This window comes from Pinus tabuliformis, chromosome 9, assembly GCF_031772625.1.
Source record: "Pinus tabuliformis cultivar Carrire ecotype Pingquan chromosome 9, CPIR1, whole genome shotgun sequence".
Lineage (NCBI taxonomy): Eukaryota > Viridiplantae > Streptophyta > Pinopsida > Pinales > Pinaceae > Pinus > Pinus tabuliformis.
The window spans coordinates 1264440396-1264705648 of NC_142307.1; the positions used below are offsets into that span (position 1 = coordinate 1264440396).

General features: G+C 40.3%; 1 protein-coding gene across 1 annotated transcript; it reads right to left on the reverse strand.

The window, feature by feature from the left end:
- Window positions 1-16530: 16530 nt before the first annotated feature.
- LOC149153136 (putative ABC transporter C family member 15) lies at window positions 16531-187013 on the reverse strand. Its single transcript, XM_089439630.1, has 11 exons — window positions 186832-187013; window positions 107293-109715; window positions 107075-107161; window positions 106155-106850; window positions 105640-105804; window positions 104604-104898; window positions 104283-104497; window positions 18420-18725; window positions 18137-18200; window positions 17178-17417; window positions 16531-17052 (listed from the first exon to the last, which is right to left on the reverse strand). The coding sequence occupies exons 1-11, from the start codon at window positions 186863-186865 to the stop codon at window positions 16922-16924; spliced, it is 4656 nt and encodes a 1551-aa protein (XP_089295756.1). The 5' UTR covers window positions 186866-187013; the 3' UTR covers window positions 16531-16921.
- Between the last annotated feature and the right edge of the window lie 78240 nt (window positions 187014-265253).

The window sequence follows — 265253 nt, forward strand, 5'->3', positions numbered from 1 at the left end:
CAATTCTCCATTGGTTTCTAATATTAATCCCTTGGATTTAAAATATTAATCTCTTGAGTTTATTATTATTATTATTATTAAAGTATATTATGTTGATATTATAAACCATATTTATTATTATTATTATTAATGACGATTTAGCATACAATTTATTATAATATTATTAATCCATTGGGTTCATTAATCGTTTGATTTATACTAGGGTTTATAATGCCTCGAATTTATATTATTAATCCTAGGGTTTATTATTCCTTGGGTTTTATAATATTAATCACTTGGGTCTATAATATCAATAATTTCTTGAGTTTATCAATCCGTTGAGTTTATAATATTATTAATCCCTTAGGTTTATTAATACTTTGGGTTTATAGTAGTAATCCCTTGGGTTTTTAATCTCTACGGTTTATAATATTAATCCCTTGGGTTTATAATATTAATATCTTGGGTTTGTTGATTGTTTGTGTTTATAATCCTAGGATTTATAATTTTAATCTGTTGTATTTATAATATTAATAATTCTTTGGGCTCATTAATGCCTTGGGTTTTTTAATCCTTTGGGTTTATAATAATATTCTCTTGTGTCTTTAATCCATAGGGTTTATAATATTAATCTCTTGGGTTTATTGATTGCTTGTGTTTATAATCCTAGGGTTTATAATATTAGCCCTTTGGTTTTATAATATTAATAATTTTTTGGGCTTATCAATCCCTCTGATTTGTACCATTAATCTCTTGGGTTTATTAATCCCTTTGGTTTTTAATATTAATCCCTTGGGGTTTTTATTCATTTGGTTTTAAATATGAATAATCCCTGTGGTTTATTAAACCCTTGGGTTTACAGTATGAATCCATTTGGTTTATAATATTGATCCCTTTACAAACAATAAAAGCACTAGGATTTATACTCCCTTAGGTTTATAATATTAATATGAAGCTTTTATAATGTTAATCCTTTGGGTTTACATATCCCTTTGGTTTATAATATTGATAATCCAATAGGTTTATTAATTTGTTGAATTTATAATATTAATCCTATGAGTTTATTAATAATATTAATAAATGTGGATTTAACATATTCTTTCAATTCTCCATTGGTTTCTAATATTAATCCCTTGGGTTTAAAATATTAATCCCTTAGATTTTCAATGCCTAGGGTTTATAATATTGATCCCTTGGGTTTATTAATCTCTTGGGTTTATAATATTAATCTCTTGAATTTATTATTATTATTATTAAAATAATAAAACAATATTAGGTTGATATTATAAACCATATTTATTATTATTATTAATGACGATTTAGCATACGATTTATTATAATATTATTAATCCATTCATTAATCTTTTGAATTTATACTAGGGTTTATAATGCCTTGAATTTATAATAATAATCCTAGGGTTTAATATTATTATCCTGGGTTTATAATATTAATCACGTGGATCTATAATATCAATAATTTCTTGGGTTTATCAATCCGTTGAGTTTATAATATTATTAATCCCTTGGGTTTATTAATACTTTGGGTTTATAATAGTAATCACTTGGGTTTTTAATCTCTATTGTTTATAATATTAATCCCTTGGGTTTATAATATTAATCTGTTGTTTTTATAATATTAGTAATTCTTTGGGTTCATTAATGCCTTGGGTTTCTTAATCCCTTGAGCTTATAATAATATTCTCTTGTGTTTTTAATCCATAAGGTTTATAATATTAATCTCTTGGGTTTATTGATTGTTTGTGTTTATAATCCTAGGGTTTATAATATTAATCTGTTGTATTTATAATATTAATAATTCTTTGGGTTCATTAATGCCTTGGGTTTCTTAATCCCTTGGGTTTATAATAATATTCTCTTATGTTTTTAATCTATAGGGTTTATAATATTAATCTCTTGGATTTATTGATTGTTTGTTTTTATAATTCTAGGGTTTATAATATTAATCCTTTGGTTTTATAATATTAATAATTCTTTGGGTTTATCAATCCCTCTGATTTGTAATATTAATCTCTTGGGTTTATTAATCCCTTTGGTTTTTAATATTAATCCCTTGGGGTTTTAATTCATTTGGTTTTAAATATGAATAATTCCTGCAGCTTATTAAGCTTTTGGATTTATAGCATGAATCCATTTCGTTTATAATATTGATCCCTTTACAAACAATATAAGCACTAGGATTTATACTCCCTTAGGTTATAATATTAATATAAAGCTTTTATAATGTTAATCCCTTGGGTTTATTTATCCCTTTGGTTTATAATATTGATAATCCAATGGGTTTATTAATTTGTTGAATTTATAATATTAATTTTATGGGTTTATTAATAATATTAATAAATGTGGATTTAACATAGTCTTCCAATTCTCCATTGGTTTCTAATATTAATCCCTTGGGTTTAAAATATTAATCCCTTAAATTTTTAATCCCTAGGATTTATACTATTAATCCCTTGGGTTATTAACCTCTTGGGTTTATAATATTAATCTCGAGTTTATTATTATTATTATTAAGATAATAAAACAATATCAGGTTGATATTATAAACCATATTTATTATTATTATTATTAATGTCGATTTAGCATACCCTTCCAATTCTCCATTTGTTGCTAATTTTTCTTTTCTTTTTTGTAAGCTCGGTAGGACCTTTCATTCATTCATTTTTCAAAAAAACAGGTTACATACATGAGAGATGTTACGTGGCCTCAACCCACCCATTAGGAAACCAGGTATGTTGGCCATCAGACTGCATTGTATGCCATCCAAAATATTAGAATCTTAATTCTGTCATACAAAGCCTTATAGGACTGAATGGCTATAAACACGTTTACACCTAACATACTAACATAAGTACTACTAACCCACATATACATCATCAAAATAAACAAAAAAAAATGTTGCTAGTTATTACTCATCAGATGACTCCACCAGGGTAGGGTCATAGCACTAGAACTTAGTAATTCTAATTGGGGAAGGCATGAAATGTGCTTTTCAATGCAACCAAAATGAAGATTCTACCGCTGAATTTGAAATTGGATAAGTTGAAATTCTTTCTAAATTTCTTGGAAACAAGGATCAAACTTAACGGAACCTGTAGAATTCATAATAGCTCGGGCCACAATACTCTTCAACATCCAGTAGAGGTGAATTGTTTGTTTATACTGTGTGAGCTGAACTCGGGTATAGTTTGGATCTGGAACCAAGAGACACCAAACTCAATCTGCACTTCATTCTCAGCATGCTGGTTGTATTCCGCCTCCCATGACGAAATCATTTTTTTTTACCTGGGTTGGAGTACCTGTGTTATATGCTTGGGTTGCGACATTAATAAGTTGAGCATCAGACTTTCTACCACTTATCCTCGGTGGTTATGTAAAGGAGGAACCCCGCCCACCTCTGTTCCCATCCTTTCGACTGCGACCCTGACTCCGATTTCTCGATGTACCAACACTCGAAGAAGGTCGAGGCATATATATAAAGCACCAATCCAACAAAGTATACCCTTCCACCCAAAGCGACCAAGCCACAGTCTATGAACAGACCAACTGCGTGCAGGGTGAGTGAAAACCCAAATTAAAATAACCTTACACAAATTCAACAGAAAAGAGCAAGAAGCAAACTACATTAGGCCTGAGCCATAAGTAAACGCAACAGGTTGAGAAGGCCAACCACCAATGCCATTCGTGACAAATGACCAGCACCCCATGCTCATTTGGTTCAATAAACATATAAAACCCAAAGATAATTTGTCGCCTTAGAAGAGAGGTGCCACATACCAGCTCCTTGAGCCAACGACCATGGAGAAACCCACCATAACCATGAAAAACCATAGAAGAATTATAGGAGACTTTCTCGTTCTAGTTCAACAAATCATAAAGAAAACCATTACCATCGGGCAGACAATCCTTCCACAAAAGACAACTGACCCAAATTTTTCCATACATTCCCATTTGAAGCAATAGAATACCATATAAGACAGACACCAACATAGAAACAATAGACTCAACATAAAAAGTAACCACAGAAACTTGCTCGCTTGTCAAGCAGTCAATTCTAGTTCGTTCAATACGCAATTTGCAGGAGGGGTCAACAAACTTGCAGGAGACATTCACAAATAGATCAGGCCGCAGACGGGGAGAGGAGAAAAGAATAAGAACATACCCGACTACACTCGCCATGAACCTAAGGTCGGTGACGTCCCAAGAGTAGAGCCTCCTAACCGAGCTTACCGCCAGAAGAAATAACACCAAGAACCTCTGCTTACCCCATGAAACCAGGCTCTAGCAAAAAAACAAATGCATGAATGGGGCTACGAGCCCTCACCACCTAGAGATTATGAACCCTGCACTGGATCACTCCAACATTAATCTCACTCATGCGATCTTCCACCCCACCGTCTTAGTCTCCCATGTAAGGCCCTGGGTTGGGCCGCCCTTCCACGCTGCCACACATCATCTCATCGATGTCTAGAGTTCTGAGAGGGATGATGATCTGTCTCGCACCCCGATCGAGGATCTGTTTCTAAAATTATTCCCTTGGGTTTTTGTTGGCTTAGTGAGTCCTGACCCAAGTTTAGAGTTAAGTTTGTTAAACAAATCCCTACACTACTGGCCCTTACGGCATCAATCCGCGGAGCGCGGACTGAAGTCTCACCTAAAGCAGTATGGGGGGATGCTGGAACCAAGTTTCGGCACCCATAAATGATTATGATGTCATTTTATACCCTAAACCTTCCTTCGTGCAAATCGATAAGCCCTTGATGCTTATCGATATAACTTCCTTTTACCAACCTCTAGACCTTCGCGAAGGTCGACGTCTGTCTTTCGCAGACCCTAAATAGGTGAATCAACCACTTATGCGCCTCTGTAATTACCCTTAGTTCTGAATTTACCTAGATCGGCTTAAATGTTTGATAATTTTAACATGCATTAAGATATTCTTCGCGTAAATAGATATTATTACTTGTGTTCTTCTAACAATGTAAAATATACATAATCATGCATCAATACAGTATTAAACCATAAGCTCATTATTCATCATAACATAGATGCATTCACTCATAACAGAAGTAAATGGACAAAACACAAATATTTCCAGAATAATCTCTTTATTGATACTTCAGATTTGCTTACAGACTCAAGACTACACTGCACACTCAGCTGCAGGGGTCCGCACACTCAGCTGCAGAATCTACTCTAGGCCTCTGCGCACATAGCTGTAGAACCTCTCTTCTACTCTAAGACTCTTCGCTCTCCACTTTCAATGACCCATTACATTCATCATCATCACCTATCAACTATTAACTATCTTAGACTCTCTAAGTCTCTCCTTTTTATACAATCCATGGGTAGGGCTATACAAGCCGTCACAACTTACATAAAAAAGGGGAAAATCCCTTTATGGTACTTTACAACTACACTCTCTATGACCACAACTTGCGGAGACTTTACATTTTACATAATAAAAACTTGGGTTTTTGCCCCAAAATTGACTGCAGGGGACCCTGTCCCAACAGGCCCCAAAACAAATATCGTGACTCGCCCGCAAGTCACTCTTCTGGCATAGAGATCTTACTGTGGAGACCTCTCGGCTCGACCTACGCCACTGCTACCTCAGTCATGCTCTGCGTGGCTACCTGCTTGATCTGCTCGACCAATTGCTCGGTTGTTGGTCCTACACTGTCTTCCTTTACCTTCTATTGTGTCCTTTGTAGGCTTGCCAACTTCTCCTCAATGGCGGAAGAGATAACATAGGCTTCGTCCAGCCAAGGCCCCAATCTAGCCTTGAGGACCACCTCTTTCCGTTGCGCTGCCTCTACCTGCTTGAGCAACTGCTTTGCCTCATGCAGCTTAGCCAATCGTTGTGATATAGCAATGGTGTGCGTCGTCGCTCTTGCTTCGTCATATTGTTGCTGCAATTCCTGGGCCTCTGTGTTCAACCTTTGTAGGTTAGGATCCTCTTGCAGAGTCGTAACGACCTCCATAGGCTTCTCAAAGAGTGCAGTGCAATATGCTACTGCGACATCTACTGTCGCGACCGCATATTTTACAACTGCCTCACGTTGTTCTCTGACCTCTGGTGGAGTTGAAGATTGTGACTTCAACTCAATCTCTATGATTTTAAGGTTCAGTTCAAATTTAACCTTGGCCATCTCTATCTTCGCATCGTGCACACCTGTAGCCAACTTCCTAATCTTGGCCTCCACAAGTGCTTCTCCTGGGATATGCAGCTCTGGAACGTTTCTACATGCCTCGGCTACCACTGTTGCAGTGTGCTCATTCTTCTCCTGCACCTTCTTCCATGCTTCTAGCGTCGCTATCTTCTTAACGAATATCTGTTCGTTGTTGACTTTCTGCTCACTGATCATGCTCAGTGCGTGCTGCTCTTAGGCATGAAGCTCTGCAATCGCACTTGCTTGCAGCGCGGCCAAATTCAGACCAATATTCTTTAGAATGCTGACAGTAGCCTTGTCAGTGTCCACCTCCGCGCTCAGAGCTCCATCCGGTAGCGCGAATGCTTGAAGATCCAAGGATCGAATCAACTCTACTGCTTGAGTGGTTCCCGGCGCCAAACTAGTTGATGTCGCACTGCTCTGCCCTGCACCTGCCTATAGTGGAATTGTTTGGATCTGCAGATCACGCAAACCCGCTTGTATAGCGACCAAAACTTGCTTTTGCTGCTGTTCAAACTGTTGTAGTAGTTCCGCGGTCGTATCCCTTACCTTATCTCCAATATCATCCAAGTCACCCTCCGTCAAGGTGATTGGATCGAGCGATGATTTGGAGGCTTTGGTCTTCTTTCGTTGTCCCTCCTTTTCTTGTTCCCTATGTCGCTTTACGTGAAAATGAGTGCTCTCCAAATCTCCGCCACCCTGTTCCGACTGTTCTTCTTCCTCCATTTGGGGCGAAGGAGATTTCTGACTTCTGTCAGAGCCACGCTCTTCCTACTCTGCTTACTCCTTTGCGACACGCTCCGCTTCTGCGCGGGCCTTATCCTCAGTCTCCTTCTTTCTCTTTTTCACCAACTACTAAACCTTCAGTCGAGTTGCCTCCTTTTTCCCATTCTTTTCCTGAACTACCATGGGGCTTACGCAATCAAACTCCTCCACTGGTTCAATTATACTTGTTGCCAACAACTTGTCCAACTCCAGGCAGACCTTTTCCTTGTACTTAGGGTTAAGGCGATATGGCCTCTGCTTCACAGGCTTTGCATCTGGTTTCAACGTTATCTTCATCACTCCTAAATCGCCTATTATCCCCTTCAAGTCTGAAAACTTTGTAGGGAACAAATCCTGGTATTCGCGGAGCAACTCAGCGACCTTATCCACCGTAGCATCATCCCAGTAGTCCCCTATCTTCGCAAACTTCGGCTCCACCTCTGTTCCAATGTTCACTTGTCTAGTTTTTAGTGGCACGGTGATATCTGGGTTCTCTATCTGCAACCCCTCAACTTCGCAGTGACCTTACGCCTCTGGGATATTAATGTTCCTGAGATCCTTGTCTTCTTCTTCAGCAGTCACATTGTAGCACTCCAACGCATGGCTTATCTGGGTGGTCCAATCTGGTTGAATCAAATCCAAAGGATCCCACAGGATTTTGTAAATCGTTGTCTTGACCTCCTGCAGCGCTTCATCAATGCACTCGAATCCATCCTCAAAGTTGAATGTCATTAAGAATACCTGTCTCAAAATTTCCCATTCGTATAAGTGTCATGGTGGAGCTCTGTCTCCAAGTACCAGTTCATCGGTATTACATCCAAAGTATGACAGAACAAATGCACCCACTTAGGTTGCAGTTCCTCTCCATAAGCATCGGTCCATTTTTCTAAGTGATCACACGGATCACTCCTCCCATCATATTTTTTTGGCAATCGCACTTCCGAGCGACCAAACCACAATCACATCATTTTTCTATATTCGTGCCACCCATCAAAGTTGTCTTTATGCGTACCCCACCATCTTGCAGGCGTAGCGCGCAGCGCCAAGTCCAAGGCTTGGAAGTGATGCTTCTTAGACACTTCCCTCTCAAATGCATCGAAAAATTTATCAATGTAATTTAAACCATCATAATAAGGCAAACTTCTTACCTCAGATGATACGTAGCGCAACGATTTAGTCATCATATTACAGCGTAGTGTAGACACTTCGTGTAATCGATTTTTCCAATGTTCCAACTCCTCATATGAATCTGATGTGCAGGATCTTTTGTGGTCCCATGCAATACATCCATCAGCTATTGGATTCACCCAATATTGATCTCGCGTTGTTATCTTATAAATCTGGTCCAAATTATTGTCACTTTCATAATCACAAACTAGTTTAGTATAGCGTGGTCCTTCTGCAGGGTCCAAAGATACTATTACGCGAAGCGATTTCCTCTCAAATGACATTGTCCGCTTCTTCAAATTGATCACCCCATTCATGTCAATAGCCCAATTGATCCCAAGGAGCGTGGGGTAGGGATTGTTTTCATCGAAAATCTCTATCACTTCGAAATTAGCCAATGCGCTCGCGCCTTCAATATCTACTATCACTCCATGAAACCTTCCCATGGGGATAGTCTTTTGTTGATTCGCCATTCTCAATTGAATTGGAGACCACTGCAGCGCAAGTCTCCCAATTCTCTCCCATGTCTGCTTAGGCAAAACATTCGCATCTGACCCAAGATCTAGAATAACTTAGTCCATTTCATATTCGCCTATTTGCGCAGTGAGCCTCATCTCACGTCCTGTTCTTGCCTTATGCTTACCAATTTTCCTAACCACAAACGATCCATCAAGAGAATTTTATTTACCAGCACATTTATTGATCAACTCCTATAATCCTTTCATGACCTTGCTATTGCGTAGCAGCTTCATACAGGTCTCTAGAAAGGTAGTAAGCATGGATGGGTCCATTTCTTCAGACAGTTTATCCTGGCTTCTTGAGGTAGAGGCCTCAACGAAGCTTTTCATCGCCTCCATAAAAGTTTCTTTTGCACGCTCCAAATCAAACCCAATCTCCCTTTCTGGAGCTTTGCGGATCCATGCACTTTCTTCTAGCTGTTTTCCCTTATCTTCGCTATTTGTCATACCACTTTGCAGCACAATATTGACAATAGGATCCTCTTCGCGGGGTTCAGCCCTCATCATCTCCAGGTTCTTGGTAGGTTGTTGAGGCTGCGTTCCCTTTTCATGCATATTAGCTATGAGTACAGGGCAGTCTTCGGTCGCGTGGTCAAACTGAGTACAGTATCGGCCCGACAAGCGTGTCGGGTTTTACACTTGTGCGTAGTGTCCTGGTCCTCAAAAATTGTAGTAAATAATTTTCCCCTGACCTCTTGCAGGTCCTCCTCCACCTCAGCCTCGTTTGTGACCCTGATATCCTCCGCACGCTCCCCCAACGCCTTGATCTGGAGGCCGAGTTTCTGTCTGCATTCGATACATAGGCGTTCTATCCATCATCAACTCATAGCTATGGCAGTTGCACTCATCGTGACCTACTGATTTGCAGAAGTTGCAGAAGAGTTGTTACGGTGTCTGTACAAATTTCTGCAGCAAGTGACAATTGTCGGTCACATGTTTTCCAGCTACTTAACAAATAGCACATCACAACACGGGCCCTGCACTTGGCCCGACTTGAGCTTCCGGCCTTAGAGGCATCGCCCCCCCCTCCTGCAACATAATTCGCGAAGACAGGGCAATGGTCTTTATCATGCCCATGACTCTTACATTTCAAACACCAAACTTATTCATGCACCTTTGGCTTAGCCGCTCTATCTTTCTTCAAACTTTGGAATTCTATGCAAATATTTTGCCACTCCGCATGAATCTGCTAAACTCCCAAAGAAACATCTTGAATCGGTATCTCATGCAATCTCATCGCAATCTCCAGTGCTTCAGCGTGGGTCCCAATCTTTTGCTGTGATAAAGTAACCCTTAAATGATGCAAGAGCGAAGCCACAAACCATTCATGGTGCTGCGCATCCGTAAGATTCATGTTAGCTTTGCGGATCTTGCATTTCAATCTCTAATCCAGCTCCTAGGGTGTCTTGCTAGGCTTCATCGTGATTTCCTTAAATCCCACAATTGATTGCGCTTCTAACTTGGGTCTACTAAATTCCTTATTCAGCACAGTCTGAATGTCTTCCAGCGCAACTATCGGGTTATCAGTGCAGTACTTAATGTACCACATTAGTGCGCGTTCTTGTAAAGCAATGACCAACGTTGCTTTCTTCATCTGATCATTTGTAATGTTCTAGGCTTCCCATATAACCTTCGCAACGAACCAAAATTGGTCTAGGTCCTCATTTCCCAAGCCCTTGAAAATGGGCAACTTTACTGAATTCGCCATATTGAACAGCGGCGGAGGTGGTGGCGGTGTGGGCGAAGGTGTATGCCATGGAGGCGAGGATGGAGGTGGTGTGGATGGATGAGGTATTCGTGGGAACCCTTGCCTTATTAACTTGACAACACTCTGCGATGAGGCCTATGCTGCTCCTTCGTCATCACTTAGAGGAGGCCCAATCAACGGGCTATTTTCAGGGCCTATTCTTCCTCTATCCCTAAAGATCTTTCCACTTCGCATAGCTTCAAATATCAAGGTAATCACATTACCCGCTTTCCACATAAGAGAATTTTAATCCAAGTATTCAAAGATCTTAAATACTTACCCCATAGTCCCTTGAAGAAGCATTGCTTTGCTTCATTATAGCTGACCGAGGTATCGAACGCGAACTCTGTCACAAATCCTCCTTTGACGCGATCAAGCCAGTGATCGACAACGCACACGATCTTGTCTTCAGAGGCTTCCAGTCTTCGTACTAGCTCCAGGGTCCACACTATTGGATCGTCAAGTCTCCACCTTCCTTGGCCGTCTGCCAATTTCACTATCCACTCATATAGTTCGATCGGGAAGGAAGAGAATGAAATTTCGTGTATCTCAGTGTACAGATACATGTCTAACCACTATTATTTCATCAATCATGGATTTCTGTTTTCTTACGCTGCGAATTCGTGGATCTTCCTATCCAACCAATCTTCAATTTGCTTCTTAGTTGGATTCCAGTGATATGACATCACACATCTCTTTATGCAGATCTCGGTCCCGAAAACGGAACCATTTGTTGGCTTAGTAGGTCCTGACCCAGGTTCAGAGTTAAGTTTGCCAAACAAATCCCTACACGACTGGCCCTTTTGGCATCAATCCGTGGAGCATTGACTGAAGTCTCACTCAAAGCAGTATGGAGGGATGCTGGAACCAAGTTTCCGCACCCAAAGTTAATTATGATGTCATTTTATGCCCTAAACCTTTCTTTGCGCAGATCGATAAGCCCTTGAGGCTTATCGATATAACTTCCTTTTACCAACCTTTGGACCTTCGCGAAGGTCGACGACTGTCTTTCGTAGACCCTAAACAGGGGAATCAACCACTTACTTGCCTCTGTAATTACCCTTAGTTCTAAATTTACCGAGATCGAATTAAGTGTATGATAACTTTAACATGCATTAAGATATTCTTCGCGTAAGCAGATATTATTACTTGCGTTCTTCTAACAGTGTAAAATATACAGAATCGCGCATCAATACAATATTAAATCATAAGCTCATTATTCATCATAACATAGATGTATTCATTCATAACAGAAGTAAATGGACAAAACACAGATATTTCTAGAATAATCTCTTTATTGATACTTCAGATTTGCTTACAGACTCAAGACAACCTTGCACACTCAGCTGCAGGGGTTTGTGCATTCAGCTGCGGACTCTACTCTAGGCCTCTACGCACACAGCTACAGAGTCTCTCTTCCACTCTAAGACTCTTCGCTTTCCACTTTCAATGACCCATTACATTTGTCATTATCACCTATCAACTATTAACTATCTTAGACTCTCTAAGATTCTCCTTTTTATACAATCCTATGGGCTGCGGACCATGGGTAGGTCTATACAAGCTGACACAACTTACATAAAAGAAGAGAAAATCCATTTATGACATTTTACATCTACGTGTTCCGCGACCACAACTTGCGGAGACTTTTGCCCCAAAATTGACCGCAGAGGACCCTGTCCCAACAGTTTCTAATATTAATTCCTTAAGTTTTGATTCCCTAGGATTTATAATATTAATACGTTGGCTTTATTAGTCCCTTTAAGTTTAAAATATTAATCACTTTTATTTTTAATCCCCTTGGTTTATAACATTGATCCGTTGGGTTTATTAATCCTTTATAATATTAATCTCTTGAGTTTAATATTAATATTAATAATTAATATTATTATTATGACAATTATTTCTATTATTGATTAATTAATTATTAACTAGTTCATTATAGTTAATAATAATTATAATTATAATATAATAATAATAATAATTACTAATATTAATATTAAATTTATATTATTAATTTATTGGTGTATTTCAACCATATTTATTAATGTAAATGTGCATGTAATTTATATATGTTTATTGAACTATATCAACTTCATTTATTAATGTGATTATGCTAATAATACTCTTGCAAAATTGAAATCTCTAATAAATATTTTTTGTTTTAGTAAAATATAAATATTTTACAATAATTTCATTTAAAATTTATTCTTAAAATGTCTAGAAGATAAATTAGGCATCCGTGATTGGAAGAAGTAGAAGACAAGGTTGTAGACCAGATGCAGTCTACAAAGGTACTTATATCAGATTTAGTTGAAAAATTTGATAAGTTACATATATCTAAATCTGAAAAACCAGTGCTTGCTTCCTTCTTGAGAAAAAGGAATATACATATCCAGAATCCTGTCAAGCCAGTTGACAGATTTCCTCATTTATTTCCTAAAGAAAATCCAAAAGAAGCTTCTTAGTCTTTAGCAGAATCTTCAGAAGAAAAGACTAATCCTCCAGAACAAATTTCTATTGCTTCTTTATTCAGAGAACCAGAATCCCAGATACTCCCTATCTATGAGCCTCTAGAAAGCCAGTTCAGCAGATATGCTACTCCTGATTTGAGTGGGAAGGGAAAAGTTCCAAAAACACACACTTTCTTTCCAGACTCTCATAGAGAATGGAATATAGATAATCTAAGTGTGGGTCAAATAAGACAAATGATAGATATGATGTTTACTGAATACAAGCTCATGTGCCTTAGAGGGAAAAATGAAATTGAAGCTTGTAAAACCATCATTCAATGTTTCACTAGAACACTCCTACGATGGTGGGAGATTGAATCATCTCCAACCTTACTTGATAAAATGGAGAAAGAATTGCTTAAGGATGAAGTTGGAGACATTATCCACAATTTTGATGGCACACCACAAAATAATATGATTGGAGCCCTCACCTCCATGATCCTTGAACATTGGTGTGGATCTGAGACAGAGATTGCAGACAAGCATGAAGTTATTTTAATGAACCTTAAGTGCAATAAGATGTCTCAGTATGAAGACTTTCATAGAGATTGGATGCAACGCATCTATGAGGTGAAAGACTCTAAGAATCTCCTTTGGAAACAAGTATACCTTGCAGCCCTTCCTTCTAGATTTGTAGATTTTATCAGACTGCAAGAAGTTTTTCAATTACCATTTGAATCGTATACTTGGGAAGAAATTTATTCCATTATTACTAAAGCTTTGCTCAGTCTGTGTACTAATTCTAAAGTGAATAAATCTTTAGAAAAGCTTTCAAGGTTGCCTGACAGTAAGTCCATTTGTAGCAAATATGGCTTGAACATTGATGATCCTCTTGTCAAAAGAAGAAAAGCCAGAAGAAAGGCAAAGAAAGCAAAGAAACAGACTACCAGAGAAGACAGAAGAAAAAGGAAGGCCCCATCAAGGCCTCGCAAGGGATACTATAAATATGTCCCTAAGACCCATTATTATAAGCCTTCGGACATCCATCTCCATAGCTCTAAACAGGAGAAATGGAATAAATTAACCTGTTGGTTGTGTGGCAAAACTGGCCATACTTCGAATAAATGTCTAATTGGCGAAGAATCAAAGAAAAACATAGGCAAGAAATCTCAGCCTCAAAATGTACAAAGAAAAGCTGTTAAAAAAGAATCTTCCATGTTGTGTATGAAATGTGGTTCAAGAAGCCACAGAACAGATCATTGTCCCAATATTGTAATCAGAGAACAAGCACAACAACAATGGCTTGAAGATTCATCCACTGAATCTTGCAGTTCCTCTTCTTACAATTCATCAGTTGAAGAACTTAATACTCATATTCAGCCATGTTTCTGTTCAGATTCAGATGATTGCCAATGTCATTACTCTACTGACTATGATTCTGATTATTCTAGTGATCCTACAGATAATGAATCACCAGCAATACAACAGAAACAACACAAAGAAAAAGTGCTAATGGCCCAGACTGAAGAAGATGAACTTAAAATTCTTGCACAAATACGTGCTATGGAAGGAGAGATGAAAAACAGACTTCTTGAAGCCTTTCTTGATCAGTTACACTCTTCAAGTTCTTCCAAAGGCAGCTCAAAGAAGCCGCTTTTTGTGGATGCCTCCTATGAGCGAAATACAAAATATTTTCAACGACATCAGCAGCAGGACAAAGTTCGCTCACTCACTTTGGGGGAGGTAAGTAGAGAAATTCACTATCTCAAAAAAGAAATCTCTACTCTAAAGTCCCAAGTAGAACAGCTAGAGAAAGGAAAACAACCTCTAGCACAAAATACTTCTGCATACACTTGGCATGATGCACCAGTTTCCAGTGAGTCAAAAGTTGAAATTTTTGAGGGAAAAAGAGATCTTGCATCAGGTTTTAAAGAAATGAGAATTCTAGCAATAGAATACCAACAACATCATGTTCTTGTAGACATCTGTATACAAAATGAAATGTTTTCTTTAACTGCACTGATAGATTCAGGTGCAGATGTAAATATTCTAAATACTAAAGTCATTCCAGCCAAGTACTGGGTTTCAGCAAATCGAAAAGTCATAGGGTTGGGAAACAAGACACTCAAATACGAAGTCCCTAAGGCTTCCTTATGCTTTGACCGACATTGCATAAAGCTGAAGTTTGCAGTAGCAGACATTCCTGTTGACTGTATATTAGGAAATGTCTTCTTAGTTGCTGTAGAGCCCCATGGATCAATCAGATTTAAAGGAAATAGAGCTGGATACTTTATCATTGTTCCTACATCAGATGGCAACTCCAAAAGGATTGAAATGCCATGTGTCAAATCCCAGGGTATCCACCATGGTCCAAGCAGTGAAAGAATTGGACAAGACAAAGTCAAAATTAATAGACCTCAAAGATCTAAAATCTACTATTCAGGTAGAAGAAGAACTGAAAAATCGTTTAAATCAGAAAAAGGTTTCTGACCTCAGAAGAAAAATTGAAGAAGAATGTTGCTTTGAGGAACCAAATGCTTTCTGGCATAGGAAGCAGCATTCTGTTGAATTGCCATACAAATCAGAGTATGTAAGAAAACCCTGTAAAAGCAGGGCTATTCCTATGAACAAAGAATATAGAGAATTGTGTGAAAAAGAAATCAGACAATTGCTGGATAAGAAGTTAATTAGAGAATCTGACAGCCCTTGGAATTGTTATGGTTTCTATGTGAATAAAAGATCTAAACAGATTAGAGGTATTCCCAGACTGGTCATAAACTACAAACCTCTCAATTTTGTTTTAGCAGATAACACTTATCCTATACCACATAAAGGAGATCTTCTAAGTAGAATTGCTGGAGCAAAGATCTTTTCCAAATTTGATCTTAAATCAGGATTCTGGCAAGTCGCCATTGCAGAAGAGGATAAGTTTAAAACAACATTCAGCATACCAGCAGGACACTATGAATGGAACGTCATGCCTTTTGGATTGAAACATGCTCCATCAAAGTTTCAAAAAGTCATGGACTCTATTTTCAAACCTTATTTTGACTGGTTGCTTGTGTACATAGATGATATTCTTATTTTTTCTAAGAATGTACATGACCACTTTAAACATATACAGACTTTTATACAGGTTGTCAAGAGGAATGGCCTAGTCCTAAGCAAGAAGAAGATTGAATTGTTTCAAACTTCTATTAAATTCCTTGGTCATACTATTCAAAAAGGCCAAATAACTCTACAAAAGCATGCCTTGGAATTTGCAGACAAGTTTCCAGATAAAATTACTGACAAAACCCAGCTTCAGAGATTTCTTGGTTGTTTGAACTACGTCAACAATTTTTACCAGGACTATGCTAAGGACCGGAGCCTACTTAACCAAAGGCTAAAGAAAGATCCTTCACCTTGGACAGATGAGCATACAAATGCAGTTAGAAACATAAAAGCCAAGGTAAAGTTACTCCCTATATTATATATTGCTGATGACAATGCTTCTAAAATAGTTCACTTGACATATGTGAGCGGACATGTTTTGGAATATTTACATTAAATCTTTTTGATAAATCTGGTGTTGAAGAACTCCTTTTTGTAATTAATTTCGAAAAATTTTAACTTCGTTATTTTAAGACGAATTAGGGCCAAAGGACTTCTGTTCTTAACTTCTACATTTTTAAGCAAATTCAAAATGAAAGTATGAAAACAACGCTGTATTAAATTTCGCTCGTTCATCCGTAACCATAAGACTGCGTACACACAAAGAAAGCATTTGAGCTGTAGCGTTGCCATACTTTGTATGGATTCGACAAAAGTTTGTATCATATAAAATTATGCAGTCAGAATTTTTGTCAAAGTTTTCCTTGCATATAAAACAAAATGCTAATCGAACCTGATCTAAACCGAAGGACAATGTGATGCAATCACTGAATCCAACATGGATTTCATGGAAACTTCCAATCAACCAAACTCAGCATTTGCAGCTATGAGTCTTGATTTTCTATAGTTTGTGGACATGGGTTTTGCTGATTTTTTTCCCTGGGATTATCTCAATTCCATTCTCTGGAATGCTTTGACAAGCTATATATGGAGAGAGAGAGTCGACATTTAATCGCTGTTTGAGGGCGTTAATATAGAGGCGCTGCTTGATCTCCTAGAATACTCCTGAATGAACTTGGAAAAGGCAGAGTTTTTGTTCTCCAGCAACTTCAATGGGGTATCATATTCTAGAATCCTTCCTGTTGAAGTAACGAATAACCATTAGCTGCAACAGATCTTGATCAGAGCCATGAGGCCTGGCCTAGATCAATTGGGTATTGAAACAAATAGCATATAAGCCCATGAAACAAATATATAAGACTACCTTCGCTGAGTACTAGAACCAGATCGCTGTCAATTACAGAATGGATTCTGTGAGCCACGGTGATAACAGTGCAATTTGCAAACTCTGCACGAATTATACGCTGTATAGCACCGTCGGTTGCAGTGTCCACAGAGGCTGTAGCTTCGTCAAGCACTAGGATGCGACTTCGTTTGAGCAGGGCTCGTCCCAGGCACACCAGCTGCCGTTGGCCAACACTCCAGTTTTCTCCATTTTCAACCACTACATTCAATAAACACTAGGAATTTTGTAAGCATTGTAGAGATATTATGTTGTACCCTGGCTGGCTTACCCAATTTTTTTTATGTATATAGTTATTTGGATTTTTCAGAGGCTGCATTGGTCTGATGTGTCAAGTTAAAATGGATTTTTAACAGTTTTATCTTACTAGCCCACATGGTAAATAAGTGGATTTGAATCTCAAACGAGACTTCATATCACTGCCATTGCCAATTGAGCTCTGCCCCCTGGGGACAATGTGCTTTTAACGGTGTTATTCTACTAGTCAATACCCATTTAAACTAGGATTTGATATACACTTCAAGGTTGGGATGTAGAGGTTGCAATTGCATTACTCTATTTACACAAATGGTTGACGAAACAAATATTGGAACTGCAGATATGCATCCTTCAGCTTCGCAACCTCAAGCTGCGCATCGGAGTGGGTTTAGATTAGTGTCCAGATTCGGTGCATGCAATGCACCATCTAAATTCAATGTGCTGTTAGCCAGTCACAGAAAGAGTTGAAGGATCTCTACACCCTTAGCCGGGACCTCACTTTTTATCTGTGCAACAATCTAGGACGTTTGTTATGATTCCCCTTGATACATTGGAATTATCTGTTGAGAATCAACAGTACTTGCCACAGTGTACAATATAGATTAGCAGATATCCTGAATTTGATCCAAACATTCTTGAGCATGTAAAATGATGCAAGATACCTGTTGAATTTAGTTTTCCTTCCTTTGCCCGTATTATCTGTCCCAGTTGGCATTTATCTAAAGCCTGAGAAAGCATTGGCAAGCAAACAAGCTACGTGTTAAACATCTTTCAGTAACGGCTTTCTTTTGTTACAAAATATACCCAATGCTTCATGGCAGCTTATCACCTAGAACTACTGGGAAAACAATAACATATCCTTACAAAAAGGTGGTTTTCATAAAATGCTTATAAACGACAGCTAAGATTCAATTCAAATGAGTGCTTGGGGTTGGGAATGCTTACCTGCCAGATCTCAAGATCCGAGTGTTCTTCAAGTGGATCAAGATTAGCTCGCATTGTTCCTTCAAACATTGCCGGTTCTTGAGGGATGATGCTTAATTTGGATCTGATGTCATGTAGTCCTATTGAGCAGATATCCAGGCCATCGATAGTAATCTTTCCTTCTGTTGGCTCTACAAGCCTAAAGAGAGCTTGAATGAGAGTAGATTTGCCACCTCCTGTGCGCCCAACAACTCCAATCTTTTGTCTTCCAGGGAATGTGCATGTGAGTTTTTTCAACACAAATGGTAAGTGTTTGTCATAGCGGACCTGAGAGCCCCCAAAACAGTGTTAAATTTCAAGTGCACGGGACTGGATGCAAAAACAGGTATGACTTCTTATCGAGTATTACATGCATGCAGTGCTTATTTGAAGTTCTTTAATGGACGTTATCTAGAAAGCTATTTTACCCTGGTCCCTGTGACACATTCCAGAATCTGCATAGAAGAAAGTCTTTAATATTTATATCTACATATGCTAAATTCTTATATCTATTTATTCATTCATTTTGCATGATGCATCTATGCATTTCTATTGTGACTGAAAGTAGGATGCTAAGAATTTTGTGGCTAGTTTGCTAGTCATGGGGACTTTGTGTTAGAACTCATAGGTATATTGCAGAAGAATACAACAGATACAAGCAGAGTTGGTGGTGTTAAGAAACGCTGTCATAGCATTAACACAGAACATATCAACATAGCATAAATATTGTCATGATACTTCAACATATAGATTGGTCCAAGTGATCATCTATTTTTACTTGAGCATGTAACCAATCTCCCTTAAACTAGTTTTGATTTGTTCAACTTTGATCGCCCACAACAACCGCAAAGCAGTTAGACAATCTGGATTTCCTAGCTCATTTTGCATCCAGTCAGTGACAGTGGACTTAGTTGGGACCACTTTAGTCGGCTTGATCCACCCAATCAAAATCTGGCAGTGAGTCAGTCCACTGCTCAGTGGATCCACCAATTGACAGCAAAATACACCAACTGACATCCAAGAATTGTGTTTAATCACAAATTTCAACACCCTCTGCAACACAACTTCTTTGACGATTTAGGTGGTGGCATTATCTCAACACCTTCACTTAATGACAGATTCCTGGAGTCCGATCATAGACTGGAGCCTAACGAACTTCTGTTTTGTCATTGATTTCATAAAAATAACAGTTATCTGATCATTAGTGCTGCAATAAACAATAATTATTACATTCTCTTGTTCCAACCATTTGAGGTAATGTGCATGAAACTTAGCATACTTAATCTTGCTATGTACAATGAGTCTTTGTGTCACTTGTGTTGTACTCTTATTGAGACAATACACTGCAGTCATTTCCTTACAAGGAAACCCAAGCTCTCCCATCAAGTGGTGAATCCAAACTGCATCAGTTCCAACTTCCAACATTTACTGTTTGTTTGTATTCAGCTTTAGCAATCAACAAGGAAACAACTTGTGTCTTTTACATCACTAAACAATCAAACCAGATCTGAGATGAAACACGTATCCAGAAGTCGACTTTCGGTCGTCTCCATTACCAGCCCAATCAGAATTTGTATGACTGACCAACTGATTTAAATTTTGTCTGAAATACTTAATGTGAAATTGATATTTACCTTTTTACATGACCAAACAATCGGACTAGATCTGAGATGATTAAAAGTTTGGCTGGAATTGTAATGCCAAGCTGATATGTACCTTTGATATAGTGAACAGTTCCCTTTGCAGCCTTCAGATGGCCCTCCTTCAAATCATGCATGAACCTAGAGATCATTTAACATCAAAGGCAATATCAAGTCCAGTATGAATTAAATTAATAAGACTGCCAAGATGTTGGCTGTACACAGCAGTGTCAACTTTTGGAGAACTGCATTCCTTAGTCAGTGTAATTCTCGACCGAAATGAGGTAGAACAAGGCTTACATTCAGAGCATAGTTTGGTTGCGAAACAAAGATACCATCATCCAACCACATCACTTGGATGCTAAGAAAGAAATGCAAAAGGCCTTAGTTGGTCATTTCAAAGTTATCTTTCAGTTTTGGTTTTAGACCAAAAATTGAGTCACCATTATTATTTCAAGTAATTATCAAATCTTCCACATAAATCACGATCAATAGAACTACATCCTTTACATGAAGCAAATAAATATTGTGATTTGATTCACAATGGTTGAACCATGTCCAAGAAAGAAGTGATCACTTTTCTTATACCATTCCCCAGGCTTTCATTTTCAAGCCATAAAAGGACAGTTTCAGTTTGCAGACAAGATTGCCATTCTGCATGAAAATAGGTGGGTTCGCCGTATAGATCTCCTCATTAAGATCCCCATTAAGAAGACTCTCTTCATGTCCATTTGATGTAGCTTTCAACCAAAATTTGTAGCTAGAGCAAGATCAATTTAGACATAATTCATCTTGGCCACATGAGTAAAAGTTTGTGTAGTCAATACTTTCTTCTTGAGAGAAACCCTTTATGTTGCGATTTGTAGCTTGGGAGGTACTCCGTACCCTAGGACGTTTTGGAGGAATGGGCACACAAGTATGGCTTGTGGGCTTAGAACCCAAGCATGTGGGCTTTGAAGTTTGAACCCAAGCTTGGGCTTTTGTACCCAAGGTGTTGGGGCAAAAACCATGAGGAAAATTTAATATGTGAGTGATGGAGATGATAGAGGACCCCGAGAGGAACCGGAGGCATTGAAAATCATCGAAATCCAAGGTCTACAAAGCAAGATATGAATTTTTGAAGTTATGGTGTGGGCATTGTGGCACAAAGGTCGGCCTAGCTGTTAGGAGGCCATATGACAGTTGTACAAGCCCAAATGGTTAGTTCCTTGGAGCCACATGAGTTAGTATAAAAAGAGCTCATGTGTGGAGACATTTGATCACATCAAAGAGCATCGAATTCTCAAGTAAGATTTTTGTTTTGGCCGCAGGAAGGGAAGGACTCCAAGCAAAGGTGAGGAGGAGTAGGTGGCATCTCTTCTAGACTGTCTTGGAGATCCGAGTTGCACAGGCAGGAGGCTGAAGTCTGGTAGGGCAAATCTGAGCAGAAATAAGGAAGGTTTTCACTATGGATAGGCCGAGTTTTTCTTGTGTCAAGTGCAGGCAGGAGCAAGGACTGTTTTGGGAGCCGAGTTGCATTGTAGGTTTCCCACAATAGGGTCGAGTGTCCTTGTGACATTTGTGCAAGTAGGAAGGGAAATTGTGAAGGTCTTCATGTGTTTTTGCAGATGGAAGATATGCCCTAGACAGGGCTGAGCAAGTGCAGATAGAGGCCGAAGTTATTAGGTGAAGCCTGGGCAGTTTTTATGGTGTGTCAAGTGTGGAACAAACCTCAAAAGGGAAGGCTGCATTTCTGGTTTACTTGAGCAGAAGGATCGTAGTCTTTTACCTTCCTAGATCAGGGAGTCGAGAGGCCTAATTGGGGTGTAGTTTACCTTTAGAAGGCAGCAAGGGAAGGCGAGATTATGATTGAGGTTTACCATAGTTGAGTAGAAGTGTTTGGAAGAATAAGGATAGGGTTGTTAAGCATTATTGGAAGCCCTAACCAGGAGTAGAAACCTACAATAGTACCACACTAGCCCTAGAGGTATGTTTTGAAGTTCGTTTGCTAGGTGGATGTAGTCCAGGATGGACAGTTGATTGGTTGTTTTGGTATTGGGCATTTGAGATCTGTTGGAGGGTAGCGTGAAAGTGCCCAAGTTGGAGTCCTATGAGCAACACTTTGATGGACAAAAGTAGTTGCTAGAGTGGCAGTTGTTGAACATCTTAAGCCTGTTTGGGAGGGCAACATGTAGGTGTTCAAGTGAGCCCTAAGTACAAGACAAAGAAGGACTTATGGACTACTAGAATGATCCAGGTGGATGTTGGTGGCCACCCGCCTATTCCACTTGGATCCCCACGACAACCTCTTTCAGTTTTTCAGTTTCCTTAATTGTAGCACAATTTACTATTTTTAGCAATTTTTCGGGTCCTGAACTTCTGGAGCCGTTTTGAGGCCCTAAATGACGTTTTTTTGGTTGTAGTCCTCTGAGAGAACTTTCCAACAAGAAACATAAACTTTTAACTTAGTCGAACAGATCCCTAGATCAACTCTGCATTCCTCAACACTTGAGTCTATGGACTAAAGTTCTCCTGAAGCCATTTCCACTCGTCTGAAATCGTTTTGCTTGCAGGCTACCAACCACATCTATTCAATGCATATGATGAAATGAAAATATCAATCACACCACCAGTATCAAATAAGATTTTGAGTTTTATGTCGTTAATAATACCCGAGGATTCTACTATAGTGCACTGATGTGCTTCTTGGTTGTTGTTGACTACTGCATGGATTCTATGATTGCCTTGGGTATTTGATGATGGTTCTTTTCCTGCTCTATGCATTACATTTGACGAGGCTTCCGAAAAATCACGCTGAAAGTGCAGTCCTCCACATCCCCAACAATTAACCTCGGATGGTCCCCTTGAGTTCGTATTGTAAGTTTCTAGAGAAGGAACTTCGTCCTCCTGTGCTACTTCCTCTCACGTTTCTTCCTCTATTAGCAGTTCCTCGAGATTTCCATGGACTTGTGTTTGATGATTCAATAGCTATAGTATTAACTATCATGGGAGCTTTTGCTCCTACTCCTCTTGGAGTGAATCTATTACCATAAGGAGGTGGCCGCGAGCTACTTCCCCTGACTAAGTTTCGGGGAGTCTTTCCTGGAAATCTTGGCTGTGACGGTTTTGTCGGCCTGATATCCCTTTTTATCCCCAGATGCTCCTCTGCATAACGGCCACATTCAACTGCCTCGACTACTGATGATGGATTCCACATCCTAACCATGGCCCTGATTCGAGGATTTAATCCATATATGAAGCGCTCAACTTGACGTTCGTCAGTATCTAGATAATGAATATATTTCACAATCTCCATAAACCTTATCTCATATTCCTCCACTGTTTTGTTACCTTGGACTAGCGTATGAAAGGACCCAACTTGCTGCTCTTGAAAGTAAGGTGGCAAGTATTTAGAGCGGAATCTTTCCTCAAATAACTCTCAGGGAACATTATCTGCTGTGAGGTGTAATTGTTTTTCCAAATTTCCCCTTCAAATCAAGGCACTTTCCTTTCACTGAAAGATGACAATCTTTGTCTTGGAGGTAGAAGAGTACTCTCTTAGCGCAAAACATTTGTTCATTCCTTCTAGCCATGCTTCGGCACATTCTCTAGCTCGTCCTCCTGAAAATTCTGGGAGTTTGATCTTTTGCAGCTCCCTAGAAATATCTTCCTTCAGTTGTCTATAATCAAACCCTTGGGCTCCCCTGGGTTTCTTTCCTCAAGTTGAGGTTGCTCTTCCTTGGTATTAGCTATTGGCAACCCTTTTAATGTTTCCAAGATGGCTTCCAATGAGTGCATTATAACGGTTAACTCAGGTGCTGAAGCGGTTGGCATTGATGATGGTCTCGGTGGTGGTGATGGCGATGGCGATGACGATGGTGGTGGCGTTAGCAATGGCAATGCTACCCGGCGTCCGCGTCGGCGTCATTGATATGTATTTACCATCACAACTTTTCCTAGACATATAATAAGATTATAAAAATTTGAGGTATAATTTAGATTTAATATATATAATTTCGTAAATTCAAGCTCACATACGGGTATAGTTTTTCTTTTTTTGCAATTTTTACCTGCAGGCATGTCTTACTGGTATCGAGGTCAAGGGAGGTGGCGTCGCTACCTCCTTGTCCTAATGCATGGTGTGCTATCCTGATGCGTAATAATTCTTGGCAAAATGCATGGGTCTTCAAAGACCATAGTATCACTTTGTAATATTTTCCTATCATTTTCTAGTCCTAAATGTGGTTATGGACACATCCTTAAAACCTGGTAAAACAAGTGCCAATAATCAAATATTTATAGTAACCATATTTTTAATTAATTATATCTTATCTTATCTTATCTTACAAAATATTTATTTTTGAATTTTCAAATCTCAAATATTCCTAATTGTAAGATCTATATATAAGTAAATTTATTATTATTATTATTAATTTTTATTAGTAAAAAAATTAAACGTTCTAGTTGATAAACAAATGAATTTTCCTGATGTGCCACCCTATCGAGGATTATTAAGTTTAATCCTTTTTATAAGCTTTAAAAAAAGATAAAAAATAAAATAAAACATATACGCATTGTTTTCAACATCAATTTCAATAAATAAAATATTAAAATATGAAAAATAATCTACATATTACATCTAAATCAAAATCCAAACTTAAACTAAAATATTATTAAGGAAACTTATGAAAAATAACATTATTTAGATATTGAAAACATACATTTTCTTAAAATCGTCTTACTATATAAACTTGTATGTGGGTAGAGACATGATGAAGCAAAATAACAAATGGTTTAGTAAATGGGGTATTTGCTTGAACACATATCCCATAAACAACAAAGAGAGAAAAGCTTTTGTTATGGAAAAGTTCCACAAGCGTACTTGGGATAAGGAGCTAGGAAGAAAGAAAAATTACTATATTGAAGTGTTTAATCCCACTCATAATCATCAACCAAAAGCATACATAGAGGCCAATATCTTTTGGAGAGCCAAAATTCTTATTGCTCAGTTAAGGACTAATTCTCATCAACTCCATTGTGAAACATGGCGCTGGAAAAGGCCAAAGGAAGTGTGGGAGGAAAGAGTATGCATTTTTTGTTCTTCCAGAAAAGTGGAAACAGAAAAACATTTCATTTTAGAATGTGAGGCCTTCAAAGACAATAGGGAAAGTTATGCAGATATGTTGGCAGCTAGCTCTTGGGATAATCTATTTAGCGAGGTGTTTGTCGAGAAGCTGGGAGAATTTATTTTGAAGCTTCACAGGAAAAGGGCCGAATACATCAAGTAGATGAAGAAACAATTTGTCCCATAAACTATCTTTAACTTTGTGAACGTTAAAATAATTTATTCTTCTTCTATAAAACGAAAACACAAAATTCTTTCAGATTTCCAAAAGGACCGACTAATATCAATATATAATAAAAAGCTATTAAATTATTTCCATGAGGAACGAACACCATTGTCAATATTGAGAGAAATGGGATACTTCATAGAAAGAAGAGATGTTCCCATATTCACACCATGCAGCGACATGATGTATGGGGATGATGTATTAGTATTCCTAAATGAAACTATAGGAAATGGAAGTCACTCTGGCCAGGGATAAAGAACAAATGATATGGTAGAATGTGCTAACCCTGCAAATTAAGGAGGTTTGCGAAGAAATTGACGGCTCAGATTAATGGTCGGGTACTCTGATCCGATGGTCAAGGTTAGCTCATTGCTTTAAGCGGGTAGTGTCCGTCTTCTGACAAACACATCAGCTGTGCTTTTCTATAGCACACTATCTTGACAAAATGTCTATTTATAGGCCCGATGGGTAGAAAGACGCCCGATTTAAATGAATTACAAGATATTTTATTATATATAATTTTTTTATATTGGGCACACAAGGGACCGATACATCGAGAGATGAGCTTATGTTCTACTTACAGACAACTTAATTGTTGTGTATCGCCACATAACTCTGACTGCCCTGTTTTCCTTTTAAGCAATTGACAATTCTCTGTTCTGCTATCCTAAGCTTGTGACGACAGTATGATAGAAAATTTGCTTGGAACCGACCCTGATTTTGTACTGGATCTAAAGGTAGCCGCAAACCTAAAATTTAACTAGGCTTTTAAGTTTTTACAGTGTATTCGAGCCCCTAAAGACATATACGTAATTCAGAATTTGTTTTATGAGTCATGAAGAGGGCTCTCAACCTCTGTTATTGATACCAAAAGCATGTTTGTTTCGAATTTTAAGCGATAGAGGACATGTCTAATATTTGTTACATTAATTGAATCCAGTCAATCCCTTCTGAGACTCCGACACAGAGAATATGTGCTCCAGGATTATAAAGGCCAACTTACAGAGAGCTCTGTTAAATTATTTATCTTAATTGCATTATATAAAGTTTGCCCAATTCTATTGGCAAGGTCCGAGAGATGAACCTGGCTCTAATACCAATGTGTTTCTATTGGCAAGGTCGGAGAGATGAACCTGGCTCTAATACCAATGTGTAAGGGTTCTAAATTTGAAAAATTAGGAAATTATTTCGGAGAGATGAACCTGGCTCTAATACCAATGTGTAAGGGTTCTAAATTTGAAAAATTAGGAAATTATTTCTAAATATTGTATAGAGTGAAATTTTGGACCAAAACTTATTAACTAAATTCATTATAAATACCTGATTATAAATACCTGATTTTTAATTTGATGTCGATCCCACGCTGTTCTCGCTCCAATTTCACTCTTGTTACCAAATAACCAAAACCTCCCTGCCCAACGAAGTACAATCCTTGGTACCAATTCCAAAATAATTCGCAATTCGCAATTGAATTACTCTGGCCCAGTGCTCACAAATTTCAAAAACAATTGTTTAAATCTCCAATTTTCAATTCCAATCTCTCAGCTCACTATTTTAATCTTAAGTTCAAAATTTCCCTCTCTATTCTCCCTCCTCGTTCTCTGTGTACATGGATAAATAAGACTTCTTTAGGCGGCGGTCTCCGTCTCATCCATCGCCCTCCCCATATTTTTATTTGTTTAGTCATATATTTACGTGTAACCTCCAAGTGATTATTCATATATGTGATTATATATTTAGAAGGTGGTTGTTATGTTAAATATATAACTTTAACTTTTAAATTTTTAATTATATTATTTAAATACAATGAATAGTTATACCTAGGTATATTATCAAGTGTTTGTTACATTAAATAATTATTTTTAACTTTTAACATTTTAATTATAATATTTAAATTAAAATGAATATTTATACATATTTACATTAACAAGATTGGAAGTGTAAATTTTATTTAATAACTTTATAATTACAAAAATCTTTTAATATGTATATTTTGAGAGTGTTGAATTTTAAGCAATATTTTCCTTTTTAATGATTTTAGGTACTTAATCCCTTTATCCTTCATTTAAACATCTTTCATAATTATTTAATAAGTATACTAGCGTAAGACATGCGATGTATGCATATGTAGCTATCATATGCATATATCGTATGTTTACTAATACCTTTTTGCTTATAAATTCAAAATGGATTATTACAAGCTGGATATATATTTCCATCTCAGTAGGATGACAGAGATAGAGGCCATCAAGATGGCTACTCTACACTTGGAGGGTGCAACAAACGATTGGTGGTTCCATGGGCTGACTACACTTGGGCATGCAAATGTAACTTTGTATGAGGACTTCACATGGAGGGTGATAGAGCGCTTTGATCGGAAGGACCCAGAGGCCCACTTTAGAGAGCTCACGTAGCTTAAACAGACCGACAGCCCTGAGCAGTACATTTCAGAGTTTTTGAGGGTATCTATGATGGTGCCGGATTTGTCCAAAGACAGGAGGGTTTACACTTCCATTGAGGAGTTGCTTGAACCTTTACGCAGGTTAGTGAGTTTCGCAGACCAATCACACTGCTGGAGGCTGTGACTTACACACGAGATTTGTAGGATGCAATCTTGAAGACTAGAGCACCGATCCCACCATGAGCTCCTTTCCCTCCTAGGGGCCGTGACACCAGGGCTCCACCACAGAGAGCTAACCAGGGGCGTGGGCAGTTGGATGAGGAGACCAGGAGAGACCTTAGACAGAGGAAGTTATGCTTCACCTGTCAGGAACGTTGGGCATCAGGTCACAGATGCACAACGGGCAAGGCCCATTACATTGAGGTCTTCTCTGACAGTGACCAGGAGGATGATGTGGGGTTGGAGGTAGATGGGGGTGATGATGAGAAACAGGCAACAAGGGGACCACCTCCACCACCACCACCTGAGGGAGCACCTTTCACACCAGCTGGAGGAGTGCTTGCTTCATTGCATGGGGTTCATAAATTTTTTACCTTGAGGATCAAAGGCACAATGCAAGGGCAGCTGGTCTCGGTTTTAGTAGACAGTGGGACCACCCACAATTTCATTCATGCATAGATGGTTCAGAGGCGTGGTATCACTACCGATGAGTTTGAGGGATTTTATGTTCCTACGTCAGGGGATAGAACTATGCAGTGTACTCGATATGTACTTGCTTTGACGGTGACCATGGGGAACTACTCAATGACCGACCATTTCTTTGTGATGGATGTACCGGACACCAATGTGGTAATGTGCAAAGATGGAGAAACTTGCCTGATGAGGATGCCACTTGGGAGGGAGAGCAAATACTTCAACATCCATCTTTGCAAATGCTTGGGGACAAGCAACATTCAGGAGAGGAGGACTGTGATATTCTCACTTAGCAATTATTGCTAACTGAGAATATAATTTTTGTACCATTTTGACAATTTTGGGCTCTAACTTAGGAGAAATGGGTTGGAGGACCCCATTTCCAATTTTTATTTGATGGAGGCACTCACACTATGGAAAAAGGACAGAATCGAACTCTTAGTGGAATGTGGGGGCTACCAAGAAGGAAATACGCTCCACTTAGGCAATTCAAGCTACTTGGGGAGGAAGGGAGTTCGATGATGGGACCCACATGGAGGCGACAACCAAGGTTAAATAAAAGGGGCTCGCTTTAGTTTGGGGCTTTTGACAAATTGACAATTTCTTGTACTTAGCACGCTTGAGCTGCTTAGCCAAGTCTGCATCTGAGATTCTCGAGCAAGATTCTCACCCCTTGCTTCGGTGGACTATGAGTGCCAGCCCAAGGAGGATAATTGATTGTCCCTTGTGAGCATTTTCAGCATCAGTTCAGGCATTTCGTGTGAATTTCGTGGCAGCTTCTAGCAAACAATAGGGAGGTATGACTTGCTAGTTGAGGGCAACGAAGTTCAGGATTTTGTCTGAGGATATTGGGGAATATTTGCAGTGATATTTGCTGGAGATTTTTGGGGAGGAACAACGTAAACCTCGGAGGGAGTCCTTACTATAGCATTGTGGCATTTTGGTGACTGTGTTGGCCGACGCAAAGGACAAATTTTGGGCAAATGTGGGAGTTAGAGAGTGAGATTGAAAAATTGGGTTGAGCAGAGGATTTGAGGAATTCATCCGAAGAGGTAAAGACTAGCATTTTGGGAGTGACTGGAGGGTTGTTGCAGTGAATCTCTAGGAAAGCCGCATTTTCCAGCCAGTGAGGAAGGTGTGGTATTTGGGGGTCATTTTCGGATGTTAGAACTAGACCAAACCCTTTTTGGGTTTTGTCGGGTCTATTGAGAGGAGCCCGAGGCTAATTTTGCAGAATTTTCTGAGCAACAGAGGAGGGTCTTCAATAGTTAACTTTCCAGTAGACATACCAGTTCTCTAGGGCAGCGCATGGCATATTTGGGGCAACACATTCCCACATATGGGCATTGTATTTTCTGGCCTGGGGCTTGTCTAGCTTTCCATTGTGGCAAGCCCAGGTGCACTCTTTCCATACCCATTGTACCATTGCTCCATATATTAAATAAAATGGCTCAGTTGGATGGTGTTTTTGGAGATTTTCTGGGTGTTTACTTACATTTCTGAATTTCGTGTGTCTATATCAATTTTTGCTTTGTTTATCATTGTGTTTACTAAGTAGGAATATTACAAGTGTATGCAACTTCAAAAAATTGAATTTTGTTTCAGCTTCAATTCCCTGATTCAAACTTTGGTTGGATTATTGTTTCTAATTGCCTACTTTTTTATTTAATGAGCTCTAGTTAAAAGTTAAAACTTATGGTGAAATCTTGATTCAACCTTGTTGAAATTGAAATTGAAATTGTAATAATCTCTTCGAACGATCAAAATAGTTGTGATTTGCACAAATAGACAGTTTTGAAAATATGTTGCTTTAACCTAGGGATTGTTAGATGCGTGACTCAAGAAAACAATATAACCAAAGATAAACATAAGCATTGACAATGTAAAATGGGAATAGTAAAGATATAGAAAATCAAATTAATATTTATTGGTATCGCAAAAGAAGATCAAGTTTTGATATGTACTTTGCAGAACCTAGAGAAGCTGGATCTAAAGGAGTTAGTCATGATCAACTTGTGAGTAATTTAGAACTTGCGGATACACTTAATATAGTCATATGCATTTTTAAGCAATGTCACTAGTGAAGGAGGATATACCGCTTCAACAAAGTTAAAAGTTGAACTTGTATTTAAGCTCTTAAAAGGTAAAGATGACTCCTCCAACAACGGGTCACAAAGACTCCTCCAACAACACTGATCGAATGAAAAATAACCAAGGCAAGAATTGGGATAGGTTAAGTCACTTGGCATTAAAGGTTAAGGCAGATAGGTTAAAACTTAAACCTTAAACACAAAAATAATTGCATTCGCGACGCTTTTTGACATTTTAAGGGTGGATCCGTTTTCAGAAATCCAGAAACAGATCCAAAAAAATTTAAAAACCTTGGAACTCTATCCAATTCCAGATCTAACATTTCTGATTTTTGAAATGATACAAAAATGCTTCCACAACATTTTGGACAAGGATCATGCTCTTTTCTGTTTCAAAAATGGGAAACGACTTTTCATGCAAATTCTCCATACGTTTCCGGTAACTCAACGCTTAAAGACTTCAGTTTATCAAATGTTTCTTGGTGATTCAACCAAAACACATACCTCACATACACCTCCTGGAGGGACCACTCTAAGGAGCCCATGAACCATATTCAGCCTAACAATCAATATCATGCTTCCAAAATTGTAATATCCCCAAATTTTGGATTACCTTGCGATGTGGTTAGGAGTCATTTCCAGAGCTTGTGTCAACTAGGTTATAAGAGCAGGATTACACCATTGGTGGGCCTAGAGGATTTGGAGGAGTTTTATGGGGTATGATTGGGATCACTTGCCACATTTCATCGTTGAGATCAGTTCCGCACAGTTCGATCTTGATTCCGTTGCATTCTGACGTTCTTGTGAAACGAGTTATTAACATGCATATTTTAATTATTTAAGCTTAAGCTGTTGTTTCGGGCTAATTATTTGGAGAAACATCTTAGCATAATAGCTTGTTGGAATCAGGACAAAAATATCTACAAGGCAAGATGATGAAAATGAGCTTTAGGGTATTGGTGTGATCACAATGATGAACTAAGCATTTTTTGGACTTAAAAATGACTTTAATATGTTAATAAAAAGTCATTTTATTAAATAGAAGAGGGGGAAAAGTGTTAATTGGAGAAAAGGCAAGAAGGGGGCAAAGGTCTCTTGGAGAAAATAAGGAAAATTCGCTTAGTGACTTTGCCAATTAAAAAATAAAAATAATATGGTACTTCTAGAAGGATGGAGAAATATTCAACAAATCTATCAAGGGAGAGAGGTGATCATTTCTTAAGAATTTTGATTTTTGATTTTCAATTGTGGATTGATTGGAACTCAAGAAAGTCTAGAACAAGGGTTTCAAGCAAAGCTCTCTAATTGGTTTCAGAGGACTTCGAGTGCCACCCTAGTTGGTCCTTAGCTGATTTCAATGGACTTCGAGTGCCACCCTAGTTGGCATTGCAGGGAAATCATTCATATTCCCATTTTGTGCTTAATTTGTTGATGATATTACAATTGATTCTTCAAGGGTGGAGTTGATATTTATTTGTCGGAGATTGAGTAGTTGTTGTTGGGTTTGAGTTTATCTGGAGACCGAGTCTATCTTCTTATTTCTTTGTGGACTGAATTAATATTTTTTTGTTGGAGATCTTTATTTGTTGGGGCCAAGATTATTTAATGGAGATCATTATTTGTTGGGGCTAGGTTTATTTGCTGGAGATCTTTATTTGTTGGGACGAGATTATTTGTTGGGGCCGAGATTATTTTCCAGAGATCTTTATTTGCCGAAGATATTTATTTGATGGAGCTGAGATTATTTGCTGAAGATCTTTATTTGTTGGGGCCGAGATTATTTTCCATAGCTAAGCTTATTTGTTGAGGTTGAATTTTTTATTCCAGAGGAGGTCTAAAATTGCATTCCTTATTCCGAGAGAAGGCGAGCCTATAATTGATGGAGGAGCCAAATTGCTTAGGAGTACTGAGTTGTTGTTGGAGAGTTGAATTCATCCTTTTCTAAGGGTCGAATTGTTTCAGCCATTTATCCAGAGTTGTACTCAAATCTATGGGTTCACAGTTTGAATGTAAATCCCCTGTTAAGTTTAATAAAATTGTGGTTGTACCCTTGGAATATTTTCTGCTATAAGTGTTTACTACTTGGCTTATGAAGTATTCTAAGAAATGTTTGCTCACTAAGTGTTTGACAAAATGTGTCAAAGGAGAAAACAATAAATTTTGTGAGTTATATTAACATATTTTAGCACTGAATCAAAGGAAAAAGAAAGGAATAGCTATAGTATCCCAGAATTCCTTGAATTTTATCAAGAAGGGATATGACAATGGTGTCAGAGCATGTTCTTGGCCAACTGTGGGTCTTGTTACCACTCAATCTAGTAGGGGCCCTAAGAGGGGTACCTAAAGGGAAACTACTAGACCAAATGCAAACAATGGGACAAGTACCCACTGTCACCTCAGTCAATGTCCCCTACTTTTTACAGACTTTCACCAATGGGAGGAACCCTGGTATAAGGGAAATCACTTGAATGATAGGATCAATGGCAAGGTATAATGTGATTCCCAAAGCCCATTCAAAGAAGAGACTCAAATAATAGCTCAATTGCTTCAAAGAGAAGCTAATGGCTCTCCAAGAAAGGATTCAATGAGGAGACTTATGTGAAAATTCCCACACTGAAGGAACCTGTATTACAGCAAGTCTGAATCTACTTCACCTTCTTGATTTTTAAATTACATTCATAAAGTTATTATTTTGAGTACTGAAGTAAATTACTTCTGCAGCCTACACTAATTAAATATTTGATCTCATGAAACAGAAAATAGAGCAAAGAACAAGATACATAAGACACACTTATTTTTGGACACAATAGTCCTTGGAAAAACCCAATGCGGGAAAATTGGTGCAACAGTTATGAGGGTTTATTATTATGCAGGAGAAATATATGAATACAAATCTAGGATGCTCATCTAGCAATCCTTTACAAAGAAAATACTGGTAGAAAATTTGAGTGAGTTTTACCTCACTTCGCCCAACAGAATTCTGGCTGATCCGGCACAAGACTGGCTAACCCCAGCTATTTTTGCGCTAGCTCTGCGTCACCTTCTCTGCCCTCAACGCCAGCTCTCTCGGCTGTTTCGGTAGTTCCCGACAGTTCCCGGCATTTCTGGCAGTTCCGGATTCTGCGTGATAGGCAATTTTTCTTCGTCAGCTCTCCTGGCTACTGCACTGCCTCTGCGTCAGCTCTCCCAGCTGTTCTGACAGTTCCCGTCAGTTTCGGCAGTTCCCAGTAGTTTCGACTGTTCCGACAGTTCTGGATTCTGCTTGACAGGTAGCCTTTTTGTGCCAGCTCTCCCAGCTACTGCACTGCCTCTTTGCATGCTCTCTCCGCCTCTCTGTTCTATATTTTCAGAAAATCCCTTCTCCCAGATTCTCTCTACCCCTCAGCTGCAAGATCTCCCCAATCGATTTCCTCCTGAGAACTTCTCACCTCAGAAAATTGATTCTCTCAATCTCTCTATGTGTGTTTCCAAATGAACCCCAAGCCTCCATTTTATACTTTTCCTGTTGAGTCTTCAACAGTCGAGATTAAGTCTCTAATAAACGACTAAGATTAAAACATGACTTGATCTGCCTTCTAGATCATTCTCACCCATATTTTGATTAATACCCATTAATATTTTAATTTCCCTAAGTTTAGACTTAGGAACTCCATTAAAAATATTAATTATTTTAATAAAATACAATTCGGGTAGAATTTCACCAAACGGTTTTTGGGTTCTTTAGAACTCGTGTGCCTTAGCCTCTCCAACAATTTTCAAGGCTAGAGCACTTCCGATGCTACCAAAAACTAACACTCCCTCTTAGCGAGGAAATTGCTCTAGCAACAATGTCCACCTGCATGTTGCTCTGTTTCTGAAGCACCTCCTTTCTGCACTACTGCTACCACCAACACTGTGTTGTTGTTGCTACTGTACTGCTGCCCATGACACTACCACTGCCACTGCTACTGCTGCATCTGTACTACAGCTCCCTCTCAAATGTTGCATCTACTATGCTGCTGGCACTGCCACTGCTAACACTGCATTCATACTGCAACTCAGTTGCTGAGAGAAGAAACTGAAAAACATCCAAAAATAGTTGAACTTAACTGTGTTTAACATAATACAATGAATGTTGGAATTTCACTGCTACTGATTTTGATCCTCTGAATCTTCTGCGCTGCTGATAACTCCTGCACTGTGCCAACTGCACTGCTGCCAACCTTGCTCTATGCTGATCAGTCTCTGGTCCCCAGCTACCGCATCTGTCTTCCAAAAACTCCACTGTATCATCTGACACTAATTCCATCTCGCTACTGCTAAATCTTAGGCTCCCGTAGCAAGGATTGATCCAAGAGGTGGACTCCTCAAGGATCTTGCCCACATGTAGTCCTCCTGACTACAACTCAATATTACCCCATCTCTCGCCTGGAGATGTGTGGGCACTCATGGCAAACTCATCCTTGTCCATCTTTGCTGAAGCTGCCTTAGGATCATGTTTCTCATCCTTATCCTTTTTCTTCAAATGACACTGGGATGCATAGTGGCCCATCGCACCACAACTGAAACATTTCACCTTTGAAATGTCCTTCTTTCTCTTTGGCTTTTGTTGTCCCTTCGATGCTAGAGCTGCGTTCTCCTCCTCCTCCTTCGTCTTTGTGCCACTCCCACTGCTGCCACTGAGGTTGACCTTCACGAGGTCCCTCCTTAACTTCTCCTGTTCCAGAGCCACCCACATCTCCTCCCAAAAGGTAGTTTTTCTCTGCCCAATATGCTTTGGACGAAAACTTGCCATTCATTTGAGACTCCATTCAGGGCTATCCATACCATTGCGGTTGGCTGAGGAGTGGACCCCACTGTAGCAAGCTAGTCTCTAGTGTCTTGAAGACGCTGAAGATAGAGGTTCACCCCTTCTCCTTTCTGCATCAAACTCTGTTGCAACTTCTGCTCCAAGGACATCTTCCGTTATTCGGAAGAGCCTTCATACAAAGAAGATAAGGCTTCCCACATCTCTCAGGTTGTATCCTTGCCCTGCAAGTGTGAGACCACATGATCTCGAACTACATCAAGAATGAGCCTCTTTTCCTTCCCCTGCTCGGCCTTGTACTTCTTCTTTTGATCATTGTCAGTAGGAACAACTACAACACTATTGATGTAGGCCTCGAGATCATATTCCTCCAGAACAACTAAGATTTTGGTCTTCCATATGACATAGTTGGAAGCTCCTTCCAACTTGTCCTGATCTCTAAGCCCATGCGATGCCATCTCACCCAACTATCGAACTGACTCCTCTAGTCACTGCTTAGCACTGCTCAATTGCTCAGCAAGTGAGAAATTCGAACTTTCTGGTGGAAATTTCTCCAAGGAGAAAATTCCCCTTCTACATGTCTTCGTTCTTTTCCAGTGGATTTCTGCCACGCCAGAAACTGCGCCCTTCAAGCACTGCACTGAGGCTCTGTGTCACTCCCTCTGCCTCTGCAAACTCACGAATTGGAAATCGTACCTCTCTGTCGTCTCACTCAAAGAGATATTTCCTCGGATCTGCTTCTCAGCAAGGACTGTGCAATCCCTTCAAGGGGATTCGAATTATTGCTAAGTGCAGCTTTCGGCCTCACTGCTCAGCATTGGATCTACTCTTCCTGTTTCAAAATCAATGCTTTGATACCATGTGAAAATTCCCACACCGAAGGAACCCCTACTGCATCAAATTTGAATCTAGTTCACCTACTTGATTTTTAAATTACATTCATCAAGTTATTCTTCTTAATACTGAAGTAAATTATTTCTGCAGCCTACACTAATTAAATATTTGATCTCATTAAGCAGTTTTGAGGGTTTATTATTGTGCAGGAGAAATATCTTAATACAAATCTAGGATGCTCATCTAGCAATCCTTTAAAAAGAAAATACTGGCGGAAAATATGAGTGAGTTTTACCTCACTTCATCGACAGAATTCTGGCTGATCCGACACAAGACTGGGTAACCCGGATATTTTTGCGTTGGCTCTGCGTCAGCCTTGTGTCACCTTCTTTGCCCTCTGCATTAGCTCTCTCTACTGTTCTGGCAGTTCTCGGTAGTTTTGACAGTTCTGGCAGTTTTGGATTCTATGTGACAGGCAGCATTTCTGCATCATCTCTCCCGGCTACTGCACTGCCTCTGCGTCAGCTCTCCAGTTCCTGACAGTTCTGACAGTTTCAGTTGTTCCGAGAGTTTTAGATTCTCCATGACAGGTAGCTTTTTTGCGTCGGCTCTCCCGGCTACTGAGCTGCCTCTCTAGAAGCTCTCTCTACTTCTTTGTTCTGTATTTTCTAGAAATTCCTTCTCCTGGATTCTCTCTGCCCCTCAGCTGCAAGATCTCCCCAATCAATTTTCCTCCTGAGAGTTTCTCACTTCAAAAAATCAATTTCCTCAATCTCTCTGTGTATGTTTCCAAATGAACCCCAAGCCTCCATTTTATACTTTTCCTGTTGAGTTTTCAACGGCTGAGATTAAGTCTCTAATCAACGATTAAGATTAAAACATGACTTGATATGCCTTCTAGATCATTCTCACCCATATTTTGATTAATACACATTAATATTTTAATTTCCCTAAGTTTAGACTCAGGAACTCCATTAAAAATATTAATTATTTTAATAAAATACAATCTGGGTGGAATTTCACCAAACGGTTTCTAGGTTCTTTAGAACTAATGTTCCTTAGCCTCTCCACCAATTTTCAAGGCTAGAGCACTTCTGATGCTACCAAAAACTAACAACTTAGACCTAGTAGGAGAGGTTATTCAATTACAAAGGTTGCCCCTAGACCAAAGGCTTCCTAAGGAGGCAAGATATCTCTCAGGGTTTTGTAAGATAATGACCATATAAAGGTTCGGGACCACAAGATAGACCTAATGAAATCCAAGCAATGCCTATGGTTTCAAGACATTGACTCTTAATTTGATTACTAGGTCAAGCAAGGATGAGAAAGGTCAACGAATGATTAAATTCCTTTGAGTTTTACAGAGAAAATGACCTTTGGAATGACGCTAACCAAATAAGTTCAAGGATAGAATTGATTTTAGAGGTAGGGCTTGAGATTTATCTCAAACTAGCCACGAGAATTGCTTAAAATTTTGAGGACAACTAGAGGAAACCACAACGTAGTAGTGTACCAACTAAAGCCCCAAGGGTATATCTCTAATGCAATTCGCACTAGGCCCTAGTTGACCTTGAAGGGTTAGGGCAGAGTTTTGAAAAAAGTGAAGAAAGAAGTTTAAGAGTTGATCACCTAGGAATGAGACCCAGTGCCTTGACAATTGGGGGAAATAGAGTCTAGATTTCGTTTGATGAAAAGACTTTGCTCTATCAAGGAGTCCCATGTAACTTTTTCTAACCTTAAGGAGGCAACAATTCAGCCATAATAGGAATTTATACTTCGCTTGGAAAGAAATGATGGAGTTTTGAGGATGCGAGATACAAAAAAAATAAAATTAAAAAAAAATGAATAATGAATTATTCATTCACACTATCTAATGAATAATGCATGCAATACTTCAATAATCCAATGTTTTTCATGAATTCACATTAAATTAGGGTGCAAACAAGATTATGATAGGATATTCCATACATTAGACATGCAATAAAGTGAAAATATAACATCAAAACACACTTACAAGATAATGCGAGTATATCCATCCATCATAATTGCAATTAGAAGCTCAAAGAAAAGATAACGAAAATCCCAAACATCAAAATGCATCAATAACCATAGGGGCTTCACTCAATGAACCTCTGACATAGCACGTGTGTTTGTGACATACTAAACAATACCCATAATTTGACTAGATATTGCAAAATACCTCTAAAAATCACATTATTTAACCCCCTACCAATACGGACCATTACACCTTCCCAATTTAGAAAACCCCTACTTTCACAGATATTGCAGGTATCCATTTTTCCATTGACATTTTTCATACCCCTTTATATTTTTCCATTAACTTTGAGCTCCATTTCTTATACCTGCCAATATAAAAATCCTTTACCCCTTATTATATGCTCAATATATTATTTCATTTTTAACTCAATATATATCCTCCAATATGAATGCACGTGGTATGGTATTGCTCCTCTGGTGAAGCCCCTGTGTCAATAACATCCAATTTTTTCCATCAATTGTAGGTCTAAATTCTTTTATTAGGGAAAGTCCTGTTGTCGCTCAGATTGTGCACACGATTGCGACAATGCTCAGGGTAGAGGTTGTCACTCTGATCCCTGCCCTCTCCTTTTAAGTTGTCTCCTAACTGTAGACTATGTGGGGTAGTCCCTATGAATAAGACGATGAACGACTTGTTGAGTTAAGGAGACACAATTGAATGGCCTAGCAACTTTGTTGAAATTAAGAGGCAAGTATGGTTATTTAGCACAATTAGATTAGATTTCTAAAGATTAGTATTATAGACGAGTGCCTTAGGAGATTAATTACTTGGTCAATATGAATTAGAATCCAAGTTACCAGATGAATAGTTATTGCAATGTGCAAGTTCTATCCTTTATGAAGTGCAGGACCTAAAACTATGTGAAATGAAAACTCTTGGTTACTTTTAATTATATGCCTAATCTAAGTGATTCCTTCTTCTCAATTCTTTTAGAACTAGTTTCAAACGCAAGTTGTAGAGAGAAGCCCAAAGGAAGGAGGCTATGGCCTCATTAATGATACGGCCCATGGGGTTTTAAGTTTTAACCACTTAAATGCCTTTGTTCCTACAAGGGATTCCCTGCAAGAGAACTGCAAGGTCACCTATGTTAGTTGTGAATGAGGGTCTAGAGTCTCAAATTGTTTGAAGAAGGTGGTCCTATCTTCTTGAAACCAAGCTTATGCTTGGAGGTATGTTTTAGAAATGCACTTCTAACTTAGAATGAGAATGCAAGATGTGAGTGATTGCTCCAATGAGATTATTAAATGAATTAAGTACTTCAACAAGATAGATTATTTAAGATCCAAGTGCTTATAAATATATCCAATACAAGAGCAATTAGATGAAGTACTTATAGAACGATTGAAAGACTATCTCAATGAAACAAGAGAGACAATTTCAAGGAAGCACAATTAAGAATTCTAATTACTTCAAGAGCTTATTAGATTCTTCTTATGCTGATACCACATGTCACTTAAGCGCTGCCAAATCAGAAACCAGCGAAGTAATAATTCTTTTAGAGATTGCTAACAGTGATTTCCATGAAGCAACTACACAAATGCAATGATGCAAAATGCAAGTAGCACTTTAGCAATGAGAAAGACACTCTAATGTAATGTTTGACAAGAAATGCAAGAGATGCAAATGCAAGTCAATGAGAATAGCTATGATATGCTATGCAAAGATGCAATTACAACTTTAACACAATGAGAGGAAGAGAACTATTCTAATCAATAACACAATATCAATGTAGAGATGCAATTGACAAGCCAATGCAAGACATGTATGATTAATTTACCAATGAACTCCTCACAATGCTATCACTTGAATATCAGACTAGCCACTTATATTGTTAGATCAATCCCAAAATCTTCTTGTAGATCAAACAAATCAATGCTTATTCAGCCCTTTAACCAATATGATGATTTACTTAGTATATTAGGCTTGCTTAGATGAGTTTTTTAGAGCAAGACATCAACAATTATATTGCTGTAACAATTATATCAGACCTCTGCAAACTCAGATTAGATCTCTTCAATTTATCTCAGACTTCAGAAATGCATAGGAAAACCACCACAAATCAATTGGATTGATGAATTAAGACCTTACAATCAATGTTTGATGTCTTATATGAGTTATTTAGCTTATTATTGATTTGTTTAGGCCTATACTTTGACTTATATGCCACTCGAAAAAGTTAATGTTCAAATCTGATTACTAATGGCAGTCATGAAAAAGGAAAGTGGGAGAGAGATCAAACCCTCTAGGCCTAGCGGCCTAGCATCAATGGCAATTTTGAGTTGTTGGAGCACCAAGTAATGACTTTAAGCCTTCTAAACACTTTCAACACAAATTATCAGCCCACAAATCCACTCAAAATGATAGATCAGACGTTGATGAAGTTAGCAACTAGGGATTTTACGCCCTTCGGCCGACCTAGAAAATGGTATTGGGACTAGCAGCTAGGCCTCAATGACCTTGTATGATCAAATAAATGAGTCTTGAGCCCTTGAAACCTTTCTTGAATGTGTTGTCGCGCAGATTGGCACGACAACGCTCGGACCGGGGGCTGTCACTCTGATCCCCGATCCCTCCGTTTAAGCCTGTCTCCCGCGGCTAAGGGGGGTAGACCCTGTGAGGTGATGAGACCAACTGTCGACCAGTTGGTTGGGAGACACGAGATACGATGATAAAAGGGCTTGATGGATTTAGAGATTTAATTGCAGACCAGTGCCTTGTGGAGTCAATGTTTAAATGATTACTTGTTAAATGATATAGAGACATGAACCATGAACAGTAATCATCTATCATCGGCTAAATCATAATGCTCAAAACGATATCTGGCAACTGAAAATTTGAAAAGATGAATGCTTTAAAATACCACGAGAATTATAAACCATTAACCAGATATCGATTTTGCATCTCGGCTTGAAAACTTTAGATCTCAGCAATAAAGATATAACGTGAAAGCTCCTGAGACTTGCAAAAAATAATTTCCCACAAATTTTTTATTTTTTTAACATTTTTTAAATCTTTTTTCAATTTTTATTTTTCAATGTTATAAAAAATTAAAAATCCTAAAAGGTTAAAATTCTAAAACTAAATTCTAATTAAAAATAAAACTAAAAAATATATTTTTTCATTTTTCATTTTTTATTTAAAAATCAAAAAAATTAAAATTGAAATCTAATTAACGCAAAATCAAAAAAAAAATCTAAGATCTAACTAACATTAAAAACTAACACATGAAATAAAATTAACTAAACAAAAACTAAAATACAAAACACATTTTTTTTTATGATTTTTTTTATTTTTTATTTTTTATTTTTTAAATTCAAAATTAAAAAATATAAAACTAAAGCTAAAGAACTTAAACCAAATCTAAATCTAAATATAAACTATAACCTAAATCCAAATGAAAATTAAATATGAAAAATAAAATAAACCTACGCTGGCCTTTCAATATACATATTATTATTTTTTTTGAATGAATTTATATTCAAACGCAAAGATTGAAATCTAAAAAAAAAATAAATCGAAACTACATATGAACCCGATGCTAAAGCGAACTAAAACGTAAGCGCATAAATGAATATAACAATCCACTGTGCATAATGTGATACCCTACGGCGACTGAGAGTAAGAAAACAAAAACCGCAGGCGGAGAAAAAAATTTACGATTCAGGCGCATTGACAGAATGCGGGTTTCAGAGACACACAAATTTTAGCGGGGATTGAAGAAATTTCGAAGCCGATTGGGAGTTTACCTTAGCAATACGTTACCTGAGCGATGGAATTCGATTTCTTTGTGTATTTGCAGGTGTATTGACAGGGGGACGGTGCAGTTGAAAATCAAATCTGAAACTGGCGTGAGGTGCATATTTAAAAAGCGGAGATATGATGAATACGATGACGCGTTGATGCACTGGCATTCACGTAGGAAAGCTCTCAGTTTATCACGTATCCAGAAATCTCCTCACAGCAAACTCGAATTTTGATCAGGCCACGTGAAACGAGAGGAGCAATTCATGATTCGAGCTTTATTCATGCCTGTCACGCTTTGACATCTGCGTGCTTCTTCCAGATCCGCGGGATTTATAGATGGCTTTGGAAACACTCACGTCTGGGATGATTTGAACCACGCAGAACGCACCTTTTCACGTTTGGCTCTCACGTTGGCACAATATGTTTCAGCAGCAATCGGAAGCAAACTTGATCTGCCAATAAATTTGTCCCTGCAATTGCATGGAAACAAGACCCTGATGAAATATGCCTCAGACCCAAAACTGAAAACCCTAATCAAATCTTCAGAAGAAACCCTAATGAAAACTGCCAAAAAATAAACTTGAAACCCTAGAACAGAAAATCTGAAACCCTAAGACAGCTAATTAATTTACAAATTTGGCCCCTTCACAGCCAGATTTAACAATAAGAACAGGAAAATTTTAAGGAAAAGAAATTTCAGATTGTCACTGTGAAAAAACTTCAAAAATTCTCTCATGCAGATCAGAAAAATAAAACCGAATAATAGACCCAGGATTGAATCCACTGGGCTCAGCAGAAAATGCTTGTGGGAGTTGGCTGGTTCAGCCGAGAACTTCCCCTAACGCCCACCAAATCCTCTTCAACAAGGGTTTTTCTGCACAGCTCAGAAACAACCATCAGTAAGAGGGCAAGAATGCTGCTAGATTTCAGGAAGTAATGGAGATACCTGCCATTACTTTAGAAAACCTACAACATTCAGACCTAGCACGTGAGCAAGATACCTGTACTCACAATGCTCTGAAAACCAGCTACTATCAATGACTGAAAATAAAATATGCAGAAACTAAAACAATCTCACAGCATTTTAAGAGAGTAACACCAGCAAGATATGGACCCCAAAGTCTTCTTTATTAACCAGAAACAAATTTACAAGAGAGCTTCTTCAGTCTTTGACTCACAGATCAGATGATCTCAAATGACTCCCTAAGACCCTATATAAAGGAAATGATCCTAACGGCTAGTTTTGGGTGATCCATGTAGAACTGATCTCGACCGTTGATGAGGATCAAGACATCTCTTGATCTCATCCGTCGATTTATTAACTTAAAATATTATTATTTTATTAGTTAGGGTTTTTGCTTCATTTTTTAATTTTTTATTATTTTATTATTTTTATTCATTTTTTTTTAAGTTTTAATTCATCTTAAGATGGATCATCAAACTAAGCCGTTGGGAACATCACCTAGGACCTAGGACCTAGGACTCATGAGGGGATTTACAACATTTTCAACCCTCAAGATACATTTCATCATGATTTTTTACAATTTACATCTCAAAGGGATGAACCCACTTAATACGGACCCTCACAAAACACCCAGCTCTGCGACACAACGATAATCTAGCAGATCAACACACTAGGATTCTCCTAAAGTTCTAATGACAAAATCAATCCTGGCTTTGGGGTCAGGTTTGAAGGAAAACTCTGCCGATCCGTGGATCGGTGAGACAAAAAACCTTCCGGGACGTAGATTATCATCAGAAAGTTAGGTCCACCTAGGCAAATTACATACATGACTTCATGTCTGCTAAGATTATTTACAGTTAATACATGCAGACTGGGTTTACAATCAGAAAGATCAAACTGCTGATGATGGCAGGATGGCACGGACATGCTGATCAGGTGCTGCTTCTTCTTGTCAAGAAAAGACGGGGTGCACTGCATGGGTAGTTGACCAGTAGGGGTCAACATCTGGCTCTACTTGGGGACACGTTGCTGCTTGCAGGAATGTGAGAATCCAGAATCTGCATCCATACAACACAAAAATAAGTAGCGTCCATCCCAAAAAATCAGCATATTCATTAAGGACAGGAAAAACGAAAGCTCTTCATTTATTAACTATCTAAGGCAAAAATAAAAATGCGGAAAAACAAGGAGTAGGGTTAGGAATACGATACAAAGGATGCCCTGGGGCATCAGACGTGTTCAATATAGTGCATACTGAGCATTTGCCTGCTTTCAGGCAAATCTGTCGGCTGCTTGTCGGATGTACCATGTCCAATTTTGCATATGGTAGGACTCCTTCCTATCCGAAAATCAAGCTGCTCACGGCCGTCTGATGCATCAAATCTTCGTCTAATCTTCTTCCTCTTGCGCTTCTTCTTTCTGGCAGGATGAATTACTGATGATCTGGAACTTTCTGTTTCAAAACTATCAGATGAAGTATACATGATATGTCTTTCTTTAGCCCGCATCTGATCTTTATCATTCTTAAGTCTGTCCGGATCACCTTCAATTAACCATCTTTCAATCGAATCAACAACCTCCTCATAATAAGATGGATCTTGTTGCAGCACATGAGAAGGCTCCTGATCTATTGATGTCACCTGGTTTCTTTCATCTTCCAATTGCTGAAACCTTTGAACCTCTATTCTAAATGCATCTATCTGACTAGAGTGTTCAACCTTTACAACACTAATTTGTCTGGCATGGTGCTCTTGCATGTCTTTTATTACTTTATCACTCACTTCCTTTATGTCCATCAAGCAATGCTGCATAAAATCTATTTCTTCTTTATGATTTGCTTGTATGTCAGCCACTTGATTATTATGATTGAAAGTCATGATGGTCATTTCCTCATCCATGGTTAAAAGCTTATTTTGCATAGAGTCAATTTCCCTATCATGATCAGTTTTCATGGTCACCATATTTTCCTCTAAGACTGACATCTTGCTATGCATGATTCTAATTTCTGTTTCATAATTAGTTTTTATGGCCTCAATTTCCTTAGCATGCTGATTTTGTGTGACCTCCAACTCCCTATTACGCTTTTCTAGGTGGGTGCATAAAGTTTTGACATCATTGATAAGACTAGTTTGATTGCTTTCCATATTTCTTACCAGCATCATTAGATCTTGTATAATTTGCTTTTGTTCTTCCCTTTCACTATTATTTGTCCCTGATTTTCCACTATGATGATCTGCAATATTTCCGGTTGATGACACATTCTGATCTTGAAATCTTTCTTCAACAGCTGAATTACTTTCTTTCTGATCAACAATTTTAGAAGGCAATCTGTTTGGATAACCATATCTATCTTTAAAAGCATCAACAATGTCTTCTAAAGAAGTGAAAGAATCCTTAGGAAAACTGTTAAACCAATTTAAAGCATCATCTTCTAAAGTAAGGACAAATAAACGCATTTTGATATCTTCATGATTAAACTGAGGGGATCTGCAATATATGATCATGATGCGATCAAACAAGCCTAGATGCCTTCTAACAGCGATTGGATCACCACCTGAAAAAATAGGTAATTTAGGAGTGGCCTCCTCCGGAAGATCATGGAGACGGTGAGTAAAACGACATGGTTTAAATGAATAATCCATGATGAACAATAAGGGATCAGATGGATGATAGAACTAGCTCTTTGCTCAAGAAAATCAAAAGGTGAAAGAAGTGGAGTCGCCACTTGAACAATAAAACTGATTCTAAGATCCAAGAAGAAACCACAAGCAGATACGAGGAAAGATTCTTGTCTGGGAAAAATGAGAAAAGTGGAGTCGCCACCCAAACAAGAAACAAAACCGAAGAGATGCTGCTGATATATGATGAAAAGATGCCAGAATATTGAATCTGCCAGCTCAAATGAGAGGTGAGAAGATGAGAAGCTGAATGTCGATGAAACCCCAAGAACAGAAAAACTCTGTCCCCGGCAACGGCGCAAAAAATGTTGTCGCGCAGATTGGCACGACAACGCTCGGACCGGGGGCTGTCACTCTGATCCCCGATCCCTCCGTTTAAGCCTGTCTCCCGCGGCTAAGGGGGGTAGACCCTGTGAGGTGATGAGACCAACTGTCGACCAGTTGGTTGGGAGACACGAGATACGATGATAAAAGGGCTTGATGGATTTAGAGATTTAATTGCAGACCAGTGCCTTGTGGAGTCAATGTTTAAATGATTACTTGTTAAATGATATAGAGACATGAACCATGAACAGTAATCATCTATCATCGGCTAAATCATAATGCTCAAAACGATATCTGGCAACTGAAAATTTGAAAAGATGAATGCTTTAAAATACCACGAGAATTATAAACCATTAACCAGATATCGATTTTGCATCTCGGCTTGAAAACTTTAGATCTCAGCAATAAAGATATAACGTGAAAGCTCCTGAGACTTGCAAAAAATAATTTCCCACAAATTTTTTATTTTTTTAACATTTTTTAAATCTTTTTTCAATTTTTATTTTTCAATGTTATAAAAAATTAAAAATCCTAAAAGGTTAAAATTCTAAAACTAAATTCTAATTAAAAATAAAACTAAAAAATATATTTTTTCATTTTTCATTTTTTATTTAAAAATCAAAAAAATTAAAATTGAAATCTAATTAACGCAAAATCAAAAAAAAAATCTAAGATCTAACTAACATTAAAAACTAACACATGAAATAAAATTAACTAAACAAAAACTAAAATACAAAACACATTTTTTTTTTATGATTTTTTTATTTTTTTATTTTTTATTTTTTAAATTCAAAATTAAAAAATATAAAACTAAAGCTAAAGAACTTAAACCAAATCTAAATCTAAATATAAACTATAACCTAAATCCAAATGAAAATTAAATATGAAAAATAAAATAAACCTACGCTGGCCTTTCAATATACATATTATTTTTTTTTTGAATGAATTTATATTCAAACGCAAAGATTGAAATCTAAAAAAAAAAAAAATCGAAACTACATATGAACCCGATGCTAAAGCGAACTAAAACGTAAGCGCATAAATGAATATAACAATCCACTGTGCATAACGTGATACCCTACGGCGACTGAGAGTAAGAAAACAAAAACCGCAGGCGGAGAAAAAAATTTACGATTCAGGCGCATTGACAGAATGCGGGTTTCAGAGACACACAAATTTTAGCGGGGATTGAAGAAATTTCGAAGCCGATTGGGAGTTTACCTTAGCAATACGTTACCTGAGCGATGGAATTCGATTTCTTTGTGTATTTGCAGGTGTATTGACAGGGGGACGGTGCAGTTGAAAATCAAATCTGAAACTGGCGTGAGGTGCATATTTAAAAAGCGGAGATATGATGAATACGATGACGCGTTGATGCACTGGCATTCACGTAGGAAAGCTCTCAGTTTATCACGTATCCAGAAATCTCCTCACAGCAAACTTGAATTTTGATCAGGCCACGTGAAACGAGAGGAGCAATTCATGATTCGAGCTTTATTCATGCCTGTCACGCTTTGACATCTGCGTGCTTCTTCCAGATCCGCGGGATTTATAGATGGCTTTGGAAACACTCACGTCTGGGATGATTTGAACCACGCAGAACGCACCTTTTCACGTTTGGCTCTCACGTTGGCACAATATGTTTCAGCAGCAATCGGAAGCAAACTTGATCTGCCAATAAATTTGTCCCTGCAATTGCATGGAAACAAGACCCTGATGAAATATGCCTCAGACCCAAAACTGAAAACCCTAATCAAATCTTCAGAAGAAACCCTAATGAAAACTGCCAAAAAATAAACTTGAAACCCTAGAACAGAAAATCTGAAACCCTAAGACAGCTAATTAATTTACAAATTTGGCCCCTTCACAGCCAGATTTAACAATAAGAACAGGAAAATTTTAAGGAAAAGAAATTTCAGATTGTCACTGTGAAAAAACTTCAAAAATTCTCTCATGCAGATCAGAAAAATAAAACCGAATAATAGACCCAGGATTGAATCCACTGGGCTCAGCAGAAAATGCTTGTGGGAGTTGGCTGGTTCAGCCGAGAACTTCCCCTAACGCCCACCAAATCCTCTTCAACAAGGGTTTTTCTGCACAGCTCAGAAACAACCATCAGTAAGAGGGCAAGAATGCTGCTAGATTTCAGGAAGTAATGGAGATACCTGCCATTACTTCAGAAAACCTACAACATTCAGACCCTAGCACGTGAGCAAGATACCTGTACTCACAATGCTCTGAAAACCAGCTACTATCAATGACTGAAAATAAAATATGCAGAAACTAAAACAATCTCACAGCATTTTAAGAGAGTAACACCAGCAAGATATGGACCCCAAAGTCTTCTTTATTAACCAGAAACAAATTTACAAGAGAGCTTCTTCAGTCTTTGACTCACAGATCAGATGATCTCAAATGACTCCCTAAGACCCTATATAAAGGAAATGATCCTAACGGCTAGTTTTGGGTGATCCATGTAGAACTGATCTCGACCGTTGATGAGGATCAAGACATCTCTTGATCTCATCCGTCGATTTATTAACTTAAAATATTATTATTTTATTAGTTAGGGTTTTTGCTTCATTTTTTAATTTTTTAGTATTTTATTATTTTTATTCATTTTTTTTTAATTTTTAATTCATCTTAAGATGGATCATCAAACTAAGCCGTTGGGAACATCACCTAGGACCTAGGACCTAGGACTCATGAGGGGATTTACAACATTTTCAACCCTCAAGATACATTTCATCATGATTTTTTACAATTTACATCTCAAAGGGATGAACCCACTTAATACGGACCCTCACAAAACACCCAGCTCTGCGACACAACGATAATCTAGCAGATCAACACACTAGGATTCTCCTAAAGTTCTAATGACAAAATCAATCCCGGCTTTGGGGTCAGGTTTGAAGGAAAACTCTGCCGATCCGTGGATCGGTGAGACAAAAAACCTTCCGGGACGTAGATTATCATCAGAAAGTTAGGTCCACCTAGGCAAATTACATACATGACTTCATGTCTGCTAAGATTATTTACAGTTAATACATGCAGACTGGGTTTACAATCAGAAAGATCAAACTGCTGATGATGGCAGGATGGCACGGACATGCTGATCAGGTGCTGCTTCTTCTTGTCAAGAAAAGACGGGGTGCATTGCATGGGTAGTTGACCAGTAGGGGTCAACAGAATGTATAATGAGACTGAAAACCAAGATTAGTCCACAAATTGATAAAATATGATGAGGAAAACACCACAAACCCTTGCCAAAATCATTGTAGGCCTGCAAATCAAAATGTTAGCCCTTGAAATCACTTGCAAAAATGAATTTGAGCCTTTCTAGGGCTGCAGCCTAGTATCCAAGGCCAAATTAGGCATGCGACCCTCTTGTGGAGGTTAGAAAGGGGCTGCGGCTAGGCCAAGAATGCCCTGTAACCCTCGTAGTCAGGCCAAACTAACCTTCAAATGTTGAAAAATGCCCAAAAATGGCTTTAGCCTTGAAAATTCACTTGAAAAACAACATTAGAAGATATTTTTTCAAGAAAAACCCAGTTGTAGCAGCAGAAAAGCCCTCTAGGGCTAGCGTTTTCTCTTCCAGGCCTAGCTTCTAAATTTGGTGATATGGGTCTTGTAGATCAAGCCCTAAACGGCCTAGATCCACCCTCAAATGCAAAACACACATCTTGGATAGGCAGGATGACTCTTCCTAAGGTTGACGCTGGCCCTAAAACCCCAACAAATTTGGCTTCAAATTTTCCTTTGAAACTTTGAGACCAAGTACTCAACAAGATCTAGAAGAAAGATTGAAAAATGAAACCCCAAAAATTATTTACAAATGAGGAAAAGTAATATACAAGGGTTAGAATAATTTACAAATTATCTACAAATTATTTCCAATAATATACAAAAGAATATTGTCCCTAATTAGCAAATAATTTATTAATAGCCCAAGAATAGATTTTGCAAGATACTTTGATGGAAACAATCTTAAATTTAATGCAAAAACTCTACAAAATAGATTTCATTAGATAAGTTCAGGGTCCAAACAAAATGTGATCACATCAAAGACCATGAACTTGGGATTTCCCTAAGGGTTGAATCACTAGAAAGATCTCTGTACACTTGAAAAATAGATCATTAGTTTCATAGGGGTTCGATTCACACAAATAGGTTATAGATCTAAAGGTACCTGCTAGATCTACCAACTTCTAAGTGTTTACTCTAGCTCAAAACCTAAAGCAAGATACTTATGCCAATAGATATCCCAACCATTGGATATGAAACAATAATATTCAATGATAGCATAAATTAGAGCATTAAATACATTCAACAAATACCAAGAATTATTAATCGAGAAACATCTTGAATTGAAACCCCAAAGTCTTTATTAAAGCAAAAATTTCACCAGAGCTTGGCTCAGTACAATTTTTTCGATCTAGTGAGATCAAGATACAATGAGGAGCTTGAGAGCTTCCTTATATAGAAAAATGAGAGAGAATAACCCCTCCAAGTGGAAATAATGGTTAGTTGCATCAATCCATGGCTTGATCCTAGAGGAAAAAATTTGAACCCTTGATTAGCTGGCACAAATCTCCAAAATATTTCGACCTTCCTTGTTCATTGTGCTGGAGGGGTGAAATTTTGACTTCTGGACCATGGAGGACCTTAAAAAAATAGAATTATGGTTACCTGTGCAAAATAATTCTCTGTTTGGTCCAAATATTCGATTCACTAGGAAAATAGTCTTCTCTACCCCAACGAATTTTTGGATTGGGTCCTTCTGCCTTGGAAATGAGGCTTTTATTTTTGACATGAATAATTTCCCTTTGAAAATAGCCTTAAATATTTTTTGATGAATTTTCCACTTGGAGGGTAATTAATTTCCCCTTAATTTTCTTTTTTTTGGGATAATTTATGGCTAATTCAATTTTTATTTTTGCCATAAATTGAAATTAAGATTACTCAAGAGGGGACTAATTATTTTTCCACCCTCAAAGTGTATCTAAAGAATATTTTGGTAATGGTGTTCTAATTATGAGGAACCATTCACCAAAAATATTCCTAGATAACACTTTTACATCAAAATATTACAATATCAACCCTTAGAAGGGGAAATACACATAGACATAGACCACTTGAGACTCAACCAAATTTTGCGGCAAGACATGATCTAGTATGAAAAATACATACACTCAATAAACAATAGGACTCACCTAAGACCTTGTCAATGAGCTCCACACTAGCTTTGGGGTATATCTGGGAGAAAAACTCTGCCAATTATCCGTGTTTACAAACACACATAATTTGAGGAGGTTAAAAAACTCCCTAGAGTGAAACCCTTTGAGAAGAATCATAGGCTTAGTTCAGTGTTGTTACATGGCTTAATAGTCATACTAGAATCATTTTTACAATAAACTTGCACCAGCTTGTATATCATCTCCTCCAAGCTTAACGCAACGTGTAGATTCATCCCAAGAAGCTAATAGTACATACAACAATGAGAAAATTGAACTCTGTGTAGGAACCAACCTTGTAAACCCTTCAACCCATAGCCAATGATGATAAGGTACACACAACTAGTAAGAATAGACTCGTCTCCTCGTTCAACAGTCAAACTCAACGATGAATGTATGTAAACTTGTGGTCACATCTATAAGAGAATATGACCCTCTTTCAGTCAAGATCTCGACCATAAATGATAAAGAAGGTCGACTTGAGTATAAGAGATAGAACTCGGCCAGTGTGCTGAAGCAAAACAATTCCGTTTGTGTAATATTCCTAATTAGCCATGGCTAATTGGAATATTCGATTTTGCTCAATTTTGCCTTCTATAGTTATTTATAAATAAAAAGGTGAGGAAAGGGGGACCTAACTCACTTACTCACTTTTTGAATAAAGTCACTCCCTAGTAGCACAACATTGTAAGTTAAAAGGGGAGTCAAGGGGGGCCAAAGGGCCACGTAGAGAAGGGGGCCCATGTAGACAGTTGGAGGGACTGCGCAGATGGAGAGGAGCACGTGGCAAGAGAGAGGCTACGTTGGAGGAGGTGGGCCTTAGGGTTTTGAGAGAGGCCAACGCTATAAAGGAGAGAGGAGCCTCCTCATTTTGGCATTCGATTATGTTGCATTTGAGCTAGTCACTTCGACTTAGAGCACACTGGCTGTTTAGCCTGTCTGCAGCACTGTTTAGTGCATCGAGTGTCTCCGTTCGGAGATCTCACCCTTAGCCCCGGGGGACTTCGAGTGCCTGCTCGGGCAAGGTAGTTTCATCAGTCTTTTGCAGGAGGATCGATCTTTGGAGTTGAGGAGGAGCTGAGCATTTTGATGACTGCGCAGTCTTGAGAGAGGAGGACACAGTCTCTTTTGGTAGGAGCTCCGGATTGGGTTTATGTGGAGGATTTGAGCTTGGAGATTGAGCAAGGGATCAACCCTTGCATATTGGAGGATTTTGGCAGAGTCTCGAGCAGAGTTTTGGAGGATTCTCTTCAGTGGCAGCGCAGAGCCTTGAGGGATAGCGTAGATCCTCAAGGGGGTGATTTTCGGGGGTCAACTATTTTAGGAAAGATTTCTGGGATTTTCTGGGTTTATTGAGCAGAGGCTGATTCTAGAGTTTTAGAATTTTTGAGGAGGGGAACAACCTCAAATCCTCACTTGATTCCAACAGTAACAACAACACAGCAGTTCTCCGGCAGCTTGGACGCAGTTCAAAGAGAGGCCATTTCCTTACCATTCTGAGTGTATTCCTTCACTTGCCTTGTGCAAGTCGAGGTGCTATCTTCCTGATCACCTCTTGTACTCTTCCCATTACTCAGTATAATTAAATGGCTTAGCATTTCTCTCTACATTTCTTGAGTATCTGCTTATATTCCATGTATACATTATTGTATGTTGCACTGCTATTATTTTTATCTCTTTGAGCTTCCCGGCTACTATACCACTTGTGTGTTTTTCTCCTATACTCTTAGACAGAGTCTGGAAAGGGCTACGTAGCCTCCAGATCTCGTCCTCTTTTCAGAGGCGACATATCTGGTAAATTCCCTCCCAGTCCATCTCTAGTTGGAGTTTGCTTGTGTTTGAGGGATATCCCTAAAAATGGATATTACAGTGGTATTAGAGCATAGATCTGGCTCAGCCTGTGAAGCTAGCAGTCTATGACACCGAGGGAGAAGCCCTACATCTGTTACAGAGGTAGGAAATACAGAGATACTAAGCGTAGGTTGGAGAACACCTATGGAGAGGGACACTGTGTTCGAGTGGTGGACATAGAACAAGAGGAGTCTGTGGTGAACACAGAACAGGAGGAGCCTATGGTGGACGCGGAGCAGGAGGATCCGATGGTAGATGAGGACGGGAATAGATTTGTGGACATGCTCCTCAAATAAGTGTAGGATCTGTCGAGGCAGATCGAGGTGATGGGGCAGAGATTCATGGCGGTGGAGGCTAGACAGTGTGAGAACCCACGGGTTTTCCAGGTTGGTGAGGGATCGAGTACATCCCACCATTTTCCAGAGTAGGGTGCCACTCAGCGTGATACTACTCAGCAGATGGCCTCACATGCCCCTACACGCTCTAGCATGCCCACTTTCCTAGGAGCAGACATGGGGGCCAGAGCCCAGCAGGAGGCAGAGCCCGGTCATATGGGCGATATTTTGCAGAGTACCAGGCCTATGGGTAGGAGTTCAGGGATGCTCTCTCATTCAGAGACTTTGTTAAGCTCCAACGGGATAGTAGACCCCGCGACCATCATAGAGGATACCGGCATTATCATGATGGAGACACCCACCACACAGCTAGTAGATTCCACTTGCCTATGTTTGATGGTTCATCCAAGAGTTCGGCAAAGTCCTGGGTGGAGAAGCTGGACATCTATTTCCAGCTTAATCAGATGTTGGAGACAGAGGCCATCAAGGTGGCTACATTACATTTGGATGGTGAGGCCCAAGACTGGTGGTTCCATGGGTTGGTTACACTTGGACACTCCACAGTGACGACATATGCCGAGTTCACTAGGAGATTGATAGAGAGGTTTGACCAGAGGGATCCGGAACAACACTTTGTTGAGCTGACGAGGCTCAAACAGACGGGAGCCCAGAGACCTACATCGCAGACTTCTTGAGGGTTTCAGTGATGGTGCCAGATCTATCCGTGACACGGAGGATCTACATGTTTGTTGAGGGGTTAGCAGAGCCACTTCGGGGCCTAGTTAGATCCACCAGACTAGCCACACTCCAGGATGCTATTAGCAGGACCCAGGACCTACAGGATGCCTTACCGAGGACCCGGACACCTTACCCCCAGAGACAGGATTTCCAGCCTAAGGGGAACGAAGTGAGGATTCCCCTCCAAAGGGGAGTCCAGGACGAGCACAGATTGATGATCATGCCAGGAGGGAGCTAAAGAAGAAGCGGTTGTGCTTTACCTGTCAGGAGCCGTGGGCACCAGGACATAGATGTGCTGCTGGCAAAGCACATTTTATTGAGGCATTCTCTGAGAGCAGCGAGAAAGAGGATGAGGAGGATGATGTGGAGGCAGGAGATAGTCATGTCGCGCAGGATCCTTTGCCACTTCCACCACTAGCAGCAGGTGGTGCAGCTTTTGCACCTACCGGAGGGGCCCTTGCAGCATTGTGAAGAGTTCCCAAGTATTTGATGTTGTGCGTATGGGGGACAGTATGTGGCCAGCGAGTATCAGTTTTGGTTGACAGTGGGGCAACCCACAACTTCAAGATGCACAGATGGTTGAGCGGAGAGGTATATAGATAGAGAGCTTCGATGGATTTTCAATTTTGGTCGCAGGAGATCAGACCATGGTGTGTGCTCGTTATGTCCCAGAGTTATCAATGACGATGGGCACCTACACACAGACTGACCACTTTTTCATGGTTAATATTCCGGACACCAACATGATACTGGGTGTTCAGTGGATTATCATTCTAGGGAAGGTCACGACAGATTGGAAGGCCCTAGAGATGGAGTGGGATGATGAGAAGACAGGGAGGCATGAGAAGATACAGGGACAACACACATATCCGCCTCGGACTGTTTCGGTTCATCGGATGGAGGCAGTCTTCCGGAAGGGAGACGTAGAGTGGGCAGTGGAGCTGCGTGCATCAGAGGTAGGGACTACAGGGCAAACAGTGGACCCAGAGATACAATCCATCCTTGACCAGTATGCCACAATGTTTGGGGAGATTCCGCCGGGATAGCCACCGGACCGGGGGTTTGAACACACCATTGAGCTTGAGCAGGGCATACAGGCAATGATTACTACCCCCTATAGGCATCCCAAGGCCTATTGGGATGAGATTGAGCGGGCCATTCAGGAGTTGCTGGCTCTTGGGCACAATCGGCCGAGCACGAGTCCTTTTGCTTCTTCCGTGGTGTTGGTGAAGAAGAAGGACGACACATTGAGGATGTGCATTGACTACAGGGCCCTGAACAAGAAGACCCTGAAGAACAGGTACCCCATACCTAGGATCGATGAGTTGACGGATGAGTTGAGAGGAGCATGGTTCTTCTCAAAGATTGATTTGAGATTTGGTTACCATCAGATTCGCGTGAGGGAGTAGGACATTCCCAAGATCACCTTCAGGTGTCACTATGGGCACTTCGAGTTTTTGGTGATGCCCTTCGGGCTAACCAATGCCCCAGCTACATTCCAGTCCTGCATGAATCACATCTTCGGCAGTCACTTAATGAAGTTTGTGTTGGTGTTCTTTGATGATATCCTCATTTACAACAGGACTTGGGAGGAGCATCTCCAGCACATTGAGACAGTGTTGCGCATCTTGGAGGAGCAGCAGTTCTATGCCAAGCTCTCCAAGTGTGAGTTTGGGTTAACAGAGATGTTGTACTTGGGACACATCATAGGGGTGGACGAAGTGAGAGTCCAAGAGGCGAAGATCAGGGCCATCAGAGATTGGCCGGAGCCGAGGAACGTGACAGAACTTCGGGGATTCATTGGCATTTGTACTTACTACTAGAAGTTCGTCAAGAGTTTCTCACAGCTTGCTGCATCCCTGACAGATCTGACGAGGAAGGGGGCATTCAGTTGGTCGGATATAGCGCAGCGAGCCTTTGACAGGCTCAAGGAGGTTATGAGCAGCTGCCCAGTGCTTGCATTGCCGGATTTTTCGCAACCATTTGTTTTGGAGTGTGATGCGTCGGGAGAGGGGATCAGCGTAGTGTTGATGTAGGGAGGTCACCCTATAGCCTTTGAGAGCCGGAAGCTCCTTCCGCACAAGAGGTTGTATTCTATATATGACAAGGAGATGCTGGCCATTATGCATGCATTGACCAAGTTCCGACAGTATTTAGTGGGTAACAGGTTCAAGGTGAGGATTGATCACAACAGCCTCAGGTTCTTTTTGGAGCAGAAACAGCTACAGGAGAGGCAACAGAAGTGGATCAGTAAGATCCAAGTGTATGACTTTGACATTGAGTATGTCAAGGGTAAGAACAACGTGGTAGCAGATGCCCTTTCACGTAGACCAGCCACGTTGTCTCTTATGAGCTTGGACACAGACTGGAGGGCTCGACTCTTAGTAGAGTACTCCAAGGACAGATTTGCATGTGAGGTTCTGGATGGGCAGGTGGCGGATGACAGGTACAGGGTGGTCAATGAGATCATCTACTACAGGGACCGGATCTTCTTGACTGAGGGATCTCAGCTCAAGAAGAAGATACTTCAGGCATCACATGATTCACCATTGGCCGGCCATCAGGGGTTTACCAAAACCTACAGGGCCATTAGAGAGAGGTTCTCATGGAAGGGCCTCAAGGAGGACGTACTCCAGCATATCCGAGAGTGCGATATTTGCCAGAGGAACAAGGGGGAGATGAGCCATCCCGCAGGATTATTGCAGCCTCTTCCCATTCTGGAGGGGAAATGGGAGTGTATTTCGATGGACTTCATCACAGGGTTGCCCATGGTACAGGGCAAGGATTGTATCTTTGTCGTCGTTGATCGATTGACAAAGTACGCACATTTTTTTTCGCCATACCCGCACACTATACAGCAGCGCAGGTGGCCGAGATATTTTTCAGAGAGGTCTTTAGGCTACATGGTCTTCCTAAGACCATCATCAGTGATAGGGACAATCATTTCATGGGCGGGTTTTGGCAGGAGCTTTTCTAGTTGGTGGGGATGGAGTTGACATCGAGTACCAGTTATCACCCATAGACGGACGGGAAGACAGAGATAGTTAACAAGTGGCTGGAGGGCTACTTGCGTAACTATGTCAGTGGGCAGCAACGAGCATGGCTGAAGTGGCTGCATCTGGGGGAGTACTGCTACAACACTACACATCACATGTCCATTGGTATGTCACCATTCTATTATTTGTATGGATATCATCCTTTATCTTTTGCTGACGTGATGTTTGGTGCTAGCAAGGCTCCGAGAGCTAAGATTTGGATCCAAGAGAGTCAGGATATTCTCCGAGCTCTCAAGGATAATATGGCTACAGCGCAAAACCAGTAGAAGCTGTATGCTGACAAGGGTCGGGTGGAGAGATAGTTTGAGGTAGGGGACTTGGTCTACCTACGATTACAGCCATATTGACAGTCGTCACTAAAGCAGAAGGGAGCTGAGAAGCTCAAGCCTCACTTTTATGGGCCATACAGGGTGATACATAGGATTGGACAGGTTGCGTATGAGTTGGAGCTACCCCAAGGCAGCAAGATTCATAACGTTTTTCATGTATCATGCCTGAAGAAGGCATTGGGGCAGCAAGTGACAGTGACAGATGAGCTACCACCCACGGATGATGAGGGGCATTTGGTGTTGCAGCCAGAGGCTATTATTGATACCAGGGAGAGGCAGTTACGGAGCAGGACAGTCTGAGAATTCTTGGTGAGGTGGAAGAATTTACTAGATGAGAATGCCACTTGGGAGAGTGAGAAAATTTTGCAGCATCCATCACTTCAGTTGCTTGAGGACAAGCAACATTTTGCCGGGGGAGACTGTAATATTCCTAATTAGCCATGGCTAATTGGAATATTCGATTTTGCTCAATTTTGCCTTCTATAGTTATTTATAAATAAAAAGGTGAGGAAAGGGGGACATAACTCACTTTTTGAATAAAGTCACTCCCTAGTAGCACAACGTTGTAACTTAAAAGGGGAGCCAAGGGGGGCCAAAGGACCATGTAGAGAAGGGGGCCCACGTAGACACTTGGAGGGACTGCGTAGATGGAGAGGAGCACGTGGCAAGAGAGAGGCTACGTTGGAGGAGGTGGGCCTTAGGGTTTTGAGAGAGGCCAACGCTATAAAGGAGAGAGGAGCCTCCTCATTTTGGCATTCGATTATGTTGCATTTGAGCTAGTCACTTCGACTTAGAGCACGCTGGCTGTTTAGCCTGTCTGCAGCACTGTTTAGTGCATCGAGTGTCTCCGTTCGGAGATCTCACCCTTAGCCCCGGGGGACTTCGAGTGCCTACTCGGGCAAGGTAGTTTCATCAGTCTTTGCAGGAGGATCGATCTTTGGAGTTGAGGAGGAGCTGAGCATTTTGATGACTGCGCAGTCTTGAGAGAGGAGGACACAGTCTCTTTTGGTAGGAGCTCCGGATTGGGTTTATGTGGAGGATTTGAGCTTGGAGATTGAGCAAGGGATCAGCCCTTGCATATTGGAGGATTTTGGCAGAGTCTCGGGCAGAGTTTTGGAGGATTCTCTTCAGTGGCAGCGCAGAGCCTTGAGGGATAGCGTAGATCCTCAAGGGGGTGATTTTCGGGGGTCAACTATTTTAGGAAAGATTTCTGGGCTTTTCTGGGTTTATTGAGTAGAGGCTGATTCCAGAGTTTTAGCATTTTTTGAGGAGGGGAACAACCTCAAATCCTCACTTGATTCCAACAGTAACAGCAGCACAATAGTTCTCCGGTAGCTTGGACGCAGTTCAGAGAGAGGCCATTTCCTTACCATTCTGAGTGTATTCCTTCACTTGCCTTGTGCAAGTCGAGGTGCTATCTTCCTGATCACCTCTTGTACTCTTTCCATTACTTAGTATAATTAAATGGCTTAGCATTTCTCTCTACATTTCTTGAGTATCTACTTATATTCCATGTGTACATTATTGTATGTTGCACTGCTGTTATTTTTATCTCTTTGAGCTTCCCGGCTACTATACCACTTGTGTGCTTTTCTCCTATACTCTTAGACAGAGTCTGGAAAGGGCCAGGTAGCCTCCAAATCTCGTCCTCTTTTCAGAGGCGACATATCTGGTAAATGCCCTCCCAGTCCATCTCTGGTTGGAGTTTGCTTGTGTTTGAGGGATATCCCTGAAAAGGGATATTACAGTTTGATTAGATCTCGACTAGGGAAAGAGATGCTAACTCGATCTCTATGTAGAATGATTCTCGTTCCCTTTTTGGGTGGGACTTTGACCTCAATAAATAAGAATGTACAACCTCTTAATCATTGGTTTGAATCCCTCTTCTTGAGCAGAACTTGGCCAGATTTGGACTTGCGTACTTGGCCTTCTGTAGATTTGTCTCCAACCTGAAAGAATGAGATAGAAAATACCAAGTAAGACAATAAAATCAACTGATAACACTTCTCTACTTCAAAGTCTCCTGCAAATCATCTTTTGCTTTGCATCCCAATGTTGAAACCTGAGTGATTTCACTCCTTGAACTAGTTAGAGTGTATAATTTCAACATTGAAACCAGCTATGGCGGCTAAGGTTTTCCAAACCCTAAACTCCTCTCCAAAATCTTTTCAAAGACTCTTTTCTAAAAAAAAACAAATAAATGAATGAGGAGAGTCTTCTCACTTTTTCTCTTTTATAAACTTGTAGTCACTTTTGCCGCCATTTTACCCTTTTAATTTTTTTAAAGTCACTTTATAAAGTTAAAGTGGCTTTTCTCTTTCCAAGGAAATGTCCCCTTTTCACCCCTTTGACTTTTATAATGTTTCCCTAGGCGAATTAAGTTACCTTATTAAACATTTCCGTGCTATTAGCCTACAGGAACCATGTTAGGCTAGTGGACTCCGTCATGTGCTTCCTAAGTGGTCAGGGACATTACATGCCATGAGTGCAACATTAACTTGTTGTTTTTGTCCATGAGTCTTCCTTGAATCAATTAGATCAATCGCTTCACTGTGAGCAGCCTCAATGGTCTTCATTACCAATCTAGGATAAAAAATTATTCTAATAGATGATTTTCTTGTAACACAATTATCATGAATAGACTTAAACATATTGTTAGTTGATTCAATATCAATAATTTGACTTGTAGTTGTTTTAGTAATAGAAATTTGAGTAGAATTTGGGCTTGTCGATTAATAAATATGAAACATTTCAATTTAATTCTACCTAAAAATCTAGAAGAAGTTAGCACATGATTCATGAAGCTTGCTCGTCAAAGATGATATCCCATCGACATATCACTTCTTGTTTAATTTGATTGTACAATTGATAGGCATTCGATTCTTTAGAATAGTTGACCATGATGCAAGACTAACTCTTGGGATCCAACTATTTCTGCTTCTTATTCGGAATATGAGGTCATTTTAGGCATCCAAAAAGGTTTTGATGTGTTCAATTGATGGTTTCCTTCCACTCCATTTTTGAAGAGAAGTGATATCCCATACTACCCTAGTTGGAACCTTTTTGAAAATGTAATTTGTGCAGGAAATAACCTTTTCCCAAAAACTGGTTAGTATTCCCTTTGCTTGAAGTAAATATCTACCCTTTCCAATCAAAGTTTCATGCTTTCTCTTAATGACACCATTCTAACGAGGTGTGTAAGGTGCTAATCATCATTGCCTTAAGATCCCATTTTGACATATTTATCCTTCAAAGACATTACTCACATATTCTTTTCCATTATTAGATTTCAAAAGTTTCACTCGTCAACCATATTTTTTTTCTTCAGCAAATGCCCTAAACTCCATGAATGTTCAAAGACCATTTCCTTCATCTTCAAGAAATAAACCCAAGTGATCCAGGAAAAATCATTAATAAAGGAGAGAACACATCTTGCACTTGTTAGAAAAGGATGGTCATTGTTTCCTGCTCAGATTACAATTTGAACAGGGTTACAACTATAGCAGTATGTAACAAAATTATCATGGACAAACTCAAACATATTGTTAGTTGATACAATATCAACAATTTGACTTGTAGTTTATTTAGTAGTAGAAATTTGAGGAGAAGTTGGGCTAGTCGATTAATAAATATGCAACATTTCAGTTGAATTACTACCTAGAACGCTAGAAGTTAATCCTTGAAGCTTTTTCATCAAATATGACATCTTGTCGACATATCCTTCTTGTTTAATTTGATTGTACAATAAAAAGGCATTTGATTCTTCAGAATCACTGACCATGATGCAAGAGTAACTATCGGGGTCCAACTATTTATGCTTCTTATTCAAAATAAGAACTCATTTTAGGAATCCATTTTTTTTTGACGTGTTCAATTAATGATTTCCTTTCTCATGAAAAATGACATCCCATCGACATATCACTTCTTGTTTAATTTGATTGTACAATTGATAGACCTTTGATTCTTCAAAATAGATGACCATGATGCAAGACTATCTCTTGGCGTCCAACTATTTCTTCTTCTTATTTGGAATATGAGCTCATTTTAGGCATCCAAAAAGGTTTTGATCTATTCAATTGATGGATTCCTTGCTCATAGATGACATCCAATCTACATATAAATTCTTGTTTAATTTGATTGTACATAGGCATTCGACTCATCATAATAGTTGACCATAATGCAAGACTAACTCTTTGGGGTCTAGCTATTTCTACTTCTTATTCAGAATATGAGTTCATTTGAGGCATCCCAAAAGGTTTTTATGTGTTCAATTGATGTTTTCCTATCACTCCATTTTTGAAGAGAATTGATGTCCCATAATTCCCTAGTCGGAACCTTGTTCAAAATGTAAATTTGAGCAGGAAACAACATTTTCCCAAAAACTGGTCAGTATTCCCTTTGCTTGAAGTAAACATCTGCTCATTCCAATCAAAGTTCCATGCTTTCTCTTAATGACACCATTCTAATAAGGTGTGTAAGGTACTAATCATTGCCTTGACATCCCATTTTGACATAGGCATCCTTCAAAGATATTACACACATTTACTTCCATTATTAGACCTCAAAAATTTCACAAGTCAACCACATTGTTTTTTCAGCAAATGCCCAAAATTTCTTGATTTTTTCGAAGACCATATCCTTTGCCTTCAAGAAATAAACCCAAGCAATCCTAGAAAAGTCATCAATAAAGGAGAGAACATATTGCACTTGCTAGAGGAGGATGGCCATTCATGATTGTACAAAGGTCACTATGCACAAGTTTCAATGGTGTCTTTTCCCTCCAACTAAGTTGCACTAAATGGATACAAGAATAGATACGGATAGGGGGTTTGAAACAGATGTGGCAAATTTTCAAAAAATCCAGGTACGACATGGCAAGGAAACAACACGCACACAGGCACACACACACACACACATGTATATGTAACAAAATAAGAATTTCATATTTCCAGTGATCTTTTAGAATCTAGATTTTATATCTAAAAATACATAGTCATCATCATGAATTCAACACAAACAAATCATCATTATCAATTCAACATAAACATTGTCATCATCATTAGTGATTATTATAACATTCAACATATCATTAAGTATCTCAATTTCTGTTTCAAATTTCAATCATCAACATGACAACATCATCACCACAATTAATAATGCACACTACGTAGTACAAACTACAAAATGAATTATGACTGCCAGTCTACCATCATATGACATATTATGGTATTCAATGTTCATTGTTCAAAAGTTTAAAACATTATCATAAATTACATTTACATATTATCAAATATGTCTTCATCTATGTAATTAAGATCCACATCCTCTCTAGGAGTGGGAGCATTGCTGCCATGTCCACTTGAAGATCCAACTATTGGTGCCTCCTCATCAAACAAAGTCATAGGAGACATGACATTCAACGTCATGTCCAAGTCAGGAAACTTTGGTTCCATATTCCATAGTTTGGTGGGCCCAAATTTGTATTCATCACTCTTGTGCAACAGAAGGCAAAGGTTCGAATGAACATACACTAGTTCATCAGTCTTCTTGGAGCCCAATCTGTTTCGCTTCATGAAAGGGATAAAGCCATATGTACTCCAGTTTATTTTCGTGGAAGAGGAACTAGCAACCTATGACAAGATCCTGATGGCCAATTTTTGAATATGTGGTAGTTCCCCACTATAGTAGTTCCACCAATCAATTGGACTTAATCTGGTCCTGTCTCACATAGAATCAATATTAGCACCCAAACCCTTTGATCCCATAAAATGAGCAAACTTTGAACGAATCTGAATCCCAATTTTAGGATCTGCAAATAGTTTTCTAAAACTTTCTTAAATTCTTGTGAGACTTATGGGTCTTTGTTTGGTGCGGTTCTTTCTGGATCAATCAACAACTGTGCTGAATAATATTTTGGATTCACTACATAGGTCAAAAGGTGCAATGGGGTGGGCATCTTGTTCCACCTTTTGGTCAATATATATTTTACTTCTCTGTAAAAGGATTCATTTGGGTCTTTCTCCTTGGCATTTATGACCACCATTATCTTCTCTATCATGGAGTCAATGCCCTCATACACCTCTCCCAAATCAGGCATATTTGTGTCAAACATGCAAAGCAAATCCACAATTGGATTTGTAAATTCCAAGAGTTACTCCACCCTATCCCACCATTCATCATCAACAACCAACCTTTTCACTGCTTGTGCTCTTTTTAGTCGGGATTGCCTCCATTGATTCCAAAGAGAAGTGCATACCATTGATTTTAATGCTTCTTTCACCTGCATAAGCCTTGTTAAGAGTCAAGACTATGGTGTGAGAAGCAAAACAAGTCTCGACAACCTGCAAGTGCCAATGTTTCAATAAATTAAAAATCATAATTGAGTGAATACCTATTATGATTCATGAATCATGACATTTGAGAATCCAATTTACATATTTGAATTTAGAGTCATAGAAATTAGAATTTATGAAATAAAATTTAAAGTTTAGGTACCTTAAGGAGCTCCAACTTCGCAAATTCTCTATAGATGCCTTGGGTAATGTGGTGGTTTGTGATGAAGGCTTGAATTTCTTTTGCCTTTTCAAAAATAACTCGAATCCACTCAATTTTCTTCCCCATCTTTCTCAACATGAGGTTCAATGAATGTACAACACAAGGGGTCCAAAAGATTTGCTGATATTTTCCTTCAATCATTAAGCATGTTGCTCTACACACCGTTGCATTGTCAGTTATTACTTGGACAACATTTTCTGGCCCCACCAATTCAATTGTTTCAATCAAGATGTCAACAATGAATTGGGAATCTTTTAGCTGCCCCTCACAATCCACTGCCTTCAAAAACATTGCCCCTTTTGGGCTCTGAGCAATCACATTGATCAAAGGCCTATTCCTTTGATCTTTCCATCCATCAGAAATGATGGACACCCCTGAAATGTGCCATGAATTACAAATGGGGTTTAATTTAGTCTCCATATATAACTTCTTAGCACTCAACAATGTAGTGCAGACCTTCTCATATCTAGGGCTCTTGTAGCCTTTTGGGGCTTCATTCACTGCTTTGATCATCTTTGCCCAGTAAGTAGATCGCATAAGGTTAAAGGGAAGGCCATTTGCATAAATGCATTGACCTATAGCTGCATTTGCCTTCTCTCAAACATCGTCTTTAAAACTCTTTTCAGGTGGTCCCAAATTAGACTGCTTTGACCCAGGGTTGCCAATTCCATAACAGGGAAGTGGAGGCTTTGATGAAGATGCTCCTAACCTTATTGGTCGTTTGAATTGAAGAGCAGGATTTTCCTCATTTGCTTTAGCATTGCCTCGTCTTGTTCTTTCCGACATTTTGAAAGTTTTTCCTTGCTTAAACCTTTTCCTTCTGTTAAATTCTCTTTAGCTGGGCCAATGCATAGGAGAATCCCATTTCCTCTTAACCCAAGTAAATGTGATTTAACTCAGGTGTATAATCCCTTAAAATCCTTTTGACACTCACTGCAAACCCATTCCAATGACCCCCCTCCTTGAATCTTCCCAACAATAGTTACAAATTTCCAAAGTGGTGAATTTGGATCAACTTTAGGGGTAGATTCAATTTCATGTTCCTCATTACGAATGTATGAACTTGAAGTTGTCATGATGATGATGTAAATAGAAACTGCAAAATAAAATTGACAATTACAAATTCAAACTCAAAGAATTTTAAAATTTATAATTGTAAAAGAATAAAAAACACAAAGGCAAAGCACACTCCATATTGCTAGGAAAAGGTTAAATCTTGTGGTTCGGTTGAATACAATCCACGTCCAAATTGTTCATGGATGGAATTAGTGATTATATTAATGGTTTTGGTATCTACAAGTTTTATTTGGCATGAGACATGTATGTTGCTAATTTACATTGTTTGGCATGAGAAGTGTGGCTCCTCTTTACATTATTTTGGACAAGAAGTGCGTGAGCTATTTGGAATCAAGCAAATCCACAATACTAACTAATTGCTGGTTTGAGTGTTGTGATATTCCCACTTAGCGATTATTGCTAAGTGAGAATATAATTTTTGTACCTTTTTGACAATTTTGGGCTCTAACTTAGGAGTAGGTTGGAGGACCCCACTTCAATTTTTGATTGATGGAGGCACTCACACTATGGAAAAAGGCAAAAATCGAACTCTTAGTGGAATGTGGGGGCCACCATGAAGGAAATACGCTCCATTTAGGCAATTCAAGCTACTTGGGGAGGAAGGGAGTTTAATGATGGGACCCGCATGAGGAGGAGGCAACCAAGGTTAAATAGAAGGGGCTCAATTTAGTTTGGGGATTTTGAAAAATTAACAATTTCTTGCACTTAGCACGCTTGAGCTGCTTAGCCAAGTTTACTTTTGAGATTCTCTAGCGAGATTCTCACCCCTTGCTTCGGTGGACTACGAATGGCAGCCCAAGGAGGGTAATTGATTGTCCCTTGTGAGCATATTCAACATCTGTTCAGGCATTTTGTGGGAATTTCGTGGCATCTTCTAGGATGAAGTAGGGAGGTACGATTTGCTAGTTGGGGCCAGTGAAGTTCAGGAGTTTGTCTAAGGTTATTGGGGGAGATTTGCAGTGCTATTTGTCAGAGATTTTTGGGGAGGAAAAATGTAAACCTTGGAGAGAGTCCTTGCTATAGCATTGTGGCATTTTGGTGACTGTGTGGGCTTGCGCAGAGGACAAATTTTGGGCACTTGTGGGAGTTGGAGAGTGAACTTGAGGAGTTGGGTTGAGAAGAGGATTTGAGGAAGTCATCCAGAGAGGTAAAGACCAACATTTTGGGAGTGATTGGAGGGTTGTTGCAGTGAATTTCCAGGAAGGCCGTATTTTCCAGCCAGTGAGGAAGGTGTGGTATTTGGGGGTCATTTTTGGAGTTCAAAACTAGCCCAAACCCTTTTTGGGGTTTGGTGGGTATGTTGAGAGAAGCCCAGGGCTAATTTTGCAGAATTTTTGAGCCCCAGAGGAGGGTATTTTAGCAGTTTCCTTCTAGTAGGCAAAGCAATTCTCCAGGGCAGAGTAGGGCATATTTGGGGCAACACATTCCCACATCTGGGCATTGTATTTTTTGACCTAGGGCTTGTCTAGCTTGCCATTGTGGCAAGCCCAGGTGCACTCTTTCCATACCCATTGTACCATTGCTCCATATATTAAATAAAATGGCCTAGCTAGATGGTGCTTTTGGAGATTTTCTGGGTGTCTATTTATATTTCTCAATTTTGTGTGTTTATATTAGTTTTGCTTTGTTTATCACTTTATTTCATAAGCAGGAATATTGCAGTGGTATCAGAGCTAAGATCTTGCCTCAGCTATGGGATTTCTTTTCCATGACCTTGGAGGACAGACAGAACGTGACTTACAAGAGGCAGAGATACCAGAGTAGGGAAAGAGAGTTGGAGATCACCCCTGACACGGAGGCACCAAAACAGACAGTGGAGGAGATAAATATGGGAGAGCCAAGGATTAGAGATGAGGCAGCATTTGAAAACCTCTTAAAGGCCCTGAACAATTTGGCCAAAGGGAAAAAGTAGATGCTGGAAGAAATCAAGCAGCAAAATTAGGACAAGGGCTTGCATAGGGAGTTTCTGTTTGGGGAAACTTCAGGGGCTTCCCACCAGTATGACCACCATTCACTAGTGACTCAACCCCAAGCTTTCAGTGGGCCAACCAGGAATACTCTGCCCACATTTTTACCCACAACACTTGGTGATCAGGGTGGGCAGGATGAGATGCCCATGGGAGATTACTTCAAGGAATGGTAGTCTATGGGTGATGAATTTCAAGCTGACCTCTCTTTCAGGGATTATTTCCAACTCAAGTAGAACGAAAAGGGAAGAGGAACAAGGGGTTCCAGCACACAGAGCACAGAGTTACAACGCACAGTCGGAAGGATGTACCTTCCCACATTTGAAGGGTCTTCTAAGTGTACGGCTAGGGCTTGGGTGGAGAGGCTGGACACATATTTCCATCTCAGCCGGATGACGGAGGTAGAGGCCATCAAGATGGTTACTCTATGCTTGGAGGCTGCAGCAAACGATTGGTGGTTCCATGGGCTGACTATGCTTAGGCATGCAAGCGTAACTTCTTATGAGGAGGGCCATAGAGAAGTTCGGTCGGAAGGACCCAGAGGCCCATTTTAGAGAGATCACGCAACTCAAACAGATCGACAACCCTCAGCAGTACATTTCAGAGTTTTGAGGGTATCCGTGATGGTACCGGATTTGTTTGAAGCCAGGAGGGTTTACACTTTCATTGAGGGGTTCCTTGAACCTTTACGCCGGTTAATGATATCTCGTAGACCAGTCACACTGCTGGAGGTCATGATTTGCACACGGTATTTGCAGTACGCAATCTCGAAGACCAAAGCACCGATCTCACCACGAGCTCATTTCCCTCCTAGGGGCCGTGACACCAGGGTTCCACCACAAAGAGCTAACGAGGGGCGTGGGTAGTTGGATGAGGTGACCAGGAGAGACCTTAGACAAGTAAGCTATGCTTCACCTGTCAGGAACCTTGGGCACCAAGTCACAAATGCACATCATGTAAGGCCCATTACATTGAGGTCTTCTTTGACAATGCTTTGGGCGAGTACTATGATAACACAACGTACAATATGTCCATAGCTATGTCCCTATTCTGAGCTTTGTATGGTTATGACGCATTGAATTTTGTTGATGTGGTGCTTGGAGGCAACACGGCCCCAAAGGCCAAGGATTGGATACAGGAGACTCAGGATATCCTTTGGGATCTCATGGACAACTTATATACTGCGCAGAACTAGCAGAAAATGTACACAGACATGGGCCAAGTAGAGAGGCAGTTTGAGGTTGGGGATTTGGTTTTCTTGAGGCCTCAACTGTAGAAACAATCCACACTCAAGTAGGGGGGGGGAGCTCAAGCCACATTTTTATGGACCATACCGGGTCCCCAGCTGGGTTAGAGAGGTAGCGTATGAGTTGGATCTACCTCCAGGGAACAGAGTCCACAATATATTCCATGTGTCTTGCCTAAAAAGGGCACTGGGCTATCAAGTGAAAACAGCTACAGAGTTACCACCCTTGGATGATGAGGGGCATTTGGTCTTGGAGGCGGAGAGCATTTTGGACACCTGTGAGAGATGATTGTGAAACAGGGTCATCACAGAATTCTTGGTCAGATGGAGAAACTTTCCTGATGAGGGCACCACTTGGGAGGGAGAGAAAATACTTCAACATCCATCTTTGCTGTTGCTTGGGGACAAGCAACATTCAGGTGAGGAGGACTGTAATATTCCCACTTAGCAATTATTGCTAAGTGAAAATATAATTTTTGTACCATTTTGACAATTTTGGGCTCTAAATTAGGAGAAGTGGGTTGGAGGACCCCACTTCCAATTTTTTATTGATGGAGGCACTCACACTATGGGAAAAGGAACAAATCAAACTCTTGTTGGAATGTGGGGGTCACCAAGAAGGAAATACGCTCCACTTAGGCAATTCAAGCTACTTGGGGAGGAAGGGAATTCGATGATGGGACCCACATGAGGATGAAGCCAAGGTTAAATAGAAGGGGCTCACTTCAGTTTGGGGAGTTTGACAAATTGACAATTTCTTGCACTTAGCACGCTTGAGCTGCTTAGCCAAGTCTGCATCTGAGATTCTCGAGCGAGATTCTCACCCCTTGCCTCAGTGGACTACGAGTGCCAGGCCAAGGAGGGTAATTGATTGTCCCTTGTGAGCATTTTCAACATTAGTTCAGGCATTTCGTGGGAATTTCATGGCAACTTCCAAGACGCAGTAGGGAGGTACGACTTGATAGTTGGGGCCAACAAAGTTCAGGAGTTTGTCTGAGGTTATTGGAAGATATTTGTAGTGCTATTTTCCTGAGATTTTTGGGTAGGAACATCGCAAATCTTGGAGGGAGTCCTTGTTGTAGCATTGTGGCATTTTGGTGACTGCGTGGGCCTGCACAGGGGATTTGAGGAAGTCATCTAGAGAGGTAAAGACCAACATTTTGGGAGTGATTGGAGGGCTGTTGCAGTGAATCTCCAGGTGGCTGTATTTTCCTGCTAGTGAGGAAGGTGTGGTATTTAGATGTCATTTTCGGAGGTCAGAACTAGACCACAACCTTTCTGGGTTTTGGCGAGTCTATTGAAAGGAGCCCGAGGCTAATTTTGTAGAATTTTTTGAGAACCGAAGGAGGGAATTTTAGCAGTTTCTTTCTAGCAGACAACATTTCTCTAGGGTAACGCAGGGCATATTTGGGGCAACACATTCCCACAACTGGGCATTGTAGTTTTTGACCTGGGGCTTGTCGAGCTTTCCATTGTGGCAAGCCCAGGTGCACTCTTTCCATACCCATTGTACCATTTCTCCATATATTAAATAAAATGGGTCAATTGGATGGTGTTTTTGGAGATTTTCTGGTTGTCTACTTATATTTCTGAATTTCGTGTGTTTATATTAGTTTTTGCTTTGTTTATCACTATATTTACTAAGTAGGAATATTACAAGTGTATGCAACTTCAAAAAATTGAATTTTGTTTCAGTGTCAGTTTCCTGATTCAAAATTTGGTTAGATTATTGTTTCTAATTGCCTAATTTTTTATTTAATTAACTCTAGTTAAAAGTTAAAACTTATGGTGAAATATTGATTTAACCTTGTTGAAATTGAAATTGAAATTGTATTAATCTCTGCGAATGATCAAAATAGTCGTCATTTGCACAAATAGACAGTTTTGCAAGTATGTTGCTTTAACCTAGGGATTGCTAGATGCATGACTCAAGAAAAAAATATAACCAAAGTTAAACATAAGCATTAACAATATAAAAGGAGAATAGTAAAGATATAGAAAATCCAATTAATGTTTATTGGTATTGCAAAATAAGATCAGGTTTTGATATGTACTTTGCAGAACCTAGCTATGATGGATCTAAAGGAGTTAGTCATGATCAATTTGTGAGTAATTTAGAACTTGTGGATACACTTAATATAGTCATATGCATTGTTACGAAAGGTCACTAGTGTGAGGAGGATAGATCTTCAAAGTTAAAAGCCAATATTGCTTCAAGTGGATACTGCTTCAACAAAGTTAAAAGTCGAATGTGTATTTAAGCTCTTAAAAGGTAACGACGATTCCTGCAACAGTGGGTCGTGAAGACTCCTCCAACAACACCTATCGAATGAAAAATAACTAAGGCGGGAATTGGGATAGGTTAGGTCACTTGGAATTAAAGGTTAAGGCAGATAGGTTAAAACTTAAAACTTAAATCTCAAATGCAAAAATAACTTCATTCTCGACGCTTTTTGACATTTTAAGGGTGGATCCGTTTTCGGGAATTCGGAAACGGATCCAAAAAAATTTAAAAACCATGGAACTCTATCCAACTCCAGATTCGACATTTCTGATTTTTTGAAACGACACAAAAGTGTTTCCACAACGCTTTGGAGAAGGATCTTGCCCTTTTCTGTTTCGGAAACAGGGAACGATGTTTCATGCAAATTCTCCACGCGTTTCCGGTAACTTAGCCCTCCAAGACTTCCGTTTATCAAATGTTTCTTGGTGATTCAACCAAACCACATACCTCACATACACCTCCTGGAGGGACCACTCTAAGGAGCCCATGAACCATATTCAACCTAACAATCAATATTATGCTTCCAAAATTGTAATTTCCCCAACTTTTGGATTACCTTGCAATGTGGGTAGGAGTGATTTCCAAAGCTTGTGTCAACTAGGTTATCAGAGCAGGATTACACCATTGGTGGGCCGAGAGGATTTGGAGGAGTTTTATGGGGTCCGTTTGGGATCACTTGCCACATTTCATCATTGGGATCAATTCCGCACTGTTCGATCTTGGTTCCATTGCATTCTGACGATTCTCATAAAACGAGTTATTAATACGCATATTTTAATTATTTACAATTAAGGTGTTGTTTCGGGCTCATTATTTGGAGAAACACCTTAGTGTAATAGCTTGTTGGAATCGGGATGAAAATATATACAAGCAAGATGATGAAAAGGAGCTTTAGGGGACTCGTGTGATCACAGTGGTGAATTAAGAAATTTTTGGCCCTAAAAGTGACTTTCATATGTTAATAAAAAGCTATGTTGCACGGGTTCTCGAACCCAAGGGTGGGGTTCTTGAACCCCTCCCGGGTTCTCGTCCCCAAGTACCAGATTTGGGTATGGGTGATTTTGAGAAGAACCCATAAGAACCGGGTTCTCCATTAACAAAAATTGGGTTCTTTTGTCTTGACGGGTATGGAGAAGCCTAATGATGGGTACTTGGAACCCCAAAATCGGGTTCTTCGGGGCCCATTTTATTTTTTATTTTTAAATTTTTAATTAATTTAATGGGCTTCCCGTAATATTCTAGGTAGCTAATTCTTCATCATGCGAGAGGAATTGGGGTACTTATGCCTTTATCCATCAGTAAAGAGAAATAGGTTGGGCTCAAAGAAGGTAGAGAACTTAGTGTACATTCATAGCACACTTTGTCTCATATCTTGAAAAGCCCATGGGTACAAGGAGGGTCCTGTCAAGAGATGGGACCAATACACAGATGATGCTATGTGTGTGGATGAGTAGATACAACCAGATGGCCTTATTGAGCTACCTCCAGTTGCTATGGATGAGCAGGAGCCTCAAGATGAGAGTGATTCCTACCCGGAGAGCATGCTAACTGAAGATCTGAGTGATGTTGATGACATGGATGTTGATAACATGACTTGAGGAAGCCATTGTTCACTATTAGCTATGTTTATTTTAGTATTTTAAAATTTCCTAGTTCTTGTTTAGAGATGCCTTAAGGCAAATTTTGAATATAGTATGACAATGGACATATATCATGATTCTTATTAATATGTAAATTCTAATTTGCACTTGATATCAAACTAGAAATTTTGAAATTTCATTGTGAATGTTGAATGTTCAATGATGTGCATGTTTAAATATTTAAAGTTTAAATCATAAATATATCAGTTTTCTTGTTTAAAGTTGAAAAATATACAAATTCATATCTATTATAATTTATAAAATATAATATCTATATATTATATATATAAATTATAATATACCCCCTACGAACCCACGTACCCTTTTTCAAAAAATGACGTACTCGTCCCCATACCCGTACCCGTCCCTGAACCCACGTTTGCTGGCAACATTGATAAAAAGTCACTTTATTAAATAAAAGAGGGGGAAAAGTGTCAATTGGAGAAAAGGCAAGAAGGGGGCAAAGGTCACTTGGAGAAAATAAGGAAAACTCGCTTAGTGACTTTGTCAATTAAAAAATAAAAATAATATGGTACTTCTAGAAGGATGGAGAAATATTCAAGAAATCTATAAAGGGAGAGAGGTGATCATTTCTTAAGCATTTTGATTTGTGATTTTCTATTGTGGATTGATTGGGATTCAAGCAAGTCTAGCACAAGGGTTTCAAGCAAAGCTCTCTAAGTGGTTTCGGTGGACTTCAAGTGCCACCCTAGCTGGTCCTTAGCTGATTTTAGTGGACTTCGAGTGCCACCCTAGTTGGCATTGCAAGGAAATCATTCATATTCCCATTTTGTGCTTAATTTGTTGGTGATATTGCAGTTGGTTCTTCAAGGGCCGAATTGATATTTATTTGTTAGAGATTGAGCAGTTGCTATTGGGGTCAATTTTATCTGGAGGCTGAATCTATCTTCTTATTTCTCTATGGGCTGAATTAATATTTATTTGCTGGAGATCTTTATTTACTGGGGCTGAGATTATTTGCTGGAGATCATTATTTGTTTGGGCTAGGATTATTTGTTGGGACGAGATTATTTGTTGGGGCCGAGATGATTTGTCGAAGATCTTTATTTGCTGGGGCCGAGATTATTTGCTGAAGATCTTTATTTGTTGGGGCCGAGATTATTTGCTAAAGATCTTTATTTGCTGGGGCCGAGATTATTTTCCAGAGCTAAGCTTATTTGTTGAGGTCGAATTTTTTATTCCATAGGAGGTCTGAAATTGCATTGCTTATTTTGAGAGAAGGCGAACCTATAATTGATAGAGGAGTCAAATTTCTTAGGAGGACTGAGTTGTTGGAGAGTTGAATTCATCCTTTTCTATTGCAGCGGCTACAACCACCCTCCAAAATTTTGCCTTAGCTTCGTTTTGGAGCCTCCCTACCAACCATCCTTAGCAGCATGTTTTGCACTGTCCAAGTACTTATGCTTCAGTTGAGTTTCTGTGGCTCATCAGCTTGTGTTTGCTAGCTTGTTTGCCTTCCACCCGCAAGCTGACATCCCTGAACTTGGTCATTTTCTAGTTGCTGTGCTCACTTGGAAAATTGCGCAGAACTGGAGGGCAACTACCCTTCCTTTCCACAATTGCACAGAATTGGAGGGGAACTACCCTTCCTCTCCAGAATTGCACAAAACATCAAGGCAGCCTGCTGCTCTCCAGAAATGCGCAGAACAAGCAAGAAACCTTCCCTCTGAAAATTGCGTGGAGCAGCCCATCACTAAGCTTGCTTCTCAAATTTTGCGCAAACCTGGCTGATAGCCTTGGCTTGAGTCTAGAAATTGTGCAGAGCCTGAGGGGCAGCCAGAGCCACTCTGCCCAAAAACTGCACAGAAGTCATCCATAGGCTTGCAGTCTGTTTCATGTGCTCCCAAGTTGACTAGTTCCCTCAAGGAATAAGCAATCTTGATTCGCATGCATGGGTTGCTTTTTTTCCCAAAAAGGCAAAAAAGCAAAAATCATCCCTAGATTTTAGGGATCCATTTTTAGCAGGTGGGGGTTACATGCAAAAATTGTTTTAGAAACCTCCCGCCAAGTGTCACTTTTTCCTAGATTTGTGGTATGCGTGTCATAAACCTTGATCTTATCAAAACTATTTATTCGACGCTTCAGAGCTCATTCTTCACTTCGATCTTGGAGCTCTGGCATCCCACATCGCATCTAGAAGCATTCGACACACTCAACTCAACGTTTTTTGGGTAAGTCCACTTTTCATGTCTTTTGTTGCTTTTCTATCGCTTTTTGTATTTCGGTTTGTGTGAGTGTTGTTTGCTTGGTTTTGTTGAACTCTTGATGCAATTTTAATGCATGTTAGCTTGTAGAAGCATTGTTTCAGTTTTTCATTGCATCTCACTGTTGTTGCATGCATGACATTGTTTCTGCACTAACGGTCACTGTTGCGGCGACCCGCTTCACACACTTACTTGTTTTCCCATTTATTGAATCACGGACTCACTGTTTACATGCATGATCATTCACTCTTGTCTGCACTCAGCTTCGCACATGCATTCAGCCTTTTCATGTTTTCAGTTGCCCGTCGGCAGGTCTGCGCTGCCTTGGCCTAGACCTTACCATGCCCGGATTGCACTGTGCATTTATGAGATTGAAGGCTCTACCTTCCTCCCAAAAATTGTGCATAGCTTTCCCAATACTGACCTCCAGGATTGCTCCACGCAATTCTCAGAGGCAGTGCCCGCTGGCCTTCGAAATTGCGCAAATGCAGTTGACCGAGTTGCAGTCATTGCTGAGTGAAACTATGCATTGCGCAGTTTTAGTGCTCAGCGGGCCAAGCTGGACCATGATCTACGCAATTTCAGTAGTTAGTAAGCTCATTGACGGTCCAAACTGTGCTTTGCGCAGTTCTGGCGGTCAGCCTCTCGGTGAAAATTGCGCAAACCTTTCAGTCAGTCACTCAGGTGTGTTGCATGTCAGTCCTCAAGTTTTTTTGGTTTTCAACTGACATTGTGCTTTCCATGAGTGTTGCTCTGTCTCCAGGTATCACATGTGTTCGTCCATCTCTCAGCAGTACAAGTACAATGGCTTCCAAGAGAGTAGGGTCAAAGGACACTGTTGAGAGTGCAACTGGAGATGCAGTTGAGCAAGTGTCTATGAGCTTGCCCATCTATGAAGATACTAAGTTGTTCATAGACAAGGAGATCAAGATGAAATGGAAAGACATCAATGACACCTTTTCAGGCACATTTGAGGAGAATCTGGAGGATCGCAGAGTCTATTTCAACATACACAAGTCTGGCTTGTACCGGATTACATGCAGGTATCCTGCGTTTCCATGCACGGACATGATCCACTGGATTGTCTCGCATATTGATCCAGAGACAATGGTGTTGAGCAGTGTCAGTGGAACATAACTTTCTACCTTCAGGGCAAAGGACTTTCAGGAGATGTATCACTTGTCGCAACCAATGATCACGATGGATACACCCTTCATCAGACCCAGCAACAGTGCAAACTCAAGAGACATCTTGAAGAGATGGGTGAAAGAGCCATCTAAGTTTAGGACAACACCCAACCAGGTTTACAAGACAAGGATACTGTGGAAGGCATATCATCTCTTGGTCATCTTTGCATGCTGCTTATACGGCCAAGAGAGCACAAAAATATTCCCGCAGAGTTGGGTGATTGTGTTGGATCAGCTGGCGAACGAAGGAAGACCTTTCAACTGGTCCAACATGTTGGCTCTCAGGTTGAAGGAACAAGTGACAAAAGCCCGACATCCTCCCAAGGGTAAGCAAGCAAAACTTTTCATGTCCGCTTACATACTTGATGCAATCTATGCCCATCAATGGTTCCCAGGCTTGGGTTGGGCATGGACACCTTCAGAAACCTCTGTGCACACCTATTGCAGGTTGTTCTCCGAATGCAGCTTCCGTGGAGTTATCAGACCACTTCGTCACTCTGGTGTACAGGATGATCTTTGAGCAGGATCCACCTTGCATGTCGCAGGTAGCAATGGAGGCATTGGTTGACATAGTAGATTGGTATACCTCACCCCTTAGCACCTTCATCGGGTATGCGATATCTTGGAGGGCAGCTATGCAAATGAGCACTACAGGATGATGGATGAGGTTATATACGACAAAGGGCACATATTCTTGGTTTCGGGGTCCCAGTTGAGGGAGCGCAACCTTCGTGCAACTCATCATTCTCCTTTGTCTGGATACCAAGGGTTCAGGAAGACCTATATTGCAGTGAGAGAGCACTTTGCCTGGAAGGGCCTCAAAGGGGACGTGTTGAGACATGTGTAGGAGTGCAAGTCTTGTTAGAGGAACAAAGGGGAGTTGACCCATCCGGCAAGACTAATGCAACCTCTTCCCATCCCTGAGGGGAAATGGGAGAGTATCTCTATGGACTTCATCATTGGACTTCCCTAGGTACAAGGGAAGGATTGCATTTTTGTGGTGGTCATCCCACTGACCAAGTTTGCACATTTCTTTGCCATTCCGACATGATATTCAGCTTCACAGGTGGCAGAGTTGTTCTTTAGGGAGGTCTTTTGCCTACACGAACTCCCTAAGACTATAGTCAGTGACCGAGATAGCTGATTCATGGGGGGATTTTTGCAGGAGCTTTTCAGGCTAGTTGGCACTAAGCTCACCCCGAGCACTAGTTATCATTCACAGACCGATGGCTAGACAGAGAGGGTGAACCAGTGGTTAGAGGACTATCTCAGGAAGTATGTGATAGCATAGCAAAGGGCTTGGATTCGATGGATGCATTTGGGAGAGTATTGTTACAACACGACACATCATATGTCCATTGGTATGACTCCTTTTCGTGCTCTATATGGTTATGATTCTTTGTTTTTGTTGACATTGTTTTTGGAGACAGTCGGGCCCCCAAGGCCAAACATTAGATCCTAGAGAGCCAAGATATCCTCAAGGCTCTTAAGGATAACTTACAGACGAATCAGAATCAACAAAAGATGTATGTTGACAGGCATCTAGTGGAGAGACATTTCGAAGAAGGGGACTTGGTGTACCTTCGATTGCAGCCATACCGACAGTCCACTCTGGAGCAGAAGGGGGTCGAAAATCTGCAACTGAGATTTTTTGGGCCTTACAGGGTGATCAAGAGGGTTGGAGAGGTGGCTTACGAGTTGGAGTTACCACCAGGGAGCAGGATCCACAATAGTTTCCATGTTGCATGCCTCAAGAGGGTGTTGGGGAAACAGGTTACATCAGCTGTGGAGTTGCCTCCACTTGATGATGAGGGGCACCTAGTTTTAGAACCAGAGGCCATCTTGGAGACCAGGGAAATGAAGCTCAGAAGCAGGATAATCAGAGAATACTTGGTGCATTGGAAGAGCTTACTAGATGAGAATGTTACTTGGGAGGGTTAGCACATACTTGAGCGTCCGACATTGAAGTTGCTTGGGGATAAGTAACATGTGGGAGGGGAGGACTGTAATATCCCTTCCTAAATTAATTTGGAACAGAATCAATCACTACATTTTGGGGCCAATTTTGGAGGTGATGGGGCCCATTTGATTTTATCATGTCATGTCCCTTCTCAAATACATTAGTCACAGGGTGCAACTACATATTTTTGGCACAACTTTGACTTAGGAGGAGGACCCCACACTTAGACGTAGGAACTATGGGGCAATTTTGACTTTATTTAGGAGCTAGTGGAATGTGGGGGCCACCCACATGGAGAATTCGAACTTGGCCATTCAATGTGCTTGGAGGGAAATCGAATGGATGGATGGAGGGGCCCACATGAGGCTAAGGAGGCCCAAGGTAATAAAAGGAGGATCAACTCTCATTTTCGACCATCTTTTATATTTGCAAACAAACATCCAGTTGTATGCTTTGTTGCTTAGCAAGTCTACTAGCTGTTTAGCCACGAATCTCTCACGTGGGAGATTCAACCTCTACTTTGGGGGACCATCCATGCCCACCCTAAGGAGGTTGTTCTAACAGTTTTTTTAGGGAGTCAGGGACAACAACAAACTTCATCCATCAACGCAAAGAGGAAACTGCGTATTCCTAGGCAGCCAGAAAATACTCAGGAGGAGTTGGAGGTCAGTGAGGGGATTCATTGCTTGCTGGGAGATCTGAGAGTTGAGGAGGTATTGTAGAGAAGGCATTTTCGCTGGATTTTGCAGCCAGCTAGACTAGCGTAGTAGTCAGTAGAATTCCTGGAAAGAGGGACTGCGCAAAGGCCATCCAGTAGCAAATTCGTGGGACTTGGGGAGCAGTTGAGCTTGGCCAAGAGCCATCTGAGGAGCTTGGAGTTGAATAGCACAGGTAAAACCAACATTTTGGAGGAGTTTGCAGAGAGATTTGTAGGTTGTTTCCTGCAAGTCGAAATTGGCAATTGAAGCTGGGGAGAGGCTCCAAGGAGGTCGAAAATCCAAAGTCAAAACCTACTAAATTCCCTTCTTGGTTCTTCTAGGTTTTTTCCAAGGAGTCCGGGGTTAAAAGCACACAATTTTTTGGGCAGTTTTTGAGCACCTTCTAGCTAGTCAAAGTTCAGTAGGGCAACAATTTACTAGGGCAGCGCAGTGCAGAGTGGTGCAGCAGCTGGGCAGCCTTCAGCTCAACTATTTTTTCACCTGGGCTTGGTCTTTTTTGTTCATTGGGACAAGCCCAGGTGCAACATTCCATTTCATATTGTATGATTTTTAATAATATGGCTCAACAGTTCCTTATTGGCAACGTTTTCATCGATGTTTGATGTGTGTGTGTGTGTGTTTTTATGCTGCTGCACAATTTATTTACTTAATATCACTTACATTCCTACTTAGGAACATTACAGTCGTATCAGAGCCTAGTTCTTGGCTTAGCTGTGGGGATTGTTTCCTATGAGAGAAGGGGACTAGCAGAACGGGGACCAGTAGAACATCGCCTACGGTAGTCAAAGGTACAGGAGCAGAGAAAGGGAGTTTGAAATTACTCCAGATACGGAGGACAGAGAGAAAGCAGTGGCCGGAGAGGAGGAAATGATAGAGCCCAAGAGTGGGGAGGAGATGGCTTTTGACAGCCTCCTAAGGGCCTTGAGTGACTTGGCCAAGGGGCAGAAAGACATGCTGGAGGAGATCAAGTCACAGAACAAAGAAAGGACCACGCCTAGAGGGTTTCTATGTGGAGAAACTTCCTGGGACACTCAGCCTTTCGATCACGCCTCACCAACAGCACAACGCCCTTCAATCAGTGTGTTGACTCGGGCTACACTACCTTCTTTCGTGCTAGTAGCACAAATCGAGCTTGTAAGGGAGGAAGATCCTCCTCAGATGGGGGATTACTTTAGAGAGTGGCAGACCATGGATGAAGACTTCAAAGAAGCCCTCTCCTTCAGAGATTAATGCAAGCTCAAGCAGAGTTAGAGGAACAAGGTGTACGAAGGACAAGGGACCCAATACTATGAACTGCAGAGAACCATAGGGAGGATGTATTTCCCTACTTTTGATGGCACTGCCAAGTGCACGGCTAGGGCTTGGGTTGAAAAGATGGGCAAATACTTTCAACTCAACCAGATGGCAGAGCAGGAAGCCATTAAGATGGCCACACTGCACCTGGAGGGGGAAGCTCATGATTGGTGGTTCCATGGCTTGACCACCTTAGGGCATGCCCAGATAGTTTCTTATGAGGATTTCACTCGAAGGGCGGTGGAGCAATTTGATTAGAGGGATTCAGAGGCTCATTTCAGGGAGCTAACACAACTTTGCCTAACTAGCAACCCAAAGTAGTACTTTTCAGATTTTCTGCGTGTGCCAGTGATGGTCTCGGATCTATTTGACGAAAGGAGGGTATATACCTTCATTGAGGGCTTGCTTGAGCCCCTCCATGGATTGGTGAAGTCATGCAGACCCTCCACGCTGTAGGAAGTGGTCTTGTGTGCCAGAGATCTACAGGGGGCCATCCCCAAGACTAGAGCACCATTTCCTGCACGGACCCCTTTCCCATAGAAGGGGCATGAGACTAGACCCCCACCACTGAGGACCACACAGGGGAGGGAATAGTTAGATGAGGAGACACGGAAGGACCTCCGGAGGAGGAAGCTGTGCTTCACATGCAGAGAGCCCTGGGCACCTGGCCATAGGTGCACTGCAGGTAGAGCACACTACATTGAGGTCTTTTCTGATAGTGACTAGGAGGATGAGGTGGAGCAGGATTGTGGTGGGACAAATGGAGAGAGTCCAGCAGACAGAGGGCCACCACCACCACCTCCATAGGGAGGGGCATCTCTTGCCCCAGCAGGAGGAGTCCTTGCTTCTTTATGCAGGATTCCTAAGTTTTTGACACTGAGGATCAGAGGCACTGTACAAGGACAGAGGGTGTCAGTGCTGGTGGACAGTGGGGCTACCCACAATTTCATAGATGCACAGCTGGTCCAGAGGAGGGGCCTCACCACAATAGAGTTTGAGGGTTTCTCAGTCCTCGTGCCAGGTGACCATACCATCCAGTGCACCAGATATGTGCCCTCCTTGACAATAGTTATGGGGAACTACTCGATGACGGACCACTTCTTTGTGGTCGATGTGCCAGACACCAATGTGGTGATGGGTGTCCAGTGGTTGTATTCCCTTGGGCGAGTCACGACGGATTGGAGGAAACCAGAGATGGAGTTCATTGGGCCAGATGGCAAACTGGTGGTCTTGAGAGGCATGCAGTCTTACCCACCTCAAACAGTTTCGGCCCACAGGATGGAGGCAGATCTACGACATGGGGACATTGCATGGGTAGTTGAGTTGAGGATCTCAGAGGCTGGGGGACAGGCACAGCCACCACCAGCAGACATACAGGCTTTACTGGACAGGTATGCAGTAGTGTTTGGGGACATTCCACCAGGGCAGCCACTAGATAGAGGATTTGAGCACACCATTGAGTTGGAGCTGGGTGTACAGGCAGTGATCACTACTCCTTACAGGCATCCCAAAGCCTATAAGGACGAGATAGAGAAGGCCATCCAGGAGCTGCTTGCATTGGGCCATATCAGGCCAAGTTCCAGTCCTTTCGCTTCTTCAGTAGTGCTGGTGAAGAAGAAGGATGGAACCCTTCGGATGTGTATTGACTACCGAGCCCTCAACTGGAAGACTCTTAAGAACCGGTACCCTATTCCCCGCATTGACGAGCTTAGAGGAGCCAAGTACTTCTCTAAGATTGATCTGCGTTCAGGGTACCACCAGATCAGGGTGAGGGATCAGGACATCCCGAAGACAACTTTTCGGTGCCACTATGGGCACTTTGAGTTTTTGGTCATGCTGTTTGGGCTAACCAACGCTCCAGCCACATTCCAGTCATGCATGAACCATGTCTTCCAGGGACAGCTGAGGAGGTTCATGCTAGTGTTCTTCGATGACATCTTGATCTATAGCTGGACGTGGGAGGAGCACCTCCAACACTTGGAGGAGGTATTGCACATTTTGGAGGAGCAACAGTTCTATGCCAAGCTCTCCAAGTGCGAGTTTGGGTTGATAGAGATGCTCTACCTAGGGCATATCATTGGAGAAAATGGGGTGAAATTTCATGAGGAGAAGACTCAAGCCATTCGGGATTGGCCAATACCCCGAGACGTGGCTACGCTGAGGGGCTTCTTGAGCATTTTCACCTATTATAGGAAGTTTGTCAAAGGGTTCTCACAGCTGGAAACACCTTTGAGCGACTTGACCAAGAAGGGGGCCTTCACATGGACTGATGGTCAGCACAAGTTGACTTTGATCACCTCAAGGAGGTGATGAGCAGTTTCCCTGTCTTGGCACTTCCGGACTTTTCCCAGCCATTCACAGTGGAGTGTGATGCATCCGAGGTAAGAGTTGGAGCAATATTGTCATAGGAGGGGCTTCCCATAGCTTTTGAGAGTCGGAAGCTCCTACCGCATGAGCTGTCATATTCCATATATGACAAGGAGATGCTGGCCATTATGCATGCATTGGCCAAGTTCCGCTAGTACTTGGTGTGCAACCGGTTCTGAGTGAAGACAGATATCAACAGTCTTTGACATTTCATGGGGCAGCAAGGCCTCAACGACAGACAATAGAGATGGGTCAACAAGGTGCAGGCCTATGATTTCGACATCAAGTATGTGCGGGCGAAGCACAATGTGGTGGCCGATGCTCTATCTCGGAGACCAGCCTGGTTATTTCTCATGAGCATCTGCCACGATTGGAGGGCTTAGTTGTTGGTGGAGTACTCCAAGGACAGGAGGGCATACGAGGTATTGGAGGGGACACATGCAGATGAGCATTACCGTGTGATGGATGAGGTCATCTATTACAAGGGGCGCATTTACTTAGATCCCAACTTGCAGTTGAGGGAGAGGATACTCCAGGTAGCGCATGATTCACCACTGTTTTGACACCAGGGGTTCCGGAAGACTTATATGGCTTTTCGGGAGAGATTCACGTGGAAGGGCCTCAAGGAGGACATGCTGCAACATGTATGGGAGTGTGAGACCTGTCAGTGGAACAAGGGGGAGCTGAACCACCCTGCAGGACTACTACAACCACTTCCCATTCTGTAGGGGAAATGGGAAAGTATTTTGATGGATTTCATCACTGGGCTCCCCACAGTATAGGGGAAGGATTGCATATACGTAGTGGTCGACAGGTTGACCAAATTTGCCCACTTCTTCGCCATTCCCACTAGGTACACAACTGCACAGGTTGCCGAGTTGTTCTTCTGGGAGGTTTTCAAGCTACATGGGCTCCCTAAGAACATAGTGAGCGACAAAGACAGCAGATTCATGGGTGGCTTTTGGCAGGAACTCTTTAGGTTGGTTGTGACGGAGTTCACTCCTAGCACAAGTTATCATTCTCAGACTGATGGCCAGACGGACAGGGTTAATCAATGGTTGGAGGGGTGCCTGAGGAACTATGTGACAAGTCAGGATAGGATGTGGATTCGGTGGTTGCACCTGGGCGAGTACTGCTACAACACTACGCACCACATGTCTATTGGTATGACTACTTTCCATGCCCTTTATGGATATGATGCACTAACTTTGTTGATATTGCTTTTGGAGACAACCAGGCCCCAAAGGCCAAAGACTGGCTCCAAGAGAGCCAAGATATCTTCAAGGCTCTCAAGGATAATTTGGTGACAACCCAAAATCAGTAAAAACTTTATGCAAACCGACACAGGATAGAGAGGCACTTTGAGGAGGGGGACTTAGACCTCCAACTGCAGCCTTATAAGCAGTCTACGCTGAAACAAAAGGGGGCCGAGAAGCTACAACTACGCTTCTATGGACCCTACCGGGTGACTAGACAAGTTCGGGAGGTGGCTTATGAGCTGGAGCTGCCTCTAAGGAGTAGAATCCACAGTGCGTTTCATGTCTCATGCCTGAAGAAGTTGTTGGGACAACAGGTGATGACAACAGCTGATCTACCCTCGCTGGATGATGAGGGCCGCTTGGTGTTAGAACCAGAGGCCATTTTGGAGAGCAGGGAAAGGAGACTGAGGAGCAGGACCATCAGGGAGTTCTTGGTACGCTGGAAGAACTTGCCGGATGAGGATGCCACCTGGGAAGGTGAGCACATATTGGAGCACCTAGCTTTGAGGTTGCTTGAGGGAAAGCAACATTTGGGAGGGGAGGACTGTCATGTCCCTTCTCAAAGACATTAGTCACAGGGTGCAGCGAAACATTTTTGGCACAATTTTGACTTAGGAGGGGGACCCCACACTTAGACTTAGGAACTATGGGGCAATTTCGACTTTATTTAGGAGCTAGTGGAATGTGGGGGCCACCCACATGGGGAATTCGAACTTGGCCATTCGATGTGCTTGGAGGGAAATCGAATGGGTGGATGGAGGGGCCCACATGAGGCTAAGGAGGCTCAAGGTAATAAAAGGAGGATCAGCTCTCATTTTCGACCATCTTCTACATTTGCAAACAAACACTCACTTGTACGCTTTGTTGCTTAGCAAGTCTACCAGTTGTTTAGCCATGAATCTCTCACACGAGAGATTCAACCTATACTTCGGGGGACCATCTATGCCCGCCCTAGGGAGGCTGTTCTAACAGGAGTTTCAGGGAGTCAGGGACAACAACACACTTCAGCCATCAATGCAGAGAGGGAATTGCATATTCCTGGGCAGCCAGAAAACACGTAGGAGGAGTTGTAGGTCAGCAAGGGGATTCATTGCTTGCTGGGAGATCCGAGAGTTGAGGAGGTAGTATAGAGAAGGCATTTTCGCTGGAGTTTGTAGCCAGCTAGACCAGCGCAGCAGTCACTCGAATTCCTGGACAGAGAGACTGTGCAGAGGCCATCTAGCAGCAAATTCGTGGAACTTGGGGAGCAGTTGGTCTTGGCCAAGAGCCATCCGGGGAGCTTGGAGTTGAATAGCACAAGTAAAAACAACATTTTGGAGGAGACTGCAGAGAGATTTGCAGGCTATCTCCCGCAAGTCGAAATTGGTAGTCGACGCTGGGGAGAGGCTCCAAGGAGGTCGAAAATCTAAAGTCAAAACTAGCTAAATTCCCTTCTGGATTTTTTTGGGTTTTGTCCAAGGAGTCCAGGGTTAAAAGAACACAATTGTCTGGGCATTTTTTGAGCACTTTCCATCTAGTTGAAGTTCAGCAGGGCAGCGGTTTACTAGGGCAGCGCAGTGCAGAGTGGTGCAGTAGCTGGGCAACCTTCAGCTCAGCTATTTTCCCACCTGGGGTTGGTCTTGCTTGTTCATTGGGCAATCCCAGGTGCACCATTCCATTTCATATTATATCTAGCCTGCAAATTTTTAATAATATGGCTCAGCAGTTCCTTATTGGTAGCGTTTTCATGGATGTTTGATGTTTTTTTTTTATGCTGCTGCATAGTTTATTTGCTTAATATCACTTACATTCCTATATAGTAACATTGCATATTAGGAGGCTTAGACTTTAGTAGAAGTTATTTTGGTGTGGTTAAGTTACACATGGGGGCCACTCAGACTAAGAGAATACACACTCCCTAGTTCGAATTGCATGAGAGGGGAAGTTGATGGTTAAGTGAGGGGCCCACAATGGAGGGATAATGGAGGGAAAAATGCTCCACAAAATCTATAAAAAGAAGGAAACTCTTCTCATTTGATCATCTTTGGCATACGAATTTCTCTTTGGTTGCTCGAGTTGCTTAGCCGAGTCACTTGCTGTTTAGCAAGAGTTCTTCAAGCGGAGAGCTCACCCTTTCTTCAGGGGACTTCGAGTGCCACCCTAGAGAGGTTCATCTACATTCTTTTGGAGGAGGTTTTCATTGTGATTTCTAGTAGTTGCATCCATCATCGCCAGGTGGTGCGTATTTCTGGAGGACACAGTGAAGGGAGGCTGAGTTGTGATTGTGACATTTTCCAGAGGAGTTTTGGTTGGGAGAAATTCCGGAAAGGAGGCATAGGTGTTTGGTTTCCATTTTGGTGAGTTTTGGAGCTAGAGGAAAGAGCTCCTATTCAGTGACTTTCGCACTTCCTGGGCCAGCGCAGGGGAAGAATATTGTGCACATGTGGGAGGTGGAGTCTCAGATATTGTGTAATGTCCCTTCTCAAATACATTTGTAATAGGGTGCCACTACACAATTTTGCACAATTTTGGCTAAGGAAGAGAACCCATCATTTTCGACTTAGGGACTTAGGAGGCAATTCGACTTTATTTGGTTGCTAGTGGAATGTGGGGGTCACCCACATGGGAGTTCGAATTGGCCCATTCGAATATCTTGGAGTGAAAGTCAAATAGGTGGATGGAGGGGCCCACATGAGGCTAGGGAGGCCCAAGGAGTTATAAGAATGGAGCAACTCTCATTTTGGATTCATGCTTACACCTTGCAATCAAAATTACTTGACTGTTCACTCTGTTGTTTAGCTGAGTCAACTGGTTGTTTAGCCATGAATCTCTCAAGCGGAAGATTCAACCACTAGTTCGGGGGACCATTTGTGCCCACCCTAGAGAGGCAGTTCCATATGTATTTTAGGAGTTCTGGGAGTGTGCTTCAGCACTACCGTTCAACCACAACAGGGAGTGCATATTTCTGGCTATCTGGAGAATAGGCAGGGGACTTGGAGCTATCAGTGATCAAGCATTTGCCGGGAGAGTTAGAGGATTGGGAGAGCAGCAAAGGGCAAACCTTTCTTGTGAGTTTTGGAGCCAGCAGAGCCAACATCCCAGCAGTTCGAATTACTGGGCTTGGGGACAGCGCAGAGGGCTAGTCCAACAATTTCGTGGAGCTAAGGAGCAGGTGCCATAGGCCGGAAGCCCATCCGAGAAGTCAGGGGATTGATAACAGAGGTCAGCCTAGCACTTTGGGTCCATTTCCGAGAGGATTTATAGGAAAATTCCAGTAGGCTGAGTTTTGCAGTTGCAGTTGAAGCTGGGCTCCAAGGTGGTCAAATTTCAGAAGTCAAAACCAACCAAATTCCTTTCTGGGTTTTTCTAGGTTCTGGATAAGGATCACACTCGTAATTTTATAGAGTTTTCTGGGCAGAGCTAAGGGTTCGAACATAGGTCCCAACTGAGCCAACAATTAGAGGAGCTAAGGGGAATTTGGGCCAAAACTCTGGGGTCAATATTTGGCCAATTCCTTCTTGGATTTTTCTGGGTTTAGGCCAAGGAGCAAGGAGTTGAAATCTCATAATTTTCTGAGCACGGGAAGAAGTGATTCCAGCTCTTCGAAGTCAGCAAACATAACAATTTTCTAGGGCAACGCAGTTCAGTTTGGTACAACAGTTGTAGCAGCCTTCAGTTCAGCGTTTTCTCACCTGGGTTTTTTCATGCTTGTCCATCGAGACAAGCCAAGGTGCACCATTATATTTTACTTTTGTATTTGCTCTTGAAGAAGTAATAAAATGACTCAGTAGTTCTCTATTTCCAACGTTCCCATGGGTGCTTAATGTATATTTCGTTTTTCTGATTGCTGGATTGTTTGCATGCTTTGTATATCACTTATAATCATGTTTAGGAACATTACATATTGAGGTTGGCCTTTGTCGGGAGAGTTAAGGCAATCATTTGTGGAGGAGATTGCTACTTTTCCAGAGCTGTGGAGGAGGATTTTGTTTTATCTTTGTAGGCCGTGTGCTTCAACAGTCTTGGAGGGCGTAGGGCCTCTTGGAGGTTGATTTTGGGAGGTCAGAACCAGACCAAACCATTTCTGCGTTTTTGTGGGTTTTGGTCAAGGAGCTTGGGGTTAATTTTGCAGCATTTTCTGAGCATCGGAGGTGGGGTTTGTAGTAGTTCCTTTCCAGCCAGCAATGTAGTTTTCTGGGCAACACAAAGCATTAGAGGAGCAGTCATTATCATCATTTGAGATCATTGTCTTATCACCTGGGTTCTATCATGCTTGCCATTGAGGCAAGCCCAAGTGCATTCCTCCATACTATTGTACTTGCTCCATTGAATTAATAAAATGGCTCAGTTGGTTCTTACTTCTGGAGTTCTTATGAGTATTTGCTGAATGTTTAAAATTTCTGTGTTGTGAATCGATTTTTGCTTATATATCACTGTTTATCCAAGTTTGGAACATTACATTAAGATGATGAACGAATTGTTGGGAACCAACAAGTTAAGGAGACACAACTAAATGGCCTAGCAACTTGGTTGAAATTAAGAGGCAAGTACGATTATTTAGCACAATTAGATTAAATTTCTAAAGATTAGATTTATAGACTAGTGCCTTAGGAGATTAATTACTTGCACAATATGAATTAGAATCCAAGTTACCGGATGAATAGTTGCTGCAATATGCAAGTTCTATCATTTATGAAGTGCAGGACCTAAAACTATGTGAAATGAAAACTCTTGGTTACTTTTAATTATATGCCTAGGCCCTAATCTAAGTGATTCCTTCTTCTCAATTCTTTTGGAACTATTCTCGAATGCAAGTTTTAGAGAGAAGCCCAAATGAAGGAGGTTATGGCCTCATTAATGATACCTCCCATGGGGTTCTAACCACCTATATGCCTCGTTCCTACAAGGATTCCCCGCAAGAGAGCTGCAAAGTCATCTATGTTAATTGTGAATGAGGGTCTAGAGTCTCAAATTGTTTGAAGAAGGTGGTCCTATCTTCTTACAACCAAGCTTATGCTTGGAGGTATGTTTTAGAAATTCACTTCTAACTTAGAATAAGAACACAAGATGTGAGTGATTGGTCCAATGAGATTATTAATGAATTAAGTACTTCAACAAGATAGATTATTTAAGATCCAAGTGCCTATAAATATATCCAATACAAGAGAAATTATATGAAGTACTTATAGAACGATTGAAAGATTATCTCAATGAAACAAGAGAGACAATTTCAAGGAAGCACATTTGACAATTCTAATTACTTCAAGAGCTTATTAGATTCTTCTTATGCTGATACCACACATCACTTAAGCGATGCCAAATCAGAAATCAGCGAAGTAATAATTCTTTTAGAGATTGCTAACAGTGATTTTCATGAAGCAACTACACGAATGCAATGATGCAAAATGCAAGTAGCACTTTAACAATGAGAAAGAAACTCTAATATAATGTTTGACAAGAAATGCAAGAGATGCAAATGCAAGTCAATGAGAATAGCTATGACATGCTATACAAAGATGCAATTACAACTTTAACACAATGAGGGGAAGAGAACTCTTCTAATGCTAGACGACAGTGCAGACTTAGGTCAAGCATGAACCTAAGGCGTATAGTCGGGTCAGGGAAGAAGGTAGGTTGAGGGATCTTCACAGAGGTTAGATTCTCTATTCGCCTAATTCATTTTCACCCAAGCAATAACGTGTATCAAGGTAGGCACTACAACTTGAGGAAACTTGAAAGTAACCCAAGTAGAGTGAGGTAGAACAAGGTTAGTAAGAAGGGTGCGAGACTAGGTCGGGACTTCAATAGCATATATTGTCTTTCTTGAAAAGTCAGAGCGTGAGTCACAAGGCTAATGAAGGGTGGACTATAAATGTCGATAAAACGCGCTATAAGGGCCATTGAGATCGTTTTCGAAATTAATAGAGATGCAATAGACAAGCCAATGCAAGACTTGTATTATTAAGTTACCAATGGACTCCTCACGATGCTATCACTTGAAAATCAGACTAGCCACTTATATTGTTAGATCAATCCCAAAACTCTTCTTGTAGATCAAACAAATCAATGCTTATTCATCCCTTTAATCAAGATAATGATTTATTTAGTATATTAGGCTTTCTTAGATGAGTTTTTTAGAGAAAGACATCAACAAATATATTGCTGTAACAATTATATCAGACCTCTGCAAACTCAGATTAGATCTCTTCAATTTATATCAGACTTCAGAAATGCATAGGAAAACCACCACAAATCAATTGGATTGATGAATTAAGACCTTACAATCAATGTCTGATGTCTTATATGAGTTATTTAGCTTATTATTGATTTATTTAGGCCTATACTTTGACTTATATGCCACTGCAAAAGTTAATGTTCAAATCTGATTACTAATGGCAGTCATAAAAAAGGGAGAGTGGGAGAGATATCAAACCCTCTAGGCCTAGCGGCCTAGCTTCAATGGCAATTTTGAGTTGTTGTTTAATGTTCAAATCTGATTACTAATGGCAGTCATAAAAAAGGGAGAGTGGGAGAGATATCAAACCCTCTAGGCCTAGCGGCCTAGCTTCAATGGCAATTTTGAGTTGTTGGAGCACCAAGGAATGAACTTTAGGCCTTCTAAATACTTGCAACACAAATTATTAGCCCACAAATCCACTGAAAATGATAGATCAGACTTTGATGAAGTTAGCAGCTAGGGCTTTTATGCCCTTCAATGCTAGCGACCGGCCTAGAAAGTGGCATTAGGCCTAGAGGCTAGGCCTCAATGGCCTTGGATGATCAAATAAATGACTCTTGAGCCCTTGAAACCTTTCTTGAATGTATAATGAGCCTGAAAAACCAAGATTAGTCCACAAATTGATAAAATATGATGAGGAAAACACTACAAACCCTTGCCAAAATCACTGAAGTCCTACAAATCAAAATGTTAACCCTTGAAATCACTTGCAAAAATGAATTTGAGCCCTTCTAGGGCTGCGTCCTAGTCTCCAAGGTCAAATTAGGCTTGCGACCCTCTTGTGGAGGCTAGAAAGGGGTTGCGGCTAGGCCAAGAATGGCCTGTAACCCTCACAGCCAGGCCAAACTAACCTTCAAATGTTGAAAAATGCCCAAAAATGACTTTAGCCTTGAAAATTCACCTGCAAAACAACATCAGAAGATAATTTTCAAGAAAAACCTAGTTGTAGCAGCAGAAAAGCCCTCTAGGGCTAGTGTTTTCTCTTCCAGGCCTAGCGTCTAAATTTGGTGATATGGGTCTTGTAGATTAGGCTCTAAAAGGCCTAGATCCACCCTCAAATGCCAAACACACTTTCTGGATAGGCAGGACGACTCTTCCTAAGGTTGACGCTGGCCCTAAAACCCCATCAACTTTTGCTTCAAATTTTCCTTTGAAACTTTGACACAAAGTACCAACGAGATCTAGAAGAAAGATTGAAAAATGAAACCCCAATAATTATTTACAAATGAGGAAAAGTAACATACAAGGGTTAGAATAATTTACAAAATATCTACAAATTATTTGCAATAATATACAAAAGAATATTGCCTCTAATTAGCAAATACTTTATTAATAGCCAAAGAATAGATTTCGCAAGATAGTTTGATGGAAATAATCTTAAATTTAATGCACAAACTCTACAAAATAGATTTCATTAGATAAGTTCAGGGTCCAAACAAAGGATCACCTCAAAGTCCATGAACTTGGGCTTTCTCCAAGGGCTGGATCACCTGAAATATCTCTATAAACTTGAAAAATAGATCATTAGTTTCATAGGGGTTCGATTCACACAAATGGGCTAGGATCTAGAGATACCTGCTACTTCTAAGTGTTTACTCTAGCCCAAAACCTAAAGCAAGATACCTATGTTAATATATAGCCCAACCACTGGATATGAAACAATAATCTTCAATGGTAGCATAAATTAGAGCATTAAATACATTCAACGCATACCATGAATTATTAAGCGAGAGACACCTTGAATTGAAACCCCAAAGTCTTTATTAATGCAAAAATTCCAGCAAAGCTTAGCTCAGTACAATTTTTTTTTTCGATCTAGTGAGATCAAGATACAATGAGGAGTTCGAGAGCTTCCTTATATAGAAAAATGGAGGAAATAACCCCTCCAAGTGGAAATAACGGCTAGTTGCATCAATCCATGGCTTGATCCTAGAGGAAAAAATTCAAACCCTTGATTAGCTGGCACAAATCTCCAAAAAATTTCAACCTTCCTTGTTCACTGTGCTGGAGGGGTGAAACTTTGACTTATGGACCATGGAGGACCTTAAAAAAATAGAATTATGGTTACTTGTGCAAAACAATTCTCTGCTTGGTCCAAAAATTCGATTCGCTAGGAAAATAGTCTTCTCTGCCCCAACGAATTTTTGGATTGGGTCCTTCTGCCTTGGAAATGAGGCTTTTATTTTTGACTTGAATAATTTCCCTTTGAAAAAAGCCTTAAATATTTTTTGATGAATTTTCCACTTGGAGGGTAATTAATTTTCCCTTAATTTTATTTTTTGGATAATTTATGGCTAATTTAATTTTTATTTTTGCTAGAAATTAAAATTAAAATGACTCAAGAGGGGATTAATTATTTTTCCACCCTCTAAGTGTATCTAAAAAATATTTTGGTAATGGTGTTCTAATTATGAGGAACCATTCACCAAAAATATTCCTAGATAACACTTTTACATCAAAATATTACAATATCAACCCTTAGAAGGAGAAATACACATAGACATAAACCACTTGAGACTCAACCAAATTTTGCGACAAGACACATGATCTAGTATGAAAAATACATAGACTCGATAAACAATAGGACTCATCTACGACCTTGTCAATGAGCTCCTCACTAGCTTTGGGGTATATATGGGAGAAAACCTTAGCCAATTATCCGTGTTTACAAACACATATAATTTGGGGAGGTTAAAAAGCTCCCTAGAGTGAAACCCTTTGAGAAGAATCATAGGCTTACTTCAGTGTTGTTACATGGCTTCATAGTCATACTAGAATAATTTTTACAATAAACTTGCAGAATTTGGGATTACAATGATGACATTGACTTAAAAAAATTGCCTGCTGCTTTATATCCCGCTTCTTGGACTATTGACATGTACATGGTCAACATTTGGCTCTACTTGGGGACATGTTTCTTTGATGAAGGAATGTGAATCCAAAATCCTGTATCCAAGAAAACAAAGTAACATTAGGTAGATATCCGCTCGAAATCAAAATCATCATATATATATCATCAAATATCATCCACTGGAATAGAAATCCTATTCTAACAATGAAACTTAAAGACACGAAACACAAATGCTGAAATGAAAACTATCTAATGATAAAAATGAAAATTCTTTCTAAGAGAGTAGCGTTAAAGATACTATACAAAGGATGCCCCATGGCATCAGATGTCATCTTTGAAGTCCGATCTGGAGAACCTGTCTACTTACAAGTGGATCCATTGGCTGCTTATCTGATGTTCCTTGTTGAATCTTGGTTCTCTTAGGCTGATGAAGGTCTTCAGTTTTATACTGCATAGTCTCATCAAATCTTTTCATTTTTCTCCCCTTGTTCATGAGCCGAGATGATGTGGGATCTTGGGCTTGGTCTTCCACAGGTTCAAAGAAATCAGTCAATACGACATTATACTCTGTAGGATGTCCTTCAACCTCTACATTGTTAGGCCTCCTTGGGTTTTTGACATGATATCTTCTTTCTACCTCTTTGTACAATTTGACAATACCACCTTCTACTGCAGGGATAGTAGCATAGGATAAGTCTAACTAAATTCACCCTCCAAGATCAGCTGCAAAATTTCCTGATAACATCATCCCCCATACATCAAGCACATCTATAATGGCGATATCCATAGTAATTATCCTGTATGGGAAGTTTGCCAAACAAACTTGCAAATCCTTGATTACGCTGAGAACTTCAATTTTCTTCGAATCCATGGAACAAATATTATGATAAGGCCTTGATATTCTCAAATTCAACTGGTCCATAACTTTCTTAGTCATGACATTGATTGAAACCCCGAAATCCAACATATAATTGTGCAGTAGACGATCATTAACCATCAAAGTCAAGAAGAAGGGATGATGATCCTCATTCGTCATGTAACAATTTAGGTCTTTTACTTTATTTCTTCATCCTTATGATGGTCGTCAATCTTCCCTTGCTGAGATATACATGTGGCTTTCATAAATGCTACCCTTTGAGATGGAATCTTTAAAAGCTCAAGGACGGGGACTGAGATCTTTGCATTATTGATCAATGTGACCCAATCAATTTTCGGTTATGACTGATAATTTTTAGAAGCGACCTGTTCCTTACTCTGATCTTTACCCTTTTTATGATAAGTATATCCTTTGATTCGAGAAATCTCCAAGATCTGTTCCTGAGATGGCTTCTCTTCATACATTTGCGTGATGGGATCCTTTTTATTGCTAAAATTATTGATGGTCAAGGATGAAGGGATAATTTCCATGCAACAATTCTCTTCTTCTGTAGACAAGTGAACCTCTTGACTAATTATATTTATGCGCTCACTTGTTCCTTATCTAGGATCCTTCTAGAAAAAGCACAATAGCTTTCTTCATGAAAACTCTCACAAGGTCTGCAGAAAGGAAAGGGATGATCAACAACATTTGCAGATTCCAATGGATTTAGCGGTCTCTGCTCAGTAGGAGGATTCTTCTTTGGCCATGAATTATTATTACCCCTGCTATTATTATTTCTAGGCTGAATATTCTGAGCTTGGGATCTTTCCATTTGAATTAGCCTAGCTTGCATAACATTCATTTCTATGGCATATTCTATTTTCATGTCTTTAATTAACTGAGTCAACTCCTTGATGGGATCATGTTCTACTTCTTTGAATTCCTTTCCTTTAGCTCTAGTTGGGCCTCTTTCAAAACGAGAAATTTCATACTTCCTAGATGCTTTCTTATCCTTTTCCAGTTCCTCGGCTAAAGTCTGAGCAACTTTTAAATCATTGGGATTAGCATGCCTTAATTCATAAGAAGTATCAACCATAAATGCATCTAGATAATATTCTAACAGAGATTTATCAATTGATTTATAGTATTGATGGATTTCCTTGACAATACCATTAAACTTCTTATTAAATTCATCAACCGTCTCATTTTCCTTTTTCTTGATATCACTAATAGCTCTGAGTAAATATCTTCCTTCTCTCTTTTCCCCATATTTATCTTTGAAGGCAGTGAAAATGGCTTGCAGAGAGTCAAAAGAGTTATTAGGCTTGTCTAAGAACTAGTCCAATGCATCATCTTCCAAGGAGATGACAAAGAGCTTCATCTTGACATCTTCGTGATTATAGGTTGTTCTGTTAGCATGTTTCATCAAGAAAGTAGTAAAGGCTTTGATATGAGCTTCAATACTGACTGCATTGTTTCCTTGAAAAGAAGGAATCCTGTCCATACCATTCTTTGGAAGATCATGAGGTTGACCTTGTTTATTAGCAAAGTTGCAAGGAGAAAAAATATCCATGGTGTCTTGCTTGATGGCTCAAGGAAAAGCAGATGGATATCAGGGAGGACTTCCTGTCTGAGAAAATTAAGATGCTTACTAGAATGTAATTTGTTTAACCAAGCTCTATAAGCCTTTTCAGGATCAGGAGTGGGGTTAACCAAGCTACCAAGATTTCTTCTAGTATACGCACTTGTGAAAGGATGAATGAGCGGAAATACCACCCAAACAGGAAACTAACCCAAATGTCCAGGTGCTAGAAAGTGTTGTGATAGTGAGGATTAAAAGATATCGAGGTGCCGAGAAAAAGAAACTTGTCCCCAACAACGATGCCAAAAAATGTTTTCGCTCAGATTGTTCACAAGATTGCGACAACGCTTAGGGCAAGGGCTGTCACTCTGATCTCCGCCCTCTCTGTTTAAGTTGTCTCCTAACTGCAAACTAAGGGGGGTAGTCCCTATGGATAAGATGACGAGCAACTTTTTGGGAACCAACAAGTTAAGGAGACACAACTAAATGGCCTAGAAACTTGGTTGAAATTAAGAGGCAAGTATGGTTATTTAGTACGATTAGATTAGATTTCTAAAGATCACAATTTATAGACTAGTTCCTTAGGAGATCAATTACTTGCACGATATGAATTAGAATCCAAGTTACCAGATGAACAATTGCTGCAATATGCAAGTTCTATCCTATATGAAGTGTAGGACCTAAAACTATGTGAAATGCAAACTCTTGGTTACTTTTAATTATATGCCTAATCTAAGTGATTCCTTCTCCTCAATTCTTTTGGAACTAGTCTCGAACGCAAGTTGTAGAGAGAAGCCCAAAGGAAGGAGGCTATGGCCTCATTAACGATACCTACCGTGGGGTTCTAACCACCTAGATGCCTCCGTTCCTACAAGGGATTGCCCGCAAGAGAACTGCAAGGTCACCTATGTTAATTGCGAATGAGGGTCTAGAGTCCTCAAATTGTTTGAAGAAGGTGGTCCTATCTTCTTACAACCAAGCTTATGCTTGGAGGTATGTTTTAGAAATGCACTTCTAACTTAGAATGAGAATGCAAGATGTGAGTGATTGCTCCAATGAGATTATTAAATGAATTAAGTACTTCAACAAGATAGATTATTTAAGATCCAAGTTCTTATAAAGATGTCCAATACAAGAGCAATTAGATGAAGCACTTATAGAATGACTGAAAGACTATCTCAATGAAACAAGAGAGACAATTTCAAGGAAGCACAATTGGTAATTCTAATTACTTCAAGAGATTATTAGATTATTCTTATGCCAATACCACATATGTCACTTGAGCGCTGCCAAATCAGAAATCAACGAAGTAATAATTCTTTTAGAGATTGCTAACAGTGATTTCAATGAAGCAACTACACAAATGCAATGATGCAAACTGCGAGTATCACTTTAACAATGAGAAAGACACTCTAATGTAATGTTTGGCAAGAAATTCAAGAGATGCAAATGCAAGTCAATGAGAATAGCTATGATATGCTATGCAAAGATGCAATTACAACTTTAACACAATGAGAGGAAGAGAACTATTCTAATGCAATAACACAATATCAATGTAGCAATGCAACAGACAAGCCAATGCAAGACTTGTATGATTAATTTACAAATGAACTCCTCACAATGCTATCACTTGAAAATCATACCAGCCACTTATATTGTTAGATCAATCCCAAAACTATTATTGTAGATCAAACAAGTCAATGCTTATTCAGCCCTTTAATCAAGATTGTGACTTCTTTAGTACATTAGGCTTGCTTAGATGAGTTTTATAGAGCAAGACATAAAAAATTATACTGCTGTAACAATTATATCAGACCTCTGCAAACTCAGATCAGATCTCTGCAATTTATATCAGAAATCAATTGGATTGATGAATTAAGAGCTTACAATCAATGTCTGATGTCTTATATGAGTTATTTAGCTTATTATTGATTTGTTTATGCCTATACTTTGACTTATATGCCACTAAAAAGTTAATGTTCAGATATGATTACTAATGGCAGTCATCAAAAAGGTAGAGAGGGAGAGAGATCAAACACTCTAGGCCTATCGGCCCAGCTTCAATGGCAATTTTGAGTTGTTGGAGCACCTAGGAATGACCTTTAGGCCTTCCAAACACCTGCAACACAAATTATTAGCCCTCAAATCCACTCAAAATGATAGATCAGTGCTTGATGCAGCTAGCAGCTAGAGCTTTTAGGCCCTTCAGTGCTAGCGACCAGACTAGAAAGTTGCCTTAGGCCTAGTGGCTAGGCCTCAAAGGCCTTGGATGATCAAATAAATGAGTCTTGAGCCCTTGAAACCTTTCTTGAATGTATAATGAGCCTGAAAAACCAAGATTAGTCCACAAATTGACAAAATATGATGAGGAAAACACTACAAACCCTTGCGAAAATCACTGAAGGCTTGTAAATCAAAATGTTAGCCCATGAAATCACTTGCAAAAGTGAATTTGAGCCCTTGTAGGGCTGAGACCTAGTCTCCAAGGCCTAATTAGGCCTGCGACCCTCTTGTGGAGGCTAGAAAGGGGCTGCGACTAGGGCTTTTAACCCTCAAACCCTTGCGGCTAGGCCAAGAATGGCCTCTAACCCTTGCGGCTAGGCCAAACTAGCCTTCAAACATTGAAAAATGCCCAAAAATGACTTTATCCCTGAAAATCCACGTGCAAAATAAGTTCAGAAGATAATTTTTCAAGAAAAACCCAGTTGAAGCAGCGGAAAAGCTCTCAAGGGTTAGCGTTTTCTCTTCCAGGACTAGTGTCCAACTTTGGTGATATGGGTCTTGTAGATTAGGACCTAAAAGCCCTAGATCCACCCTTAAATGCCAAATGTACTTCCTAGATAGGTTGGACAACTCTTCCTAAGGTTGACGCTGGCCCTAAAACCCCAACAACTTTTGCTTTAGATTTGCCTTTGGAACTTTGAGACCAAGTACTTGCAAGTCAAATAAATAGAGCCATCCACGAGATCTAGAAGAAAGATTGAAAAATAAAACCCCCAAAATTATTTAGAAATGAGGAAAAGTAATATACAACTGTTAGAATAATTTACAAATAATTTATAGAGTAATTGACTGAGCAGATTTAGAGGAGGTTTGATTGTTGAATTTGTTGGATGGTGTTGTCGTTGAGTACCTTTGTAAAACCAACACGCCAAAATTAGCATGAAGTCTCTCACATGGAAGCTTCCATCCGACATAACCGCCTTTGTCCAGATAAAGAAGGGTTGGGAGCATACAGAGAGGCAGAGGGGCTTCAAATTCAACAGAGAGGAGGACAGAGAAGTCATGAAGGTCCCTATAATTGGCCACTAGAACCACTTGAGATACCACCGTCGAGCCAAAGAATAACAGTTCCCAACTCCACGCCAAGCAACATAAAGAATCAATGACGAAATCATGCAAGAGAAGCCCCAGATCTATGAACTTGAAATTGCTTAACTAGAATCCTTTCGCGACAAAGTGGGAGTCCCTTTCTATATTTGAATTTCTTAGAACCTCTGGAGATTATGAAAATTTGAAGAGTTCCCTGGCATCCAAAATGGCAAACCAAGATCCCATACGAACACCAGATGTTTGAATCATTCATACTCGTCACCTTACCACCCTCCATGAATATAATCTCAGGACCTGAGAACTCAAATCCCACATAAATCTCATCAACCATCAATTCCATAAATGCGTGCCACCCTAAAGGCTTCAAGGAGCCTGGTATGAGGGTGGAAAAATAAATGAGGAACTGTCCTGCTGTTGAATTCGCCACATGCGAAGATTGAAGGGGCACATGACATGCACACCCTTCGCCAGCCACCTCAGCTACGGTGACAGGTCCACACCACATAACCACTAACTTATAATTCATATTGTTGAAGGAGGTGAGAGACTTATGAAAGAGAACCTTAAAGACCCCCTAAAAAATGATTTTCTATGCACCCATACTCATGAACACTAATGTTGAAGTAATGAATAGGGACCTAAATGAGGTTCATCATAGAATAGTTTTTCATCCATACTTACCATTGATGACGATTTGTCCTGCCTCTAGTAGACAAGCTTGATTTGCCTGCTCATCAACTTCCTTGTTTTGATTTCTTAAGATGTGATAGAAGGCCTCGTTAGGAAAGGAATCCAAGATACTAAGAATTCTGCAGAGAAGAAGACTTAGATTGTTCTTAGGAAGAGAGCCATTTTGTAAATGTTGAATGGTGATAAGGGAATCTCCCAATAAGTTCCCTTTATTTAGCCAGATGAAGACCAAGCAGGAGCCTGTACATTACAGCCAAATTATTTGTCTGTGAAAATTACTAGACTCGAAGGAACCCCTACTGCAACAAATCTGAATCTACTCCACCTACTTGATTTTTAAATTACATTCATCAAGTTATTCTCCTGAATACTGAAGCAAATTACCTCTGCCGCTTACACTAATTAAATATTTGATCTCATGAAATAGAAAACAGAGCAAAGAACAAGATACATAGGACACACTTATTTTTGGACACAATAGTCCCTAAAAAAACCCAATGCGGGAAAACCGATGCAGCAGCTCTGAGGGTTTATTATTATGTAGGAGAAATATCTAAATACAAATCTAGGATGCTCATCTAGTAATACTTTACAGAGAAAATACTAGCGGAAAATCTGAGTGGGTTTTACCTCACTTCACCCAGCAGAATTCTGGCTGATCCGACAGAACACTGGCAAACTCCGTTATTTCTGCATTGGCCCTGTGTTAGCCCTGCGTCACCTTCTCTATCCTCTGCGTCAGCTCTCCCGGCTGTTCCGACAGTTCTCGACAGTTCCAGCAGTTCCCAAAAGTTTTGGATTCTGTGTGACAGGCAAGTTTTCTGCTCTGCGTTGGCCTTTCTGGCTCTGCGTCAGGATTGCGTGGGCCTATACTAGCCCAACGTTAGCTATCCCGGCTACTGCGCTGCATCTATGCAAGCTTTCTCCGCCTCTCTATCAGTATTCTCCGGAAAGTCCTTCTCCCAGATTCTCACTGCCCCTCAGCTGCAATATCTCCCCAATCGATTTTCCTCCTGAGAACTTCTCACTTCAGAAAATCGTTTTCCTCAATCTCTGTGTGTGTTTCCAAATGAACCCCAAGACTTCATTTTATACTTTTCCTGTTGAGTCTTCAACGGCTGAGATTAAGTCTCTAATCAACGGCTAAGATTAAAACATGACTTGACCCACCTTCTAGATCATTTTCACTCATATTTTGATTAATACCCATTAATATTTTAAATTCCCTAAGTTTAGACTTAGGAACTCCATTAAAAATATTAATTATTTTAATAAAATACAATCCAAGTGGAATTTCACAAATGGTTTCTAGGTTCTTTAGAACTCATGTGTCTTAGCCTCTCCACCAATTTTCAAGGCTAGAGCACTTCCGATGCTACAAAAAATAACACTCCCTCTTAGCGAGGAAAGTGCTCTAGCAACAATGTCCACCTGCATGCTGCTCTGTTTCTGAAGCACCTCTTTTCTGCACTGCTGCTGCCACCAACACTGTGCTTCTGCTGCTACTGCTACTGCACTGCTGCCCATGACACTGCCACTGCCACTGTTGCATTTGTACTACAGCTCCCTCTCAAACGCTGCATCTACTATGCTGCTAGCACTACCACTGCTAACACTGCATCCGTACTGCAACTCGGTTGCTGAGAGAAGCAACTGAACAACATCCAAAATTAGCTGAACTTAACTATGTTCAGCATAATACAATGAATGTTGGAATCTGACTGATGTTGATTTTGACCCTCTGAATCTTCTGCGCTGCTGCTGAACTCCTGTACTGTGCCAACTGCACTGCTGCCAACCTTGCTCTGCGTTGATTAGTCTCTAGTCCCCAGCTACTGCATCTGTCCTCCAAACAATCCATTGCATCATTTGTCACTAAGTCCATCTCGCTACTGCTGAATCTTGGGCTCCCGTAGCAAGGAATTGATCCAAGAGGTGGACTCCTCAAGGATCCTGCCCACATGTAGTCGTCCCGACTACAGCTCAATATCACCCCATCTCCCTCCTGGAGATGCGTTGGCACTCATGGCATACTCATCCTCATCTATCTTCATTGAAGAAGCCTTTGGATCATTATTCTCATCCTTGTCCTTTTTCTTCAAAGGACATTAGGTGGCCCAACTCGCCACAACTGAAACATTTCACCTTCGAAATGTTCTTCTTTCGCTTTGGCTTCTACTGTCCCTTTGATGCCATAGCTACGTTCTCCTCCTCCTCCTTCGTCTTTGTGCCACTCCCACTACTGCCATTGAGGTTGACCTTCACTAGGTCCCTCCTTAACTCCTCCTGTTGAAGATCTGCCTACATCTCTTCCCATGAAGGTAGTTTTTCCATGCCCAATATGCTTTCGACAAAAACTTGCCATTCTTCTGAGACTCCATTCAGGGCTATCCTCACCATCGCGGTTGGATGAGGATCAGACCCTAATGCAACAAGATGGTCTCTAGTGTCCTGAAGATGCTGAAGATAGAGGTTCACCCCTTCTCCTTTCTGCATCAAATTCCACTACAACTTCTGCTCCAAATACATCTTTCGTTGTTCGGAAGAGCCTTCATACAGAGACGACAAGGCTTCCCACATCTCTCGGGCTGTATACTTGCCCTGCAAGTGTGAAACCACATGATCTTGAACTCCATCGAGAATGAGCCTCTTTTCCTTCCCTTGCTCGGCTTTGTACTTCTTCTTTTGATCGTTGTCAGTCGGAACAACTACAACACTATAGACGTAGGTCTCGAGATCTTGTTCCTCCAGAACAACTAAGATTCTGGTCTTCCATATGACATAGTTGGAAGCTCCTTCCAACCTGTCCTAATCTCCGAGACCATGCGATGCCATCTCACCCAACTGTCGAACTGACTCCTCTAGTCATTGCTTAGCATTGCTCAGCTGTTCAGCAAGTGAGAAATTCGAACTTTGTGGCGGAAAGTTCTTTGAGGAGAAAATTCCCCTTCTACGTGTCTTCGTTCTTTTCTAGTGGATTTCTGCCCCAACAGAAATTGCGCCCTACAAGCATTTCACTGAGGCTCTGCGTCAGTCCCTCTACCTCTACAAACTCACAAACTAGAAATAGTACCCTCTCTGTCGTCTCACTTAGAGAGAGATTTCCTAGGATCTGCTTCCCAGCAAGGACTGCACAATCCCTTCAAGGCAATTTGAATCGCTGCCAAGTGTAGCTTTCGGCCTCACTGCTCAGCACTTGATCTGCTCTTCCCGTTTCAAAATCAATGCTCTGATACCATGTGAAAATTCCTAGACTCGAAGGAACCCCTACTGCAGCAAATCCGAATCTACTTCACCTACTTGATTTTTAAGTTACATTCTTCAAGTTATTCTCTTGAATATTGAAGCAAATTACTTTTGCAGCCTACACTAATTAAATATTTGATCTCATGAAACAGAAAACAGAGCAAAGAACAAGATACATAGGACACACTTATTTTTGGATACAATAGTCCCCGGAAAGACCCAATGCGGGAAAACTGGTGTAGTAGCTCCGAGGGTTTATTATTATGCAGGAGAAATATCTGAATACAAATCTAGGATGCTCATCTAGCAATCCTTTATAGAGAAAACACTGGTGGAAAATCTGAGTGAGTTTTACCTCACTTCACCCGACAAAATTCCGGTTGATCTGGCACAAGACTGGCTAACCTCGACTATTTCTGCACTGGCCCTATGTCAACCTTGTGTTAACTTCTCTGCCCTCTACGTCAGCTCTCTTGGTTGTTCCGACAGTTCTGGATTCTGCGTGACAGACAACTTTTCTGCTTTGCGCTGGCCCTTCTGGCTCTGCGTCAGGATTGCGTGGGCCCAAACTAGCCCAGCGTCAGCTATCCAGGCTACTGCGCTGCCTCTCTACAAGATTTCTCTGCCTGTCTGTCAGTATTCTTCGGAAAGTCCTTCTCTGAGATTCTCACTGCCCCTCAGCTGCAAGATCTCCCCAATCGATTTTCCTCTTGAGAGCTTCTCACTTCAGAAAATCGATTTCCTCAATCTCTCTGTGCATTTCCAAATGAACCCCAAGCCTCCATTTTATACTTTTCTTGTTGAGTCTTCAACGACCGAGATTAAGTCTCTAATCAACGGCTAAGATTAAAACACGACTTGATCCGCCTTCTAGATCATTTTCACCCATATTTTGATTAATACCCATTAATATTTTAATTTCCCTAAGTTTAGACTTAGGAACTCCATTAAAAATATTAATTATTTTAATAAAATACAATATGGGTGGAATTTCACCAAACGGTTTCTGGGTTCTTTAGAACTCATGTGCCTTAGCCTCTCCACCAATTTTCAAGGCTAGAGCACTTCCGATGCCACCAAAAACTAACATCGTCCTCTTGCCAAATCCCTAGGAATACTTTACTTCTTGGTTTTTCTCGGGATTCAAGAGAATCCCTCTCCCTCCTTCCACCCCAAAGACGCATAGTTATAGTTTTATGGAATACGTGTTTTTTGATAGATTGGTTGTATGCAACTATAGGTATTAGGGTAAGAAATTAATGTGCTAGTTTTTCTGGTTAGCAGGAAATTACAGGTTCAAGTCATGGTCTTTCTCATTATAGCCTGTAAAGTCATGTATAGGCTCGAAATGCATGAGCCTGTACATTTTGGCCAGATTATTCGTCCTCTTGCCAAATCCCCAGGAATACTTTGCTTCTTGGTTTTTCTCGGGATTCAAGAGAATCCCTCTCCCTCCTGCCACCCCAAATATGCATAGTTATAGTTTTATGGAATATGTGTTTTTTGATAGATTGATTGTATGCAACTATAGGTATTAGGGTAGGAAATTAATGTGCTAATTTTTCTGGGTAGCAGGAAATTACAGGCTCAAGTCATGGTCTTTCTCATTATAGCCTGTAAAGGGTTCAGGTCAACGATTGATTTATGATGAAGCTAATTGGTAAGGGCAATGGAGTGCACGACAACACACACATGTAATGTGATTCAGTTTTCAAGTTTATAAAAATGGTTTAGGAAAACAATATTATAACATTTTAAGGATTCTGCTAAAGCTATACACCTCACTTAACCTGTTTCTAATTCATAGTTAGGCAGTAACAAGATAAAAACAGTTCAGTACTCCGAACTAATATTAAAGCTTTCTTCTATCTTAATAAGATGACTCAAGATTTTTCTTTCATCTGCAGAAAATCTGCATTTTGCAAATTGCCACTGATCAATTTGATATGCTTCTTGATGTTTTCTGTATTGTTCAGCAATAAAAAATATGATGCATTCGCTCTCCCATTGCACCACCCTTGTTCCCCCCAAAACAAACAAAAAATAGAAAGACAAGCTGCTTTGATAGGAAAATATAACATAAGAACATTCTTTTCCTTTCACCTTTTATAGATGTATGTGTTCAAAAGCATGCTGTCGTATATTGAAATTAGAAGAAGTACAAAAGCTGTTTTCATCCTCTTTCTCATTTGTTTTTCATACCTGTAAGTTATCAAGGGATATTGTTCCTTTGGATGGCCATTCATCAGGTGGTCTGGAATCTTTAATCACCAATGGAGCTTCACTTGAAATATGTGAATATTGTATGATCCTTTCTACTGAAATCATTTTACTCTCAGCGATGCATGCATCCCATATAACTGTTGCTTGTAAAAAATTGAGGTTTAATACGTATGTTACTGCTAGCCCAGCAATGTCTGCATGCCATGGATGTTAGTATTCTATTTTAGGCACTAGCCTGTATATAAACAATCAAATATAAAAATCTCTCTCTAGACTTGAAGCTATTTTAGAAATCCTTACTTGGGTCAATCACGCCTTTGGGCAAGCTCACAACCACCAATAAGGACAAGACAAATACAAAATTTGATAGAAGACTTATTCTGAAGGAAAGCCACTCAATGGCTGATATGTTATGAAACAATGGCCTGGAATGATCATCAATTAGAGACAAATTTGTGTCTATGAAACGTGATTCCTGGTTAAAAGCTCGGACTGTGGACGCCCCAGAAAGTGATTCAGCAAAATGGTGAAGGATTGGTGTTCTCTGAATTCCCACCAAGCGAGCAAGCTCCCTAGCAGCTGGTATGTAGTATTGCTGCAGAATAGATGTGTTTTTATCAAAATTTATGCTGGAAGAGGGTGCTTTAAAGTAGAGTTGAATGTAGAAAATAAGAATATCAGAGATAGTATGCCATTCTCCATTATGCATGCCATGATTTGTGAATGGCATTTGTCTGTATTAAGAATTGCTTGCTGTGTATAAAAATGCAAGTGAACCTGGAATCTCAAAAGGGGTTGATTTCTCTATCCTTTTTTTTTACTTCATTTTACCTTAGATTTAGCTTTAGCATTTTCTAGGAGTTGCGTTTGCACTCCCACATTGAACTAGTACTGATTGTATCCTTCAGTCCCATTGACCTATTTATGGTCATTCGCTAGACATTAATAAAATTATCTTATCATTATCTAGCAAAGCTCCTTAGTCTTGCTTCATTCCAGCTAAAAGGAAAATAGCAAAACTCCTGCAATAATTTATGAATGTAGGCATGCCAGATTGATTGGTGCTTGCTCCTTATAAAAATGATATAAAACACATTTTTATTTAACAGACAACTGTTATTCTCAATCACACGTAAATGACTAAAATTGCTACTGATGTATGACTGTGATAACATAGTCGTAAGTATTGCATCCTTTGCGACGTCTTTTTCATATGATTGTATAGCTCTGTATTAGTATTATACTTTGTTTATGTAATGCACATCAGTTTAGGATAGAATTGGATCAATTACTATATTTTTTTATTAAATTTGTGTGAGAGAGAAGAAGCAATCACCTGGTACAATATGCAGATGATGGTCACAGGTACAAATATAATAAATACTTGCCATGCTACCTGTGACATGACTGCCATAGTCCCCAGGAGCTGTATTACTGAAAAGGCAACCCAACCTAACCTAGCTGCAATTTCTAAATCCAACACGCTTTGGTCTGTTGATGCCTGTTTTCATGCAATTTAAAATAGTAGTTAGGAACATGGGTGATATACTTCAGCAGAATAACTTATTTATGTTCTGCTATGATCAGTCAAGGAAAACTCAAGCTACTTTAAAGAATGCCCCGAGTTATTTTACAAATGGGTGAGATTCATCTATTCTTAATCAAATTCAATTGGATTTATCAGAATTTTTAAATTTAGTGCTGTGCACAGGTGCAGATGCTATATTAATCTGTGATCAAGCTTATCATAATCTGCCTGCCAGTGGAAAGCATCCCATTCTCATGTTTGCTTATTAATTTTCAAAATAACCAAAAGACTATGAACTTGCAAATTCGGAAGGCATCACAAACCCTGTTCAAGATTCGGCCTGTTGGTGTCATATCAAAAAATGACATGGGGGCATGGAAAATACTATGGAGCATGCCTAAAAAGAGTTTTTGAGATGTCAAAAGGCCCACTGTTGATACTAGTAATGCTCGGATCAACACACACAAGAAGCATCCTATTGATAATGCAGTGTACACTAGAATGAGGAGGCCAGTACTAATTATAGGCTCTGTATCTAGCATGGGAGGACATGCCCATGCCATCCAATAGTTACTTCCAACTTGTAGTGCCTGAAAAAGTGTCTGTGCTACCAATATAATTGGAACCAAGCCACCTCCATATACTGCTGTTAAGTAAGACCAGTAGACCTTTTTGTTGACACTCCCCGTTTCTCTCTCCTCATCTTGTGTAAGCTGTAATTGTCTAGATTGTGAGACCCCTGTAGGTTCCTGTTGTATTCCATTGCACATTTGTTTTCGACTGTTCTGAATATGAGAGGTTTTGAATTCAGAATTTTCTTTCTCAGAAGATTTCTCATCAGAAGGTGCTGTGGGATTCCCATCACTTATCTGAAGGAGCCCTTTTTCTGATAAATTATTCACTGTAACAATAGTCTCCAAAGCATGATGATGGGCATTGACCAAGGTTTCAAAACCTGTATCTGCCTGTAAAAGTTCTTCATACTTTCCAGCTTGTGTAATCTTTCCATTTTGCATGACCTGTCAAAGAAGGATTGAGAACTCTCAACTTATTTTCCATCATATTTTGTACCATTTGGAAATGGAATGAGAAGGGACAAATGATGTGTATAATTAGAGTGTGTGACAACTGCAGAGTGGTACTTGGAAACAGTAAAAGTGCATGCTGTGTATAATATCACGTATAAGAGTACTTGTTAATAACTTCAAAATGTAAGAGGAAAAGTGTTTTATGATTTACTCACAAGTATGAGGTCTGCTGAGGGCAGAAAATCGACTTGGTGGGTGATATATATTACAGTTTTGTCACTCAAAACTCCCATAAGACATTCCTGTTAATGTCCTCAGGATTAAACATTCTTTTCATCTAACATTGATTTATGCAATTATTTTTGTTGAAGAAAATTGGGTTGTCAGATGCATTCTAAAAATATATTATTTACTGAAACTAAATAAAACACACCTGAAAAAGATGAGTTCCTGTATGTGCATCAACAGCACTAAAAGGGTCATCCATAAGATAAATATCAGCATCCTGGTATAATGCACGTGCTATCTGTATCCTTTGCTTTTGTCCACCACTCATGTTGATTCCTCTTTCTCCTATCTTTGTTTGGTCCCCATGGGGGAAAAGTTCTAGGTCTTTACTTAAAGCACATGCTTGGAGAATCCTCTCATATCTATTCATTTCTAAGCTACTTCCAAATAAAATGTTTTCTTGAATGTTCCCACTTTGAATCCATGGAGACTGAGGAACATAAGCCTTTCTGCCACTGATATTGACAGTTCCAGATATTTTTGGAATCTCTCCTAGCATGCAAGACAAAAGGCTAGACTTACCCGAGCCAACAGTTCCACATATTGCCACTCTCATTCCTCTCCTCACTTGCAAATGTATATCTTTGAGTGTTGGCTCTTTTGAAGAAACATCCCAGTTGAATTCTCCATTTTTTATCTCAATTGCTAACTCAGTTAAATGTGTAGGGATACTTTCAACTGCATCTGCTTGTAACTCATGCTCTTGAAGATACATAGTGACACGTTCTAGGGACACTTTAGCTTGGGAAAGTATCGAAAGGAGGTCTGGAAGATTATAAATAGGTTCCTGAAGTATTCTAAATGTTGCTAATGCTGAGAGAACTCTGCCAGCTGTCAATGGGATTCCCATGAGCATGGAGGCACCAAATGTAATTGCTGATATAAATGCGGGTGCTCCCCAGAAAATGGATGTTGTAGCAGCTTCAAGTTGAACTGACGTTCGAAGCCAACCATATTCAATTTTTCTCAAATCTTCCAATTTTTGCAAATATCTCATCTCCCAAGCTTGCAATTTGAGTATTTTCACGGTTCTTAATATTTCTGAAGTAGCTTTCATCCGTTCATCTTTTGATTCCATGATCTTAGTCTGTAGGTATTTTTGTCTTCTTGTAAGTGGCAAATTTCCTACAATCACAGCAAATGTGGCTGCAAATCCTGCAAGTGATGCCAGGCCTAAGTTTTTATAAAGAATATATATTGCAAGCAGAATCTGTATAGGCAGCATACAGATTGTGTTTAAATACCATGTAGAGTCTCCAATACGCTGAACATCTACACTCATATAATTAACTATTTCCCCAATAGTGTGGTTCTGCCGAGCTCGACTTGACAGATGCAGGCCTTTCTTATATATGTGTGCTATGAGGGCTGCTCGCAAGTGCATTCCAAGTTGTCTTGCCCGAAAATACCATTGCCTTTGTGATATGGTCTCAATGACCTTTGCACCAAAAAATGCACATGCTAGCATGTAGCCTTTCTCTGTAGAATTCTGTTTTCCAGTCAGAAAACTTACAAAATCATCAATCAGGTAGGGACCAACATAAGATGCACATGCATTTATAACTGCCAATAATGCATTAAGAGCCGCTTTCTTCCAAATAAATTGGACAACAGCTTTCGTCATTGATGGTGCTTTTGAAGGATCCTTTTGTTTTAACAGAACTACTTTTTCCTCAAAAGAACAATAAACGTCATCAGCAGAATCCCCCTTTGCAACATTTGGTATGTCATTGATTTCTAGGGGTTTATTAATGCCAACAACAAACAGGGGATTGAGCCAAGAAAATGTGACCAGCTCAAATAAACTGGCTTTTGCATATGATGACTCTTGCTTTGCATCTGCATGCATCACTGTAGTGGAACCCAGAAGTGGTTCTTCAAGCTCCGATGTGGAGCTGTATATGCCTGTCTCTCCTCGAATAGCAACATAGAACAAAAAGGTGCATAAGAGTGAAGTGAAAAAATCCATGTATGTATTAGTGAAAATTTCCCTGTATTCAACTATGGAATTGATATGAATTAGTGAAGAGAGAAGTGTTTGAAAGAAAGAGCATATCCACCAGGTTTGCAAAATGCTTGGGAGTCTCCTAGGAATTGTCTTTCTGATATTGAATGTCATGATAGATATCAATGACCACGTGAATGTCAGTAAAATATCTTCTGCAACTACAAAAGCATGCCAATTACACTTTCTTTGTATGCCATGAAATAGATCCCATGCTGTGACCAGAAAATAGGAGGCTGACAGTAAAAAACAGCAACTGAGAGTAGCTTTGTAGATGAAACCAAAATTAATAGTTGAATCTGAAGTGTTGGGGGGTGTCTCCTTGGTTGGTCCATTGAAGAACACATCTTGCTTTGAATCGACGTAAGTGTTGGTAAAAAGTTGGGTAATTCTTCTCCAAACAAAGGTTACGAGGAAGCTGCTAAAGAAGATAAGATGGAGGATAATAACAACTGTCTCTCCAGCACAAGATCCAAGTAACAGACTAGTTCGTTTCCATTGGAGAAATCTCTCCAGAAATTGAAGCTCAGATATTTCATGCAACTGAAGTGTGGCACTGATATCTGTTAATAATTCACTGCAAACTTTAGTGCAAACCCAAGCAATCAAAATGCAATACAATTCTCAATCAAAATTAAACCTCTTCTCTCCTAGATAAATGTTCTGATATTTATCCTGTACATTATTTCACTTAGTCCAAGTCATGAGAACAAGTACTTTTGCAAGGTTGGCAAGGTTCTAAACTTTCATAGGGGGCATCCAGAGCCTACAGTTTGCTTGAGGGACAAAATTAGAATTAGAACAATATAAACAATAATATTTATGAACCTGTAAGACATCACTGGTATATATGTGCTAATTTGAACATTAATTAATAATACGTAAGCAATGGCATTTTAAACACTCCCACATATTAATCCAAAAAGACACATTATGCGAAAGGAGAAACCATTGCAAACTAACACTGGCATTTTTCTTTCTTGGTTCCCATTATCTGGTGACTAGTCAACCGTTGATCTAATGACTAGGGATGCCAATCTGGAGATAGCATATCCATGCTATCTTTCTTTTCAATGATAGTCAGGCTTACTTTTGCTACTATGTGAATAAGTGCTTCCTGTATTTATTAGATATCACCTTCCATTTTATCTGTTATTCTAATAGGATGGCATTGTTGATTCATGCAGATGATGTTGTGTCAATCACAAAGCACAAAGATAGTCTCCAAAGACATCTTGATGTGCTAATCAAATTTTGCAGTTACTCTAAAATGAAAATTAATTTTAAAAAAATGGTGATAATAATAGGTACTTGTGATAAGAGTATTGTTATCATGCAAATCTGCACTGGCAGACCTCTTTATAACTATATACAAACAACCCTATCACTGTTGGAAGCCTCTCCATCTGGATTGGTGCTTTTCCAATCACAGGGGAGTGTCCCTAGGGGTTGTATGATGTTATCAAATTAAGATTCCATGTAAAACTCCAATTGATAGAATATAATATCCCTAAGGAAAATTAACAGTGATAAACAAAGCATGCATAGCAAAAATATCCACAAAAATTTCACACAAATTAAACTCCAGGAAATACACCAAAAACTACGCTGAACTGAGCCAATTTATTATAAATAGATGGGGTACAATAGAAGCTTGGAATGCATGTACCTGGGCTTGCCCAAGGCAAGCTAGCAAAGCCCAAGTGATGAAATCAGCTGCTCCAACTGCTAGGTAGTTGGCTCCACAATAGCTTTGCGCTGACCCTTCAGAAATTGCACTGCTAGCTGCAAGGAATGGCTGATTTGACCCTCTTTCAGTGCTCAGAAAATTTTGGGAAATTAATGTTGAACTCCTCTCCAATAACCCCCCAAAACCCAAAAAGGGCTTGGCCTACTTCCGACCCCCGAAATTCACCCAATTTCAGCGTACTCTCCAATTGACTGGTAATTTCGACCCACCTGAAGAATCACCTAATTCAGCCCTCCAAAATGCTGCAAAATTCCAAGGCTTGACCCCTCCGGAAAACTCCCCAAATCCCCAACTCAAATCTGCCCCCAATGGTCACCCCCCTAGCTCCCACGTGTGCCCAAAAAAGCTTCATGTGTAGGCCCATGCAGTCACCCAGATGGCTTCTTTGTTCCAGCAAAACTCCTCCCAGATTTGGCTGATCTCTCCCTCAAAAACTCTAGCAAATAGTGTGGCAAGACTCCCTCGGAAACCTCAACGAAACTTCCGCTCTACGCTGGCCTCTCCAAGCAATTCGTACTCCCTAACTATGCCCTGGAAACTGCCATGAAATCTCCATGAAATTGCCTGAAACTAACGCTGAAGAGGCTCATTAGGAAATCAACCTCCCTGCTTGGGCTGGCACTCGAAGTACATTGAAGCAAGGGATGAGAAACTCGCTTTAGAATCTCAGTTGCAGACTCGGCTAAACAGCTCAAGCATGCTAGGTGCAAGTAAATGTTAAATTGTCAAAAGCCCCTATAGTTGCCATCCTTCTCCTATTTATAATTTCTCCTTGTCTCCTCTTGTGGGTCCCTCCATCTAATATTTCGCCCCCCTCACCTTAGCAATTTGACTTTTCTCCAAGGGGGGGTGCATATTTCATGAGGGGGTGGCCCCCACATTCCACTAACCAAGTGATATTGACCCCCTTCTCCTAAGTATTATCTCCAAAATTTTGTGGGTCCTCCACAATAGCCAAAAATGCAAAAATGGAGAATCTTCTCTAGCAAAATTTATTTTAGGGGGGAATATGACAGTCCTCCCCTCCCAAATGTTGCTTGTCCCCAAGCAACTGCAACTCTGAATGTTGAAGTATGTGCTCACCCTCCCAAGTAGCATCCTCATCTGGTAAGTTCCTCCAGCGTACCAGATATTCTTTGATAGTTTTGCTCCTCAACCTCCTCTCTCTAGTTTCCAAGATGGCCTCCAGTTCCAGCACTAAGTGCCCCTCATCATCAAGTGGGGGTAATTCTGTAGTAGTTGTCACATGTTGTCCCAACACCTTCTTGAGGCATGAGACGTGGAAAACATTATGGACCTTGCTTCCTGGTGGAAGCTCCAACTTGTAAGCCACCTTTCCAATCCTCCGGGTCACCCTGTAAGGCCCATAAAAGCATGGTTGTAGCTTTTCGGCTCCCTTCTGCTTCAATGTTGACTGCTTGTATGGCTGGAGGCATAAAAAGACTAAGTATGCCACCTCAAAGTGCCTCTCAACCATGTGCCTGTCTGCATATATCTTCTGCTGATTTTGGGTGGTCTGCAAGTTTTCTTTGAGAGCCTTAAGAATGTTTTGGCTCTCCTGAATCTAGTCTTTGGCCCTTGGGGCTCTGCTGTCTACAAAACAAGGTCAGCAAAAGATAAAGCATCATACCGATATAAAGCACTGAAAGGCTACATACTGATGGAGATGTGGTAGGTGTTGTTGTAGCAATACTCCCCCAAGTGTAACCACCTCATCCAAGCCCATTGTTGCCCTATCACATAGTTCCGCAGGTACCCCTCTAACCATTTGTTGATTATCTCGGTCTTCCCATCCGTCTGGGGGTGGTAACTGGTGCTAGGAATGAGCTCAATGCTCACCAATTTGAAAATTTCTTGCCAAAACACCACCATGAAATGACTGTCCGTGTCACTAACTATGGTCTTGGGAAGACCATGCTGATGGAAGATCTCTCTGAAGAACAACTCCGCAACTTGCGAAGCGGAGTACCGAGAAGGGATAGAAAAGAAATGTGCGTACTTCATCAGCCTATCGACCACCACGTAAATGTAGTCATGGCCCCGCACCATGGGAATCCCTATGATGAAATCCATAGAGATACTCTCCCACTTCCCTGCTGGAAAGGGGAGCGGCTGCAGTAACCCAATTGGATGGGTTAACTCCCCCTTATTCCTATGACATGTCTCACACTCCTAAACTTGCCTCAACACATCCCCCTTGAGGCCTTTCCACATGAAATGCTCCCTCACCGTCCTATAGGTCTTCAAGAACCCCTGATGTCGTGACAAGAGTGAATGATGGGCTGCCTAGAGAATCGTCTCCCTCAACTGCGAACTTGGTACCAATAATATGCGCCCCTTATAGTAAATGACACATGTTATCACCTGGTAGCACTCATTCCCATGAGTGCCCTCCAATATCTCACACGCCTCATTGATCCTTGGAGTACTCCACCAAAAGTTGTGCTTTCCAATCATGGTAGATGCTCATGAGGGAAAGTGTCGCGGGCCTCCTGGATAGTGCATGCGCTATAACATTATGCTTTCCCTTGACATACTCTATGTCGAAATAGTAATCCTGGATCTTGCTGACCCACTTCTGTTGTCTACCATTGAGGCCTTTCTGCCCCAGAAAATAGCGAAGACTGTTGTGATCAGTCTTCACTCTAAACCTGTTGCTCACCAAGTATTGCCGGAATTTGGCCAATGCATGCATGATGGCCAACATCTCCTTGCCGTAAATCAAGTACAGTCTCTCGTGCGAAAGGAGCTTTTGGCTCTCAAAAGCAATGGGATGACCACCCTGTGATAGTACTGCGCCCACTCCTTCACCCAATGCATCACACTCCAAGGTGAACGATTGGGTAAAGTCGGGGACTGCCAATACTGGGCAACTACTCATCACCTCCTTAAGGTGCTCAAATGCTGCCTGTGCCTTGTCTGTCCATGCAAATGCCCCTCTCTTGGTTAAATCAGTGAGGGGAGTTGCCAATTGTGAGAAACCCTTCATGAACTTCCTGTAATAAGTGCATATGCCCACAAATCCCCTTAGCTCAGTCACATTTCGGGGTGACGGCCAATCCCAGATGGCTCGAATCTTCTCCTCATACACCCTCACACCATCCTCCCTAATGATGTGCCCCAAATAGAGCATCTTTGTTAGCCCAAACTCACACTTGGACAACTTAGCATAGAACTGTTGCCCCTCCAAAATCTCGTGCACCTCCTCCAAATACTGCAAGTGATCCTCCCATGTCCTGCTATAGATCAGTGTATCATCAAAGAAGACCAAGACATAATGCCTTAGCTGCCCTCGGAATACATGGTTCATGCAGGAATGGAATGTGGCTGGTGCGTTGGTGAGCCCAAAGGGCATCACCAAAAACTGAAAATGCCCATAATGGTAGTGAAATGTTGTCTTAGGAATGTCCTTCTCAAGCACCCTGATCTGGTGGTACCCCGAACGCAGGTCTATCTTAGAGAAGTACTTAGCTCCTCTAAGCTCATCCATTTACTTGTCGATCTGGGGAATGGGGTACCGGTTCTTCAGTGTTTTCTTATTGAGAGCCCGGTAGTCAATACACATCCTCAACATGCCATATTTCTTCTTCACCGGGACAACTGATGAAGTGAAAGGGCTAGAACTGAGCCTGATATGCCCTAATGCCAACAACTCCTGAATGGCCCTCTCGATCTCATCCTGATAAGCCTTGGGATGTCGGTACGGAGTTGTAATCACTGCTTGTACCCCTGGTTTGAGCTCAATAGTGTGCTCAAACCCCCTGTCAGGTGGCCATCCCGGTGGTATGTCTCCAAATACTATTGGGTACCTGTCTAAAATAGCCTATACATCTGGGTGTGGTGGTTGGGGCTTACCCCCTGCATCAAATATCCTCAGCTCCATTGCCCACTCTATATCACCATGTCTCAAATTAGCCTCCATCTTGTGCGCTGACACTGTCTATGGAGGGTATGAGTGCATGCCTCTCAATAAGACCATCTTCCTGTTAGGCCCCATAAACTCCATCTCCAACTTCTGCCAATCAGTAATGACATGCCCAAGTGAGTACCACCACTGCACACCAAGCACCACGTTGGTGTCAGAAACATCAACCACAAAGAAGTGGTCTGTCATAGAGTAGTTCCCCATCACTACTGTCATCCCGAGTACATATTTGGTGCACTGCATAGTACGGTCTCTCGGTACCAAAACTGAGAACCCTCGAAGAACTCTGTGCATATGCCCCTCCTCTCCACCATCTGGGCATCTACGAAATTGTGGGTAGCCCCACTATCCACTAGTACTGAAACACGTTGCCCTTGCACCGTGCCCCTGATCCTCAAGGTGAGGTACTTCGGCACTCCCTGAAGTGAAGTGATGACCCCTGCTGTTGGCAAGAAAGGGGCTCCCCTTGGTGGGGGTGGTGGGCCTCTACCTCCTCCTCCCACCATAGGTGGACCATCATCTCCGACATCTATCTCCTGCTCCACATCATCCTCCGGTTCACTGTCGGAAAAAACCTCTATGAAGTGGCCCTTGCCCTTGGTACACTGATGTCAAGGTGCCCATGGCTCTTGGCAAGTGAAACATACCTTCCTTCGACGGAGGTCCCTCCTAGCCTCGTCATCCTACTATCCACGCCCTTGGGTGTCTCTCTATGGTGGGGCCCTGGTGTCTCTCCCTCTCAGCTGAAACGCAAGTCTAGGGGGTATCTGCGTTCTAGTCCTGGGCAGAGCATCCTGCAAATCCCGAGCTCTACCCACTGCATCCTGTAAAGTGGTGGGCCTGTTGGACCTCACCAAGGCCCTCAGTGGCTCTGCTAGCCCCTCCATAAACATGTACACCCTCCTGGCCTCCGATATATCTGGCACCATCACTTACACTCTCAGAAACTCAGAGATATAGGCCTCAACATTTCCAGTTTGCTTGAGTTGTGTCAGCTCTCCAAAGTACTCCTCAGGGTCTCTCCTCTCAAAACACTCCAATACCCTCTGAGTGAAATCCTCATAGGCCGTAACTCCCGCATGTCCCATTGTGGTCAACCCATGGAAACACCAATCATGGGCTTCCCCTTCTAAGTGCAGCGTGGCAATTTTGATTGCCTCCACCTCTGTCATTTGGTTGAGCTGAAAGTAGACATCTAGCTTCTCAACCCATGCCCTGGCTGAGCTCTTAGGCAAGCCATCAAAAGTTGGGAGGAATAACCTCCCCATCATGCACTGTAAATTAGTGCCATGTGTGTAGCCTCTCCCACTTTGTCAGCTGCTCCTATTTTTGCCCTTAAGCTGACAAAAGTCCTTGAAGGTGATGGCCTCTCTAAAATCAAGCCCATAGGACTGATACTCCACAAAATAGTCCCCCATGGACATCTCCTCTTGCCCATGCAACCCTCGAGCACCTTATGCTAGAAATGTGGGGATGGTTGACCTAGGTGGTGTGCTAGAAACAAGCGGTATGTTGGGTGGATTTGCTGCATGGTGGTGCGAAGTACCTGAGCCTTCACCCAGATGAATTTCTCCCTGAATCCCCTTGCCCTTGTTGTTGCTGCAGTTTTGTTGCCTCAGTTCATCAATGCCCCTAGACAAATCATTGATGGCCTTCAAAAGATGTTGAGCAAACTCCTCTTCTTTACTCATCTTATATCCGTCATTATCCCCCATGTCTGGCCTCTCAACCTTCGGCTCAATGATTACTGGATCAAGAGTAATTTGTAGCTTCCTTTCTCTGCTTCTATGCGTTTTCCTCCTGTAAGTGACATTCTGCTTATCCTCTGGTGTCATAGACTAATAGCTGCTCCCACAGGCTAAGCCAAGACTATGAGGTCTGATACCATTGTAATATCCCTAAGGAAAATTAGCAGTGATAAACAAAGCATGCATAGAAAAAATACCCACAAAAATTTCACACAAATTAAACACCAGGAAATACACCAAAAACTGCACTGAACTGAGCCATTTTATTATAAATAGATGGGGTACAATAGAAGCTCGGAATGTATGCACTTGGGCTTGCCCAAGGCTAGCTAGCAAAGCCCATGTGATGAAATTAGCTGCTCCAATGGCTAGGTAGTTGCCCCCACAATAGCTTTGCACTGATCCTTCAAAAAATGCATTGCTTGCTACAAGGATTGGCTGATTTGACCTTCTTCCAGTGCCCAGAAAATTCTCGGAAATTAACCCCGGACTCCTCTCCAATAACCGACCAAAACCCAGAAATGGTTTGGCCTATTTCCAACCCCCGAAATTGACCCCAATTTCAACGTACTCTCCAACTCACTGCTAATTTCGGCCCAACTGAAGAATCACCTAATTCAGCCCTCCAAAATGCCAAGGCTTGATCCCTTTGGAAAACTCCCCAAATATCCAGCTCAAATATGCCCCCAATGGTCACCCCCCTAGCTCCCATGTGTGCCCGAAAACCTTCATGTGCAGGCCCACGCAGTCACTCAGATGGCTGCTTTGCTCCAACAAAACTCCTCCTGGATTTGGCTAATCTCTCCCTCAAAAACTCCAGCAAATAGTGTGGCAAGACTCCCCCGGAAAGCTCAGCCAAACTTCTGCTCTACGCTGTCCTCTCCAAGCAATTTGTACTCCCCAACTACGCGCTGGAAAGTGCCATGAAACCTCCACAAAATTGCCTGAAACTGATGCTGAAGAGGCTCATAAAGAAATCAACCTCCCTCATTGGGCTGGCACTTGAAATCCACTGAAGCAAGGGATGAGAAATTCGCTTGAGAATCTTGCTTGCTGACTCTGCTAAACAGTTCAATCGTGCTAGGTATAAGTAAATGTTAAATTGTCAAAAGTCCCTATAGCTGCCATCCTTCTCCTATTTATAATTTCTCCGTGTCTCCTCTTGCGAGTCCCTCCATCTAATATTTCGACCCCCTCACCTTAGCAATTCGACTTTTCTCCAAGGAGGGGTGCATATTTCATGAGGGGGTGGCCCCCACATTCCACTAACCAAGTGATATCGACCCCCTTCTCCCAAGTATTATCTCCAAAATTTTGTGGGTCCCCCACAATAACCAAAAATTAAAAAATGGTGAATCTTCTCTAGCAAAATTTATTTTAGGAGGGGATATGATATAGAACATAATGAAAACTTCCTCTTGAGCTGCCAATAAGCAGTCAAAGGGCAGTTAAGCTTCTGAAAAAAAAAAATGTTTGAGATAAGATTCTAAAGATGGTTGTAACAATGAATTTAATGGACGCGAGTGAAGTGAATGTGCACCTTAGGTAAAGAATATTCAAAATAAGTGCACTGTAAACTACCATAACACTGTAAAACTTAATCAATGACATCAAAGAGTTAGATCAAAGCATAATTTTGCCAAGTCACATATTATGCAAGAGATTGATTGCATCATAGTGAGTCATAGATGATAGACTGCCGTGGATCTCCTTGCAGTGGAGGTAGTGGTCTAAGGTCTGAGAAGATGGAAGATTCCAGAGCTATCCACTGCTCCAATCTGCTCTAAAATAATATTGTCTAACCCTTGCTTTGTCCCTCAAATCTGTATATATAGATGTTCACTCTAAGGGAATCAATTTGCTCTTACTACTAGTGGATGAAAGCAAGAAAAACATGTCAAATTCTGTCATCCTTTGCATGGATGCCAGTTCGGTCTGCTGTTGTTTTATAAGGCTTTTCTTTGTTGTTTTATTCACTTTTCCAGCCTTTTCACTGTTGTCTAATTCCCTCATCTATTTCAAAGATATTTTCCAAGCAAACAAAATTGGTAAAAGCCTTATACTTTAACTCTTTTAGCTTTTGTGGAGGTAATCTTTATTCTCATTCTAAATAATTGGATAAAGTCGTGCTTTAAGCTTTTCTTGACAAAGTAGCATGGTAACATGACATGTTTGTCAATAAGAAATGAAAAAGGCAAGCTAGAGCATAAAACACTTTATTCAAGTGTAATGTCCCCAATTAATTGATTTTGTTAAGAAGAATTTCCGTTTTTGTAATTTTGGCAATTGGGGAATATATTGGCCCACAACTTAGGAGAATGGATAAATCAAACGAAGATTCGATTTTTGGGTAAGGGAAGGCTCCACTTAAAAAAAAAGGGAAAAATTACGGAGTTGGTAGAATGTGTTGATTTGGGGTAGCATCGAATGTGCTCTAACCACAAAATTTGGTGGAGAGTCTAAGGCACATGAGATCTCTAATACCCAGAAAAGGTTTTGGCAGATTCTAAACAGTTTGAGAAATATTAAAATAATTAATATTTTTAATGGAGTCCCTATGTCTAAACTTAGGGAAATTAAAATATTAATGTGTATTAATATAAAACTGTGTTAGAATGGTCCAAAAGTCATGGATCAAGCCAGATCTAATCTTAGCCATTGATTAGAGACTTAATCTTGGCCGTTGATATGTCAACGAGAAAAGTATAAGAGGAGGCTTGAGGGTCACTTGGAGAACACACTAAGAGATCAAGATTTCGACTTTCTGGGGCTGGGTTTGCTGAGAAAGTTGAGAGAGTGATCAAAGTTGCAAGATAGGGGCAGTGAATATAAAAGCAGAGAGGTAGAGATAGCATCGGGAGGATCAATGCAGTAGCCGGAGAGAGGGACGCAGAAGCAGCCAAGGGCTTATGCAGAGGCAGCTAGGAGCTGCATAGTGCCTCAGAGGGCTAGCGTGGGTGATGAAGAGGGCCATAGGGCTGACGAAGTGCCTCCAGAGGTTGGCGCAGGCCAAGCCGGAGTGACATTGGGCTAACGTTGGGCCAGAGAGAGGCTGATGCAGCCCTTAGAGGCTAACGCTAGGGTTTCGTGGGGCAGATTGGAGCTGTGGAGATGTCGGAGTGTTTATCCAGAGTTTCAGCTGGAGTATCTGCTTCCAAGTAGAGAGGTACTACTGCCAAGATTTTTCTCTGTTGGGTGAGCTGGATTTGGCACCCATATTGTATTCTCAAACTGCTTAATAAATCAAACCCTCAGATAGCTGCACCGGTTTTCCCGCATTGGGTTTTTTTGGGGACATTAGTCCAAAAATAGGTGTCACTTGTGTGCTTGTTTCTATTTCCTTTAGTTGATGATCTGTAATGTGTTGAGCATGCATTTGTATCTATTTCCAGTATTTACATGGTAAATAACTTGTTAATTAACAGAACAAGTAGGTAGGAATAAATCAGTAAAGTGCATGAAGGGTTTCTAACGTCAGACTAAGAAATTCCAATATGGTATCATAGCGTAGTTGCAGATCACAGGAAAACTGAGGACATCAGCCGAACAGAGCAACAACAGCGGAAAATAGCTGTCACGAGTGACAGAAGTTGTTCCTAGCAGAGTAGCAGCAAAGAAGGGGTGACGTAGTGCTTGCGTCATCAAGATTGAGCCAGAAAGAGGCAGCGCAGAGGCTGAGGGAGGCAAGGGCAGGCTCACACAGAGCCGAGGAGGGCTAACGCAGTTGGCTAAGGACGTTGATTTGTTTGTGCTGGGACTGTGCAGAGCATAGGAGCTCTAACCTTCAATTTGCTGGGGTTTAGGAGGCTGTGGGTAAGTTGCAGAGTGGAGCTGGTGGGGTACTGTAGTCAGAACAATACCTAACAGGGCAAGGTTAAGGTAGAGGGAGTTGCTGCCAAGTTGGATTTCTAGCCAAGGAATCCAGATCAGTGTTGCAGTCGCACAGACAATTGGAGAGGGGCATCTTGACATTGGTAGAAGGGTTTCCAGGAGGGAAATCGAGGCTAAGAGGAGTCATACCGAGAACTTCTAGGAGGGAAGTAGAGGAGCAGCGAAATCGCACTACACGGAGAAAGAGACCAGGACAGATTGGACAGAGCCTCAAAATTCGTAGTCTGGAAGGTCAGAATCTTATCTGTACTAGACAGGAATTGTGTCAAGCACTTCGCCTTGAGGACGATAGCTATCCCAGTCGACCCGATTGATAAGGATAGGTACGAGGATGCAATGGCGAGGGCGAAGAGTATTATCCTTGACGGGGTCAAGGATCATATAGTATCGCATATTTCCGAGAAGAACACGACACAGGAGATGTGGGAGGCCCTGACCAAGTTGTATCAGTATACTTCTGTGCAGAGGAAGATGCTACTAGAAAATCAGCTGCGATCATACCAGATGAACAAGGGAGAATAGATTGACCCATACCTCGGTCGATTGAAGGAGGTCTAGGATCAGTTGGCTTCCATAGGGGCAACACCGGATCCAGAATTGATGGTGAGAACAACCATAAACGCAGTCTTAGAATCTGGGAGGTGTTTGTCTAGAGCATACTGGGCAAGGCAACCCCTCCAGATTGGGAGGAAATGTAGGCTGCTCTTCGCCAAGAAGAGATCAGAAGGCTGAGCAAGGCGGGAAGCAGCGGCAAGGGGATCAGAATCAAGAAGGAGGAGGAGGAAGATGTTGCCCTAGCATCTGAGGGAAAGTAGGAGAAACGGAAGAAGAAGGACCTCTCCAAGGTCAAATGCTTCCATTGTGGGGAGCTGGGTCATTATGCAACCCAGTGTCCAAGGAAGAAGAGTAAGGGAGAGGCCTCTGAGGCCAAGGCAGCGCCAGCAAGGACAAAGAAGGAAGTGGAGACAGACGATGACTATGCCATGAGTGCACACATGCCACTTGAGCGGAAGTGGGGAGACATCGAGTTGTACTCAGACGGACTATAGGCGATGAGGGGTAGAATCCTCGAGGTACCCAGCCTCTTGGATTAGACCTTGCTACGGGAGCCCGAAAGAGGAGTAGAAGTACTGGCAGTGTCAGTAGAGGCAGATGCGAATGGAGCGACAGAGGAAGCTACAGTGCAGGATTCCCAGGACAGCGCGAAGCTAGCAGGATGCAACAATGCAAGAGGCACAGGAGTGTTGCACCAGTGCAAGATGGCACAGAGAGGTGTGCAACAGTGCAAGATGCATGGAGTTGTTGCAGCAGCGCAGAGGTCAGAGAGGGAGCACTTGTTAGTGACAGAGGGAGCTTTAGCGTCAGGAGTGTTTCAAGCCTAACGGAGATGTTAGAGTTGGGAGATCAGTTACTTACTTCTCAGTAACTGAGTTGCAGTGCAACAGTTAGAACTGGTAGTGTTATGGGAAACACGATGCGGCATGATGAGAGGGGTTGCAGTGCAGATGCAGCAGTGGCAGTGGCAGGGCCATGGGCAGTAGTACGGATGCAGAGGGAGTTGTAGTACGGATGCAGCAGTGGCAGTGGCAGGGCCATGGGTAGCAGTATAGGATGCAGTAGTGCAGATGATGGGCAGCAGGCCTAGCATCAGCACAGGGACCGATGCCGGATGATCAGGGTGATACTTAGTAAGGAGTATTGCTAGAGCACAGTCCTCGCTAAGAGGGAGTGTTGATTTGGGGTAGCATCAGATGTGATCTAGCCACAAAATTTGGTGGAGAGGCTAAGGCACATGAGATCTCCAATACCCATAAAGGGTTTGGGCAGATTCTAAACAGTTTGAGAGATATTAAAATAATTAATATTTTTAATGGAGTCCCTAAGTCTAAACTTAGGGAAATTAAAATATTAATGTGAATTAATATAAAATTGTGTTAGAATGGTCCAAAAGTCATCGATCAAGCCAGATCTAATCTTAGCCGTTGATTTGGGACTTAATCTCGGCCATTGATATGTCAACGAGAAAATTATAAGAGGAGGCTTGAGGGCCACTTGGAAAACACACCAAGAGATCAAGATTTCGACTTTCTCGGGATGGGTTTGCTGAGAAAGTTGAGAGAGTGATCAGAGTTGCAGTTGAAGGGCAGTGAATACAGAAGCAGAGAGGCAAAGATATCATCGGGAGGATTAGTGCAGTAGCTGGACAGAGGGACGCAGAAGTGTGAAAATTCTATCACTGCAGCAACTTATTTACTTTTCCTACTTATTTCATCATAACTTATTCATGAAATTACTTCAACAACCGTTAAAATAAATAATGCTGCAGATATCACATCGTAATACAGAAACAAAAATATGCACACATTGACACAGTTATTTTGGACTAATGTCCCTGGAAAAACCCAATGTGGGAAAACCGGTGCAGCAAGGGAGGATTTTATTATTCAGCAAATTTCTTGTACAACAAGGTGCCAAACTGGCTTACCCACAGATAGACAAACTTCTAGCACTTTCCTAAACCCAGCATAGGCCCTACTGACCACTACTACAGCCTAAAACCCTCTGTGTCAACCTATTGAGGCTCTGCGCAGTATCTCTGGGCTTTTGCGTCACTCCTGCAGCCCCTGCGTGGATGACGCAGGCCCTTCTGGCTCTGCGCAGTCTCTGCTACCTCTGCGTGGCTTCCTCTGGCTCTACGTCTGCCTCTTCTGCGATGATCTCCCGTCTCTCTGTTCCGTACTTGCTATTTCCTGACTGCTCTCCAGACCATTGGTTCAATTTCTTAGCAAACCCTGCTCCAGAAATTGAACTGATTGGTCTCCCTCAGTGTGTTCTCCAATTGCCCCTCAAGCTTCCTCTTATACTTTTTCTGTTGACATCTCAACGGTCGAGATTAAGTCCCTAATCAACGTCTAAGATTAGATTTGGTTTGATCCATATCTTTTTGGACCATTCTAACACATTCATATTAATACACATTAATATTTTATTTTCCCTAAGTTTAGCTTAGGGACTCCATTAAAAATATTAATTATTTTAATATCTCCTAATCTGTTTAGAATCCGCCCAAACCCTTTTTGGGTATTGGAGATCTCGTGTGCCCCAACCTCTCCAACAAATTTCGTGGCTAGAGCACATCCAATGCTACCCCAAATCAATACTCCCTCTTAGCGAGGACTGTGCTCTAACAATACTCCTCACTGAGTATTACTCTGATCATCCGACATCGGTACCTATGTTGATGCTAGGCCTCCCTACCCAACATCCTCTGCACTGCTGCATCCTGTACTACTGCCCATGGTTCTGTCACTGCCACTGCTACATCTGTATGATAGCTCCCTCTGCATCCGTGTTGTTGCTGGTCCTTTCTCCCAGCACTGCACCTTCCTCTGCATCTGTGTTGCTATTGGTCCTTTCTCCCAACACTGCATCTGCACTGCAACTCCCTCTGCATCTGTGCTGCTGTTGGTCCTTTCTCCCAACACTGCATCTGCACTGCAACTCCCTCTTCATTCGTGCTGCTAACACCCTTCTTTTGTAAGGGGTTCTTTAGCATCCCCATCTTTTCCCTGAAGTAGTCAAATTTTGACTTTCCAAGGGCCTTGGTGAGGATATCTGCCACTTGTTCCCCTGTAGGAGTGTAGCTCAACTGTACAGCTCCACGTTGGACACAATCTCTGACAAAGTGACACTGGATATCAATATGCTTTGACCTATCATGAAATATTGGATTCTCAGAGAGTTTGATGCAACTTTATTTATCACACATGATCCTGGTTGCCTCCATATTTCTTCTAAATAGGTTTACCAGCAGTTTTCTAAGCCATATGGCCTCACACGAAGCTGTGCTTGTTGCCATATATTCTGCCTCAGACGAGCTCAGAGCCACGGACTTCTGTTTCCTACTGCACCAGGAGGTTATTCCTGATCCAATGTTGAAACAGTACCCAAAGGTACTTTTCCGATCCACTGAACTTCCTGCCCAATCTGCATCACTAAATCCAATCAATCTGATATCCTTCCCCTTGTTGTACAAGATCCCATAATCAACTGTTCCCTATAAATACCTGAGAACGTGCTTGGCTGCTACCCAGTGAGCCCTCTTTGGTTCCACCATGAACTGACTAAGGGTGTTGACAACGTAGCAAATATCTGGCCTGGTATTGACTAGATACATCAGGGACCCTATGAGCTGTCGGTATAGGGTGGGATCGACATCCTTGTCTTTTGATGCATCAATCTTCTTCTAGTTGGTGATCATTGGCGTAGCCATAGGTCTATAGTCTCCCATCCCGAACCTTTTCAGAATTTCTGTAGCATACCTTTCTTGCCCAAGGAAGATTTCTCCTTTCTGCTGCTAAACTTCCAACCCTAGAAAATAGTGCATTTGTCCCAGATCCTTCATATCGAACTCTGTGGCTAGATTCTTCTTGCAGTCTTCAATGAGTCTGGATGATCCTGTCAGGAAGAGATCATCCATATATAATACTAAGATAAGTGGCTCGCTCTCTATGACTAGATAGTAGAGATTTGGATCCGCGTCACTCTTGACAAACCCCATCTTCTGCAAGTAGCCATCTATTCGACCATACCACGATCTTGGTGCCTGCTTTAGCCCATACAAGGCTTTCTTTAGTCTGCATACATGAGACTTCTTCTCATGAGTTTAAAAGCCCTCTAGTTGTTCAATGTATACTTCTTCTTCTATTACCCCGTTCAGAAATGCTGTCTTGACATCCATCTGATGGATCTCCCATCCCATCTGGGCTACAAGAGATATCACGGTCCTAATAGATGTATACCTGGCTACTGGGGCGAAGGTTTCCTCATAGTCAATCCCTTCCTTTTGAGCATACCCCTTAGCCACAAACTTGGCCTTGTATTTTTCAATACTGCCATCCGCAGCATATTTGATCTTGTAGATCCATCTTGAACCTACCACAGATCTGTCTTGAGGCCTTGACACCACCTCCCAAACATCGTTTACCATTATGGAGTTATACTCCTCCACCATCGCATCTAGCTAGACCTGATGCTGAGTTGCCTCCTTGAAGCTGGCAGGCTCTCCATCCTGAGCTACTAATGCCTGATACCTATCTGGTTGTTTTCGCTCCCTTTTACTGTTCCTTGGATCTCCGATGAAGTTCTCTGCATCACGCAAAATATGACGAGTTCCCTGTTGGTTCTTCCTCTGCCAACAGGTGCTTCTGTTTGCTCCTCTTCCTCATCCTGAGAATCTCCCTGATCTGAGGAAGGATTCTTCACTTCCGTTGGTTGAAGAGCCATGACCAACGGATCCTCTTTCGACTGCTCCTTGGAAGGCATTTCGCGAGATCTTCTAAAAGCTCTATCCTCCATGAACTTTACATCTCGTCGTACTACTACCTTCCTGCTCCCTGGAAGACAGATCTTGTATGCCTTAGCATTCTCGCTATATCCTGCTAGATACCCATTTTCTGCAGTCTGATCCAGCTTCTTCCTCTTTTCTTCGGGTATGCGACAATATGCCAAACTCCCAAATATCCTGAAATGACTGACTTCAGGTGTCTTCCCAGTGAAGACTTTCTCTGGAGTAATCTTGCCCAATGCTCGATGAGGAGTCTTGTTCTGAACGTAGACAGTTGTGTTGCATGCTTCTACCCACAGGAATTTTGGCATATCTTGATCATACAACATGGCCCTAGCTGCTTCTACAATAGTCCTGTTTTTCCTTTCTGCCACCCCATTCTGCTCCGGATTGTAGGGAGCTGTCCACTCTCTTCTGATGCCCTCCTTAGCGCAAAAATCAGTGAATTTCTTATCGACATATTCTCCATCATTATCTGAGTGCAAGACTTTTATTTTCTTACCTGTCAGATTCTCCACTAGAGCCTTGAACTCCTTGAATCGACTGAAAACCTCATCCTTGGTTTTCAAAAAATAGATCCAAGTTTTCCTCGAGTGGTCATCAATGAAAGTAAGGAAATACTCAGCACCGCTGAGAGCTTTGACGGACATAGGTCCGCAGATATCTGAGTGTATCAATCCTAGTACACTCTTGGCCCTGTGGTTGCTCCTAGGAAATTCCGCCTTGGCATACTTTCCTAGAGCGCATCCCCTGCATACATCATCTCGTTCCATACTTAGATCCAGAACTCCTATTACAGTGCTCGTGAGAATTATCAAAGCTCCATGGTGCAAGTGACCCATCCTTCTGTGACATAGTTCGTTGAAGTCTTTGTCCCCATGACTGCCTATTAGTGCCATTGGAGATTCTAGTTGTAATCTGTACAACCGATTACTTTTGATCCCGATTTGCACTTTCTTTTTCCAGCTCGGGTGTTTGACATATACCTTTTCCTTGATGAAGTAGATGCCATAGCCCTTGCCTTGTAGTTGTGACACGGAAAGTAAGTTCATCCCCAATCCTGGCACATGCAGCACATTTGTGGCACAGAACCGCTCTCCTGATTCTGTCTGAAAAACTATGGTACCCTTTCCTACTGGAGTACACTTTGCCTTGTTCCCCATGGTGATATGAAAGTTCATCTTCTCTTCTTGATATTCTGAGAAACACTCCCTGATTCCCGTCATATGCCACGAGGCTCCACTGTCTATATACCATACTTCTGATGATGTAGCACTAGTCATGCACGCCACTTCTTCTTCCAACCTGGAAGCCAACATAAAGAAATCGAAATCTCTCTCTTGTGCAATCTTCTGAAAATCTGCATGAGTCCCTTGAGGTGGATACCTCTGCATCGTGGTCTCGACCCATAACTGATTTTCCCTTTCTGTCTCTGATTACTTGCTCTGATACCTTGTGAAAATTCTATCACTGCAATAACTTCTTTACTTTTCCTACTTATTTCATCATAAGTTATTCATGAAATTACTTCAACAAACATTAAAATAAATACCGCTGCAGATATCACATCATAATACAGAAACAAAAATATGCACACATTGACATAGTTATTTTGGACTAATGTCCCCGAAAAAACCCAATGTGGGAAAATCGGTGCAGCAAGGGAGGATTTTATTATTCAGCAAATTTCTTGTACAACAGGATGCCAAACTGGCTTACCTACAGATAGACAAACTGCTAGCACTTTCCTAAACCCAGCATAGGCCCTATTGACCTCTGCTATAGCCTGAAAGCCTCTAAGTCAGCCTACTGAGACTCTATGCAGCCTCTCTGGGCTTCTGCGTCACTCCTGCAGCCCTTGCGTGGATGACGCAAGTCCTTTTGGCTCTCTGCAGTCTCTGCTGCCTCTGTGTGGCTTCCTCTGGCTCTGCATCTACCTCTTCTGCGATGATCTCTCATCTCTCTATTCCGTACTTGTTGCCTCCTGATTGCTCTCCAGACCACTGGTTCAATTTCTCAGCAAACCCTGCTCTAGAAATTGAACTCACTGGTCTCCCTCAGTGTGTTCTCTAAGTGCTCCTCAAGCCTCCTCTTATACTTTTTCTGTTGACATCTCAATGATCGAGATTAAGTCCCTAATCAACGGCTAAGATTAGATCTGGCTTGATCCATGTCTTTTTGGACCATTATAACAGGGATTCATATTAATACACATTAATATTTTATTTTCCCTAAGTTTAGACTTAGGGACTCCATTAAAAATATTAATTATTTTAATATCTCTTGATTTGTTTAGAATCTTCCCAAACCCTTTCTAGGTATTGGAGATCTCATGTGCCCCAACCTCTCCACCAAAGGGCTAGAGCACATCTGATGCTACCCCAAATCAACAAGAAGTAGCCAAGGGCTCACGCAGAGGCAGCGAGGAGCTGCGCAGTGCCTTAGAGGGTCAGCGTGGGTGACGTAGAGGGCTAGAGGGCTGACGCAGTGCCTCCAGAGGTTGATGCAGGCCAAGTTAGAGTGACGTTGGGCTAACGCTGGGCCAGAGAGAGGCTAGCACAGTCCCTAGAGTCTGACGCTGGGGTTTCGTGGGGCAGATTGGAGCTATGGAGCTGCCAGAGTGTTTATCCGAAGTTTCAGCCGGAATATCTGCTTCCGAGTAGAGAGGTACTACTGCTGAGATTTTTCTCTATTGGGTGAGCCGGATATGGCACCCAGATTGTATTCTGAAACTGCTTAATAAATCAACCCTCAGATAACTGCACCAGTTTTCCTGCATTGGGTTTTTTTAGGGACATTAGTCCAAAAACAAAGGTGTCACTTGTGTGCTTGTTTCTATTTCCTTCAGTTGATGGTTTGTAATGTGTTGAGCATGCATTTGTATTTATTTCTAGTATTTACATGGTAAATAACTTGTTAATTAATAGAACAAGTAGGTAGGAATAAATCAGTAAAGTGCATGAAGGGTTTCTAACGTGTCAAACTTAGAAATTCCAACAGAATGTGGGGGTCACCCCTCAAGGAATACACACCCCTTGGAGGAAAAATCGAATTTGTGAAGGGAGGTCGAAATATTTGGAGGAGGGACCCACAAGGAAAGGGAAGGCAACAATTATAAATAGAAGGGTGAGGGCAGCAGTTGACATCTTTTTGCTCATTTGATATCTGAACCATTGTTTGCTCAAGTTGTTAGCTGGGTCAACAGAGTGTTGTTTAGCACACGAGATTTTCGAGGGGAAATCTCAACTCCTACTTTGGTGGACTTTGAGTGCCACCCTAGGGGAGCTTTGCTACATTCTTGGAGCTGTTCTGGAGGGATTTCATAGGGAGATTCGAGCTATTGAGGAGCAGGCTGGGCATAGTAAGGGACTACGCATTCTTGTGGGGAGTGAGCTTCATAACAGCACGGGTTTCGGGAATTTAGAGACATTATTTTGGTACCTAGCAGCAATTTTGTAGCGGGTTGAAGGGTTGGTTGAGTGGATTACATTCAAGCCAAAATTCTTCTTCCTGGGCCAGTGTAGAAGTGGTTTGGCTGGGCCTGCGCAACTATTAGAGGAGTACGTTGATTGTGGAGGCTTGAACCAGAGTTGGGCTGTAGAATTACAAGGGGGCATAAGGATAATTCTTGGAGGTAATTCTCAGCTAATTTTGGAGGGCTTTAGCAGCTATTCTTCAGGTAGTACGAATTACCCAGTTGTAGAGGGTGCTCACATTATTTAGGGTCAATTTTGGAAGGTTGGAATTAGGCCCAACACTTTCTGGGTTTTTTTGGGTTTATTGACGAGAGGCCAAGATTAATAAGGCTGAATTATCTAAGCACACTAGCGGGCTCAAACAGGTGTCTCTCTCTAGCCAGCAGTTGTTGATAATTTGCTCCATTTTGTGGGTTTTCTAGTTTGAAGGACTGAGACCAATTCCTTTCTGGGTCCTATGGGGAAAATTAAGAGGAAGCTACAACAACAATTTCAGGGCAAACTGGGCACTCCAATAGGGAATTCGAATCATTTTCAGGTAGCAGCAGTGGCACAATTTCTGGGTAGCGCAGAGGTAGTTTGGGAGCCGAAATGTCTACTCCTAGGAACATCTTCCTTACCTTGGGTTTGCTTCAACTTGCTTACGCAGGCCTAGTTGCACTTGTTCCTTATGATTGTAGTCCCATTTATACCAGATTTAATAAAATGGCTTAGCTTATTCACCCAGTTTCTTGGTTTTTTTGATGTTGCATGCTTAATTGTGATTTTATTTGCAATAACCTAGTTCATGTGTTTGTAATTAGCTGTAAATTCCAATTTGGAACATTACAGTGGTATCAAAGCATTGATCTTGGCCCAGAAGGGGGTAGCCAACAAGAACATGGGAGATTTGGGTATGAGTGCACAGTGACGAATGAAACCATAGATAAGCACATGGCTCAAGGGAAATTCAATATGTAGAAATTATAGGGTGGAATCTATTGGGACGATGAGAGGTTGGCCCAGTTGAGGAGGGTGACAGACCAGACCCATCCTCACCCTTACAACAAAGACACTAGAAGTGCAAACATCTACATCATGTGGGGAAAGTCGACAAAATCAGGGCACCAGATCACTTGAAAAGGAGCAGGCAGGTTAGGGACAATTAGAGGGTGAGACCAAGGGGCACTTTTGTTGGTGGAGACATGGCTTTAGATGTTAGGAGCCTGAGGAGGAGGTTGAGCATAATGCTGAGGGCCCACTAGATGGTGAGGAGCACATCGATATACCCGGTGGGGCGCAAGAGTCACCATTGTTAGAGACCTCTTTGATAGCCCCAGTTGACACCTTGGTGGAGAGGATAGAGCCTACACCCATAGAGCCCTCTGTGGAGGAGGTACCACACATGGATGAGATGTCGACAGTTGTTGAGGTATTCAAAGCTGTGACTGAGTTTATAGGTAATAGATGCCCATGACACTTTCATCAGTTCCAGGCCAGCCTTCTAACATTGAAAGAGAAGGCCGTGACAGTACAAGAGGCCGTTCTGCAACAAAACATGGAGTTGGAGGGCATGAGAGTGGTTTGTGCCGAGTCAGCGGCCAAATTGACTCACGTTGGGGCGTGGTTGGGTTCCCTAATGGTACATCTAGAGTGCACACTGGAGCATCGGAGCAACCCTCTTCAAGCATACATAGACGGGGCTGGCAACACTGTTAGGTTACCTTTGCCCATTGGAGAGAGAGAGAGACAGAGCTACCTAGTCAGATTTCATGTGTTGACCAGGATAGCCAGATGAGATGACCTGAGTTGCACAGGGTGCAGCATACGCATGTTGAGGTTGTTCTATGTGCGGGAGTTCGTGCATTCAATCCCTCTCTTAGGGTTGGATGACGAGAGATTCTGGGTTGGTACCCGGTGGAGTGGGCTATGGAGATGGTAGTGGGACTGGATATAGCCCAATAGGAGCTTCCAGGCACTGGGGATACCAGAAGCTCAGAATGGCATTGGGATCTGAGTGGGACTACCTATCATTTCCCGGGTATGCCGGTTGACTACGACCTAGACAGTATAGTTGACCTAACAGTTGAGCACGTGCATTCTCTACTGCAGTTTGGGTCAGTACCAGTGGCCAACCAGTTTATGGGAAGACTCCTTGGGTTGTCTTGGTATGACGGTTGTACATGGGATCACAGGATGATCAACATACTCTGGTAGGAGTTTGTCGGAGGAGGTGGCATTGGTAGGCCACCAGACAGTGCCTTGTATGGAGCTGGGGATTCTTCACATTTGTGTGGGGCACAGAGGACATAGAGGAGCAAAGTAGTGGTGGCATCGCTACTAATACCTAGGGAGATTCACTTCTTGGGTCCCTCAGGGAGGATTTGGAGGGGAGATCCATTCATCAGAGGGTATGGTGATGCAACGGTGGAGGTGATGATGCCGGTCGGGTGTGGGCCGATGCATATGGACACAACTTTAGGCCATCACATCTAGGGATGTGTAGGAGCATCTAGCGTTGAGCAGTGGTCTGCAGATGGGCATGGAGATGCATGGTGGTGTGTCGTAGTGTGTTGGATTGCATTGTGGAGTAGGAGTGTCTTACATCGCATTGAGTACATGCGGGGAGTGACAGGTGCAGTGACACAAGCGGGGAGTGACAGGTGTAGTGACACAAGCAGGACACAGGATGGTACAAGATGGTATAGCAGTAGCCAGGGGTATCCTGTGGTGTACAGGGACAGGTTGCAACATATAGTGGCATGCCGAGGGTGTTGATACTTGGTGGTCTGTAGTGGCACATGATGCGACACAACGAGATCTTTGAGCGTGGCCTCCAAAGAGACTTATGGACAGGGGCATTAGGCTTACCATTGGATGCATCTTACCTAGGATCGATGAGGACATTGTTGAGCACCTGGGGACACCTTGTTTAGCGGAGACAGGTCTTCGAGGGAGTTATCAGCAGATCCAAGGCAAAGAGAGGGTCGTCCATAGGATTACTCTTTAGTATCCCTGCAGACTCTCGATCATGCCCTTGGGGACTACCTAACCGTCATCCTCCAGGTTTTCTTACATTCACAGAGAATTTGGTTTCCACCCCTCGATGTTCTTCGTTCAGGCTGCAGGACATGGGAGGCCCTCCCTAGGCAGTTGGATGAGACACCGTGTGACATGGGCAGGGAGGAGACTCTCCAGTTGAGACATTTGGTGGATGCATGAGCTGATGGATATAGGTTTGGGGATCACATCGTTTATTTCCGAGGTGGCATATGTTCCACCCCTGGGCTCACACTTGGAGAGGTGGTTGCGAGGGAGCTGCATGATACACTTTCGGCGAGACATTCTGAGGCGCTACATGAGCATGAAGGGAAGTGGATGGTAGATTTTGTCTACAGGAGGGTGTCTAGGCTCTGAGTAATATCCAAACATATCATCAGGAGTTGGGATAGTAGATATCACTATGTGGTTTGGCAGGAACAGGGCAGATTGGCATGCCTAGGATAAATTCTTGATACTTGGGGACCACTTATGGGATACATACAGGGATTAGAGATGAGGGTCGGATGGGCTCTAGTAGGTAGCAGTTCTACATAGCAGCAACCCATGAGGTGTGGGAGTTGTGAGCTCCCAGTATGGTTGGGGGATCTAGGCATCTGAGTGTCGAGCCGATCATTCTGTTTCTCAATGGGTAGGGTTATGATGGAGAGTGACACAATTCTTTCCCAGGTTGATACATGGGGGATCAATGAGAGCTTCATCATATGGAGAGGCAGGTTGCTGCTAAGGATCGAGGCTAGTCGTGGAGTGATGGACTCGAGCATTGCAGAGTTGCCTTGGCAAGTTGGTCATAGCGTTGATCATGACAGATATAGTGGCCAAGCATTACTGGAGAGGAGGGTCTGGTACGAGCATGTTAAGCAGTCAACCATGACTGGGGTGTCACGATGTCAGTAGGATAGGTTCCCTCTGCGATGGATAAGGGATTCTAGCATAGCAGTTTAGCTACCCGTAGAGGTGAGTTGGTTTCTACAGAGGAAGGTCATCCAAATCTTCCATTGGGTTTTAATGATTCATTGATGGTATGAGGAACTTCACCAGTGTGGCAGGGTGATCAGCAGGAGGAGATTAGGGGAAGCTTGGGCAAACGAGGGTTCAATCCCACCAAGATTGGATTGCATCTTCTGGAGTCCATTCCTGAAGTGCATGAGAGGGACTATTCGATAGAGTAGTTTCATGAGGGGATGATCAGGATCTTATACTACCATGATACTCAACTTAGTGGCAGTATACAAAGGGCGCCTGGTGCTTATGATGAGCTAGGCAACAAATGGAGCAAGGGATGTCTGGCACTGATCAGGATGGCTTGGGATCCTGGCAGGACAGGGCAAAGATCAAGGGTGGCTGGGTGGTACAGTTGGGACCCCGGTATTGGGCGCATTGATGTTTTGGGTTTGCTGATCGAGAGGCTATTTGTTTCAGGCATTGCTTGAAGACAAACAATTTTTGGTGGGCAGGATTGTAATGTCCCCAAATTAATTGATTTTGTTAAGAAGAATTTCCATTTTTGTAATTTTGGCAATTGGGGGAATATTTTGGCCCACAACTTAGGAGAATGGAGAAATCAAAGGAAGATTTTATTTTTGGGTAAAGAGAAGGCCCCACTTTAGAAAGAAAAGGAAACAACTATGGAGTTGGTGGAATGTGGAGGCCACCTCTCAAATAATATGCACCCCTTGGAGGAAAAATCGAATTTGTGAAGGGAGGTCGAAATATTTGGAGGGACCCATAAGGAAAGGGAAGGCAACAATTATAAATAGAAGGGTGAGGGCAAGAATTGGCACCTTTTTGCTCATTTGATATCTGAACCATTGTTTGCTCAAGCTATTAGCTGGGTCAATAGAGTGTTGTTTAGCACAAGAGATTTTTGAGGGGAAATATCAACTCCTACTTATGTGGACTTCAAGTGCCACCCTAAGGGAGTTGTTCCGGAGGGCTTTCACAGGGAGATTCGAGCTATTGAGGAGCAGGTTGGGCGCAGTAAGGGACTACGCATTCTTGTGGGGAGTGAGCTTCATAACAATGCGGGTTCCAGGAATTTAGAGGCATATTCTTTTGGTACCTAGCAGCAATTTTGCAGCGGGTTGAAGGGTTGGCTGAGTGGATTACATTCAGGCTGAAATTCTTCTTCCTGGGCCAACGTAGAAGTGGTATGGTTGGGCTTGCGCAACCATTAGAGGAGTATGTTGATTGTGGAGGCTTGAACTAGAGTTGGGGTTGCAGATTTACATGAGGGCATAAGGATACTTCTTGGAGGTATTTTTCAGCTAATTTTGGAGGGCTTTAGCAGCTGTTCTTCAGGAAGTACGAATTACCCAGCGATAGAGGGTGCTCACATTATTTGGGGTCAATTTTGGAAGGTTGGAATTAGGCCCAACTCTTTCTGGGTTTATTGAGGAGAGGCCAAGATTAATTTTGCCGAATTTGCTGAGCACACTAGCGGGCTCAAACAGGGGTCTCTCTATAGCCAACAATTGTTGGTAATTTGCTCCATTTTGTGGGTTTTCTGGTTTGAAGGATTGGGACCAATTCCTTTCTGGGTCCTGTGTGGAAAATTAAGAGGAATCTATAGCAGCAATTTCAAGGAAAACCCGGCATTCCAGTAGGGAATTCGAACCGTTTTCAGGTAGCAGCAGTGGCACAATTTCTGGGCAGCGCAGAGGTAGTTTGGGGGCCGAAATTTCTACTCCTAGGAGCATCTTTCTCACCTTGGGTTTGCTTCAACTTGCTTACGCAAGCCCAAGTGCACTTGTTCCTTATTATTGTACTCCCATTTATACCAAAATTAATAAAATGGCTCAACTTATTCGCACAATTTCTTGGTGTTTTTGATGGTGCATGCTTAATTGTGATTTTATTTTCTATAGCCTAGTTCATGTGTTTGTTATTAGTTGTAAATTCCAATTTGGAACATTCCATTAAGGCTTAAATTTAGGCTAGATAGAATTACCATATGCCAAATATGCCCAAGAGGTCAAACTAGGTTGAGGAGTGGTTAATTTTAACATATGGAAACAATGTTTGGAAATTCAAGTTAGGCAATAATGAACCTAAACATAGCCAATCAAATTAGGGTTTTGATGAGTCAAACTTATCTTCTCCTACAAAATGGACATCCTCCATCAAATTGCGCATGTCACCCTAGGAGAAAATCCATTTGCATAGTATTGATCTTGATTCATCACTCTTCACCCATTGAATCCTTGAACCACTCCACCACTGCATGCTTGGAACCAAGACATTGTAATATTCCAAAGTAGAGATTTACAGAGATAACAAATACACGCAACAATTACAACACATAAATTTACTCAGTAAACACACATGTAAACAGAAATTTTGCCCGGAACACCAAATTGGCCAATTTTCATTAATTATAATTGTTGGAGTACAATATAAGATGGAAGGAGTGCACCTGGGCTTGCACAAGGAAATCTACAAGCCTCAGGTGGATGATACAATAGTGCCTAGCTGCTGTAATCTTTGTTGCCTCCAAAATACTGCGTTGTTCCCTCAAGAGTCAAAACTACTCTACTGGCTCACTTCCGGCTCTGATTTACCCCCTCAAACAACCTAGAAATTTCTGCAACTTTGGGAATGTACTCCTCTCCAAAAACCCGGAAAAACCCAAAAAGTGTTTTGTTTGGGTTTGACTTGCCAATTTCGACCCCTTGGGGATTGGCCCTCCTCCAATGCTGGTTCTCATTGCCTGCAGCTGAAACTGTTGTAACTTGCTGCCACAAGACTGAAACCTCCCCAAATCAGGCCCCCAACAATCTCTCCGCAACCCAGCTCCCAAATCCTCTGGCTAAACCTCCAACCAAGAGTCCCCCTCTAGTGACTGCACAGTCCTAAGTGAGGATGACGCAGTCCCTCCAATCTGCAGTTCAAACTGGGTGTATGACTGACTATACTGCTGCAAATTCTCCTCCACAAGATGACAATTTGATGTGGGCAATGGAAGCCCTCCTAGGGTGGCACTCGAAGTCCACCGAAAAGAGGGATGAGCTTCACTCCTTGGGAAGCTCTTGTGCTGAACAACACTTTGTAGCTTAGCTAAACAGCCAAAGCAACAATGAAATTCTCAAATGATCAAAAGGCCCCAAATGTTGTTCACTTCCTCCTATTTATGCTTTCTCCCTTGGGCCCCACGTGGGTCCCATCAAATATTTCGATCCCCTCTTAGGAAATTCGAATTGCCTTCATGGGGTGCGTATTTTTGGGTGTGTGAGTGGCCCCCACAATCCACTAAAAGCACATCGACCCCCTTTCTCCTAAGTTCTCCCACATATTTGCCTAAAGCCAAAAATATCAAAATTGTCAAAATTGATGTTCTCCTCACCTTGGGAAAATTATTAGGAAGGGACATTACAAACATTCAACCTATACCTGCCATACATTGAAATTGCTAATTATAGATGTGTCCAATAAGTAGTCTTCCTTTGAAAAAACAAAAAGAAAAAAGTGAGGAAGACTAGTCCTATATTGATGGAGCACTAGTCTATCGTCTGGAAAAACAAAAAGAAAAAAACAAGATTGATAGTCTTGCATGAAACTAGAAGCAATGTCAGTAGAATTACTCTCTTACAAGGATCAAGAATATGTAATCTCTTATAGGTGGGCCCTAGATATCTAGATATTAAAAAAGCAAACTACCAAAAAATAACATTTTTTCTAGAATTTGATGGAACTAATTTTAAAAGAAGCTTTGATCGACGCCAACTTTTGGATGCATACGAAATGAGACTAGTGCTATGCATCCTCATTGGATCTTAACCCTGTAGTTGAATAAGTTATATTAGGGGTTAACAATTGTGACACAAGGGGATGACATCCCCCTAAAGGGTGTTGAGCAGTGTGGAAAAAGTCACGATAAATCGACAAAGTTCGATTTTTTGGGCTAGTTGATTTTATCGATTTATTTTTTGGCAATTTTTTCAAAAACGAAAAAAGGCATGATTTTATCAAAAAACTCAGAATGTTATCAGGATTTCAACAAAAAATCATTAAGCCCACCCAAGCTGTGGATAAGTGAGCAAAAAGGCTGAAAAGCACACTCATTTTTCACTCTTCTTTCTGCCATTCGTCCCTGTGGAGAGAGGAGGTGTTTTCCGTTGCCCAAGATGAGGAGATTTACTAGTTTTGTGGTGTGGATTTGGAGATTTGTCCATTGTTGAAATTTTTGAATCTAACACATCAGAAATCCCTACTGCATTATCGGTTTATTATCTCCTACTTGTTCCTTTCATTAGCAAGTTATTTATAAATATAAATACCGAAATAAACACAAATGCAGCCTTAACACATACAGATCAACAACTGAAATAACTGAGACAATCACACAAGGGACACCGTTATTTTTGGACAATCGTCCCTGGAAAAACCCAATGTGGGAAAACCGGTGCAGCAGATATGAGGGTTTTATTATTATGCAGTTTTTTGAATACAACTAGGGTGCCAGAAATGGCTCACCCTTCAGAGAATTTCCTTGGCAGAAGTACCTCTCCTCGGAGACAGATATTCTGGCTGATTAGCAACCAAATGATTGATCCCACAGCAACTTCGACAGTTCCTTAGTTGGACAACGAAAGCTGCTCCAAGCTTCTCTCTAGAACTGCGTCACCCTCCAAGGACTGTGTCACCCTTTTCTGCTCTGTGTTTGCCTCTCAGCTCCTAGTCTGCCACACGAAAGTTCCTCAGCAATGCCTCTTTGGCCCAGCACCAACTTTGCTAGCCTCTGCGCAGCCTTTACTGCCTTTGCGTCAGCCTCTTGGCCCTCTGCTTCACCTGCGCTGGCCTCCTTAGCCTCTGCGTCAGTCCTGGCTGCCTCTACGTCAGCCTTCCAAGGCTCTGCGCTGTCTCTCTGACACTTTCTCTGCCTCTCTGATATGTATTCTTGGCCTTTTGCCGAACTTCCCCTCACTACAACAGATCATTGGTTTGATTCTCTCAGCAAACCTCACCCCAGAAAATCAAACTGACTGATCAATTTGGTGTTTTTCCAACTGACCCTCAAGCCTCCACTTATACTTTTCTTGTTGACGAATCAACGGCCGAGATTAAATCCCTAATCAACGGTTAAGATTAGAATTGGCTTGATCCTCGTCTCTTGGAACCTTCTAACCCAAAATTATATTAATACACATTAATATTTTAATTTTCCTAAGTTTATACTTAGGACCCCATTACAAATATTAACTATTTTAATATCTCCTCATTCGTATAGAATTTCTCCAAACGACTTCTGGGTTTTGGAGATCTCATATGCTTTAGCCTCTCCACCAATTTTCATGGCTAGAGTACATCCGATTCTACCAAAAATCAACATGGCTAAGGTATTTGTTACATGATGTTGGTAGTATGCTTCTAGGAGGAGAGCGTTAGTAGGGTTCTCCTTATATTCACATTTCATCTTATGAAGCTTCACTTCTTCATCATATAAACAAGAGAAAACTTCATTAGAATTATATTCCCTTACTACCTCCCTGCATGACCTACTATATTCATCCATTCTTTCTTGCGTGACTTGGAGGCTTTTGGGATCCACCTCTTCGTCACCCCAGAGGAGGTATTCTTTTTCATATTAATGAGTTTATAACTTTATCCAAATATTCACGGCACAAGTTATGTGAGCGATGTCAAGGAGACGACTAGGATCCTCTTCGTAAGCACACCTTACTATGTTGAGTTGTACTTCTTGCAAGTTGCGACCTTTAAAACCTGAGCATGATTTCCATATCCATGCTCTCCAACATATTTTGAAAAGTTTGTGCATGTTCGACAACTTTCTTCGGTAGCTCTTGAATCTATTGGTTATTGAATTTTTCAAATATAGGACCAAGAGAAATCTCCATCCTCTGTGATTTTTTATATTAAGATTATAATGGAGTCACTAGGGTGAATTGAGGTGCCTTGATAGATGCTTTCTTCACCCTACAAGCATTAACTCCAAGGCTCAATGAAGAACTAGGGCTTCATTCTTCCAGCGGAGTCGCCAATAATGATATGTCAATGTGTCGTATGGGGAACAAAACACACGTCTCGTGTCCTCGGCAACGATGCCAGAAATGTTACCACTCAAACCAGCAAGGGACCTAAAAGGGGTTCCTAAGAGGGAAACTGCTAGGTTAAGGGAAACGGTGGAGGCTTAGCCCATTGTCACCACAACTAAGTCTCCCTACTCTTTACAGACTTTCACCGATGGGGGGTGTTGTCGCACGGATTGACACGACAACGCTCAGATCTGGGGTTGTCACTCTGATCCCCGATCTCTCCGTTTAAGCCTGTCTCCCGCAGCTAAGGGGGGTAGACCCTATGAGGTGATGGAGACCAACTGTCGACCAGTTGGGTTGGGAGACACGAAGCACTAAAATGATTTTATTAATTTAGCGGACCAATGCCTTATAAGATTTATGATTAAACGATTACTTGCTAGATGATATAGAAATATAAACCATGAAAAGCAATCATTTGTTGAAACCACCAAGTTCTTATTATGACCAAAGCTCAATAACGATATCCAGTAATTAAAATTTTTGAAGAGATTAACGCTTTAAACAACCACGCAAATCATGAATCATTAACCAGATATCACATTTATGCAGCTAAATCATAAATCGAAAATTTAAATCTCAGCATGAAAAAATATGACGTGATAATTTCCCGAGAAAAACTTAATCTAACAAAAATTTCCCACAATATGCTTTTCAAATACGGCAAAAGATTTTAAGCTAAAACTAAATAAAATCTAAATCTATACTTAAAAGAATTTTTTTTATTTATTAATGAAATCTAATTATTTAGCCAAATAAATAAAATCAAACTAAAGTAAATCAAAGATTAAAGTTCTAAACCTAAACAAAACTTTTTTAAAAATCCTAATTTAAAGTCTATCCTAAATTCTAAAGCTTACATATATTAAAACTAAATCGAAATATATCTAACCCTCCATTTCTAAAACCCTAGACTAAACTTTAATCTAAAATCTAAAATCTAACCATATATAATAAAAATCAATGTTATATATATATATTTTTTTAAATTTTTGTTTACGTTAAAAGCAACAGTAGAAAAATAAAAAAAATAAAAAATCGATGAAATCTAAAACTATACCTATTCAAACGACCACATTACCGTCAACGTGGAAGGAATTGAGCACGTTTCTGCTTATTGGCAAAAAGAACTTCGACGGCGGATAAAGATTTCGAATTTTTTGCAGGGCCACGAAATTTTCCTCACGGCAGCCACTAAATCGAAATTGTTTTGTATAACTGGTATGAGCACTTTCTGCAGGTTTTGACGGCGCCCCAAGAGATCGAAGACCGTGTAGAGGGAGAGAGAAACCACTGCAGCTGTCGAAGTAGGGAGACAGCGTGGGACGTACAGGCATCAAACAAGAACTGTGTTTTGAAAGGCTGAGGATGCGTGCAGTTGCAGCGTGAAGGATTTGAGGGTAGACGGAGAGCGGATTTGCCTGTGGTTTGCAGGTCAGAGGCAGCGTGTAGGTGATTTGACGATTATTTTGCTTTGTTTAGGTGGATGGATTCGGATTCGTTTTGAAGGGAGCTGCGATAAGATGGGGGTGAAAAATGGTACGTAGGGCTGCTGCGGATATATGATGCAGCCTCAGACCAAGATTGTGGAGAGAAAACGACAGCAGTGAAACTGAAACCTGCAAACAAAAAACCTGCAAAATTTGGAACCCCAGATCTGAAAACACCTGATGTTTGGAACCCTTGGATGGCTGAGACAGAGATCCTGCAAGAAAATAGATTTTCCACCAGATCTTATCTCAGGCCTGTAACCTGCAAATGGAAAACGAAAACCCGGCAGATATATGCAGAGATTTAAAGTAAAACCCTTCAAAACTAATCTAAAATCGCAAAATTTACAGCTCTAGAACAACCAGATTTGTCAGTTACATCAATAATAATTTAGAACTTCAGATTTGCTGTGAAAATACTTAGAAAATCTCTCATGCAATTCAGAAAAATAAATTAAATGATTAACCCAGGGTAAAAATTAGCTGGGCTCTGCAAGGAAGAGCCTGTGGGAGTTGGCTGGTTCAGCCTAGAACTTCCCAAACGCCCACCAATCTTCTTCAGTAAAGGTTTTCTGCACATCTCACTTTAACCAGCAGTAAAGAGAGAGAAAATAATACTAGATTTCAAAAAGCAATGGAGATACCTGCCATTACTCCAGAAACCTTAATACCATTCAAACCCTAGCAAGTGAACAAGATACTTGTGCTCACAATACTCTATAATAAGCTGTTATTAATGGCTGAAAAAATAAAATATGCAGAAAATAAAATAGCTCACAGCACTTCCAGAGAGTAACACCAGCAAGATTTGAACCCCAAAGTCTTCTTTTATTAACCAGAAACAGATTACAAGAGAGCTTCTTCAGCACAAGGCTCACAGATTGAATGATCTCAAATGACTCCTAGCACCCTATTTAAAGGAAATGATCCCAACGGCTAGTTCGATTGATCCATGTCAAAATGATCTCGACCGTCGATGAGGATCAAGACATCTCTTAATCTCATCCGTCGAATTTGTTAATTCATTAAAAAATGAAATTTTGCATGTATTTACTCAAAATATTATTATTTTATTATTTTTTAGGGTTTTTGCTTTTTTTTATTATTTATTATTATTATTATTATTTTTTTTTTAATTTTTTTTTAATTTTAAATTCATTTTTAAATGGATCCTCGAACTTAGCCTTTGGAAAAATCACCTAGGACCTAGGACTTAGGACTCATGAGTGGATTTAAAACATTTTCCAACCCTCAAGACACTTTACATCATGACTTTTACAATTTTACATCCCAAGGGGGGAAACCCTTTTAACATAGACCCTCATAAACCACCCAGTTCTGCGACACAACTATAATCTAGCAGATTAACACACTAGGATTCTCCTAAAACTCTAGTGACAAAATCCATCCCGGCTTTGGGGTTAGGCTGAAGGAAAACTCTGCCGATCATGGATCGGTGAGACGAAAAACCTTCCGGGACGTAGATTATCACTTAGAAAATTAGGTCCACCTAGGCAATTTACAGACATGACTCATATCTGCTATGATTATTTACAATTTATACATGCAGACTGGGTTTACAACATAAATTGATCAAGCTGTCGATGACTGAAGAATGGCATGGACATGTCGATCAAACGCTACCCTTTTTGCAAAGAAAAAAGGGGGTGTACTGCTATGGGCGGTTGACCGGTAGTGGTCAACATCTGGCTCTACTTGGGGACACGTTGCTGCACTGTAGGAATGTGAGAATCCAGAATCTGCATCCACGCAACACACAACAGAAATAAGTAGCGTCCATTCAAAAATCATCATATAACATTTAAGCACATAAAAGATAGAAGCTCTTTAACTACGAAAAGTAAATCTAATCTAAAACAGAAATGAAATGCTGAAATGACAAGGAGTAGGGATAGAAATACAATACAAAGGATGCCCTATGGCATCAGATATCATCTTTGAAGAACAGCTTGAGCATCTGGCCATTCGCTGGTAGATCAAGTGGTTCGCCATCCAGTCTGCTCAAGTGGAATGAGTTTGGTCCAACTATATCTCGAATAATGTAAGGTCCTAGCCACAAACTGTCAAACTTCTTATGTTTTCCTGGTTTCTAATTCTTGCGGTCCCAAAGCAATACCATATCTCCCACTTGCAAAGATCTAGATCGAGAAAATTTATCAAAGATTTTCTTAATGTTACATTGATTTTTACATATGGCATCAAAAGCTGTCCTACGAGCTTCATCTAACTCCACAATCTGATCTATTCTATTCTGAACAACATCTTTATTAGTAGAAAAGTTCTGGAGGAGCTGATAAGCTGGCAATTTGAGGTGCACAGGTAAAGTAACATACAAGCCATAAACTAATTCAAAGGGAGATTTACCAGTAGCTTTCTTCTTAGTGATTCTATCTGCCCATAAAGCATACTTGATTTTGCTGTCCCATGATCTCTTAATATCCCCTACTATCTTCTTGATAATGGTTATGAGATTTTTGTTACTTGATTCAGCCAAACCATTACCTTGAGGATAGTAATTTGACGAATGAGATAAGACAATGCCATACTTGAAACAAAAAGATGAAAACTCTAAGGAACTAAAAGCCTTGGCATTGTCAGTACTGATCTTAGCGGGGACACCAAATCTAGTAATGATGTTATTTTCAATGAAATCCATAATAACCTTTTCAGTGGCATTCTTAGCAGAAATGGCTTCAACCCATTTAGTAAAATAATCCGTAGCAGTCAAAATCCATGAGTAGCCATTGCTGGAATTTTCATGGAACTTCCCTATGAAGTCCAGACCCCAATGCTGAAAAGGTGCCTCTACAATGACAGGTTGTAGAGGCAGGGCAACAAGCTTCTGTTTCCCAGTGAATAGTTGACAGGCTTGACAGGCTCTAACAAACTTGTGCACATCAGAAAAGATTGAAGGCCAATAATAGCCAGCTCTCATGATTTTGTGGGCGGTAGTTCTAGCAGCATAATGACCACCACAAAATCCTGAATGAAACTCAGAGATTAATTTCTTGGACTCAACGTCATCAACACACCTAAGCACTATGCCCTCAGGATTTCTCCATCCAAGGCCATCCTTCATAAGGCAATACTTAGTGGCTTTTAGTCTAAGAGCCCTTCTCTTATGAGCAACTAAATGGTTAGGACACGCAAGATTCATCAAGTAATAAACTATGTCCTTATACCACTCATGCTCCGCTAATCTTTGCAATTCTGGCGAAGATAAATCACTAAGACAGAACAAACCAAGAGTCTTTTCATTACCTTCAGTTAACATCTGAGCTAAACCTTGGCCTTTGATCAGCTTGGTGGGTCTGATCTCTAAATCATACTCTTGTATTTTAGTAACCCACCTAGCACGAGTCCCTAAGCAATCGGTTTGAGTTAATATATCCTTAACAGCAGAATGTGGGACGAAAGCAATGATTTTAGAATAACCCACATAAGTTTTAAAGTGCTTAAGAGACTTGACCAGGGCATAGGCCTGCTTTTCCATGGTATTGTACTTCAATTCGGAATTTTGAAGTGCTCTACTCATGAAAGCAATAGGCTGCTCGTGACCATCTTTATTCTTTTGAAGCAGGACACCGGCAATGGTATCTTCGGAAGCGAAAGAAAAAATCATGAAATCCTTGGAATAATCGGGACTAACTAAGACAGGGGCTCTTGCGATAGCACATTTGATTTATTGGAAAGCCTTTTTGCCATCTTCTTGCCAAACAAATTTCGCATCTTTCTTTAGAAGATTTTGAATAGGCTTAGCTATTTCTGCGTAATTTGAAATAAACCTTCTAATAAAATTTATCTTTCAGAGGAAAGACTGAAGGGATTTAAGATTATGAGGGAGAGGAATCTTTTGGATTGCTTCAATCCTTTCAGGATCAATTTTGATTCCTTCCTTAGAAATGATATGACCGAGTAATTTCCCTTCCGTTACTCTAAAAACAGACTTAGCTGGATTCAAAGAAATCCCATATTCTCTACATCTATCGAAGACTTGCCTAAGATGATTTATATGACTGATACCATCTTTAGAGAAAACAGTAAGATCGTCTTGGTAAATTTCAATAAACTTCCCGATTAACCCTTTGAAGGTATAATCCACAGCGCTTTGGAAAGTAGCCCCAGCGTTTGTTAATCCAAACGGCATTCTGATGTATTCAAAAGTACCCCATGGTGTTGTGAATGTGGTTTTGTGACGATCTCCCTTTTTAACCCATACTTGATTGTACCCAGAAAAACCGTCTAGCAGCGACATCATTCCAGACCCAGTTACTCTTTGCAACAAAGTTTCCATGTTTGGCAAAGGGTAATTATCCTTTTTGCATGCTAGATTAAGGTTTCGGAAATCAATACAAAGTCTTATTGTACCGTTTTTCTTCCTAACAATCACCAAATTCGAACACCATGTCGAATGCCTAGTTTGAGCGATGATCCCTGCTGCAAGCATCTTTGCAAGTTCTTTCTGGACCAAGGGGGCTAACTTAGGATTAATTTGCCTAAGTTTCTGACGAAAGGGTTTAGCATTTTCATCTTTTAGGGGAATAGTATGTTCCATAACATCCTCCCTATAGCCCTTTAATTCATCATAAGAAAAAGCTAAAACATCTCGATATTCGCGAAGTAAATCAGTTAACTTCTTTCTTTCCTCCAAACTAGTACCTTTACCAATTTTAACCATTTTCGGGTTTTCAGAAGTACCAATGTTAATCTCGAGATATTCGCTTGGGTCCATCTTGTTTTCTTCTTTCAGCTTCGTAGCATCATGCCGATCAAAATGTTGCTCTAGAGCAACCACATTCCTAGGAGTAGGATTTATGATATGCTCACGATTTAAAACTCCCTCCTCCTCAGAAATTATCCGGAAATCCTCAAACTCATCCAAACTATTAAGGAAACGAATGACTTGTTTTTCGTCATTAAAAACTTGCCAATGCTCTGATTTGTCTGGAACAGATGGTCTGAATATTACTTCCATTTTAATTTTATCGCTAATTAGTTCATCCGACAACTGGAAAGTAGTAGCAGCTACGGCAAGTTCATCTGCCAAACTATTTTGCTCTCTTGGAATTGCTTTGAGGTCAAGGGCATCAAAATGCTCCATAGTATCCCACACAACATTTCTATAGTTTCTTAATCTTTGATTTCTGCATGTGAATTTATTCTTAAGCTGCATGATAACCAAATTAGAATCCCCTTTAATGCTAAGCAATCTAACCTTCAAGGACTTGGCCAACTCAAGACCCAACAATATAGCCTCATATTCAGCGACATTGCTGGCTGCCTCAAATTCTAATCGATAGGAAAACTTGAAAATGTGACCAAGGGGAGATTTAAGCACTATTCCCACACCTTTACCAGCCCTAGATGATGCACCATCAAAGTACATATACCAAACTTTATCCTTGAGACCCCTAATCTTATCATCGGGAGGAATTATAAAATTAGACATGATGGCATAGTTCCCAATGTCAGATTGCTCTTTGATTATTTCGTTGTGAGGTCTCTTAGGATCTTCAACATGAAATTTTCTTTCGGGCTCTCTATTTAGTCTTACAAAACCATCACCCCTAGGAGAAGGAATCATGGCATATGACCAATTCATTTGAATACTTCCTCCTAGATCAGAGGCCCACTTTCTAGATAACAGCATACCCCAAGCATCAGGCACATCCACAACAACAATATCCATAACAACCATGATGTTTGGGTAAATTGAAAGATGAACTTGCAAATCTTTGATTAAACCATGTACTTCGATTTTCTTAGAATCCATGGCGCATATGTTATAATAGGGTCTAGAAACTCTTAAGTTGAGCTGTTCCATGACCCTTTTAGTCATTACACAAGCGGATGCACCAGAATCCAACATGCAATTATTCAATTTATACCCATTAACTAATAAGGTGATAAAGAAAGGCTGGTGATCTTTGTTATCAGCATCTAAGCTTTGCAGATATATGGGAGCATCATGATAGTCAACTTCCCAAGTCTTCTGTTGAGAAGTATTGACTTGAGGACCTTGAATCGCTTTTAGTAACTTGTCCCTTTGGGAAGGGATTTTAGCAATCTCGGAGACCGGAACCCAGATTTTAGCATTGTTATACCAACTTCCCAAATCGACATCTATTCCAGAGTTTACACCAGGGTTAAAAGTTCGAAGGGGAATTTGATTCCCGCTTTGATCTTTATCCCTTCTCTGATAGGTCAAACCCTTATCTCTAGCAATTTCCAAGATTTGCTCAGGAGAGGGTTTTTCACCATATAACCTAGCCAAAGTATCATCTTCATTTTCAAGGTTATTTATACTAAAAGCTGATGAAGGATTTACAACATCACGACTCCTTTCCTTGACCTCTATCCAATCATCCATAGACAAAGGAAACTCGCTGCCTACTACATTTATTTGATCACTTGTTCCAAACATTCCATTATCTAAAATTCTTCTAACGATGGGACAAGTGGCCTCTTCATGAAGAGCATCACAAACCCGACAGTAAGGAGGAGCATTATCAACCAAATTAGTTAACGGATTAGGAGGTCTCTGCTCACTAGATTGACCCTTCCTTTGCCAATTGTTATTTCTATTATTATTGTTTCAAGGTTGAAAATTCTGCGTTTGCGATCTTTCCATTTGAATCAACCTATTCTGCAAAGTGGTTATCTCCTTATTATGATTAATTTCCATAGTTTCAATTTTTTGAAGCAATTTGAGAACAAGCTCACTTTCAGGTTCTTGGACTGCTTTTCCCTTAGGTTCTTTTAGTTTCGTAGCAGCCCTATCGAAACCTGGGATCTCAGACTTTCCAGATGCGGCTTTGTCCTTTTCAAGCTCTATAGCTAAGGATTGGCAATCTCTATAATCATTAAGTTTAGCACGCCTTAATTCATAAGATGGTTCAGGACTAAAGGCATCAATGTAAAAATCTTGGAGAGTTTTATCTGTAGGTTTATAGTCTTGAGGTAATTCTCTAACAATACCATTAAACCTTTTATTAAATTCTTCAACATTTTCATCCTCTCTCTTTTTTATTAGGCTAAGAGCTTTTACGAGGTGTCTTCCTTCTCTCTTATCTCCATATTTTTCTTTAAATGCATTAATGATCGACTGTAAGGAGTTAAATGAATTCTGAGGTTTTTCTGCAAACCAATCATAAGCATCGCCTCCTAGAGTTAAGATGAAAAGAGTCATTTTGACATCCTCATGATCAAAATCAGCAGATCTTGCGTACTTAGCCATCCATATGCTAAAATCTCGCAAATGAGAGTTAGCACTAATCGCATTATTTCCTTGAAAATTAGGCAATTTATCGATCCCAATAGATGGAATATCGTTGGGATATCCTGGAATGTTAGAAAAATCACAAGGGGCATACATATCCATGATGCTGTGCCTAGCTTGACCTTTAAATAGCAAATGAATATCAGAGAGGGCTTATTGTCCAAGGTCTACAAGAAGTGTACGAGAAGCGAGTTTGTGTAATCGTACCCTGAGGACCTTTTCAGGATCAAGAGTAGGGTTGCACAGACTGCTTGGATGTCTTCTAGTGTACACTCTTGAAGATAATATATGAAGTGGAGTCGCCACCTGAACAAGAAGTAAAACACGAAATAGCTTGAGATGAAAGAACCAAGGACAGAAAAACTCTATCCCCGGCAGTGGCGCCAAAAAAATGTTGTCGTACAGATTGACATGACAACGCTCAGATCGGGGGCTGTCACTCTGATCCCCGATCTCTTCGTTTAAGCCTATCTCCCGCGGCTAAGGGGGTAGACCCTATGAGGTGATGGAGACCAACTGTCGACCAGTTGGGTTGGGAGACACGAAGCACTAAAATGATTTTATTAATTTAGCGGACCAGTGCCTTATAAGATTTATGATTAAACGATTACTTGCTAGATGATATAGAAATATAAACCATGAAAAGCAATCATTTGTTGAAACCACCAAGTTCTTATTATGACCAAAGCTCAATAACAATATCCAGTAATTAAAAGTTTTGAAGAGATTAACGCTTTAAACAACCACGCAAATCATGAATCATTAACCAGATATCACATTTATGCAGCTAAATCATAAATCGAAAATTTAAATCTCAGCATGAAAAAATATGACGTGATAATTTCCCGAGAAAAACTGAATCTAACAAAAATTTCCCACAATATGCTTTTCAAATACGGCAAAAGATTTTAAGCTAAAACTAAATAAAATCTAAATCTATACTTAAAAGATTTTTTTTTTTTTTTTTTATTAATGAAATCTAATTATTTAGCCAAATAAATAAAATCAAACTAAAGTAAATCAAAGATTAAAGTTCTAAACCTAAACAAAACTTTTTTAAAAATCCTAATTTAAAGTCTATCCTAAATTCTAAAGCTTACATATATTAAAACTAAATCGAAATATATCTAACCCTCCATTTCTAAAACCCTAGACTAAACTTTAATCTAAAATCTAAAATCTAACCATATATAATAAAAATCAATGTTATATATATATATTTTTTTTAAATTTTTGTTTACGTTAAAACCAACAGCAGAAAAATAAAAAAAATAAAAAATCGATGAAATCTAAAACTATACCTATTCAAACGACCACATTACCGTCAGCGTGGAAGGAATTGAGGACGTTTTTGCTTATCGGCAAAAAGAACTTCGACGACGGATAAAGATTTCGAATTTTTTGCAGGGCCACGAAATTTTCCTCACGGCAGCCACTAAATCGAAATTGTTTTGTATAACTGGTATGAGCACTTTCTGCAGGTTTTGACGGCGCCCCAAGAGATCGAAGACCATGTAGAGGGAGAGAGAAACCACTGCAGCTGTCGAAGTAGGGAGACAGTGTGGGACGTACAGGCATCAAACAAGAACTGTGTTTTGAAAGGCTGAGGATGCGTGCAGTTGCAGCGTGAAGGATTTGAGGGTAGATAGAGAGCGGATTTGCCTGTGGTTTGCAGGTCGGAGGCAGCGTGTAGGTGATTTGACGATTATTTTGCTTTGTTTAGGTGGATGGATTCGGATTCGTTTTGAAGGGAGCTGCGATAAGATGGGGGTGAAAAATGGTACGTAGGGGCAGGATGAGTGTGGAGAGAGATGCGTGAGGGCTGCTGCGGATATGATGCAGCCTCAGACCAAGATTGTGGAGAGAAAACGACAGAAGTGAAACTGAAACCTGCAAACAAAAAACCTGCAAAATTTGGAACCCCAGATCTGAAAACACCTGATGTTTGGAACCCTTGGATAGCTGAGACAGAGATCCTGCAAGAAAATAGATTTTCCACTAGATTTTATCTCAGGCCTGTAACCTGCAAATGGAAAACGAAAACCCGGCAGATATATGCAGAGATTTAAAGTAAAACCCTTCAAAACTAATCTAAAATCGCAAAATTTACAGCTCTAGAACAGCCAGATTTGTCAGTTACATCAATAATAATTTAGAACTTCAGATTTGCTGTGAAAATACTTAGAAAATCTCTCATGCAATTCAGAAAAATAAATTAAATGATTAACCCAGGGTAAAAATTCGCTGGGCTCTACAAGGAAGAGCCTGTGGGAGTTGGCTGGTTTAGCCTAGAACTTCCCCAAACGCCCACCAATCTTCTTCAGTAAGGGTTTTCTGCACAACTCACTTTAACCAGCAGTAAAGAGAGAGAAAATAATACTAGATCTCAAAAAGCAATGGAGATACCTGCCATTACTCCAGAAACCTTAATACCATTCAAACCCTAGCAAGTGAACAAGATACTTGTGCTCACAATACTCTATAATAAGCTGTTATTAATGGCTGAAAAAATAAAATATGCAGAAAATAAAATATCTCACAGCACTTCCAGAGAGTAACACCAGCAAGATTTGAACCCCAAAGTCTTCTTTTATTAACCAGAAACAGATTACAAGAGAGCTTCTTCAGCACAAGACTCACAGATCGAATGATCTCAAATGACCCCTAGCACCCTATTTAAAGGAAATGATCCCAACGGCTAGTTCGATTGATCCATGTCAAAATGATCTCGACCGTCGATGAGGATCAAGACATCTCTTAATCTCATCCGTCGAATTTGTTAATTCATTAAAAAATGAAACTTTGCATGTATTTACTCAAAATATTATTATTTTATTATTTTTTAGGGTTTTTGCTTTTTTTTATTATTTATTTATTTATTTTATTTATTTTTAATTTTTTTTAATTTTTAATTCATTTTTAAATGGATCCTCGAACTTAGCCTTTGGAAAAATCACCTAGGACCTAGGACTTAGGACTCATGAGGGGATTTAAAACATTTTCCAACCCTCAAGACACCTTACATCATGACTTTTACAATTTTACATCCCAAGGGGGGAAAACCCTTTTAACATAGACCCTCATAAACCACCCAGTTCTGCGACACAACTATAATCTAGCAGATTAACACACTAGGATTCTTCTAAAACTCTAGTGACAAAATCCATTCCGGCTTTGGGGTTAGACTAAAGGAAAACTCTGCCGATCATGGATCGGTGAGACGAAAAACCTTCCGGGACGTAGATTATCACTTGGAAAATTAGGTCCACCTAGGCAATTTACAGACATGACTCATATCTGTTATGATTATTTACAATTTATACATGCAGACTGGGTTTACAACATAAATTGATCAAGCTGTCGATGATTGAAGAATGGCACGGACATGTCGATCAAGCACTGCCCTTTTTGCAAAGAAAAAAGGGGGTGCACTGCTATGGGCGGTTGACCGGTAGTGGTCAACAGGGGGAGTCCCGGTAGTGTAAGGATCACTTTTAAAGTATATGTCAATGGATAAGTGGAAAGTGACTCTGGAAACCCTTTCCCAAAGATGAAGTGAAGAATGGAACTTACTTGCTCTTTAAGCAAGGGACTTGGTCTTCCAGGGGTAAGGGGTGAGGATTGGAGAGTTGAGGTGTTGATTTCTGGTAGCATCAGATGCACTCTAAGTCTCAAATTTTGCAGGGAGGCTTAGACACATGCATTCTCCAATACCTAGAAATCGTTTTAGGAAATTCCACCTGGAGACAGTTTTATTAAAATAATTAATTATTTTGAATGAGACCCTAAGTCTAAACTTAGGAAATTAAAATAATTAATGGGTATTAATCTAAACTGTGGGTGAAACTTCTAGAAGAAGGTGGAGATCAAGTAAATATGATCCTAGCTATTGATTAGGATCTAACCTGGGCCGTTGATTGATCAATGAGAGGATTATAAGAGGAAGCTTGATGGGCACTTGGAGAACACATGAGAGGCACATACTTAATTTCCCGAGTAAGATTGTTTTTCTCAATGATCGAAGTTCGGCAAGAGAAAATTGAATCAGAGGGAGAGTTGCAGGTGGAAAAGAGAGCGAGAGTAATCAACATCAGTAGGGAGTGCAAGGGAAGAAAACGCAGAGCAGAGGAAGGACAACACAGAAACTATGACAAGGGAGAGACAGCGCAGGGGCAGTTTGACGCTGGGACTGCGTGGGGCAGTGTTGATGCTGGGAGAGCGTGGGAAAGTTGACACTGGGACACAATGAGACGCAAAGGGAAGAGGAACACTTCTCCTGGATCAGAAACTTGTCAGGAAAACGTTGGTAAGTTTTCTCACAGAGAATCCTATTCTATTCTACTGGTTGTAACTTGTACATGAAATTTTTGCCGAAGAATAATAAAGAAACTCTCATATGCTGCATTGGTTTTCCCACATTGGGTTTTTCCGGGGATGATTGTCCAAAAATAACTGTGTTATTGTGATTGAATTTGTGCCAATATTTTTCTTTGCATTTACTTTCCTTAGTATTTTAATTTGTGAAGGCTACAATAGAATACATTTTGATATTTGCCATAACATAGCGAATAACTTATTTATGAGTTAATAAGTAGAAGAAATAATATTAATCACTACAGTTGGATTTCTATTTAGAAATTTTCACATGGTATCAGCGTTGAGGTAAAGCAAGAAGAAAAGAGCCGGAAGACCCAACGTTGAAGGAAGAGAGGAATTTGAAATTCTTGCAGGGGTAGTAATTCGAATCCCTAGGGGGTTTGCGCAGTTGAAGCTAGGAGGGGTAGATTTTTGTGGTAAAGCTCTCTCTGAGTGATTCGATAGAGAGGTAAGATTTGCTAATCAAAATCTATCAGCGACAGAAGGAACAACGCAACAGAAGATTCAGCGAAGAGGGGTTTCTTAGGTGGGACACAGTTTTTCTTGCATCAATTGCTGGGGCAGGATAGCATCAGAAATCGGTTGAAAATAGCACAAAGATGGATACTCAACGTGTCTCAGAATTATCTACCAAATTAGAAGAATAATTTGCATGCTTAGGAAATTCAGTGTCAACATATGTTTGGTACATTGATAGCGGGACTTCAACTCATATGACTATAGTAGGAGAACATTTCTTAGCTATCAAGAAGAACAAATGGACTTCCAGATTACTATGGGAAACAAAACGAAATGTACTCCAATAGGGAGAGCCACTGTAGCATTTCAGACAGAAGCAGGGACCAGCATTCGAGCCACCAATGTTCTGCATGTGCCAGGACTAGGAATGAATTTGATTTCAGTGCCCCAGTTACAGGACAAGGGATACGATGTGTACTTCATAAGAAAGAAAGTATACGACAAGCATCCAAGATGGAAGAAGAAGAGACATATTTGGACTCGAAGCAACAAATTGTACAGGTTGCAACTTGAGTCTCCAATGGCACTGATAGGCAGCAACTATAATGGTGAAAAGGAACGAAATGAATTATGGCACAAGCGAATGGGACACTTACACCATGGAGCACTGAGGATGCTCAGAGAGACTGTTACAGGAGTACCGACCCTTAGTAGTGAGCATGATGACTTATCCCGAGGATGCGTGATAGGGAAGTACGCTAAAACAGTTTTTTCCAGAAGTAACAATAGAGCAGAATGTGTATTGGGATTGATACACTCAGATATTTGTGGTCCAATGTCCACAAGAGCTCTTAGTGGTGGCGAATACTTCGTCACTTTTATTGATGATCACTCTAGAAAAACCTGGATCTATTTCTTAAAGACCAAGGATGAGGTATTTGATCGATTCAGAGAGTTTAAGGCTCTCATTGAAAATATGACAAGGAAAAAGATAAAGGTATTACGTTCAGATAATGGTGGAGAATATACGGATAGAGACTTCACAAATTTCTGCGCAAAGGAGGGCATCAAAAGAGAGTGGACAACTCCATATAATCCGGAGCAGAATGGAGTAGCAGAGCAGAAAAATAGAACTATTGTTGGGGCAACCAAAGATATGTTGTATGATCAGGATCTACCTAAGTTTTTATGGGCAGAAGCTTGCAACACAACGGTGTATATCCAGAATAGAACTCCTCATAGAACATTGGGGAAGAAAACACCCGAAGGAGTCTTCACAGGGAAGAAGATGGAAGTCAATCATCTCAGGATATTCAAAAGCATGGCATATTGTCACATTCTAGATGAGAAGCATAGTAAACTGGATTAGACTGCAGAAAAGGGGTATCTCGTAGGATATAATGAGACCTCAAAGGCATATAGAATCAACATTCCTAACAGCAGGAAGATTGTAGTGAGACGGGATGAAAAGTTCATGGAGGATAGAGCTTTCAAGAAATCTTGAGAGATGCCAGCAGAAGGTCAGTCAGTAGATGTTCCACTAGTCCAGGAGCAACAGGGGCAACAAGGAGGACAGACACCTGAATCGAGTACAGTGACCAGTACCAATATTTCCTCAGAAGGAGGAAATACAAATAGTTCTCAGTAGATGGAACAACAACATCAGGAGGAATTGATTGAGGCTCCCACCATGAGTGGTAGTGCCAACAGAGAAGTATGACAAACATTAAAGGATGCAGAGGAATTTGTTGGAGCTCCTAGAACCGAGAAAAGGCAGCATAGACAACCTGACAGATACCAGGCTTTGGTAGCCCAGGTTGAAGAACCCTCTAGCTTTCAGGAAGTCGTTCAACACCAAGTTTGGGTGGATGCCATGGTAGAAGAGTACAACTCTATCATGACGAATGATGTCTAGGAAGTAGTACCTAGACCAAAGGATAGATCAGTTGTAGGATCAAGATGGATCTACAAGATCAAGTATGCTGCAGATGGCAGTATAGAGAAGTACAAGGCTAGGTTCGTGGCAAAGGGGTATGCTCAGAAAGAAGGAATAGACTATGAAGAGACCTTCGCCCCAGTTGCCCGTTACACCTCTATCAGATCCGTTATATCCCTAGTAGCTCAAATGGGATGGGAGATTCACCAGATGGATGTCAAGACAACATTCTTGAATGGGGTGATAGAAGAGGAGGTGTATATAGAACAAGACTCTTAGTCAGTTCATGGTGGAACCAAAAAGGGTGCATTGGGTGGTAGCTAGACACATTCTTAGGTATGTGCGCGGAACAATCATATATGGGTTGAAATAATCTTGAGGGGAGGACGTCAGATTGAATGGGTTCACAGATGCAGATTGGGCATGTAGTTCAGTAGACCCAAAAATGACCTCAGGGTACTGCTTCAGTGTTGGATCAAGGATGATATCTTGGTGCAGTAGGAAGAAAACGTTAGTAGCTCTGAGCTCAACAGAAGCAGAATATATGGCAGCCAGCACAACTACGTGTGAAGCTATATGGCTTAGAAAACTACTTGTGAGCTTGTTCAAAAAAATGATGTAGGCGACCAGGGTTTACTGTGATAATCAGAGTTGTATCAAACTCTCTGAGAATCGAGTATTTCATGATTGGTCGAAACACATTGATATCAGATGTCACTTTGTCATAGATTGTGTTCAGCGTGGGGAAGTACAGCTACAATATGTCCCCACAGGAGATCGGGTAGTAGACATACTCACAAAGGCTCCAGGAAGAGCTAAGTTCTTTCAGTTCAGACAACAGATGGGTATGGTAGAGAATTTGTTTCAGTAGCAGAAACAAGCGATTTCTCAGTTACAGTGGCAGAGGGAGTTGCAGTACGGATGTAGTGTTGACAAGTGGCAGGGTCAGTAGCAATACAGATGCAACATTTGCGCAGTATTTGGTGGATAGGATGTCAAACATCAACAAGCGCAAAGGGAGATGTTATAGAACAGGGTGATACTTCGGCAAGTTGCATTTCCTAGAGCACATTCCTCGCTAAGAGGGAGTGTTGATTTCTGATAGCATCGGATGTGCTCTAAGTCTCAAACTTTCCAGGGAGGCTTAGACACATGCATTCTCCAATATCCAGAAATCGTTTTGGGAAATTCCACTCAGAGACAGTTTTATTAAAATAATTAATTATTTTTAATGGGGCCCTAGGTCTAAACTTGGGAAATTAAAATAATTAATGGGTATTAATCTAAATTGTGGGTGAAACTTCTAGAAGAAGGTGGAGATCAAGTCAATGTGATCCAATCCATTGATTAGGATCAAATCTGGGCCGTTGATTGATCAACGAGAGGATTATAAGAGGAGGCTTGATGAGCAGTTGGAGAACACACTAGAGGTAGAAACTCAGTTGCTCGAGTAAGATCGATTTTCTCACTGATCGAAGTTCGGCAAGAGAAAATCGAATCAGAGGGAGAGTTGCAGGTGGAAAAGAGAGTGAGGGTAATCAACATTAGTTGGGAGTGCAAGGGAAGAAGAGGTAGAGCAGAGGGAGGATAGCGCAGAAGATGTGACGAAGGGAGAGACAGCGCAGGGGCATTTTGACGCTAGGACTATGTGGGGTAGTTTTGATGCTAGGGCAGCGTGGGAAAGTTGACTCTAGGGGACAGTGAGACGCAGAGGGAAGCGAAGCACTTCTCCTGGATCAAAAACTTGTTAGGAAAACGTCTGTAAATTTTCTCACATAGAATCCTATGAGATTTTTGCTGAAGAATAATAAAGAAACCCTCATCTACTGCACCGATTTTCCCATGTTGGGTTTTTCCAAGGACGATTGTCCAAAAATAATTGTCATTTTGATTGTATTTGTGGCAGTATTTTTCTTTGCATTTACTTTTCGCAATATTTTAATTTGTGAAGGCTGCAGTAGAATTTATTTCGATATTTGCTGTAAAAACACAGTGAATAACTTATTTATGAGTTAATAGGTAAAAGAAATAATATTAATCAATGCAGTTGGATTTCTAATTAGAAATTTTCACATGAGGGAGAAGGAATAGGCTTATAGACGAGGTTCTCAATCCCTATAATCCTTGGGAAACTTGGATTCCCAAATGGTTGTTGACAAATAATCTTTATTGAGAAGTGGGACCACACGGGGCCAAGTAGACCCAGTCCAGGTTCAGGGATGGAATGTAGCAACCAATGATGTTCCTATCCCGTACAAGTTGAAAGGAAAGGACCAAACAAGAATATTACTTGAAAAGGTTGAATTGATCCTGTTGAGGTCTAGCCTCGGGGATTCCTAGGCGAAATTCGATCTTAAAGCTAGGGCTTGGGATTCCTGGAGATTCCACCATTAGAATTGCCTCAAATTTGGAGGAGAGGGAGGGGACCCACCAACGCAGTAGGCTGTAGGAGATCAAAATTTTTCCTTATGTCAATTCCCTGGAAATTGATGCCCTATGTGACCTAATGGGGCTAGACCTAGGGAAAAAGGGGAAAAGGGTAAGAAGAGGGTTAAAATGATCACCCTTTTTGAGGGATTAGTGCCTAATTCACTTGGGGATATGGAGTCTAGGATGACGATGAGTAAAAAATTGGTTTTGTTGATCAAGGAGGCCCGAAAAGTCAACTTCGTCCAATGTTGACAGAAAGAAAAGAAAAGTGACCTTCAAGCATTTATACTTCAAATAAAATGATGCAAGATTATCGAGACAAATAATCTCTAGGACATTTCATTCATATAACATTGGCCCATACATTAAATTAGCTAAAACATGCTTAATTCCACATTTCAATTATGCAGCAACTAGCCCTAATTTTAGCAGTATGCAGCAACAAGAATAACAACGTCAAAATTTACTTACAACGTTATAGAATATATCCAACCAACATTTCGTTTGCAAGACAAAGCTCCAAGACAAGAAAAATAGCCCAAATCCATACGTCAAAATTCATCCATCTCCAAAAAATATCCTCCAAGGAAAAAATGTGAAGTTCTCTATGATTAGAGAGATCCCAAGTCAAGTGATGATCCAAATGAATGTATCTAACATCAATATATAGCCTCCTAAGGAGTTTGAATTATCCTATGGGCCTACATTAGCCCCTAATGATAAAATAATAGGCAAATAAAACCCCTGTTGGTGACAAGCCCACCAAACTAGCTCACAAGTGTAAAAATAAGCCTCAAAAGGGGCCAAATAATAATATGTACATGTCGTGGGGCCCTACAAAGGCCTAATAATGTCCTCAAAATATGATGGACAATGGGGTGGCCCCTTGATCTCCAAGTAGTAGACCTGTGGTGCTCCCAGTGGGTCTGAGGACACATAAATGACCCCATGGGTCTCCATATGAATCAGAAATGCATGTAGATTCTCTGCAAGGGTCCGAGTGGTGGAATGAATGCTGCCATGGCATCGTACAAGTCTTGGGGCACCTACCAAGAGTGTGGGGCTCCTATGGGGGGCTTGCTGGGCATAATGTACCAAGCATATCACCATCATCTCAAAAGTGGATTTCTAGTAGTCTTTGAACATCAATGAAGATCCGTGGAGTGTTATCTACTGTTGTGGAGGCCAATGGCTCTCTATGCACACCCTATATGTGCAAATGTAGGCCTCTAGGGGTTAGGATCCCGTATAGGAAGACCAAACCCAAATGTAAACCACTTGTAATCCTGCATAAGATCCAATGCATCCCCTAGGATTCCAGTACAACCAATCATTGAAATAATTAGGTAAAAGAGTTTACAAATCATGGATAACAAAGTGGGCACTTCATAATGGGATGCCCTTCCATATTGGGCTTTGGCATGTGCTAGTGTCTCCAAGCTCCAAAGGGGGTTAACCAAGTACCTTATTAGGAGGTTTCAACCCTTAAATGGGACAGTATGTCCAAGGTACATCCCTCTAATGGGGGTGGCAAGTGATAAATAAGTGGGATGGAATAGGGAATGAGAGGGGCAACCCTAGGCCACATATTGGGGCATAGGGGTAGTTGGATAAGGGGAAGTCCACACCTGGGCATGTAATGTGTAGGAGGGAGCAATCATGGTACACGAGGTGCCTTGGCCTTGATTTTTTCACCCTTCTTTATATGCCTTTTTCCTTTTATGAATTTTCTTTCATTCACTGGTCGGGGCTCAAAGGACAAGAGTATGATGTGTAAGATATAACAGTGCTTACCCCCTTTTAGGTAGGGCATTTAATTGCCCTCTATGGGTTGGGACAATCATGGGTTCTTGAATGATAAAGGAGGCTCATCTAGGGCCTATGGAACCAGGGTGATGACCATGGATTGGGGTAGAGCTCATGTATTGGCTTTTTCCCACGTGCTAATTATTTTTTCCCTAGCCATCTTTTGCATTTTGTGGTACAATTTCCTGCTAAATGTGGCCAATTATGCTTTTTTCTTTTTCTTTTAGCTGCTTCAACCTTCGGGGCATCATTCTCGGCCTGACCCAAGGTGAGGGCAAGGGGATAGGGAGTCTGGCCCTATGTGGACCCAGAATGAAATTGTAGACCCGGGTGGGAGAAATGATGAATGGGGGTATAGTGAGTGGAAAGGGAGTAATATATGCGGATAAAGGAGCTAGACTATGCACCCAAAGTCGAGTTTTCCCAAGTAGTACCACCCGAGAAGCAAATGGTCGATAAAGGAGATCCTACGGGACTAAGATCCAAGGGTAACATCCAAAAGAGATCAAGGGGACAAGAGCACAAACTAAGCCCACCCTTTTCGCCAAAACCCGCCATCAATCCATACCCAGAAGTATCCATGAGAAGTAAACCCAATACTCAATTACCAAATGACAGGACATGCCTTTAGATTTGGGAGGCCCACCTTCAAACATATGATCAATATAGGTGGGTGAGGGACGACATGGCTGGCTCAGGTGGCAGAGAAATGGTACAATGAGCTAGCAGGAGGATGCAAGGGGCTGCTAGCTGCCGGATGAGGTCCATCATGGAGAAAGATTTCTCCTGGAGATATCACCCACGAAGTGGTGGGTAACAAACCAAATACATGAGAGAACCTATAATCTATCTATACAGGGTGGGGTTGACATCGTTGTCATCTGATGCATCTATCTTCTTCCAATTTGTGGTCATGGGTGTAGACATGGGTCTGCAATCCTGCATCCTAAACCTCTTCAAAATATCTGTAGCGTATAATCCTTGCCCAAGGAAGATCTTCCCATCCTTCTGCCACACTTCCAATCCTAGGAAATAGTGCACCAACCCCAAATCCTTCATGTCAAATCCTGCTACCAGGTTCCTCTTGCAATCCTCTATGAGCCCCACGATCCTGTAAAAAAGAGATCATCCACATACAAAACTAGAATGAGTGGCTCACTCTCTACCATCAAATAGTAAAGGTTGGGATCTACATCACTCTTGACGAATCCTATCTGCTGCAAGTAGTTGTCAATCCTACCATACCATGCCCTGGGAGCCTGTTTGAGTCCGTATATAGCTTTCTTCAATCTACACACATGTGTGTGCTTCTCATGTGGCTCAAAGACCTATGGTTGTTTTATGTACACTTCTTCCTCTATCACCCTGTTCAAGAAGGTTGTCTTGACGTCCATCTGGTGAATCTTCCATCCCATCTGAGCTGCTAGAGATATAACTGACTAGATAGAAGTGTATTTGGCAACTGGGTTGAAGGTCTCCTCATAATCTATCCCTTCCTTTTGTGCATACCCCTTTGCCATGAACTTAGCTTTGTACTTTTCCACACTGTCGTCTGCCACATATTTGATCTTATAGATCCATCTAGAACCTACAACTGATCTGTCTTCCGGCCTTGGAACTACCTCCCAAACATCATTTTTCATGATAGAGCTATACTCTTCTACCATGGCATCAACCCACATCTGATGCTGTGCGGCTTCCTGAAAGCTGAAAGGTTCTACAACCCGAGCCACCAATGCTTGGTACCTGTCAGGCTGTCTACGATATCTTTTGCTCATCCTAGGAGTTCCAATAAACTCCCCTACATCTCTTAATGTCTGATGAACCTCTCTGCTTGCTTGACCACTAGTCGTAGGAGGTTCTGCCAGCGCTTCCTCATCTAGTCTCTGCTGCTCCATCTGCTGAGACTTCCCTAGATTTCCTGCACCTGAGGAAATATTAGTACCGGTCACAATACTTGATCCTTGTGACTGTCCTCTTACATGTCCCACTGGTTTCCCCTGCTACTAGACTAAAGAAGCTTTTCCTCACTAATTCTGATCACCTGAAGGCATCTCACAAGATCTCCTGAAAGCTTGGTCCTCCATGAACTTCACGTCACGCCTTACTACAATATTCCTATTGCTAGGAATGTAGATTCTATATGTCGTTGAGGTTTTGTTGTACCCAACAAAGAACCCCTTCTTTACAGTTTGATCTAGTTTGGTCCTTTTATCATATGGCATGTGGCAATAAGCAATGTTGCCAAAAATTCTAAAGTGGCTTACTTCTGGCTTTTTCCCTGTGAAGACTCCTTTTAGAATTTTCTTCCCCAATGCTCTATGAGGAGTCTTTTTCTGAATGTATAATGTCGTGTTACATGCTTTTACCCATAGAAATCTGGGTAGATCCTGGTCATATGACATGGTCTTTGCAGCTCCAACAATGGTTCTATTTTTTCACTCCGCTACAACATTCTGCTATGGATTATATGGAGCTCTCCATTCTCTCTTGATGCTTCGCTTCGCACAGAAATTTGTGAAGTCCTTATCAATGTATTCTCCACCATTATCTGAGCGAAGTACCTTGATCTTCTTCCTTGTCGCATTCTCTACGAGAGCTTTAAACTCCCTGAAATGATCGAAGACCTCATCCTTGTCCTTCGAGAAGTAGATCCAGGTTTTCCTAGAATGGTCATCAATAAAGGTGACAAAATATTTGGCACCGCTGAGAGCTCTAGCGGACATTAGACCGCAAATATATAAATGTATGAGTCCTAACATGCCATCAGCTCTGCTATCACTTCTTGGAAATGTTGCCTTAGCATACTTTCCTAGTACACATCCTCTGCACACATCATCGTGTTCCGTGCCAAGTTCTGGAACCCCTTTTACGGTTTCTCTGAGCATCTTGAGTGCTCCATGGTGTAGATGTCCCATTCTCCTATGCCATAACTCATTCATATCCTTCCCACTGCTACTGTCATTGCCTATTAGTGCCATTGGAGAATCGATTTGTAACCGGTACAATTTGTTACTTTGAACTCCAATTTGTCTTACCTTTTTCTAGCTCGGGTGTTTGACATATACTTTCTTCCCTACGAAGTGAATATCATAACCCTTATCCTATAACTGGGATATTGAAATTAGGTTCATACCCAATCCTGGCACATGCAATACATTTGTAGCATTGGTGCTTGCTCCTGACTCCCTCTGAAAATCTATGGTACCTCTCCCTATTGGAGTACATTTCGTTATGTTTCCCATAGTAATCTGGAAGTCCATCTGCTCCTCTTTGTAGCTAGAGAAATATTCTCTAACCCTTGTTATGTCAGTTGATGCTCCACTGTCCATATACTAGACTCCTTGTGAAGCTAATCCTGCTAAGCGAGCAAATTCGTCCTCCAATCTGAAAGACAAATCTGAAGTCTCCTGAATGTTACTTCTCTCCATGGATATGCTTGAAGAATTTAATGTGCTATTCCTCTTTTCCACCCCGACGCTGGCTCTGCTCTAGCGAACTGTTGCAAAAACCCTCTGCGTCTAGCTAGAAATATGCTCAATAAGAAAATTTGAGATGCTCTCTCTGCCTCTGGAATCACTTGTTTTGGAAGAATCATATTTTTTTGCTACTCTCTCAGACAAATTGGTTTTCCTCAAGTAATTCGACCTTCTAACAAAAAGGCTGCGCTGCTCCTTGAGAATTTAGACTTGCAGCCCACACCGAGCAGCGAAATTCCTTCTTTTCTCTTCTGAGCTCTCCTGATCAATGATTCTCTGATACCACGTGAAATTTTATCTATTGTAGCTATTGGAAATTATTCTTCTAACTCAAAATTAAATTATGCAGTTTATTTGCTACGACAAATAACGAATAAAATCACAACTGCAATTTTCACCATAAAAATACTACAGAAAATAAAATACTTGAAACTGAGAAATTCTAGCACATACACAATAATTTTGATAGTTATTTTGGACAACTATCCCGGGAAAAACCCAACTTGGGAAAACTGGTGCAGCAGATGATGGTTTTATTATTAATCTTCAGTAGCAATTCTGAGTACAATAATTTGGATGTCCAGCTGGCAATCTAATGTGAGGAAAATACTGGCAAAAATATCGTGATAATTTTCTCACCCCATAGTTATTTTCTGCCTTCGAAATAGCTTTGCCAACCTCTGCGTTGAGCTCCCTGCATCACCCTCTACGTAGAGCTTATGTTGGCCCTCTGGAGATTTCGGCCTTCCTTCCTTCGCCTCTGCCTGAAACTGGAAATCTTCCTCCCGGAATGCTGCTGCTCTCCTCTTCCACCTGCTACTCACCCTTTAGCTCTATCTTCTTTGTTGAGCTGCTTCTATCGAGAAAATCAAACTGCTTGGGCAACTGAGTATCTACACTGGATGATATCTCCTTCACCACATCAAATTCCTCTTATAATCCACTGTTGGAGCACAAACTGCCAAGATTAAAACTTAATCAACGGCTAGGATCATCTCAGGATTGATCCGAGTGAGTTTCTAGATAATTATCACCTTATCTCAATTAATACTAATTAATTAACCATATTCTCTAAGTTTAGACTTAGGAAATTTTTAAAAATCGGTTAATAATCTAATTGAGACATTTCTAGGTGGAATTTCCAGAAATGATTTTTGGGTTTTGGAGATCTCATGTATTCTAGCCTCTCCACCAAATTTCGTGGCTAGAACACATCCTATGCTATAAAAACTAACATTTCACTCGAGAAGAGATGAGGTTTTCTCTTGTCGAGAGTACTACCAGTAGCAACAGTAGTAAAGGATCGAAGGTTGTGAAATATGAGGAGAACGTAGCCCTTGCATCTAAAGGGAAGGCAAAGAAAGGTCCCAGTCAGGGACAAGGCTCAAAGGGAGAAGAAAAGAAGAAGAAGGATTTGTCGAACATCAAGAACTTCAGGTGTGGTGAGTTTGGACACTACAACACCCAGTGTCCTCAAAGGAAGAAGGACAAGAAGAAGTATAAGTAGACAAAAATTTCAGCAGAGATAGGTGAGCTGATCTCTAGATTGGAGGAGTTCGTATTGGTAGTATCTATACCTCCAGATGGAAGAGGAGCATGATGCTTTAGAGTTGCAGGATGGGAAAGATCCATATGAGGAGTAGCAAGCAGATCTAGTTATTCCAGATTCCTCATGAATATCAGTATCTTTGCTACAAGATCCCATAGTATTCAGTAGCAGATGGATTATATGTTCAGCAGGCGTAGCTAGATCTTGAGATACAGTGCAGAGCTAGTTGCGGTCAGATAGTAGAGTGGCGCAGACACAAATAGGCGCAAATAGTTACTCACTAGACAAAGTAGAACTAGTGCAGTCAGAGACTTAGGGAGATAGTTGCAGAGCCAGTTGCAGGGACAATAGATCAGGTTCTCAATTGTTGTAGATGCAACAACAACATGAGATCAGTTGCAGCACAAAATTGGTAGCAGTGCAGGGAGATAGAGTGCAAATGTCAGCAATAACGCTGGTGCAGAGTGGTTCAGCTACAGGGTTAGCAGATGAATCAAAGTATGCGTAGTAACTTGGTGGACAGTGACAGGTTGTTACATTTGTCAGACATCAACAACATGAAGGAAGACGTTATGGGAGAGAACACCTTCCTCGCTAAGAGGGAGTGTCAGTTTTTGTAGCATCAAATAGGTGTTATAGTCTGGATTTATGTCAGAGAGGCTAAGAACATGAGATCTTTAAAACCCATAAAAGCTTTTGCGAGACAAGATTGCGAAATGCCTTAATCAAATTAATTAACCATCATTTAAATTTTTCCTAAGTCTAACATAGGAAAACTGGTCAAATAATGGGAATTAATTAAGGAAAGTCAAGAAAGCTCTAGAAACTCACACGGATCGAGTTTGAGATGATTTGAGTTGTTGATAACGATTTAATCGTGGCTGTTGGTGATCCAACGAGAGACTATAAGAGTAGGTCGATGGGGCTGGAGATGACATAGTTGTGAGACACATGGAGAGCAAGTTCCTTGGAAAATCGAGCTATTCAGTTGCAGAGATCGAGCCATTGAACTCCTAGCACCAAATTGGTGTCTGGTACGTCCACCACGATTAAATCATCTATCACTATATAATTCCCCATGGTTAGCTTCAGTTTGGGGACATATATGGTGTATTCCATCTGATGGCCACCAGGTATGGCCACTGTGAAGCCAACGAACTCCTCTGTCAAAATCTCACTTCGATCAACCATGGATGCATATATGAAGTTATGGGAAGCCCCACCATCAATCAATACTATCACCTTGTGCCCTGCCATAACCCGCCCAACTCTGAAAGTGTGATACTTGGGGAACCCTGACATGGATGCAATAATAGGGGCTTTGCCTCCAGCCTGTGAAGTCTCACCCCCAACTGTCTGGTGTCCCTATCCCCGATCTTGCTCTAGTTCTAGATCCTCCTCGTCATCATCGTTGTCACTCTCTGAACACACCTCAATATAATGGGCCTTGCCCACTTTGTCCTTTCCTGCACACCTATGCCTTGATGCCCGAGGTTCCTAACAATTCTTTCTTAGCTCCTTCCGAGTCTCCTCGTCCAACTTCAATTTTCCGGTGCCCTCCTTTTGAAAATGTTTGAATTCTTTTCTCTTCTGGGGAAAAGAAGGCTTATGAGGGAATCTACTGTTAGGAACAACATCTTGCATGTCCCCGACTGTGTTAATTGCATCACAAAGAGTGGCTCAAACAACCCCTTCACAAATAGCATCACCAGTCAGGCTTCTGAAATGTCTGTGACCATAACCGGTAATCTCTAAAACTTTGAGATATATGCCTCTGGACTGCATGTTTGCTTGAGCTAGGCCAACTCCTTGAAGTGAAGCTCCAGACCCTTCCTATCAAATCACTATATGAGTCTCTTGTTAGTTTTTGTAGCATCGGATGGTGTTCTAGTCTCGACAGTTGTCGAGAGGCTAGGAAACACTAGGACTCCATAACCTAGAAAAGGTTTTAGGAAAATCCACCTAGAAATGCCTTAATTAAGTTAATTAATCAATAATTAAATTTTTCCTAAGTCTAACTTAAGGAAAATGATTAATTAACAACAATTAATTAAGGAAGGTGAGATTTATCTAGAAGATCACACAGATCGATTAGGAAATAATCTCAACCATTGATTAATTTTAATCTTGGTTGTTGGAGTCCAAACTGGAGATTATAAGAAGAGGTCGATGGGTAGATGGAGGAACACACTTGAGATCGATTTCCTTGGGTAATTTGACTTTCCAGAGAATAGAAACATTTTGCCGAAAGAGTTCGAACCAGAGGGGATGTAGAGACAGTAAGTTTGGAGGAATTTTCCAGTTCCGGAGTGTCAGAAAGAGGAGAACGAATTTATTCTTTGGGAGGCTGCGCAGCGCCTCAAGTGAGTAGTTCGACTCAGCTGAAGGGGAGGACGCCTTCAGTTCCAGAGGCTGGGAAGATTTTCCAGAAGGCTGGAGAAGCATTTTCCCCATCAGCGACATGCAAGACGAATAGATTGGCAATTGATTTAGGCAGAGCATTTGGTAGGTAGCGCAGGGGTGATGTAGAGCCTGTGTAGACCAGTTTGGACCAGGGTTGCAGGAATCGCCCCCCCCCCGGATCCTAACCCGGAACCGCGACCCGTGCGGAAGCGTTCCGGAATCTCCACAGGAATCGCGATTCCGAAATTGAGGTTGCGCGCTTCCATGTTTTTTAAACGATTCCTGCCAATGAGGTTGCGTTGCCCCCGGAATCGCGCTTCGGCATGCGGTTCTGGCAAGAGGTGGCGCCACGCAACTTGCCCGGAAGCGCACGCCACCCGCACGCCACCCGGGCGCAACCCGCACGCAACCCGCGGATAACATATTTTTTTTTTAATTTCATTTAAAATTTAACTTAACTAAGCATGAGGGGGTGGGTTAGGGGTGGGTTAGGGTCACTTTAGGGTGAGTTTAGAAAAGAATAAAGCCCCCATTCTCTTTTCATTTTCTCACTTTGAGTTTATGAGAGATGGAGAAGAGAAGAGAGGAGAGGAGAAGAGAAGAGAGGAAAGGAGAGGAGAAGAGAGGAGAAGAGAGGAGAGCTTGGAGGAGTGAAGAAGGAGGAGCTAGGAGAAGGAGGAGGAGCTTGGAGCAAGAGCTTGGAGGACTTCATCTACAAGAGCTAAAGAGGTAAGTTCAAACCCCAAACTCCCTTGTTTTTTTGAAAAAAAAATTGTATTTTTCTCCTCCCTCTCCTACTCTTTCCCATTGTTTCTACTTGCTCCTTTATTTACAGGTTGTCCACCACCTATATCCATATTCCAAGATGGTGTTCTTTTGGCTTCTATGTATCATTCCACTCTTGGTTTTAATGATGGCAAGGGTGAGGAATAGAGGGGAAGAGGAAGGGGATGAACTTGGTCCTAATAGTAGTGACCCAATGTATGATGAGGAGGAAGGGTTTGAAGAGGAAGGGGATGAACTTGAAGGGGACACTGAAGCACAAGATTGGAAAGGTACATCAAATCCCTTGTGGAACTATGTGACCAAACTTGAAGGGGGAAAGGGTGGTGGATCTTACAAATTTTTGTGCCCTCATGGTTGTCATGGAGGAAAACCATATACGGGTTCATATACCCGTCTGAGGAGGCATCTTTGTGGGGTGCTGGAGAGTGATGAAAAAAAGGGTTCTGTGGGGGTAACCATTTGCCCAAACATTTCAAGTGAACAAAGACAAAAATACATCCAAATAGAGATGGCTGCACAACGAAAAAACAAGAAACAAAAAACTCATTCTGAATCAAGTGCAACCTCTAAATTTGGTAGTTGTCCATCTCCTCATGGTACTTTTGCAACCTCTGGAGGTAGAAAAACAATAGGGGATTTCCTTAATGTTGCTGGGAGGGATGATGTGGATGGAAAGATAGTCCGTTTTCTTTGTGCTTGCGGTGTACCATTCAATGTGCTTCGCTCTCCCTATTGGCATGAAATGGTAAAGGCCATCAATGAAGCCCCAAAAGGATACAAGGCCCCCAACTATGAGAAAGCTAGAACAGTGTTATTAGAAAGAGAAAAAGCTAAGGTTCAAAGAGCTTTGACACGTTTTACACATGAGTGGGTGGATTCTGGGGTATCCATTGTATCAGATGGGTGGACAAATATTAAAAATCAACATTTGATAAATGTTCTTGGTGTTTCTTCTAGTGGTGCAGTATTTATTGCATCTCATGACTCCTCCTCCATCAGTGCAACTGCACAAAACATTGCAGATCTCCTATTGAAATCAATCAAAGATGTTGGTCCGAATAATGTGGTTCAAGTGATCACAGATAATGCAGCAAATTGTAAGTTAGCAGGAAAAATTATTGAGCGTACTCATCCACACATCTTTTGGTCTGGGTGCCTGGTTCACACATTGAACCTTTTGATGCATGATATTGTGAAACACAAAGATTGTGGGTGGATTGCTGAGGTTTACAGGAAAGGGAAGCAGCTCATTAAATTCATCACAGGGCATACAAGGGTAAACTACTTCTATGGCACTTACTCCAAGTTGCAATTGCTTAAAATTGCAAAGACAAGATTTGCTAGTTATTACCTCACCTTTAGGCGGCTAGTGAGGGTGAGACAAGCTTTAACTAATCTGGTGTGTGCTGAAACATGGGATGAAATTAACACTGACACAGATGGTGCTAATGAAGTCAAGGACACTGTTCTTGACAGCTACTTTTGGTCAAAGGTTAAATATGTTTTGCAATTCACCAAACCAATTTATTACATGATCAAGTTTGCAGATTCAGATCGACCAGTAATTGGGGAGGTGTATGAGCAAATGGATAGCATGTTGGGGCAGATTAAAGACATTGTTGAGCCTAGAGATACCACCTTGTACAATTATATTCGTGAAGAGGTGGAAAACCGATGGGATATGCTAAATGTTCCATTGCATGCATTAGCATATGTTTTGACACCTAAATACTATCATCCATCATGGCTTTCAAAACCAGCACCTGGGGGGGGAAGCAGGAAAAAACCACACCAAGATAAAGAGGTTCACGAAAAATATATGGCTGCATTGAGTAGATTAATCCCTGATAATGAGGAGGCTGCATTGGTACGGAGACAGGTGAGCAACTATACGAGCAACACTGGTCCATTTGGGAGCATGCATGCAATTCAAGATCGAGAGCATTTTTCTGCTCTTGAGTGGTGGAACATGCATGGAGGGCCTACTCCACTTCTACAGAGTTTGGCATTGCGGGTGCTATCACAGGTGGTAAACACTTCTTCTGCAGAGAGGTGTTGGAGCTCTTATTCTTTCATCCACAGTGTTAAAAGGAACAGGTTGAATTTAGACCGGGCAGAGAGCTTGGTTTATGTTCATTACAACTTGCGATTGTTGTCCCATTACTGTGAAGATGCAAAGTCTAATAAAGACTTGTTGACTTGGGACAAGAATCCAGAGGAGCCCAATTTGGAGGATGGAGTGTTGCGACTAGAGCAATTAGAGGATTCTCTTATCCAGGTATGTCCATTGTGGTATGAATTTTCCAATTTTCCCTTATAAAGCATTTCTCTAATTCATGTTTTTAATTTTTTTGTTAACTAGTGTTTTTTTTTTTGCATGAATTTTTTGAGCGATTCTAGGATGATGACACGGGTGTTGATATGCCACAACCCCCACCCCCATCTGGTCCCTTGGTTTCTAGGTTCCATGGTTCAACACCAACGGCAGGGGGTTCTTCTTCATCAGTTCCAGTGCCACGACTTACATAGGGACCATCTTCTTCATTGCCACCACGTGGAGGCCCGCCATCACGTTCTATTCGTGGTGGAAGGAGGAGAGATTAGTAGATATATTCACAATCTACTTCTTTTTGTCATAGATTACTCATTAGACTTGTAGACTTGTGAATTTGAATTTTGAACCTTTTTGGCTTGGCGGTGACCAAGTGACATATTTTGTAAACATTATTATTTGAATTTTAGACATGACAAATGTTGACAGTTGCTCACTTGCTAGATAAATCATAATATGCTCTATGTTTTATGTTTTATAATATGCTTAAATGTTTTATGTTTTATAATATGCTTAAAAATTTGATGTATGTTTGTAATAGCTAGAATATAGATGATTGTTGTACATACTAGTAACTACAATGGAATCATGGATGCCATATCTATCTTGATTTATGCAAAAATATGCATGTTTTCATGTCTTCTACAATTAATTTGGTATTTGGGATGTTTGTTTTGAGTATAAATGCAAAAAAATATAAAAAAATATATATATATAGCAGACGCTTCCGTGGACGCTTCGCTTCCTAGATTTTTGGAAAATGACGCTTCCGCGCTCCGCGCTTCCGCTTCGCGCTTCCGCTTCGCTCCCGCTTCGTGCAACATTGGTTTGGACATCTAGCTTTTCAAAGGTCAGACGATGTCGGGATTGCTCGAAGTGGGGGTAAATTCCCTCGGATATTTTTGTTAGTATTTCTCTTGGATAGATTCGCCAGTTTGGTGACATTTATTGTACTCATAACTTTTTCACTGCTACTTAATAGTAAAAACCCTTAGTTGTTGCACCGGTTTTCCCACATTGTGTTTTTTTGATGACTTTTGTCCAAAAATAAAGGTGTTATATTTTTGTGTGTGAGAGTATTTTCTCAGTTTCTAGTTTATTTTCCACAATATTTTTATTTGTTAATATTGCAGTGTGATTAATTCGTTGTTGTCGTAGCAATAAACTAAATAATTAATTTATAGTTAGAATTATTAATTCAAGTTGTTGCAATGGAATTTCAGTAGTGAAATTTTCACATGGTATCAGAGCAAGTTTGATCAGACACGAAGCTCAGAATCGAAAGGAAGAAATCATCTAGATTCAGAGGGAGTCTAGCAGTTCGGTTTCTAGATTTGCGCATAGGCTGGCCAGGTAGTTCAAATTGCTGGGCAAAGGGTTCAATTTTTCTATTTAAGGTGGCAGGAAAAATTCACAGAGCTTAGTAGCAGTTCTAGCAGGTAGTAAAAGCCAGGAAGCAATTCTGATATAGCCAATCAGTGTTTTCGCTGAGCAGATTCCTTGTTTTGGTGCAAAAGAGTTTTGCAGCAGTTGCTAGAGCAGAATCAACGTTGGGTGGAAGAGAAAGTGCACACAGAGAGGGAATTTCTCTCAGAAGATTTCTAGTTTAGAAATCCAAATTTCCAGTTGCAGCCGGTAGTAGCTGCAAGCATATTTTTCTTACTCCAGAAGTGAGTGCGAATGGCAGAATCAACATCCAAGCAGGAGGAAGAGGGAGATTTCCATTCCAGTTTCAGGGATGGCCACAACTGGGCTTAGTGATCAGGATAGGCTGGAGGAAGCCTCCAACTATGTCATCTAGAAGGCCAAGATGTCCTTCCTGTTAGATGAGCATGGTCTAAAAACCTTTGCGGAGAGCAATGTGGTAGTATCGACCAATGCAGATCAGTTGAAAGAATACATGAAAGAAATGGCCAAGGCTAAGAGGATGATCCTAGATGGAATCCGAGACCATATAGTCTCACATATATTTGGCAAGAACACCACCAAAGAGATGTGGGATGCTCTTTCACATCTATACTAGAATCATTCCGAGTAGCGAAAGATGTTCCTAAAAGAGAAGCTGAGTAACATTAGGATGTATAAGGGTGAAGGCATTGATCCCTTTCTCACCAGAATTCAAGAAATTTGGGATTAGCTTGCAGCCGTGGGAGAGGCACCTCAAGGCAAAGAGTTTGTGTGTTTGGCACTAAACAGTGTCTCAGAGGATTGGGAGATCTTCATCCAAGGCATCTTGGGACAAGATACTCTACCGAGGTGGGACAGGATATCATATGACCTGCAGTAGGAGGAGATGAGCAAGCACTTGTGAAGACCTCCATCAACAGAAGCAACTGTAAGGGTTTGAAAGGTGAGGAGAGATAACGTGGCCCTTGCATCAAAGGGTCCCAATCAGTGACAAGGGAAGAATAAGAAAAAGAAGGACCTATCTAAGGTCAAGCTCTTCAGGTGTGGCGAGTTTGGCCACTACAGTACTTAGTGTCCTCAAGAGTCAGAAGGAAGAAGGACAAGTAGGAGAAGTAGGACCCGACAATAGCATTTGCAGAGATACACAATTTGTCCTCTAGGTTGGAGGAAGATTTTTCCATGTTTGCAACTATACTTCTAGGAGTGAGGTTGGGCAATATGGAGTTATAGTCCCAGAGTTGTGCAGAGGTTTGGGCAAGGTCCATTTAGGTGTCTTCCTCATGGATCATTAACTTGCTATAGGGGCCCACAATATTCAGTAGCGGGATGGATCTGTGTCAGTTGATGTAGTCAGATCCCAGAGTGACAATTGTAGACTAGTAGCAGTCAGATGCTGAGGAGCGCAGAGCAGTGTTGACAACAAAGTAGGAGGCTCAGTAGCAGAGTCAACAATGGCGTAGATTCCCAGTGGACAATGCAAAGGCTTGTAGCAGTCAGATGCTCAGGAGACAAATGTAGCACAAAGACACAGTTCATTCAATATTTCAGATGCTCCTCAGTTTCAATAGTTGCAGTAGCAACAACAACAATTGAGAGGGAGTTGCAGTGCAGATGCAATGTTGACAGTAGTATAGTAGTGTTAGCAACAACACGGATGCCGCATCAAAGTTGCGCAATGGTTGGTCGGCAGTGGCAGGCAGTCACAATGGCCAGACATCAGCAACGTGTATGGAGGATGATGTAGAGATACGTAGCAGTTCAGCACTAGAACACCTTCCTCGCTAAGAGGGAGTATTAGTTTTTGTAGTATCAGATGTTGTTCTAGTCTCGACAATTGTTTGAGAGGCTAAGAAACATTATGACTCCATAACCTAGAAAAGGTTTCAGGAAAATCCACCTAGAAATGCCTTAATTAAGTTAATTAATCAGTAATTGAATTTATCCTAAGTCTAACTTAGGGAAAATGATTAATTAACAACAATTAATTGAGGAAGGTGAGATTTCTCTAGAAACTTACACAGATTGACTAGGAAATAATCTCATCCATGGATTAAGTTTTAATCTTGATCATTGGTGTCCCAACCGGAGATTATAAGAAGAGGTCGACAGGTAGATGGAGGAACACACTTGAGATTCATTTCCTTGTGTAGCTCAACTTTCTAGAGAGCAACAACACTCTGCCGAAAGAGTTCGAGACAGAGAGGGGACGCAGAGACAGAGAGGGGCAGAGATAGTGAGTCCGAAGGAAGTTTTCTAGTTCTGGAGAGTCAGAAAGGGGAGGCCGAAAATATTCTCCAGGAGGATGCGTAGAGCCTCAAGTGAGAAGTTTGACTCAGTTGAAGGGGAGGACATCTTCAGTTCTAGAGTCGGGAATATTTTCCAGAAGGCCAGAGAAAAATTTTCCCAGTCAGCATTAGGCAAGACGACTAGATTGGCAACTGATTTAGGAAGAGAATTTGGTAGGCAGTGTAGGGGTGATGCAAAGCCTGCACAGACCAGTTTGGATGGATAGCTTTTCAAATGTTAGATAGTGTTAGGATTTCTCGGAGTGAGGGTAAACTCCAAATATTTTTGCCAGTATTTCTCTTGGATAGATTCGCCATTTTGGCGACATTTATTGTACTCAAAATTTTCTCACGGTTGCTTAATAATAAAAACCCTCCACTGCTGCACCGATTTTCCCACATTGGGTTTTTTCAGGGACTTTTGTCCAAAAATAATAGTGTAATATTTTGTGTGTGTGCCAGTATTTTCTCAGTTTCCAGTTTATCTTTCGCAGTATTTTTATTTGTGAAGGTTGCAATGTGATTAATTCTTTGTTGCCGTATCAATAAACTACATAATTAATTTACAGTTAGAAGAAGTAATGCCAGTTTTTGCGATATAATTTCAATAGTGAAATTTTCACATTTCTGAGTAAAATTAATGTATGAGGTGATGCTAGTATGACCCAATGTCACTAACCCATGGTACCACCACTCATCAACTTTGCCATTCAAGTGCAATATGGCTAGCTTAATGGCCTCATCCTCCGTCGTATGATGTACCTGGAAACATGTATCCAGCTTTTGCACCCATGACTGATGTATGCATTTAGATGACCCATCAAAGCAAGGAATTGTCACCTTTCCCAATGTCTCCTATAGCTCGTGATTCTACCTCAAATCCTTATAAGCTGCCTTAGGCTTTCTTTTTATTTGGAGGTGGCATAAGCCTGTGAAACTCATAGCAGTTTGGAACTCACATCCCAATGTTGTAATATTCCTAAAGAAAATTTACAATGATAAACAAACCAAACGTAGAGAAAAACACACACACACAAATTCACACCACATTATACACCTAGACTATGCCATAAACTGCGCTGATCTGAGCCATTTTATTAATATAAATGTTGGGTAGAAGATAAGATCGAAATGCATGCACTTGGGCTTGCCCAAGGCAAGCTAACAATGCCCAAGTGATGAAATCAGCTGCTCGGACACAAGTGTAGTTGTCCCCAACAAAGCTCTGTGTTGCCCCTTTGAAATTTGCACTGCTGGCTGCAAAAAATGGCTGCTCGGACCTCCTCCAGTGCTCAAAAAATTCCAGGAGATTAACCCTGGGCTCTCCTCCAATAACCTAGAAAAACTCATGAAGGAATTGGCCAAATGTTGACCTCAGAATTTCGGCCCAATTTCCTCTAGCTCCTCCAGCTGCTGGGTATTTCGACCCACCAGTAAATGATGCTACTAAATGCCCCCAAAATGGCTGAGATATTCAGAAATTCTCCTCCTGGAACTCCTCCACAAAGTTCAACCCCATATTCATCTTCCTCGTGTCCCACGTGTGGCACGAAATAGAGTTGCGCAGGCCCTACACAATCTCTGCTGAACTCACTCCACGAACATGATACAATGCTCCCAGACCGATCTGAAAATGATGGAAACTCCCTCCTAGGGTTGGAGCTCGAGGTCCACAAAAGCAAGGGTGAGATTCTCGCCTGAAAATCTCTTGTGCTCAACAACACATGTAGACTTGGCCTCCAGCTCAAGCTTGCTAGTCAAGGTGAATGCTCAAATGATCAAATATGCCCAAAATGAGTGCCTCCTCCTCTTTTGTTGTTGTGCCTCCAATTTTCCCATGTGGGGCCTAGCCATCGGACCCTCCATCCTTTCCCTCCAAGAAATGTGCATTTCCAAGAGGGAAGCGTATTTCCACCTTGGAGTGGTCCCCATCATCCACTAACCATTTGATTTTTCCCTTTTCTCCTAAGTTGGGCCCTTACCTTAGCTCCAAAACTCAAGTGGGATCTTGCAAGTTCCAACCCACTTTTCCTAAGTGAAAGTGCAAAATATGACAAAATTGGCAAAATTGATCTTTCCCCTTAGCAATTTTGCTAAGTGGGAATATCAAAATCCTCCTTGCCAAAATGTTTCTTTCCCTCAAGCAACTGCAATCATGGATGATGGAGTATCTGCTCTCCCTCCCAAGTGGCATCCTCATATGGCATATTCTTCCACCTCACAAAAAACTCCCTGATGACTCTGTTTCGCAAGTGTCTCTCACAAGTGTCCAAAATGGCCTCTGACTCCAAAACAAGATGTCTCTCATCATCTGTGGGTGATAACTCTATAGTTGCTGTCACCTGCTGCCCCAATGCCTTTTTCAGGCAAAATACATGGAAAATGTTGTGAATTCGGCTCCCTGGGGGTAGCTCCATCTCATACGCTACCTCCCCAACCCTCCCGGTGACTCTGTATGGCCCATAAAAGTGGGGCTTGAGCTTATCAACCCCCTTCTGCTTGAGCGTGGATTGTTTGTATGGTTGAAGTCTCAAAAAAACAAGATCCCCAACCTCAAACTGCCTCTCTACTCATCCTCTGTCAGCGTAAAGATTTTGCTAGTTTTGTGCAGTCTGTAGGTTATCTTCGAGAGCCTGTAAAATATCTTGGCTCTCCTGAATCCAATCCTTGGCCCTAGGGGCCTTGCTGTCTCCAAACATCAAATCAGCGAAAGATAATGCATCATAATTGTACAAAGCTCTGAATGGGGACATACTTATGGACATGGGGTATGTTATGTTGTAGCAGTACTCGCCCAAATGCAACCACCATATCCATGCATGCTGCTGGCCCATCACATAGTTGCATAGATAGCCCTCCAACCACTTGTTTACAATCTCTGTCTGCCCATCCGTCTGAGGGTGGTAACTAGTGGTTGGGGTGAGCTTCGTACCCACTAGCCAGAACAATTCCTGCCAAAATACCCCCATGAACTTGCTGTCCCGGTCACTGACAATGGTCTTTGGAAGACCATGAAGCCGAATCAGCTCCTTGAAAAATAGTTCAGCCACTTGTGAGACCAAGGATTGGGATGAAATAGCAAAAAGTGGGCAAATTTTGTCAACCTGTATACCACCACGTAAATGCAGTCCTTGCCTTGCACTATAGGCCACTCGGTGATAAAATCCAATGAGATACTCTCCCATTTCCCCTTACGAATAGGAAGAGGTTGTAACAATCCAGCAAGGTGTGTCTGCTCACCCTTGTTCCTCTGGCACATATCGCACTCCTGGACGTGTTGTAGAACATCATCCTTAATGCCCCTCCATGCAAAACGCTCCCTAATAGTCTTGTAAGTTTTGGTGAACCCTGGTGCCCGGCTAACGGTCAGTTGTGGGCGGCCTGCATGATCTTCTCCCTCAAGTGGGAGCTAGGAACTAAATAGATTCGTTCCTTGTAGTATATCACCTCGTCCATCACCCTATACCAGTCATCCATAACTGTACTATCCAGGACCTCACAAGAAAATCGGTCCTTGGAATACTCCACTAGAACTGTGCCTTCCAGCTCGACGCCATGCTCATCAACAAAATAGTGGCTGGTCTCCTAGGCAGAGCATCCACTGCCACGTTGTGTTGACCTTTTACATAGTCAATGTCAAAGACATACGCCTGAATATTGCTCACCCAATTTTGTTGCCTCTCTTGTAGTTGCTTCTGCTCCAAAAAGAATTTGAGGCTATTATGATCTATTTTCACCTGGAACCTGTTTCCTACCAAGTACTGTCTGAACTTGGCTAGCGCATGCATGATGGCTAACATCTCTTTGTCATATATGGAGTATAGCCGCTCATGGGGAAGTAGTTTCCGACTCTCAAAAGCTATCGAGTGCCCCCCTGCATCAGGACCGCTCCTACTCCCTCCCCTGATGCATCGCACTCAAGCACAAAGGGCTGCGTGAAATTTGGGAGTGCCAACACTGGGAAGCTACTCATCACTTGTTTGATACGCTCAAAAGCCTCATGTGCTCCATCGATCCACTTAAATGCCCCCTTCTTGGTCAAATCCGTGAGGGGAGCTGCCAACTGTGAGAAGCCCTTCACGAACTTCCTGTAGTAAGTGCATATACCCACAAAACCCCTCAACTCTGTCACATTCCGGGGCACTGGCCAGTCTCGGATGGCCCTAATCTTCTCCTCGTGCACTCTCACACCATCCTCCCCAATAATATGCCCTAGATAAATCATCTCTATCAATCCGAACTCACACTTGGACAACTTGGCATAGAACTACTGCTCCTCTAAGATGCACAACACCACCTCCAAGTGTTGCAACTGCTCCTCCCAGGTTCGGCTATAAATCAGAATGTCGTCGAAAAACACCAACACAAATCTCTGCAACTTCCCACGGAACACATGGTTCATGCAAGACTGAAAGGTGGTAGGTGCGTTGGTTAGACCAAAGGGCATAACTGAGAACTTGAAGTGCCCATAGTGGCACCTAGAAGCCGTCTTGGGATGTCCTACTTCCTCACTTTGATCTGGTGATATCTTGAACGCAAGTCTATCTTGGAGAAGAACTTAGCTCCTCTCAGCTCATTCATCAACTCATCTATGTGTGGAATGGGGTAGCAGTTTTTCGGGGTCTTCATGTTGAGTGCCCGATAGTCTATGCACATGTGTAGTGTCCCATCCTTCTTCTTTTCCAGGACAACTGATGAAGCGAAGGGGCTAGAGCTAGGCCTAATATGCCCAAGTGCCAACAACTCAGGGATGGCTCACTCAATCTCATCCCTATAAGCCTTGCGATGTCTGTAGGGTGTCGTAATAACGACCTGTATCCTTGGCTCCAACTCAATCGTGTGCTCAAACCCCCAGTTAGGTGGCTGTCCTAGTGGTATGTCCCCAAACACTATCGGGTACTTGTCCAGAATGGTTTGTATGTCAAGGTGTGGTGGCTTGGGCTAACCCCCAACCTTAGAAATCCTCAACTCCACTACCCACTCAATGTCACTGTGCCTCAGGTCAGCCTCCATCCGATGTGCTGAGACTGTCTGTGGAGAGTAAGAGTGCATGCCCCTAAGAACAACCAAGTTATCATCCAACCTTGTCCAACTTCCTCCAATCAATAGTGACTCAACAAAGAGAATAGAGCCACTGGACACCCATCACCACATTAGTGTCCGACACATCTACCACGAAGAAATGATCTATCATTGTATCGTTCCCCATGGTCACTATTAGAGTGGGAACATATTGTGTACACTGCATGGTCCTGTCCCTAGGCACAAGGATTGAGAACCCCTCGAACTACTTGGTCATGATCCCTCTCCTCTGCACCATCTATGCATCGATGAAGTTGTGGGTGGCCCCACTGTCCACCAAAACTGAGACACGTTGTCCCTGCACTATTCCTCTGATCCTCAATGTCAAAACCTTGGGTACCCACACATAAGGATGCAAGGACCCCTCTAGTTGGTGCGAAAGGGGCTCTCCCTGGTGGTGGTGGTCCCCCCTCCATGTGCGCCACGCTGTCATCTCCTCCTACCTCTAACTCTACATCGTCCTCTTGGTCAATGTCAGAGTAGACCTCAATGTAGTGGGCCTTGCCCGCTGTGCATCTATGGTCGAGTGCCCACGGTTCCTAACAAGTGAAGCATACCTTCTTCCTCTAGAGTTCTCCTCATCCAACTGTCCACACCCTTGGTTGGCTCTCGGTGGTGGATCCCTAGTGTCTCTCCCCCTCTGCTGGAACCCCTGTCTGGGTGGTACCGGCGCTCGGGACTTGGGTAGACCATCCTTGAAGTCTCGTGCTCTCCCAACTGCGTCTTGCAAGGTGGTGGGCCTATTGGACTTCACCAATCCCCTTAGTGGCTCTGCTAGCCCCTCTACAAACATGAAAACCCTCCTGGCCTCTAATAGATCGGGCACCATCACTGACAATCTCAGAAACTCAGAGATGTAGGCCTCAACACTCCCCGTCTGCTTGAGCCTTGTCAACTCCCCAAAGTGCTCCTCTGGGTCTCTCCTCTCAAAATGCTCCAGCACCCTCCTAGTGAAATCCTCATAGGCTATAACTCCTGCATGCCCCATCGTGGTTAGCCCATGGAACCACCAGTCATGGGCTTCCCCTTCTAAATGCAATGTGGCAATTTTAATTGCCTCCCCCTTTGTCATTTGATTGAGTTGGAAGTAGACATCTAGCTTCTCAACCCATGCTCTTGCTAAGCTCTTGGACGAGCCATCAAAAGTTGGGAGGAACAATTTCCCCATGGTACGCTGCAAGTTCGTGCCATGTGTGTAGTCTCTTCCACAATGTCCCTTGCTCCTATAGTTACCCTTCAACTAGAAAGAGTCCCTGAAGGTAATAGCCTCTCTAAAGTCCGGCCCATAGGACTAATACTCCACAAAATTGTCTCCCATGGGCATCTCCTCTTTCCCTTGCATCCCTCCAGCGCTGGATGCTAAAAACGTGGGGATAGTGGATCTGGGTGGTGTACTAGGAATGAGTGGTGCGTTAGGGCCATGAGCTGCGTGGTGCTGCAAAGTGCTAGAGCCTTCACCAATTTGGAATTCCCCTTGAATTCCTTTGCCCTTGTTGTTGCTGCAAGTTTGTTGCCTCAGTTCCTCAATACCCTTAGACAAATCCTGAACGACCTTCAGAAGGTGTTGGGAAAACTCCTCCTCTTTACTCCTTTTGTCTCCCTCATTATCCCCCATGTTTGGTCTTTCAACCTCCGTTTCAACAATCACTGGATCTGGGGTAATTTGCAACTGCCTTTCTCTGCTCCTACCTCTGCCTTTGGTAAGTCACGTTTTGCTGATCTTCTGGTGTCATAGACTGATACTACTCCCACAGGCTGAGCCAAGACTATGAGCTCTGATACCACTATAATATTCCTAAAGGAAATTTACAATGATAAACAAAGCAAACATAGCAAAAACACACACACAAATTCACACCACATTAAACACCCAAAAAATGCCATAAACTACGCTGAGCTGAGCCATTTTATAAATATAAATGTTGGGTACAAGATAAGATCAGAATGCACGCACTTGGGCTTTCCCAAGGCAAGCTAACAATGCCCATGTGATGAAATTAGCTGCTTGCACACAAGTGTAGTTGTCCCCAACAAAGCTCTGCAATGCTCCTTTGAAATCTGCACTGCTGGCTGCAAACAATGGCTTCTAGGACCTCCTCTGGTGCTCAGAAAATTCTGGGAAATTAACCTCGGGCTCTCCTCCAATAACCCACAAAAACCTATGAAGGAATTGGCCAAATGTTGACCTCAGAATTTCGACCCAATTTCCCCTAGCTCCTCCAGTTGTTGGGTATTTCGACCCACCTATAAATGATGCTGCTAAATGCCCCCAAAATGGTTGATATATTCAGCAATTCTCCTCCCGGAACTCCTCCACAAAGCTCAACCCCAAATTCCTCTTCGTCCTTATGTCCCACGTGTGGCATGAAATAGAGTTGCGCAAGCCCTACGCAGTCTCTACTGAACTCACTCCACAAACATGCTGTGATGCTCCCAAATCGATCTCAAAATGATTTAAACTCCCTCCTAGGGTTGGCACTCGAGGTCCACCGAAGCAAGGGTGAGATTCTCGCCTAAAAATCTCTTATGCTCAATAGCACCTGCAGACTTGGCCTCCAACTCAAGCGTGCTAGTCAAGGAGAATGCTCAAATGATCAAAGATACCCGAAATGAGTGCATCCTCCTTTTTTGTCGTTGTGCCTCCAATTTTCCCATGTGGGGCCCAACCATCGAACCCTCCATCCTTTCCCTCCAAGAAATGCACATTTCCAAGAGGGGAGCATATTTCCACCTTGGAGTGGTCCCCACCATCCACTAACCATTTGATTTTTCCCTTTTCTCCTAATTTGGGCCCTTGCATTAGCTCCAAACTCAAGTGGGGCCCCGCAACCCAATTTTCCTAAGTGAAAGTGCAAAATATGACAAAATTGATATTTCCCCTTAGCAAATTGCTAAGTGGGAATATCACAAATTCTCTATACTCCTCCAAATAATCTGCATAAGGGATCCCCTGACTCATCTGCTATCTCTAGCTCTCTACCGCATCATGTATGAATCGAGTCATGTTGGGTCTACGTGCTTTGTTGTATAAGTGTGAATGGCTCCCAATGGTAGTATGGGCATGGCTTCCCTCAGCACTATTAGACCCCTCTCCATTAATAGGACCCTTCTCAGTGGTAGTCTCTTTGTTTGATATCCTACCCATCAGATTCACCATCTCCTTCTGTCCCTTTGCCAAATAATGCAGTGCACTAAGAAAGCCATTTTATGCTTGAGTCTCCTTATCCCCATGTTCGACTCTTCTTTTTTAGGTGTCTCTTCTACCTCTTTTCCCCTTCTAGGGGTTTCATCTTCCTCTCTTCTCTTCTCTGGAGACTCTTCTTCTTCCCAAATGGAGTGGGATCTCTGCCTTGATAGCCCCTTCTATAGGTTACCCCACTTAAATGATTGTCTTCGAAACTCATGAAATCACTGATAATCTGCCCTTAGATCCCACAGTTATCCAAGAACATGCTCTGATACCATTGTAGGATTCCTTCTTGGAAATGGCTCATTATATCCACTGTATTTTTTTGAGTTTATTGAATCCTTGGGTGAGATATTTTGTCAAAAGGTTTAGGTGCGTCTAGTTGTAGGTATATTTTCAATATTTATGCTTTCAAATAGAGATATTCAATAGCAAAATCACACCAACCAATGCTTCCAAACCATAGAAAGTAACATGTATCAAACTCAAAAAAGGAACACCATATATATATATATATATATATCTATATATCTATATATATATATATACATATATTGCAGCATATTAAATCACTTTTCTTCTTCCAAACACAACCTAGGTTTACACAACGAAAGTATGATAATATTTAGCTACTTAACAAAAATAAATAACAAAGATTATAAGATCAGTAATGGCATAGGAAAACTTGGGATAGCTCCACGACCTACATCAATTTATGATAAGGAATCTCAGTCCCCAAACAATGGTAGATTCAACCTCAACTCAGGCACAGATTTTGACCAGAAAGGAATGTGAATTGGGAATCTCAAAAATGCATAAATCAAGTCCTTCAGGAGAATGTAAGCACACCCTTTTCTTCTTAGTTGAACTTGTCCTTGACTGTAACACAACTCGTCCCCTTGATAAGGATATTTTCTACCTCTATTAGTAGAATGAAACTCAGTCTCTGAAAACCCATGTAGTAAACAAATGGGGGAAGACTCGGCCACCTTCAGGTGTTAGAACTCGACCCAACTTCCAGCTGTATACTCAGTTGACAATACCAAGAACTCGTGTTCCTTTCAAATCTGAATACAACCCCTACTTCCAACAAGAGATTCAACCCACAAACTGAGGCAATATGTCCTTTTATTCTCTGGAAAATCTTCCTCTTTGCTTAATAGATTCGACCCCTTATTTGGAGCTAAAATCATCCCTCTTATGGCTCGGATTTGGGCCTGGAATCCTAGTGTCTTCTTGGGTATTCTCATCCTGTCAAAAATATATGAGAAACTCAAAGTTAGAAGATAAAATAAACTAATAACACCTTTTACCTCTATTATCTTCTGCAAATCTTCTTCTCCCTGATAGCACAATGGCAAAATCCAAATGATTCCTCTCTCTAAACCAACTAGGGTGTATAGTTTCAACACTGAAACTAGAAATCGATGCTAGGGTTTCTCAAGCCCTAAGTTTTTCTCCAAAATCTCTCCAAAATCCATTTTTTTTCAAATGGCAAGTGATAGAATGAGGAGAGACTCCTTACTTTTCCCCTTTTATAACTTAGTGGCCACTTTTGCGCCATTTTAACTTTTTAATTTTATGAAGTCACTTTAGGAACTTTTCACTTTATAAATTGAAGTGACTTTTCATTAGCCTAGGATATGACCCATTTTTCACCACTTTAACTTTTATAATGTTTTTTCTAGGGGAATCATGTTCCTTTAGTTAAATTTTTCCCCGCCTTAGCCTACTGAAACTTATTAGGCTAGTGAAACCCTGTCTTATGCTTTCTATGCGGTTAGGGACATTACAATCTTATGCAATCCCTAGACAAATATACTATGAAAATCAGGTTTAGTTTCATCTTCACCCTTTTTATTGTGAAATAACTCCAACACCAGGGATATATTATCCTGCACCTATTATATCGATTCAACATTTATGATCAATCAGAATCCTTCCACAATGGAATCACCAAGGGAGACTCAAGCACTGATCTGACTTTGTGTTTAGGAATAGATATTCATTAAGGCCTAGAATCATGCCTTGCAGAGAGTAAAATCAAGGGGATGTTCTTTGGTATTTCAGCATGATAAAACCCTACAATACTAAAGTCATTAGGTGAGATAGAAAATATAATACACAAAGAAAATCTCATTGATGTCATTAAAGATGTTTGAGGATTGATGAAGTCCCTAACAATGATGCCAATTTGTTATGACGCAAATCTGCATTGATAGACCTACCTAATAATTATAGGCAACCAACCTTCTGACCACTGGAAGCCTCTCCATTCAGGTTGGTGCTTTTCCAACTTGAGGGTGGTGTCCCTTGGGGTTGTGTGTTATTATCAAACTAATATTTTTATGTAAACGTCCCATTGATTAGTAGACAGTAAAAACTCACTCTTGAGCTACCAATATGTAGTCAAAGGTGAGTTAAACATACAAAAAAAAAACAATGAATTTAATGGGCATGAGTGGAATGGATGTGCGCCTTAGGTGAAGAAGATTCAAAATAAGTTCATTGTAAACTACCATAATACTGCAAAAACAAATTAATCAATGACATCCAATAAGTTCAAAGAGCTAGAGCAAAGCATAATTTTACCAAATCAAATATTACTTGAGAGATTGATTGCATCATAGTGAGTCGTAGGTGGCAGACTGCCATGGATCTCCTTGCTTGCAGTGGAGGAAGTGGTCTAAGTTCTGAGAGAATGGATGAGTGAAGAGTTGTTGGATGCTACAATCTGGTCTGAAAGAATATTGTCTAACCCTTGCTTTGTCTCTCAAATATGCATGTATAGAAGCTCACTCTGAAGAGAATCAATTTTCCCTTTCTACCAGTGCATGAATGCAATAAAAACATACCAAGTTCTGTCATCCTTTGTATGGTTGCCAACTCAATTTGCTGCTTATTTTAGTAGGTTTTTCTCTATTTTAATTCTTTTAGCTTTTGTGGAATTGGTTGCTTTATTCTCATGTTAAAAATTGGATAAAGTTGAGCTTTGAGCTTTGAGCTTTTCTTGACAAAGCAACATGCTAAGCATGTGTGCCAATAAAAAATAACTAGGGTGAGTTAGATATAAAACATTTTATTTAAAGCTCAAATTTAAGCTAAATAGAATTAGTGTATGACAAATATGCCCAAGAGGTCAAACTAGGTTGTAGAATGGTTAAATTTAGCATATAGAATCAACGTTTGGAAATTCAAACTTGGGAATAATGAGCCTAAACATAGCCACTCAAATTAGGGTTTACATGAGTCAAACTTAGTCTTCTCATGAGAAATGAAAATCCTCCATTTAGATACCACATGTCACCCTAAGAGAAAATCTACTTGCACGACACCAATCTTGACTCATCATTCTTCACCACTGGAAGCCTTTAACCACTCCACCATTGCATGTTCAAAACAAGACATTCAACTTGTACTTGCCATACATTGAAACTGTTAATTATAATGTTCCCAAAAAACAGTTTTCCTCCATAAAACACAAAAGAAGAAGCAAGAAAGACTAATCCTGAAGAAATGGAGCTCTGAAAAAACAAAAAGCAAAATGCGACAGTGCAAACAATATTGATCATCTTTCATACAGCTAAAAGAAGTCTCATTGGACTCCTTTTCACGAGGATAAAAAATATGTAATCATCTCTGATATGTAGAACCCAAATGTCCAGATACTGAAAAAAATAAAATGCCAAAAATAGCAGTTTATTTTGGAATATGATGAAACTGACTCTGGGAGGAACCTTAAACTATGCAAATGTTTGGATGTATCTGAAATGAGACAAGTATGATAGAACCTCGTTGTATCTCAAGCCTCTAGTTGCACAAGTACTACTGGTGGTTACAAGTATAACCATCACTTTAATGGTAACAAGTTGGAGGTATTTTCTTCTTACAAGTGCCCGAGTATCGAATTTGATTGTAGTTATCATGGGAACTCTTGTGTGGAGAAATTGGTTGTTGGGTTCATGAAGGCCCTCTACTCTATGTAGAATAAATGCAGAAAAATTGAGTTATGGAGTTAGAAATTGAGGAAGTTAATCTTTAAAACATTTGCGCAAATAGTATTTTTGTATGGTTACCTTGTTTGGGCTCTAAACCTCTCTAAAGAAACTTGCAAGAATTTTGAAAGAGTTCAGAAAAGGTTCCTAGTAGAGAAAATACAGATCCCTTACTCTATTATGTCAGCAGAAACAAGTATGTCACATTTAGAAGGAGAATCAATATGCCAGTTTATGACATATATTTTTATAATAAAGCAAATGGATAGGACCAGATTTCCGATGCAAGCAAAGATTGCATCTCAAGAGAAGGGTTGGTACCATGACATGATGAAATAGATTAACAAATGTGAAATTGAAGAAGAAGATTTTTTGGATGAACCATTGGCCATTTGGGACTTGGTGCAAAAAAACTTGTGGCAAGGAACTAGGGAGGAAATGAGATTCTATGAACATGAGATCAACCTGATAATTACTTACAAAGAACAATAACAGCGTCGAGAAAAAATATCTATGCATAAAGAACATTTACTTTGTATATTCAGACTAAGTTCTCATCACCTACGAGAGGAAACAGGGATATGGATTCTATTCTATAGTTACATGAGCCTTTGCTATAATTGGTAAATGAAGAAAAACAGTCAGGGTTGTCTTTTTAAACCATCTGTACCCTGCAAATCCCTTTACCAATGTTTTGGACAGTTTAAATTGTAAGGTCTCTTTTACATATACTTTGATTGGGCGACAATAAAGAAATATACATGATTTAATTAGAACAGTTGTTGCAAGCCATGCCCGTAATGAAATTATCCATTTTTTCATAATAAACTTCATGAATTTGTTAGTCTCAGAGTGGCAGAGACGCTAGGTGTCTTTGCTTCTCTCAAGGCCACAAGCAAAGGAAACTAACTGATTCAAATACTATAAACATCTGACGGATAGATGACTGTTCATTAAGTACCAAAAAATATGATTCTTTAATAATTCAACCAATGCAATTACCACTGAGAAAATCCTGCATATTTTATCTGATCTTTAGAAGATTAAAGCTTGTTATTCTCTATGCTATTCTTGAAAACAAAAATGTCAAATTATATGTGATGGACTTTGGATATGTAAGCTTTGAGAGTGAGCTACTTAGAAATAACCTGGTTGAATACTTTGAATTGGCATTGTTAGCATTCAAAGAAATAACTCCAAACTCTCTGTCAACAAATGATCTCGAGAACAATAACAAGTCAACACTTGGTATGATGGTTTCCACTTAAGTAACCAGCTATCACTCACAACAGCGCTCAAGCTTCAACCTTGCTGGTTTGAATGGATCAAAGCAAAACATGAGCAGGTTGCTACCGATTAAAACCACATTAGTTAAACTATACCAATATAACTACCAATATGGGGACAAGCAGCTGGCCAGATATGCATGAGGAATATTCATGTTTATGATCAATAGCACAGTTTGCAGTCACAATGCGTGGAGTTATAATCACGAAGTTAAGAGTATCTAAGGGCAGTTTGGCACTCTCTGGCACGTCCCTATAGAATATGCAAAAGTAGTCAAATTTAATAAATTTAATTGTGCAGAATAATCTGCATTCACCTTTATTCGTATCAGAATTCTCTTATATAAGTTGGGGCTCAATGCACATAGATGCCCCGCAACCTTATTCTAATTTAAGTGTCAGATAGGATGATGCTGGCGTGAGACGGTAGGTGAGTTAAGGGTACCTAAGAGCCATTTGGCACTCTTTGGCATGTCCCAAGAAATTCTGCAGAAGTAGTTAAATTTCATAAATTCAGTTGCACAGAATAATCTGCATTCGCCTTTATGTATCCGTCAGAAATGGCACGTTTTCTCCAGAAGTATGAGACTGGAGTGAACCCCTTTTGGGACAAGCACATGGAGACCTACTTATGATATAATTTAAATCCAGATAAATACTCACTATAAATCATAGAATGGATCTCTTGTTTTAGTGGAGTAAAGGATTCATGTGGGATGGATGGATAACAAACAAAAAAATTATTGCTGGCATCAGGAATAGGCAACAGCAGACCACTTGGGCGAAGAAAAAGAAATCCAACCCAAATACGACAAAATATAGATCTATCTATTGTGTAAATTTGGGATTCGCATCGATAAAACTTGCAGTGGATGTCAAATAAAGAATGCTAATGGGTGGATATTGGATTACTTATAGCACTCACCACAAACGACATGAATAAGTCCAAGTCATGCTATGGTGATTCTTCTATAGATTATTGTTCATATACATCATGTCAGGCAGGTGTACACTTGAATAACGCCGTAGTCTAATGAGATTGTTTTTTTTTTGCCAATTCAGGTGCTTCTTCTATAGATTGTTGTTCATGATGTATAGATTATTGTTCATATACATCATGATGTCAGGCAGTGTACCCTGGGAATAACGCTTTAGTCATAGTTTTTTTCTGAAAGTTATGAAAATTTGGGTCAGATTTTGAAAAAATCTGGCAGAGATTTTTGTAAATCCAAGTTATAGTTGTTAAACTTTAAGATTTTAGGCATCTTAAAGGTTTTTGATGGTGCTGAATTTATTTCCACCATCAAAAACATGATTCAAACAATGCTTCTATAAGATTTTTTGAGATTTTTTTGACCAGGATTCTGGCCATTTTTGACTGTATGAGCAATTCCTAAATTTCTATAAATGACTCCAGAAATAACATTGAACCACTATAAAAAGAATGGTCTAAATTTCTACTACGATTTAGATCCATATATTACTTAAAAAAAAGTTAAATCACAATAAAAATAAAATAAATCAATAATGTTAAAAAATTTAGACAAGTCCGTTCAGAATCTGTTTACATATAGACCTAAAAATATCAAATGTTGTTGTTTTTGGAAAATAATGGACGTTTCATAGGTCAGTTATTTTCAGAAGTAACAACAAAGGACGTATATTTAAATTGTAAAAATCTACACTTAAGTAGTTAAATCGCAATTAAAAAAAAAAAATCTCAATCTAAAAGGTAAATTTTTTAGATAAGTCTGTTGAAAAGAATATGTTTACATAGTAAAATAAATATTTAAACAATTTTTTTGTAAAATGATATTCATTTTAATAGCTTTTTCACATTTGAATAGTAATATAAGATTCTAGTGAATAGAGAAAATAGGGAAAAAAAAATCAATATATGAATAATGTGAGAAAATACAAATCTATCTAGTATGTAAGTTGATTTGAGAAATCAAGTACATACCAAAAACTCACATTACATTAGATTAATGACACATATAAATACATCAATCATTGGTTGAAGATAGAAATTCTATCTTAACCACACAATCACTTAGTTGACTAAATTTCTTGACTAAACACTGATCTAGAAACTATTTTAGTTGGACTAAATATCTCAGATCCAACTAATTAACAAATACATTTAATGATGAGGAACATCAAATAATATGCACAAGACAAGTAGGAGTTAAATCTCTAAATCCCTCCCTTAACAAGAACTTGTCTTGATCTTCTTGTCTGTAACATCTTCATTAACTTATTTAAACATTTTCAGAATCGCATAGAGAGAACTCCATCAAGTTGTCTCATAACCCTTGTAAAGGTGTAGCAGGCAAACTGGATTCTCGAGTTCCACTCCAGAACTCTCGAATCACGGATCTTCCAAAGTCAATTACTGAACAACATCCCAAGTTGTTGCCTAACCTCGTGAGAAGACCACTCCCATGTCTTAAACAAATGAGGGATCCTTCTTTAGATCCACAATTGCCAAACTATCTGGACAACCATCCACATTGAGTTTTACATCACTCAATCTCTTAAAATAGTTTCTTTAGACACAATCAATCACATGTTTGCAATAACTAAACTATCTAAGTCACATGACACAAGGACATGAGACATGGAAGACATGTAAATACGAGTATTTGACACTAGACACATTGACCCCGGAAACAAGACACAAGGGACATGTTATATATATATATATAGTTCTTGATCCATATTAAATTGCAGCTTATCTAATCAAATATAATTACTTCATTTGAAATAGAATCAGAATGTGATATGCTTGGTCTTAAGTGTTTTTGATGGTTACTAACTTACTATGTGATTTGCATCATTGAGCTAATGTGGTTTACAAGTAGGAAAGACTAAAGTATAATGGCCTTGATGAAGGGATTTGATCATTTGACCAAGTGATAGTTAATCTTCTTCAATCATCACCTTAGAGTCTAGACCAATGAACATTGTTACACAGCAATTTGTCACCGTTTGTCACCGTCCCTATTACCCCCTCACTCGCACACTGGAGGACTCATTCCGGGACCTGTGAAAAGTGACATGACCTGAAACCACTTGCATCATATTCCTCTAAGTATGAACTTCATTTGCCCTGAAGACATCTCCTGCAAAATATCCATGAAAACAGCTCTTTTTGCATTAGCGCGGGTCCACAGTTCACTACCCGTGCCAATGAGGGAAATCCTCTAAAAAGGGCGCGCCATTGGCGCTCTGTCCCAGAGTCGCACTCGCGCCAACCGAATTGAGTAAAGTTTTTAACCAACAAACTCCCGAAGGTTCTCTTCAACCCATTCACCAACTGAATCTATGTTGAGCTAGGATGGTTTGGCTTCGAATCTCTATAGAAGGGAAAGTGGTTTGCCACCTTTCATGGAAGTTTCTAAGTGATAAAGCCAATCCCATGAATAATGTGGTTGATCCTATCTCTTTCTTCTCTATCTATAAAAGCTTGCCTCTATGCCTTGAGCAAGCTAGTCAGAGTTACAATAGTTCCAGTTCTAGTATAGTGATAGAGAGTTTGAAGCTGCAAGAGCCTTCTTTGCACCCATAAGGCCAAATCTAAGTAAGGAGATTCTTGTCACCCAAAGAGAGAGAGGCTTGTTCCTATCCCAACAAGCTTTGCAAGACTTGTGTAGCTGACTACCCAGCCAAAGGAGGATTTGACGTCAGAACAATGGTTGTATTCTTCTTTGTTATTTATTAATAATAGATGACTATCATTATGGTTCCACTCTCATTGTCCTATGTTTGATGTTGAGTTATATCTTTTCTGACTGATATATAATTGCATCTACTAGATTTTATGCTTGTTTTCGTGTTGTTCTTTGCATGTGCAGGTGTCCAATCACGGAGATCGTGGGGATCGTGATCGGCCAAGGCAAAGGAACGAGGGCGACATCTCTTCTACGAACACTAGCGTTGGAATCCAAGTAGGTTCTCACCATCCACTTTTATTTGCAATTAGGAACTTGCGTGATAGCATTGTATGATTGTTGCTAGACCCGACCTGGGCTAGTAGGGATCGTCTCTGTCCGCAGAGAGGATTTACCTCCACAACAATTTGGCGACCATACTGGGGAGATCTTGTTGTTTGATTTGTAAACTTTAGACGGAGCCTGAAGTATGGCCAGGTAGCCTTCGAAACGCTATTGCTGTGCATTAGCGAAGTAGATCAACGCCACTTCAGTCAATCTCCGGTTTGGTTTACGGACTAAACAACTTGGAGTTTGTCTTGTCTCTTTGGTTTTTCTTGCTTTGATTGCTTAGATAGCTTTCTGGGTTGGACTTCTTGCTGTTTCTTGCTTCCTGGTTTGCCTAGATACTGTTCTCAAGCCCTGGGTTGCTTGCTTTTGTTTTTGATTTAGCAAACTTGATTAGCGCGCTTTTTAGCCTTACAGTCGCGCCAGGCCTGTCAACTTTTCCAGTTCGCTTGTCTTCAAGCCCTCTGAGCTTGGATTTGTATCTTGTTGTGTCTTTTTCAATTATTGGAGTGTGTTTGATCCTTGTTTGACTGGTTTTAGCCCTTCATCATTCGGGTGTTTGCCTCTTTCTATCGATTTCACATTTTAGCCCTAGGGCATCTAGTGGCTTTGTGCGTCGAGCCTCCCATAGGTGTTTTGTGTTCTTTGATTGTCCAGTCAACGTTGTGATTATTCTTTTGCATTTGCTCGGTAGTTGTCAAAGCTTTTTCTTGATATTCAAGTGATTTGCTTATTTTTCGCTTGGGTTTCGTTTGGCTTCGTTTGGGCTTAGATCACATAGCTCATAGAGGTCTTTGTGCTTTCTTCTTGGTTTGAAGGACTGTTTTGGTGTTTTGGGGATTCGATTGTGTTTTCATTGAGTGAAATTGGTCTTTTTGCTCGGTGTTACTATCTCTCAAAATTTGTTTAGTGCACTTTGCCATTGAAAAGAAAACGAACAATCTCTTTTGCGTTGAATTAGTTAATTGAAATTAGAAGCTTTTCATTGATTAAGCGATTTAAAACAAAGAAAAGTTTCGTTTATTTGTCATTAGCTGCATTAGAGTGGTTCTTGATTGTTTGTGGTCATTTTGTTTGAAAAATTCTCAACTCTCTCGTAGTTAGTATTCATCGAACGAAATGATATTCTTTGGCATATAGTTTGCATTTAGGGAATTGTGAGAGATTACATACGGTAGGACCTGGAAATTGAAACTTAACTAAAGATCAACCATAAAATGAACTGAATGAACTTAAAAACGCATTGGAACATAACGCTCACTGATTAGAGGTCTAGGCTAGAGACATGCTCCGGCGTCGTTAAACCTAGTCACTGTTGTTTCACACTACGGTTGGGTGATTCCTCCTTTTGTGACTCGATAGTGGTCTAGCACGGACTTGAGCTCCCACGTACCGTCGCGTATATAGGGGAGACCCCACTAGGTTATCATCCTTTATCCATAGGAAGTCGTGTCTGCCGCCTTACAAGCCGTAACGCACCGAACACAGCATTCGGGAAGATTGACTGCCGTACGGGAAGTCCTTGGTTTTCATATGACTGCGAAGGTGTATATGCAGTTTTACGGATTTGTTTGGTAAACCCTTTTGCCTAGTTCTCCAGAGTAGTCACTTTTGATCCTTTTCAGACTCCTTAAAAGAAAAGGCTCACTTGAGTAGTTTGTCACTTCGGGCTCACAAAACATTCGAAGGCGACTAGAGTCACCTTTTTGGCCTTTTCTCGACTCTTAAAACATGAAAAGGTCAAGTTGTGTCCTTGCGTCTTAAAATTTATTTGGCCGTGATAAACATTACCTGGTTAGATCTTGTGTGCGTTAGTTTGAGTAGGGTCCTTTATCGTTATATTCCCTTAGGTTTTGTTTGAAGTTTGTCATCCTCGCTGAACCGTCGACTCCCGTTCCAAGTGATCAAGGGTCTCCGTCTTCCGCTGCTCCTGAGGTACCGGTTGTAAGTGATACTCTTCCTGTTATCCCGAGTATCCAACCGATCAACTCTCGCGCTCCGGACGATGAAGGTTACGAAATTCATTGGAACCCCATCTAGGAGCCTGAAGAGGACGATATTCCTTTTACCCCCCCTGGTGTTTTGTCTCCAATGTCTACCTCTCACATGGATGAGACATCTCCTAGAGTGAGTGAGACACCTGTTTTGTCAAATATCGACACTCCCATCCCAGCTACTTCTCCGCTCCCCCCACGCTACCAGTCGTTGAGGGATAGGGTAAGTGCCAGGATCCCTGCTTCGACTATGTGGGACCCCCATATCACTCCCACCACGGGATCTTTTGTTTCACAAGTCCACACTACACCTATCACTTCAGTTCCGACAAATCCAACTGTTTGTGTAGCACATTCAACTCTGGTTGTTAGTGCCGTTACAGCGTCTTCAGCCTTGAACACTGGTGCTGGTCCCCCTCACGGTCAAGTGAGTAGCGGCCAGCCGGCACACTCACCTAAAGTTGTCCACCCTGCACAAAGTGCTCCACCCTCTTCTGGTCCCGTCCCAGGAGGGGGGCCATATGATGCCTATGGACAAGCTGTTCAGGATCCGAATGCGCAAGGTCCATTCTTTTATTATGATTCTACTGGTCAATACCTTCAGCTTTCTCAACCCTTGCCTACTCAACCTTTTGTTGAGGTTTCGGTACCATTATCCGTTGCTTGGAACGCCACCACTTTCCATGGGGGCCAAGCAATGCCTGCACAGCTTCAGGGACCGCCTAACCAAGGCCAGCCATCTTATGTGCAAACCCCCCAAGGGCAGCAATATTATGGCCAGTCTTACCCAGGACAACCTGGGGGCCTACAAGGACAACCCTATCAGGGACAACCTTCGGCCGCTGGCGGTCCATCTTTTACTTATCTGACTCAACCTTCTGGTTATCCGGGGCAACCTGGTACCCAGCAAGGTTACCCGTCTGGACAACCAGGACAACCTTACATCCAACAAGGCCAATCTGGTATTCAACAGGGTTATCCCTTTGGACAAACTGGACAAACTTATATTCCACAAGGTCAACCGACAGTCCAACAGGGGTATCCTTCTGGGCAAGGGGGGCAGCCTTACGTATAGCAGGGCCAACCCACTGCTCAGCCTAGTCATCCTTCTGGGCAAGCGGGTCAGCTTTCTGCACAGTAAGGCCAACCCACTGCCCATCTTAGTCATCCTTCTGGACAGGCTGGCCAACCTCAAGGTCAACCGGTCGTCCAGCCCGCTCAACCATCTGTTCCGCAAGGACAACCCTTGGTTGCTCAAGGACAACCTGGTACCCAGCAAGCACATCCTTCTGGGCAAACAGGTCCGTCCCAAACCCAACCAGGCCAACCTTTCGGCCAGATGGTCCAAGCTCAACCTGTTCAAGGACATCCTTCTGGGCCCTAGACTCAAATTGGTTATCAAATGCAAGGTGGGCCACGACCCCAACCTTCTTACCAAGCGCAGCCTTCTTATCAGGCTCAGTATGGAGCTCAGCAAACGTATGGCTACCAGCAACCCCAGGGGCAAACTCAATTTACCCCTTACCAAAATTATCAACAAATGCAGGTCACTCCTTATCAAAATTATCAACAACAGTACGTTGCACCTGCAGGTCAAGTTGCTAATCCATGGGGTGCTGGGGGGCAGACCCAGGGTCAACTGTCTGCTTATGGACAGAATCCTTATGGACAGAATCCATATGGACAGAACCCCTATGGGCAAAATCCCTATGGGCAGAACCCTTATGGGCCAGGCCCATCCGGACAAAGTCCATGGGGGCAACCACCACCTGGTTGGAACCCTGGTACTACCTCTCTTCCACAGCCACAAATGTCCTTTAATCCTCAGTTGCCTTTCTTAGCGACGTTGGAACTTCCAGATGTGTCCAAGTTGACGAATGATCCCATTCTTCATAATCCATATTGGCCACCAGTTCCAACTAAAATACCCGGTGATTGCCCAAAATTCGATGGCAAAGCTGGTGAAGATCCTCAAGCCCATGTCATGACCTATCACCTTTGGTGCTCATCCAACTCGTGGCTTGATGACTCCATCCGGCTCCGCCTCTTCCAAAGGACTCTCATCGGCTCAGCCGCTAAGTGGTATATTGAGTTGAATCGCGGAACATTTCAAGATTTCAACTCGCTGGCTATGGCATTCCTAACTCATTTTCAGTTACCCATTCGGTATGAGACAGGGACACATCTCCTTACGTCTCTCAAACAGGACACGGCCACGCATATATCCGATCATATACATGAATGGAGACGGCGTCGTCGCTTGATCAAATTTTGGATTCCTGATCAACTCCTGACCGATTGGTTCACGACTTCCTTTGTCCCTGCGATCGCACGAGACATCGCCATGGGAGCTTGTGTAACTAAAGAGCAAGCTATCGCACATGCTCAGTACCTCGACTTAGTATACTCTCAGTCGGGTACTTTATATGATTATTTTCCAGACGCCCCAAGACCTGGAACATCCAAAGCCCCGCCAAAACCATCTGTTGACGGAGTTATTGGCTCTGTAAACGCGTCTTCAAAGAAGTCATCCGCGAACCCTGGGAAGCAAAAACAGAATGCTTCTAATGGGAACACTTCTCAGGGTCAATCTAATTCTGGAAGTACCTCTGAGGTTAACGCCGTTCAGTCCACCACGGCGGATAAATCCTCGAAAGGGAAAAAGAAAGGGAAAGCTAAAAATAAAACCGAACAGCCCAAACAGGACTCCCCTAAACCTCCACCCGAGGAAGGAGCCAAACGTAAACCTAAGTATCCTTGTCTTATCTGTGATGAGGATCACTACACTAAAGACTGCCCGAGGCGGTCCGAAGTTAGTCGGTTATTGAAAGGTGCTCCTGGGACTCCTGCTGTGCTTAAAGAACCTTTCCCTTCACAGCAAACTCAAATGGTGGCAGATCCATCGCAACCCTCTTCTTCATTCGGCTCTCAAGTCTTTATGGCTGGGACGATTCCCATCCATGTCACTACTCGAGCAAAGGAATATCCATCTCATGTCGGGAAAGAGTCGGAGGTCCCCTCTAGCGCTCCCCATCCAGTTTTGGTCCTCTCCACATCGAAAGACCTAACACTGAGACGACTATCCGACCCCCTCCAAAAGGTGTACTCCGGAAGTCTTCTTACAACCCTAATTCTCGTGCTGCCCAACACTACAACATTGTTGAGGACTTAGCTCAGGCTCCGTCTGCTATGTCCACTCTAGAAGTCCTCCAGAGCTGCCCCTCCCAGAGGAAGTCCTTGCTATCGGCCATCGGTGGCATAGACCCAGCTGACTCGGATCTGATTTCTTTTGATCTCGAGGGCTATACGCCGAGACTGCCTCACCAAATCGCTTTCCTTATACAGGTCATCATCAATGGTAAAACGATTCATCGCACAGTCATTGATGAGGGTGCCTCAACTTGCATCATGTCTGTTGCTTGCTGGAAAGCTATTGGTTCTCCAACATTGAGCCAGTCTCCTACGACATTAGAAGCCTTTGACGGAAGAGAGTCCCGTCCTTACGGTATCCTCCAACGCTTGCCCATCTCCTTGGAAGGGAAGACGGTAGAAGTGGAGGTCGAAGTTGTCGACGCTAATCTTACCTACAACCTCCTCCTCGGACGTAGTTGGACATACGCCATGCAAGCCGTGGCCTCCTCCCTCTTCCGTGTCATTCGTTTCCCCCATCAGGGGAAGATTGTCACGGTGGACCAGCTCTCCTTCTTCGCCTCCTCTTCTGAAGGCAATGTGCCTTTCGTGGAGCATACCTCCAAATCATTCGAGAGTGTGGGAGCTGGGCTCTTTAAGGATCCCGCCCTGATGGGTGTCTTTCCACTCCCACCTCCAAATCTCGCCCCTATTAACATGATTTCCGTACGTTCTGATCCGTGGGTCCTTCCTCCCGCTAATCAGATAGAATCCTGGGGCGATATGATGCCATTGAGTCCTGCCGAGCTCAACTACGTCGAAATCGTTGCTGCATCGGCTCCCCCTCCCGAACCTGCTCTTCCGAGCGGTGTTCCCGACTCATATGTTCATTTCCCTTGGCTTGGAGATGATGCTACTTTGGATCCATTAAAGGAAATATTTCCTTCCGATGAAGCCATCATAGAGACCATGTCTCTTGAGGAGCCCCCTTGGTCAGATCATCACCACCGTTCCTCGTTCCTCCTTGCCCATCAGGAAATGATCGCATGTCTCGAACGGTTTGCTTCGTGTATCCCATTCCAACCCCTTCAAGCACCTATTCAGATTTACCAAGTGTCTTCTGAGGGCAATATAGGAAACATTACGCAGAACCAACCCATCGACATCTTTGTGAAACTAGGGATTGTCGAGCATATTCACATTGGAGTCACTTGCACTCCAGAGGAAGTTCAACTTTACACCGATCTATTTCGCGAATTTCATGATGTCTTCGCTTGGTCCTACGAAGAGATGCCCGGCATCGACCCTAACATAGTGGTGCACGAGATACCTACGTATCCAGGTGCTAAGCCTGTTCGTCAACGCCTACGCCCTGTGCACCCCCGAAAGGCTGCAGCCATTAAAGCAGAAGTCGAAAAGCTTCTCAAGGCTGGTTTCATTTACCCCATTCCACTCACGGATTGGGTTTCTAATATAGTCCCTGTGAACAAAAAGCAAGGTACTATTCGAGTCTGTGTTGATTATCGTGACATTAACCGCGCCTATCCTAAGGATAACTTCCCCACACCTTTCATCGATCAGCTTATTGATGAGTGTGCAGGAAGCGAAATCTACTCGTTTATGGACGGTTTTTCTGGATATAACCAGATCAATATTGCGCCTACTGATCAACATAAGACCGCTTTTATCTGTCCTTGGGGCACTTTTGCCTATAAGAAGCTCCCTTTCGGTTTAAAGAATGCCGGCGCTACCTTCCAACGTGCAATGTCCTATGCCTTTCATGACATTCGTCACATTGTACAGCCGTATCTGGATGATCTTCCAGCTCATTCAGCTAAGCGTCAAGACCATCCCTCCCATCTTCGCGAAATTTTTCTCCGCTGTCGACACTACCGTATCAGGCTCAATCCTCATAAATGTGTCTTCTGCGTTGAATCAGGCCGACTGCTCGGGTTTATCGTCTCCCGAGAGGGCATCCGTCTGGACCCCCTCAAAGTCGAAGCTATTTTGAACCTTCCTCCCCCTGCTTCTTTGCAGCAGTTGCAGAGCTTGCAGGGTAAAGCAAATTTCTTAAGACGATTCATTCCGAACTATGTCGAGGTGGCTAAGGGTTTCACACGGTTGTTGAAGCGAGACACACCCTTCCATTGGGATGCTATCGCTCAGGAGTCTTTCGAGCGACTCAAGGGCCTCCTTGTATCTGCTCCATTATTGCGACCTCCGAACTACCACCGTGATTATACTCTGTATCTAGCCGCCGCCGATACTACTATCGGCATGGTTCTCGTGCAAGACGATGATGATGGCAATGAGCATGTCATATATTATCTCAGCCGCAACCTCCTGGATACGGAAACTCGATACGCTTATGTCGAGAAGTTGGCATTGGCCGCTGTTTGTGTCGTCCAACGTTTCCAGCATTATATCCTGTTGCGCACCACGACCGTGATTTCTGACTGCAACTCGATGACGGACATTTTGTCACGTCAGTTGCTGGGGGGAAAATACTCAAAATGGATCGTAATCCTCCAAGAGTTTGACTTGGAATTTACTACTGCCAAGTCTAAGAAGTCTCTGGTCTTTGCTGAGTTACTCTGTTCGTTGCCATCTCCTTCTGCACCCTCTCTTTCAGAAGATCATATCCCGGACGAAACTCTTTTTCTGATCAACACCCTCGATCCTTGGTACGGGGATATTATTGTTTATTTACAAACGTCCTCTTTCCGCCCCGCTGTATCCAAAGATGCCCGACGGCGGATCCGCCATCAATCTCAACCCTATCGCATCATAGGGGACACCCTGTACCGTATCGGTGTTGACTCCGTTCTTCGCCGATGTCTTACCCTCGAGGAAGCTGAGAGAGTCGTGAATGACTGCCACTCTGGTGCCTGTGGTGGCCACATGTCCGGATATGCCACAGCTCAAAAAATCCTTCGCGCTGGCTATTTCTGGCCATCCATTTTCAAGGATTGCATTCTTGTTGTCCGCTCATGTCATGCATGCCGGATTTACCAGCGGAAGATGCACGCGCCACTGGCCCCACTGCACCCTGTAGTGACCGTTGGCCCTTTTGCAAAATGGGGCATTGATTATACAACCTGTAAGCCTTGCTCGGCCGGGGGGCATGGGTTCATCATCGTTGCCGTCGATTACTTTACAAAATGGGCCGAGGCGATGCCCACATTGAATGAAGACGGTCATACAGTGGCGCAGTTTCTGTTCAATCATGTTATTTCGCGGTTCGGAGTTCCATAGGCCATCGTCACAGATCACGGAAAACATTTCCATAATCACATGATGACCGAGTTGACAACCCAACTAGGCTTACGACACGATAGTTCAACCCCATACTATCCTCAGTCTAACGACCAGGTTGAAGGCGTTAACAAGATTTTGGTTACGATGCTTCAACGTATTGTTGACATGCATGAGTCTAATTGGCATCTGATGTTATTTCCCGCCTTGTGGGCCTACCGAACCTCTGTGAAGGATGCCACCGGTTTCACTCCATTTCAACTAGTTTACGGACTGGAGGCTACCCTTCCCATAGAATGTGAAATTCCTTAGTTGAAAATAGCCGTCGAGTTGCTTCCCAACACGACTCCAGTAGAGGAACGGCTTCTTTATCTAGAACGGTTAGACGAGACCCGTCGCTTAGCCTCTCTAGCCATCGAAGCTCAAAAGAAGAGAGTCAAAACTCATTTTGACCATACCATTCATCCTCGTTCCTTTGTTGAGGGAGATCTAGTCCTGCTATACGACCAAGCAAATGACAAGCTGGGGGCAGGCAAACTCGAGCCCATGTGGCTAGGCCCTTACATTGTAAAGAGAGTGTTGCAAAAAGGGGCATACGAGCTAGTTGACTATGAAGGTAATCCTCTTGATAAGCCCCGCAATGGGCTGTACTTGAAAAAGTACTATGCATGATTCATGCGCTTCGATTTGTACATGCGTGTGTGTGTGTGTGAGTTTTCATGTTTTCGGTTTGGTGTGAAAGCGTGATTGTCCCTTATTGTGTCTTTTTGCTTCTTGTGCAGATGTCAGGTGCACCTTACATTGGTTTCGCTGATAGTGCCTGCCGCAGCACTCGTAATTTGTCCTCTGCGGCGTGGGTGATCTACGATCCTCACAGTGAGTTGATAGATCTTCAAGGTGTCTGTTTAGGCTGTACTACAAACAATGTTGCTGAATATAGCGCTGTTATTGAATTACTAGCCGAGGCGATTAATCTCGGTATTCGTACATTGCTTGTTAACCTAGACTCTCAACTTGTCGTCCATTAGCTCAATGGGCGATATTCCGTCAGAGACCGTCACATTTTAAGGTTGTACTTACGTGTTAAATTGTTAGAACGGAATTTTGACTTTATTACATACCAACATATTCCAAGACGATTAAACACATTATCTGATGCATTGGCTAATCATGTATTAGATAGACATTTGCGTAATTTATAATCAAAACATTATACAAGCAAGCACATAAAAGCACAATAATAAACCATAGGCATATGTATATATATATGTGTGTCACAAAGTTTTGCACCGCGTGCATCACGTAAGTCCAAAAAATAATACATGTTCATCTTGATACATCCTCGGACGACATGTCCCTCAAAAAATATGCATGAAAGAAGCCTAGAAGTCTATTCGTGGTGGTGCTCATAAAAGCACAATAATAAACCATAGGCATATGTATATATATATATGTGTGTCACAAAGTTTTGCACCGCGTGCATTACATAAGTCCAAAAAATAATACATGTTCATCTTGATACATCCTCGGACAACATGTCCCTCAAAAAATATGCATGAAAGAAGCCTAGAAGTCTATTCGTGGTGGTGCTCATGATAGCACGTCACCGCGCGCACCAAGCGTCTCAACAGACGATGGATGCGGCTCGGCACCCCCACTGTGTGCCTCTGGTATGCAAAAGGCACGTCCGCCAATCTCGCGTAACCCGGAATCCCTTGGGTAAGTCCCTCGAGATTCTGCACCAGCTCTTCCCCCACGGCACCCCTTTCCTGAGGATCAGCTACAGGTTGGCCCCTCCACGCTATAGGAGACAAGCCGGTTGGTTGCTCTGGGCCCACATCTGCATATACATACAACCATCATCAGAACATGCATGTATTGACAAAAAAATGAAAATACATAAAAACATCAAAAAGAGAAGATCATACCTAACTCCTCTTCCCATTCCTCTCCCTCTGGCAGTGGGAGGTCTGGATCCCCCATGAGGTTGGTTCCCGCGTATGGCCAGTCGTCTACCACGATCAGCTGGCGGCGAAGCCATATGAAGAACTCGGGCCGCCAAGACATCTGCTGGCCCCCTCCTCCTCCGGGCATTAATGCTGCCCAGCGAGCCATCCTAGGCTCTCGTGGTAATGGATCCGCTACTATAGCTCCCTGGTACTGGAATAGGGGTAATCGTTCCAAGAAGAATGACACCATAATTGAGCCATACCCGAACTGTTTCACTCCCCCGCGCTTACACTTTGTAAGCTGCCTTTTGATATTTGTAGTCACCGTTGTAGCCCAGTCAAAAATGGTGGGGCTGAGACATTCTGTCGCCAGTAACAGATGATTCTTGCTTGCCTCATGGGGCGCCTGTACCCCAGCTGCACGTGTGATGGTGAACAGTTCCACCTTAAGAACCAAATCATGGATGGTGGCGATATCCACCTTGGCACTGTTTTTCCCAAATTGTGCCTCTGGACACACTCGGGCCTTCACTTCACCTATTTTCTCTCCAGAAGGCCTGCTTCCGGTCAAAATGGGGCTCGCCCCTCTCCGTGACAGCCCAGTAATGAAGTACACATCAGATACATCCAGCTCTAAGCTATGATCCCGTAACCGAAATACTTGGTCATCGACATCCCAAGCATCCACTATGAACTGTAATAGCTCCGGTTGAGCTCGCAGATAAGAGGTGAGGAAGAATTTCTTGAGACCACAGTCTCTCAAAGCATTCATACATCCCTCATCCGCTATGGCCAAGGCATCTACGGCATCATGCTCCCGTTCTTTCCATTCCACCACCATTTTTGCTTGTTTCCTGCACCCACAAGGATGAATAAATCATTAATGAAACCCTGGTAGGCTTACAAACCAGACAAATTTCGAAAATGATGGGAAAATTTAAGTAAAAAGTTAGGTCGCGCGGTTGGCGCGACTGTTTCTAAAACAGTCGCGCCAATGGCGCGGCACCTTTGGGCAAATCACCCCATTGGCGCGGACCCGTGCCGGATACCCGCGCCAATGGGGCGCAACCCTAAATTTTAAAATCCCCCTTGCGGAGGCTCAATTAAGGAACAAAATGCATAAAACAAGTATGGAAATGGAGCTAAAGGAAGCGCCTCTTACCTGGAACTGGCGGAATCTCAAATGGTTGCCCGGATTGGCGGTAATCGCTGCTCGAAGTTTGCACCCCAAATGGACCACTACCACTATGCAAGAGGTAAAAAGTAAAAGTAATTTTATTTTTTACATTTTCACCATATTTATAGACTTTTTGACTTGTAATTGGGTTTAAAAAGTTGTTTTTTGAATATTTTAATATACTTTTGGTCGAAAATGGATTTTACGCTTGCTTCTGGTGCTATGACAGGTCCTTTTTGCAACTTCGATGGTGAAACGAGTTGTATTTTATACTTTTTCGGACTCGGTAAATACACGAAAAAGTCACTATGGAGTCATCTTTCAGCTCTTTTCTGACTCGCTAAAAATGAAAAGATTGTCGAGTTACCCCTCTTGACTCGTTAAAAGTAAATAAGAGGCGGTCGTCTTTAAACCCTTTTCCGACTGCGTAAAAACGAAAAGATCGTCGGACCCTTGTCGTTTCCGGTTCGTTAATGGTTACGAAACGACGTGATGTTGATCACTTTTCTACTTTTTCGGATCGATATCACTATAAATGAAAAGTACTCCTTGATCGTAATGGTCGGGCGGTTCTTTCGAGCATTGTTTTATACTTTTTCGAGCTCACGAGACACAACTTTACGAAAAAGGACACCCCTGGAGTTTTCTTTTCTGCTGTCTTTTCAGACTCTCTAAACAGGAAAAGACGCCGAGTTCTTCCTTTATCAGACTCATTAAAACTTAATGACATCGGATTTTGTCATAATGACGCCTTACAAGCATATGCTATCCTCGTCAAGCTTGTTAAAAATAACTGGGGTACTCGCCAGAAATGGTGGGGAAAATGGACCCATAATTATTGTCGTGTCGGCAGTATGTCGCTCTTGAACATGGCACTAGTCTGCGTTCGTGTCGGGGTGGGGACATCTCATCTTGTTTTACACTAGCCTCCGTGGTTTTGGGTTATCCTATTTGACCTCTCATCTGCTCATTGCCTTGTCACCATGACCTCTGCTCATTTGATGTCAAATACTGCCAAGTCCACTGTCGTGCCGCCGACATGTTCAAGAGAAGTTGACCTCTACAGCAGTACAACCTCCTCTGATATCTCACATATTTTTGATTCACCACAACATTCTTCCACTGTCTCGTGTCACTGATGTGGGAAACACTATGGCCCACCTTTGATCAAGGTCACTTCCTGTCGACTTCAGCTCATTATCCAGGAAGCTGATCTAGAGACTCCCTTTCGGTGCCTTGGAGCCTGCATGCCTCAATGGCAGGTTCTTCGTGTTCGACGAGAGGTTTTCATCATTGGCCTCCGATCGAATGATTCTGCGGGTGTTCGACGCCAGCTCATTTATTCGCACGCCGTAGATTGTACCTATAGTACCTTGAGGGCCATTGTCATTATTGGTGGTACCTCTCGTGTCTGTTAACAGTTTTCATTATTGACTGGTAATCAGACGATGTTCATGCATGTTCGACTTCAACTCATGTATTCGCATGCCTGAACTTGTACTCTGTTCGGGTCGAGATGGAGCGCAAGACCCTGGATTTTGTCTGTTGGAATCCAGGTTGCGATTTGTGGATCATTATGTTCATTACATGACTCATTCACTGGATGGCTGCGACCATGCCTGAGTCTCTATATCGATCCTCACTGGATGGCTGCGTCCATACCTTGGATCTAGATTATTATGTACTCTGTTCTGGATGGCTGCGCCCATACCGTATATATCATGTACTTGAGATATCAGTTGTACTTCTTTACGCAGGTTCTCCGACGGCTGTGTTTTCAGTCACGCATGTTCTTGTAAAGCATTTCACCCCTCTCTCTCTCGGGCCTCATGCTTTAGGGGGCATCTGTTACACAGTAATTTGTCACCGTTTGTCACCGTCCCTATTACCCCCTCACTCGCACACTGGAGGACCCATTCCGGGACCTGTGAAAAGTGACATGACCTGAAACCACTTGCATCATATTCCTCTAAGTATGAACTTCATTTGCCCTGAAGACATCTCCTGCAAAATATCCATGAAAACAGCTCTTCTTGCATTAGCGCGGGTCCACAGTTCGCTACCCGCGCCAATGAGGGAAATCCTCTAAAAAGGGCGCGCCATTGGCGCTCTGTCCTAGAGTCGCACTCGCGCCAACCGAATTGAGTAAAGTTTTTAACCAACAAACTCCCGAATGTTCTCTTCAACCCATTCACCAACTGAATCTATGTTGAGCTAGGATGGTTTGGCTTCGAATCTCTATAGAAGGGAAAGTGGTTTGCCACCTTTCATGGAAGTTTCTAAGTGATAAAGCCAATCCCATGAATAATGTGGTTGATCCTATCTCTTTCTTCTCTATCTATAAAAGCTTGCCTCTATGCCTTGAGCAAGCTAGTCAGAGTTACAATAGTTCCAGTTCTAGTATAGTGATAGAGAGTTTGAAGCTACAAGAGCCTTCTTTGCACCCATAAGGCCAAATCTAAGTAAGGAGATTCTTGTCACCCAAAGAGAGAGAGGCTTGTTCCTATCCCAACAAGCTTTGCAAGACTTGTGTAGCTGACTACCCAGCCAAAGGAGGATTTGACGTCAGAACAATGGTTGTATTCTTCTTTGTTATTTATTAATAATAGATGACTATCATTATGGTTCCACTCTCATTGTCCTATGTTTGATGTTGAGTTATATCTTTTCTGACTGATATATAATTGCATCTACTAGATTTTATGCTTGTTTTCGTGTTGTTCTTTGCATGTGCAGGTGTCCAATCACGGAGATCGTGGGGATCGTGACCGGCCAAGGCAAAGGAACGAGGGCGACATCTCTTCTACGAACACTAGCGTTGGAATCCAAGTAGGTTCTCACCATCCACTTTTATTTGCAATTAGGAACTTGCGTGATAGCATTGTATGATTGTTGCTAGACCCGGTCTGGGCTAGTAGGGATCGTCTCTGTCCGCAGAGAGGATTTACCTCCACAACAAACATAATGGTTGAGGAAACTAATGCATATTCTCCCTTCACAACCTTCAGGACTTCCAAAACTTGAAGGCAGAAATAATTGCCCTAGAATATTCAACCTGCTAATCTTGGGATTCAAATTCGCTAAGGGAAACAATCCCCTTGAAACAACATGGAGAAAATTAGGGTACTAAGGGACAAGTCCCACCTTCATGACATGATTGTGTGGGCTAGTTAGGACTCTTCAAACATAAATAGAAGCTTCACTAACAGAGTAGGATAATCAATGTTGTTATTTCATTCCCTTGTGGTTGTTCAAGCTAGTTTCAATTATGGTAGAGGCTGAATTATGTCCTTATCTTCCATAAAGTTTCTGAATAAAGGAAGCAAAGTTTATTGAAGTTCTGAGTCTTTGAGTGTTTCCAAGGGTTCCAAAACTTTCATGTAGGATCCACTCAAGGAAAAGATATAGAAACCCTCTTGTCTTTGCAATTATGTTTTAGAGGAGACGGAATCATGCAGAACTAAGCATTTTAGTTTGTGGCAATATTTCCATTTGCTATATCCCTTTGAGCAGCACTTTCATTTCATGTATATTTCTTTAATTGTTTTTAAATAACAATGTTCTGTACTTTGAAGTGGATACTATGAATCTAGTGCCTAACCACTAGTTTTTTAATAATTGACTAATTTAGCAGTAGCATGGGGATCATTGATTCAAAGATACCTTATCATAAAATTAATTTTCATGTCTTCTGCTGCAATTACTAAAACGGTGAAATATAGTATTATTTTATTAATTTACTACATGAATGATTTTCAATGGTTCATTGTTCACAATTCAATGTTCATTCTTGAATGTTCATTGTTCATTGTTCATGTACACGGCTACATAGTACAAGTACATAAGAAACTACTATCTATAAATTTGGAAGAACTTAGATATTAAAACCATAAAATGCAGATTTTCCATTAAGTCATCAAAATCAAAATGTATTACATAGATACTGACTCTTGAGGGAATGCCACTTGAAAATAAAAAAGAGTAGATACAAAATAAGTAGGAATATCATAGCTCGTCACTGTCGTCAGTGGTACTGGTCATGACTCACTAGCCACTAGCTAGTGAGCCACAAGTCAACGACTCATCACTCTATAAATAGTTCATGTCGTCCTCCATCCAATAATCACCATCACTGCCACTGCCATATGACTCTACTCCATCCTCCTCCTCTATGCCCAATCCAAGATCTGCTACTGCATTTGTTGGTGTGGAGGATGACCCCTCAAGATACTCATCATCAAAAGTCACTGGCTCTAGCACTGGGTCATTAAGATCCATGTTGGCTAACACCAACTCAACACTGCCGTCCAAGCCCATATCATCAGGAAACACATTCCACATCTTTGTATTTCCCTTCAGCCACTCTTGCCTTTGCCTGTAAATAAGACAAAGGTTGGTGTGCACATACACCATTGTCTCCACCCTCGATTGCTCAAGTTTTCTCTTTTTTCAAACTATATAGATTCCCATAAGTGCTCCAATTCCTATCACAACAAGAAGATGAAGTAACTTGAGAGAGGACCCTCAAGGCTAATTGCTTTTGAATAGGGCATGTTGCCCCATGATTTTCCCACCAAGTATAGGCATCTTTCACCCCCTTATCTCCAAGTACATCATACCCCCCAAATCTCATAGTGTTAGTGGAGAACTCTACAAAGTCTTCCTCCAAATCAAGAAAAGATGCTCTATCCTGAAATATCCTTCTGAATGTTATCTTCCTCCCTGTGAAATCTCTCCACCCATGTGAGGAGGGTATCTGTGTGAGGTCCCACCAAGGAGACACTCTTGACTGTAGTACTTGGGATTCAAAGAGTGAGTTAAGCAATGCAAAGGTGTGCAATTCTTATCCCACCTAGAGATAAGAATATCCTGTATGGTGGACCATAAGCTCTCTATTGATGTCTCATATCCAGGGCACTAATTCTCCATAACAATAGTCTTCACAGGCTCAATCATGGAATCCCAACCCTCATGAAGCTCTCCTAAGATGGGCTGGTCTGTGTTTGCAAATCACAAGAAAGAAATGATAGCATTCATGATATTTATGGTAAGATCCACCCTCTCCCACCAACCATCATCTAACATTGTGTCCTTGACCTTTTTTGAAGTAGCTTGATCCATCTTTCTCCAAAAAGACCAAGGATCTGAAATAACCATGGCCCTAAGAGCGACCTTCACCTCCTTCAACCTCTTAAGCATTATGAATGAGGAAGCAAACCGGGTATCTGCAATCTTCAACAATGATAGATGTGTGTACTCTTTATATATTGTGAGGGCATTGGTATGGTTTTATACAAATTTCGGATATGGCGTGCATCCTCAATAAGATTATCAATCCATGTCACATCTGAAGCAATAGATTTAAGTGCTAAATTCAAGGAATGAACAATGCATGGTGTCCAAAATACTTGTGGATATTTAGTTTCCACAATCAAGCCAATAGCTTTGCAAACATGTACATTATCTATGATGATTTGCACACAATTTTCATTGCCTACATCTTCAATAACTTTAATAAACATCTCACCCATATATTGTGCATCCTTGTATTGTCCAAGAGCATCAACTACTTTCAAGAAGACCGATCCATTTTGGGAATATACCATTAAATTGATGAGAGGATGGCGTGCTGTATTTGTCCATCCATCAGAAACAATACTGACACCAGATGAGATCCATGATGATTTAATAGGTTGTAGAATTTTATCTACCTCCTTCCTTTCCTTAACCAACAATGTGGTTCTAAACTTCTCTAAACTTGGAGGCACATACCCAATTGGATCCATATCAACTAGAGCTCGATACATCACAATCAACAAAAGAGACCATGCAACATCAAAAGAAATGAAGTTGAGATAGAAAAATAATTCAATTGTAAGATCAATCTCATCTCACTTCTCACGCTGAAAAATATTGTCCATTGGACCACCACAAGTTTGGGCTGCCCCCTTTTTGTTGGTTGAATTTCAACCCCACTCCCAAATATACTACTAGTAGTATTCCTCAAGAATGGAAGAGGATCTTCTTTTTTTCTAATTTTCCTACTTTTTTCCACCACATTCCCAAAGCCAATTGCATCCTCCCTTTCCAAATCCATTCTTTCTTTAACACTAATATTTTTGCATTCTCCAATTCCATAAGGAAGGCCCAAAAAATGACCCTTAACTCAAAAGTAAGTGCTCTTAAATTCACCCTTGCAGAAATTACAAGACCAAAGCACATTCCCTCCCGCACCAACCTTTGGCCCTTGTTTCTTGGTTACATACTTCCATAGAGGGTATTTTTTTAGTTGTGCTTATTTATTGCTACAACAACATCATATGTGGGCTGAGAAGCACCTAAAGCTTCACTTGAAGCACTTGGGGCACTATGACCAACAGAAGGTGAAAAACTTGGAGGGGAGAAGGGGGACCACAAAAAGCACCACCCTTCTCTTTCCTTTGACCTATGCCAGCTGCCTTAGATGATTGAGCCATTAATCTCCTTGCTGTTATAAAGTCCACACTCCACAGGTGTAATAAAAATGACTGGCACATGTCGCCAAATCATTCACCTACAAAAAAAACAATTAAACAATTAAGAAATTTCCTTAACATTGATAACATAACCAAGATGGCAATGGGCAAGATATTACAATGCAATATTAAATCACGTATTTATGTAATTTGACTTGTTACAGGACAATGGACGGACTGAATGTTACAAAAGAAGGCGTGGTGTATTTCACAGAGCTCACCTATAATTTAATAACTAATTAACAAAAATTTTCCCATTCACAAATCCTTGTAGGTGACAATCACAATGCATAGCCTAGGAATGTATGGTTGTTCTATGCATTGGTGGATTAGAATTTTTCAGCGGATATCTAAATATAAAAATTAATGAAGGACTTAGGAAACTCATATTGCATGGAAAATTTGGGGTTGAGATGGATGTGTGATACTGATAACACTCACTAGAATGGGCAAGATTATGAAAATGTTCTCGTTCAGTAGACAACATAGAGATGTATTTTTCTTGTAGACTATTATTTGAGCTTACTGACTGGGGCATGAGGACTAACTTAACGGGTTGAAACTTGATAGTATATTGCTGAGATTGTAGAATACTTGATGGTGAAAATATTTGTTGAAATCTTGAACATTTATCAATACTAGGATTGCTTTGTTAAAGCATCTTTTACATTATACGATATTTCATATTAAAATCCAAAGTTCCAAAACATCAATAATAAACATTATATATGGGCCAGGTTTAAGCTCAAACTATATTTTATGGTTACTGTTACTATTAGTTAAAAAAGAAAATCTCAGGGAGAATTTTCTTTATTTATTTGCAATGATTCTAGAATTCACCACAGTAGGGAGGCAAAGGATGTTACTCTTGGGGTAAATGCTAAATTTGACAAAGACAATCTTCTATGATGTTTCATATCGGAATTTGGATGAAAAGTTAATATTTGCATGCCATGTGCATCAATTGTTCTTCTTTGAATTTAATTCTTTTCAGTGCTTCAACATTGATTTTTAAAGCTTTTGTCTGTTGCTTATATTGCATAAGGAAATACATATTGTTGAATTTGCAGAAGGGATCTATTAGCTGCTATTGGAAGTGTCTAGTTCAAATAAATGATACATCTCCAAAACATAAAATAAGACATCAACACCTGGGATCAACCTATGGGTCTCCAATCAACATCTTGTCATTAAATCACGAGCAGATTGGAATAAAGGGTGCAATATAGCAGAGTGGAATGGATAAGAAAATGAGTAGTATATAATGCGACTTTTAGAGATTCCTGGTTTCCATTCTCCGACTGATTCTCCAGTCGATGTGACGTCGTCGTCATCCTTTCCACCAGAAATAAACATGGTAGGTATCTGTGATGTCAACAACCCAACTGGCATGGCAAAGATTAGTCGATGACCATGCCGATGACCATAGCCTTCATCCGAATACGGATGAGGCACTAACTATGGATGGCAGTTCCTATTTCCACCTCCATAGCAAAGTTAATGCTATGTCCTTACACCCTCTGACAGCGGCAGACAGCCTCCTTGACGTCATGGCGCCCTTACATGCTCGACCATGGATCATGGCATGCATCCCTCTCCGACGATTACAGGTCACGCAGCTCCGGCGACTCTGCCGTCTGCCGTGCTCCTGCCCATCGACCCTGCCCGCCTCCACTTTGGCCTCCACTCTGGCGTATTGATGAGGCACATTTACCAACCTCTGCCTATGATCATCCATCCATCTGGCTGTTTGTATTGATGGTCATGAAACGCGGAAGCATGCGTAAGATAGGCCCATCCATTCTTGTGATATTGATAGCCATGAAATGGCCTCATACGAAACACAAGACCCGCCCCGCCCAAATTCGAAATTTGAAATGGCCTCATACGAAACACAAGGCCCGCCCCGCCCAAATTCAAAATTTGAACTTGTGTCGATGTATTAATGGGGTCGGAAATATTGGTTGCCCTCTACTAGTGTTCTTCTGAAACTGAAACCTGTGTTTGTAGCTCTCGCCGAGAGGGTGACCCAAAAGGATAGAAGTGCTTCACACGGAATCCACATTCATATGTAAGTGGCATCTCTGCTTCACATCTATTATTCGGAGGAACTTTTCAGGCAGCGATGGACAAAATAGGCTCTGGTAAATGGACCATTTGGATTGTCGTCCTATTGTTGTTCGGGATGATTTTATTGGTTGATTTTACCACTCAACTAGGTAAAGAAGCAATTTTTTTGTATTTTTCCCTTCATTTATAAATAAATTAACCTCTTCATTCCTAAATAAATTAACCTCTTCATTCCTGGCATTGTAGGTGGATTTTAGAACATCAATTGCAGAGGGAAAGCAAAACACAGAGGTGACAACAATATAACATGGGTCAATGATGCTAATTACATAGACGTCGGGCAGACAGTATGTTAAAATTGGCAACCAGGGAAAAACTTCATGTGGGTCATCTTATTCATGGCTGATAATATTTTTATTAGATTCCTCTCGTTGAGAGGTGTAGGATTGATATAAAGATCATCCAATTCCGATAAGTATTCATGGAGATATGAATTTATTTTGATTATGGAATTATTATCAAGCCGACCTACAACTCATGTAGGCTCAGAAGCCCAACAGTCGCATCTATTCACCCACCAACGTTGTGTATAAATATAAGAGGACTTTTCCTCATTTGGACTCACTCATCTCATCGCATCTCTCTCTCTCTACTGCACAGATATGAGTCTCTTCTCTACTGTGCTGAAATGGGTCTCTCTCTCTCACACATGTGAAGCCGGAAGCTGCTGAATTTGAAGCTGCAATTGCAGAAGTAAAGATTGAATTGCGTGGCCTAGAAGATCTCCTCTTTGGAATTGCGCTGTAGGTTCATCTGAACCTCCTTTGAAAGCCGCAACTTTTTGTGGTGGAATGAAGTCAATCTGACGAACGGTTTGCAAGATATCGACTGCCCTAGTTTGAAGCCGGAAACTGCTGAAACTGAAGCTGCAACTGCAGAAGTAAAGATTGACTTGCGTGGCCTAGAAGATCTCCTCTTTGGAACTGCGCTGTAGGTTCATCTGAACCTCCTTTGAAAGCCGCAACTTTTGGTGGTGGAATGAAGTCAATCCGATGAACGGTTTGCAAGATATCGACTACCCTAGTTTGAAGCCAGAAACTGCTGAAACTGAAGCTGCAACTGCAGAAGTAAAGATTGACTTGCGTGGCCTAGAAGATCTCCTCATCTGAACTGCGCTGTAGGTTCATCTGAACCTCCTCTGGAAGCCGAAACTTTTGGTGGTGGAATGAAGTCAATCCGACGGTCGGTTTGTGAGATATGGTCTGCCCTAGTTTGATAATGAAGCCGCTAATGCTGATGCTGCTGATCTAGGGTTTGCTACTGTTGATATGAATCAGATTTATTGTACTATTTCTCTCTGCTGAATTATTGAAGATAAAAGAAGATTTGATCAAAGGGTTTCCCCACACATTGTGGGGTTTGTCCCTGGCTAGCCGCCACATCTTGTGTCTCTTGTCTTGGCTTGTTTTCTGTCGATCGTTTAATGTTCTATCTGCACTTTACTTTATGTACATGTGATTGCTAATCGGTGGAATATAATAAGAAAAAGAAGTAAACTGTTATAAGCATAAAACATACCATAACTTAACATGGTATCAGAGCTGAGGTGAAGACAAAGCCCGAGCAAGAGCAAGCGCAATCATTGAAGAGAAGATTGGCAAGGCTATCCTAAAAGAACTATGGGGTCGTCAACACTCTTCCCTGCCGAAGACAAGCTCCGTGAGAAAGCTGACTATCACGGATGGAAGATGTCTATCGATCTAACCCTTGAAGATCAAGGAGTGTTGGATCATGTGAGAGGCAATATTGTTGAGCCTCCATCAAATGCATCCGCTGTTGCCTGGAACAAATGAAAAAAATGGAGAAGTCAAAACAATATAAGATCATACGGGACTCTATCAACAAGCACTTGGTGGCCTACATCTCTGAACTGGACACCTCCAAGGAAATCTACGATAGACTGGTGAGTTTATTTAAAGTTAATGATGCAAATCAAGTTTTGTTTCTTAGAAATAAGCTGAGGGAAATCAAGAAGGGTAAAGATGAAAGTATGCAAGCATACTTCTTAAGAATCACCGAGATCAAGAACGATCTCCTATCTATTGGGGAAACTATTACTGACAGAGAAATGGCACTCACAACTCTTGGAGGATTGCCATTTGAATGGTATGTGTTCAGGACTACTCTTTTGAACTATAATGTAATTCCTGGTTTTGAGGAATTAATGGCTAGACGCATTCAAGAAGAAATAAGGGAAGAAGTGCAAGAAATGCCCATGCCTAAAGGTCCTCCTGCTGCCTTTTCTTCTCATGCAAAGAAAAGAAATAATTCCGGGATTAAATCAAAAGGAAAGGCTGGACCTAAGGCTAGAAGAAAATGACGATGTTACATTTGCGATAAAGCAAGTCACTATGTATGAGATCATGATCATCATGAGGAATGAGATCATGTACATAAAGGGCAACATGAGATCATGGACATATAGAATAGCATGATGATGATGCACACTAGTTTGAGCAGCATTATGATGGATAAAATCATGGACATGGGCAGCATGATGATAATCATGATTAGAGAAGCATGGTACAGTATGCAGTGGTGCAACTCGAAATCCCTCTGATGGCAATCAAAGGAATGACAAATTCAACAGCAAAGGTAAGAGGAGAGTTGGGAATCAATGAAGAGGACAAGCATTCAAGAAGGCTAGAAATTCTAGGATGTATTAAATGCACTTGACCTCAAAAGGAACCTAGTGTCCATCTCGGCAATGGAAGACAAAGGCTACAAGGTAACCTTCAGCGATGGAAAGGTATGTATATGGAAAAATAATGTTAAAGATGCCTTTACTCTTGGGTTTAGTGTTGATTCATTATATTAGGTCGATGGAAGTCCGCTAGGTGTCATGTCTTGTGACACAACTATTTAGTCCGAACTTTGGCATCGGAGGTTTGCCCACCTTCATTACAAAGCTCTACCCGATGTAAGACAGATGGTGACAGGGATGCCCGAATTCTGAGTAGATAAAGAAGGTGTATGTCCAGGATGTGCCGAAGGAAAGCTCAAAAGGGTACCATTCCCCTCAAGCCAAAGCAAGACCTCCGATATATTACAATTGGTTCACTCGGGCATACCTGAGGTTGGCATTAAGAGGGAGACTACTACACCACATACTCCTGAGCAGAATGGTGTGGTGAAAAGGAAGAACCGCACGATGATGGAAGCTGTCCGGGCCATGCTACATGATCAAAGACTTCCGAAGTTTCTATGGGCTGAAACTACAATCACCGTTGTATATGTACAAAATCGATGCCCTCATCAAGCATTGGGCTCCAAAACTCCTGAAAAAATGTTCACCATCAGTCAAAGGGAAGTCGTGATTAGTCATGATGTCACCTTTGACAAAGATATGGCCCTCAGTAAGGTGGACAATCTGCTGACTTTGAGTAGCTCTCAAGAAGCCGACACCAGGGAACCGAAAGAAAAGGATGATGAATCAATGCTCGATGTAGAAGAACCCATGGATCCGATTGATCCTCATCCACATGAGCCTTCCTCTTCTAAGAAGAGGCCTTCATGGCTTAGGGGGATACTTGATGATGCTGAAGGACATGCTGCACCCTGAGGAACCTTCCATCAAAGTAAGAAACTTAACAGGTATCAGGGATACCTGACCATCATGAGCACGATCATACAAAATGAACCTTCATCATTCTCAGATGTCATCAAGCATTAACTATGGAAGGGTGCTATGACCATAGAATATGGGTCTATTATGGAGAATGATGTCTGGGAAGTAGTTCCCAGACCCTGGACAAGACAATTGTTACTTCAAAATGGCTTTACAAGATAAAGCATGTAGCAGATGGAAGCACGGAAAAGTATAAGGCTCGTTTTGTTGCTCGAGGTTTCTCCCAAAAGGAAGGTATAGACTATGATGAGATATTTGCACCTGTTGCCAGATATACGACCATCCGCTCGATCATAGCCCTTTCCGCTTCACAAGGATGGAACCTACATCAGATGGATGTCAAGACTGCGTTCTTGCATGGCTCGATCAAAGAAGAGGTCTACGTGGAGCAACCCGAAGGATTTGAGATTTATGATCGAAAATCTCATGTATTCAAGGTTGAAGAAAGCTCTCTATGGGCTGAAGCAAGCACCCCGAGCATGGTATGAGAGGATCGATAGCTACTTGATGAAGCTGGGATTCACTAGGAGTGAAGCCGATCCTAACCTTTACTTTAAGGTTGAAGATGACAAGCCTCTCATACTGGTATTATATGTGGATGACCTCTTTCTATCAAGTGCAAACCCTCTCATTCACAAATGTAAGAGGGAGATGGCTTCTGAATTTGAAATGAAGGACCAAGGACTTGAAGTGTGGCAGAAGCCAAGGGAAATTTTCCTATCTCAAGGAAAATATGTGGTAAATATATTGGAAAGATTCGGTATGATGGACTGCAAGCCTGTGACTACCTCGAGGATCTTAACTTTTAGAAGTTATATGGTAGTGATGTCGGACCAGACTTGGGAAATGCCTCTGAGTTTCAAAAACTCATTCGCATTGATGTTCTTGGTGAACCTCCGTCCGAACATATGTTTTGCAGTTAGCATTGTGAGCTCATATTTGGTTGAGCCTCACTGGATTGATGCCAGGAATCTTCTGCGATGTCTTCAGGACACAATCTCTCATGGATTAAGATACACTGTCGGAGATGTGAGACTACATGGATATACTGATGTTGATTGGGCAGGCAGTGTGGTGGACCGTAAGAGCACTTTCGGGTACTGTTTCACCTTGGGATCTGCTTCGATATCCTGGATGAGCAGGAAGCAGAAGTCGGTGGCTTTGAGCACCGCTGAAGCAGGATATATTGTTGCTAGCATAACCTCGTGTGAGGCAGTCTGGTTGCGAAAGCTCTTCAGTAAACTGTTTTGATTTACATTGGATGCCACTGTGATTCTCTGTAACAACCAGAGGTGGGATTCGATTATTGAGGAATCCCGTATTCGTCAATTGCTCCAGCAGATAGACATCATCTGGGATATGGTACGTCGATGAGCAAGGAAGCTCCATCACATTAAGATGATGTACTGGTTGATACACCTTGTCAAAGCCCCGAGGAAAGATCTAATCTGTGATTTTCCCAAACGACTTGGAGTCGGCAAGAAACCTTTGTACAAGGGTCTTGCATGTTGCATTCATTGAGCTCTGGGAGCTCTGAGGGCTTGCGGTTCCTACTGGAGCAACATATGACCACAGGGTGACTCACCCTCCCCTGGTGGTGCACACTGGAACAAGATGATTCGCTCTCTTGTGGGACAAGATGATTCGCTCTCTTGTGGAACAGGATGATTCGCTCTCCTCTGTAGCAGGATGATTAGTTCTCCTGTGAGGCCTAGATTGATGTGTTCTCCATGGCAGCCTGGATTGATGTGTTCTCCACGACGATTGTAGCAGGATTGATGTGTTCTCCTGTGAGGCCTGGATTGATGTGTTCTCCATGGAAATTGTAGCAGGATTGATGTGTTCTCCTGTGAGGACAGGATTGATTAGTTCTCCTGTCGAGGCATCCTACCCATGCAGTCTAGGACTCATGGGAAGTACCTCTCATCTGATCAATGAGCAGGGAAATGAAGTTAGGGACCATAGTAGTACCGATGGACGCATCGTTGTAACTACCGTACTCCCTATGCTAGGATGACCTCCATTGATCTGGGATCAATGATACTGGTCTAGGACCAGTGGTAGGAGTTGTACCATACTATGACGCTGACTTCGGGTTGGTTGAGATTGGTCTGGGATCAGTGGTACATACTCTGAGATTGACTTTGAGTCAGTGGAGGATGATATTGGTCTGGGACCATTGGAGTTGTACTCACTATGACGCTGACTTTGGGTTGGTTGAGACTGGTCTGGGACCAGTGGTACATACTCTGAGACTGACTTTAAGTCAGTATGATACATCCTCGATCATTTCTTCTTCTTCATAATTTGGACAAAAGCAGAGCAGAACAGAACAATGCAAGAGCAGAGCAGAACAGAGCAAAACAATACAGATCAGTGCAGGGCAGAACAAGACAAAGCAGAACAGGCAGAATAGAGCAGAGCAGGGCAAGGGTCAGGCTGTATAGGGCAGTGCATTTGATGGATGAATAGTAACGACCGATAGACAGATTGCAGATGAAGTTCTCCATGGTTGAGAGGGAGTGTTAAAATTGGCAACCAGAGCAAAACTTCATGTGGGTCATCTTATTCATGGCTGATAATATTTTTATTAGATTCCTCTCGTCGAGAGGTGTAGGATTGATATAAAGATCATCCAATTCCGATAAGTATTCATGGAGATATGAATTTATTTTGATTATGGAATTATTATCAAGCTGACCTACAACTCATGTAGGCTCAGAAGCCCAACAGTCGCATCTATTCACCCACCAACGTTGTGTATAAATATAAGAGGACTTTTCCTCATTTGGACTCACTCATCTCATCACATCTCTCTCTCTCTCTACTACACAGATATGAGTCTCTTCTCTACTGCGCTGAAATGGGTCTCTCTCTCTCACACATGTGAAGCCGAAAGCTGTTGAATTTGAAGCTGCAACTGCAGAAGTAAAGATTGACTTACGTGGCCTAGAAGATCTCCTCTTTGAAACTGCGTTGTAGGTTCATCTGAACCTCCTTTGAAAGCCGCAACTTTTGGTGGTGGAATGAAGTCAATCCGACGAACAGTTTGCAAGATATCGACTGCCCTAGTTTGAAGCCGGAAACTGAAGCTGCAACTGCAGAAGTAAAGATTGACTTGCGTGGCCTAGAAGATCTCCTCTTTGGAACTGCGCTGTAGGTTCATCTGAACCTCCTTTGAAAGCCGCAACTTTTGGTGGTGGAATGAAGTCAATCCGACGAACGGTTTGCAAGATATCGACTGCCCTAGTTTGAAGCCGGAAACTGCTGAAACTGAAGCTGCAACTGCAGAAGTAAAGATTGACTTGCGTGGCCTAGAATATCTCCTCATCTGAACTGCGCTGTAGGTTCATCTGAACCTCCTCTGGAAGCCGAAACTTTTGGTGGTGGAATGAAGTCAATCCGACGGTCGGTTTGTGAGATATGGTCTGCCCTAGTTTGATAATGAAGCCGCTAATGCTAATGCTGCTAATCTAGGGTTTGCTACTGCTGATATGAATCAGATTTATTGTACTATTTCTCTCTGCTGAATTATTGAAGATAAAAGAAGATTTGATCAAAGGGTTTCCCCACACATTGTGGGATTTGTCCCTGGCTAGCCGCCACATCTTGTGTCTCTTGTCTTGGCTTGTTTTCTGTCGATCGTTTAATGTTCTATCTGCACTTTACTTTATGTACATGTGATTGCTAATCGGTGGAATATAATAAGAAAAAGAAGTAAACTGTTATAAGCATAGAACATACCATAACTTAACACAGTAGAGATAGGGAATGCAGCTGAACAAAGGTTCGGTTCTTACTTGAATAATCTCAGGCTTTTCCCAAAGCCTCTTGACAAGTCTTGTTATGAGGTTCCTGTGGCCTGGTCTTATCCTGGAAATTACAGTGGATTCCAACAATTGCCAAGCTTTTCTTACTCTATTGAGACACTCGGTATGTTGCATAGGCCAGGATTAGGAAATAGCAGTCTCTCGGATTTCCCCTCTCTTGAGGATCAACGCGCACTATTTCAAAAAAAAAGGAGTAATATATTGCGCTTGAATTGAATCTTGGTTTTTTCTTCATTATTCACTGTTTCTTTGGATTAAAACACAGAGGTGAGGGTTAAAAGTTGGTAACTTAAGAAATGTTCCTTCACAGCATTCGGTTGAAAACGCTCTGCGAAAAATTCATTCGGTCATTATTTACATACACTTTTCCACAACATTCAGTAGAAAGCACTCTGGGAAAATTTTCAGGGATTCTTTACTTGACATATATTAGCGGAAATGATGAATTCATTGACGTCTGTTTGTCATAAGCTTTAAATCCGTCCAGAAAAGTTTAATTCAAATTGAATGCATCCATTGAAATGAAAAGGTTAATTCATTTATTTTTTTTCCCTTATTTGAATTTTGTTAATTTTTAAAATTTAAAATTTAAAATAAATAAAACTATTATATAAATGGATTTTGATTAGAAATTTTTAAAATTATTATATGTTAAAGAAATAAAATTATTGTATAAATATAGGTTGAGGATGAGGACTAATAAGAAATTATTGAGAAAAAAAAAATTAAACTTTATTTTTATGTTTGTAACATAAAATAAAAGTATTTCAAAATGATCATAAAAGTATTTCAAAATTATCATAATTTTAATAAAATTAAATTGTTAAAACACATTGTTTTTCATATTTGAATTTTTTAATTTTATAATGTTGATAACCTTTTTTATTTCATAAGATTTTTGGAATTAATAAATGCCAAATTTCATATAACTTTGGATTGTTTTTTTAGTTTTTTTTCCTTTGGGTTTTTTCATTTAATAATTTATGTTTTAATTTTTGTGTCTTAATCCTTATATAAACGGATAAAAATATGTTCTTCATGAGACTTAGATAATAGGATTATAAGGTTTTATATCAGTTAATCTGGTTAATCTTTGATTAAAATAAATAAAATTATAAATTGAATTAACTAACTAATTGAAAATAGATATAATTTTTCTATTAACTTTTATTTGTATTCTAAATAGAAATTACTTCGTTTCTAATATAATTAAATTAAATTATAAAACTAACTAATTAATTAGGCTATATAATTATTACTCATTTATTCTTAGTATTTAATATAATAATATTATTATATGTCTTTCTCGTCTTTGATGATTAAAAAAGTCTATTGGTTAATTTGGCTAAATGCAAGCAATTTACATTTAATCGTAAATAGAAATAAAACTAACTATCTAATTATTTAATTAACTAATTATATGTCCCTCTCCATATATCTTGGTCCTCTCTGGTTACCCAATCTAATGCAGTTGTTTCTCTCTATTTATATTGTAGCCATGATCTAATGTAGCTATTTCCTGGTCAAATGTAACCTACTCTCTCTATTTATACTACAGCCATGATCTGGTTCTTCAACTTTTCCTGACATTAAACCACACTTGTTGGTGTTTTCCATGTTAAACTCTTCTAAAAAAACTTGATATGGATCACAAAAGCCTAAATTCAATAATATTTGTATTATAATAAAATTATACAATATTAATATTTCTATTCACATGTACAAATTTTTCATCTTTAAAAATGAAGTAGTTTTTCTTTGTTAATGTCCACATTTGCACACCATCTCACATGAAGTGTTTTTTCATCACTTCTCTCCGCATTTCATTTGCAACATTTCTCTTTTTTTTTAGAAAATCTAAGAATCTGCATGTACGATGTGATTATTGCCGAAAACCATCTTAATAATCATCATTGCTTTTAACTTGAAATTACTTATTATAAATAAAAACAAAATGGAAGAAATAATGATAAAAATCCTACACAACAACAATACACATAAACCATGACTCTTACTTGGTTAGTAGACATGATAAATGTCAAAACATTTACTCCATTAGACATCTCACATTGTCCAAAATAAAAAATCAACTAAATTATAACTTTATTTTAAATTATTATTATTATTAAAAGAATTAATATATGACTTCAATATATACAAATATTTTGAAAAACATATAACAATATTCTTAACCATGGAGATTCTTAACAATGCCATGGGTTATCAATACTACATGCTCAATATGACGTGTTAATATGACATTTTTTTAATTAATTAATTTGAGACAAATTAATTAAAATATCATAACTAACTCTTCGATAAGTTTTAACCTTTGATGTGTGATTACTATTATAAATATTTCAGCATATTCTGTGGAAGTTAAATCTCTATCATCCACCTAATAATCATTTCTGGGCATATTCCATGGAAATTAAATCTATACCATACACCTATTAATTATTGATAATTAAATTAAAATTATAAAAAACCTATTCTAAAATAAACAAGCTTATTAGCATAATTAATTAATAAAAAATATTTATAGTATAATCAAAATGTAGTTTCTCTAACATGTGAACATCTTATTTACAAATTTCATAAGTTTTTTGCAATATTAATGAAAATCTAATAATATTTTATTTTATTTTATATATATTTTTAATTTGGATAAGACTACATCATCATCATATTCAATATATTACTACAATAGAGTAGTGACTTCACATCAAGAAGTGATTATCACCATAATGGAATAGTGACTTTACATCAATTTTTTTTTATCCAAAACTAAATAAACACATTCTTTTATTATACTACTAATTTAACAAAATATACATAATTCAATTTAAAAATTTAAATTATACAAGTTTATATATATATATTTCACATAAAATTTATTTATTATTATCAATTTTCTGTGGGTTAAAAAGAGGAATACATCTCCCAAATCCATTCATCTTGGAACAAAGAGCTTGTTGTTGTTTTAACAACTCTATAATTTTTAAATAATTATTTAATTGGCGGAGTTTTCCTCACCTTATATTTAAGGGCTATATTAATTTTGGTAATTTCTTTGGAAGATGACATTATCAAACTCTATTTGAACGAAATTATATTACGTTTGGTAATTTCTTTGGAAGATGTCATTATCAAACTCTATTTCAATGAAAAACATGATTACATCGTGATTAATGTTCACCATAGTATGGAAAGGCGAGAGCTGTTTCCACCTCTATAGAAACATTAATTCTCTCTTAAGAGATTCTAAGGACAGTATTGGGACACGGGTTTTGACATCCCCTCCATTCTTCGGCTAACAGATTCTGATTCCATAGTAATGGAGATATGCATGATGCCATCATCCATGTCGTTGTTTGTATTGATGCACATTGAAACGAGTGACATGTGTATCATGGCATGTCATGTATCATATGCTATCTACCATCTGATATTAATTGCCACCAAATTTTGAATTGTATAATGGCGCTCCAAATTGGAATTTTGAATCTCAAAACCCGCGCTGCCATATTTTGTTGTAATTGAAAGAAGCTTTGGTCGGTTATAGTTTCTTTGCTCAGCATGAGCTTCCGGACGAGTTTGGTGCTAATCGCGATTGCGGTGATTCTGGCTATCGTTGTCTCTGCTGGGGAGAAAACTCATTTTAGCGTTGCCATTGGGATATTGGGATTCTGGGTTTATGTATCACATGACAGGCTATTGCTCTGGAAGATGGGAAGGCCTAGTTTCTTTGCTCAGCATGAGCTTCTGGACGAGGTCGATGCTGATGGCGATTGCGGTGGTTCTGGTTATCGTTGCCTCTGTTGGTGAGAAACTCATTTTAGCGTTGCCATTGGGATATTGGGATTCTGGGTTTATGTATCACATGACAGGCTGTTGCTCTGGAAGATGGGAAGGTGTGCATGCCTCCCGACATCATCAACCTACCATAGCTGAATCCAATAACAAATCTCATGCCTTGTATTTGGCCTCTGTGAGTCTCAGGTTTATCAACAAGGGTGTGAAGAGGGGATTGGAATTCTAACATAATTACTCTTACCAGTTTGGCTCAGTGTATTTACTTCTGTAAATTCCTGAGTCAACATTTTCCACCCATATACTAGCCATAATTTCGATCGTCCCCTACCCTAGCTCTTATGGTGCTCACTGACCTCCTAGCCTGGTGGCTTCTTTTCATAATGTCCCTCGTTGGAATCCCCTCGGGGGTACTTGCTTTTGATCGCTTTAGTGAAGTCCAACATTTGGGCATTTTAATAATAATCTCGGGCTTCCTTTTTCTCTTAACTCTTATTTAAATACTTTACAAGAATTCTTTTATGAATCCTCCTCTTATCTCGTAACCTCGAGATATCAAGCTGTTATCACAAATCAATTTAAATTTCTTCTCGATATTTCATTTTTACCTCTTTCCATCTCGGAACCTCAACATATCCTATTTTTGCAATCTCGTAAGTTAATTTAAACTCTATCCGATATCTCTATCCTGATATCTTACATGGCACATTTCACGTGGTTTTACCATCCCGTCTATTGTAAATGATTTAATACGATCTCATAGGCTTTTGGTCAACTCATTCATTACTAGATAGTCTAACCTATCACTATGCATACATGGAGTTCTCTTTTATTATCTCTATACCATTACACTGACTTCTATGTTATCATGGTGTTAGAAAGCTTGGATGTATTCTTAATTATAATTTCAACACACTTCCAAGAATTTATTCCTCGAGATGACTATGTGACTTTAGGGATATCCATTCTATTCGGCGTGTCCGCATGGATCTCTATTGATATGCTTTCATAATCTATGGCTTAATCATATTTTGGTCTTTATTCTACTGTCATATGCCCGTCCCATTTTGTTTTGTCTTGTAATATGCATCCTTGTTATCTTTTCAAGGCATTCTTGAGAAACCATTATAACAATACAGTCACCTGGTAAGCAAATACAAAATATGAAAAGGTAATGGATTCTGGTCAATTTCAAATCCTTTTGTGGTTCACCTATTGTTAATATATCACTCCATACAAAAGATTCAAGTCCTCTCCATATGCACATAAGTGCTATGATGCAGGAGCATCCAACTCAGGCACCATGACCGGGTGTCGGTCTCTGTGAGGTCAAAGAGTTGAGTTTACTTTTAGTTGTCTTTATGTTAGTTAACAGAATAGTAAGTAGAACTTTTATTCTTGTCTTAATTTCTAAATTAGTTAAGGGTAGTTGATCAGTTAGGGTTATTTGTTTTTCTGTTGTTAACAAGTCATGGATTAATGATTGTCCTTTTATTTTAAAAGGAAAAAGACAAGTGTATCTTAAGGGAAAATCTTGTCATAAGATAGAACGAATGACTAATAACCAAGTAACTGTAAAAGTTTGTAACTGAAAAACAACTATATAGTTTCATTAACTGGAACAAGGAACCTATAAATGTAATAGGACAAATCATGTAAGGGGTTCAGTTCAGTACCTTTCGCACTCAAACAATAGCAAGAATAGAGAAATTAAGTTCTGTCCATCTGTATGTCTACTGTACTTTATTATGTTTTCCAATTGATGACTATCTGAGCATACAACTAACTCTACACAGATTCTTGAAAATAAATTCCTTTTGTTTCCTGAGAGAAAGAATCGGTTCTCATAGCGAGATCGAAGAGCAGATACAATATGAGGGTTTGTAATTCGTTTGAAACAAACAGCGAAAATAAACCAAGAGTGATACAACGAGAATTCGGTACAGGCCAAATACCCACAGGCCGGACGAAAGTTTCCACCATACAATTAAATTGACAGCCATATAACATTGCCAACATAACTATAGGGTTCATGCACATTTATACATCATATCTCAAGCAAACTGAAGAAGCATAACAGCAGTTCCGGCTACGAATTCAGAGCAAAAAAATAGCGAACGTTATTCAGGTATACCAAACTAAGTCTTATCATATCTCCCTAAAGAATTTTCCTTTCAAAAAAATTGCAAAGTCCAGCGTATAATAATTACATAACAGTGATGTAAGAATTAAGTTGTGAACGCTCAAACCATGAACGATAAACCCTAGGTGAGGGTTTCAACCACATATTCATACACAGCATAGACACGTACACCCTTGAACGACAAACCCTAGGTGAGGGTTTCGACAGAAAATTGCAACTATAAACAGAAAATTGCAGTCAAGACATAGTGGAAGCCCAGAATTCCAAGTAGTAGAGCAAAGCTCACAGTGTGAGTCATTCAAAAAGCAACGTGGGTGACAAACGCATACAACCCGAAGGCATAAGTTAAAGACCAGAACGAACACTACAAGAAATTCAAAGAGTCAGAGCCTACCGGACAAGACCGAGACGTATATGGCCAAACCCTCCAACTGCAAACCCTTAACACCTGCAAACCCTTAAAGCCACCATTTTGCAAAACATGAGGGAAACGTCTCTTACTAGAGGGAAAGCAGAACAGAACAAGGATTTCTTAGTCACTGACTTACAAATTCTGCAGGCATTTAGAATTGAGACAGGATCCATCACTGTCTCCTCTAAACTGCGACAACAACAAAGCCCCTCCATGAATGTTTGGTTGCCACCACCAACAGGCTTTCACAAACTCAACTTTGACGGGGCTTCTCGTGGGAATCCTGGTCCAGCAGGTATAGGAGGTGTCCTTCAGGATTACAAAGGAGAGACACAACATATTTTCCGTCAATCATTGGGTGAAGGAACCAACAATGAAATGGAATTTGCGGCTTTAGAGCAAGGGTTACGAATTCTAATACGCCTGGAAACAGGAGCTACAATGGTGGAAGGGGATTCTCTTTTGGCTATTAATGCAGCAAGGAGAATGAAAATGGGGGTGAAACAGAGTAAGGTAACAAAGCATTAGAGGTTGGCCAAGGTCACAGAGCTCATAGCAGAGCACCTCACAAGACTTGACAGAATCATTCTGCAAGCAGTGAGAAGAACAACAAACGCAGTGGCTGATTGTCTGGCCAACTATGGGATCGATCATCACTTCACATACCCGGACACCTGTTGGCATGATGTCACATGAACAGAACTTCGGGATAAGTGTTTACTTCTCTCAAGACAAGACATTCGTTAAAGGGAGGAGTGATGCAGAAGTACGATGGATCACGCCTTAATAGCGAATGAAGATAGAGAACCGAAGGAACAACGGGTGACAGGCCCATGAAGTACATGAGGAAGAGTGGGAAATCATAAACAAGGACAAAGTGTAGTGAACGAGGAGGACGATCAACAAAAAATATGATCGGCGCCGTCAGCAAAACACAGGGGAGGACACATGGCGTTCAACCAATAGCCCCAAGCGTCGCAGAGTTAAGGCTCCGGATACGCATCATGAACAGGAATTGGGAATTCTTAATGACAGTTATTATGGCAGGAATAGCGCCTATCCGACGATGAAGTGGGAGATTTCAATCCAGACCTTCCCACCCTAAACTATATCTAAAACATCCAACCAGAGGATAAGAACACTGCTCTCTCCCGGATCGCCTCTTAACGTTCGTAGTGCTGCTAGAATTTTCAGTGATTCCGCGACCTACAATAACATTATGGTGTGTGAGGGAAGTCGAAATGTTTCCGCTAACCAGGATCTGCAGAAGGCCCGGGAGGCTTATGAAACCCGAACAACCCAGAAAGAAAAATGCAAAATCGAAGAGCTCGAAGCTACAGTAACAGAGGAGGAAGAACGTTTGGACGCAGAAGCTTTGGAGAAGGAAGTGGAATGGTTATCTGATCTAGGCACAACGACTACAAGAGCTACTCAATTTGTTCGAACCCAGGGAGAAATGTGGAGGATGAAAACCATGTTGGCCAAGGCGCTCAACATGCAGGCTTAAGACATCACAAAAGCTCACCAGGCCATCTCTCTCATTTCAGCTGAGAATTTGGCTAAGCTTAATGCCATGGAATTCAATTTCAGTACTCAGGAAGTCAGAGTCCTTTCGCAAAAACTAAGTGTCCTCATCAGTCTCCTCAGGCTCTCCATGCATCAGGGATCCACGGCTGCGTTGGAGGCCATGGAGGAGGTAACCGACACCAGTCAGGTGAAGCGCCCCACTCCTCAGAGGATTCCGCAGCCCGAGAAAATGATTGCAACGACCGGCCCAAGTGCTCCCAGTACAGACTATGTGATCTTAAAGTTGTAATGGCTTCTCTGTTCCTGATTTCTCTTTTGGTTTTGGTTTGTCATGTTCTTGGCTACTATGTTCTTGGTATCCCGTAGCTGTAGAGGTCCTCCTGGTCTGTCTTTCTTTTTGGCACTATTGTCTAGCAGCCTAGGGTGAAGATCTATTTTTCTGTTTTTTACCCCTCTTTAGGCAGCCCTGCGTGGTTAGCCTCGGGTTCAGTAGATGAAGTTTCAATTGCTTATAGTCATTTCGAGCATGCGTTGAGGTTTTGGCTTTGTCTGTGCATGCAGACCCTTTTGTATCTTATGTATTTTATGAATTAATATAAAACTGCTGATTTACAAAAAAAAATAACACACACACATTTATATATAATTAATTTTATTATAAAATAATATATTAATATGATAATTTTTATATTTCTAACTATAACATAATATATTAATATTAAGATTGCTTGAGCATCTTAATATTAATATTAATACCTAAACAAATATATTAATATAAATTACTAAGTCATTAAGCCAATCATTGGCCAATGACTCGTTGTTAAGATTTGTCATTAACAGACATGCCCATTCATGATTTGTTTTCCAACGATTCCATAGCCCCGACTGCAACAGGCTCCACAGCTGCTCCGGAAGTTAGCTGTTGTGATGTACTTAATGCAACTGGTGCATGTAGTTAATGCGAAGGGTTGATAAGATGTGCAGCTACAGACATTCAATGAAACCTTCGCTGTCAAGATTTCAAATTCGACAATCCTGCGCAAAAATTTGAAAGGTTACAAGGAGGGAGTATAGTGCTATCGCTAATGCTTCTCAAACACCATTTTGATAAAATGAGTAGATAATATTCGACGATTTGTGCGGCTTCACAGCGTTTTAATGGAAGACAATGATTTGAAAACCCTGAAATTCCTAGAGCAGGCGCAGGAGATGACAAATTAGCTGTTGGAACGCTTGTTTGAGGTAGTGGAAAATATACTAGGTGTCACAAGAGAGCGGAACGACTTGGAAGAAAAGGAAAGGAGCCTTCATCTGCCATTGGTGGACAAAATATATGAAAAGTTGCAAAGTAAAATGAAGGATTCCCGACTGCCATAGAGTCTGAGCTAACTATCTTGAATATCAGTTTGGGAAAGGTGCAGGTAGATTACAGTATGTGGGCAAAAGGAAATCAGGATGATGTCCATCCGAAGTAGGAAGCATGGTTGTGGGGTTAGTCCAACATTTTGCAAGAGTCGGTGGAAGCAGGACTAGTGATGGAACTATTTGCCTATCATCGCAAACCCAATCTCTCCCAGAATTTGAATGAATGGAGGAGCTTGTTGTTGCAGAGAAGGCGGCTCCTTGGTTAGTTCTTGTTGTACACGAGCCTAAACAGTCGTACAGAATTTAGAGGCACTATTTACATTGATTCATAGTAAGGCCTCTCCAACATTGCGCCAGAGAATAAACCCCATAATCACTTAGTGTACTGAAACTCACATTACTCGACCCAGCATTCAGCTTAACACTGGTCAATAAAGAGGCAATATTCCAATCTTTGGAACCCCCAATGTTTCCAGCTGCGCCCTTTCTTGAGGTGTTATTGCAAATTGTAAAGGTGTCCGCTGATGCATTCTGCAAATTTGTTGGATAAAATTTATCAATGACATATCTCAAAAAGAATATGCTGAGATGAGCGGTTTCGGAAATACATTTGGTAAACAAATCAATGCAAAGCTTCGCAAAGTTTGAAACGCATGCCCGACAAGAAGAGACATTGAGGTCTCCCTTGCACTAAGCAAGACCATACATCACATCTCCATTCTCTCCATGAGATGAAATACTATAGCACGTCTTATTTACATTCTCCACCAACGAATTCAAAACCACCATCAAATTCCTTTCCAAATAACTTGAGCTTCCACCCATGTTATTACCGTCATCACAAAGGGTTCCGTATATGCGCAATTTCCGTATATGCGCACATCTTCTGTAAATGCACAGTTTCCGTATATGCACAATTCCTGTATATAGAAATTGTACATATCTTCGTTTGTGTATCTGCGCATATACGGAAACTGTGCATATACGGAAGATGTGCGCATATAAGGAAATTGGGCATATATGGAAGATATGCGCATGTTTTTCATATATCCCTAACTTTCCTGTATGTGCATATCTTCCGTATATGCACGTCGTTCATGTATCTGCATCGCAGATGCGCAGATTCCATATACAGGAATTGCGCATATACGGAAACTATGCATATACGGAAGATATGCGCATATACGAAAATTGGGCATATACGGAAGATATGCGCATATCTTCCGTATATCCCTAACTTTCCTGTATGTGCATATCTTCCATATATGCACGTCATTCATGTATCTGCATCGCAGATGCGCAGATTCCATATACAGGAATTGCGCATATACGGAAACTGTGCATATACGGAAGATATCCGCATATACGGAAATTGGGCATATACGGAAGATACGCGCATTTCTTCCGTATATCCCTAACTTTCCTGTATGTTCATATCTTCCGTATATGCATGTCGTTCATGTATCTGCATCGCAGATGCGCAGATTCCATATATAGAAATTGCACATATACGGAAACTGTGCATATACGGAAGATGTGCGCATATACGGAAATTGGGCATATACAGAAGATATGCGCATGTCTTCCGTATATCCCTAACTTTCCTGTATGTGCATATCTTCCGTATATGCACGTCGTTCATGTATCCGCATCGTAGATGCGCAGATTCTATATAAAGGAATTGCGCATATACGGAAACTGCGCATATACGGAAGATATGCGCATATACGGAAATTGGGCATATACGGAAAGACATGCGCATATCTTCCGTATATCTCTAACTTTCCTGTATGTGCATATCTTCCGTATATGCACGTCGTTCATGTATCTGCATCGCAGATGCGCAGATTCCATATACAGAAATTGCGTATATACGGAAATTGGGCATATATGGAAGACATGCACATATCTTCCGTATATGCCCAATTTCTGTATATGCGCAATTTCTGTATATGGAATCTGCGCATCTGCGATATACGGAAGATATGCGCAGATTCTATACACAGAAATTGTGCATATACGGAAACTGGGCATATACGGAAGATATGCGCATATCTTCCGTATATGCCCAATTTCCGGATATGCGCATATCTTCTGTATATGCCCAATTTCCGTATACAGGAATTGCGCATATACGGAAACTGTGTATATACGGAAGATGTGCGCATATACGGAAATTGCGCATATACGGAAGATGTGCGCATATACGGAAATTGGGCATATACAGAAGATATGCGCATGTCTTCCGTATATACCTAACTTTCCTGTATGTGCATATCTTCCGTATATGCACGTCGTTCATGTATCTGCATCGCAGATGCGCAGATTCCATATACAGGAATTGCGCATATACGGAAACTGTGCATATACGGAAATTGGGCATATACGGAAAGACATGCGCATATCTTCCGTATATCCCTAACTTTCCTGTATGTGCATATCTTCCGTATATGCACGTCGTTCATGTATCTGCATCGCAGATACATAGATTCCATATATAGAAATTGCGGATATACAGAAATTGGGCATATACGGAAGACATGCGCATATCTTCCGTATATGCGCAATTTCCGTATATGGAATCTGCGCATCTGCGATGCAGATACATGAACGACGTGCATATACGGAAGATATGCACATACAGGGAAGTTAGGGATATACGGAAGACATGCGCATATCTTCTGTATATGCCCAATTTCCATATATGCGCACATCTTCTGTATATGCACAGTTTCTGTATATGCACAATTCTTGTATATGGAATCTGCGCATCTGCGATGCAGATACATGAACGACGTGCATATACGGAAGATATGCACATACAGGAAAGTTAGACATATACGGAAGATATGCACATATAGGAAAGTTAGGCATATACGGAAAATATGCGCAGATCTTCTGTATATGCCTAGTTTCCGTATATGCATAATTTTTGTATATGGAATCTGCGCATATACGATGCCGATACATGAACGACGTGCATATACGGAAGATATGCACATACAATATAGTTAGGGATATACAGAAGATATGCGCATATCTTCCGTATATGCGCATATCTTCCGTATATGCGCAATTTCCATATATGCCCAATTTCCGTATATGCGCACATCTTCCGTATATGCACAATTTTCGTATATGCGCAATTTTTGTATATGGAAATTGTACATATCTTCGTTTATGTATGGAAATTGTACACATCTTCGTTTATGTATCTGCGCATATACAGAAACTGTGCATATGCGAAAGATGTGCGCATATACAGAAATTGGGCATATACGGAAGATATGCGCATGTCTTCCGTATATCCCTAACTTTCCTATATGTGCATATCTTCCATATATGCACGTCGTTCATGTATCTGCATCGCAGATGTACAATTTCTATATACAGGAATTGCGCATATACGGAAACTGTGTATATACGGAAGATGTCCGCATATACAGAAATTGGGCATATACAGAAGATATGCGCATGTCTTCCGTATATCCCTAACTTTCTTGTATGTGCATATCTTCTTTATATGCACATCGTTCATGTATCTGCATCGCAGATGTGCAGATTCCATATACAGAAATTGCACATATACGAAAATTGGGCATATACGGAAGATATGCGCATGTCTTCCGTATATGCCCAATTTCCGTATATGCGCAATTTCTGAATATGGAATCTGCGCATCTGTGATGCAAATACATGAACGACGTGTATATACGGAAGATATGCACATACAAGAAAGTTAGGGATATACAGAAGATATACGCATGTCTTTCCGTATATGCCCAATTTCTGTATATGCGCACATCTTCCGTATATGCACAGTTTCCGTATATGCGCAATTCCTATATATGGAATCTGCGCATCTGTGATGCAGATACATGAACGACGTGCATATACGGAAGATATGCACATACAAGAAAGTTAGGTATATACGGAAGACATGTGCATATCTTCCGTATATGCCCAATTTCCGTATATGCACACATCTTCCATACATGCACAGTTTCCGTATATGCGCAATTCCTATATACGGAAATTGGGCATATACGGAAGATATGCGCATATCCGGAATTTGGGCATATACGGAAGATATGCGCATATCTTCCGTATATGCCCAGTTTCCGTATATGCACAATTTCTGTGTATGGAATCTTCGCATATCTTCCGTATATCGCAGATGCGTAGATTCCATATACAGAAATTGCGCATATACGGAAATTGGGCATATACGGAAGATATGCGCATGTCTTCCGTATATGCCCAATTTTCGTATATGCGCAATTTCTGTATATGGAATCTGCACATCTGCGATGCAGATACATGAACGACGTGCATATACGGAAGATATGCACATACAGGAAAGTTAGGGATATACGGAAGATATGCGCATGTCTTTCCGTATATGCCTAATTTCCGTATATGCGCATATCTTCCGTATATGCGCATATCTTCTGTATATGCATAGTTTCCATATATGCGCAATTCCTGTATATGGAATCTGCGCATCTGCGATGCAGATACATGAACGACGTGCATATACGGAAGATATGCACATACAGGAAAGTTAGGGATATACGGAAGACATGCGCATATCTTCTGTATATGCCCAATTTTCGTATATGCGCACATCTTCCGTATATGCACAGTGTCCGTATACGCGCAATTTCTGTATATGGAATCTGCGCATCTGCGATACAGATACATGAACGACGTGCATATATGGAAGATATGAACATACAGGAAAGTTAGGGATATACAGAAGAAATGCGCATATCTTCCGTATATGCCCAATTTCTGTATATGCGCATATCTTCCGTATATGCACAGTTTCCGTATATGCGCAATTCATGTATATGGAATCTGCGCATCTGCGATACAGATACATGAATGACGTGCATATATGGAAGATATGCACATACAGGAAAGTTAGGGATATATGGAAGACATGCGCATATCTTCCGTATATGCCCAATTTCCGTATATGCGCATATCTTCCGTATATGCGCATATCTTCCGTATATGCACAGTTTCCGTATATGCGCAATTCCTATATATGGAATCTGCGCATCTGCGATGCAGATACATGAACGACGTGCATATACGGAAGATATGCACATACAGGAAAGTTAGAGATATACGAAAGACATGCGCATATCTTCCGTATATGCCCAATTTCCGTATATGCGCACATCTTCCGTATATGCACAATTTCCGTATATGCGCAGATACATAAACGAAGATATGTACAATTTCTATATACAAGAATTGCGCATATACGGAAACTGTTCATATACGGAAGATGTGCGCATATACGGAAATTGCGCATATATGGAACGCTTTGTGATGACGGTAATAACATGGGTGGAAGCTCAAGTTATTTGGAAAGGAATTTTATGGTGGTTTTGAATTCGTTGGTGGAGAATGTTAATAAGACGTGCTACAGTATTTCATCTCATGGAGAGAATGGAGATGTGATGTACGGTCTTGCTCAGTGCAGGGGAGACCTCAATGTCTCTGCTTATCGGGCATGCGTTTCAAACTTTGCGAAGCTTTGCATTGATTTGTTTACCAAATGTATTTCCGGAACCGCTCATCTCAGCAGATTCTTTTTGAGATATGCCATTGATAAATTTTATCCAACAAATTTGCAGAATGCATTAGCGGACACCTTTACAGTTTGCGATAACACTTCAAGAAAGGGCGCAGCTGGAAACATTGGGGGTTCCAAAGATTGGAATATTGCCTCTTTATTGACCAGTGTTAAGCTGAATGCTGGGTCGAGTAATGTGAGTTTCAGTACACTAAGTGATTATGGGGTTTATTCTCTGGCGCAATGTTGGAGAGGCCTTACTATGAATCAATGTAAATAGTGCCTCTAAATTCTGTACGACTGTTTAGGCTCGTGTACAACAAGAACTAACCAAGGAGCCGCCTTCTCTGCAACAACAAGCTCCTCCATTCATTCAAATTCTGGGAGAGATTGGGTTTGCAATGATAGGCAAATAGTTCCATCACTAGTCCTGCTTCCACCGACTCTTACACAATGTTGGACTAACCCCACAACCATGCTTCCTACTTCGGATGGACTTCATCCTGATTTCCTTTTGCCCACATACTGTAATCTACCTGCACCTTTCCCAAACTGATATTCAAGATAGTTAGCTCAGACTCTATGGCAGTCGGGAATCCTTCATTTTACTTTGCAACTTTTCATATATTTTGTCCACCAGTGGCAGATGAAGGCTCCTTTCCTTTTCTTCCAAGTCGTTCCGCTCTCTTGTGGCACCTAGTATATTTTCCACTACCTCAAACAAGCGTTCCAGCAGCTAATTCGTCATCTCCTGCGCCTGCTCTAGGAATTTCAGGGTTTTCAAATCATTGTCTTCCATTAAAACACTGTGAAGCCGCACAAATCGTCGAATAGTATCTACTCATTTTATCAAAATGGTTTTTGAGAAGCATTAGCGATAGCATTATACTCCCTCCTTGTAACCTTTCAAATTTTTGCACAGGATTGTCGAATTTGAAATCTTGACGGCGAAGGTTTCATTGAATGTCTGTAGCTGCACATCTTATCAACCCTTCGCATTAACTACATGCACCAGTTGCATTAAGTACATCACAACAGCTAACTTCCGGAGCAGCTGTGGAGCCTGTTGCAGTCGGGGCTATGGAATCGTTGGAAAACAAATCATGAATGAGCATGTCTGTTAATGACAAATCTTACCAACGAGTCATTGGCCAATGATTGGCTTAGTGACTTAGTAATTTATATTAATATATTTGTTTAGGTATTAATATTAATATTAAGATGCTCAAGCAATCTTAATATTAATATATTATGTTATAGTTAGAAATATAAAAATTATCATATTAATATATTATTTTATAATAAAATTAACTATATATAAATGTGTGTGTGTGTGTTATTTTTTTTTGTAAATCAACAGTTTTATATTAATTCATAAAATACATAAGATACAAAAGGGTTTGCATGCACAAAAAAAGCCAAAACCTCAACGCATGCTCGAAATGACTATAAGCAACTGAAACTTCATCTACTGAACCCGAGGCTAACCATGCAGGGCTGCCTAAAGAGGGGTAAAAAACAGAAAAATAGATCTTCACCCTGGGCTGCTAGACAATAGTGCCAAAAAGAAAGACAAAGGCCAGGAGGACCTCTACAGCTACGGGATACCAAGAACATAGTAGCCAAGAACATGACAAACCAAAACCAAAAGAGAAATCAGGAACAGAGAAGCCATTACAACTTTAAGATCACATAGTCTGTACTGGGAGCACTTGGGCCGGTCGTTGCAATCGTTTTCTCAGGCTGCGGAATCCTCTGAGGAGTGGGGCGCTTCACCTGACTGGTGTCGGTTGCCTCCAACGTAGCCGTGGATCCCTGATGCATGGAGAGCCTGAGGAGACTGATGAGGACACTTAGTTTTTGCGAAAGGACTCTGACTTCCTGAGTACTGAAATTGAATTCCATGGCATTAAGCTTAGCCAAATTCTCAGCTGAAACGAGAGAGATGGCCTGGTGAGCTTTTGTGATGTCTTCAGCCTGCATGTTGAGCGCCTTGGCCAACATGGTTTTCATCCTCCACATTTCTCCCTGGGTTCGAACAAATTGAGTAGCTCTTGTAGTCGTTGTGCCTAGATCAGATAACCATTCCACTTCCTTCTCCAAAGCTTCCGCGTCCAAACGTTCTTCCGCCTCTGTTACTGTAGCTTCGAGCTCTTCGATTTTGCATTTTTCTTTCTAGGTTGTTCGGGTTTCATAAGCCTCCCAGGCCTTTTGCAGATCCCGGTTAGCGGAAAAATTTCGACTTCCCTCACGCACCATAATGTTATTGTAGGTCGCGGAATCACTGAAAATTCTAGCAGCACTACGAATGTTAAGAGGCGAGCTGGGAGAGAGCAGTGTTCTTATCCTCTGGTTGGATGTTTTAGATATAGTTTAGGGTGGGAAGGTCTGGATTGAGATCTCCCACTTCATCGTCGGATAGGCGTTGTTCCTGCCATAATAACTGTCATTACGAATTCCCAATTCCTGTTCATGATGTGTATCCAGAGCCTTAACTCTGCGACGCTTGGGGCTATTGGTTGAACGCCATGTGTCCTCCCCTGTGTTTTGCTGACGGCGCCGATCATATTTTTTGTTGATCGTCCTCCTCGTTCACTACACTTTGTCCTTGTTTATGATTTCCCACTCTTCCTCATGTACTTCATGGGCCTGTCACCCGTTGTTCCTTCGGTTGGCTATCTTCATTCACTATTAAGGCGTGATCCATCGTACTTCTGCATCACTCCTCCCTTTAACGAATGTCTTGTCTCGAGAGAAGTAAACACTTATCTCGAAGTTCTGTTCATGTGACATCATGCCAACAGGTGTCCGGGTATGTGAAGTGATGATCGATCCCATAGTTGGCCAGACAATCAGCCACTGCGTTTGCTGTTCTTCTCACTGCTTGCAGGATGATTCTGTCAAGTCTTGTGAGGTGCTTTGTTATGAGCTCTGTGACCTTGGCCAACCTCCAATGCTTTGTTACCTTACTCTGTTTCGCCCCCATTTTCATTCTCCTTGCTGCATTGATAGCCAAAAGAGAATCCCCTTCCACCATTGTAGCTCCTGTTTCCAGGCGTATTAGAATTCACAACCCTTGCTCTAAAGCCGCAAATTCCATTTCATTGTTGGTTCCTTCACCCAATGATTGACGGAAAATATGTTGTATCTCTCCTTTGTAATCCTGAAGGACACCTCCTATACCTGCCGGACCAGGATTCCCACGAGAAGCCCCGTCAAAGTTGAGTTTGTGAAAGCCTGTTGGTGGTGGCGACCAAACATTCATGCAGGGGCTTTGTTGTTGTCGCAGTTTAGAGGAGACAATGATGGATCCTGTCTCAATTCTAAATGCCTGCAGAATTTGTAAGTCAGTGACTAAGAAATCCTTGTTCAGTTCTGCTTTCCCTCTAGTAAGAGACGTTTCCCTCATGTTTTGCAAAATGGTGGCTTTAAGGGTTTGCAGTTGGAGGGTTTGGCCATATACGTCTCGATCTTGTCCGGTAGGCTCTGACTCTTCGAATTTCTTGTAGTGTTCGTTCTGGTCTTTAACTTATGCCTTCGGGTTGTATGCGTTTTTCACCCACGTTGCTTTTTGAATGACTCACACTGTGAGCTTTGCTCTTCTACTTGGAATTATGGGCTTCCACTATGTCTTGACTGCAATTTTCTGTTTATAGTTGCAATTTTTTGTCGAAACCCTCACCTAGGGTTTGTCGTTCAAGGGTGTACGTGTCTATGCTATGTATGAATATGTGGTTGAAACCCTCACCTAGGGTTTATCATTCATGGTTTGAGCGTTCACAACTTAATTCTTACATCATTGTTATGTAATTATTATACGCTGGACTTTGCAATTTTTTTGAAAGGAAAATTCTTTAGGGAGATATGATAAGACTTAGTTTGGTATACCTGAATAACATTCGCTATTTTTTTGCTCTGAATTCGTAGCCGGAACTGTTGTTATGCTTCTTCAGTTTGCTTGAGATATGATGTATAAATGTGCATGAACCCTATAGTTATGTTGGCAATGTTATATGGCTGTCAATTTAATTGTATGGTGGAAACTTTCGTCTGGCTTGTGGGTATTTGGCTTGTACCGAATTCTTGTTGTATCACTCTTGGTTTATTTTTGCTGTTTGTTTCAAACAAATTACAAACCCTCATATTGTATCTGCTCTTCGATCTCGCTATGAGAACCGGTTCTTTCTCTCAGGAAACAAAAGGAATTTATTTTCAAGAATCTGTGTAGAGTTAGTTGTATGCTCAGATAGTCATCAATTGGAAAACATAATAAAGTACAGTAGACATACAGATGGACAGAACTTAATTTCTCTATTCTTGCTATTGTTTGAGTGCGAAAGGTACTGAACTGAACCCCTTACATGATTTGTCCTGTTACATTTATAGGTTCCTTGTTCCAGTTAATGAAACTATATAGTTGTTTTTCAGTTACAAACTTTTACAATTACTTGGTTATTAGTCATTCGTTCTATCTTATGAAAAGATTTTCCCTTAAGATACACTTGCCTTTTTCCTTTTAAAATAAAAGGACAATCATTAATCCATGACTTGTTAACAACAGAAGAACAAATAACCCTAATTGATCAGCTACCCTTAACTAATTTAGAAATTAAGACAAGAATAAAAGTTCTACTTACTATTCTGTTAACTAACATAAAGACAACTAAAAGTAAACTCAACTCTTTGACCTCACAGAGACCGACACCTGGTCATGGTGCCTGAGTTGGATGCTCCTGCATCATAGCACTTATGTGCATATGGAGAGGACTTGAATCTTTTGTATGGAGTGATATATTAACAATAGGTGAACCACAAAAGGATTTGAAATTGACCAGAATCCATTACCTTTTCATATTTTGTATTTGCTTACCAGGTGACTGTATTGTTATAATGGTTTCTCAAGAATGCCTTGAAAAGATAACAAAGATGCATATTACAAGACAAAACAAAATGGGACGGGCATATGATAGTAGAATAAAGACCAAAATATGATTAAGCCATAGATTATGAAAGCATATCAATAGAGATCCATGCGGACACGCCGAATAGAATGGATATCCCTAAAGTCACATAGTCATCTCGAGGAATAAATTCTTGGAAGTGTGTTGAAATTATAATTAAGAATACAGCCAAGCTTTCTAACACCATGATAACATAGAAGTCAGTGTAATGGTATAGAGATAATAAAAGAGAACTCCATGTATGCATAGTGATAGGTTAGACTATCTAGTAATGAATGAGTTGACCAAAAGCCTATGAGATCGTATTAAATCATTTAAAATAGACGGGATGGTAAAACCACGTGAAATGTGCCATGTAAGATATCAGGATAGAGATATCGGATAGAGTTTAAATTAACTTACGAGATTGCAAAAATAGGATATGTTGAGGTTCCGAGATGGAAAGAGGTAAAAATGAAATATCGAGAAGAAATTTAAATTGATTTGTGATAACAGCTTGATATCTTGAGGTTACGAGATAAGAGGAGGATTCATAAAAGAATTCTTGTAAAGTATTTAAATAAGAGTTAAGAGAAAAAGGAAGCCCGAGATTATTATTAAAATGCCCAAATGTTGGACTTCACTAAAGCGATCAAAAGCAAGTACCCCCGAGGGGATTCCAACGAGGGACATTATGAAAAGAAGCCACCAGGCTAGGAGGTCAGTGAGCAGCATAAGAGCTAGGGTAGGGGACGATCGAAATTATGGCTAGTATATGGGTGGAAAATGTTGACTCAGGAATTTACAGAAGTAAATACACTGAGCCAAACTGGTAAGAGTAATTATGTTAGAATTCCAATCCCCTCTTCACACCCTTGTTGATAAACCTGAGACTCACAGAGGCCAAATACAAGGCATGATATTTGTTATTGGATTCAACTATGGTAGGTTGATGATGTCAGGAGGCATGCACGCCTTCCCATCTTCCAGAGCAACAGCCTGTCATGTGATACATAAACCTAGAATCCCAATATCCCAGTGGCAACGCTAAAATGAGTTTCTCACCAACAGAGGCAACGATAACCAGAACCACTGCAATCGCCATCAGCATCGACCTTGTCCGGAAGCTCATGCTGAGCAAAGAAACTAGGCCTTCCCATCTTCCAGAGCAACAGCCTGTCATGTGATACATAAACCTAGAATCCCAATATCCCAATGGCAACGCTAAAATGAGTTTTCTCCCCAGCAGAGACAACGATAGCCAGAATCACCGCAATCGCGATTAGCACCAAACTCATCCGGAAGCTCACGCTGAGCAAAGAAACTATAACCGACCAAAGCTTCTTTCAATTACAACAAAATATGGTAGCGCGGGTTTTGAGATTCAAAATTCCAATTTGGAGCGCCATTATACAATTCAAAATTTGGTGGCAATTAATATCAGATCGTAGATAGCATATGATACCTGACATGCCATGATACACATGTCGCTCATTTCAATGCGCATCAATACAAACAACGACATGGATGATGGCATCATGCATATCTCCATTAATATGGAATCAGAATTTGTTAGCCGAAGAATGGAGGGGATGTCAGAACCCGTGTCCCAATACTGTCCTTAGAATCTCTTAAGAGAGCATTAATGTTTCTATAGAGGTGGAAATAGCTCTCGCCTTTCCATACTATGGTGAACATTAATCACGATGTAATCATGTTTTTCATTGAAATAGAGTTTGATAATGACATCTTCCAAAGAAATTACCAAACGTAATATAATTTCGTTCAAATAGAGTTTGATAATGACATCTTCCAAAGAAATTACCAAAATTAATATAGCCCTTAAATATAAGGTGAGGAAAACTCCGCCAATTAAATAATTATTTAAAAATTATAGAGTTGTTAAAACAGCAACAAGCTCTTTGTTCCAAGATGAATGGATTTGGGAGATGTATTCCTCTTTTTAACCCACAGAAAATTGATAATAATAAATAAATTTTATGTGAAATATATATATATATATATATAAACTTGTATAATTTAAATTTTTAAAATGAATTATGTATATTTTGTTAAATTAGTAGTATAATAAAGGAATGTGTTTATTTAGTTTTGGATAATAAAAAAAATTGATGTAAAGTCACTATTCCATTATGGTGATAATCACTTCTTGATGTGAAGTCACTACTATTGTAGTAATATATTGAATATGATGATGATGTAGTCTTATCCAAATTAAAAATATATATAAAATAAAATAAAATAAAATATTATTAGATTTTCATTAATATTGCAAAAAACTTATGAAATTTGTAAATAAGATGTTCACATGTTAGAGAAACTACATTTTGATTATACTATAAATATTTTTTATTAATTAATTATGCTAATAAGCTTGTTTATTTTAGAATAGTTTTTTTATAATTTTAATTTAATTATCAATAATTAATAGGTGTATGGTATAGATTTAATTTCCATGGAATATGCCCAGAAATGATTATTAGGTGGATGATAGAGATTTAACTTCCACAGAATACGCTGAAATATTTATAATAGTAATCACACATCAAAGGTTAAGACTTATCTAAGAGTTAGTTATGATATTTTAATTAATTTGTCTCTAATTAATTAATTAAAAAAAATGTCATATTAACACGTCATATTGAGCATGTAGTATTGATAACCCATGGCATTGTTAAGAATCTTCATGGTTAAGAATATTGTTATATGTTTTTCAAAATATTTGTATATATTGAAGTCATATATTAATTCTTTTAATAATAATAATAATTTAAAATACGGCCTGGAGTATGCCGTAAAACTGCTTCTGCTTGGCTAAGAGCTCGTCTTCCTCGGACGTAAGGAAACAGGTTAACGGCCCAAGACCCAGAGGCATCTGGCAGGAGTGAAAGCCTGCTCCCTTACGGACCACCAGCGGGTTATTACAGGTGGCGTGGTTTTCCTTGATAACGGTGATGAGTCAAACCGACATTCGCGGATAGCAGCCAGAGATGGCTGTCCTCACTGTTGGTTTGACACCTGAGTTTGATAGGTTTTGCCACCTTCGGAAAAAAAAAAAAAAAAAAAAAAAAAAAAAAAAAAAAGAAAAAAAAAGAAAAGAAAAAAGAAAAAGAAAAAGAAGAAGAAGAAGAAGAAGAAGTAATAATAATAATAATAATTTAAAATAAAGTTATAATTTAGTTGATTTTTTATTTTGGACAATGTGAGATGTCTAATGGAGTAAATGTTTTGACATTTATCATGTCTACTAACCAAGTAAGAGTCATGGTTTATGTGTATTGTTGTTGTGTAGGATTTTTATCATTATTTCTTCCATTTTGTTTTTATTTATAATAAGTAATTTCAAGTTAAAAGCAATGATGATTATTAAGATGGTTTTCGGCAATAATCACATCGTACATGCAGATTCTTAGATTTTCTAAAAAAAAAAAGAGAAATGTTGCAAATGAAATGCGGAGAGAAGTGATGAAAAAAACACTTCATGTGAGATGGTGTGCAAATGTGAACATTAACAAAGAAAAACTACTTCATTTTTAAAGATGAAAAATTTGTACATGTGAATAGAAATATTAATATTGTATAATTTTATTATAATACAAATATTATTGAATTTAGGCTTCTGTGATCCATATCAAGTTTTTTGAGAAGAGTTTAACATGGAAAACACCAACAAGTGTGGTTTAACGTCAGGAAAAGTTGAAGAACCAGATCATGGCTGTAGTATAAATAGAGAGAGTAGGTTACATTTGACTAGGAAATAGCTACATTAGATCATGGCTACAATATAAATAGAGAGAAACGACTACATTAGATTGGGTAACCAGACATGACCAAGAGATATGGAGAGGGACATATAATTAGTTAATTAAATAATTAGGTAGTTAGTTTTATTTCTATTTACGATTAAATGTAAATTGCTTGCATTTAGCCAAATTAACCAATAGACTTTTTTAATCATCAAAGACTAGAAAGACATATAATAATATTATTATATTAAATACTAAGAATAAATGAGTAATAATTATATAGCCTAATTAATTAGTTAGTTTTATAATTTAATTTAATTATATTAGAAACGAAGTAATTTCTATTTAGAATACAAATAAAAGTTAATAGAAAAATTATATCTATTTTCAATTAGTTAGTTAATTCAATTTATAATTTTATTTATTTTAATCAAAGATTAACCAGATTAATTGATATAAAACCTTATAATCCTATTATCTAAGTCTCATGAAGAACAGATTTTTATCCATTTATATAAGGATTAAGACGTAAAAATTAAAGCATAAATTATTAAATGAAAATCCCCAAAGGAAAAAAAACTAGAAAAACAATCCAAAGTTATATGAAATTTGGCATTTATTAATTCCAAAAATCTTATGAAATAAAAAAGGTTATCAACATTATAAAATTAAAAAATTCAAATATGAAAAACAATGTGTTTTAACAATTTAATTTTATTAAAATTATGATAATTTTGAAATACTTTTATGATCATTTTGAAATACTTTTATTTTATGTTACAAACATAAAAATAAAGTTTAATTTTTTTTTTTTCAATAATTTCTTATTAGTCCTCATCCTCAACCTATATTTATACAATAATTTTATTTCTTTAACATATAATAATTTTAAAAATTCCTAATCAAAATCCATTTATATAATAGTTTTATTTATTTAAAATTTAAAATTTTAAAAATTAACAAAATTCAAATAAGGGAAAAAAAATAAATGAATTAACCTTTTCATTTCAATGGATGCATTCGATTTGAATTAAACTTTTCTAGACGGATTTAAAGCTTATGACAAACAGACATCAATGAATTCATCATTTCCGCTAATATATGTCAAGTAAAGAATCCCTGAAAATTTTCCCAGAGTGCTTTCTACTGAATGTTGTGGAAGAGTGTATGTAAATAATGACCGAATGAATTTTTTGCAGAGCGTTTTCGATCAAATGCTGTGGAGGAACATTTCTTAAGTTACCAACTTTTAACCCTCACCTCTGTGTTTTAATCCAAAGAAACAGTGAAAAATGAAGAAAAAACCAAGATTCAATTCAAGCGCAATATATTACTCATTTTTTTTTGAAATAGTGCGCGTTGATCCTCAAGAGAGGGGAAATCCGAGAGACTGCTATTTCCTGATCCTAGCCTATGCAACATACCGAGTGTCTCAATAGAGTAAGAAAAGCTTGGCAATTGTTGGAATCCACTGTAATTTCCAGGATAAGACCAGGCCACAAGAACCTCATAACAAGACTTGTCGAGAGGCTTTGGGAAAACCCTGAGATTATTCAAGTAAGAACCGAACCTTTGTTTAGCTGCGTTCCCTATCTCTACAGTTTGCCCGACGTCTATGTAATTAGCATCATTGACCCATGTTATATTGTTGTTGCCTCTGTGTTTTGCTTTCCCTCTGCAATTGATGTTCTAAAATCCACCTACAATGCCAGGAATGAAGAGGTTAATTTATTTAGGAATGAAGAGGTTAATTTATTTATAAATGAAGGGAAAAATACAAAAAAATTGCTTCTTTAACTAGTTGAGTGGTAACATCGACCAATAAAATCATCCCGAACAACAACAGGACGACAATCCAAATGGTCGATTTACCGGAGCCTATTTTGTCCATCGTTGCCTGAAAAGTTCCTCCGAACAATAGATGTGAAGCAGAGATGCCACTTACATATGAATGTGGATTCTGTGTGAAGCGCTTCTATCCTTTTGGGTCGCCCTCTCGGCGAGAGCTACAAACACAGGTTTCAGTTTCAGAAGAACACTAGTAGAGGGCAACCAATATTTCCGACCCCATTAATACATCGGCACAAGTTCAAATTTCGAATTTGGGCGGGGCGGGCCTTGTGTTTCGTATGAGGCCATTTCAAATTTCGAATTTGGGTGGGGCGGGTCTTGTGTTTCGTATGAGGCCATTTCATGGCTATCAATATCACAGGAATGGATGGGCCTATCTTACGCATGCTTCCGCGTTTCATGACCATCAATACAAACAGCCAGATGGATGGATGATCATAGGTAGAGGTTGGTAAATGTGCCTCATCAATACGCCAGAGTGGAGGCCAAAGTGGAGGCGGGCAGGGTCAATGGGCAGGAGCACAGCAGACGGCAGAGTCGCTGGAGCTGCATGACCTGTAATCGCCGGAGAGGGATGCATGCCATGATCCATGGTCGAGCATGTAAGGGCGCCATGACATCACTGTCAGAGGGTGTAAGGACATAGCATTAACTTTGTTATGGAGGTGGAAATAGGAACTGCCACTATGGATGGGCATCGAGGAATTTTCTGCCGCCTCTATCTCGGCTTTGATCGCCGCCACCACCACCAGAGATTTGGACTCCAACGTACGCATTTAATAGCAGGCGAATTTGAATTTAAAATCCCGCCCAAACAAAATTCTAATTTCTATAACGATAACCGGTCAGCCGATGTTCTTTCTTCAATTGCTATGGTGATGCCGGGAGGGTGCAACTAAAGGCTGCCAGTCCCGCCCTCTGTACCAGTTTGGTATGAAAGTCATGGAAGAGGCCACAGATCGCTTTGTTTCTGATTCTACACCAACGAAGATCAAGAAAGAAGTCGCTTATCGGTCAAGAAACGAGAGCCATAAACAATTTCGAATGAGATTGGAAGATAGAAAGAAGATGGGTAGCGGAATGGTTGAAGAGATTATAAGTGGGAAAATGGCAACGTTGCCACTCACGCTGAGGGCCATTGACATGAGCTTCACTGGTTTACTCTCCACTGGACAACTAATGGTGAATTGAGGCCGCCGCTGTATTATTTCATTCTTTCCCCGAAGGAAAAAATAAAAGTTATTTATTCTTTCGCTACGAACTTGTTTGCTCCATACTTTGGCTCTGAAGAAGGCCCGCTCATTCTTTCGCTACGAACTTGTTTGCTCCATACATTGGCTCTGAAGAAGGCCCCGCTCATTTTGCCGTAGTTCATAAAATCTTAGGAGCTAGCAATGTATTCAAGTTTTTACTCCATATTCCCATGAAAGAACGTTGCCAGGCAGTTGTCACCATATCGTATGAGGCAGAGGCACGACTCCAACTCCCGTCATGTAAAGCCATCTACCAACCATGCAGAGGAGCGGGAGATGGAATTCTGCATTATGTTGTAATATATTTTAACCAGATTAACATGTTGGTCTTTATCGTCTTTCACGATAGTTATTTATTCCTCTATTTCAATGACATTCAGAGAGACATCATTTTCCGTTTGTGCCCATTGAAATGAAATTATTGTCGGAGTTTGCTTGTTACTAGTTTTTGCATATTTTTTAATTAAATTTGTTAAAAATCTAGTCACATTATTCAAAATTACAGACCTATTAAATAATATATAAGAAGCATGTCGTATTATCACTTTTCATGAAAATTGGGGCACTTTCATCAATTGTAATATATTATTTATGTTTTCTAAATCAAGTAAATGGAAAAATGTTTGAATTCAAAAAATCACTTTTGGTACCATTTACATAACACTTTAAAAAATATTGTAGAAATTTCGATTTAGTATATAATTTTAAAAAATAAAAAAGTGACCCTTACAAAGAAGCCATAGTGACTTATAAATGATGAATATTAATTAATGTTATAAAAAAATGTATTTTATATTATTTAAAAAAACAAAATGTATTTTATACTATTTAAAAAAAACAATGTAATATTACAATATAAATTAAATTTTAATTGGGTTGAGAAGTATTTACCAATTGTAATGTTTAACAGTTTAATTAATTTAAATTTAAAAAAAAATAATTAAAAAAATTAATATAATGTAAAGATTTTAACAAAGTCAAAATAAATAGTAAAAATTATGATTTATCATGTATTGGAAAAGAAATATATGAATTCAAAACAACAAAACACTAAATATTTAAAAAAAATTCCATTAATAACAAAATTTATATTAATAACATTTAGTTGCAGGAAGCTTCAATTTGTATGACATAGTACCAATTTTTTGCAACACCTTGTACGGACCATAATACTTTGGTGATAATTTATTATCCTTCTTAGCTTGCTTGAGGGACATTTGTTTATACGGTTGTAACCGTAGGAATACCCAGTCACCTACATCAAAACTTCTTTCGCTACGATGTTGATATGCCTGTTGTTTCATTCTATTCTGCACCAACGTGAGGTTATCCTTTAAGAGTTGGATAACTTGTTGTTGATGCTCGATGTGATGTTCCACTGCTTGAACCTTAGAATTTTCTCTTAAATATGATGTGATGGATGGTGGCTGATATCCATAAAGTGCCATAAACGGGGTCATTTTTGCTGCATTATGGAAGGAAGTGTTATACCACCATTCAGCCAGAGGCAACCATTTGACCCATTGTGTCTGTTTATCAAATACAAAGAAACGAAGATATCCTTCCAAACATTTGTTTACTATCTTAGTTTGCCCATAAAATTGAGGATGATAAGATGAGTTATGAGCTAATTGAGTACCAAGACAAGAAAATAATTCTCTCCAAAAATTTCCAGTGAAAATGGGATCTCTGTCACTTACAATAATCTTTGGGTTTCCATGTAGCTTTTGAATTGTTTCCATAAATGCAGTAGAAATTGTACTGGCTTTAAATGGATGTAATAATGCACAAAAGTGTGCATACTTGGTAAGTCTGTCAACTACCACCATGATGACACTCTTTCCTTCAGACTTGGGTAAACCTATGATAAAATCCATTGAAACCTCCGCTTGGAATGGATAAAGGTTGTAATAGACCTGGGGTCTAATTGTTTCAACTTTATTTTGTTGGCAAACCAAACATTCTGCCACAAACTTTTGAATATCCGATTTAAGGCCATTTCAAAAAAATTCCTTCTTAACCCTGTGGTAAGTTTTTAAAATTCCTGAGTACCCTCCTAAGGGAGAAGTGTGTAATTCCATAAGAATCTTTTGTTTGAGTTAGGAATTCTTATAGAGGTATAAGCGATCTTTGTACCATAACGAATCATTTTTCCAGCTAAATGTATCATATGTACTGGCATCTTGTTGTAACTTTCGAATAAGTGCCCACACTTCTTCGTCATTCTTCCATTCCTCCCTTGCTTCGTTTATCCAATATGGTTGGATAATAGAAATGGTGCACAATAATGCTTCCACATCCTCATCGTTTCTTGAGAGTGCATCTGCCACAATGTTTTGCTTCCCTTTTTTGTAGATGATTTCAAAGTCATAACCCAACATCTTTGTGACCCATTTTTGTTGCTCTTCAGAGGATAATATTTGTTCTAAAAAGTATTTAAGACTATCATGATCTGTTTTTACCTTGAAGTGTCTTCCCATTAGGTAGGGTCGCCATTTCTTAAGAGCATGTAGTATTGCCAGCATTTCTTTCTCATAAATAGCTTTGTGTAAATACTTTCCCTTGATTGGATGACTTTCAAAAGCAATGGGTCTTTCATCTTGCATTAAAAAAGCACCAATTCCATTTCCTGAAGCATCACATTCCACAATAAAGGTTTTTGTGAAGTCTGGTGTAGCTAAGATTGGTGCTTGGCACATTGCTTCTTTAAGATGTTCGAAGGCCTTTGTTGCTTCTGGAGTCCATGAAAATGCATCTTTCTTCAATAATGTTGTCAGAGGTGTTGTTATTCTCCCATAATTCTTAACAAACTTGCGATAATACCCTGTCAACCCAAGAAATCCTCGCAGATGCTTTATGGATGTGGGGATTTGCCATTCCTTAATGGCTTTAATTTTGCTTGGGTCTACCTTAACACCTTCATGAGATACAATATGACCCATATATTCTACCTCTTGTACTCCAAAGAAACATTTGGAGCTTTTTTCATATAATTGTTTGTCCTTCAATAGTTTGAGCACCCTGTCAACATGTTCAACATGATCCTTCCAAGACTTGCTGTAGATTAGTATATCATAAAAAAATACTAACACAAATTTTCTAAGGAAGGGTTTGAAAATGGAATTCATCAAACCTTGAAATGTAGAAGGTGCATTGGTAAGGCCAAAAGGCATGACCAAAAATTCATAATGACCCTCATGAATTCTAAATGTTGTTTTCGGAATGTCTTCAGTCTTCATTCTGATTTGATGATATCCTAAACGAAGATCCAACTTGGTGAAGTAAATTGATCCATGCAATTCATCCAATAATTCATTAATGACAGGAATGGGAAATTTATCTTTAATAGTAAGCTTGTTGAGCTCCCTGTAATCTGGACACATGCACCAATATCCATCCTTCTTGAGCACCAATACTACTGGAGCAGAGAAAGAACTTTGACTAGGTTGAATTATACCAGCCTCTAGCATTTCTGCAACCATACACTCAATTTCGCTCTTTTGGTCACAGGGATATCTGTACGGCCTGATGTTTGGAGGAACACTTCCTGGAATCAAATGAATAGCGTGATCATGATCACGAATAGGTGGGAGACCTTTGGGAGTCTCAAATACCTTGGAATGATTGTCCAAGAATTTTTGGAGATCTGGAGAAATAGATGATTTCGATGTGGAAACATCTAGTGAACATAATTGTGCAATTACACCTCTTTGTTCCTTTTTTAGAAGCTTTGTCATACCGTTAGAGTTGATTATCTTTCTTGGTTTCCCTGCAACCCCTTAATTCAACTTCCTTTCCTTCCGCATAAAATTTCATGAAAAATTCTTGAAAATTAAAAGCTATTATACCCAAGGATTGTAGCCATTGGACTCCTAGTACAACATCAGCACCACCCATTGGAATGGAAAGCGTTGGGCTATTCAATATATATTCTCCCATGGATAGATTGATATTATGGCACTTTCCAGAGCAATTTATGGTTCCTCCACTTGCAACCATCACTTGACACTCTGGTGCTGGATATAAGAAGCAATTCAATTCTTTTGCTATCTTACAATGAATAAAATTGTGGGTACTTCCTAAATCAATCAACACTATTACCCTTTTCTTCTTTATATGTCTTTCTATCTTGATGGTTTGAGGAGTGGTAATTTCAGCCAATGCATTACAAGATATGGTCGGATTCATTTCTTCTTTATCTAGGGTTTGTTCCTGGAGTATATCCTCTTCTTTTGAAATTCTTTTTCCTTTTCTTCCTCCTCTTCACAATCTATGTATAATAGTTTCTTCTCAGCACACTTATGACCTTTAGTGTATTTGCTATCACAACTGTAACAAAGCCCTTTTGCTCTTTTTTTTCCAATTGTTGTGGTGTCAACCTTGTAGGTTGTGGAAAGCTAGGGGCAACAACACTTCCATCTTTATAGTTGTGAGTGGTAGGCTTCATGGTTGCCATAATTTTTCTTTCCATTTTTCTTTCTAACCTGAATGCCTTCTCCAATGAATCAGGTTCCCAAAGGCGAATCTCATGTTGGATATTATCCTTTAAAGTCCCTATGAACACATCAATCCTATGCTCCTCTGGAATATCTTTTACCCTTATGTTCAATTTTTGGAAGTCCTCAATGTGCTCCATCATTGAACCCTTTTGTTTGAGATTTATCAATTGGCTAAAAAAAGTGTTGCTTTTTGTATCCTCATAATGTGCTGTCAATTCTTCTGTAAAAATTGCCCAAGTGACAATTTGTTTACAAGAGCAAAGCCACTGATACCATATAAACTGATTTGGTTCCAAATATAAAGTTGCAATACATACCTTTTGTGTGTTTTGCACATTATGGAGATCAAAAAATTTCTCCATCTGTAGTATCCAAGTTCCGGGATCCTTGCCATCAAACTTCCTCATATCGATCTTTGGAACATGGTGGTTCTTCGATCCAACGTTAGAGTCTATGAAATTATGATTAACATTTATTTTGTTTTCATCATGAGTTTCCTTTATTACCCTTTCATTATTAGTAAGCATTTCTTGTAGAAACGTTGTCAAATCTGCCTTCAAATCTTCCATGCCTATCTTCAAATCTGTCTTCAAATCATCCATCTTAGCTTCCACGTCATTCATGTTAGCTTCTGAGCCTTTCTTTAAACCATCCATCTTAGCTTCCATGCCTTTCTGTAAACCATTCAACTTATCTTCTACATCTTTCTTTAAACCATCCATATTAGATTCTGTTATTTTTTGTGCGAGTGACATTTGTTGCACTTGGTCTCGTAGTTTTGATATATCATGTTGCATTTCTTCATCTTCTTCATGAGTCACGCTAGAGCTTTCAGGTTGCTTACTAGGTGTTTCCATTTTCTTTCTTCGGGGCATCAATTACTGATAATAATTCTTCACTATGCCCTTTGAATTCCTTCAAACTAATTTTTCAAACCAAACTTATGCAAAAATTTACAAAAAATCTACACACTTTTTTCCACTTTGTAGGAGCTTGATATTGCATCTGATGTATCTCTGTAATTTCAGATCTTCCAGTTCTGAAATTGCGACCTGCAGTAGCCCTCTGTGTCCTCTTTCCAATGCCACCAGTTTGATCGAATTTAGATTCTCCAAGAAATAGTTATGCACAATCTCCCAAGCTGACCTGATTATATACCTTTTCAGAAGAGTGAACTTGTATGAAGTGCCACGTGTCACTGTTTTGACCTTTGGATCTGAAAAATATACACAGGAAACTACAGTCCTTCTGCTTTCTATACCTTCTTACGAAATTTCAATCTGATGCTTAAAACAAAAGTTATGATGATTTTTCCTAGGTCACTTGTTTGGAATGTAATTCGGGAGTCTGCAAAAAGGCCAACTTCCTCAGATAATATCTCTGCAAATATAGCGCGAAAAGCTCTGAAATTCAGACCCGAGGTTTAGAACGATTTCAACCCAAATGGGTTTTATTAGCTGCTAAAACATCATAGAAAAAAGTTATAGTGCAAATGCCAAGATGACTTGTTTGGAGCAGCGAAACCCTAGAATCCAAAGCTCTGATACCAAATGTTATGAAACCAGCGCACAAAAAGATAGAAAAGATATATCAACGCCTTAGAATTCTGTCTCTTCGAGGGGGAAACCTCCTTTACATTACACAAATGAACAATTTTTGAATGATTCAAATGACAAAGCCTCATTTCTATATATAGGAGTCTAAGGGGTCACATTATAACCAATCCGACCTAACAATAATAATATAAAAGCACAAAAATAACAATAGAGAGATTCTATGGGGCACAATAATAATAATATAGGGACAATAGGGGCACAACAATATTATTAAGGGATACAACGACAATAGTAAGGGGGGAATCACTAGTATTATAGGGACCTAACATGCCCCTCTCCTTCAAGATTCCAGAAAAATTAATTAAGAGCACGAGAGGAAAATCTAGAAGTTTAAAATGGGGAGGAAAACACTAAAAAGTCATAACAAATGGATTGTAAGATTGAAAAGTGGATCACATGAAAAATATACATTAAATAATAGTTCATTATTTAAGATGGTTTAAACATTTTTTAAAGAAATTATCATCAATATTTTTCATATTAACTATAATATAATAATTAAAATCATAAATAAATAAGTTTTTATTAAAAAATAATATATTTTAAATATTAAATTTAATAATATAATACATAATTAAAATTATATTATATTTTTAAATAAATTAAAAAATAATAATAAATTTTATTTTATATGTGTGAAAGATATTATACATTTTTCTATTGTTTTATAAAATAAAAATATTTATTTTTCACTTTCTAAAATTAATATTTTATTTAAAAGTTTAATAATTAGTATTAGTCCTTCTCAAGACAAACTATAACATTTATCTTTAGAATTGACAAATACAAATTACAATGTTTAATTTTAAAAAATAAATATCTATTTTTAATAATATTTAATCTTATCATTGAACAATGTAAATTATAATATTTAATTTTCAAAAATAGATATTTATTTTTTAATATTATTAAAAAAAATGTAGTTTAATGAGGCCACAGTTTAACCCGAAAAATAATGAAAATTTCTACATGATTTTTAAAAAAATTCAGCATGAATTTTTGGAAATCCAAGTTACAATTGTCAAGCTTCGAGATTGTGGGCTCCTCTTGGTAGATATGGAGTTAAAATGGACTAGGCTAGTAAAATATATAGATGTGTGTATTGCCAAAAGTGTATATATATATATATGGGTTGGCTCAAGTGGTTTAACAAAAGCATGGGCTGTCAAACCTAGATCCCAAAAACTCCTAAGAGTAAATTGACTATTTTACCTCAATTTTATTTTAATTATTATTTTTTATGTAATTTGACAAGTCAAAATTCTTATTTTTCCAAATTGGATGGAAAGCTCCTCTCAATGCAATATTTTTTTTTTTTTGTTCAATACCAACTAATTAACTTTTTATTTTTTTTTTTTATTTTAATATTGAATTATGAGCATAGATAAATATTCATTATTTTTCTTATTATAAACTACAAAGCATTAAGATCGAAGTACAAGGTTGTCATAATTTCAATATCAAGATTTTTAAATACTACTTCCCCTTTGGGCTTATCATGATTTTCAACTTCTTTGCAAGAACATAAATTTATATTTGCTTTAAATCCAAATTTATTTTTTTCATTTTAAAGTAGACTTATGTTTTCTTTAAAGTAAATATTGTTAGTGTTATTAGTGACATATAATAATATTTTTTTTTTCAATTCTAATAGTAAAAATTTAAAGCTAACATGTTTTGTTTTTAATTTCACTTGAATTTTATTTTTTATTTTTTAATGCACTTTATTATTTAAAACTTAAATTTATACTATTTCAAGTTATTGAGCCGAGAGGCTCATTCTACAACCCAGTATGAGGGGATGTGTAAGTTTGTTCGTCTGTCTGTACATCGAATTGACACGTGCTCTAAATAGAAAAATAATGTGGTCTATAATAATAATATAAAATATGCTAAAAAAATGTGAGTAAGATTTTTAAACGTTATACTTTTCAAAAATATTTCAATAGGAGATTTAATAGATCTATGTTAACTAATTTGTTCTAATAAAATGTCTCTTTGTATATGTTATGTAAAATATTTTAATGTCAATTATGTATACATTGTATATCATTTAAAAAAATTATATATATATCATGAAAAAATAAGTTTTTTTTTGGTTAAAATGTTTATTTGGTCCTATTCAAAAATACAATTTAAACAATGAAAAATTACACATTGTATTTTTCACTCTAAAGAAGTTTGCATGTGAAGAAATTTGATCCCTCTCAGCTCATGAGAAATTTCATCCCTCTCGGCTCATGTTAGATCTGTACTTAAGATGGATCTATGCTGGTTTAACAACATTTCCGCTATTATAAGTTGTAGAGTACCACTCCACATAGTAATAAATATTATATTAATACAATTTATTTTTATAAATGTAATTAATCATGCATTAATATATATAACATGATTAAAGGACCATAAGAGCATAATTTTGGTTTTTCTTCTATGGTTTAAGCTCGCTTCTTTTTAAGAAGGATTTTTTCATGGGTAGTTCTCAGGCAAGTAGGTGGTTAGTGAAACTTAGAGATGGTGTGTCATTCATTTTCTTGATGCCTTTTCTTGTCCTAAAAATCATAGCATGTGGTGATGAAGGATTCAAATTTTGAGCTCATTGATTATGACACTAGTCCTCATAAAGGTTGGTCTTTTCGGGTGCGGGAGGAGTTCTATGTTAGAAATTTCCATTATGGACCTTAGGATTTTGGCTCTACTAAGGAAAGCAATGCATTTAATGCTCATAATGTGAACATAGTTATAAATTTCTCAATCGGAGATGTTGTGATTAATGCATATTTTATTTCTAATTCCACTCATGATGGTTTCTCCCTAACTATCTCTTCGGCAAACGACTCCTCTCCTATATTCCATGAAGCTCCAGTATCATATGTGATGTCGTCAAAGGAAGTGGTTTCCTTTGAGGCTCATCCTAGAAGCAGTGAAGGAAAGTGAATAAAATGACGAAAGTGCATGTGAGGTGAGCCAAACAAGGTCGAGACAGTGGTATGCGAGGACATTGTGATAGACGAAAAAAATTCCAGGAAAATTATACAATAGTAATTTGATATGTTTATTGTTAATCCAAGTTAGTATATTTGTGAGGCACCATGTACTATATATGCATGACAAATCTCAAAGATACACACACAAATTAACTATAAAATCATTCTCAAATCAACTTCTCATCCAACAGTGGATATTCTAAGGAAAAAATATGAGTTGAATGTATCATTATGTTCAATAGTGTTCTATTGGATCCAATTCATCTGTCAAATTGACAACCTTTGATCAAAACAAAAATCACCAAAATAATATTATAATAGCCGTGGTAAAAAATCCATGTAAAATTTAATAAAGGTAAAATAAGACCTTGGTCATGGGACATGTATTCCAAGTTGAATGTTGGGAAAAACATCCTAGTGGGTGTTCATTCAGTTTATTAATGGCTATGGAAATTGGCAAAGGCAATGCCTTTGGAAAGGTAAAGTGGCATTAATTGGCATTTTATTTATGGAAATAATGGAAAATAGGAGAAAAGGGAGGTGACAGGTCACAGGTTGCATGTGAGGAGGAAAATGAAATAAAATAATGAAAATTTGACGAAAATAGAGGCCTCATTAATAAAAAGGCTTATGAGGATCAGTTCATGGATTTTGATCAGTTCGGTTTTGGAGCTCTCATTTTCTCTCTCTCTCTCTCATACTCTTAGACACTTAGAGTTTTTCTTGGAGAACTCTTGGAGGAGTGTGGCATACTTTGGAATTGGAGTAAGAAGGAAAAGGATCAGAAGGACATCATAAGAGGACATCGAGATCAGAAGCTACAACAGGTTTTTCTTGTAGATACTGAGTTGCATATATGATTTCCTTACTAGTTTTGGCATGCATGGCATATGCGTGTGGTTATTTGGTCATGATCCGTCATTGACATGGAGGATTGCCTAGATTGATAGTGGTTTTTCCTAGCCTTGCCATATCCTAGATAGCCATGGTGTTGTGGGTTTCACTTTTATTTTCTGGTTGGTTTTCATTTGCCTTTGGTTGTGGGTTGAGTTATTAGTTCCTGAAAGCCTTGGTTGGACAAACACTCTTGAAGCCCTGTAACAGCTTAGGTTGAGTTACTAGTCCTGGAAGCCTTTGTTTCAAAAACACTCTTGAAGCCCTTGGTGGGTTGAGTTACTAATCCTCAAAGCCCTGGTTAGACAAATGCTCTAGAAGCCCAACGAAAACTATGCGTTGAGTTACTAGTCTTGGAAGCCCTGGTTGGAACAAACTCTTTGGAGCCCTTGACAACTTGGGTAGAGACCAATCTAGTGATAGCGAGTGATGTATGATCATGAGGTGGACTCACTAGTTGAGGATTTATGTGTTTTAGCCTATGGAAGCTCTAGTTTGGTTTTGATTGATTTGTTTCATTCATGCTTGGAATATGGCACGGGGGTGATTGGCTGAAAGAGAGATTTGGTTCAGCCCAATCTATGGTTGGGTGGTTCGTGGAAGTCTCATTCATGGTCGACCTATGCAATAATCAATAAGGACTCTTTCTCCTTGGTATTTTATGGGTAAATATACTTGTTTATATGGTTGTTATATCCTTGATATTTCTATTGGTTATATGTTGGTTATGAGTGAGTTTTATGACTATGAGAATGTATGGATCTCATAATGTTTTGATTAATTAATGAATGTATAATGAATATATGGCTTAATAGATGGTAATCCAATTGCTATGAATAGGCATCAATGCTTCTCACCGATTCTCGGATAAGCGTGAGACCCCTATGCTCAAATCTGTTGTCTTAAACTGTAGAATGCATATTTGTAACATGTTTAACGAAATGTATGTCATGCCTAGTGGGGGTCTAGTCAAGTCCTTGTTCAAGTATTTACATTTGTATCATTTTTTTAATGTTACTTTCCATTTCTGAAAGTTTCATGGAGTTTTGGGTAGTGGCTTGAGTCCTGGCCCTGAAAACGTGGCACAGAATCCAGAGTAGCTAGCAAACTACTTGGAAAAGTCCCCAGTCGCAGAAATGCCTTTTTGTGGGAACGAATAGAGGGTCCTAGTCGCATGTAATACCATTTCATGGGAGCGAATGAGGCTTTAATGCAGTAAAATGTCATGTCGTCTTAAGGGTTGGTCACCTAGAAGGGTTGGATGGCTCATGGGGGTTCTGTTGCATGTGTAGAAGGTCAGGTTGGTTGTGTTCTGTTAATTCCACTTCCTTAATTGATACATATGGATTTGAATCATATCATAGTAACCCTTTGTCACATTTTTACCCCGGTTGGATGATTACTTGGGTAGATGTGGGAGGAGGGTGTTACAAATACTAGCATCCTCAACATATCATTCATAGTGAGTAATGATTAATTAATGAAACTAATAGAGAAGGGATTGCTACAAATGCAACTCTGAAAGTTCTATGTTTAGAGGGTCATTGACACTAGTGATTTATTTAGCATGGGATCTATATTGAGTCATTTCTAATAAAACCACAACTACTATAAGAAAATTAATGGCAATAATGAACTACTGGTACATCACACATGCAACAGTAAATCAAATTCAATGGAAACTACAAGACACAAAGTGAATCTGAATCTAATCTACCACAAAAAATATAATTTCAGGCACTACTTCTAAGATGAAGGGGGGTTTCCTTCTCTCATAAGTATTCCCGTAACACATTCACGAACTCAACAGATCATAAAATAATTGTTCACAAATTCAGATTATATTGCTTTAATAAAATAAGGTACAAATTATCCAAGCCTTTAGGGATATTGTAAAAATGATTCTAGTATGATGAAAATTAAGTCATGTAACACACCTAGGTAGCCTAGGATTTTTCTAGAGAGTTTTCACTCTAGGGAGTTTTTTTCCTTAGCTAATTATTTATGTTTCTCAACACTAAATAATTGGTTAAGTTTTCCTCACAAATATCCCCCAAAGCTAGAGTGAGGCTTGATGGTAAAGTCTTAGGTGACTCTTAATGTATAAAGTCAATGTAAAATACCATACTAGATCATGTCTAAAGTTTCACAAAATTTGTTTATGTCAAAGTGTTGACTTTTAATTATTAAAAATTTCCACTATATGAGATTTTTAATAATTCTTTGATGTAAAATGTAAAAAAAAAGTGTTGTCTATAGAAGTTGCAGGGGGTATTGAGTACTCAAAATTAGAACTCAACACCTCAACTTTCTATTAGACACACTCCGAGGGTCAAAATATGTGTCTTAACCCCTTATTTTCTATTTTTTCCAATTTTCGGCAAAAAACTGGCAATTAATTAGCCAAAAATTAGCCAGAAAATAAAATGAGTGGAAACTTAAATTCTCTCCAAGTGAAAATGATAAAAAAAAAAAGATGGAAATTCCCAAATATTAAATTCAAGTAAAAAGTTTGTGGGAATTCTATTTACTAAGAGGAAAAAGAAAATTTTGATGGTCTAGAAAAAAAGGCCCATGACCTAACAAAATCAATGTTTTAAAAGGATGGTCCATGATTATTATTTTGAATAAGAGATTCTCGACCAGAAAAACTATGAAAAATATTTTTGTGGTCTGGGATCAAAATTTTGGTCAATCCATATCCTCCTTCAAGGAAAACAGATTCTCTCATAGAAATCTACGCAGTTCATACAAGGATCAAAATGTTTTGACATGGATCAAGCCTTGGATCTAGCTGTTTTCTCAAGGAACCTATTTGTTTTCACTTGGAGGCTCGCCTCCCTCATTTTTCTATAAATTGAGCCCTTGACTCCTCATTGTAGCACTAGTGCCCCCTAGTCTTCATTTTCATTGTATTATCCAATCCCATTTGGCTCTAACAATATATTTTTGGAGGTGTGTAGAAATCGTTTTTTTGAATTAGATCTCGAGTGATTGGGGATATTTTCAATTGAACCAACCAACTCTCAAGCATAGAATTGAAATAATCCACATTAATATCTTCCAAAGGCTTATAAAAAATGGGCTTCCTATATGAATATTATAAAATAATAATGGAAATAATAAAATAAGATTAGATTAACTCATCAAGTTTTGGAGGGAAAAAACAAAAAACTACTTTTTCAACTTATCTCCATATGATTTTACTCAAATTTCGACCAGGAGCACTTGTTGGATGCATAATTTAATTGTGCATCCAAGGAGTACTCATCTTGTATACTTTCGATGGACTCTACTACACAAAAAAATGTGAAATACATGAAAAAACATTATTGCAACCATGTTTTTCATGTATTTCACATTTTTTGTGTAGTAGGGTCCATGGTCAACCCAAAATTCAGAAACCAGGGGTCCCTCTTAAACCTAGTGTTAGTTTCTTAGATCCCCTACCCATCCTCTTGGTTGATATTTAGCAATAAAGCTTCAACAATTTGTAGGCTCCACCCCCTTTTATATAAAAGATTATGCTAACTTTATTCATAAAACCAAAAACTTATGCCTTGAAGAAAATAACATTTTGGTTAGTTTCGATGTCATCTCTTGTTGGGAAAAATATTGAGGGGGGTGGGGGGGGTGAATCAATATTTTAAATTCAAACTGTTAATTTTATATTCTACAAAATATATGCTACTTCAGAGAAGGAAACCAAGGTATATATAGTTTACTGAAATTTTATGAATTATATCAGATGATTATCCTTAACCAGTGGACATTTGTACTGATGCAGACTCTTGTCAGTACGCAGGCACCCACCTGCAGAAAACTACAATCTTCTCTCGTTCTCCAAAACCCACTGGAAGGGAGCTACAACCCCCTTGAACTCATTCACCGTCTCCTACCGAAAGGAGCTCCTACCCCCTTTCTAAAGGCTACTACCCTTAGCTCATTGTGAACCACTTTCCATAATATTTCATAATGGATTCATGTGTCAAACAATCATAACACAACGTGTGGACCACCTTTAAAATTGGATGCATATCAACCATAAATGCAAAAAAACTGAAGCATTGAATCTGAGACACTTTCACACTGTAAATCAACTGAAATATGAAGCATCAAATCACTGAATGCAGAACTTAACCATAAATAACAAATATCTAATTATGTACACAACTTTACTGAATAAGACTCGCATATATACGCACTTTCTCTGTGTCACATCTGCATACAGATCTCAGACTATTGAGCATTGAATCATCAATCACTAAACTATACTTAGATCATTCCAGGAGTCACATAACACTTGAACCAATAAAAAAACACAGATCAACATACTATAACATCATTACCAATTCATATACCATTCATCATTTAACCCTAGTCAATATTGTCAGATACAAGTCACTATAATAGAGACATCATCGACAGACAACAACAATCAAAACATAACTGATCAAATAAATCATCATTAGGGCATACTACAAAACCCTAGAATGTTTACGAGACTTCCCTGAAGCAAACCCACGTATGTATGTGCTTACCATACATAACACTCATGTATATATATGCACATATTGAAATTATTTCACATTATATATATGTGACCCTAGAAATATGGATCCATGTATGTACGTGATTATCCTAAAACAAACTTGTTTTAGCTCCCATTTTCCATTTGAATTTGGGCGCACCTCTTCCTTCCTTAGCCTTGGTTGTTGTTGCTAGGCATCCTATGAGAAGAACATTGATATTCCATTTCTAATCTCCTAAAAACAATGTTTTTGTATGATTTCCATGTTTCTCCAAGCCAAATTCTAAATCACCAATCCTTTAATTATTCCTGACATATGGACAAGGTCTTGCAAGTGCCAACTATGTGTGTATTTCACCTTCCATAGCAGGGCCCAAGGTGATGAACCTTCCTTTAACCAGTGCCACCAAAGTTTAGCTCCACATGCCCTCTTGACAGTCTTCGGGTCTTGTAAACCTAAGCCACCTAAAATTTTTGGTTTGCATACCTTGTCCCAGGCTACTAACACCCATTTCCTCTTGTCTTTCTCTCCTCTCCATAAGAAATTCCTTTGGATCACCCTTATCTTTTGCAAAACTCCTTTGGGAGCCAGGAGTATTGATAACATATACCTTGGAATCGCTTGCAGTACCCTTTAGTCAAAACTAGCCTTCCAACTAAGTTTAAGGCTCTATAGGTCCAACATTTAACTCTATCTTCCAGATCTGACACAATATTCTCCCAATTGGATTTCTTCCAAGCCCTGACTGTCAGAGGGATTCCCATATATTTTAAAGGAAGACTCTTCCTTTGGAACCCTAAGATGGCTGTCAAATTCCTCTGTATAGCAATATGCATATTAAAAAAGAAAATCATGGATTTAGATTGGTTGATCTCCATAATTGAGGCTTCAACGAAAGTGCCTAGGATAGTCTTGAATGTTCTGGCCTCCTTCACTATAGGAATGCCATGTAACATGGTATCGTATACAGATTGCAGGTTTGTTTTTTATAGGCACCCTTCATGCAGTTACAGGCCCTTGATATCCCCTTCCTTGGTAACAACCTTCATCACTCTCCTCAGACCTTCCATTATTATAAGAAACAAAAAAGGGGACACATGGTCCCCTTAACAAAATTGTCGAGAAGGAAGAAAGGGTTTAGCAGGAGCTCCATTTACTAAAATTGAAAAACTAGGGGAGGTGACCAAGGACATGATCCAACTGATCCACCAATTATCAAAACCAAAGGCATTTAAAATTGCTTCCATATACTTCCAATTGACCTTATCATATGCCTTAGATAGGTCTAGTTGTATTATCATTCCTTCCTTCCCCATACTTTTAAGTGAATGGGCTATCTCATGGGCATGGATAACATTATCCAATATTTTCCTGCCTTCAACATAGCCATACTATTCTTTTAAGATCAGGATAGGAAGAACCATTTTAATGTGGTTGGCTACAACTTTTGATATAATCTTATATACAACATTACATAGGGCTATCGGTCGTAACTTCTCTAGAGTACTAGATTTTTCCTCCTTCGGGATTAGAGTGATAAACGTGGAGCTCAGAGATTTAAGGATAATGGTTGAGTCACAGTAGTCTGCCACAACTTCAAAAACAACTTATTTGACCACTTCCCAAAAGGATTTTAAAAAAATCAATGGTAAATCCATCTGGGCCAGGTGCCTTACCATTAGGCATCTCTTGGACATCCTAAGAAACTTCATCCATGGAGATAGGTTTATTTAGATTTCGATTATGCTCCTTTGTAATCATTCTTGGAATATGACTAACAATCTTTTGGATGGATTTTGATCTATCAATTAGGGGCTCCTTTGTTATCTTCTAGAAGTGTTGCACCAACACCTCCTTGATGTCCTAGTGAGCTTCTTAATATTTTTTTGATACATCCCTAATTCTAAGAATTCTATTTGAGTTTTTGTGCTCGATTGTATACATGTGAAAGAATTTGGTATTCTTTTCTACTTCCTGGAGCCACGAGATTCTCGATTTATGTTTCCATAATATTTCCTCTTATAAGCATCTTTCCTCCCATTTATTTGACAACTCCAATTCCTCCTTCCTTCTCGCCTCTCTATACCCCTCTTCTAGATTTCTGTAGTGCTTCCATCTTAAACTCCAATTCCTTTTTTGCTTGGAAGATGTTACTAAACTATGTTTTATTCCAATGCCTTAGTTGGGTTTTAATATATATCAGCCTAGCCTTCATTTTAAACATCTTGGTGCCCCAGATTGGGAGAGGATCCTTCCACCATTTCTTTATGTTCTCCATAAAGAACAGGTGATGTATCCAGAAGGCCTCGAATTTGAATAGTCTACTTTTAGGATTTCCTAACATTTCAATTGTTAACACCACCATCCAATGATCAGACCCCCTACAAGGGAGAATATTTGCCTCTATGTCCAACCCTTGTAGTAGAAGATCCTCAGAAATTAGGAATTTGTCTTATCTAGAGGCTACTTGATGCTCCCCTCCTCATTTATTACTCCAGGTAAAACTTCCATTACTTGTCTCCATATTTGTCAAAATTTCCTCCTCAATCAAACTCTTAAAGGTCTTAGAGTCTCTATCTATTCATCTCAAACCACCCTTCTTTTCTGCCAATGAGGTGAGCATATTAAAATCCCCCCCAATAATCCAAGGGAGATTCTGCTTTCTTCCCCTAAGGTCCTTCAAGGCCTGAATGAAGCCTAGTTAGTCATCAATCCTCTGCGATACATAGACATTTGTAAATATAATGGACCTGTGAAAACCTATTATAGGCAACTCTAATGAGAGGAAAAATTTAGTGGCCTCTACAACTAGTAGGTGAATTACCTGTGGATTCCACCACGTGACAAGTCCTTCTGCATTACTTTGAGCTTCAAAATGTAAGTAACTAGGTCTTCTACCTAACTTCCTATCGACTTCCTTAATCTTATCTGTTGTACACTTCATTTCTTGTAAGAACATCAAATCTGGTTTTTCCATTTTAATCTTCTTCTTCAACTGTATTTTTTTCCTGGGGCTATTCATGCCTCTTGCATTCCAGGTTATAATTTTCATATTTGACTAAGGGGATTAGGGGGAGATCTTAGATCTCTCATCTTACCTAAGTTTATTAGCATTGCGCCAAGCTCCTGAAGGGCCACATTGTTCGACTTCCTTCCCTATTTCCTTCTTGTTTTCTTCGGTAATGAGGGGATCTGGGATTCTGAAACCCTGATACCCATCTCCCCAATTTTCCCATGTGATTGCTTCAGCCCATGAATTTTTCATCTTCCTATGTTAGGTAAGGGTATTGGATTTGATCCACCTGCTCAACTAGAATTACATCGAGACCCTTATTTCTCCATTGTTCTACCATATTTTGCAGGTTGATTCCCTCCCTTTCCACTATTATCTGAAGATCTGGGTCCTCAGTGCCTGCCTCACTTGAAGGGAGGAACCCAATGGGTACCATGCCAAGTGGAGCCCTTGCACTACTCACTGCCTCTTTTTCTTGTTTAAATATGAACACAGTGGTAGTGATGACCTTGGGAGGCATGGCCTAGACTTGGGGGTGAGCCCCCTTCTTAATGAATTGTAGGGTGATGTGGAGGCCACATGGGTGTCACGTGACCTTACTACCACCCACCACCCATTGTTAGAGGTTTGAGTGTGTAGTATCGGGTTTGAAAAGTATGGCCAAGAACACCTTATTTGTATGTTTAAAAAGGCATTATATGAACTTAAACAAGAACCTAAGTAGTCATATATGAAAATTGATACCTTATTTCAAAAAGATTTTATTAAAAGTAAAGGTGATCCAAACCTTTATATGAAGAAGGATGAAAATGGTCATATTACTTTGATTTCTTTATATGTTTATGATCTAATGATAATAAAAAATGATAATGAGTTAATTGAAGAAATATAAACATAATTGTCAAAGGAATTTGAGATGAAGGACCTTGGTCAATTAAATAGATTACTGTTTAGGCCTTGAGGTATAGAAAGAAGATGGCAAAACACTAATCACAAAAAGAAAGTATACAATGGAGTGTAAGAAGTTTAATATGTGTGAATGTAAACAAGTGTTTATTCCATTAGAACAAAATGTTAAGGAAAATAATTTGAATTTACTACAACACCATTTGTAACAATTTGCATAGTGCCAAACATAATTCAAATTGTTATACCATATAAATATATCTATAATATTGAGAATGACATAGGTTGCATCTTCCAAAAATGTTAGGATGAATATAAAATTTGAATTCCATAATACATTTGTTGAATCTGATTTTATTAGTTGCTGTCCAAAGAGGAGATTTTTTTTCCATAGATTCGTTTTTTATTCAAAACATATGCACAAAAGTAGAGGACACTTAAATCCAATCAACGTTGAGTTTGATTGTGTTTAACTTGGGTTAGGCATACAAACACCTGAACAAAATCTCTATAAGGAGAGCTTAAAGCCATTCATTAAATTTCTATTGGTCGATCTATGTTTGATGGAAGATGCATGGAATATTTGACGTCCTTAAATCCAATCAACGTTGAGTTTGATTGTGTTTAACTTGGGTTAAGCATACAAACACCTGAACAAAATCTCTATAAGGAGAGCTTAAAGCCATTCATTAAATTTCTATTGGTCGATCTATGTTTGATGGAAGATGCATGGAATATTTTATTCATTATATTATTGATTCGATTCTTTCTTGTTCATCCGAGGGTCATCCACAGAGTTAATAGCTTGGTAATAGTTAATTTTATAGCTATCCAAGAAAATTGACCATCTATTGGATAGGGGACGAAGGTTTTTAAAATTTTGGTTGGTATTGTCTAAATGTTATAAGTTTTGGAGTTTTTAGTTGTGGTTTAATAATTTTTTTTTAATTCTAATATTTTGTTATTTAAAATATATATATATATATATATATATATATATATATATATATATATATATATATATATATATATATATATATATATATATATATATATTCACTACCATTTCTAAAAATTTACAATTTAAATTTGTGATTTCAACAAATTTCCTCAAATTCCCAACAAATTAAACTGAAAAATATATCTACAAAATGTTCAAAATTCCCTCCAAAATTTTTAACAAATTTAATTAAAAACTGAAAAATATATCTACAGAATATTCAAAATTCCCTCCAAATTTTTTAACAAATTTAATTAAAAAATATGCAAAAACTTGTAACAAACAAACTACGACAATAATTTCATTTCAATGGGCACAAACGGAAAAGAAGATATGTCTGAATGGTATTGAATTAGAGGAATAAATAACTATCGTGAAAGACGATAAAGACCAACATGTTAATTTGGTTAAAATATATTACAACAAAAACATAATGCGGAATTCCATATCAGGCTACTCTGCACGGTTGGTGGATGGCTTTACATGTACATTCCTTCGTTTCATTACCTATAAACTTACTCCCTCTATCCATATTCCTTTTACAAAATTAACTACTGTCAAAGTATCT

Bases quoted from the DNA above. Each gene is read 5' to 3' on its own strand.
- LOC149153136 (XM_089439630.1), bottom strand. From the start codon at position 186,865: ATGCTAACAATGCCAATTCAAAGTATTCAACCAG. The intron at 104,899-105,639 runs GTGATTGCTTCT...TCTATTCTGCAG, and splicing joins TCATCTGCATATTGTACCAG to CAATACTACATACCAGCTGC. The intron at 17,418-18,136 runs GTATCTTGCATC...TATTGAATGTAG, and splicing joins AGGAAAACTAAATTCAACAG to TGGTTGAAAATGGAGAAAAC.